This window comes from Episyrphus balteatus, chromosome 2, assembly GCF_945859705.1.
Source record: "Episyrphus balteatus chromosome 2, idEpiBalt1.1, whole genome shotgun sequence".
Taxonomy (NCBI): Eukaryota; Metazoa; Arthropoda; class Insecta; order Diptera; family Syrphidae; genus Episyrphus; species Episyrphus balteatus.
The window spans coordinates 40,471,011-40,713,912 of NC_079135.1; the positions used below are offsets into that span (position 1 = coordinate 40,471,011).

Below are 242,902 nucleotides of genomic sequence, written 5' to 3' on the forward strand. Positions count from 1 at the left end.
CGACAAAAGTCGACGACAAAAGTCGACGACAAAAGTCGACGACAAAAGTCGACGACAAAAGTCGACGACAAAAGTCGACGACAAAAGTCGACGACAAAAGTCGACGACAAAAGTCGACGACAAAAGTCGAAGACAAAAGTCGAAGGCAAAAGTCGACGGAAAAAGTCGACGACAAAAGTCGACGACAAAAGTCGACGACAAAAGTCGAAGACAAAAGTCGACGACAAAAGTCGACGACAAAAGTCGACGACAAAAGTCGATGACAAAAGTCGACGAAAAAAGTCGACGACAAAAGCCGAAGACAAAAGTCGACGACAAAAGTCGACGACAAAAGTCGACGACAAAAGTCGAAGACAAAAGTCGACGACAAAAGTCGAAGACAAAAGTCGACGACAAAAGTCGATGACAAAAGTCGACGACAAAAGTCGAAGACAAAAGTAAAAGTCGACGACAAAAATCAACGACAAAAGTCGACGACAAAAGTCGAAGACAAAAGTCGATGACAAAAGTCGACGAAAAAAGTCGACGAAAAAAGTCGACGACAAAAGTCGAAGACAAAAGTCGAAGACAAAAGTCGAAGACAAAAGTCGAAGACAAAAGTCGAAGACAAAAGTCGAAGACAAAAGTCGAAGACAAAAGTCGAAGACAAAAGTCGACGACAAAAGTCGACGACAAAAGTCGATGACAAAAGTCGAAGACAAAAGTCGACGACAAAAGTCGACGACAAAAGTCGACGACAAAAGTCGGCGACAAAAGTCGACGACAAAAGTCGACGACAAAAGTCGACGACAAAAGTCGACGACAAAAGTGACGACAAAAGTCGACGACAAAAGTCGACGACAAAAGTCGACGACAAAAGTCGAAGACAAAAGTCGACGATAAAAGTCGAAGACAAAAGTCGACGACTAAAGTCGAAGATAAAAGTCAGCGACAAAAGTCGACGACAAAAGTCGACGACAAAAGTCGACGACAAAAATCAACGACAAAAGTCGACGACAAAAGTCGACGACAAAAGTCGACGACAAAAGTCGACGACAAAAGTCGACGACAAAAGTCGACGACAAAAGTCGAAGACAAAAGTCGAAGACAAAAGTCGACGACAAAAGTCGACGACAAAAATCAACGACAAAAGTCGACGACAAAAGTCGACGACAAAAGTCGACGACAAAAGTCGACGACAAAAGTCGAAGACAAAAGTCGAAGACAAAAGTCGACGACAAAAGTCGACGACAAAAATCAACGACAAAAGTCGACGACAAAAGTCGACGACAAAAGTGACGACAAAAGTCGACGACAAAAGTCGAAGACAAAAGTCGACGACAAAAGTCGACGACAAAAGTCGACGACAAAAGTCGACGACTAAAGTCGAAGATAAAAGTCGGCGACAAAAGTTGAAGACAAAAGTCGGCGACAAAAGTCGTAGACAAAAGTCAGCGACAAAAGTCGACGACAAAAGTCGACGACAAAAGTCGACGACAAAAGTCGGCGACAAAAGTCGACGACAAAAGTCGACGACAAAAGTCGACGACAAAAGTCGACGACAAAAGTCGACGACAAAAGTCGACGACAAAAGTCGAAGACAAAAGTCGAAGGCAAAAGTCGACGGAAAAAGTCGACGACAAAAGTCGACGACAAAAGTCGACGACAAAAGTCGAAGACAAAAGTCGACGACAAAAGTCGACGACAAAAGTCGACGACAAAAGTCGATGACAAAAGTCGACGAAAAAAGTCGACGACAAAAGCCGAAGACAAAAGTCGACGACAAAAGTCGACGACAAAAGTCGACGACAAAAGTCGAAGACAAAAGTCGACGACAAAAGTCGAAGACAAAAGTCGACGACAAAAGTCGATGACAAAAGTCGACGACAAAAGTCGAAGACAAAAGTAAAAGTCGACGACAAAAATCAACGACAAAAGTCGACGACAAAAGTCGAAGACAAAAGTCGACGACAAAAGTCGATGACAAAAGTCGACGAAAAAAGTCGACGAAAAAAGTCGACGACAAAAGTCGAAGACAAAAGTCGAAGACAAAAGTCGAAGACAAAAGTCGAAGACAAAAGTCGAAGACAAAAGTCGAAGACAAAAGTCGAAGACAAAAGTCGAAGACAAAAGTCGAAGACAAAAGTCGACGACAAAAGTCGACGACAAAAGTCGATGACAAAAGTCGAAGACAAAAGTCGACGACAAAAGTCGAAGACAAAAGTCGACGACAAAAGTCGACGACAAAAGTCGACGACAAAAGTCGATGACAAAAGTCGAAGACAAAAGTCGACGACAAAAGTCGAAGACAAAAGTCGACGACAAAAGTCGATGACAAAAGTCGACGAAAAAAGTCGACGACAAAAGTCGAAGACAAAAGTCGAAGACAAAAGTCGAAGACAAAAGTCGAAGACAAAAGTCAATGACAAAAATCGATGACAAAAGTCGACGACAAAAGTCGACGACAAAAGTCGACGAAAAAAGTCGACGACAAAAGTCGAAGACAAAAGTCGACGACAAAAGTCGAAGACAAAAGTCGACGACAAAAGTCGAAGACAAAAGTCGACGACAAAAGTCGATGAAAAAAGTCGACGAAAAAAGTCGACGACAAAAGTCGACGACAAAAGTCGACGACAAAAGTCGAAGACAAAAGTCGACGACAAAAGTCGAAGACAAAAGTCGACGACAAAAGTCGATGACAGAGTCGAAGAAAAAAGTCGAAGACAAAAGTCGACGACAAAAGTCGAAGACAAAAGTCGACGACAAAAGTCGATGACAAAAGTCGACGACAAAAGTCGACGACAGAGTCGAAGAAAAAAGTCGAAGACAAAAGTCGACGACTAAAGTCGGCGACAAAAGTCGACGACAAAAGTCGACGACAAAAGTCGACGACAAAAGTCGACGACAAAAGTCGAAGACAAAAGTCGACGACTAAAGTCGAAGATAAAAGTCAGCGACAAAAGTTGAAGACAAAAGTCGGCGACAACAGTCGACGACAAAAGTCGACGACAAAAGTCGGCGACAAAAGTCGAAGACAAAAGTCGACGACAAAAGTCGAAGACAAAAATCGAAGACAAAAGTCGACGACAAAAGTCGACGACAAAAGTCGACGACAAAAGTCGACGACAAAAGTCGACGACAAAAGTCGACGACAAAAGTCGACGACAAAAGTCGACGACAAAAGTCGACGACAAAAGTCGACGACAAAAGTCGACGACAAAAGTCGACGACAAAAGTCGACGACAAAAGTGACGACAAAAGTCGACGACAAAAGTCGACGACAAAAGTCGACGACAAAAGTCGACGACAAAAGTCGATGACAAAAGTCGACGACAAAAGTCGAAGACAAAAGTCGAAGACAAAAGTCGAAGACAAAAGTCGAAGACAAAAGTCGATGACAAAAGTCGACGGCAAAAGTCGAAGACAAAAGTCGACGACAAAAGTCGAAGACAAAAGTCGACGACAAAAGTCGACGACAAAAGTCGAAGACAAAAGTCGAAGACAAAAGTCGACGACAAAAGTCGACGACAAAAGTCGACGACAAAAGTCGACGACAAAAGTCGACGACAAAAGTCGACGACAAAAGTCGACGACAAAAGTCGACGACAAAAGTCGACGACAAAAGTCGACGACAAAAGTCGACGACAAAAGTCGACGACAAAAGTCGACGACAAAAGTCGACGACAAAAGTCGACGACAAAAGTCGACGACAAAAGTCGACGACAAAAGTCGATGACAAAAGTCGACGACAAAAGTCGAAGACAAAAGTCAATGACAAAAATCGATGACAAAAGTCGACGACAAAAGTCGAAGACAAAAGTCGACGACAAAAGTCGACGACAAAAGTCGACGACAAAAGTCGACGACAAAAGTCGACGACAAAAGTCGACGACAAAAGTCGACGACAAAAGTCGAAGACAAAAGTCGAAGACAAAAGTCGACGACAAAAGTCGAAGACAAAAATCGAAGACAAAAATCGAAGACAAAAGTCGAAGACAAAAGTCGACGACAAAAGTCGACGACAAAAGTCGAAGACAAAAGTCGACGACAAAAGTCGACGACAAAAATCAACGACAAAAGTCGACGACAAAAGTCGACGACAAAAGTGACGACAAAAGTCGACGACAAAAGTCGACGACAAAAGTCGAAGACAAAAGTCGACGACTAAAGTCGAAGATAAAAGTCGGCGACAAAAGTTGAAGACAAAAGTCGGCGACAAAAGTCGTAGACAAAAGTCGGCGACAAAAGTCGACGACAAAAGTCGACGACAAAAGTCGACGACAAAAGTCGAAGACAAAAGTCGAAGACAAAAGTCGACGACAAAAGTCGACGACAAAAATCAACGACAAAAGTCGACGACAAAAGTCGACGACAAAAGTCGACGACAAAAGTCGAAGACAAAATTCGAAGGCAAAAGTCGACGACAAAAGTCGATGACAAAAGTCGACGACAAAAGTCGCCGACAAAAGTCGACGACAAAAGTCGATGACAAAAGTCGACGACAAAAGTCGAAGACAAAAGTCGACGACAAAAGTCGACGACAAAAATCAACGACAAAAGTCGACGACAAAAGTCGACGACAAAAGTCGACGACAAAAGTCGACGACAAAAGTCGACGACAAAAGTCGAAGACAAAATTCGAAGGCAAAAGTCGACGACAAAAGTCGACGACAAAAGTCGACGACAAAAGTCGACGACAAAAGTCGACGACAAAAGTCGACGACAAAAGTCGACGGAAAAGGCGACGACAAAAGTCGACGACAAAAGTCGAAGACAAAAGTCGAAGACAAAATTCGAAGGCAAAAGTCGACGACAAAAGTCGATGACAAAAGTCGAAGACAAAAGTCGAAGACAAAAGTCGACGACAAAAGTCGACGACAAAAGTCGAAGACAAAAGTCGACGACAAAAGTCGCCGACAAAAGTCGACGACAAAAGTCGATGACAAAAGTCGACGACAAAAGTCGAAGACAAAAGTCGAAGACAAAAGTCGACGACAAAAGTCGATGACAAAAGTCGACGACAAAAGTCGAAGACAAAAGTCGAAGACAAAAGTCAATGACAAAAATCGATGACAAAAGTCGACGACAAAAGTCGAAGACAAAAGTCTACGAAAAAAGTCGACGACAAAAGTCGACGACAAAAGTCGAAGACAAAAGTCGAAGACAAAAGTAAAAGTCGAAGACAAAAGTAAAAGTCGACGACAAAAATCAACGACAAAAGTCGACGACAAAAGTCGAAGACAAAAGTCGACGACAAAAGTCGATGACAAAAGTCGACGAAAAAAGTCGACGACAAAAGTCGAAGACAAAAGTCGAAGACAAAAGTCGAAGACAAAAGTCGAAGACAAAAGTCGACGACAAAAGTCGAAGACAAAAGTCGAAGACAAAAGTCAATGACAAAAATCGATGACAAAAGTCGACGACAAAAGTCGAAGACAAAAGTCTACGAAAAAAGTCGACGACAAAAGTCGACGAAAAAAGTCGACGACAAAAGTCGAAGACAAAAGTCGAAGACAAAAGTCGACGACAAAAGTCGAAGACAAAAGTCGAAGACAAAAGTCAATGACAAAAATCGATGACAAAAGTCGACGACAAAAGTCGAAGACAAAAGTCTACGAAAAAAGTCGACGACAAAAGTCGACGAAAAAAGTCGACGACAAAAGTCGACGACAAAAGTCGAAGACAAAAGTCGACGACAAAAGTCGACGACAAAAGTCGACGACAAAAGTCGAAGACAAAAGTCGACGACAAAAGTCGACGACAAAAGTCGACTACAAAAGTCGATGACAAAAGTCGACGAAAAAAGTCGACGACAAAAGTCGAAGACAAAAGTCGAAGACAAAAGTCGAAGACAAAGGTCCAAGACAAAAGTCGAAGACAAAAGTCAATGACAAAAATCGATGACAAAAGTCGACGACAAAAGTCGACGACAAAAGTCGACGAAAAAAGTCGACGACAAAAGTCGAAGACAAAATTCGACGACAAAAGTCGAAGACAAAAGTCGACGACAAAAGTCGATGACAAAAGTCGACGAAAAAAGTCGACGACAAAAGTCGAAGACAAAGGTCGACGACAAAAGTCGATGACAAAAGTCGATGACAAAAGTTTACGACAGAGTCGACGACAAAAGTCGAAGACAAAAGTCGAAGACAAAAGTCAATGACAAAAATCGATGACAAAAGTCGACGACAAAAGTCGAAGACAAAAGTCTACGAAAAAAGTCGACGACAAAAGTCGACGACAAAAGTCGAAGACAAAAGTCGAAGACAAAAGTAAAAGTCGAAGACAAAAGTAAAAGTCGACGACAAAAATCAACGACAAAAGTCGACGACAAAAGTCGAAGACAAAAGTCGACGACAAAAGTCGATGACAAAAGTCGACGAAAAAAGTCGACGACAAAAGTCGAAGACAAAAGTCGAAGACAAAAGTCGAAGACAAAAGTCGAAGACAAAAGTCGACGACAAAAGTCGAAGACAAAAGTCGAAGACAAAAGTCAATGACAAAAATCGATGACAAAAGTCGACGACAAAAGTCGAAGACAAAAGTCTACGAAAAAAGTCGACGACAAAAGTCGACGAAAAAAGTCGACGACAAAAGTCGAAGACAAAAGTCGAAGACAAAAGTCGACGACAAAAGTCGAAGACAAAAGTCGAAGACAAAAGTCAATGACAAAAATCGATGACAAAAGTCGACGACAAAAGTCGAAGACAAAAGTCTACGAAAAAAGTCGACGACAAAAGTCGACGAAAAAAGTCGACGACAAAAGTCGACGACAAAAGTCGAAGACAAAAGTCGACGACAAAAGTCGACGACAAAAGTCGACGACAAAAGTCGAAGACAAAAGTCGACGACAAAAGTCGACGACAAAAGTCGACTACAAAAGTCGATGACAAAAGTCGACGAAAAAAGTCGACGACAAAAGTCGAAGACAAAAGTCGAAGACAAAAGTCGAAGACAAAGGTCCAAGACAAAAGTCGAAGACAAAAGTCAATGACAAAAATCGATGACAAAAGTCGACGACAAAAGTCGACGACAAAAGTCGACGAAAAAAGTCGACGACAAAAGTCGAAGACAAAATTCGACGACAAAAGTCGAAGACAAAAGTCGACGACAAAAGTCGATGACAAAAGTCGACGAAAAAAGTCGACGACAAAAGTCGAAGACAAAGGTCGACGACAAAAGTCGACGACAAAAGTCGAAGACAAAAGTCGACGACAAAAGTCGAAGACAAAAGTCGACGACAAAAGTCGATGACAAAAGTCGATGACAAAAGTTTACGACAGAGTCGAAGAAAAAAGTCGAAGACAAAAGTCGACGACTAAAGTCGAAGACAAAAGTCGACGACAAAAGTCGATGACAAAAGTCGACGACAAAAGTCGAAGACAAAAGTCGACGACAAAAGTCGACGACAAAAGTCGACGACAAAAGTCGAAGACAAAAATCGAAGACAAAAGTCGACGACAAAAGTCGACGACAAAAGTCGACGACAAAAGTCGACGACAAAAGTCGACGACAAAAGTCGACGACAAAAGTCGACGACAAAAGTCGACGACAAAAGTGACGACAAAAGTCGACGACAAAAGTCGACGACAAAAGTCGACGACAAAAGTCGACGACAAAAGTCGACGACAAAAGTCGATGACAAAAGTCGAAGACAAAAGTCAATGACAAAAATCGATGACAAAAGTCGACGACAAAAGTCGAAGACAAAAGTCGACGACAAAAGTCGACGACAAAAGTCGACGACACAACGCTGCCTCAAAACTATAATGTTCTATGTCGAAGAAATGGGAAAAAATGACTTTTTTATATCAAAATTTTCGTCTTTTCAATGGCTACAAGACTATGTCCACAAAAATTTTATTTTTGGCTTAATACAATATTTATGGCCAAAACAAATATTCAATTTTCGAATATAAGGGCTTATACTCAGTACTATAAAGTTCTTAGTTGACATAGAACAATTTGCCTCATTTGAACCCCATACAAAAATTACTACTTTTAAGTTACATAGAACATTTTACATTTAAAAATTAGCTGCCGGACTCCAAAATAAAATCTTTTAAAGCAATATTGAAAGGTCATGCGGCAGGTCGATTATGGCTTTTTTGAAATAGTTACTGACAATAATCAGCAATAGTTTCTAAGTAAGATTCACTTGAATGTTTATTTAAATTATTGCTGCGTAATTATATTTTTTTGCTTATTTCTTGGTAAATACTAATTTGAAATCTTTCAACTTGTTTGGGCATGATGCACTTCATCGAATTTATGTTTTTTAATAAAAAAAAACAACAAAAAGTTTAAAAAGCAATATAATTACTCCAAAAATATTGGTTGTTTTGACTGTAAGTTGGTTATTTTCATATACCGTACTCAATACTATAATGTTGTATGTCCAACATAGAACAAAAAAATCAACTGGAAATGCAAGGAAATCAAATAAATGTTCTATGTCAAAACAGAAAAACGTTAATAAAACAGATTTCCAGCATGAAAAAAGAAATTTTAGCATTTGAATCGATAGATTATCCACCTACGGTACTTGATTTACTATTTTCATGCAAAAACACATAAATAAAGAGTGAAATTCAGATACTCCAAACTTTGTAGTCGATTTTCTCGAAACATTTTTTTGAAACATAGAACATTATAGTTTTGAGGCAGCGACAAGTCGACGACAAAAGTTGAAGACAAAAGTCGAAGACAAAAGTCGACGACAAAAGTCGAAGACAAAAGTCGAAGACAAAAGTCGAAGACAAAAGTCGAAGACAAAAGTCAATGACAAAAATCGATGACAAAAGTCGACGACAAAAGTCGAAGACAAAAGTCGACGACAAAAGTCGAAGACAAAAGTCGATGACAAAAGTCGACGAAAAAAGTCGACGACAAAAGTCGACGACAAAAGTCGACGACAAAAGTCGACGACAAAAGTCGAAGACAAAAGTCGAAGACAAAAGTCGACGACAAAAGTCGATGACAAAAGTCGACGACAGAGTCGAAGAAAAAAGTCGAAGACAAAAGTCGACGACTAAAGTCGAAGACAAAAGTCGACGACAAAAGTCGATGACAAAAGTCGACGATAAAAGTCGACGACAGAGTCGAAGAAAAAAGTCGAAGACAAAAGTCGAAGACTAAAGTCGAAGACAAAAGTCGACGACTAAAGTCGGCGACAAAAGTCGACGACAAAAGTCGAAGACAAAAGTCGAAGACAAAAGTCTACGACATAAGTCGACGACAAAAGTCGAAGACAAAAGTCGACGACAAAAGTCGACGACAAAAGTCGAAGACAAAAGTCGACGACAAAAGTCGGCGACAAAAGTCGACGACAAAAGTCGACGACAAAAGTCGACGATAAAAGTCGACGACAAAAGTCGACGACAAAAGTCGGCGACAAAAGTCGAAGACAAAAGTCGACGACAAAAGTCGATGACAAAAGTCGACGACAAAAGTCGACGACAAAAGTTGAAGAAAAAAGTCGAAGACAAAAGTCGAAGACAAAAGTCGACGACTAAAGTCGGCGACAAAAGTCGACGACAAAAGTCGAAGACAAAAGTCGACGACATAAGTCGACGACAAAAGTCGAAGACAAAAGTCGACGACAAAAGTCGACGACAAAAATCAACGACAAAAGTCGAAGACAAAAGTCGATGACAAAAGTCGAAGACAAAATTCGACGACAAAAGTCGACGACAAAAGTCGACAACAAAAATCAACGACAAAAGTCGACGACAAAAGTCGACGACAAAAGTCGACGACAAAAGTCGACTACAAAAGTCGACGACTAAAGTCGAAGATAAAAGTCGGCGACAAAAGTTGAAGACAAAAGTCGGCGACAAAAGTCGTAGACAAAAGTCGGCGACAAAAGTCGACGACAAAAGTCGACGACAAAAGTCGACGACAAAAGTCGAAGACAAAAGTCGAAGACAAAAGTCGACGACAAAAGTCGACGACAAAAATCAACGACAAAAGTCGACGACAAAAGTCGACGACAAAAGTCGACGACAAAAGTCGAAGACAAAATTCGAAGGCAAAAGTCGACGACAAAAGTCGATGACAAAAGTCGACGACAAAAGTCGCCGACAAAAGTCGACGACAAAAGTCGATGACAAAAGTCGACGACAAAAGTCGAAGACAAAAGTCGACGACAAAAGTCGACGACAAAAATCAACGACAAAAGTCGACGACAAAAGTCGACGACAAAAGTCGACGACAAAAGTCGACGACAAAAGTCGAAGACAAAATTCGAAGGCAAAAGTCGACGACAAAAGTCGACGACAAAAGTCGACGACAAAAGTCGACGACAAAAGTCGACGGCAAAAGTCGACGACAAAAGTCGACGACAAAAGTCGAAGACAAAAGTCGAAGACAAAATTCGAAGGCAAAAGTCGACGACAAAAGTCGATGACAAAAGTCGAAGACAAAAGTCGAAGACAAAAGTCGACGACAAAAGTCGACGACAAAAGTCGAAGACAAAAGTCGACGACAAAAGTCGCCGACAAAAGTCGACGCCAAAGGTCGATGACAAAAGTCGACGACAAAAGTCGAAGACAAAAGTCGAAGACAAAAGTCGACGACAAAAGTCGATGACAAAAGTCGACGACAAAAGTCGAAGACAAAAGTCGAAGACAAAAGTCAATGACAAAAATCGATGACAAAAGTCGACGACAAAAGTCGAAGACAAAAGTCTACGAAAAAAGTCGACGACAAAAGTCGACGACAAAAGTCGAAGACAAAAGTCGAAGACAAAAGTAAAAGTCGAAGACAAAAGTAAAAGTCGACCACAAAAATCAACGACAAAAGTCGACGACAAAAGTCGAAGACAAAAGTCGACGACAAAAGTCGATGACAAAAGTCGACGAAAAAAGTCGACGACAAAAGTCGAAGACAAAAGTCGAAGACAAAAGTCGAAGACAAAAGTCGACGACAAAAGTCGAAGACAAAAGTCAATGACAAAAATCGATGACAAAAGTCGACGACAAAAGTCGAAGACAAAAGTCTACGAAAAAAGTCGACGACAAAAGTCGACGAAAAAAGTCGACGACAAAAGTCGAAGACAAAAGTCGAAGACAAAAGTCGACGACAAAAGTCGAAGACAAAAGTCGAAGACAAAAGTCAATGACAAAAATCGATGACAAAAGTCGACGACAAAAGTCGAAGACAAAAGTCTACGAAAAAAGTCGACGACAAAAGTCGACGAAAAAAGTCGACGACAAAAGTCGACGACAAAAGTCGAAGACAAAAGTCGACGACAAAAGTCGACGACAAAAGTCGATGACAAAAGTCGAAGACAAAAGTCGACGACAAAAGTCGACGACAAAAGTCGACTACAAAAGTCGATGACAAAAGTCGACGAAAAAAGTCGACGACAAAAGTCGAAGACAAAAGTCGAAGACAAAAGTCGAAGACAAAAGTCCAAGACAAAAGTCGAAGACAAAAGTCAATGACAAAAATCGATGACAAAAGTCGACGACAAAAGTCGACGACAAAAGTCGACGAAAAAAGTCGACGACAAAAGTCGAAGACAAAATTCGACGACAAAAGTCGAAGACAAAAGTCGACGACAAAAGTCGATGACAAAAGTCGACGAAAAAAGTCGACGACAAAAGTCGAAGACAAAGGTCGACGACAAAAGTCGACGACAAAAGTCGAAGACAAAAGTCGACGACAAAAGTCGAAGACAAAAGTCGACGACAAAAGTCGATGACAAAAGTCGATGACAAAAGTTTACGACAGAGTCGAAGAAAAAAGTCGAAGACAAAAGTCGACGACTAAAGTCGAAGACAAAAGTCGACGACAAAAGTCGATGACAAAAGTCGACGACAAAAGTCGAAGACAAAAGTCGACGACAAAAGTCGACGACAAAAGTCGAAGACAAAAATCGAAGACAAAAGTCGACGACAAAAGTCGACGACAAAAGTCGACGACAAAAGTCGACGACAAAAGTCGACGACAAAAGTCGACGACAAAAGTCGACGACAAAAGTCGACGACAAAAGTCGACGACAAAAGTGACGACAAAAGTCGACGACAAAAGTCGACGACAAAAGTCGACGACAAAAGTCGACGACAAAAGTCGACGACAAAAGTCGATGACAAAAGTCGAAGACAAAAGTCAATGACAAAAATCGATGACAAAAGTCGACGACAAAAGTCGAAGACAAAAGTCGACGACAAAAGTCGACGACAAAAGTCGACGACACAAGTCGACGACAAAAGTTGAAGACAAAAGTCGAAGACAAAAGTCGACGACAAAAGTCGAAGACAAAAGTCGAAGACAAAAGTCGAAGACAAAAGTCGAAGACAAAAGTCAATGACAAAAATCGATGACAAAAGTCGACGACAAAAGTCGAAGACAAAAGTCGACGACAAAAGTCGAAGACAAAAGTCGACGACAAAAGTCGATGACAAAAGTCGACGAAAAAAGTCGACGACAAAAGTCGACGACAAAAGTCGACGACAACAGTCGACGACAAAAGTCGAAGACAAAAGTCGAAGACAAAAGTCGACGACAAAAGTCGATGACAAAAGTCGACGACAGAGTCGAAGAAAAAAGTCGAAGACAAAAGTCGACGACAAAAGTCGAAGACAAAAGTCGACGACAAAAGTCGATGACAAAAGTCGACGATAAAAGTCGACGACAGAGTCGAAGAAAAAAGTCGAAGACAAAAGTCGAAGACTAAAGTCGAAGACAAAAGTCGACGACTAAAGTCGGCGACAAAAGTCGACGACAAAAGTCGAAGACAAAAGTCGAAGACAAAAGTCTACGACATAAGTCGACGACAAAAGTCGAAGACAAAAGTCGACGACAAAAGTCGACGACAAAAGTCGAAGACAAAAGTCGACGACAAAAGTCGGCGACAAAAGTCGACGACAAAAGTCGACGACAAAAGTCGACGATAAAAGTCGACGACAAAAGTCGACGACAAAAGTCGGCGACAAAAGTCGAAGACAAAAGTCGACGACAAAAGTCGATGACAAAAGTCGACGACAAAAGTCGACGACAAAAGTTGAAGAAAAAAGTCGAAGACAAAAGTCGAAGACAAAAGTCGACGACTAAAGTCGGCGACAAAAGTCGACGACAAAAGTCGAAGACAAAAGTCGACGACATAAGTCGACGACAAAAGTCGAAGACAAAAGTCGACGACAAAAGTCGACGACAAAAATCAACGACAAAAGTCGAAGACAAAAGTCGATGACAAAAGTCGAAGACAAAATTCGACGACAAAAGTCGACGACAAAAGTCGACGACAAAAGTCGACAACAAAAATCAACGACAAAAGTCGACGACAAAAGTCGACGACAAAAGTCGACGACAAAAGTCGACTACAAAAGTCGACGACAAAAGTCGACGACAAAAGTCGACGACAAAAGTCGAAGACAAAAGTCGACGACTAAAGTCGAAGACAAAAGTCGAAGACAAAAGTCGATGACAAAAGTCGACGACAAAAGTCGACGACAGAGTCGAAGAAAAAAGTCGAAGACAAAAGTCGACGACTAAAGTCGAAGACAAAAGTCGGCGACAAAAGTCGACGACAAAAGTCGAAGACAAAAGTCGAAGACAAAAGTCTACGACATAAGTCGACGACAAAAGTCGAAGACAAAAGTCGACGACAAAAGTCGACGACAAAAGTCGAAGACAAAAGTCGACGACAAAAGTCGGCGACAAAAGTCGACGACAAAAGTCGACGACAAAAGTCGACGATAAAAGTCGACGACAAAAGTCGACGACAAAAGTCGGCGACAAAAGTCGAAGACAAAAGTCGACGACAGAAGTCGATGACAAAAGTCGACGACAAAAGTCGACGACAAAAGTCGAAGAAAAAAGTCGAAGACAAAAGTCGACGACTAAAGTCGGCGACAAAAGTCGACGACAAAAGTTGAAGACAAAAGTCGACGACATAAGTCGACGACAAAAGTCGAAGACAAAAGTCGACGACAAAAGTCGACGACAAAAATCAACGACAAAAGTCGAAGACAAAAGTCGATGACAAAAGTCGAAGACAAAAGTCGACGACAAAAGTCGACGACAAAAGTCGACGACAAAAGTCGACAACAAAAATCAACGACAAAAGTCGACGACAAAAGTCGACGACAAAAGTCGACGACAAAAGTCGACTACAAAAGTCGACGACAAAAGTCGACGACAAAAGTCGACGACAAAAGTCGAAGACAAAAGTCGAAGACAAAAGTCGACGACAAAAGTCGAAGACAAAAGTCGACGACAAAAGTCGAAGACAAATGTCGACGACAAAAGTCGATGACAAAAGTCGACGACAAAAGTCGAAGACAAAAGTCGAAGACAAAAGTCGACGACAAAAGTCGAAGACAAAAGTCGACGACAAAAGTCGAAGACATAAGTCGAAGACAAAAGTCGAAGACAAAAGTCGACGACAAAAGTCGACGATAAAAGTCGACGACAAAAGTCGACGACAAAAGTCGACGACAAAAGTCGGCGACAAAAGCCGAAGACAAAAGTCGACGACAAAAGTCGAAGACAAAAGTCGACGACAAAAGTCGATGACAAAAGTCGATGACAAAAGTCGACGACAAAAGTCGATGACAAAAGTCGAAGAAAAAAGTCGAAGACAAAAGTCGACGACTTAAGTCGGCGACAAAAGTCGACGACAAAAGTCGAAGACAAAAGTCTACGACATAAGTCGACGACAAAAGTCGAAGACAAAAGTCGACGACAAAAGTCGACGACAAAAGTCGACGACAAAAGTCGAAGACAAAAGTCGAAGACAAAAGTCGACGACAAAAGTCGGCGACAAAAGTCGACGACAAAAGTCGACGATAAAAGTCGACGACAAAAGTCGATGACAAAAGTCGGCGACAAAAGTCGAAGACAAAAGTCGACGACAAAAGTCGATGACAAAAGTCGACGATAAAAGTCGAAGACAAAAGTCGAAGACAAAAGTAGACGACAAAAGTCGACGACAAAAGTCGAAGACAAAAGTCGAAGACAAAAGTCGAAGACAAAAGTCGAAGACAAAAGTCGGCGACAAAAGTCGACGACAAAATTCGAAGACAAAAGTCTACGACATAAGTCGACGACAAAAGTCGAAGACAAAAGTCGACGACAAAAGTCGATGACAAAAGTCGACGACAAAAGTCGACGACAAAAGTCGAAGACAAAAGTCGGCGACAAAATTCGACGACAAAAGTCGACGATAATAGTCGACGACAAAAGTTTACGACAAAAGTCGACGACAAAAGTCGACGAAAAAAGTCGGCGACAAAAGTCGACGACAAAAGTCGAAGACAAAAGTCGACGATAAAAGTCGACGACAAAAGTCGTTGACAAAAATCAACGACAAAAGTCGACGACAAAAGTCGAAGACAAAAGTCGAAGACAAAAGTCGACGACAAAAGTCGACGACAAAAGTCGACGACAAAAGTCGACGACAAAAGTCGACGACAAAAGTCGACGACAAAAATCGACGACAAAAGTCGACGACAAAAGTCGACGACAAAAATCAACGACAAGAGTCGACGACAAAAGTCGAAGACAAAAGTCGAAGACAAAAGTCGAAGACAAAAGTCGACGACAAAAGTCGACGACAAAAGTCGACGACAAAAGTCGACGACAAAAGTCTACGACAAAAGTCGACGACAAAAGTCGACGACAAAAGTCGACGACAAAAGTCGACGACAAAAGTCGACGACAAAAGTCGACGATAAAAGTCGACGACAAAAGTCGACGACAAAAGTCGACGACAAAAGTCGACGACAAAAGTCGACGACAAAAATCGACGACAAAAGTCGACGACAAAAATCAACGACAAAAGTCGACGACAAAAGTCGAAGACAAAAGTCGACGACAAAAGTCGACGACAAAAGTCGACGACAAAAGTCGACGACAAAAGTCGACGACAAAAGTCGACGACAAAAGTCGACGACAAAAGTCGACGACAAAAGTCGACGACAAAAGTCGACGACAAAAGTCGACGACAAAAGTCGACGACAAAAGTCGAAGACAAAAGTCGACGACAAAAGTCGACGACAAAAGTCGACGACAAAAGTCGACGACAAAAGTCGACGACAAAAGTCTACGACAAAAGTCTACGACAAAAGTCGACGACAAAAGTCGACGACAAAAGTCGACGACAAAAGTCGACGACAAAAATCAACGACAAAAGTCGAAGACAAAAGTCGACGACAAAAGTCGACGACAAAAGTCGACGACAAAAGTCGAAGACAAAAGTCGACGACAAAAGTCGAAGACAAAAGTCGAAGACAAATGTCGACGACAAAAGTCGATGACAAAAGTCGAAGACAAAAGTCGAAGACAAAAGTCGACGACAAAAGTCGACGACAAAAGTCGACGATAAAAGTAGACGACAAAAGTCGATGACAAAAGTCGACGACAAAAGTCGACGACAAAAGTCGACGACAAAAGTCGACGACAAAAGTCGAAGACAAAAGTCGAAGACAAAAGTCGACGACAAAAGTCGAAGACAAAAGTCGAAGACAAAAGTCGACGACAAAAGTCGACGACAAAAGTCGACGACAAAAGTCGACGACAAAAGTCGACGACAAAAGTCGACGACAAAAGTCGACGACAAAAGTCGACGACAAAAGTCGACGACAAAAGTCGATGACAAAAGTCGACGACAAAAGTCGAAGACAAAAGTCGAAGACAAAAGTCGAAGACAAAAGTCGACGACAAAAGTCGACGACAAAAGTCGACGACAAAAGTCGACGACAAAAGTCGACGACAAAAGTCGACGACAAAAGTCGACGACAAAAGTCGACGACAAAAGTCGACGACAAAAGTCGAAGACAAAAGTCGAAGACAAAAGTCGAAGACAAAAGTCGAAGACAAAAGTCGAAGACAAAAGTCGGCGACAAAAGTCGACGACAAAAGTCGACGACAAAAGTCGACGACAAAAGTCGACGACAAAAGTCGACGACAAAAGTCGGCGACAAAAGTCGACGACAAAAGTCGACGACAAAAGTCGATGACAAAAGTCGACGACAAAAGTCGAAGACAAAAGTCGAAGACAAAAGTCGACGACAAAAGTCGACGACAAAAGTCGACGACAAAAGTCGACGACAAAAGTCGGCGACAAAAGTCGAAGACAAAAGTCGAAGACAAAAGTCGACGACAAAAGTCGACGACAAAAGTCGAAGACAAAAGTCGACGACAAAAGTCGAAGACAAAAGTCGAAGACAAAAGTCGAAGACAAAAGTCGGCGACAAAAGTCGACGACAAAAGTCGACGACAAAAGTCGACGACAAAAGTCGACGACAAAAGTCGACGACAAAAGTCGACGACAAAAGTCGACGACAAAAGTCGATGACAAAAGTCGACGACAAAAGTCGAAGGCAAAAGTCGAAGACAAAAGTCGAAGACAAAAGTCGACGACAAAAGTCGACGACAAAAGTCGACGACAAAAGTCGACGACAAAAGTCGAAGACAAAAGTCGAAGACAAAAGTCGAAGACAAAAGTCGAAGACAAAAGTCGAAGACAAAAGTCGAAGACAAAAGTCGAAGACAAAAGTCGAAGACAAAAGTCGAAGACAAAAGTCGAAGACAAAAGTCGAAGACAAAAGTCGAAGACAAAAGTCGAAGACAAAAGTCGACGACAAAAGTCGACGACAAAAGTCGACGACAAAAGTCGACGACAAAAGTCGACGACAAAAGTCGACGACTAAAGTCGGCGACAAAAGTCGACGACAAAAGTCGACGACAAAAGTCGACGACAAAAGTCGACGACAAAAGTCGAAGACAAAAGTCGACGACAAAAGTCGACGACAAAAGTCGAAGACAAAAGTCGACGACAAAAGTCGAAGACAAAAATCGAAGACAAAAGTCGACGACAAAAGTCGACGCCAAAAGTCGAAGACAAAAGTCGACGACAAAAGTCGACGACAAAAGTCGAAGACAAAAGTCGAAGACAAAAGTCGAAGACAAAAGTCGACGACAAAAGTCGACGACAAAAGTCGACGACAAAAGTCGACGACAAAAGTCGACGACAAAAGTCGACGACAAAAGTCGACGACAAAAGTCGACGACAAAAGTCGACGACAAAAGTCGACGACAACAGTCGGCGACAAAAGTCGAAGACAAAAGTCGACGACAAAAGTCGACGACAAAAGTCGAAGACAAAAGTCGAAGACAAAAGTCGACGACAAAAGTCGACGACAAAAGTCGACGACAAAAGTCGACGACAAAAGTCGAAGACAAAAGTCGACGACAAAAGTCGAAGACAAAAGTCGAAGACAAAAGTCGAAGACAAAAGTCGACGACAAAAGTCGAAGACAAAAGTCGAAGACAAAAGTCGAAGACAAAAGTCGACGACAAAAGTCGACGACAAAAGTCGAATACAAAAGTCGAAGACAAAAGACGACGACAAAAGTCGAAGACAAAAGTCGACGACAAAAGTCGACCACAAAAGTCGACGATAAAAGTCGACGAAAAAAGTCGACGACAAAAGTCGACGACAAAAGTCGACGACAAAAGTCGACGACAAAAGTCGACGACAAAAATCAACGACAAAAGTCGACGACAAAAGTCGACGACAAAAGTCGACGACAAAAGTCGACGACAAAAGTCGACGACAAAAGTCGAATACAAAAGTCGAAGACAAAAGACGACGACAAAAGTCGAAGACAAAAGTCGACGACAAAAGTCGACCACAAAAGTCGACGATAAAAGTCGACGAAAAAAGTCGACGACAAAAGTCGACGACAAAAGTCGACGACAAAAGTCGACGACAAAAGTCGACGACAAAAATCAACGACAAAAGTCGACGACAAAAGTCGACGACAAAAGTCGACGACAAAAGTCGACGACAAAAGTCGACGACAAAAATCAACGACGAAAGTCGACGACAAAAGTCGACGACAAAAATCAACTACAAAAGTCGAAGTCGAAGACAAAAGTCGACGACAAAAGTCGACGACAAAAGTCGACGACAAAAGTCGACGACAAAAGTCGACGACAAAAGTCGACGACAAAAGTCGACGACAAAAGTCGACGACAAAAGTCGACGACCAAAGTCGAAGACAAAAGTCGACGACTAAAGTCGAAGACAAAAGTCGACGACTCATGTCGGTGACTAAAGTCGGCAACTAAAGTCGAAGACAAAACTGGTGCAAAGCTCACATATTTACAAATAGCCACATCCATGTTTGATTCGAAGTTGACCCGCAGCTAATCCACCGAAATCGGTGGGTTAAATTCCTGATCCGAGGCTAAACCACGTTAGTACAACTGGCCCTAAGATATTTATTGCATTTGTTGGCACATGCGTACTGCATGCAAGCAAGGCTATAACTTTGTTACTCGACGCATATGGTAGCTATGGAAGCTTCTCTTACTTTATTTAATCAATACCTTTTTTAAATAAAAAAATATAAAAAAATCATTTTAAACTTCTGAAAAAAGGTCTTATCTTTTCTATTTAAATAAATAAAAATAAATTGTGGGAAATATGTCACTGGTGTACATAACATACCACAATGAAAATATTCACGATATTGAAAAACCAACATCAGCTGAAAAACATTATAAATTTCCAAAATATATTTCCATTCATCGTGAATCGGTTAAAAATCCTCCAATCAATCAAATCGAGTGCCAAGGAAAGAAAATCATATCTGCATCAAGAAAATATTCCCATAAAACATTAGGCTACGCTGAAACTCCATTGGATGATCCTTCAAAGTTCTTGAAGAAAAACGGCGGTATTAAATGGCAACGTTTGAATGATCACGTTTGTCCTCCCAGCAAAGAATTGCCACCAATTCCAAAGAAGGAAAATAAACACGAAAACGCTTCAAATGAAGTAAATTTTATCAAGAAGAATATCAAACGAGTGAAGACTGCAACACCACAACGTGTAACTCCCAAATATGTTGATACCGCTGTAGGTGAACGACATAATTTAGATGGAACTGGTCTTGTCCCGAAGCATGTATTGTCGAAAAAATTCGGAAAAACTCCGACATATTTAAATGGGATTAGAAAAGCACTCGAAGAAAATAAGTGCTACAAGCTTAAGGAACCAAATGAAGTCGCTCATGGTGTTCAAATTCTTAGCAATGCTGATCGGAATGCAATTTTAATGGTATGCTTAGTACTAAAGTGTGTTTTGATAGTTATTGATTTGAGTTTTTTTTTTCTGTAGGGCTTGCGTGAAAATCATTCAGAATTGGAGAAAACTTATCAGCTTTTACCTATTTTTACTGATACTCATTCAAAGAAACAACGAAAGGCAAAACTTGAGCAAGAACTGAAGCGCTTAGAACAAGACATACTTTTAATGGAGTCTAATCCAGTAATTTTGATTTGTGATGATTGATAAATCAAATAATGTAAAATTGCGATTGAATGGCATGAAATAAAAGACTATACAAAAATAATTTTGAGGATACTCTTTTGATTTTTTTATGATTTTCATTATCTTCATAGAGAGATCATAGTAACAAAGTTTTTATGCATTTATATTATTGTTTTAAATGACTTATCTTCTGTTAAAACATAAGTGAGATACAGCCTTTTTCATTTGGAATTGGTTTATATAAATGATTTGAAATTGTCTATAAATACTGAATTGGTCTATTATTCTTTTCTTTCTTTCTATTTCTCATTACTAGTGTCTTGTTAGCTGCATCTAAAACACCCTCGATCTTAGAGGTAATATTGTTAAAAAAGGAGTAAAATGGAAAAAATAGAGAAAAAAGGTTACGCATACACCACAGTGACCGTTTAAATATAAATTTAAAAAAATTATAAGAAAATAAATTACATATATCTGATTTTGAATCGAAAATAGTTGACTTTCGTTAAATTTTTAGTGAACTTTAAAATAATACTGTTAGGCATCATTTGGGATTTTTTTTTATGATGTTAAGATCCCGGATGTGTTTGCAAGAATATGATATACTATGTCTTCGTCTATAATTTTGCGTTAATGTATTGCTTTTGTCGAATTGTAAAGTGTTTTCTCTCAAAGTGTGTACAAAAAGTTTGGTTTGTGGTCTGACGGTTATGAAAACACACTTATTGTGGTGGCTACCAGGCTTTAAAATTCTTATATTGAATTGTTTACTGTTCTATGATGTGTCATTATCACGCAAAAATGATGGCTGCTGACTTGAACATGTGTTTTTTTTTAAGTACCCTACAACTGCTGATGTTAGTCTTTACTAAGAGGTGGTATTTCGGATATATTTCAAGCGGTTGTAAGCTTCACACTCAGTCTGAGGCTTTTGTTTTTAGTATTATTTGGTCTAAGGCCTCTTCGAACATCCAAAATTTTAATTTTTTTTTCGTAGAAGAGAGCGACCATGAGATATTAAAAAAATTCCTCACCCTTACAAATTTAGTGGGTACCAAAAATGTCTTTGGGCAGAAAAATAATTTCTGTTTACTTGTGTTTTGACTCAAAAAAAGTATAATTTTTTATCGAATTCCACTTTAAATATGAAATTGTGAAAGTGAACTTCTTCCCGACTCATCTAAAGTTTTGACAGATTTTTTAATTTAATGCACAAATGTGGGGAACCAAATTTGGTCTTTAATTATTGAGGAGCTTTTGCCACCTTTAGTCATACAAATTGTTCGATGCATCATTAAATTTGGCGCTTACGATAATTTGGCGGTTCGGTGATTAAAAAAAAAACAGACTATTGAAATTGTAGGCTATAGGTTTTAAGGGGCACAAACTTTCCAAAAAAAAAACAACGAAATGAAATTATTTCGAGTATCTTTTCAGCTGCCAGAGGCGTACGTTGAGTTGCCGAGGCCCCGGGGCAAGACTAAATTTTGGGATTCCTTTGATATAGAAAATAAGAACAAACAAAAAAGTACGTATTCGCCCAACTTTTTTTTGGGACACTGAGGTATCATTTGTTAGTCTCTAAGATTTTTCAAGTAAAATTTTTTGGGGCCCTAAGACAATATATAATTTATTGTTTTTGGCCCCCCTGAGGTTTTATATTTAATGCTATATTATGTGGCTGACAACCAATTTATTATGCATTAAACTGAAGAATACAATTTGTCTTTCTTGTGTCCCAAGTGATTCATATTCATGTCAAATATTTTATCTTTTTGCTTCTTTACTTTTATGAGTAAGGAACTTTCTGCACTGTCTCCATTCGGGACCCTGGCGTGTCGGGGGCCCCGGGGCATAGCCGTAGCTAGGATTTCATTTCGGGGGGGGGTTAGCTCAGACCAAACAAAATTTTTTTTTTAGAAATCACAATACTTTGTATCAACTATATGTAACTGCAGTCGATTCTAAATCCCGCTAAATCAAATAGTCATTTGAACTGTGTAGAAGCGAAAAATTTGCCAATATCCTTTTTAAGTATTTTTTAGGAGAGGAATTCGTAGTTAAAAGTTTGAAAAAGCCCTGCTTACGGTAAACGAATTTAAAAATGGCCGAATATTCAGCGTCATCTCTAGTTTTGTAGGTACAAAGAGTGATAAGTTGGTTGATATAAATTGCGAGCGTCAGCGAGCAAGAAAATTTTTTTTAAGAAACAAATTTTAACCATTCTAAGGCTTTATAAAAAAAATTATTTCGTACAATTTAATATATAAAACATTGAAAAATGGACTTTTTCTTGCACTGAAATTTGTAGCAGAAAATTGACAGGTACATTCTATCTATTGAGTTCTAAATGAAATGAAATACTTAAAAACCAAAATTTTAAATAATCCAAGTTGTTTGACATGAGCTAATTACACTGGTCAACAAGGTTTTTGTTACAGAAACCAGGGTATACTTTTCTATAGGCTGAGCTCGAATCCGAAGTCAGAAAAATTCTATCACATCACGTTTTGGAGATATTCCCGTTAGAAAATCGAAAATGCCGATTTTTACCAGTTTTCAAAGTTATTTTTTAGCGTTTACTTATTTTTTTTAAATTAAATTTGTAACAGTTTCTAAAAGAATTGTGTCAAAATTTGAAAGCGATTGGTACAGAACTTTTCGATATTTGCTATTAAAAGCAAATAAATATGAGATGCCCCAAACACTTTGATTTCAAGGTTTGATTTCTCGAGGAAGAAAATAGATTTTTAAAAGATTTAAACGGATTTAGAGAGACAAAACTTAATTCTTTTAGAAACTGTTACAAATTCAATTTTAAAGAAAAATAAGTAAACGCTAAAAAATAACCCTGAAAACTGGTAAAAAGCGGCATTTTCGATTTTCTAACGGGAATATCTCAAAAACGTGATGTGATCGAATTTTTTTGACTTCGGTTTCGAGCTCAGCACCAAAAAAAAAATATAGAAGAGTATACCCTGGTTTCTGTATCAAAAAAGAAGTTTAATTTTGTTGACCAGTGTTATACTTCACTTTGAAATTTAACAATAAACTGAAATTGTTTAATTTTATAATTTGAAACAAAAGAATAACGAAATGTTGTAAATACAGTGCTTTGCAAAAGTATAATCGCACCATATAAAAATGCTATTTATATAAAACCGAGTATTGCAGCAACACCCTACTATATTTTTTATTAAAGGGGATCAAAAAACAAGAATATTGAGAAGAACAAAATGTCCCGTTACTTTCTCTTATAATATTTAGAAATAAAAACAAGTTTTTCTTCCATTGCAAAAGTATAATTGCATTTTTTTTATTTTGAGTATGGCCAACAAGGTTTTTGTTACAGAAACCAAGATATACTTTTCTAAAGGTTTTTTTATGTGCTGAGCTCGAATCCGAACTCAGAAAAATTCTATCACATCGCGTTTTTGAGATATTCCCGTTAGAAAATCGAAAATCCCGCTTTTTACCAGTTTTCGAGGTTATTTCCTAGCGTTGGTAGGTACTACAGTCTCTGAATAAATCGATACATTTATTTTCGCTTACATACTGGATTTAAGGTTAACATAGAACAAAAGTGGGTAATAAGCAACTGAAGATATCTCGGACAGTAGAAAAGATGTCTGAAAGATTTAAATAAAATTAAAGGTAATATTTCCCGTCTTTGGATTCGAGTTCGGCCACCGAAACCCTTTGAAAAGGCATAGTTTAGTCTCGGCACCAAAAACCCTGCATAAGAACTTGTGGCATTTAAAGGGTTCTTAAAAGAGCATTTTAAGGTGTTAACATAGTGCCTAAGGAAATGGTCAAAGAGATAAAAACTCTTTGTAATGGACCAAACAATTTTTGGTTTCTTTTATACAAACTTCATCAACAGCTTCTTCAACGATGCAAAATTGGTAGTAATTTTAAGGGAGATTTTCATATAGGTAATCAAATTACTAAAATACAAAACCAAATCATTTAGTGCTGCACATATTAGACTTGTATAATGTATATGTTTATAATATAGGTATCTTTTGATTTTCTGAAAAAAAATTTCGGGGGGGGTTAAACACCCAAACCCCCCCCCCCCTAAATACGGCTATGCCCCGGGGCACCGCCTTGATTGCCCCAATGGTGTGAACGCCCCTGCAGCTGCTATTTGATATGTAATACATATGTAATACAAAAAGAGAAGCACCTTTAGTTTACTAGGAGTGGATTTTAGCCCCCAGTGTAGAAGATGTTGAGGAACCTTTTATAAAGATTGAAGAACTTTTTTAAAGTAAGTATTTTTTTATTCCTCTTCTTTTTAAAAGTGGTTTTGTGTATGGCTTTTTCAATATAAAACTTCTTTTTAAAGTTACAAAAACAAACAAACAAAAAAAAAACTCATTTTTATTTATGTTTATTGATACAAAATAATTTTTGTTAACTTGACTACATATATTCTTCCATCATTTTCTTAATTTAATTTCGTCAACTTACTTCAAATATTCATGGCGTGCAATTCTTTTGAATACAAGTCACTTGAGAACGCTTGCACTTGCAACTGGTACATTCATCCTGATCCCATGATTCATTATTCAAACGAACTTTTCCAGACTCATCAATACAAAATGGTTTCTTATTCGTTTTAATAACTTCATTCTTCAACGCTGAATTACAAGTCTTTTCAATATTTTCAATCTTATTTTGAAGATAATTCAATTCATCTTGAAAACTGCTAATGATTCCTTCCAAACCCACAATTCTCTCATAATTCATATCCCAATGATCTTCGTTGATGTCATCCCTGATCACCATATTATCTGATAAAGATCTCTTATGTCGTTTCGGGTATGTCTCTGGCACATAACTTTTCAGTAATGGAGGAAGTGCATCACAACTTCCACAATCTTGCCAAAAGTATAAATTTATACCATGAATATCAAGACAGCTCTTAAAACCTCCTTGTTCCTTTGGAAGATAGAATACATTTTCAGTTATTTCATTGATATTGTCACCATTGTCACAAAGAACACGTGCCAAATTAGCTTGTTTAATCTGCTGAAGTTGTTCAGGTAGAAAAACTGAAGGATTTTCATAGAAAAATCGATCTCCATCTCGGAGTCTTCGAAATTGATCAACTATCAAACATTGGAAGAGTGGTCCAATTTTTCCACCCTCAACAGGATCTTCAAGTATTCCTCCAACAAATATATCGATGTTATCAGGATGACCGTAGAGTTTTTCCATCTTTCTTCTTACTTCTGTATCACTGATTTCTTTGGCAAGGTCATCGAAAGTCATTGCTACAGTCAAATTGCAGAATTTTCGATACATGTTGTATCCGGGAATACCATGATCTCGTCCTCGTTGAACATTCATGGCTGCCAAGTCAAGAGCAACAGCATGTTGGGTAAGGAACAACTTCTCGGTCAACTCAGTATTTAAATTTTGATCGGGTTTCTTTAACTTGGCAGCAGTTGTAAACATACCACGCAACAAAGGATCCACACCACCTTCATAAGCTATTCTCCAAGGGGCGAAAAATGCTTTATGTAATGGAAGATGTCCTTGCGGAATGGGCTGATAAGTTTCGTTGACTCGGTGAAGTATTGGATTGATGAGAGTATGACCAAATCGAAATGCTGCAGTGGCAAATTCGTTGGCAATTGATGGATTGATCGATGGGTTATAACCTTTGTATTCACCCAGTTTTTCCATTCCACTTGGACCCACTACGATAGGAAGCCATTGATTAAAAGTTATGTGTTGCATCTGAGCTCCAACAATTTTTCTAGCTTCTTGGTATAGAGTATCACCATCCCAATGAGGGTTTATCTCCTTAAGTTTCAAGGCTATTCTGTTATGTTCTCTCATCCAAATGGTGTGCATGGCTAATAGACCCACCTGTTCATTGGCTCTAATATCTCCGGCTACAAAACAATTCATATTATTATCGTTTAAGTTCCTGCGACAATCGATTCCATCTTGTGGAGCTGCAAATGGTAACATATCCTTCTGGTGGGGGAAATGGACACCAGTTCGGAGCAAACCTTCGTCGGTGGTAAGATTCCTAAGTTCATGGGAAAACTCCTGGGTAAAACCGTATACTTGGGAAGCATCAATGTATGAGGTCAATTGGTTAATTTGTTCTCTTGGCTGAACAGCATCAAAGAATACCGAAGTCATTCCTGAGCCACAAATGGCACTGGATCGAATCAAATCTATACATCTCCTATTCTTAACACGTGGATCATCTGGTGGAACTTCCATGGGATAGCATGGAGGTGCAAATTCACAAGTTTTCTTACAGTCAATACCATCCCAACTCTCCGAACTTACCGAAGGAATAGCATGGTCCAAGTCATGATCCACAAATTGACCCCATTGCATAACCATGTGAGTTATATGTTCATCTGGAGTAATCTCTTTTGTAGAGATCAAAGTTGTGGAGACTAATCGTGCACTGGGCTTCTCAAAACCTGCATACAGTTTACCCTTCATCCATCCAATAGGCATACTGAAACCATTTTCGTAAATTGGTTTTTCTATGCGCCGAAAAGCAGTTAGCGATGCACCCCAAGTTGGATTGTTAAGATTGTTACATGTACCATCGACACTTCGGTACTTGGAATGATAACACATATCTGTACAATTTGGCATTTCACGATGTTCCATGCAACCAGAAAGTTCGGCAACAAGACGTAAATGTTCTCGAGATAGAAGATCTTTGAATTCATATTGGCTACTGCTAATCGAAAGATTGTGACCCTCCTGAACATGTTTTCGAATGTTTACCAAAGTTCTTTCATAAATTTCAGCTGCACGAGCAAGTTGTCGTGCTTCGCCTTTTGGAAAACGGAATAGTCTCAATAGATCACCATGATGCAGTGGATTACTTGGTTTTCGATCCGAAAATAAAGACTCAATAGTATTATTGATTGATAAATCAATTTCTCGGGCAGCTTCTGCAAAAGCTACTCGAACAAATCTATCACCAGGAGCAAGAGCATCGTTGCTTCTAGAAATTGAAGAAAAACAATTAAAGTTATGCAATTAAATCCAATTTAGTGAAAGAAAACTTACTTGATTGTAACAAAACCCGATGCAGTTGCTCGACCGTGTTCGTTCTTAATCGAACATTCGTAACGCCCCGTATCAGCAAGTGTGGCATTTTTAACATATAAACTTCCGGAAAGGCTTATTTGGAAGCGTTCATTTTCTGTTATCAGGCGTCCATCTTTTTGCCATTTGATCTAGTGAAGATAAAGTGGCTATTTATTGAATGTACAAAAAAATGGATTAAAGAAAAAGTGAGTGGCAAGAAGTGCGACAAATGCGTTAAATACGATAACTGCGTCAAGTTTGATAAGTGCGTCTACAAGTGCGAAAATACGTTCAAACAAACGCGAAAAGTCAGTCAACTGTGTAAAGACGCGCTTCAAATGCATTATAACGCTTTTTAAATAACGCACTTTAAATAAAATAAATTGCACGACTGTGGTCGCACGTACTTGCTCTTATGCTTAAAGTAACTATAATGTTAAAGCTATTTATTCAAGAAATTTAAAATTTGATATTTTGAAGAAATTTCATAAGTAGTATAAAAAAATTAAATCTGTTTTTATAATTAATTAAACTCCGTTTTAAATTATCTTAAAAAAAAAAAACAAATATGCCATTTTATTTCTTGTATAAAAAGGTATTTTTAGAAAAAAATTTTCGAAAATTGTAGGAGCCGTTTTTTAAAAAAATAAATTTTTATATATAAAATTTTTTAACATTTTTCAAAAAAAAAGTTGGTATGCCATTTTGAAGAAATAATTAATTTACACATAAAAACTAAATTTCAAAATTTTTCATTGATCCGTTTTCAAAAAATTGATTTTTCAAAAAAAAAATTTGAAATATTTTTTAAAAATCCAAAAATGCGTTTTTTGAAAATTTTCTAAAATTTTAATATTATCTTTACTTACACACTTTTGTATAAAAATTTTCATTTAAATCGGGTTAATGTTGTACGAGATATTCAGAAACGAAAAAAACCGTTCTATGACAGGTACCGTTAATAACGGTACAAAATATATTTTTTTTATTTAAAAAGTTGGCTCTTATATGTAGTACTAAACACAAAAATTTTAATCAAAATCGTTAGAGCCGTTTTTGAAAAAAATTAACTTTTCTATTTCCGTTATATGGCAGGTACCGTTAGTTTTGGTCATAAAAAAAAATTTCAATTTCCCCTCTAGGGAATCACCAAAAACTGCTAACTACCAAGTTTGAAGAAAATCACTTCACTCGTTTAGGGTGCAGCTCCAGATAGAGACAGACACACAGACAGACAGACAGACAGACAGACAGACAGACAGACAGACAGACAGACAGATAGACAGACAGACAGACAGACAGACAGACAGACAGACAGACAGACAGACAGACAGACAGACAGACAGACAGACAGACAGACAGACAGACAGACAGACAGACAGACAGACAGACAGACAGACAGACAGACAGACAGAATTGCCGGACCCACTTTTTTGGCATTCTCCATCATCGTAATGTCATGTAAAATTGTTATCTCAAGTTCGATTTTTTTTACGAATCCTAAACTTGCCCTATAGTACCTATATCGCAAGTAAAAAGACACGCTTCAAGTCCAATAAAATGAGGTTCTCATGTGAAAAGGCGCACTTCAAACCCAAAAAGACGTAGGTCAAATGCAAAAAGACGCGCGTTAAATGCGAAAAGACTTGCGTCAAATGCGTGGAGACGTGTTTTAAATATGAAAAGACGCGAGATGCGTTATAACGCGCTTTAAATCCAATAAGCGCGTCATATACAAAAAGACGTGCGTTTAATGCGAAAACACGAGTGCCAAATGCTAAAAGACACGCTTAAAATCCAGTTAAATGAGGTTCTCATGTGAAAAGACGCACGTCAATTGCGAAAAGACGTGCGTCAAATGCGTTACGACGCGCTTCAAATGCGAAAACACGACCTTCAAATCCAAAGAGACGTAAGTTAAAGAAAATAAATTGCACGACTGGGGTCGCACGTACTTGCTCTTATGCTTAAAGTAACTATAATGTTAAAGCTTTTTATTCAAGAAATTTAAAATTCGATATTTTGAAGAAATTTCATAAGTAGTATAAAAAAATTAAATCTGTTTTTATAATTAATAAAACTCCGTTTTAAAATATCTTAAAAAAAAAAAAAACAAATATGCCATTTTATTTCTCGTATAAAAAGGTATTTTTAGAAAAAAAATTTTGAAAATTGTAGGAGCCGTTTTTTAAAAAAATAATTTTTTATATATAAAATTTTTTAACATTTTTCAAAAAAAAAGTTGGTATGCCATTTTGAAGAAATAATTAATTTACACATAAAAACTAAATTTCAAAATTTTTCATTGATCCGTTTTCAAAAAATTGATTTTTCAAAAAAAAAAATTTTGAAATATTTTTTAAAAAACCAAAAATGCTTTTTTTGAAAATTTTCTAAAATTTTAATATTATCTTTACTTACACACTTTTGTATAAACATTTTCATTTAAATCGGGTTAATTTTGTACGAGATATTCAGAAACGAAAAAAACCGTTCTATGACAGGTACCGTTAATAACGGTACAAAAAATATTTTTTTTATTTAAAAAGTTGGCCCTTATGTGTAGTATTACACACAAAAATTTTAATCAAAATCGTTAGAGCCGTTTTTGAAAAAAATTAACTTTTCTATTTCCGTTATATGGCAGGTACCGTTAGTTTTGGTCATAAAAAAAAAATTTCAATTTCCCCTCTAGGGAATCACCAAAAACTGCTAACTACCAAGTTTGAAGAAAATCACTTCACTCGTTTAGGCTGCAGCTCCAGATAGAGACAGACGGACAGACAGACAGACAGACAGACAGACAGACAGACAGACAGACAGACAGACAGACAGACAGACAGACAGACAGACAGACAGACAGACAGACAGACAGACAGACAGACAGACAGAATTGCCGGACCCACTTTTTTGGCATTCTCCATCATCGTAATGTCATGTAAAATTGTTATCTCGAGTTCGATTTTTTTTACGAATCCTAAACTTGCCCTATAGTACCTATATCGCAAGTAAAAATGACGCGCGTCAACTACGAAAAGACTTGCGTTAAATATGTGAAGATATGAAGACGATCGTCAAATGCGTTATGATGCACTTCAATTCCAAAATGAAGCGCAGTAAATAGCTGGGATATATAAACAGTAATAAGGCACTTAAATGTGACGTGACGGTATTTTTGACTGTGTGACCCTGACCGTCCAATGTACATATAAAAACGAAAAAGAAACAAATTATACCTGCACAGAATCATCATCTCCCTTACATGGCAGCTCAATAGTTGTTCCAGAAAATGCTTCCAAATCATATGGAGCAAATAAAATCCGTGGTGGACTGTGATCACTTTCTACAGAAATCGTTGCTTTCGATTTTGATTCACCATTTTCATTCATCGCAATGCAAGTGTAAATGCCAGAGTCAGTATTTTCAGCATCCTTAATAATCAATTCGGTGTTTTCATTATCCAAAGTGATTCGCTCATTCGGTATTATTGCTTGATCATTAAATGTCCAGGATATTGATGGGAGTGGATGTCCTTCAGCATCACATTCGAGTTCGATATTTTGTCCATACTTGACCGTCTGACTTTGTGGTGCCAAAATGAAAACAGGCAGTTCTAAAAATTCGAAAATATGAAGTCGAAAAAATCAAATTAGATATGTGCAATGTGCCTTGTCCTTACCCTTAACTTCGACTTTAACCTTAGCTTGAACACTTCCAAAAGCGTTACTAGCTATACATTTGTAAGTTCCTGATGATCTCAAAGTAGCTTCAGATATTTCTAAGCTTCCATTTGAAAGAACTCTTGTTGTTTGTGTTGACTGAGACACTTGACGGCCATTAAAATACCATTGTATTTCTGGAACTGGGAAACCAGAAGCTGTACAATCTAGAACGGTAAAATCATCGATACCAACAATTGTATCTTTTGGCTGATGGACAAATTGAGGTGGTTCTTGACGAAGAACTTCATTGGTATTGACAATCATTCTAATTGGCTGAGATTTGGTTTCGCCAATATCATTCCGACCAATGCATTCATAGATACCAACATCATTGTTGTCAACGGATCTTATTTGTAGATTTCCTGAGTCTAGAATTTGCATTCTTGGTGAATAGTCGTCGGAGATTTCGTTTGTGTTATGCATCCATACGACTTCTGGTTCGGGATCACCAATCACTGTGCAGGGAAGTTCGACTGTTTGTCCGAAATATGTTTGCATGTCATGGGGTTCTTCAATCATTTGAGGTTTCGCTACAAAATAAGTTCAAATTTAATGAAGGAAGATAAAAAATTCCTCTATGAAAATTCGTGAATCAGCAAGTCTTCAACTCTGATTATTCCTTTCCGATAAATTATTATACTTACTGCAGTGAAAGTCCTGTTCTGTCAGGGCTATAAATGATTTTTGATGAAGATTGCTTGGAGCTTCGCATGTTAGTGATATTGACAAATATTCTCTAGTATTCTTTTTCAATGTTACCAATGAACCAACTCCACAATCACAATTTATAGGATTATTGTCCAATCTCAAGCGTTTTAAGCTGACCAAATTATCGAATATTCCAACTGGAAGACTTGTCAACTTGTTGCCAAAAAGGAACCTTAGTTAAAAATTTAGAAGAATTTTTATTATGTGTGCCTACTAATCAAAACCTAGTTTACTTACAATCTGTTAACTCTCGATAGATCATCAAATGTTGATGGTTCAAGTTGCCAAATATCATTGTTTTCCAAAAATCTTTAAAATTAAGTTTTAAATATTTATATTTATTATTCTGACAATAATATATGGTACTTACAGTCCTTCCAAAAAGTCCAGTCCCTTAAATGATCCTGGTGCAATTTGACTGATCCGGTTATTATTAAGATACAAATATTTAAGGGCAATCAATCCAGTCAGAGAGTCTTCTTTAATAAAACCAATTTCATTTTCACTTAAGAAAATTGTATGAACTTGATTTAGGCCAGCAAAAGCATTAGATGGTATAGACTGCAAGCTATTATATCGAAGATCTCTGAAATAAAATTATGATGAATAACTACAGAAATAATCGGTCCATTTATATACTCGTATCTCCACTAAATTTAAATTGTTTATCATCGCTATTTTTTGCGGAGAATTCAGTTTTACAAGATTAACTTAAAAGAGATGGAAAGGGGTTCCTACGATTGTAAATGTCCTTAATTTAAACAAAATGGTTGCAAATTCTAAACAACATACGACACCAAGAAACCCTCAACGAGAGTATAGTATCAGTTCCGAAACTACTTTTCAGAGGATGTGCAGAAGAGGTGATACACGAAGATATTTCTCAACGCCTAAGACATTATTAAGCATTCTGGTACCTAAGAAACTAATTCTTAAGTTGGTGGTCTAAAATGGTTTCCACAAATGTAATACACATCGTGACCACACACAATTAAGAGTCTTGCCAATTTTTAAATAACCAACATTTTAGTACGTTCACGGAGAAAAACACCACCTAAAAACAAGTGGATTTCAGCATGGTTCTTTGCCAAGATGATTCCGTCTTAAATTAAGCGGAAATCCACTTAATTTAAGATGAAAATCATCTTATTTTTATGTCACAAGATAAGAAGATTTCCATCTTGAATTAAGTGGATTTCCGCTTAAGACGGAAGATAGCTTTGCAAAAAATCATGCAGAAATCCGCATTAAAAAATACCTTGAAATCATGTATCATATGTGTATATAATACCATAGCCTATTTTTGCTAATTTTGAAAATCTCCATTTCGCGATTTGACCTTGAAATCGCGAAAGCGGACATGAGATTTTTCTAGACTTTTGAGATATGTTATAGAATGGCAAAAGGAAAATATTGAGCAAAAAAAATTTCTACTAACATTCATTCCGAGATTTACCCCTTTTTTCTCCTTATTTTACTGTATTAAAAATTGAAAATGTAATTCACTCTATCGGCTTGGGAAAAAAACCATCAAAATCGCAGATCTTCGACCGGTTTCGAGATATGCCATTTTTGTAAGCTTAATTTACTCACTACTTATGTTTTTCTTTCTTTGTTACTAACTGGCCAACAATTATTAATTTGTTTATTCGTTAAGGAGACTCACTAGATTAACAAAAAAAAAAAACACAAAATTGAGTTTGAGATTAAAAACTTAAAAAAATTGAGAATCTTGTAATATTTTTTTTTATTTAGTTTGGAGGCGTAACATTCCTGGTGCTCCCAAACGTTACATCATAGTACTCTTGTAAAGTCATCAAATCATACTAGAGTTCGAACTTAGCAGACAAAAAAAATAAGCTCATTAGTAAAATAAATATCTAATCAAAAATCAAATTTTTTTTTCTAATATGTATGATTTGATTATAATCGGTAATTACACAGAGAAAAATATGACCCGCTAAAAACTAACAGATTGCCATATTGTTTTACCGTCCATACATTTCATAAGGAAATCTTATTAAAATCAACGATTAATAAGGTTTTTTTAAGGAGATTTCTTATTGTTTTTATAGAGAAAATCTTATTAAAATTTGACTGAAAAGTTGATTTTTTTTGCAACTTAGCACTAGAACAAAAATCGCGATCAATATTTTCATGGCAGGTTGGTTCAGGTGGTAAGGTGGGCGACTAATGATTTGAAGTCTCCAGTTCGATTCCCAGCCTGGTCATCGTTTTTTTTATTTTTTTGCAGATTTTAAAACAATAAGGAAAACCCGATTGTTTTAATAAGGTTTCCTTATTGGATGAAAACCATAGAGAAATCTTATTGTTTTTGTTCTATTTTATGTGGTCTATTTTTCTCTGTGTAGTAGCTCCACACTTATTTTTTATTTGTATTTTTTTTTCTGTTGACGTCTGTTGCAATTAAATCAAAATAAATCTCAGCTTATAGGCTCATGAAGTATACCTATCTACTTACAAAATAAATAGTCGCGTGCTCCTAAGCGTTGGCGTAATAAATCATAAAATGCCAAGATGTAACTAAAAAAATCTCTTTTTAGAATGCAATTATTCAATTAATGACAAATTCTCACTTGGCGATGACAGAATCTTGTGCAAAGAAAACGCATGTTGACATTGTTGATATTATTTGTTCATAACTTTAGTAAGAATGTGCAAAAAAATTGATCAAACAAAAAAACACCTAACATTGAAATTCTTTTGGTAAAACTATAGGCAAATATTGGTTTATGATTAAAACAAACATATTGAAAATATTTCATAACTATCCAAATATTCTATTCAACGTTTCGAACTTATATGGTTTGTGTTGGTTTTTTCATTAAAGTTTTAACATAATTTTCAATGCAAGCGGTCTTTCTAAAGGAAGATCTAACAATCGAACCGGTGTAGTTTGGTAAAAATCTAAAAAATTTTATAAAAATATATTTTTGGTTATATTTTTTCAAAGACCAGTAAAAATATGAAAAGAATATTTTCAAAAAAAAAGAATATTTTCAAAAAAAAAAAATTCAAAAATATCAATATCCTTTTCTTTCTCTCAAATTACTAAACTCTCAAGAATAAAAGGTTTAGCTTTCGTGTTTCACAAAACTTACTTGCAACTGATTTTCATAGCTTTTGGTTAGATCTTGGTCTTTTAAGAAAAACTTAAATTTTTTAAGGCATAGTTACAAATGAGGTTCCTAAACTTTAAATAATTTTTTTTTACTCACATGATGGCAGTATCCGATGGAATTCTTGGAATTTCTCGAAGCTGCATACGAACACATCTCACAGTTCTTTGAAAACAAGAACATCGATCAGGACAATCACTTACAGCAGAGAAACCGTCGAAAAATGAGGCAATTAATATCAACACCAGAAACACAGAAAAATTCCTCATGGTTAGATTTTTTTTTGATTCTTAATTTCAAAACTCGATTTTATAAAAATATCTTATTCAAAAACTGCATTCATTTTTTTGTATTCAAATAATCTCATCACATACGCGTTTCCGGCTCAGTTGTTCTTTTTTTAAATTTGATAAAAAATAAAATAAGTGAAACATAAATAACACCAGAAGAAAAGAACGAACTTAACAAATTACTTCTAAGGAAAGGCTTTATGTTACCATCCACAACACAGATCCAACTGATCCCGTGGTTCGCGCGTATATGCTACACGAATGTTCTGCCAAATTAGCTTTATACGGTTTTAGAAATAGTTAAATTATTGAAATTGATATCTTGCGCCGAATTTTATATTTATAAAACACAAAAACTAAGACGTGGATAGAATATTTAAGAAAGAAATTATATATCTACATAGAATATTATTTTTTTGTGATAAGACGTGACCCAAATGGGAATTGATATCTTAAAAAACTTCACAGTTTCTTGAGGCTGATGATGATGGTAGAATTTATTTTCAATTCTTAAAATAAAACTAATCTTCCGTCATGAAACCGTGCTCGTTGAGGATTCGCGAACTTCTGAAGCGAGCCTAAGTTGAGTATGATCTCAGATACTCTTGATTTTTTAAGAATGCATTTTAATTTCATAACAACGACAAGTCGTAAAGTGAATTCATTTGTATTTCTCTTAAACACACATTTTCTGTGATTTTTGTTTTCGCGGTTTATTTTGGAGATCCCTGGACGAACAAAAACAATGCAGCATAGAAAGGAAACATTTCTTGCTTATGAATATTTGTATTAAGCCTATTTTCAATGGCGGATCGGAGTTTTTTTTTCGAGGCCTTTAAGAAGATTTATTTGAGAAAAATTGTTGAGTGTACAAATCTTTATACTTTTTGCAATTTAATATGTTATAATCTTTTTTTGCAATTTTTGAAATTATGTCAAAATTTGTATGGTGCTTCCCAACTAACAATTTTACTTCCACAAGGGTCTAACGAAGCTGTTTTGATTTAAGAAATATTGCTTGTATACGACCATAGAGAAGCCCATCTGGCCCACCCGAGAAGCTTGATAGGCCTTAGAAGAGTCATATGCAAGTTGATTGGAGAGACTCATAACATGTCTTTAATGCCTTATAGAAACAACCAACATTTGAAATTTGAAAATGTGTATTATTGTTGCAGGCTTTTATTTTTATTTAGAAGCTCTGAGTAGACTTGTCGAAGGATTGTGAAAGTCTAAACGAGGTATATCCCAAATAGAATAAAGAAAAAAAAAATATTTTTTTTCATTTTATTTTTTTTTGTGTACCTATTACCATTTTATTTTTTCATTTTCTTATTCGATCCAGACAAGTTTTGCTTATGAAATTAAATTTCCAAACACAATTATATTGAGAAAAAAACTTCTTATTTACTTGACGCATTTTGCTGGATTTGAACCTCGTACATCCTGATTGATAGTCCGGTACCTTACCCATCGAGCTACTCAGGTATATAATAAAAGAGTTTCAAATTTGGACTAGTTGAAACCAGAGCTTCCTAAGGGCTTCAATTTAACTTCCTGATGAGTTGCACTATCTTTGGTGACCATTTGTGTTTTTTTTTTCAAAGTTATTATTTTTGGTTATTTTCTGTTTTTCTTTTTTATCTTGTAAAAAATTATTTAATAAAGACTAAATAATATTATATACTGATTGTCAAACCATGTCATTATTGAGAAGATGAAAGAGAATAACTTGTTACTCAAGAACAATTTTTTCTGGAATATCTGAAAAATTCGGTTTTTTTAGACTTTAGAGGTTTCACCCGGATGCCGTCAAACCCCATTTTTCCGAAGCAGAAAAAAAATCTTTAATTTTTTTGGGCTTTTGGCTTTTTCTTAAAAATTAGAGAATTATCTTTGTTTTAAACTTAGATAAAAAATCTAAAATGTCCATCACTATTTTATATTTAAATAAGTGGAAAAGATTAAAATATTGTTTTCCTTTCTTTTCCACTTACTTGAATATGAACTCCGAATTGGTCAGTAAACCATTTTTAATATCACTATTTTAAACCAATTACCGATATGAAAAGATTCACTTTTTCATTTATTTTTTTATAACAATAAATAAAAAAACCAAAAATGGTCACCATAATGGCACTTATCCAAATATTTCTTATTCTCATGAGTTTGCTTGACAGTTTAAAAAATTTAGCTTGTACTCACTTTCACAGGGCTTCTAGAAATAAAATTAGGGAGCCTAACTTCGCTTAGGCAAACTTATAAAATTAAATGCTTTTTACAATGTTTTGCTTGTACTTAAAGGACCTCTACAAATATAAATAAATATCCCCTAACTTCGCTAAGGCAAACATATAAAACTAAAAGCTTTTCGCGCATGCGCCGGAAACTGAACTTCTTTTTTTCTCACACAGAGATGCAAAACATACAATTATGTAAGTCGTTATATTTGAAAGTGATATTAAACATAATTTTCAATCAAAAACAATGATTCAACAATTTTTTAATTCAAATATTAGAATGGAGTAACTATAACACATTTATTTTGTGGAATATTTGTTTAAAAAGGCAAAACCGTTTAACTGCGGTTTATTTGAAATTCAACGTATTTTTTTTTTTTAAATGAATATCACGACTCATATACTATTTGACATAATTTTGGTAATATAGAACTATAATAATAAATGCATTTAAGGCAATTGTATAAGTTGTAGGCACTTCTACCATACTAAAAAACCTACCTAAGTCATTTTTGAGTCTAATAATTTTCGAATTGGATAAAAAAAATACATAGCATTCATAAAGATTTCTTTTGCAATTTCTTTTGCAAAGCCATTTAACCCTCTACTGCATGAATTAATATTAGCGGACGAAAAAATTAAAAAATGCTTTACATGGGTTCTTTGGGTTGTTTCAAAACGGTTTACATTTAAAAAATTTGTTTAAATGAATTTGTTTAAAAAAATTGTTTATAAGCCAAATTTGGCTTCGTATGCATTAAGGGGTAAGAAATTTTACTAATTTTATTTATTCAGATTATGTAAAGAATAAAATTAAAAAAATCAAAAGATAAATATTCATCATTTAAAAACAAAATAAAGTAAAATAAATACATTGCATTACAAAAGGTTAAGAATTAATTCAAATTTGGCTCATTTTAGCCATGGAACCGAGAAAAGCAATTTGTTTTTTCCGTTATATATATTTTTTTCTGGTTCACATTCTTTTCACTGTCAAAGTAAGTCTTGCTCCAACATTTTCACCCACTCCCAGTTCTTAAAAAAACTAAAAAGTAATAAAATGATTGAAAAATATTATAGGTAAGCCTCCCTCCCCCTAAATTTTTTGTGGTTACGCCCCGGGAAATGGGGTTAACGTAAAAAAAATGTCTCTAAAAGTGAAGGGGCTCCATTTCTGAAGCTTCCAAGCAAAAAAAAATGTAAAGGAACAAAATTTTCCAACAAAAAAATTTAACAAATTTGTAGATTTAAAACCCCTTAATGCATACGAAGCCAAATATTGCTTCCGTACTTTTTGCCCTCCCAAGACCAGGCCAATAATTTTTTTTAATAAAAATTTTTTCATAGCGTACATAATAAGACAATCGATCAAAAATACATTTTTAATTCCACTTTTCTTTCCAAACAAACGCAGTAATTAACACTTAAAGTATGAATATATTCTACACTTTCGATTTCAATGCACACGACTGATCGACTCACCTGTGATCATAAAATACACCTTTATTTTGTGTCGGACACACAAAAAAAAACTATTCTTATGGGTTCTCAGAAACACAAAGAAGAGGATTGTATTGAATCTTTATAATTTTTTGGTGACAGAGAAGAGAAAAGTGCATACAAATAGACAAAACCATATTTGGCTTCGTATGCAGTAGAGGGTTAAAAGAAGTCAGTTATTGGCTTTTATTTCTTGTGCTTCTACAATGGAATTTCATGTGGCCATATTGAAATTTAAACGAAATGTTTTTATTAATGCTTGTAGAAATTTTTAAATTCCACTTGCACTAGGTTTCTAGGAAGCGATTAACGAAAGTTAAGCCTCGGAAGTTTGAATTTTCGATTCACAAACTAAATACAAGCCCTGTAGAGATAATAGCTGCAAGAAATTAAAGAATCAAACCTTGTGGAAGTAAAATTGTTAGTTGGGTTGAAATAAATAGAAAAAGCTTTCTTTAATTCTTTCCAATTTTTTGTTCGATAAAATGGATTTGTAACGAGTTATTTGATGAAATTCAATTTTTGTACATCTTTGATTCAGAATTGTTGATCGAGTAGGTACTTACTGGGTCAGTTTTCATATACATACCTATGTATAAGATTTAACATCCAAACAACATGTAGAAAAATTGCAGAAACGACATATGTAGTTACTACACTATTTATCCGAAATCCGCAATTTTTTTTTGGGATTTTGGATTTTCGGTATTTTAGATTTGTGTTTTTACTTGCGATATAGTTATGCATTCGTAAAAAAAAAATTGAGATCTCAATTTTCCATTAAATTACGATGATAGAGAATGCGAAAAAATTGGGTCTCGAAATCCCGTCTCGTCTGTCTGTCAGTCTGTCAGGATGTCTGTCAGTCTGTATAAGGAGCTACAGCAAGCGGATGAGCAGATCTACTTCAAACTTAGTATTTAGCAGTTTTTGGATCCTGTACAGAGGGGTTTTTGGAATTAATTTTTTGGACCCAAAATAACCCACCAATTTTGCAAAAGTTTAATTTTATTAAAATTGGCTCCTACGATTTTGATAAAAGAATTCATGTATTAGTTTTTAGAGATGATCTATCTTTTCATGAAATTTTTTTTTTTCAAAATCGTTATATTAACGGTACCTCTTATAGAACCGTTTTTTAAACATCTAATTTTCTCTCAACCAATTTGCTTAATTTCAACGAAATTTTTTAAACAAAAGCACTTTTATAATTTTTATCAAAAATTAAATTTTGAAAAAAAAATAATTTTTGGATTTAAAAAAAAAATTGAAAATCTCCTTTTGAAAAATTGATTTTATAGTTTCTACTAAATGGCATACCAACTTTATTTTAAAACATTTTTTTCAAAAAATTGTTTATGAAAAATTAGTTTTTTAAAAAGAGGCTCTAACGATTTTGAATTTTTTTTTCTAAAAATGCAACTTTGTAGATGAATTTAAACTGCATATTTTTTTTTTAGCTCGATTTCATTTAAATAGTTATTTTTTTTCATTTGAAAAACGAATTTTATGTTTTTTTTTTTAAATTTTTTTTTTTATTTTCATATAAATTTACCAAATTTGTCTTAAAAAATTTTAGCAATTTGAATTTCAAGAGCAAGTACGTAGGACCCAGTCATGCATTTTATCTTTAAGGTGGAGCAAGCAAAATCTGGTAATAATAGTAAAAAAAAAAAAAACAAAAACCAAAATCTGTGTAGGCTATACAATTATTATTTTAAAGCTTAAAATTTATTTTGAAATTATTAATTAGGAATACAAATTTGTTTTTTAACTTATAAACTATTCAACAAAAAATCCTATAAATAAGATTTCAATTTTCAACTGAAAATCTCTAAATATTACAACTGTAGCTGACTTAGGTTCAAATCATGTATTTTATTTTCACTTATAATAATTATTTTCAATAAAAAAAATAGTAACAAAACAAAAGTATTAGATTAATAGTAGGTAATAGGATATGACATAGCACAATTGTATCAAAAATTTTACAATTCAGTGATAACTACATATGAAGTAGGTATTGAACATGCATCAAAACAGTGTCAACACTTTATCTTATCGCTATTTTGAAGCAAGCCTCAACAAACGAGTAACTCGTATAAATGCTTTCATTTTTGTTTATTCTGAATTCAGTTCGTTTTTTAAGTTGAACGAAGGCACTATCCGTTTTTTGTGTGCTATTATTTCGAGTTTGCGTGTAAAGTAAATAATATAATTTTTTTTTTGTTTGCAAAAATGCCAAATGTACCATTAATTACCCAAAATAATGGAACCAAGATACCGGCTTTGGGCTTGGGAACATACACTGTAAGTATTTATCAGTTACAATTTTTGGTTTTGTTAATAAGCAAAGACTTTAATCTATGCCGTATTCAAAGCAGACATCAAGGTCAATTTAAGAAGATTATGAATAGAGAATATTTTATTTGTCGGTACGAATAAGAATTATTATCAAATCAGAATGAGTATGTAAACAATCATTTATATATGCTCTCGCCCATGCTAATAAAACTTTCTGAATAAATACCAGTGGTGTCTTCAATAGAACCGCTTTTTATGTTTTGATTTTATTGGTTACCATATAGTCGAAGATTTTAAAACAGTTTTATTACAGAAAGAAACATTTTCAAATATTTTTAATCGTTAGGTATAAAATTGGTACGGGTAATTGTATGAACAAAGTTTCACATTTGAACGTTGATATTCCGGTTTGAAAATTTTTCATAGAATTACAGCTACCGCATACCTTTCCGATGTGGAAAAGCCTTAAAAGTGGCCTAGTTTTTTTTTAAAGAAGATCTCTTTTTAGAGAAGAGCTAAAAAATGGTCTAAATTTGATACAATTTTAATACTTTCAAATATTTTTAATCGTTTAGTCAAAAATTGATACAATTTTAATGTTTTGTTAATAGAACTAAATTATTAAAAATGGCCTTGTTTTGTTTTTAAATAAGTTTGGAGAGAAGAGCTTTTTAAAAAATAGTCTAAAATTGGTACCTACAATTTAATTTTTTCAAATATTTTTAATCGTTAAGTCTAATATTGGTAGGTAAAGTTTTATTATTTTTTTTGAATAGAACTAAGTAATTAAAAACGGCCTAATTTTTTTTTTTAAATAAATTTTAAGATGAGATCTTTTTAAAAAATTGTCTAAAATTGGTACAGTTTTAATAATTTGTCAATAAAACTAAGTAATTAAAAATGGCTTAGTTTTTTTTTCAAAATAAGTTTTGAAAGAAGAACTTTTTAAAAAAGTGGTTTAAGGTTTATTCGATTTATAATTTGCAGAACTTTGAAATATTTATATTATACAGTAAAACCCGGATAAGTATCTCACCTTAAAAGTCCCATTTTGATAGGCACTAAAGCGGGTAAGGTACTTAAAAGAACCCGCTTAATTGCTCATAGGCAGTTATATCTATATTTATTTAATAATAAAAAAAACATGTTTGATTACTAAAAACATAATCTTCACAAAACAAAAATACTTTGAAAGTTTAAAATAGCTAACTAGTTAATTTCTAACTTTAGTAGAATTTTTGAATTTTAAAGCGGTTAAGGAAACGAAATTTTTCTTACAGTTCAAACTTGTTTCAAACGTGTACTTAAAAGAATTTTTTGCAAGTAAATTCAATTATAAGTATTTGAAAAGCCAGGCAATTAAGCGGGGAAGGCAGTTAAGCGAAAGGTACTTAAAAGATGAATTTTATGTGAAAAAATCCTTAAAATTTTGGTTCTAAAAAAACAAAGGTACTCAAGCGGGTTAGGCACTTAAGCGAGAGGCACTTATCCGGGTTTTACTGTATATGTATTTTAGTTAAACATACTTAGTAATCTCTTTTTATCGAAATAGTCTTTGGGTGGGGACTGTGAACGTGCTGTTAGAGACGCCATAGACGCTGGATATCGTCATATCGACACAGCATATTTCTATGAAAATGAAGAAGAGGTTGGAAGAGCCGTGCGTGATAAAATCGCAGAAGGTGTTATCAAAAGAGAAGATATCTACATTGTAACAAAGGTACATAAAATCTTCCAAAGTGAACCTGTGGATAGTTATAACAATTTAAATAACCATTTTACAGCTTTGGTGCCACTTTCATGATCCAGAGAAAGTAGAATACGCTTGCCGAAAATCACTTAAAAACTTTGGATTAGACTATGTAGATTTATACCTAATGCATTGGCCATATGGTTATGTTCACAGGGGTGACAATGAAATGTTTCCAACCAAAGCTAATGGTGATGTTGAATTGAGGTAAGTGTATATTAATGAATTCACCAAGTCACTCTATATACTTTAAATGAAAGTAACTTAAAGAAATTTGAAAAAAATTACTTAAGTAAAATTTAATATTCTTCCTAAACAGATAATTTCAAAATTTCTTTAATCCAATTTAAACCATAAAAACTATTAAAAACAATTAAAAAGATAACTTATTAAAGATTCAATTTTTTTGAGTAGCGATGTAGATTATGTTGATACTTGGAAAGCAATGGAAAAGCTTGTTGATTTGGGTTTGACCAAAAGCATTGGAGTTTCAAACTTCAATTCGGAACAATTGAAAAGGCTTTTATCGAACTGCAGTATTAAACCAATCCACAATCAGGTAACCTACTGAATTTTTGAAGAAGTCTTGTTTGAAATTTAATAGAAATAACTTTTTTTTTAGATTGAATGCCATCCAGCATTGAACCAAAAGAAACTCATTGCCCTCTGTAAGGAGCTTGATATTATTGTTACCGCATATTGCCCTCTGGGAAGGCCAGATCCGGCGAAAAAAACTCCTGGATTTTTATTTGATCCCAAAGTTAAAGAAATTGGCGATAAGTATAAGAAATCACCAGCTCAAGTGGTATTAAGATATTTGATCGAAATTGGAGTTGTACCTATTCCAAAAACTGTTACCAAATCTCGTCTTGCTGAAAATCTTGATGTATTTGATATTAAATTATCTGCAGATGATCATAAGTTTTTGGATACATTTAATACCGGCGAGCGTGTTATTCCAATGGATCATGCAATTAAAAGTATACATTATCCTTTTAATATTGAATATTAATTGTGTCATATAACTTGATGAGCTTTGTTGATTGTTGCCAAATATAAATTTGCTTTTTTTTTGTTATGAAGTTAATACACAAAATAATAAAATAAAACTTGTTAAAATTAATAAAAGGATCTATTAGAAAAATGCATGTATTGATGTTAATTTAAAACTTATCATTAAAATTTACAAAAAAAATGTTCGTTTTGGTGCAGAAAGAAGATATATTATTTTTAAATAAAATAAAAATGCAAATGAAAAATATAGTTTTATTAGTACAGTAGACAGTACACAAAAATAACAATGAAATATGGAAAGATATGCAAGGGCTTGGAAAAATTGTTTGCCGGAATACAAGAAATAATAAAATTGTTAGCAAAAAAACATTCAACAACATTTATAATTTTTCAACTTCATTTATTAACTTCACCAATTTTTCACTGCTTTGAAAAGATTTTTTACCAACAATTAAAAAGTAATCGACGCATTGGAACGATGTTTAAAAAAATCATTAAAATAACAATATTTTAAGTAAATTTTTCATAACAACAAATTAATTTTAATATATAGGGTGCTTCAAGAAGAATGTGCCAAAAAGCTAGAACGTGTAGGTTGGATTGAGACAAGAAAAAATCAAATGGGAGGTGGGTCTATTCCCTCCGTTCAGCCGGGAGGGGCAATTAAAAAAAAAAAATTGACTTAATTTGAAAAAAAAAAAAAAAATATTTAAAATCAACTGTTACACCTACAGCAACAAGATATACCTTTTAGTAAAGCCAAGAACCTCATCTTTTATAATATTTAAAAAAACCATTTCATTGCATAGTTTTTGAAAAATTAGTTATCTAAATCAAAATTTTGAAAAAAAAATAGGAAAAAAAAAAATTTCGAACTATTTTTTTTCCGAATTTTAAGTTTTCAAAATTCGATCCTCTTATTTGTTTTTAAACAGACCTCTGGATCCGAAAATATCTTGTCATTTTCGAGAAATTAGCAAGAAACTGAACCTACTTTTTTTAAGAAACCTCTTTATTTTATGTTTGGCTGGACTTGTCGAGAATTTATGAAACATTTACCTTTCGTCTATTATTTTTTTAAGATTTAGACTAAAAAGAGGATACAACAAAGTGGGACAGTACATTGAATTGATCAACTTTGTTCATTTCTTTTCATTTATAAAATAAGTGATTGATTCTAAATATCTGATTCTCTTATTGATTATATGATTGTGATTCTTTTCAGAATATGTAGTTGATGCTTTGACAAGCAGAAAAATTATTGTTAGTGCAATCTGGCATTAAAAATAAATTTATTTTCAATGGATTTTATAAAAAAAATTACACATACACCACAGTGACCTTCGAAAAAATTATATTTGCTAACTAAATACATGTTGGACCAAGTTGTCTTTTGTTAATCATTCCTTGATTATCAATATTTTACAGTTGTTATGTTATATGTGGAGCTTAGACAGATCGTACCCCTTAAGTACTTATATAGGAATGGTATATTTATTTATTAAAACAATTGTTATTACCGTATCACATTTTTTTTTTTTTAATTTTGAACTTTTGATAAGTCTTTTAAGTACAATGTTTTATAGTTAAAAATCTTCCATTTTTTTATGAAAATGCATCTTCATATAAAAATTTATATATCTATTCGAATTTCTAAAAAAAAAATCTATCTATAAAAATTTAAATGTTGTATTTAGGCACAGTACACATTAAAGGATAATATATTCCGAACTGACATTGCTCGCCAAATTGTCAAAACATGACAATTTGGCGACCAATGTCAACTACCGTAATTCTTAATTGTTTAAACTACCGACGAAAAAAGCACAAAAACTGAAAAACCACGCTCACAACTAATTTTTTAACATTTACATATTTACCATTTTCCGAGACGAAATACGCAGAAAATTTGTTATTTTTCAATTTATAATTTTTTTAAATGACATTTTATAAATTAAAACAAAAACAAATTTCCTGTTTACTACGATTGAAATATAAAAATTAAAGGCCGGCCTGACAGATTGGTGCCCATTTTTTGACAAACAAATTTTGACATTTTTCGGAATATATTACCTTATTATGTGTACTGTGGTATTTAGGTACTTTATAAAATTAAGTTAATGATTTTTTTATGTTTTGTTCATTTAATAATATTTTTGTGCAAAAAAGTAAAATGTCATATTTCAACTTCAAAATCACAAATATGTACAATCATTTAGGTTCACATTTTACAAATACCTGCGACAACACTGGTATTTATCATAGTTTTGAGGTTTAGCATTGTAATGTGTTAAAGTACTTCCGTCCGTAGTACTTTTTCGTAGTTTCAACCATTTTTTCAAATCTGACAAGTTGTGTGATTCCATCCAAAAAGTACGACAGCGAATTTCATCGTTAACTTTTCAGTTAAAATTATGTGTAAATAATAAGAAACCTTACATTTGAAGAAAATTATAAAAAAAAAAAACAAACTTCAAGTGAATTTAATAATGTATTTAGATTAAACAACAAAAAGGAAGGCCACTTTTTGTTTATCTATAGTACCCACTATAATCCACAGATTATAATTAATGCATAATGGAGAAATAGGGTGGAAAACAAAACGCATTCCAGCGGATTATTTTGAATAATTTTCTTTTTTCTTTTTGTTAGTCATTTTTCTTTGGAAGTGCATTTAACACATCAGTTTCGCTACATTGCATCGCACCAGTAGTGTCAGTCCACTTAAAAAAAATGTAAACACTGGCACTGGCAAAATTTATAAACACGAAAAACTGTCATCCAAATCAAATGGGAGTATTTTTAGTTTTTTATCTGTTCGTCAACTTGGCGATTGTTACCATAGATTTCGCTCTCCATCTCTTTGTGATAACTCAAGCTTTTCAAATAAGTCTTCGATAATATTAATCATTGAAATATAGCTCTTTTTTTTTTTAAAGCAAATTCAATAAAATTTGCCAATTAATTATAAAGTGAAGAATTATTACATGCAATTCCTTGCAAAAGTGAGTAATACTACTTTTAAAACGATTCGATTATTGCATAAAATGAGTGCTGCCGCCGCTGCTGTTGTGCCAAAAGTAAAATTAAATAATGGATATGAAATGCCGGTTATTGGACTAGGAACCTATGAGGTAAGTTTACAATATTACTTAAAGTATTATAAATAATTAACATTTGTTAAAAATATTAAATTTATTAGTCTAAAGTACATTCAAAAAGATTACACGCATTGATTGTCTTTTCCATTTTTTTTTTTCATTTCTTTAAACACGATTTTCGCCGCTTTTTTGTCATAATATTTTTGAAGCTTTTAAGACATCTGTTGATATCAATTGTTGTTAAAAGCTTTATAGTGACAGTTGTCGTTCAAGCAAAAAGCTCTATTTTTGTTATAGGGTAAATGTGCCATTGAGACCTTTTTATTAATAAATCTCGAAGTTTAATATTTTTTTATTAAAAATATTAAAATAGTACAAAATATGTCAACTCAAATACTAAAACTAAAAAAAAATAAAAAATAAAAAAACAAAAATGTTACAAATTTAAAGTTCACTGTGGTGTATGCGTAATATTTTTTTCCTTTAGATAAAATACATTTAAATTAATAACGATATTTTTATCACTAAGGCCCATTTGCTGAAACGAAACTTAAATATTTAAGTGAAACGTAAAGCCCTAAGTTCTACATTGCGGTTTGCACGAACTTCAAACTAGGTCATAAATTCCTCTAAGTTGAACATTACTTAGGGGGAAGAAATAGTAGAACATAAGTAGTTTAGGTTTTACTTAAGCATATTTATTTGAGAAAAAAGAGAGAATACCGCTCAAAAAATGATGCGTTTGTACCAAAATGGACAAAAATTAAGTATAGCAATTAACTTACTTTTATAAATTCCAACCATCTGCGAATGCAAAAATTCACTGAAAAATATTTTGAGAGAATGTTCACCCTTTTGTTGTTTTTTTCCAACACTAATTTAGACACAGGCATACGTTTACAAAACACAAACACATTTGCTAAAATTATTCCACTTATTAATTTAAACGCAAATTTTATTTGACTTTTACTATTTTTACCTTTTTACATTAATTTAAAGGCATTCTTAACAATTTTTTTTCTAAAATTTCTCAAAAACAAATAAAAACTAACTGACGTTTTTATCGATTTGACAAATTAATTTGAAGTTCTCAGGGATTTCTCGCATGAAAGTAAATCATTGCTACGTCGATCATAAATATTTTTTAGAAACTTAGAATAAACTAAGTTAAACATAAGACCTATGTTTGGCCTAGCTAAGATCAAAATTTATGACTAGTTTCAGCAAATGGGCCTAACTCAATTAAAATCGATTCAGAAAACTGAAAAAGAAACTTGAACTAAATTGACGTATTATTTTATTTTGAAAAAAAAAGGGCTTACTGAAGACGTTATATTTTCGAAACCACAAAAATCTTTTTGATATTAAACAAAAAATACATTTTTTCAAGCAGCACACTCAAAAATAATATTCCAATTGAAACTAGTCAATCCACTGTGTGCCGTTTGGAGTTTGTTTTAAGAAATAATATGAATATAAATTACCATGAGCAAAAGGGGCAGTAAAATCATCTTAGTTTTAAATTGGAAATTTAAGACCAATTTGATACAAAGTTTGTTCTTAAATTTAGATTATAATCCAGTTAGACCGAGAGCTGGGAGCAGATTTTTTGCGTGAGAGGTAACCGATTCATATTAATATTAGAATAAGTCCCAGTCATGGTGATGACGAAAACGAACGTCTGCCAACGTGTCTGCGGCTTGCTGAGAAAAAGTGCATCAAAAGTACATTTTTTCTGAAAATTGAGTCAAGGGCTACAGGATTCAATTGTTTTTAGGTGGTTACAATAATCCCTAAAAACGCGTAAAAATGCGCGTTTTTGGGCTCGTCTGTCGGGTGTTTGGGCGCGGTTAAAACGTCTGTCATGGGTATTTTTGTAATCAGGGCGACGCGACGAGGATCCAATTATTTCCAGGTGGTTACCCCAATTCCTAAAAACGCGTGTGTTTGGGCGCGGTTTAAACGTCTGTCATGGGTGTTTTTGTAATCAGGAAGAAGAGGGCGTCAGGATCCAATTATTCCCAGGTGGTTACCCTCACTAAATCAATTTTCAGAAAAAATGTACTTTTGATGCACTTTTTCTCAGCAAAGGCGCAGACACATGCTGGCAGACGTTCGTTTTCGTCATCACCATGACTGGGACTTTTTCTAATATTAACCCTCTTTCGGCACACGGGTGCGAATTTGGCAGGAGAAAAATAAAAAAATTACGATTTTTTCAAAAAAGTGGTCACAAAAAAGTCTCTTTATAAAGGACAAAATATTCGGAATTGTGAATACAATATTCGAATTCCTCGGAATATTCTACATCAATTTCATACTTGATTCTCTTTAAAATATTGTGCCCGAAAAAAGTTCTAGCGACATGAAAAAGTATAAACCAAATTCGCACCCGTGTGCCTATCACGTGACAAAAAAGAGGTGTGCCTACAGAGGGTTAATATGAATCGGTTACCTCTCACAAAAAAAATCGAAAAATTGTCAACGCAAGGAAAAATTTGTAACAGACTGATTTTTTGTATACAGCTTGGTGTTAGGGTGGTTTACAATCTATGAAAAGTCCTGAAGTTTTTTCTGTCCGCTAGTCCCATTATAAGGGGTTAAAGTTCACAACATTTTTTATTAAGTTTAAGACAAAAATTATGTTCTACAAAATTGTAGATGAGGTTATTTTACAAAAAATTGTTGTATTAAGTTTTTTTCCTGGGCTATTTTTCCTGGGTTGTAATCTTAATTTATTTATTAGAATATAAAATTTGTATCTTTTAATTAATTGTAAGAGATTTTATTTCAAGGTATTAAATTTATTTTGAGAAAAATGCATTGTTAATGCACTTTATTTTGAAATCAGCAACAATTTTCATATGATTTTAGGGTATTTAATGATGATTTTTCAATTTTTCATGAAGTTTTACATGAAAAGAAAACACTTAAAAATTTGAAATTAATGTCGTTTTCGATTGGTTTCACTTAAGGATTCACTCATTCTGAAATCTAATAAAACACTTTGAATCGATTCCATTTAATTCTGAAATGTTATATCTGTATTGGTGAATAATCAAAAAAAACTGTTTGCTTTTCCACATAGGAAAAATTTGGTTTGATGTTTAATTATTTAAATATTAGTGATTTTGAGTGAATTCTGTTTTAAAATCAAGAAGAGAATTTCTCATCTGAGAAGCGTTCTGCCTGTCATATTCGTGCAAATAGACACTTTCAGAAGGCTTCTGAATAATTCCGGACTGCCAATCGAAAACGACATAAGAACCCGACCAACAATTTTGGTTCTATAAAGCTTTACAGATGCAATTGTTGCTTCTGTAAAGCATTATAGAAGCAAAATTGTTCGTAGGGAATAGTCAAGTTCCGAGTATTAATTTGAAAACAAAACTCATATTTGGTACTACAATTGATGGCCTTTCAAGCCTTAACATACATAGGTAGGTCTAATTTTAATCGATGCTGTTTTTTGGGAATTCTCCCAAGACAATTTTTTTTCTCCTTAACTAAGTGCATAAAGATGTTCTCTCGTTACATATATAAAAAAGATGTGCCATTGCATTAAATACCAAGACAGGCTAAAAGTAAGATGAACTAAAATGTGAACCTATTCAGATGAGCGGCAGTGTATATTTAAAATTTAGCAAAAGACAATATTTTATGTATTTTATTTTAAAGACACATTTCACTGTAGGTAAGTGTACCTGTACGTCCCTTATCAATTCAACAACAATTTCTTCCATTCATTTTCCCATGTATTCAGTACCAATGTCTTATTGCAATAACCTAACTAAATTTTTTTTCTTTTTTTTTAATATTTTATTTTAAAGTCCAAATCCAACGAAGGTGAACTAGCTGTTAAACATGCCATAGACGTTGGCTATCGTCATTTTGACACTGCATATTTTTATCAGAACGAAGCTGAAGTCGGCAAGGCCATTCAAGATAAAATTGCAGAGGGTGTTGTTAAAAGGGAAGACATTTTCATAGTAACAAAGGTAAGACCTCAATATAATGTTTACCACAACAAAAAACTATAATTTTCTTTATTTATTTATACACACAGCTTTGGAATATTCATCATTCCCCTGAAAAGGTTGAACCCGCATGTCAAAAGTCTGTCGATAGACTCGGCCTTGGCTACATTGATTTGTATTTAATGCACGTTCCAGTTGGCTATGTTTATGTTGATGAAGAAACTCTTTTACCAAAAGATGCAGAAGGGAAATTACGTTTAACGTAAGTTATAAACTTGTTGTTGTTGTTGTAGTTGTTTTTCAAGTTAATTATTTTAAAAACTTTCCTAATAACCAAACAAAAAAACAGTGATGTCGATTATTTGGATACATACAAAGAAATGGAAAAACTTGTTAAGAAGGGCTTAGTCCGCAGTATTGGTGTTTCCAATTTTAATAGCGAGCAAATTCAACGTGTTTTGGATAATTGTGAAATTAAACCAGTAACTAACCAGGTACCTAAATAAATTTGGTTTTTAATTTTTATATAGTCAAAGAGTTGGTGTTAGCATTTTTCATTTATAAACATTATTTTCTTTACTATAGGTCGAATGCCATCCTGGATTGAATCAAAAGAAATTGAAAGAGTTCTGCAAAGAGCGTGGTATTACCTTAACCGGTTACTGTCCTCTTGGTCGCCCTAAGCCCGAAGAAAAGACACCAGACTTTTATTATTCCGAAAAAACCAAGGCCATCGCCGATAAGTACAAAAAGACACCGGCACAAATTATTCTTCGATACATGGTAAATTTCAAACTTGTTTCAAAAAACTTTTATAAAAAATTCATATTATTTATTTTAATTTCAGATTGATATTGGTACCATTCCAATTCCAAAATCCTCCAATACAAATAGGATTAGTGAAAACTTTAATGTCTTCGATTTCAAATTGTCTCCTGAAGATATTGCCGTAATGGAAACATTCAACACTGGCAATCGTTTAGTGCCATTTGCGTTAATTAAAGGGCTGAATCATAAATACTATCCATTTAATATTGAATTTTAAACGAAAACATACAGGGTGCTTATTAGTAGGTATTTTGTTAAAATTAAAAAAACAAATCAAGTTTTCTAATATGCTTGTTATAGCGAATTAATAAAAAAACGACCAATTTGAATATTATTTTTAGTGTGTTTTAAACTAGGGACTCTCCATATCTCAAGAACGGCTGATTAGGAACATAATTATTTTGTTCTGAAAATATCTGCTGTCAAAGAAAAATAATGCGAATAATTCAGAAACCAGACCTCCAAGAAACTTTTGGTTTTCAGTTATGAATACAGCTTAAAAATACCTTTCTTTTGATGTCTCAATCGATAGATTTTGAGGAAATTTTTGAAAATGTGATTTTTTTAGACAAGGGGTACCCCTTCTGTTTTTTTCGAACATATCTTTAAAAAACAAATTCTTAATTTTCTTAGCTGAATGTAAAGGCCTGTTCATTGTAAACTCATATCTGTAAACCAAAACATATTTCTTGCCTTTGATTCGAAAATATCTGGTTCCGAATGATTGAAACAAAAAATATTTAATTGCGAATAAAACAGAAACCAGATCTCCAAGAAACTTTTGGTTTTCAGTTATGAATACAGCTTAAAAATACCTTTCTTTTGATGTCTCACTCGATAGATTTTGAGGAAATTTTTGAAAATGTGATTTTTTTAGACAAGGGGTACCCCTTCTGTTTTTTCGAACATCTTTAAAAAACAAATTCGTAATTTTCTTAGCTGAATGTAAAGGCCTGTTCATTGTGAACTCATATCTGTAAACCAAAACTCATTTCTTGACTTTGATTCGAAAATATCTGGTTCCGAATGATTGAAACAAAAAATATTTAATTGCAAGTAATTCAGAAACCAGACCTCCAAGAAACTTTTGGTTTTCAGTAATAAATAGTGCTTAAAGATACCTTTCTTTTAATGTCTCACTCGATAGATTTTGAGGAAATTTTTGAAAATGTGATTTTTTTAGACAAGGGGTACCCCTTCTGTTTTTTTCGAACATCTTTAAAAAACAAATTCGTAATTTTCTTAGCTGAATGTAAAAGCCTGTTCATTGTAAACTCATATCTGTAAACCAAAACTTATTTCTTGACTTTGATTCGAAAATATCTGGTTCCGAATGATTGAAACAAAAAATATTTAATTGCGAATAATTCAGAAACCAGATCTTCAAGAAACTTTTGGTTTTCAGTTATGAATAGAGCTTAAAGATACCTTTCTTTTGATGTCTTACTCAATTGATTTGGAAGAAATGTTTGAAAATGCGATTTTTTCATACATATCTTGAAATAAATCTTTAATTCATTTATTTTCGAAGCATATAAATAGAACAGTTAACCAATAATATTTAAATTGGCCCCTTAACATTTAAAAATTTGGGTGCATTTAAACATTTAAGAGCCCAATTAACATTTAAAAAAGGATCTCACAATTATTGAAAAGACATAATAACATCAATTACCTAATCAAAATTACTTCTAGTTTTCTAATTAAGTTTGATTTTTATTGGATTGTAATGACTATCATAAAGTCTTAAATTAGTAATAAGACTATGGATTTAAAATTAAAACTTATAAGCTTTTATAGTATAGTTAATGAATTCATTTTATACCTAACTTCTTCCACTTACGCAAGCTCGAGACCTTCATTGAGAGTGTTTTGCTTTCTCCAGCTTAAAATATCTGTGGATATGTGTTTTAAAATTCGTCTAAAGAAGTTTGGTTTGTTTTTTTTTTTTTTAAACTTAACTTTGGAACAAAATTGGACCTAATTTATCAAAAAAAAAAAATAATAAATAAATAAATAAATAAACTTTGATCTTAAAAAAGGTCATCATGCTAGGGTCAGGGTTAAGTATTGCCGAAAAACGTTTAAATCCCTTGTAAGGTTAAATGGGTAAAACATATCACTTCACATTCATCTCAATGGATGTTGTAGGGAAGTCAGAAGATTTTTAATCATCCAGATTAGAGTTTGGCTTAGTCATGCTGCTTTTCTAGCACTCGTATTAATGTTTGGTTGTGTTTTATGGGTTCCTACTGAATTTTTGACAGTTTAGGGTTCAAGTTTAGTGAATTTGAATATTCAGTTTTTTTTTTTAAAGACTTTCAATTGTTGACTATCCGTTCTGTTTTTTGGGGATGAGAAAATTAATTAAACTACTTTTTTCTTCATTAAAATAGATTCTTAGTGTATAGGGTAGGGTATGCAATTTTGAACAGCCAGGCATGTTAATTATTTCAATATTAGATACATAATTATAATTTTTGTGTCATAGAAAAAACATTGATTGCTTAAGGTTTTTCTACAGAAAAAAAAGTTACGCATACGCCACAGTGACCTGTAAATTATTCGATTTGTTACTTAAATGATCCGCCTTAGCAAATTTCAATGGATATAATCTTAACCCAGAATTAAGAGAATTGATTTTGGAAGTGACATCAGGGAGTTTTCTTTTTCACCATAACCTTTTCGTAAGACTTAAAGACAATTTTCTTTATTTCTTAATGCTGGGTAAATTATTAGACAATTAATTGAAAAAACGCTGCCGTTCGGTTACTGTGTGATATTCTAGGAGAATAAATATTTTTTTCTTGCGTATGTTAACTAGAACAATTTTACAAATTAATTCGTACATGCGACAACAGTTTTTTTCGACCTTAGATGCATAACATGGTTTTGAATTCAAGTTATCGTATAATCAATGTACTTTGTACATACATACCTCTATCAACTGAATAAGAAATCATTCTATTATGTTACTCAATGATATAAACAGTCAATATAATTGGGTTCATCAAGTTTTTGATTCATGCAACAAGTTATTTTATTCCTTTGTAACAAAGTAAAGCCTCAACAATATATATTTTAATTATTTGCTTCCTTAAGTTGTTTATTTTTATTATAAATATGTTTACATAAAACATTACAAAAAATCAGATTATATAAATAAAAATAATTATGAATATGATTAAATACAATATATGAGTTTGATAACTATATCACCAAATGCATATATTAACTAAAGGAGTATTTAATAGTTTTCACAGTCTAGTAGGCTAAATAATTATTTTAATTACAATTTACCTTCTATTCTGTCATTATCAAAAAGCAGAAACGATTTAAATATAATTACCAAAAATCAAACTAATATACATTTACGTATTAAATAATCATACACGCAGTGTATCTGATTTTTAATTTTTGTAAAATCCCCAAAATAATAACCCCGATACAGTGATGTGCAAACAAAAAATTTGGGTCAATTAAAAAAATACATGAGTTATTAGAAAACAGTTTTTTGAAAATCAGGCAGTTGGGGTTCCTTCCAGTTTAAGTTTTAAGGTTTAACGTTAAGAGTTCTTTGTACCTTTTTAAAACCAAGTTTTTCTATTAGAAAAAAATGTATGTAACGTTTTTTTGTAACGCTATGTAACGCTTGACAAAAACCTACTGTCAATTGTATTTTTTTTGTAAATCTTGTATCATTCAACATACCAGCCATATTGTTTAAAATAATCATTCTTCAATTCTTTCTTTTTCCTTTTCACAATTTTAAGTTATTTTTATTTAATTTTCAGCTAAATAGCTCAAAGACTACTCTTTAACTATCTTTCTCATTCTTGATTAAATAATAACCAAAATCAACAACCAATTCTATTTGCTTTTTTCACACAACACCGTTCTGTTTCCTATTTTGGTGCTAGCTCGTGGTACGACAATTAGAGCTTGATTGCCGGCTTTTTTAAATGATCTCAATGAAGTGAGTTCATGGTTTTAGTTACTGGTATAACTAAGTTCTCCTATAGGTCTATATAAATAGAAATCTTTTATGAATTGTAAGTTACAAAAAATAACCAACAATATTTTGAGTATTTGTAACTCAAGTTGCAAAGCTACTGGATTTGTTTGTATTGGCATGTGGAAAAACATTTCACTCAATACTTAAAGCTCAAAAATGGATTGCCGAAATTATCATTATGAAAGACGAACACACACCAGTGACGCACACATCCCATTCGCATTAATGTTAATAATACCTGAATGCTGTGAGCTGAGCCGAGAAGTGCGCACTGTGACTAAAGTGAGATACACTTGTAAAATGCGTTCCCAGGGAGGTGTGAAAAGGGGCGATAACATTCGTTATCGTATGGGGTAATATCGGTATGGGAAACATCAAACTCAAAAGCGGTACCTAAAATTTAAGAAAAAGAGAAGTAAAACTTGAAATTTTCGAAAGCATAATATTTGAAAAACTTTACTATTTAACACCGCATACAAGAAATTGATTTCTCTTAGTTATTTTATAAGGAGGCAATTAACAGCATAGCTTTAAGAAACATTATGAACTTTTACACAAAGTTATAGCTTTGACAGGCAGAACAAAATTTGGAAAATAACATTTCGTCGGCCTCATAAGGAAACCTTAACTCCACCTTTTTTTGGGAAAATGACTTTTGAATGCCATTTTTTAGCAAATATGTCAGCGGAGCAACCCAGAAAATTTGAAGTCATTCGGAAAACTCTAAATAGAATTAAATTAAAATTTTGCACAGCACTTTACTCCCAACTACTCTGTTGTTTCTCTACTTTTTCGTCTCTCCTGTAAAATTTTGAATTTGGGTGTTACTAGGTTTCCTTATGAGGTCGACGATTTGTCAAATGTGCCACACATAAAGATTGACTTCTTTACTTAAATTTTCAATTTCCTTACTTATAATTTCAAACAAAAGTTTTTATTAAAAAACAAAAAATTGTTTGAAAAAAAAAATGTTACACATACACCATAGTGAACCTTTTTTTAAATTGCACACAATGGTACCTACATATTTTTTTTGTTGGACATGTCCAAACTAAGATGTCGATAGTATGACTATATATGGACTTTGTTCTGTAATGGGGAATTGTGGAGAATTACCATAATTCATAAATTGAATGTTCTTGAAGAATTTGCTGAAGAATTTCAACTAAATTGTTTTAATAGTATTTCTGAAACATTGCGGTAACTTGCACTTCAACTTAATTAGTTTTTTGTGTCTAAAATTTAATGAATGGAGTTTTTTTTGGGCCATCTTTGACCTAGTCATTGACACAAAGTAAAGCATCTAAAATAGTTTTGTTGTAATTTTTTACCCATAAGAAGCCATTCAATCGAAGAAAAGAGTTTTTTTTTTAAGTCAAGGCGGTAGAAAAGAACAAGTAAACAAACATTAATTCAACGATATGAATTGATGTGATTATTTAAGCTTGAAAAGACGCTTAATGAACATGAAGAAAACCTATAGGCATTTTTTTTAATAAGATTAAAATAGTCCTAGCTTGCTTAGAACCAAAATATTTTGTTTCTTTTAAAATATTCCAAAAGTCGTAAACTAAGCTATGAAATTACAGTTGATATTACAAAAATATTGCCAGATCTATGAAAGCTATGACAATATCTTAGGTTTAAATTTTCAAATAATATCTATTAGGTTTCATTTCATATGGTTGGGAAACGTTTGCCTGCATGCAAGCAATCGCCCGGTCAACTGAGAATTAAAAAGTAAATCATTTTGTAGATGAATAGCACATTTTGCATTTTCATTTTGTTTTTCGGAACACTTAGTTTTCTTTTTGGAGGAACTGCTATTTTGTTAGCCATTCTTAACCCTCTGTCGGCACACGGGTGCGCATTTGGCAGACAAAAATTTAAAAATTAACAATTTTTAAAAAAAGTGTGCTTCAAACAGTTTCTTTAAAATATAGGCAACTACCTATGTATTTTTTTTACGAATTTGGAATATAATATTCGAACTCTTCTGCATATTTCCTATAAAATAATTAGACCTGTAAAAAAATTATAACGACATAAAAAAGTAAGACCCAAATTCGCACACGCGTCACAAAAAAGAGTTGTGCTGCCTACAGAGGATTAACATTAAAAATACATATTTTATCAAACAAAATCGTAAAAGAGATTGTTGATAAAATATTTTTTTCACCAAAATGTCCCTTACAGTGTTTTCTATATCAGAGTTTAAAGGTTTAATAAGTTGGATCTTAGCATCAGGAATGAAGCAAATGAAGTAGGAACATTTTTTCAATAATTTTTGTATTGCGAACTATTTTGTCTTAAGAAAGTATGTGTATATTTTCTTGAAGCAGGTCTGTTAAAGATACAAAATAGTTTTGAGAAGAAGATGAAGAAAAAAAGATTCGAAACGCATTATTTGGTCTAAAGTCTAAAGATCATAACAATCAAATATTGTTTAATTTAAAACGCAATATAAATTACCAAATTGCACCCCGTTAAAAATAATTCTGCGACCGCCTTTGGAAAAAAAAAAGAGTATAAACGAAGGAATAATATAACGATCGCATCATTTGGCATTACACGTTTCGTATATAAACGTTGGTTGGTTTGGTTGCGCGTTTGTACGTGTACAAGAAGCCCGGCTCAGCTAAGTGGTGGGAAATAATTTTTAAATAAAATTTCAACAACTTTAAAAACTTCAGTTTGTCGTGGTTCTTCTTAACATAAACAACGCGGTGGGGTTCGCGCTCCTTTTCGGTTCAACAATATCCGATCAACCGATTACGAAATAAAATTATTAGCAATTTTTTTTTCTCAATTTTATTTTTTCTTTGATTTTAATTCGTTTCGTAAGTGCAACGAAATTTCGACAAAAGTGAGTTGTGATTTTGTATTTTTACTTGTCTCTATATGCGATTGTTATATCAAAAAAATGCCATAAATTTTTAAATTAAATTTATGATTTTTTTCTATGATTTTGTTTCAAAATAATATTTTTTTTAAAAAGGATATAATTTAGTCCTTTTTTCTTTTTGTTTGTGGTAAATTGATTAAGTTTCTTAGGACTTTTCTGAACTTAATTTTGTGGCAACACCATCACATTACATAAATGCATGTTTCTTGATTAAGTGAATGGTTGCAACAGGAAATGTTGCATGTTATTTGAATATGATGTATACAATGGCCAAATCTTATGTAGTTCAAAGAAGTGGAGGATAATTTTTATATTTTTATACATTTTTTTTTCTGAAGAAAATAAAAATGTAAAAGATACAAAAGATATACCTTAATCAAAAAGCGTACTTGGTACATACTCCCATTCTGTTACGTCGTCGTTGTCTTCTTCGTCTTTGTCGTGTCGGTCAAGACAACTTTCGCTTTCTCTTTGAACTCGGTTTTGTTGCAAACCGAACGACTTTACAACACAGAGTTGATTTTGTATTAAAAAAAAAAATAATAAATAAATAAAAAAACAGAGTGAGTGAAAGAAGTTCACTGTCTTTATGGTCTTTTTGTCTGTGATGTAATAAATTAATGCAAAAATTGTGTCTGAATCTAGCGTCTGAAAATCTTCTTGAACCAAATTCGAACATTTTATTTGATTTTTATTTAAATTTATTGTTGGTTTTTATTTTGTCTCTGTGAGGAAAAAAAAAGTAAGTAGATAGATAAAGTGAAGGTTTTGTTTAAAGAGATTTATTAGAAGACAAATAAAAAATGAATTGAAAAAAAGGAACCAAAAACTCGAAGTGATTGATTTGAAGAGATATATAACTAATCTAATTCTTTTTCATTACTGTTTCCAAAATATTCCAAAATTTCAAGAAAATTTGAATCTTTTCTAAAGTTTATTCAAATTAATATTTTTCGTCATTTATCATATCAATATTTCTAACAAAATATGGAAAAAATTCGTCAAAACAAAGTCAATATTTTGAACATTTGTTTTAATAAATAAGACTCTAAAAATTTAATCCAATAAAAAATTGCAACCAAGAATTGCGTAGTTATACAAAAACAAATCTACGAGTAGCTATGTGTTTATTGTATCCATTTAAAAAATTATTTTTTTTTTTTTAATATTATTAGGTAATAAATTTTGATTTTGATTTATAAGTTATTTTAAAGTTTTGTTTTAAAAAATCGTTGGAGTAGCAAAAGTGTTAAAAATTAAAAAAAAGGTTCTATGGGAGGCACATTTAATAGTTATAATCGAAAAAAGATCCAAAAAGTAAACACAAAATTAGCATACCTCGAAAATGTTACATATATAGAGATATAAATTGGAGGTGAGGTATTAAAAAAAAAATTTTTCAGAATTCTACAAAATCCATCTGTTAAGGCAGTTGAAATATGAACCAATGAGGTAACTATTAAAAGCCATATCAGAAAAAGTTATTACTAGATTGATTAGACTCCAGAAATAATCAATAATTTGTTAAATCAATCTATTGTACTAAAAATGATAATAATACAAAAAGAAATTTACTGGGAAGAAAACGGAGAGTCCATTCAGTTAAAATCTAGCTTTTTAAGAAATTCGTTATTTCGGTATTTCAGTAGATTTTGACCTAACACTTACCAGATAATAATGTACATGTACATACATATTTTAAATCTAATGAACCTGTAAGAACATACAAGTTCGATTTTGTTAACTATATTCTATATTTGAAGAATTATTTTGTTTTTATTCTCCGAAAATTCTTTGAATATTTCAAGACTTGTAGTACATATACTGATAAAATTGTTTTATTTTTGACAAATACATTTTTCAAAATTCACACTAAACAGCTTTTTTTGAATTATAAAATTATATTAAAAGAGGTATAGTGATCAGTTTAAACTGTTCAAAATTAAAAATCGGATTTTATACCTACAGAAATTTTGGATTTTTCATTTTTTTTTTTTAATTAGAAATAAAATAAAATGTAGCCTTATTCCCCTCATGAAATTTAATATCTTTTTCAAAGTAAAATGAAACAAAGTTTCAATACTACCTACATACATTTTTAGTACAAGAACTTATTTATGTAAAGTTATAAAATGATAATTTTTGTTTAATTGCGCGTTTTCCAAAAAATATATACCTTCAAATTTTGACAAATGTAACCCACCGAATTTTTCAAACGGCATTCAGTCGGGTTATATTTTTTAGTGCACCTAAAATTGGATTTTGATGGAACTTTTTTCTCTTAAACTGATTGTTTTAAAAATACAATGGTCGGAAAAAGTATTTTGACAAAATGAACATTTTTCTAACTGATGAGAATAATCTGTAACGGTTAAACATAAAATAAGGAAGTTGACGGTTATTTATTAAGTATATAATGGTGAATATCATGATGGTCAATGTCAGTCATATAGTTGGTATTATGCTTCGAGGCTGCATTTTTTGTATAAAAAGTATTAATTTTTGAGGGAAAAAAGTATTTTGACAAACGTTCTTTTTCAACGTTGGTAAGGTAACGTAATGCATTATACGTGTTTCAAGCACGTATACAACTGACAGACTTGTTAAGGCCCCTATTTGTAAAAAATTGGGCAAAACGGCGGAACTTAACATTGAAATTAGTGCATCTTCTGTTGCAAGTCATAACTTCTGTGTGTCTGTTAAAAAATCTGTAGAGAATTGAATTTATAGCGGGAAACTAAAAATTACCAAATATACAAACACAAAAATATAATTCTACTATTAAAAATTTACCACAAATGGACAAAAAACGAAAAAAATGCACTTAAAAAAATTGAAGCATTTTGAAGAATTTACTTTATCGCGTATTGACTCCAAAAAGTCTGAATTTGGAAATGCCATTCTTTCATCAAAAACCTTGTAAGCAAAAGTACCCTTTGCATTGAGCTCGAAGAAGACAATTTTACCATGTTTATGGGAAGATAATACAGTATTTATCTCATAAAACAAAAATTGAAAAAAACTGAATTCTCAAAGAAACATATTGGTATGCTTCTTTCATTCAAAAACAAACTTTTATGGACCACATTCTCAAAAATTTCTATATCAATGATCCGGGAAACGAAAAGGAACTGTTGAAGCTCCGTGAAAATTTGGTCAAGTTTGTTCCAGAAGCGAAAAGCACAACAACATGTCAATTTGAGAATTAAATTTTTTTTTCAATTTTTGTTTTATGAGATAAATACTGTATTATCTTCCCATAAACATGGTAAAATTGTCTTCTTTGATCTCAATGCAAAGGGTACTTTTGCTAACAAAGTTTTTGATGAAAGAATGGCATTTCCAAATTCAGACTTTTTGGAGTCAATCCGCGATAAAGTGAATTCTTCAAAATGCTTCAATTTTTCTTAGTGCATTTTTTTCATTTTTTGTCCATTTGTGGTAAATTTTGAATAGTATAATTATATTTTTCTGTTTGTATATTTGGTAATTTTTAATTTCCCGCGATAAATTCAGTTCTCCACAGATTTTTTAACAGACACACAGAAGTTATGACTTGCAACAGAAGATGCACTAATTTCAATGTTAAGTTCCGCCGTTTTGCCCAATTTTTTACAAATAGGGGCCTTAACAAGTCTGTCAGTTGTATACGTGCTTGAAACACGTATAATGCATTACGTTACCTTACCAACGTTGAAAAAGAACGTTTGTCAAAATACTTTTTTAACTCAAAAATTAATACTTTTTATACAAAAAATGCAGCCTCGAAGCATAATACCAACTATATGACTGACATTGACCATCATGATATTCACCATTATATACTTAATAAATAACCGTCAACTTCCTTATTTTATGTTTAACCGTTACAGATTATTCTCATCAGTTAGAAAAATGTTCATTTTGTCAAAATACTTTTTCCGACCATTGTAGTTGCATTATTATTTTATTAAATGTTAAAAACAACGATTTCTTTCATTGGACAAAATCGATGTAATAGGTTTAGTGGCATAAGAGAAACTTTGGATCAAAAACGTTTACTTTGTGTCTTTTTGAGGTTTAATCCTAAAAAGGATTTGGATTTTCAAATGCAAATATAAATAAATATTACCTAAATGTTAAATGTTAATTTACAGCCACACACTTCACCCATTCAATTCAGTCATCAAACAATTAGTCTTAATCCAGCCTTTAGAAACAGTTTTAATAATAAAGTTACTGAAAATATCATATTCGCACACTTTTTCGCCAGACTCAATGCAAACAGTTGTTTTCATGACAGAATTTGGGTTTTTTTTTACACTAGTGTTTTTTGCGTGATACATTTAATTTTAAAATACAATTTATTTGTATTCATTGTTGATTGTTTCAAACGATTTGAGCCTATATGCAAAAAATCCCAAAATTTTATTTGATCTGGTTTTTATTGGAAAATAACACAAAATCCTGAATAAGACTGAATAAGAAACAACTGGTTTTTATTCCTATTATTTTATAATTAACAATAAAAAAAATCAATTTAATCAGGTGAATCCCATCGCTTCTCAAATGAATTCTATGATATTATGTTCTTCCTAAATTAATATATTTTATACTATGTCTAATTTTCAAATCAAAATTCGTATAAGAGTTATTTTGCGTAAATAATAAAAACACGTTTATAAAAGAAAACTGATGATTGTTTCTTTTTTTTTTCTGAATTACTAAATTAATTTGATTTGTTGTTTGTTTATTTTCTATTAATTTATTGAAGCAATTTGCAAATTTATTTTTAAATGCTAATTATTTTGATGAGACATTAGCCTTCAAATATTCATTAAAATACATTAAAAATTATTTAAAAAATGGCATTTCCTATTTTAAAATTGAACAAATAAACTTTATGTTTCTTTTTATTTTTTTTTATTAAACTATATACAAAAAAGTTGTTTTTTAACATTAATCTTAAATAATGTAACTTTGCTTAGAAGTTCATTCCTATTTTTTCAAGTCCTGAAAATATTTGATTTGACTAAAAATTTATTTGCTTTTTTTTTTTAACCGAAATGCTTATTTCATATTCTTCTCCGCAAATTAGAAGTACCTATTCTTCGTGCGAAACCAGCTCCAATGTCAAGAATCTCCACTTAGCAAACTCTTAAGACGCACATTTTTTTTTATTAATCGAAACATTTCATGAGAGTAAAATTTACAATACCTTTTTTAACCATTAACCATTAGCTTTTTAAATCTAAACCTGAATGACAGTCGCCTAGGGACAGATAAATAAATAAAAATATATGCAAAAGGAGTTAAAAATGTTAATGGCTAAGACATCTAAAAAATCTACAATTAACATTACGAACAAAGCCTGTTGAAAGTTTTTTTTTGCTTATGTTATTCTTTCTAGACTATTGTGAAACTTGATTATGATCTATTCAGTACAAAAAATAAAAACAAATACGATTGCTATTGCTTAATTAAGGTGTGAAGTTTATTAATAAATCGGTGGGAATCAATCAACATAAGACTTCTAAAAATAAAATAAATAAACAAATCAGTAACATCATCAATTGTCAGAGTACCTAGTAGGGAAAAAAAATTCACATATCACATATTTAAAGCTAATCACGATTATATGTTCTTAGTAAATGTTCTTAAAAATTACATATTGTTACTATATTTATGTACTAACACACTTTTTGTCACTGAATTTTAACAATTTGTTTAACTTTACATTTAACACCTAACAAAAGTAAATCAAGCTACAAATCAAGGTTAGAACAATACAAAAAAAAATAAACTTAGCAGATTTCATAAGATAACTTAGTCAATTATATATTCATGTGTTTGATCTTCATAAACAAAAGAGAAACGAGTACATACATTTTTGCAAATCAAATGAAACAACTCCTTATGTTTTTATTATTCTTATCAGATGAAATAATCATTCCTATTCCTTTTGCGTTTTGATCTTCAATTAGTACTTGCTTTATAAAAATGTAAAACAAACCAAGAATGCAACATGCTCCAATTTTGCAGATTCAATAACATTTTCCAAAAAAAGTTCTTTAATTTTTTTTTTTTGAACATTTTGAGTCACACGATAATGAAAAAAAAAAAACAAAACTTTTGCACACGGAAAGTTAAGAACCTAACCTCTTCTTGTGAATATGAATAGAAACTAAACTTCCGTCACGTACAGACATATTTTCTTTGTTAATGCTCATATATTTAAACTTGTCCAAGCTACTTCAAAACGGTTTCTAGGAATGTTTTTGTGTTCTTGTTACAGAAAATATTAAATGGTGCTTAATATTAAGCTTTCCGGATTAAGACCAAGCATAAACATGGAATGATTTATACTGAAAATCAAACCGTCTTCAATACTGACGTCACATTTTTTTCAGATTTACCAAATATGACTCCTTGTTGTTGTACAAATCGTATATAAAATCGAAATTGAAGATTGGTACAAGTTGCCCTAGAGTATAATTTTTTATTTCTAATTCATCACAAATATTTTCCAAAGAAAGCAAAAGTTATAAACATTTTTATTAATGTTTATCCAAAAATGGATAACATTCCACAGAGAATGATTGATTTATATAAAAATATTTAAACACATTGACGTAGAGACAACATACTTTTACTGTGTACTTATAAATTAATTTGCATTTTCAAACTATTTGTGATGCTTGTAATGTCTTAAATGCAACAATCAAGTTCATAATAAAAATTCATGACTTGAATACAAAATTTACACGCACTTCCGGACGATTTGATTGTATTGGTTAATCTAAGTTACAAAAAATAAGGTCGATAATGTCTTTTGTTTAAATGTAAATTGGCTTTATTTCAAGTTTTTAACAACGAGTTGAAGCACATTTGATTGTGGTTTTAATGAAGTTCTTAGAAATTTGTACTTTACGTACTTTGTAACTTAAAGAGTATTTGTTGTCAATGAAGGTTGGAAGATGTTTTAATTAAAATTGCATTGCAAAAAGGTTGAAAATGAAAAGATTTATTTTTTTAACAATATAAAATTAATAGTATAAAAATATTCGAATCAGCGGATCAATTGTCAAGACTAAAATAAGAGGAAGGAATGAAAATACCACTTGTTCATTAAGAATTTTGTTAAATAATAAAATAAATTTTTTATTAGTAAACAAAATTTGTTGCGGAATTGTAGGTGCCTTGTTTTTAAAGATAATTATCTTGTTGGTTTTAAATTACTGTATTTGGGGAAATTCCTCAAGGCAGCTTATACGTTCGTTGAATATTAATTTTGTGCAAAGAGTTTACCTACGTTTTTTTATTTTTTTTTTTTATTTTAATGGTGCACACGTAATGTGGCCTTTCAAAAATACAATAAGGTTTCGCATTAATAAACTACATTCATAAAGCCCATTGAACTCAGTGCAAATATATTTCTTTTAATATAGATACCTACTCTAAGCAATATTTTGAAGAAAATTGAAGGTGATTATCATGAAGTATAATAAAAGAAAATAATCACATAAATATTGAACATGTTATAAATTAACAATTAACAAAAAAAAAAATTAAATTTATTGTATCTGAACTTGTAAAACAAAATGGTTGATCGTAAAATAAGTACCAATGATTAATTTGTTTCCTGTAAACACAGTCCAATGAACTTAATTACAATATCAATGTTTTACTGACTAGAAGAGTATAATGTTTTATAAGCAAAGAGTTATAATGTAGCTGAATTGCATCATTGTGTACTTATTATTTATAAAGTGGTTCTTTGAACCATAAATTCCAAAATATTTAAAATTAAAACAATACAACTTTAATAACAATAAACGTTGAATTATCTTAACAATACAATCGTTCATGTTATAGTTAATTATTACTTTGTATTAGATTTTCTCCAATATTAAAATGATTGAATTTTGCATTTCTTAGAAATCGGTATAGCTAACGAGGTTAAATGGAAAATACTAACAAGTGAGAGCTGATAAAATATTAAAAATGAGTTGTCATAGAAAAGCATACAACAAGAGTATTCTAGAAGTTGAAGGAGTTATTTGAACTATTTTTTTTAGCGCTAGTCACAAGGCGGATTCTAACTGAAATACATATGATTCTAATTGAGTTGCTTTTCGAGTGTACCTACTGGTAGATTTTAGAGCAAGAAATGTGAATAAAAATATGTATTTTGGTCAAAATGAACAATTTTTTTAAAACTATTTGTCCTGCTGTACTATAGCATTTTAAGTATATAGAAAGACGATTTTTTTATAGGAAGTTACAAGTGCAGTTATTCCAAGACCTATTGAACTGTGGAAAATTTGTTCTCTTTGTCAAATGCCTGAAGACACTCTGTAGGATGCAACTTTAAGATGTAATAAGCTAAGCACTAAAGCTGCAAACAGTACCATAATACAAATTATTATTTTTTTTTTTTTTATCAAATGAAGATATTTTGAGTACTAGGAGAGGTTTAAATGTAATTCTAAGAAGTTTCTTTCTGGCACAATAGGAAATACTGCTAAAAAATTTTGAGAAAAGGCCGTTACATTTAAGAGTATTTTGGTAGTCTCTTAAAACTCATAATGTGCGTGCGGAATTCTTGCAGTTGCGATCTAATGCAGTTTTTTTTTTATCCTAGATGACTGTTATGGTTCCATTACTCAGGATCATTTAAAATTTACTTATTGATGTTTCAATTCGCTGAAATATAGATAATGTTTATTAGAAGTATTTTTAAGACTGGGTAAAAAGAAACTAGAGCTCAAACAAAGGGCTCTTTAAAATGATCTTTCCTAATCCTTCTTATACATATACATACCAATAATATCATTGAGATTTTTAAGATTTTGAAGATTTTTGAGCTGCAATTCTTTGCTTTGTCTAATGTGTTGCTCATTATAGTTGATATGGTTGGTTGGCCTGGACCCTCAGTGTCGTCAACGATTTATCGAACATTTTATGCCATTCATATCTCTTGTTTTCGATTGATCCTCTGATAACTGAAGACACTTTAGTAGCACTCAGAGCCAAAAGTTCATTTGGTAACCAAAATTGAATGCAACTTCTTAGCTCAATAAAATCAGACAATGTTAAAATAAAAAAAAAAAATAAAATAAAACACATCTGAATTTGGTTGCAAGCGTAACTAAAACTGCAATGCAACTTAAATTTCCTCGCATAAAAAGTTTGGTTATTTAATATTAACTAAGATTACATCTTCGCATCTTAAGAAGGATACTAATTTTTTTTTTCGTCTTCTCTTCCTTCTGGTTCCCTCAATTTTCTGATGTAGCCCTCTATGCCAAAGTCATTTTTCAACGTTGTTTTATTATAAAAATTGTATTCTCAAATGTTCGCTATAGCTATGATTTTTTAGTTTTTATGTTTTTGAAGTGTTTCGGGAACGCTTTTTTAGGTATATTAGATGGAAAATAGAACTGAAAAATTGTCTTACGAAAACAAATATTATTTCCAAATGCATGCATTATTTTACTTAATTTGGTCTCACTTAAATCAAATAGATATAGTTAAATAAATATTTTTTAATGCTAGAGGACGTGATTATTTACTCGCCCCTATTCGAGTAGCAGATTAATGGTATTTGCACATTTAATCAAATTTTTTTGAGGTTTATATAAGGGGACAGCAATTTAATCTTGAAAATTTAAATGTATCTATACATTGAAACTTTAATGAATGACAAAGTATTAATGGTTTTAGTGTGAATATTATCACCTATTTGACATTGAATTTTGGTGCATAAAAATGTTGATTTGAAAGAATAAATTCATTCTAAAATAGCCTCAATGGTTTACCCAAGAACTAACCGCAAGATGACAAAACAGAGAGCCTTGTAAAATTTTCCATTAAATTCAAAATAATTCTGAAAAAGACAACGAAACAAGTTTTGCCAGTTGATAGCATTTCTCATTTTGTTTGTTTGTTATTTCTTCATCTAAGACGAAAACAAAAATCAAAAGATACAAATATTAGAATTGAATCTTAAGACTCTGTTCGATATTATTATAGCTTTCGGACATACTTTTATATAAATTACACGTGCCATATTCAAGCAATAACAAAACTGCTCACTTTAGTTCTTAAGCATTTCGAAATCAATAAGTGTGGATTTATTTAAACACCGGTATGCACCTGTAATCTTATTACATTATTAGACATTAATATTGTTTGCTTGAGTAATATTTATTTATTAAAACAAGTTTGATTAGATAGACACCACACAAATTTAGGAAGCACGCTCTAAGCCTTTGCAGACAGAAGAAATAAAAATAAACTTTTGTCTGTTAAATTTAATACGAAAGATGCCACAAAACATAAAACCAAAAAAAAAATCGAATATACAAAATTTATATAATAATTTGCATAAATTGCTGAAACTTTGTTTGTATATCCAAATGACCTTGAACTGATTCGATGAATGCCAAACGTGATTTGGTGTTGAATTTTTTGGGCATCTTTCAAATATTACAACATAAATTTGATATATTGTATGTACCAACGATATAAAATTACATTTTATTTTTAAACTACTACAAAACTGTTTGTTTATGCTAATGGTTAATAATATTTGAAATATGCATTAATTATAATGCAAATCTAAATTAAATTTTAATTTAGTTTAAATATTATACCACGACCACGATGAGTACCCTTTCAAAGCCAAAATTGTCCAATTCATATGAGCTCATTAACATCACGTTCGTATTGAATTTTTTTGTCTTGCATTAATTGAATATTGGTAAACTTTAAGAAACCATGATGGGTATATCGGTATCGTGGTATAATATTGATTCATTTTGGCTCTTGGGTTTATCAGTTTCACTCACCTACATTTAAGGTCTTCGGCCTTAGGCAACATTTTGATTTTTATGTACAAAATTCACATTCAAATTAGTATGATATTGCGCAATATTTGAATATATTTTTTTCTTTTTAATTTTAACTGACGAAAAATATTTGAAGGTTAAATTTGTTTTTATTTCATTGTTCATTAGTCATTTCTCGAAGTTATTCAGTTTTGTTGTGTTAGACATTGTATGTTAATCGAACTGAATTGCATTATAAAAATGTCATTCGTAGATAACTTCTAGTTAAAAAAATAAAACTTCCTAATTAATTAGCAATATGTTAAAAAGAATGCATAAAAATAGAAACCGCAATAAAAGGAAGGAAGTTAATTGTTTGATATATGAACTTCTTAATTCTTCTGATAGCATATTCTTTTGTATTTGGTATTAATGTCAAAAATTTCATGGATTCCAAGAAGTGCATCTTCTTCCGCTTGAATATTTTCCTTAGTTATTGCTGTTGACCTTTGTGGATATTCAAATATCATAGCACTACATAAGATTTTGCATGTTTTTTTTTACCCTCGTTTTCGATGAAAATGCTCAACTAATACCTACCTAATTTCTGATCCGAAGTAACATTCCTGATTGCGTACAACACTTCCAAGTTGAAATGAGATATATGGGAGTAAAAGACAATTTTCCATCGTTAAAGCGATATATGCAATTTTCTCAGAAACTAACTTCAAACAAAAAAAAATATTTTGAACACAACGGCAACACTCACAATATTTGCATACACGTTTTTAAAAAGCCAGAATCTCATTTCTATCTGTAAAATTTAAATCCACTAAATTTAATAAAGAGTTTTTGAAAAAATGGCCCTCAACTCAGAATTTTGAAAAAAAAAAAATGTTATTAAAAAATTTTAAATGACTTTTTTTCAAATTTTTTCGTAGTTAAATATGAATTTGTTTTAAAAAATTTGTTTGGCCATAAGTATTATCAGTTGCATTCCCAAGAGGAAAAGGTAATATATATTACAGTTAAAAAAAATTCAAAAAAACTTCAATTTCATAGGAATTTTTTTGATAAAAACTGAATTTTTGCATTGAAATAATTGATTTACTCAAAGACTTTGGCAAATAAGTACTTTAAACTTTTGCTATTTAACTTTCAACAAAAAGGGCTATTGAATGAAGAAAAAAAAAACTTTATATTTAAATGTTGAACTTAAAGAAAAAAATAAGTTAATTTTTTTTTTCAAAACAAAGTTCTTCGAAAATGAAACACTTTTTAATTTTTTTTCATAATAATTTATAATTTCAAATCATAATAAATGTGGCCAGAAAATTTTGAAAAATAAATGCATTTTGTATCACGAAAAAGTTTTAAAAAGGACATGTTAAAATTTTTTCAATATTTTTTTTTTTCAAAAATCTGAGTTTAATTACAATTTTTCAAAAACCCTCTCCTCAATTTACTTAACTCTAATTTTACAAATACAAATAAGCTTCTAGCTTTTTAAAAATGTATATTAAAATATTCTAGGTGGTACCGTTGTGTTCAAATACTTGTTTTTGTGTTTGAAGTCAATTTGTGAGAAAATTGCATTTATCGCCTAAGCGATGGAAGATTGTCCTTCACTCCGCTTTAGTTGTTTTCTTTTAATTGCCTAGACAATCTTTTGGCATTAGTAAACTTATGAAATTTTGTTCACAAAAATCTTCAATTTAATTTAAAAAATCAAAACGGCAACACCGGCAATTTTTAATCTATAGACTTTAAAGTATTTTTAATTACCGACGTTTGAAAAAAAAGATCATCAAAATCAGAGCTGTTCGACCGGGTTCCCTAATATTGCCATTTTTTGAGCTTAAGTTACTCCACTATTAGTCTTTTTTTGATAAGATAAAAATTCTTATTAAAATAAAATGAAGATCACCTATTGCTTTAAGAGGGTGGGATTTAAAGAGTCCATCATTTTATTCTTAAAAAAAATATTCCTAAAACAAACACATTTTTCATTCTAAAATATTGGCATTACATACTTAAATGACTGTAATTTAAATTAATAGCTTGTTTCTTTATATTTGCTTAATGTTCCCCTATTTTTATTTTAGTGATTGAAACCGAAGTTATTCACACCACAAACTTATCCACTGCACCTGATGAATATGACCCGTATGTTTGCAAACTAGACCCTGAACTTCGAGCTGTAGCAAAAGAAGAACTCCATGAAGATGACAACATTAGGAAACAAGCTTTGGCCCAATTCCGCGAATGGATTGCCAAACATCCCAACATCACAAAATGCCGCACCGATTCGATTTTCCTACTCCGATTCTTGCGTACAAAGAAGTTTTCTGTACCCGCTGCTTGTGAAATGTTGGAACGTTATCTTACCATCCGTCAACTTTTTCCACAATGGTTCTCGAAATTGGACATTGATGATCCAGCATTGAATGAAATTTTTGAAAATGGTTATCTTGTACCACTTCCGGAACGTGATGAATTTGGTAGGCAAGTTATTTTCTCGGTTGGTGGCAAATTCGATCCGTACAAATATACTTCCGTTCAAATGGCTCGTATACATTCGTTGATTTGTGAAGCATTGTTGGATGAAGAAGATTCTCAAGTTGCTGGTTATGTTTATGTTAATGATGAATCTGGAATGAATATGGGATTTATAAGTCTATGGTCATTGACGGATTTGAGAAGTATCTTGAAGTGTATACAGGCAAGTATTAAATCATTTGACATCTATAATACAAAAAAAAAAAACTAATTTTTGGTATTTTGTTTATAGAATTCAACACCAATGAGACATAAGGAAACTCATTTCATCAATATTCCACACTACGCAAACCGCATTATTGAATTGGCCGTTTCAATGCTCAGTGACAAACTTAAGAAGAGAATAATGGTAAGGATTTTAAAAATGTCCCGAGTTTAAATTTTTCAAGAAGGAAAGAGTCTTCAAATATCTACTATCTTATCATATAACCCAAAGATCTTATTTTTTTAATTTTGCTATTTGGCAATTCATTTAAAGTGATCTTTTTTAAGTAAGAAATAATATCTTTCCTGAAGTTAGTGATACTAGTAAGACTACTGGTACTAAAATCTGAAAGGCTTCAGAAAAATATTCACACTAATGAGCCAGTCATTATAATTACTACCTATTTTCTTAAACTTGGTCATAATAATAATTTTACCCAATTTCCGGTTTAACTTGTTTTGAATTATTCGAAGTAGAGTTTCTTCCTCAAATACATAATACCTTGACCATACCAAAACCAAAGCGATCATAACTAGATATTTTCTTATATTACACTAGTTTACAAAAAAAAAAAAAATTGTTGACACCAAGTGCATTTATAATTTTCATATAGATTTTATGGATAGGTTTTCGAGATATGATTTTTTAAAGTTTTTTGTCGTTTTTTTCCCACCATACTTAGTACTCGGGCTCGTAATAATATATAAGCAATATATTAATAAGCAACAAACACTGGAATAACTATTTTGGATCACTCCAGATGTTAAAGTACAATGTATCAAAAACATTTTAAAGGAAATTTTTTTAAAGAAATTTTTGTCAACAAAAATTTCTTAATGAATACAAAATTCTAAATCATTTAAATCCTCATAGTTTTATATTTTTTATATGTAGTGCACTTTCTGGCTAATCACCGTTTTTTATAACATGTGTAAACGGAAAATGGCTCAAAAAAAAAAAAAAAACAGTAGATTTTGAAAGTCCATATTTTATGCAATTTTGGTTGTATTAAATTTTTCTTTCCTCCGTTACATGTTCAATATCTATAAATGCTCAAAGTAAAAAAATAGACTAATTAGTAAAAACATCAAAAATGTCCTGTTTTTTGAAAAGTTTTTCTTAAGTTTTTTGAAAATGATATTATATCGATAGGAAATTTAATTATCTATAAAAAATTACTTAATAAAAATTTTCAAATTCAGCTTCCTTTTCAAGTTATAGAAAAAACACAAAAAGTAACAAAAAGAGTCGAAAATATTGATCGTTACAAAATGTATCATATCCTTATAACTTATCCATAGATTTTGAAAATTATCTTGTTATCTCTGCCAGAAAGTGCACTTCACATAAAATAATAAAACTATATGAGGATTCGAAAGATTTAGATTTTTTATTTCATTAAGAAATTTTTTTTTTGGAAAAATTGATTTAAAAAAATCGATTTTTTAAAATGTTTTGATACATTGCACTTAAACATCTGGAGTGATCCAAAAAAGTTATTTCAGTGTTTGTTGCTTATTTATTCAGCTTTCACGTGTCGGTTTTTTTCGTCAGATTTATCGTTTATTACTCAAGATATAGTCCGACTACTAAGTATGCTGAAAAAAAACGTCAAAAAACTTTGAAAAATTATATCTCGAAAAAGTATCCCTCATAATTTTTTTTAAAGTGATTTCCGAGTTCCTTAGGTCAAAGTATGTAAGAAAAAAATAATGGGATTGAGTGTCCATTTTGGCTGTAAACCAGTATTATTTTATCAATTTGGCTTTGGAAAGTTTCCATAAACATCTTTTGCATTACTTTGCTTACCTTCTCTCTTGTCAGAACAGTCAAAATTCTCCAGCGTCATTTTTATAACACTGGTCAGAAATTTAAGAGTACTCAAGTGAAACTTTCTGTTAAAATTTTCGGTATTGATTCCTGCTTTTACCTCAATGTACCGCTTTATTATTCTCATTCATGTGCAACTTCACTTTAATTAATTTATTAAACTTTTTCAATTTCTTTCAGGTTCACAAATCAGTTGATGCACTTAAAACTAAAATCAATCCATCCATACTACCTCAAGAATATGGAGGCACTGTACCTCTAGCTGATATGATCAAACAATTCAAAGAAAAGCTAGTACAAAAACGAGCAGCTATATTGGCTTTGGATGATATGCATATAAAAGTAACAAAAGATGCTGTTAATTTTGCTGGCAATGATATTGGTGACATTGATTCTGGAGTTGTTGGAAGTTTTAGAAAGCTGGAGGTTGATTAAAAATCATATCAAATCAGCCTTAACTTATTATTTTTAATTTTAATAATTTTAATTTTTTTTTTTAAATTGAGTTATAGTTTTGTTGTGTATTAAACTGTATTTTTAATATTAAGCTTAAATGGTAATTAAAATATATATACTTTTTGTGTTAGTAACATTATTTTAATTAGTTGGTTGTTTTTATTAGTTTGGAAAAAAATTACAAATGGAGATTTTTAAAAGGTTAAATACTGATAAAAAGTACCTACGGGAAAAAAAGTGTGAAGAAATTTTGGAGATCAATATTTCTATCATATAAAATTTTAAATCTGCTATGTTTTATTGAAAGTTTGACTTAGATTTGGTTGAAAACTAACTAGAAAATCTTTGGAATGCTAAAAAGTGCATTATTAGTAGAAGTCTTACAGCACTAGGCCTTTTCCGTAGCTCACATTTCTACTTTTCAACTCAAAATGAAGAGTACCTTGTTCATATCCTAGAATGTTCTGGAAGGTTCATAGGACTTAACTTGAGTCTATCTGGCCAATTCGTCAGTTCGTTCATTTCCTTGAATATCACTGTTTCTTGGCAAATAGATAGTAAAATCTAGAAATCAGGATAAAATATGAGATATACGAAACAAACTACTTCTAAATTGTTGGTATTAAATTATTAGATAATAATTTAACTGACTTACTAAGCTTACATGCTTGGGTCACGAGCACGAAAACAAACAAACTATAACCCCTTTTAAATAAGCATTATGCTTCAATTAATTTAAATTGTCCCAGGTTCAAGTACCTTGTTAAATTACTTATACCATGGAATTTTAATGAACTTCTTGCAATACACTTTAAAAAATAAATACTTTGGCATCTTGATTTTAACGTCAAACATGTCGAAATCTCTTCAAAACTTTGGAAAACCTCAAATTTATTTTAAGCAAAAATAGTTTGGTCATTTAAGCATGAAGCAATGATTCAAATTAATTAATGTTGGTACACCTCAAGGCTCTGTTTTGGCCCCTATCTTATTTCTTGTATTCATTAGTATACTGCTCACTGAAACGCACTTCAATCTGATTTTAACAGCATTATTGAATTTTTCGTGTACTTTTCTATCAGTGTATTGTTGCACTTTTTATGCATTTGCAAACCAAAGTTTCATAAGTTATTCAAAGCAATCTTCTTCACTGCTTGAGATTCAATTATCATATATGAACTTCTAGTCATTTGAAGATTTATTTGAGTGGCGCATTTGAATTGACAAATGAATGTATAATTTTTAGTTTTCAAAAGTCTATCAAATAGAGCAGTTATTCGGGTCAGTATGAAATTTTCGATTTTAACTGTGATTTTGTTCATCACAGTATTGCCTTTGGGTTTGAGTGATCAGTTCGACGTGTTCTGGAAGCGACAATTTTTACCAGCAATATTTTCTGGATCAGCAAATTGTTCTATAACAGCATGTGATGCATTGAAAATTATAGCTCAGTTATTTGTATTTACGAAAGAGAGTAAATCTGGAAAAGATCAGACTCCAAAAACCGATCAATCAAATACTCCAGATATGGGCGTTTTTAATATGGAAAATGATTTGCATAAACGAATTCGTCAAATTGAAAGTCGATTACGTTCAGTTGAGCAGCCTGTTTGGCGATTAACTCCAGGAAGTAGAATCGAATGGAATCATTGCACTTCTGGGATATGTCGTTGTAATCCGGATACGAAAAGTTTCACTTGTTGGAATACAAATTTAAAATCAGTACCAGCTACTCAAGTTATTCCAATGAATATGGTTTTTATGTAAGTATCGTATAAAAATGGCTTTGGATGGAGTTGATAATTTGTTGGGTTTCTTAGAGATTTATCAAGAAATTCATTATCAACACTTCACAAAGATACCTTCAGAGGACTAACTTTATTGGAAGAACTTGATCTTTCAAGTAATTTCTTGGATTTTATACCTTACGATTTATTTCAGGACTTGGATAGTTTAATTCAACTGTAAGTTATAATAGTGTTAATACATTTTTAAATGAACTTTCCTTTAGACGCATTCAAAGTAATCAACTAGAAGAATTGGATCATAGAATTCTATGGAAACTTCGTAATTTAATTCTTCTGGATATCAGTAAAAATGTTCTATCTGAAATTCCCGAGGATTTGTTAAATCATGTGCAGCGGTTGACAGTTATAAATTTATCGGATAATCGAATAAAAGCATTTCCTCCTGGATTTCTCAAGGATCAAGTTGTTTTAGAAGAATTGGACATGTCAAAAAATGAAATTGCAATTTTAAAGTCTGGAAGCTTAAAGAATCTCGACAAACTTAAAATATTGGACTTTTCATGGAACATGATTGGTAAGAATTTATTGGTTTTTTTTTATTTTTTTATACGATATAACAATTTTAAATACCTATTGAAATCAATTGTTAACTCTTTGTGTAATAATAAGTGCAAGTTGTTTTTCTTTTTTGTTAACGTTTTGTGGTGTATAAGGTATTAAACAGTTAAAATGTTTGGTGCTCAGCTCAGTGTGAAACTTTTTACCAAAAAGTAACCTGTAAACATTTGGCAATTGGACAAGCTCAACAATTTTAAACGGGGCGATATTCTGTATTTCAAAATTCTGAATATTTATATGAATCAAAAACTCTGTGCAAGGTTACACAATTCTGTATTCCATTAGTCTGCTTTTGCTAATATTCTGTATTCATAATATTCATAATTCGGACTTTATTAAAATTCTGTCAATGCGTCAGAATTGGAAATTGAAATTCACACCTTTTACAAAAAAATTATAAGTTTTTTTTTGACTTCAAAACTCTGCATTTCATTAAAATATTGTAGAATTTTGGAAAAAAAAACTTAAAATCCAGATTTTTAGAAACCAGAATTTTTAGAAAATACAATTTTAGAAACCGAATTTCGGGAATTACAAAGTTATGAGCCTTAACATCCCTCATTTTAAAATTTTAAACCAAAGAATACTCCAATTTTTAATTGTTAAATTATCTTTGAATGTCTCATTTACTTAAGGGCGAAACCGAATCTTTTTAAGGGGAAAATTTGTTATGTGTAAAACACAGTGCACAAATACACTTTGGAAATAGAAGATCCGAAAAAATCGTCAGATCGGCCTTGGCAACAAAGAAGCAGAAAATACATTTCTCTCAATGTTTTTTTTTTTTTTTTGCTAAGACCCACAATCAGTCAAAGAGCCAAAAATGAAATAAATTATAAACGAATACAAAACCTAGTTATATGCAATGGTTGACGTTGTGGTGTATTTTTGGTTTGGTAACAAAGTTTGAATATTTCTTTGTCTACTTTTAGGTCTTCATATTTGCTTGAATCTGGAAAACGTTCGTATTAAGTACCTATACTTGCTGTCTAAATTTGGGTTACTTTGGTTATACCCAAAGTCCTTTATTTTGAAATGTTTAAAATATTTAGGTGAAGTGCCTTTATCCCAAATATGTTCAAGTCAAAGATTAAAAATAGTAGTTGACTCATTATCTTACAAATTTTTGTTTATTTTCTAGCTAATATATCTGATGACTTCTTTATTGGTGTGAAGAGCCTTAAAACTTTAATATTGCACAGCAACCGTTTGACTTCAATTTCAAGGAAGACATTTGAGAATTTACCAGATTTGTTAACTTTGGACCTAACTATGAATCGAATAAGTCATGTACGTATGTTAAATTTGAAGATCCATATTCTAGATCTAGAATAGCTATTTCTTATTTATTTAATATTGGAAAGTATAAATTTAGCATATTCTTCAGTTTTTGACGGGAGACCTTTCATTAATTTTTTTTTTCAGATTGATTCTAAAGCATTTTCAGAGTTAATCAGCTTGCGTGAGTTATTCTTAGGACAAAATTCACTTTCCAATATTCCAGATGGTTTATTTCTACACACGGTTTCACTCACACGTTTGACATTGTTTTCCAACAATCTAACAACACTTGACGAAAACAATTTCCAGGGTCTCACAAATCTGATCAATTTAATGCTGAATAACAATGTTCTGAAAAGTTTCAAGTCAACAGTTTTCCATCCTTTAACGAATTTAGAAAAACTGTAAGTTACCAACATTTTATAAACAATTAAAAAAAAATTTCTTTAAAAATATATTTTTTTTACCAAAAAAGACGCATCGATTCTAACAAATTGCAATTTTTACCCCATGGATCATTTGACGGACTAAATAAATTAGTTGCAGTAAAATTGGATAAGAATCCATGGCATTGTGACTGTCGTGCACTTTATCTTGCCCGTTGGATTCGTGAATCTGGACCGAAGCTTTGGGATGGTCAACCAATGTGTCGTGGACCTGGTGATTTGGGAGGCCATGAAGTTGGTCTTTTGCGTTACGATGATCTTTGTGATGGACAATGGGCTAGTATGTTGTCATTGTCTCCCCGTTTGCCTGTTCGAAAACATCGAATTCTAACACCAATGAATTATACGGATTATTTCAATTTGTATTTGAAACATATTTACACATCCACCTCGGAGAAGCCTTTAAATGTGTCTACAACAACGATTTCAAGTCGTTTTGTTGCTGAATCTTAAAAGTTAATTATATTTATGTATGTATTATGTTGTGAATTAAAAAGAGAAATTGTATTATTAAATTATAATGGGAGCTGCTTACGATGACAGAAAATAAAAATTTATATGAAAATTATAAGAAAAATGTTCAGTCTTAGTTACTGACATAGAAAAAACACTATACATTTTGCTATAGGTAGTTACAACTGTTAAACGAAATAAGATCATGGAAATTATGAAACTTTTAAATAAAAACTTGCTTATTGACAGTACCCTTATTAAAAATCTTGCTTGTTTTTTAATGGATAGGAAAATATAAAGAAACAATGGTACTACGGGGTGTATGCGTGTTTTTTTTTATTTTGGGTTATTGTAAGTATTTTAGTGTCGCGAGGTTTTGACAATCTTATAATAACCTCTGTATTATTTTTTTTAAAATTTGTTTTAACAAAAGTTTTTCACTCTCACAAATAAAAGATTCTACAAAAACTAACAGTGTGTGTAAATTTTTCATAACTGTATAAATTCATTTTACGTAGGTATTATTTTCAAAATTTTTTTTTAACGCAAAAAGTTTTAAGCTTTGATGGAAGCCTTAAGCTCCCAGCTCTAACTTTTAAGCTCTGAACTTCTAACTGTAAAGTTAAAGATCAAAGCTTTAATCTGTAAAATCTTAGCTCTAACCTCTTAACTCTTAATTCTTAGCTCTTAGCTCTTAGCTCTAAGCTCTAAGCTCTAAGCTCTAAGCTCTTAGCTCTAAGCTCTTAGCTCTAAGCCCTAGGGTCTAAGCGTTTAGTTTTTAGCTTTTAGCTCTTAGCTTTTAGCTTTTAGGTTTTAGCTTATTCATACTCTAAGGAAATTTTAATTTTTTTACAGATTTTTTTTATTTGAATGGCGACTTTAAATGTGGTAAAGAGTGAATTAATTGGGACTTAGCTTTCTGCTTTTTACCTTTCATGGATTTTTAGTTCCTTTTTTAATTTTACTATAATTATACTTTCCCTTCAGTTTTAATTTTTTTTAACAGTTTTGAAATTGAAGCTTCTCGACTTTTTCTAAACAAACTACAAATCTCTTTATTTCTTCTTATCTTATCCAAACTGCAAACAGTTTTGATTTATTATTTTAAAACAATCAGGTGGTTTGTTGTTATTTTTTAACATTTAAAACTGATACTACTCCACTAATCAGCAATTTGTTCATAATTCTTTAAGCATTAGCTCACGCTTACGCTCGCGCTCGTCATCATCACACAGATACTACTTAAATTAAACCACACAAGTACGATAACCGTTATCTCTTGAAACCTTAGTTATAGCTAACAGATAAGAAATTTAATTTGACAACATTTTGAATGGTTTTATAGACTGAGAAAAAATCTCATTTTAAGATAATTTCAGTTCAAGCTGCGTTCTCATCCGTCGCGATCCGTGCATAATGTCACTACCAATACCAAGTATCTTCAACTAAAACTTCTACAACCCTTGTGTTTTTATTTTATTTTTGCTGAGTTGAGAGTTGTGAAACTTTTGAAATACACTACTCCAGAGAGCAAAGAGTTTCTAGGTCAGTTTAAGTATTTCTATCTAAACCTTTTAATTTGTTAGTCACGAATCTTTAAACAAACTTGTCGCTCTCAGTTTAGAATGTAAATTTTTGTTTTCTATTGGAATAAAGTAAAACAATAATACCTTATCAAATGCAAACGATAATGTAGATATCATTTGTTTGGAAATCACCGCCCGATATGAATTCCAGAGAGTAGTATTTATTTATACTTCATTCCGGTACAAATAGCTTAAAAATTTGAAAACATCTGTGATAGATTTTAAGTTACTCTTTAAACAAGTGTGTTTTTTTTATCATTATCTACTTTTTTTCTGTGTTAACTATTTTTACCTTCAAATGCAGTAAAGTGACTTTTAAAAGTTATTAAAATAAATTATTTTTTTCATCGATAAGGAGAACACACGGAGTATATCTTCAAGTTTTGTCATTTGGAATATTAAAACAAAAACAACAAAAATTAGCACTTTTTTTTGGTTTTTTGTTCATTTTATTGTGCATTAAATGATTCATGAAAACGATTTTGCAGTGTGGTTGTGGTGTTAAATGTGAATACAACTCCGAAGTTCCAAGTAAGAGAGAAGTGCTTTGCGTTGTTATTATTTTTGAATCGAATTGATTTGTCGAGAATTTTTTCAATAAATTGTCACCTACACTCCGTGTTACCTGATTGTGGCCTCTTTGTAAACTAATTTTTTACATATTTTTAAATTATAATGTAAATTGATTGATAAATTCAAGCATTAATTATACCTAAGGTGAATTTGATTTGCAAAACAACGAATTTGATTTTCAAATGAAAGATTGAAAAAAGTGTATTTACTAACATAATAAGACAATTTTGAAAAACATCTGCAATTTGTAGCAAAATGAGCCAAAACTATAAAGAAAAATAATATCACAACAAAAACATTACTGTTAAAAAAAGAGCCAAGTTATCCTATGTTGAAATTATGCTGGCACAAAAAGTACTGAGATGTAAAAGTGTACCAAGTTCTAAAGTTTGGGTTCAAATTCGTATCAATAAAATTTTGATTGTTCTCTTGACAATTTTTCTTAACCATCGATTTTTAAAGTTATTTCAAAAATTGCCAAGTAAACAATCAAAATTTTATTGATACGAATTTGAACCCAAACTTTAGAACTTGGTACACTTTTACATCACAGTACTTTTTGTGCCAGCATAATTTCAACATAGGATAACTTGGCTCTTTTTTTAACAGTAATGTTTTTGTTGTGATTTCACTACTTTTTGCAAGGTATGGCTGTAGAATATAAAATCTCTTTATTTGATGAAAATTCAGCGGAAATGAGCGGTTGCCACGCCCCCTGGCTGAAATTCTCAAATTTTAAATTAATTCCTTTGTGTAAACTTCCAGCTCCACCATTCTACCAAATTTCAAGATTTTACGACATACAGAAGTGCTCTATAATATTTGATACAAAATTCAGCGGGAATGGGCGGTTTCCACGCCCCCTGGCTGAAATTCTCAAATTTTAAATTTTTTCCTTTGTGTAAACTACCAGCACCACCATTCTACCAAATTTCAAGATTCTACGACAATCAGAAGTGCTCTATAATAATTTATGAAAATTCAGCGGAAATGGGCGGTTGCCACGCCCCCTGGCTGAAATTCTCAAGTTTTAAATTTTTTCCTTTGTATAAACTACCAGCTCTACTATTCTACCAAATTTCAAGATTCTACGATAATCACAAGTGCTCTATAATATATGATGAAAATTCAGCGGAAATGGGCGGATGCCACGCCCCCTGAATTGAAAATCTCAAATTTTCGATTTTTTCCTTTGTATACACCACAAGTCCTATCACCGTGTAAAATTTCAAGTTTCTACGATATCGGGAAGTTCTCCATAATTTTCATGATCTGTCAGTGAGTCAGTTACGGTTTTTGCGATTTTTGAAGCCCTATATCTCAGAAATTTTGTGAGGTGTTTGGTTTTGACGAGCTCAACAAATGTAGTGAGTTTGAAATTTCTAGCATCTTTGGTGTGGAAGTTAGAGGGGGGTCGAAAATGGCCTGAGTTGTTTCCTGTAAATAAGGGTGTAGTGCCAAAGTTGCTAGAGAACTTGGCTGGGCACTACCGTGCCCCTTGATTAATGTGTTGTTCCTTCGTTTTTTTTTAGTTTTATAACAGTTATAACAATTTTCTAAAAATGTTGAATTTTTTAAACAAAATTGAATACCTAATCATTTTTTGAATGAACTAAATTGTTTTATATCTTTAATTCGATCTAAAACCAGAGAAAATTTAATATATCACGTTTTGAGATATAAAAATATCAAAACGCATTTAGCAATTAAAAATTACACTCTTTTGGCGCCATTTATCATGTATTTGTTTGTTAAAAAAATTTGCTCTAAGTAAATTTCGGAACACCCTGTAAAAAAAAAATTAAACCCTTGCCTGAGAAATAATCGTCAAAAATATGGCGTTCAAAAAATTAAGTCAAAAAGTTTCAACAGATATCTCGTAACCTAATCGATCGATTTGGGTTATAATATTTTCAAAAACGTGATTTGTTTTTTTTTTTTTGTACAATTTTCTGTTCAATTAGTATCATCTCTTCTCTACAACGAGCTACTTAAGGAGTGAATAAAAGAAAAAATTAAAATTAAATATGAAAGTAATTAAGAACAGTTATTATTCCATAAATCGCGCCGGGGACATACCCTTGCAAGTGCTTATATTGTAATGCATCTACCCCGAGAATTACCCATGACCGCATGAGCCAAGTGGCCGTTGGTCGAGTTCGAGTCACTATTGTGTTTTGTTTATGTATGGAGGTGATATGTTAAAAGCAAATACAAGCAAAAACAACAACAACTTCAGCAGACAAGATAATAGTGTGACCAATATATGGAAATAGTTGTGATGTCACATGTATGACATTTAATTTTGAATTCTTTACTTTTAATTGCTCGTTATAGCTCCGTTCCACACCCCAGTCTTAGAATGCCGAATTTAGTAATATTTGGTTATTTTTGGTACCGAGTTTGTTCCTAACTACAAAAATTGTGTAGAATAGAGAGATCACGAGAGAGTAAAAAATTTCCCCACCCTGACAAATTTAGCACCAAGAATTTCTCTGGGCAAAATATGGATTCTGTAAAATGAAAAATTGAATAGCGTTAACGTGTTTTTTGCATTCAAAAAGTATTTTTTTTTTTTAATCAAAATCAGCATAAAATATGAAATTGTGTTGTATAATAGGGTGTGTCAAAATGCTAAAGTATGGAATTTCCAAATGTAATAGCTTTTAAAAGTTACATTACTTATCAAAAATAAATCCTGCGTTTACTATTTTAATTTTAATTAATATCTTTGGCTCGCTCAAAATATAGGAAGAAATCGAAGAAATTTGAATTTTTAGAGATTTTTGAAATAAATGTTTTTTTTTTTTTTTTTAAATAGCGCCGTTTGAATACAAAAACAAATATATTAAATATATATCTTTATAAGAAAAAACTTTTAAGCTTATACATATATGTTGGAATTGAACACTTAGTAAAGAAGCTGCGAAATAATTTGCGAAGGAAAAAATACATTTTTTCATATAAAATCGTTTTTTTCATAACAACTTCAACCGATTTGAGCGAGCCAAAGACGAACGATATAATGAATTTATTTTACATATTATTAAACTTTAGACCCTAATAAAACTTTTGAATACTATTAAATTGCAAAATTAGAGTACTTTTTTTCGGCCATACAAAAGTGACACACCCTATTGTATAATGGTGTTCAACTTGTTCCAGACTCTTTTGCAGTCTTTCGTAGATTTATTTCCTTCTAAGAGAATTTTCTCCCAACTCTAATTAATTTGACAGACTTCTAAATTTAGTGCACAAAAAGTGTGGAACAGACCTAATATTGGTGTAAGATTTTTTTTCGATTTCATAGAAGCTAAGATCCAAGATTTAGTTCTGAGCTCATTGAGTGGAAATGTTAAAACTTAAAAGTAACTGTATTAATTTGTAAAAGTTTTTCAATAAATCACAATAGTTGACAACAACCTTCTGAATAAACGAGCAGGTACTACAGTGCGCAGAAAACGTTAGTTTTGATAATAATTTTAATCTTGAAATCATTGAACCATTAAAGCAAACAGTAAGAGTAAGCAGTAAGATTATAGTTGTTGTTTTTTACTTTTAATTTACTTCTGATTTTCAAATTAGGGAACAGTACAAAAGTAGCATGTAGAATGTAGTAGATTTAATTTTCAATCGAAATTCTTAAAAAAATTATAAGGGCAATTCCCTTATTTCAGGTGTAACATTTTCACATATAAATTTTTATTTTTGGTTACTTAGAGTCGTAATGACTAATAAATGTTTTTGAAAAACTTACCATCTTGAATTGTCTTTTGACAAAGTCATAACAGAGATATCTATTGATTGCATGTACTAAAAACTTTTGATTACACTGGTCAACAAGGTTTTTGTTACAGACACCAAGATATACTTTTCTATAGGTTTTTTGGGTGCTGAGCTCGAATCCGAAGTCAGAACATTTCTACCACATCACGTTTTTGAGATAATCCCGTTAGAAAATCGAAAATGCTGCTTTTTTACCAGTTTTCGAGATTATTTCTTAGCTTTTGGTTATTTGTTTTAAATAAATTTTTTAACGGTTTCTAATAGAACTAAATGTTGTCTTTCTAAATCCGTTTAAATCTTTTAAAAATCTCTTATCTTCTTTGAGAAATCTAAAATTGAAATCAACGTGTTTGGTATATCTCATATTTATTTGCTTTTAATAATAAATCTCGAAATTTTCTTTGCCAATCGCTTTCAAATTTTGACACAACGTTTCATTTACATTCCAGTAAGTTCTTATCTTGTTTTTAACAAGAAAAAAAATTATATTTTTCTCACTAGTAATTATTTAGTATAAGTATCTGACACGGTCACGCTTTGATGTATCTCACTGCGATTCACCACCTTCGCAAATATAAAAACTTGCAAGATTCTAAATGAAACGTTGTGTCAAAATTTGAAAGCGATTGGCAAAGAACTTTTCGAGATTCGCTATTAAAAGTAAATAAACATGAGATATACCAAACACGTTGATTTCAATTTCAGATTTCTCAAAGAAGATAAGAGATTTTTAAAAGATTTAAACGGATTTAGAAAGACAACATTTAGTTCTATTAGAAACTGTTACAAATTTATTTAGAACAAATAACCAAAAGCTAAGAAATAATCTCGAAAACTGGTAAAAAAGCGGCATTTTCGATATTTCAACGGGATTATCTCAAAAACGTGATGTGATAGAATTTTTTTGACTTCGGATTTGAGCTCAGCACACCAAAATCCTATAGAAAAGTATACCTTGGTTTCTGTAACAAAAAAAAAGTTTAATTTTGTTGACCAGTGTTATTGGTAGTTGAAGTATAATATATCTGGTTAAGTAATGCTTAGAGAATAGAAAGAAAATTCCAATTTTTGTATTCTAAAAGAGTCTCGACGCAATATAAGAAAACAGGTTTTGTGATTAAGATAAAAGGTCATCAAAAACTTTGTTCTACACATCTAGTATTTTTTTTAGTAGTCAAATGTAGTCAAATGAAAAATAAATTTAGTAATTTTTTAAACAGAAAAAGATCCAACTACAAATTAAAAAAAAGGTGCCACCAAAACTCTTTTAGAAGAAATGTGAGTGACAAAAGTATAAAAACTCTGTAAATAATGTGAAATTTCGCTGCTTTGGTTATTAAGCATAGTACGCAGCTGAAGCAAAATTTTCTTCACAAAAAAAGCACAACAAAATCTTGAACGAATTTAATTTTTTTTTTGCTTTTGTTTTACAACTTATTTTTTGATGTTTTTTCTTCAATTTCTTATTTGTACTTTAATATTTTGACACTGACAAACCTTATACTCGATGGTATTTTTTCGTTAACGTGTTCGCTGTTGACTTTGGGGACTTAAAAGTTTTTCGTTTCGTTTCAGCTGCGTACTAGGCTTTATGCCCTTAGATATGTTATTAGACTCAAAGAAATTTGACTGACTTCCAAACCGTGATATATTGTATGGCTCAAAGACAAGTCTTTTGACTTATTTTGGAAAACTTATAGTCCGGTCAAATTAGACTTAAAAAAAGGGGGTCAGGTTACATAAATTCCCATTAAGCTGAAAATCCATTTATTTTTCACCATTAAAAATTGTTTCTTGAAAATTTTGAAAACATTTTTATAAAGATATGCAAAGACTATAAATTAAAGCTGATTTAGCAACAATTTCATTTGATAGCTTCAACTAAGTGAAGGGAATAAGGTTTCATGGTTTGTAAGATTGGAAAAAAAATACACTCTGGTCACCCTGACGTCTTAAGTAATTTTAATTGAACAAATACCAATACGATTGTCTACTTTTTATTTTTTTTGCTTTTGTGGCAGAAAATGCATGTGGGGTGTGGGCTTCATAATAATGTTTCTTACTCATATGTAGTTAATTCGATACCTTGTGGTGGATGTTGGTGGTGGCGGCAGTGTTGAGCTTAGAACTGTTGCTCAGCTGTTTATTTATTTTTCTAAACGAATCGATTCCAAGTCTACTAATGAACTCACATATAAATGCCGTATATATATTATTGAATTTAACCGCAGACATTTTTTTTTCTTTTTAATTTAATCGAAGTATAAGTTCTGATTTAAGTTCAATTAACATTTTTTATTTGAGTAAGAATTTTATTTATTTCTTATAAATCAAATAGTATCGTCATCACCACCTAACTGGGCGCGATGTCGTTCTCCTTAAATAAACTGCGATCACTTATACCGGGACAACATTCGTCGTCATCGAGTAATGGAGCCAAACAAAGACATTCGGTTAGTTTGGAACCGGAAATTGGATTTCAAATTTTTATTGAATCAACCCCATCATCGTCGTTTTCAACGACGGAAGGATCTGCCGATGGTGTACGTGCAATGGTGCCTGAATTGAATGTTTTGTTAATATCGGCGCGACATCTACCGACTGTGTTTGGATTTAAAATGGTGCAAGGATATAATATTAAGGTATATGCTTCGTAAGTTGAGCAAACAAATATTGTTTAGAAATGCAAATTGCAACAAAGGATTTTCTTTTTTAACGAAGGTAAAACTCTTTCCTGGAACGAAACGGTATGACAGTACAATTCAAACTAACTCATGGCCAAAGTTCAATGAGAATTTTAGATTTCCATTGGCTCCAGATAAAAAGTTAGTTGTGATATTTTATTTTTATTTCTATGAAAAATTAATTTGTTTTTATTTTTAAATTTCCAATAGACCATCGATTAAAAGTTACACTAGAGGAAAGTCCGTATCGGAATTTTTACCAGAAGAACTATTTACTGGACATTTTGTTGTTTTTACTGTGTATGCTCTTTTGGAACTACCACCAGCGGTAAGTGAACTATTTCCATTTGGTAATTCAAATTCATGTAAATTTATTTCAAAGGCCTTTAAAATGCCTTTGAAATAAGTTTACATTATTTTGGATTCCACTTTCACAAAAAAAAAAAAAAAAATACTTTCAAATTAGTTCGAATGAAGTGTATTAAAACAAAATAAAAAAATGCAGAGCCGGCATTTTTGAAATGCATAATTATTAACAGTTTAAGCTGTGTCTACAGCGACTGAGTTCATACAATACAAAAGCTCATTGGGTATTTTATTTGTTTTATTAGTCACTTGTTTTTTATTTTTGTTTGCAATATTAAACAGGTGTTGATGTTTTTATCGTTATTTTGTTATTATCAATATGGAAAGGTAAATCTTTTCACATTTAACCTTTTGTTTAAAAAGGAATAGATATTTCAAATTTTCGATTTTAAAATTGGTAATAGGTAAAATTGTTTTTTGTAAAACTTTTTTTGCAATCTTGAAAATCTATAGTTTTTTTTTTTGTTAAAAAGTATTTAAAAGAAAATAAATACTTTGGTTGGATTTAAATAAGAATTTTACAGAAGGTTTTTTTTAAAGAAAAAAATTATTACAATTCAATGAAAACTCTCTTAGTCCAAAATTGTGTCCTCTTCCAAGTTAATCAATTAAAGAAGTTTAACTTTTCAATAATTGTAACCAACAAAATTCTACAAAAAAGTTAAGGAATATGCAGTTTAAACCATTAAGCCAATAGGCTTAGGTACGAATTTCTAAAACACAAAAAAAAAGTGGATTTAGGTATCTTTCATTAAGCGACAACAAAAATAATGTTTAGTAGTGAAAATAGTGATTAGTAAAATTAAGCATTTCTTTTGCCTCCAACAGTTAATTTTAAACTTTCTGCCACGAATTCGTTTGAAATAACAAACTAACAAATATTAATTTATTTAAAAATATTTACTATGCGTAATTGGTAATGAAAGTAAATCAATTTTCACATAAAAAACAAAAGGGACGGGGGTCGTACTAAATTGTTCTTATGTTAAAAGTATTATGGAATATTTTAAAGCTTTTTTTTAATTCAGAAATTATTTTATTTAAGAAATAAAAAAAAAAAAACTTTTAAAAAAAATATAATTTTCAAATTACAAAACACCATCTCTTTCAATGGTTTCGACCTCAAAACGAAGTTTTACATTTAATTTCATATAATGTATACCTACAAATTTTTCGAGTTATTCCAATTTTCTCGAAAACGGCTATAACGTGGTTTGTCTAAGTCTAAGCTATTCTAACAAAACTGCATTTTTAGTTTTTCTCAAAAAAAAAAAAAAAATCTGATAGTAGAAACATGGTGTTGCCGTTTTTGGCGAAAACTCATAGAAATTCACTTTGGCCAAAACTTCGCAGACGTGTGAACATGCCTTTTAAAACTAAGTATGTTTACACTTTGACTTTAACAAACAAAACTGTTGTTCATGAGAACTAGATGGTACTAAAAGATCACTAGTTAATCTCTTTTACATTATGTTTTTGTAAAAAAGTCAATTTTCACTCCGAACAAAATCGTGTAAAGAAGTATAACTTCAAAAATATTAACAATACTTCAAAGGAATCTGGATGTCTTTCATATAAACGAACTTTTATTTTATAATTTTATCTTTTTGTTATTTATTTATTAAATATTTGTAATAAAGTCGACTCCCTCTAAGTCCAACTTCTTCTATATTAATTTCTCTAAATCGATTTCTCACTCTATCTAAATCGAACACATTTTCGTGTCCCGTTAAAATATTTTACACAAAAATCATTAAAACAAAGTTCAGTAGATTTAATTTTTACTTTCAGCAAAAACATTATTTTTTTTTAATTTTCAAAGTAAACTTAAACGGTCACTGTGGCGTATGTGGAACATTTTTTTTTTTGTTTAATAAAAGCTTGTTGATTTAGAACATATGAACATTTGTAGAACATTTCAGTTTGATCATTTGTATGAAATTAAGAACCGTTTTAAAGAATTTAAATATTGATACAATTTTTGTCCTTACGTACATAATATATTATAGATGACAGATTTTTTTTTTTTTTTTTCAGAAATAATCTCTATTATTTTCTAGCATTTAAATAACCCTTGTTTTTGTGTTTTTTCAGAGTCTTAACAGATTCAACAAAACCTACAGATCTCTAAGAGAACGAAGCTCATCGTTAGTTCAAAAAGTTGTAGACTCAAGTAACACCAAGCCAAAAGATGATGATGCTTTTGGCAAGAACTCCAAAGCTGCTTATTCAAAAACACAAGAAACAATACAGCTCACTAGCAGTGAAGCGAAACGAAATATTGGTTATTTTAACATTTCAATATTTATATTTTTCAAACAAAACTAATAAATATTTTATTTTCAGGTTCTGTAACTTGTTATTTGGAACCAAAAGTATTTAAGAGGAATGCAAGAACGGGTCAATTTTGTACGGAAGAACTTTGGCTGCCAATTAAAGATATTACAACAACAGTATTAAAAGACTCAAATAGTGTAAGAATAATTATTGTTTCTTATTTTCATCGATATCATAAAAATGCTTTTATGTACATTATGTAGAAAATCCTATCTCATTTTAAAAGTATACGCGATCGGCTGCAAAAACTAAATAAGTAAATCATAATTTTTGCTCACAAAAATTTAATAATTCTCATTTCATTCATAGAAAGTATCCACTTTCCCCGAATAAATTAATATTTTGTGGAATTTTTTTCATTATGCCTTATGCATTACTGTAATTGCAATTATCTCATATTTTTATTTTCATTAATTGCCCTTATGCAACCATATTTAAGAAAAATATTTTGTTTAAATATAATTGCCTCCGATGCGATGTAACCCACCCAAAGCAGCGGCCGACAGCGGATGTAATTTAACTTGCGCTTCTAAACTTAACAGTTTCATAAGAATTAACTCATCATAAAGTTGACTACTACCATCATCAGTTAATTAACGTCATCTTTTTTATTATCTTTTTTTTCCAGCTGGCACAGTCAACGAAAGGGGTTGTTGAATTAATTCTTGAACTACAAGATTTAATTAAAGATGAAATTAAGGACTCAACAAGTACTTTAGATGGCACAGATCAAAAACCAAGTCAAACAACAAAACCTTCCAATGGCAGCAGTAAAAGTTCATGGCCAGGATTATCTGAAGTAAGACGAAAAATAGGAAAATCCAATAACAAGCAGGATAAAGGATTACTATTAAAAGTGACAACTTCTAGAATGCGGTGCTCTAATAAGGTGAAAGATGAACTTGAAAGTTCAGCTGGAAGTGTTTATATCAAAACAACTATTTTTGAGCACAATATTTATTCGGATTCTTGGAAGTCGACTTACTTCTTTCCATCACTTTCGACCAAATGGGATCATAACGAATCAACTGTAACAATACCAATTAAATTACCTGAAGATCTTAATAATATTCTCATTAAAACAACACTGGCAACGAAAAATAAAATTGGAAAGAAAATGTTTCTTGGAACAGTGATAATTGGTCCCACTGTGTCAGGTTCAGGAATAGAACATTGGCAAAATGTGGAAAATACGAGAAACGAAAAAATTCCTATGTGGCATAGTTTTCAATAAACGATATTAGTTATAATAAGAGATGTGTTTTATTTTTAAAATCCTTTACGAGTAAGTAGGTACATTCGGTATAGTGATCCTTCTTAACAAAAAAGAGTTTTATAGTTTATTGGAAGCATATTGAATACAAATGGTAGACAGTAGAAGAAAATGTATTTTCCGAAAATTAAAAAAAAATAAAATACATTCAAACATTGAATAGAGAAAAAAATATTTGCCAGTCACCGTAACAATGCTGAAAACATTTCTCCACATGGATAACCTAAAAACTGACGCAAACCGCATAGTTCACCAATGAGTAAAGAATGTTATTTGAATGTTTCATTTGATATTTTTTAAACATTGAGGACAAGCCGAAAAGGTTTTCGATGTAACGAAATACTCGTTCCAAATATTACAAATATTAACTAGTTTTTTTTTCTTGGTACAAGTACTATATTTAAAAATTTCATTTTTTTTTTGTAAAATCTGTTTTTTTGAAAACGGGTCAGTGATATTTTTTTTAACTTGGTTTTTATATTGATTTATTATTTTATTTGAATGGCATAATATTTTTTTTTTTTCAAAAATTTAATTAAATGTCATAAAAAAATACTTTTTTAATTAACATGGACATCTATTTAAATAGTTTTAATCTTAAACCATACATTTATTACGCAAAAAGAATTTTTGAGAAAAAAGTATTAAAAATTGTTGGAGCCGTTTAAAAAATAAAATACATACGTTTTTAGATATCCAAATTTTCTAATATTTCTAAAAATAAAAAAAAATTGCTACGTCATTTTTTTTTCAGCACTTAAAATTGAAATTAAAAACAAAAATTCATCCTTTAAAAAAAGTTAAACATCCAAAAATGTATAGGTAGGTCCAAGAAATATTTTTTTTCGATTTTTGGTCGGGCCACCCGCTAAATTTGTTCCACTTATCTATAATTTTAGCGTTGTGAAATTTCAGTTTGCTATCTCTATTGGAAGAGGGTGCTGATAACAGTTCAATTTTTAGGTTTTGTACGTAATCTTCATTTTTTTGCATTTTTTTTTTTTTGAAAATTAAATATTTTATTTAAGTTTTACTTGTGTTTATAAACCATATAAAATATTTTTTTTTTTGAAAAAATTTCAGCAATAATTAATAATAATAATTAATAAGCAGAAAGTGCAAAAAAAAGCCTGTGTACTAAATGTTGACTAAATTTTCTTGGAAAAGGCGCCAGAAATTATTATTTTGATGTTATTTCAGGACACAAAAACACAAAAATAACTTTTAAGCAATTTTTAGCTTAAAAACAAATATTTTTAAATATTTGTGTTACGTTTTTCTAAAAAAATATAATTTTTCAATATCAAACAGCACCCCCTTCTTAATAAGATAGGGGGCTGAAAATTCAGCAGTATGATACCAATAGGATGTGAAAATTTTATTTTTCCTATACAAGCGTGGACCACACTAATAGGTACATACCTTTGGAAAATTTTATAATCCAAGAAAGGTCACAGACATTCGAATATCTTTTATATTACAGTTATTTTAACGCTTCTGTATGAAAATTTCAAAAATTTATGTATGAAAATTTCAATTTTTCAAAAACGGTTAATTGAATTTCTTAGAAATTTTGAAAAAAATATAATTACTAACAAACCAAGGATGAAGCTTAGAAAGACCAATAATTTAGGTCTTCTCTTCGGGTTAAAAGAAGAATTTGAGGTCGAATTCAATATCATAACATTTTTTAAATTTAAGCCAAATTCTGATTTGTCAGAAAAAAACTTTTTTGGATTTAAAACAAAGCTTAGAAAAACTATATACAATTTGTATGATGCGACAAAATGTCAACATTAACTACAAACTTGGTTTATTCCATTTCATAGACATTATCGATTTGCACAAAATTTAGAAAAAGTTTATTTCATCTTTAGTGTATATTTGGGAGGAATGCATCCATCAAAACATTTATCAATCAAACATTTTGGTATTAGGCAAGGTTGATCTATCTGAGTGCCAGAACTTTTTTTGGTTTTAAGCTAAAATTAAAAAAAAACTGGATTTTTAACTAAAAATTGTCACACAAGGATCCTACTCTTCTGCGTAGAAATATTACTTCATTTGCTATTAAACTATGTATATTATAATGGCGAAACTCATTTAATTTTTTTCGAAATCTCGACAATTACAGAGATACATGCATAAAGTTCTAAAAAATTTCGATTCTTCATTTTTCTAAAAATGTATCGGAGCTCAAATTCAAGTTTTTGTTGGAATATAAATAAATAACTTTGAGAATGAAGTGTATATCTTTTCTCGTCGATAATTCTCAAAGCAACAATTATATTACATATTGCTTCCTCATAAAAAATGAACATCATGCAAAAAAATTTAATGTATATTTTTGTCGTATGCAAAAAATTATCATTTTTTACATTGGAAGGCATGATCATACTAATTTTTAAGTTTTCCTTATATGAGCGTTTAGTGAAATTATCCAGAAAAAAATTTATAGTAATCCTAAAAAATCACATCCTGTTCTTTTTACACCGAAAAAAAAAACAATATCAATTTAACATTTTTTCAATATCAAATTAACATTTTTTAAATATCAGCCAAAAATGCTCTATAAAATGTGTTTTATGATATTTAAAATGTTAAAACAACATTTTTAATATCAGGATGATATTTAAATGTCACATTTTGGAAATTTTTTTTGATATTTTATTATCATTTTTTCATATCAATTTCTCATTCCAAATAATTGAAAAATATTAAATAAAAAATTATTAATGTGTACTAATTTAAAGGCGCTTTGTGTTTTTTCGAAGTAAAATGTATGATTTACTGAGAAAATTTGATCGGCACTAAGATTTTATTTCACATAGTTTGGGAGAAAATAACAAAACAATTATATCACCTATAATAGAAAAAATAATATCACCATTATTTTGAAAAGAATATTCCCTTTCAGTAATGTTTTGAAAAAAGAAAGAAAATTCTTAAAATAATAAAAATAATAAAAATGAAAAGGAAAGAAATAGGTTTCATTATAATAAACTAAAACGTAAAATCTAGTTAACATTGATATTTTAATTGTCAAAGTGAATTTTTCACTATCCACTAAAACTTAAAAAAATGTCAAAATGATATTTTAATTGTCAAAGTGAAATTTTCACTATCCCACCTGAAATTAAAAAATGTCAAAATGATATGATAAAATATCAAAATTGATATTTTAATTGTTGGACGACTTTTGTCACTGAAAAATGTTAATTTGATAGCTGTTATTATCAAATTTTTTTTCGGTGTAAGAGCTCGAATTTTTGAGATTTTTTTCATTTTTCAAATTGTGGGGGTTGTTTCATACGAATTTTTTTTTATCATATGGGTTTTTAAAGTTTTAGTAGAAAAATGTATATCAAATGTAATATATTTCGGTTCAGTAAGTAAAATAAAAATACAAAAAAAGTTTTTTTTTTTTTAAATAAAAAAAATATTAACCGTGTGTGAATTGCTTTAAATTGTTAACCCCGTGTAAAATTGTTGACGCTATTGAGGTGAATAAAAAAATTTCAGCTGTATGGCTTATTGTTTAATATTTTTCTCTGTCTCTTTTCTGCCATATACTTCTTTTTAATAAATAAATAATATAAAAAAAAAAACATCTGCAAACAAAATTTAAACTAAATTTAACCAAGTCCCAGAGCCCATTAAATTTTGTAACACCTGAAAATTTTGTATTCAATAAGTGTCAAAATTTTACACTGGGTTAACTTTAACGCAATTCACACACTGCCTAAATGTATGAATAATTTAAAAACTAAAGCTGTTAGAAAAAATCTAATGATGCTTTCGGAATCAGCTTTCAGATAAACACGGGTCAGAAAAATTTTTGTGTGTTGGCCAGTGTTCTTAATTTCTAAATGAAAAAATAATGAAATAACAAAAATAATAATCAAAAGAAACACCATAAACAAAATCGGAAATTCTTTATAGTTTTTGTTCTCTTAATTAAACAAAAACGACAGCCCTGTACCGCACTAGCAACATGTTTCGTAAATATTTTTCATTCAATCGCAACATGTATCAGCAATACCAATTTGAATTTACTCAAATAAGAAACAAAACAATAATCATTCTTCAAATACCTTCAATTTCAATCTTATTCAGTCTGCCGGCAATTCCCGTCGTTGGATGAAGTCTCTACTTTTGCGCCATCCATAGTCAAACGTGTACACTGCAGTTTTGTTTTTTTAATGTACATTATTATTTTTTTAAATTTAAGTCCAACAATCCATTAACCATTTAATTGATGCATTTTGTATCTAGATACAAAATTTATTTAATACAAACAACTATTTGTTTCATCAAACGCGCCGTTAATTAAAACTTAACGATTTCTTATGTAAATAATTTACCAATGACCAACGGAAACGGAAATGAAATGTATCTCTCGCATTTATATTTTCATTCATAAAACCGATCTGTAATCGTTAATTGTTCGTTATTCATTCAAAGTGTAGCCAGTGGAATTTTGCGTCTAGAATTTTTGTTGTTTTGATTCTGTACAAAGCTCTGTTAATTCATTCAAAATATAATTATAAATACCCCTGCGTTGCGTACCTCGCCAATAATTTATAATTATTGTGTTTAAAAAAACAAAAGTAAAAAAATACAAAAACCTCAGCGAATGTGAAGTCTGAGGAATTTTTTGTTGATTTATTAAAAAATCAAATTTAAAATTAAAAATAAACATAAAAACGCTCCTCCGACAACTTAACTCAAAGGTGTTTTGTGATTTTCTTGCGTTTTGAAAAAAATAAGTTTTTTTTCTTCATTTTTTTTTAAACAACCTGCGATATTATAATTTGTTGTTCGTTTTGGTTCGTTCATAAATGTTGATGCCGTGACAATTTATATTCAAATTTCGGGCTATCTATCATGAGTACGGGCATTTCAGAGTCAGACTACATCACCTAACGCAATCGGCTCGATCTCGATCTGATCATTGAATGGAGTAATTTATACATTGCAAACGTCGTCATCGTCGTAGCAGTCGTCATCATCGCAGTTGAGCTATTGCCGCTGCTGCTGTTGCTGGATATCATGGAAATGACGAATTGAAGGTCTTGAGAACATCAGGTAAAGTTGACGAGGCATTTCTTCTGTTTTGAATTCTGACACATGTTACATATTTAAAAGATATAAATCACCGGAACGAAAATGTATATAGACTAGGAGCACAGGGTTTTCTTCTCAGTTATTGAGATTGATGTTCTGCGGTTGAATTTTATTTTTTCAGGTATACTTTTATAGATACTCTTAGATTGTAGGTGTACCAGCTATAAATATAGTATTTTTACGTTTTGAGTAAACTCATAATTTTATCATTTTAAAATGTTTCTTTAATGCTTTTGATGATCTAGTTTTGATTCTTTTTGTTTTTTTTTTTTTGCTTTTGAATAGCGTTTATTGTTTTCAAGTTAATTTGCTAACAAATCAAAGTGTTAGGGTGAAGTTGGGTAATACCGGTCACTTGACAGAAGTGGTCAGTTTTTAGATCATGAGTGCATTCCTTTGATGATTTTCTTAAAGTGTCAAACTGATGTGTGATAAATATGGAGTTTAATTTTAACTTTCGGAAGTTATCATTACCTACATCCTAAAGTAACAAATTCTTATACAAAGTTGATCGTTAAAAATTATAAAAAAAATCTTAAAAAATTGCATACGTTTTTCAAATATTTTTCAACAAATTGGCGTTCCATTTTATGAAAAATAACAATTTACATATGAAAACAAAATTCCGAAAATTCATCGATCCGATTAAAAAAAAAAAAAAATGATTTTTCAAACAAAAAAACGTTAAACTTTTTAAAAAATTCCAAAAATATTTTTTTTTTTGATAATTTAGTGAAATTCTAACATCACAATACTCAAATGCTGTACGAGAGTTAAAAAGCTGAAAAAACAGTTCGATATGACAGGTACCATAAAAACGGTTCAAAATTTGGCTAGCATTTTTACAAAAACATCTAAGGAATAACCACAACTCTTTTTACTTGCGATATACGTAGTTTTGGTAGATTCCTAAAATGCAAAATGAAAACATTATTTTAAGGACCAATATTAACCAAAATGAAAATGAAAATACATAGGTACTTTTTTTTTTTTCAAAACAGCACTAAACGATTTTGATGAAAAATTTTTGAACCGTTTTTAACGATATCTGTCATACACCTGTTCGATTGTAAAAGGGTTCAAATCATATAAGTCAAATCTTCGAAAAACAGATTTTTGTATTTTTTTTTTTTTTTCAAAATATGTTTTTGAAAAACCAATTTTTTTTGAAAACGGTTTGATGAGTTTTTTTGAAATTTTGTTAAAATAATAATATTAAAATTTGATATTATTAATATTTTCTTAAGAATAGCATGCCAATTAAAAAAAAAAATTGAAAATTTTAATATGCAGGGTGTCCCTAAAGTGGATCAAACGAAATATGCTGATATATAGGCCAATTTAAGGACTCTCAGAATTTGGTAACTTGTTCATACCAAAACCTTACGAATTTAAATAAAATGCAATTTCTTGTGAAATTTCTATAAATCATTACTCTGCCACAATATTTTTTGGTTCACAAAATGAATACTCAATACCTCTTTTTTTTCTAATGTATTTTTACCTCAGGGACTCGGAAATCACATTAAACAAAATTATACTGGATATGATTTTTCGAACTTACCAACTTAGTATTCATACATTTAATATTTCAGTGCAATTTTTTGCCAGGATGATTTCAACATAGGAGGGACCTTAAAATATTTCATATATTTCATGCATCAAAAGGTAGGGACCATGCCCCTTGAATAGAAAGTCCCAAGTTTTTTTTTTAATAATTTTTCAATTACATAATAGACCAGCTTTACTATCCTACTAAGTTTCAATATTCTACTCTATAGTCAGAAACGCTCTATATAATAATTGATAAAAGTTCAGCGAAAACGGGCGGTTTCTACGTCTTCTGAATTGAAAATCTCAAATTTTCGTTTTTGTTTTTCTTTTGTATTCACCACAACAACGGGAAGTTCTCCATATTTTTGATGATCGGTCAGTGAGTGACTCAGGCAATCAAATACGGTTTTTGTGAATTTTGAACCCCTAGCCGAAATTTTGAGAGGAGATTTTTTTTTTTATTACTTCAACGAATGAAGCAAATTTGAAAGTTTTGGCACTTTTGATATAGACTAGAAAGGAGTCCTTTAAATTAGGGTGTAGTGCCAAAGTTGCTCGAGAACTTGGCTGGGCACTACCGTGCCCTTGATGCCTTCTTCTTCTTCCTTTTTTCTCGGCGCTGCACAGTGTGTCGAGCCCATACAAAAGTTTATCATAAATACTTGCAGCTAAGTTTTTGGAGTTTTAATATCTTTTTTGTGTTTTTATGGCAGGAATAGAAAAAAGAATTACAAATTAACAAATTAAACAACCTATTACTTTTTTTTTTAGTATAATTTATGAAATTAACATTTATTGAAGAAGCCACTTGTGAGCAAAATTAATTTTTTTTTATATATAAACAAAAATATACTTTTCGTAAGGTTTTTGGTGTGCTGAAATCGAATCCGAACTCAGAAAAATTCTATCATATCACGTTTTTGAAATATTCCCGTTAGAAAATCTGAAATGTCGTTTTTTAACAGTTTTTGAGGTTATGTTCTTGAACGTGGTGATTTATTTTAAATAAATTTGTGACAGTTTCTAAAAGAACTAAATGTTTTCTTTTAAAGCCCGTTTAAATCTTTTCAATATCTTTTTTCTACCTTGAGAAATCTTAAGTTGAAGTCAACTTGTTTTGTTTATCTTCTCTATACAAAAAAATCGTATGTTTATTTGCGTTTCATAGCAAATCTCGAATAGTTTTTTGTCAATCGCTTTCAAATTTTGAAATAACGTTTTATTTGCATTTTCGTAAATTCTTATATCGGCGAGGTTGGTAAATACGCTATAATACACAGTAGAGCCTGGCCGGGTCAAGTAATTATATTAAAAATCTAGTATACAGAAAAATATAATTTTTTTCTTGTTGAAAACAATATTTAAAATATTTTTAATAACATAAACAGCTTTTTGTTACTTGTGTATGGCTAAAAATTATTAAAAACATCGATTTTTTCATTTTTGTGATCCCCTTGAAGATGTTTCTCAAAAAATGAATTATTTTGAGTACTTGACTCGTAGCACATAAATGTGAATATCTCTGGTAATCGCAAACAGAAGCAGACCAAACTTTGCCAATATTAAGTATAGGCCTATGGCAAAATAATATAAAAAAATTATCGATATGATTTAATAAGTATTTTTTTAAATTAAGTTTAAAAATTAAATTTTTTTTTTTGGCCATTTATCAAAGAAATTTTAATAACTCATATATAATTTTATAAATTTAATTTTTTTTTTGTTATACGTTTTACAACAACACTCAAATAAACAAAATAACATTAACAAAATTTTTCAAACAATTACCAAACGTGAAATATATACTCTCAAAGATTCCCATAAATTCCTCAAAATATTTTCTATTTCCGAGGTACTCATGTTTCGGAGCTTATTTTGAATACATAACCTGGGTTATTTTGTAAGATAAATATGTTTTCATATGAGTTGACACTTCTAAATTATATTTTAATAGCAAAAATATTAATTTTTAACAAAAAAAAAAGTGATTTATCATAAGGGGACGACACACTGTGCGCTGTTATGATCTCGATGTCGAGGGGATCATAACCTTCCCACGTTACTGCTTCACACTAGTGATCCGCCTGTGGGGTTCGCCAGGTTGACCTCAGAAATCGGCGACAAGCCTCCCGGTTTTGTATTGTTCCGTTTCTGAGGCCAACTGAATGCTGGTGTTTTTGCATTTGCTTGTACCAGGAGTTTTTAGGCCTACCTTTCTTTTTATTTCGTGTTGGAACGTTATATGATATTGCTTTTTTGACGGGGTTCTCAGGATCTCTCCTTTGAACATGGCAATACCAACTGAGTCGGTCGTGTTCAATTTTTTGGGAGATGGTATTTTTAACATGAAGGCTTCCTCGGATCTTTGTACTTCTAATTCTATCAAGCTTTGCCCTTGATGCCTAAGTATAAATATTTTTGCAAATTTGAAATGTAGTAGGTACTAAACACGAATTAAACACTATTTTTTATTTTTAGCCAAACTTGATTTTCAATGAATTATCAAAACAAAAATCGTTTTAATAATTGTCTGATAAATATTGATTTGAATATTTTTTATACAATTACACTGGTCAACAAAATTGAACTTTTTTTTGCCACAAGCACCAAGATATACTTTTCTATAGGTTTTTGATATGCTGAACTCGAATCTGAAGTCAAAAATTGGCCTCCGTTTTTGAGATATAACCGTTATAAAATGCTGAAAAACGGCATTTTGGCTCTTTTCTAGCTTCTGTTTTTATGTGTGGTAATTCATTATAAACAAATTTGTACCGGTGATTATAAGAACAGATATTCTTCTTGCAAAAAATTTTAAAATTGTCCCTATATCTCTTTAGTTGCTCGAGATATCTTAAGTTTCAGTTAGTAAGCTAAAGAGAAACTAAACTTAATCTAAAGTTTAAGTCCCTGGTCATAATATTTTTGCCACAAGAACCAAAACATACTTTTCTAGAGGTTTTTGGGTCGCTAAACTCGAATCCGCAATCAGAAAAATTCTATTAGCTTCCCTTCTTGAAATATAACCGTTATAAAAAAAACCTTTTTTTTGCATTTTATAACGGTAATATTTCAAGACCGGAGGCCAATACCATTTTTCTGATTGCGGATTCGAGTTCAGCAACTCAAAAACCTTTAAAAAAGTATATTTTGGTTCTTGTGGCAAAAAAAGTTTAATTTGTTTGGCCAGTGCTATTTCTGAGTCAAAGACCACTCCTTAAATTTTAAATATCTCGGGAAGTAAAAAAGATATCGGAAAGATTTAAACATTTTTTGAAAGAATAAAACCAGTTCTTATAGGAACCGTTACAAATTTTTTCATAAGGAACTACCCCACATAAAAACATAACCTCGAAAACAGCCAAAATGACGTTTTTCGGTATTTTCTAACGGTAATATTTCAAAAACGGAGGCCAATAAACATTTTCTGACTTCAGATTCGAGTTCAGCATATCAAAAACATATAGAAAAGTATATTTTGGTTTTTGTGGCAAAAAGCTTGTTGACCAGTGTTATTTATTTTTCTTTTTTTAAACTGTCCAAAATCACCCTTTCCAACCCTATCAAAATTAGTCATCCAATTTTATGCACATTTCTTTCTTTTGATTTTCTGTTTATAAACATTAATTGAACTACCTACAACCAAAAAAAAATGTTTATATTGATCTCATGTGTTGAAGATGGTGAGAAAGTTTATTTTTTCAAAATATCATGTGGGGCATGAAATTTCATTTGAAATCTTTTATTATTCTTTTTCTATTAACGATTTAATTTATACTTGAACTTAGTTATTGCTTTGAATAATGTGTAGGGTTCACATCAAGATAATCGCATATAAGGTAAGGTCGACAAGCCCACGGTTTTGAATTATTAAGACTTTTACGGCCAATGCGTTGTCTAGGCACGTTTTTGCTTACATCATCTTTACATAAAACTTTTGTTTACATTAAACTTTAAATTAAATGAAATCATAAAATTAAACTTTTTTTTAATAAATGGACATTAATAAATACATACTAGATAATATTGTTATGTATAAATAAAAGTAGGCAACTATCAAAGTAATGTCACAGCCAAATGTCATTGTTTTATTTAATTCGTAAAACATTCTCAACCAAATAAACCAACTATGTGCTGAAGAAGAAACAACAAAAGATCAAAAAACAAAAGAAGATTCTTTTTATCCCCAGCATCATCGCTTTGTGTGCAAAAGAAGATCAAGCACATCTCTCTTTGAAATCTCCATATATGAAGAACAACAACCACATTGCCAACGTACAAATTTGGAATCAAAGAATGCTGCCAAGCCAATCCAGACAGTGTCCAGAACTTTTCGTTTGCAATTTCTTACGTGTGCATCACACGGTCGCTCCATCTATACGCGGTACAGTGTGTTGCATCAATATACTTATGGTATACTTACGAGGATGCCTTGCCCTAAGCAAGGGCATCACATCATGTGTTGCAAGTTGCTAGCAAAGCGACTACGAAGAAGACAACTAAAAGTAACTTTTCCGTTTCGGGAATCGAATAAGATAAACTTGTCTGCTAATTGGAATACAAGCGCATGTAAACAGTTAAATGAATTATTGGATTCATTTATTGTGATTGTCTTGTTTGGAATAGAACTTATCAAAGCACAAAGTCTTTTCGATCACATCATCAGTCAGCGAAGTAAAACGAAAAAGACAATGTCAAGGAAATTCAATCAGGAATTCAAGTCGTCATTTTTTTTTTTGTTTTTTGATTGTGTAATTAAAAAATGTGTCAGATTGATTGAAATAATATGTGATATGCGCCACACGGATATTAAAAATATTTGATTTGGGCAAGAAATAAAAACAGAAACAGTGACGTGCTAGAAGTTACTGATAAGTCTGATAAGACTTCTTGGAAGATTTAAATGGTTTCTAAATTTATTATCATTTGCTAAATAGGAATTTCGCTGTCTTTTGTTAGAAATAAGTTTAAATAAAAAGATGAGGTCCGAGATTACTACCCTGTGGAATATTTAATTTCTACAGAATTAGGAATTTTGAAAGTCAAACTTTTATCCAACATTTTTATCTTTAAAGAATTATCAATTGATTACAAATTCAAACATTTTATTTGCACATCACTGTACAACAAGTATAGATGACCATTTATTCAAATTTGGAAGAAATGCTATTAATAAACATCATGGCAGTTTTGTCTGTCATCAGTTATTATTTATTAATTAGCTGAATCTGCCAGCATAACGGCTATTGAATAGTTGTCACGAGATTGTCTGACAAATTATTAGCATATAAATCATTTTTTGATGGATATAATGTACAATATGAATATTTTGTGTATGTCAACAATGCTTCGGAAATAAATTGGTGGTTAGTGATGAACTTATGTTAATTAATAGAGCATACAATCAAACCAAAAGCGTGCTATTCAAATACATTTCTGCAGGTTTTCGATTCCGTAAATCGTCGGCTTATGGCTGATTCACAATATTGCGAGACGACCGACACGAGGCGAGAGCGTTGCGAGAGTAAAACTGATATCCAGTTTTTGATGTTTGGCCAAATAATATGCTTCTTTTCACATTCTTCTATATCCTGTCAAAAATAATAATCAATTACCAAAAACAATTCGTAAAATTACCGAATAGCTTAGGATTTAAATGGCCAAGAAAATATCTCGTCTCAATCTCGTCTCACAATATTGTAAATCAGGCATTAGAGTAGAAACCTGCTAACTCGACATAAAAATGATATCAAAAATTGATAAAAAATACAACAAGCTTTCTAATCTTATCAAATCTTATATTTAAAAATAATAAAAAATGGATGGTTACAATTTTTTCTCATTTTAAACATGTAAATTTTGGCTTATGGGGTCATTTTTTAAGATATAATTACTTTAAAGAAAAAAAGTTTGATTAGGTTCTTAAACACCGTTTTCAAACAGGTATAAACCATCTTTCTAGGACTAGAAGTTCAGTCAGGATATGCATGCTTTTATGTGCTTATTAAATTTTTCATGCTTTTTAATATGCTAGAATTAGTAAAACCCAAAAAAACATGCATGTCCTGAGGTCCTGACTAAACCCCTGGTCCTAGAAAGATGGTAAATACCTTTTTTTAAGACGGTGTTTATGGAGACAAGAACCACATCATTTTGTTTTAAGATATGTATATCTAAAAAAATGACCCAATAAACCAAAATTAACCTATTTCAAATGAGAAAAAAATTTGAAATAAAAATCTGCAAAAATTAGAGATTTTTTTTTATTATTTTGAAATAATTTTTCCACTCAGGAACTTGATTCTGGTAAAGCCCTTAAATATTGAACGTCCTTTCATTTGATGTCTCACTCGATGGATTTGGAGACAATTTTTGAAAACGCCATTTTTTCAGACAAGGGGTACCACTTGTATTTTTTTTTACCAAAACTTATTTGGATACTTTGATCCGAAAAAATCTGCTTCCGAATATTAAATAAAAAAAAATATATGTTTGCAAATAATTCAGCAACCAGACCACCAGAAAACTTGAAGAGACCTTTCATTTGATGTCTAACACGATTTTTCAAAATGTATTCTTTTTTGCAAAGGGTATTGTATTTTTTCGCAAATCAGAATTTTTGTAATTTTTATTACCAAAGTGCAAAGGTCTGTTTATTGTAAACTCTTATCAATGAAGCAAAGCTTTTTTCAAGACTTTGGTTCCAAGTTGTGTCCCACCAAAACTAAAAAAAAATATTTGAATGCAGATAACTGAGCAACGAAATCTCCAAGAAACGTTTGGTTTTCAGTTATGAATAGAGCAATGAAAAGATCTTTTACTTGATGCCTGACTAAAAAATCGAAGAAAATTGGGTTTGATGCAAAATTGCGGAGAAACGATTGTCCGCAGAAAAAAAGTTTTGAGGTAGACTAAAACTGTAAAATTCTTGATTGGTTGTAAAAAATTGGTTTTTGAATGAGACGTATTTTGGCAAAGATAAAGCCTGTTAAGGGAAAAGAGAGCAAAAATCATAAAAATCGTCATAACTCGAAAACGGGACGAAAACGAGAAAATTACCTTTTAAGTTTTTCGACTTAAAATTACTTCAGGAATCCATGATTTTCATTTGGGGCGTTGACTGTGGGACACTCTGTATAACACGTAAGCCTTATAACAAATAAATTATAGTTAATAGTCTTGACAATTATATTTCATGTTTTTTTTGTATAAGAAATTTCCTAAGAATTATTAATTCCCAAAGATCGAAAAGTGTTAATAAAGTAATTATTGCTAATCGATGGGGGTTCCCAAACCTTATTGCAAGGCAAAGTACCTAGAAACAATCACAAATCGTCGGTGAAACCAGAAAAGTGTGTAACTCCATTTTAGCAAATTTTATAGAAGAGCAAAAAAACAAAATCGTTTTGAAGGCATTTGTATGAGTTTTCATTTTCTAATTTGCTAATAAAATAAAAACTATGAACTTTAAGGGGATTCTGCTGCAGCGAGACTACACAAGGCTCTAGCGAAAGACAAAACCATAAAGTCGCTAGCGCTTAGATACAATGATGGTAGCTTTACTGAAAATGAAGAACAAAGGTCGACTCTGCTACTTAACACTCACTTCCCAGGATCGCTTCCAACGACAGGAAATGTTATAGAAAGTACAACTTTCAAACCTAACAAAACAGACTGGAAGTTAGCTACAGCTATGTATCTGTTCAGGCAAAAGAATTGACTGGGCGATAAACACCTTTCAACCTTTTAAGTCACCAGGTGTTGATGGTATCTTCCCTGCTCTACTTCAAAAAGGGGCGGAAGACCTGATGCCGTACATTATTAGCATACTTCGTAGTAGCATGGCACTTGGGCATGTACCAAGCCTGTGGAGAAGAGCTAAAGTAATTTTTATTCCCAAAACTGGGAAAAAAGATACCACCCATCCAAAGTCATTCAGGCCAATTAGCCTGACATCATTTCTACTTAAGACTTTGGAGAAAGTAATAGATAACTTCATTAGATCAGAAGTTTTAATAAATATGCCACTTAACCATCGCCAGCATGCTTACAGGGCAGGAAAATCTACGGAAACTGCCCTTTTCGAGCTAACAAATTCCATACAAAGAGCTTTGGATGCAAAAGAAACAGTCCTATGTGCTTTTCTAGACATAGAGGGAGCATTTGATAACACCTCTCATGTCGCTGTAAACAAAGCTCTTGAAAGGATAAAAGTTGCTATCACTGTAGTGAGATGGATCAATGAAATGCTGAGCACAAGAACAGCTGAGGTAAGGGCAGGTCTTAATGTACAAACTATCATCACAACAAGAGGCTGTCCTCAGGGGGGTCCTTTCACCCTTACTTTTGAGTATTGTTGTTGATGAACTACTAGAAAATCTAACTTCCCTAGGTATACGATGTCTCGGTTTTGCCGATGATATAGTAATAATAGCCAGTGGAAAGTTTGAAGAAACTCTTGGCGATATTATTCAAGGAGGATTGAAAAACATTCGGAAATGGTGTCTATCGGCAGGACTTAACATCAATCCTACCAAGACAACAATTATACCATTTACCAAAAAAAGACTTCTTCCCCGTATGAAACCTATACGGTTAGCTGGAGAAGTAATAGAAACACAGAAGGAGGTTAAGTATCTAGGTATCACACTAGACAGTAAACTCCTCTGGAACAAACACGTAGAAATAACCACTGGTAAAGCTACGAAAGCCTTAATGATTTGCAAAAGATTAGCAAGCAATTCATGGGGCTGCAAACCATACATCCTAAGATGGATGTACACTATGATGGTAAGACCTATAATTACCTATGGTGCGGTGGCTTGGCACAAAAGAACCGATCTTGCAACAACTAGGAAATCACTAGATAAAGTGCAAAGACTCGCATGTGTCTGCATCACCGGGGCTATGAGAACATGCCCTACAGCGGCAATGGAGGTTATCCTTGATTTAACTCCACTTCACCTTATTATTGAAAGTGCTGCTAAGGGAGCTATCATGAGATTTGCCAAGGAAGGAACTGGGGCTGGAAAATGCATAGGCAACAGAGAAAGAGAATTCCTGTCCAGATCCTCAGAAGAAAACTTCCTTGACTTTCCAAGAGATGCAATGGTCACAAATTATAACTTTGTGAAAAACTACAATATACATCTCAGTAGTAAAAAAGATTGGGTAGGTGAATCTATCAACTACTCTTTTAAAGTAAATACCATCAAATGGTACACAGACGGGTCGAGAACAGCGGAAGGTACAGGGGCAGGCTTCTTTGGGCCTAGTACCAAACTCTCCGTGCCTATGGGTCAATCCCCAAGTATCTTTCAAGCTGAGGTAAACGCCATTGTAAAATGTGCAGAAATAAACCTCGAATTAAATCACCGGAATAAAAACATTGCCATTATGTCTGATAGTCAAGCTGCCCTAAAAGCACTTAAATCCTACGAAATCAACTCCAAGCTAGTATTGGAGTGTATAGGAAAACTTAACGAACATGGCAAAATAAACAAAGTCACTCTCCACTGGGTACCTGGGCACGTTGGTGTCCAGGGTAACGATGAGGCGGACTCCTTAGCAAAAACGGGAGCAAATTTCCCTTTAATGGGACCCGAACCGTATTGCGGAATAGGAGAAAATGTCATTAAAAATAAAATAAAACTAGACGAGGAGTCCAGGAGAGCAAACAACTTGGCAGAACTACCAAAACTGAGACAAGCGAAAATGCTCCTCGGGAACTACAACCGAGAGCGTTTCAAATCATGTATCAGTCTAAGTAGGAACAATCTCAGGTTAATCACTGGGCTCCTCACTGGCCACTGTAAGTTAAGAAGGCACCTACATATTTTGGGCTTAGTAAATAGTGCAACATGTAGATTCTGTAGCGAAACAGAAGAAACACCAGACCACATCCTGGGTAGTTGCAATGCACTAATACACCAAAGATTTAAACACATGGGTCGCTACCAAGTCGAAGAGGATAAATTGCACTCTTTGAAAATACCCCAAATAATCAATTTCATGAAAGGAATTAGGTTAGAGAAGGAGCTATAAAATGAGGTACTAACTCATTTATCTTAAAAGGGGGGTACAATAGATCTTACAGGTCGCAGTACATCTTACACCCCAAATATCAATTAATCAATCAATGAAGGGGATTCTGAGTTTAAGGAACGGTAGATATTAGGTTTGTCTAACAGATGGCATTCAAATCTAATTTTTAGAAAATTTAGAGTTACACACTTTTCTGGTTTATTTTGTGAAATTATAGTTATTATATTGTTTTGATTAGAAATGTTATGGCAGTTTTACCTCTACTTTAATGTCAACCTGAAGCGATAAGGTTATTTTATATTAGTTTGTAACCCTTATCATGATGATTGCATTCGTTGTCTTCTATTACTTTTACAACCATATTCCCTTAGTAAAATGCGTATATTTACTTCTTTTATAACATATTTTTGTTTTATTTTCAGGTCATGATGTTGATGGCTTCCTTCTAACAATTTTAAATTATAAAATTGTATCTTTGGGACATTTCATGCTTAATCAATTTCGAAAAAAAGCACACAACTAACAAAAAAAAATATGAACTTGGAGCATGCTATTGTAGTTTTGGAAATACTCACATTTCTACACGAAGCCTCATTATCGGTTCAGGTGAGTCATACTCGTAGTTTCCGTAAAATAATATTAACTTCCCTTCCGGCTACAAACATTTTTTTTATTTAAATCAATTTTATTTCAATTGAACATTTTATTTTTTCAGTTTCTTTTGTATAAAAATAAAAAAAAAAAATGTGTTCCCATCGTAAAATTCCTTTTTCATCGAAAAAATAGCGAACCAGTAGTATAGATTGACCTTGATGAACGTTTTGTGTTATTCGTTCATTGTGCACATCATTTTATTAGAATTTATTTGTGTATGGCGTTTTTGTATGTTTTGACAATGAAATTGTCTGTTGTTAATGAAAATGATGTTAATTTGTTACAATTTTCGTTATATATATCTTTTCGATGTCAAAACTGTCGTTAGTCGCTTTATATAGGGGTAAGGTTTCTTTTTGTTTATATTCCTACGTATAACAAAAATTTTGAATAATAAAAAATGAACAGTCAAACCCGGATATTTGAGTGGCACTTTGAAAAGCTGAATCTAAATTAATCGTTCTATAATAAGTTTATAAAAAAGGATTACAAATTATATTCATTGATTTACAAAAGAAATTTTGCCTTATACTTTATACCTGAAAACAATTAGCTTATTTCTTGAAGGAAAAGGGTATACTTATACTGGCACAAATATAACCTGAATCTAATTGGCTTAAGATTGATTGAAATTCCAAATCCATCAGCGGACCCAGGATTCCTAGAGGAAGTACAACCGCATCAGGTGAATTCTAGACTCAACGACTACAATCCAATCAGTGATTCCGTAAATAACAAAGTCAACCACTCCTAACTGTGTTCTGAAAAATTTCCCCACTTAGATATTTCAGTAATACTGCTTTCTTTTCGCCAACAAGAATAATCACAACGAAGTCCCTTAATAAGGTCGATTTCTCTCGTCTACCACCTCAGAAAAATATTGGAAGAATCTCTACTCCTACGGCTGAAAATTTTTTCCAAACAACATAGCTCCTGATATTGTGCAGTTTGGACTCCACTTTTAAAAATTCAACATGATGTCGGTCTCTCATTGAAATCTTATCGGCCCATTGTTGGTTTCTTTCATGATATCTAAAAGACATTGATTTCCGTGTTATCTTATAAAAATGATTTACAAATTTCTACATTCTAATTCTTTGTTACGTCCAACTTACAACTAGGACCTTAAGAGACGGAGTTGTACAAGAATCCAAACAAGTAATATTCCTCTTTAACATCTAGACCTGGGACCTTCCATGCGAACTCGGAGAGCGTATTTTTTGCAGATGATTCCCCGACATACAATAAATCAATATCCTGGTTTCTAGGTTCCAGAAGAGAAGAAGATTACTCCCGTTGCGGTTTAACCAAACCCTGCCAAACAAGAACTGTAGTGTGCTTTAGACAACTAGGATGAGGAAAAGGAAAAGACGCGATACAGGTTCAAGCGGAGGATCACCAAAAACTTCTCAATTTGCTCTGAGTCAACGAAGTCTGAGTGATCTTGCGAATGTCCAATGAGAAGCAATACGAAGGAACGAAGGATATACCTCAACAACAAAGAGAATGAAATTCTACAAACTGACAGATCCTCCCAACATTTTGAAGTAAAATTATTATATCAAAACCACCAAACAGAAAAACGCAAAAACTAGTCCTCCTCAGCGCCTCACTAATTTGTTTTAGAAGATGATTTGATAAAATCTCTAGCAGTCACTAAGACAAGCAACGAAAAAACTAAAGCTTCCAGCACCTACCTAAAAGGAAAGACCAGTAATATCGAAAGTCTTTGATATAGTATTTCTTGAGCGTCTTTATAGAAGTTAATAAAATAGACCTAACAGCTAACACCGCACAAGTTCGGATTTTGTACAAAACCAACTAACTCATTTAAAATGGTCTTGAAGAAAAAAAAAAACTGTTCTTCGGACTTTTAAGATGCATTTCGAGCTTTTGAAAAAGAATGACATAAAGGCTTAAATTTAAAATTATTAAGACAAGTCCTGTTTGAAAAATTATTTAGGTATATGCAATTCTTTTAACAGAATATTTTTTAGAGAATTTTGTTTACCGCGTGAAACACGGAAAAAAGTATTTAGAGTTTTACGAAGTAGTGACCCGTATACTTTAAAAATAATAAATTCTTGTAGAAGAGAATTAATTAGTATAAACTAGTTTTGATATGTACAAAATGTATACCTACTTAACAATTTTTCAAGCAAAAGCATTTACTATTGTTTATGCTATCACCCATTCGCTGGGGTTAACAAAGTACTCTTATAGATCCAATAATTGTATACCTTCTACTTTAACAATTAAAACTTTTTGAAAAGAAATTATAAACATAATTTTAAATGGCACAGGGCCTCTGGAATCTACACAGTTCAAGAAATATCAAAATTTGCTCAGAAGCATACAAAATCGATCATACCAATTGAATGAATGGTAAGATAAATTAAGCTTCTGATTTGGAGCGGAATCAGAAAAGAAGCTTTTATCCGTATAAGTTACCTACAATACGTAATTTTGTTTCGAGACAGATAAATTGCTAGATAAGTTCCATCTGAACTTGATTGAGATCGGGAAGAGCAGGTGGACTAAGTGCGGTAAGAATTCCTCAGTTTTATGAGCACGCATTTCTCGGTCTAAGAGTACTTGAAGATATCAACACCTAGCCATGAAAATAGAATAAAAGAATAATTGATACTATCAAGGAGTTCCACCCAGTACTTTGTGTGCACATTATGAGTATATTTCTCTTCCGCACCCTTGATATTTTTTTTGGAAAAAATACCTTAACACTTAACAAATCGAGAGTCAGATTTCGACTTTGCTATGGCAAGTATAATACCTGACGCAGTTTAGCTGAGCTACCCACATTGAACTTGATTTTTATGATAAATGCCTTTTTATCAGATATCTCTCGTCTCAATCACATTCTCTGCCGAAGTAGGGTCACACTTGACTCTATCTAGGTGGGTTTTACTGTTTAAATATAAAAAGTTCCACCTTCAAACATCGATAAATTGTGGGCGCGTATTCATATATAGCTTATACAGTATAATATAACATCACTCTGGTATTTTAGCTAATTTAAACGTTGTTCATTACAAACAATTTTGAAGCAATTATAAAATCTAAATGCATCCAAATACAAAACAAATATGAGCTCACACAATCGACATCACATTTTTTTTTTTCTTTCATGCTGATTGCTGCTTTGGATGAAGATATGCAGAGCGGAGATGAAATTGAAAATGAAGAGCAGGAGGTATATAAATTTTATTTTTAATTTAATGCGTGGCGGTGAACTCGTCGTAGTCGTCGTCTTCATCGTCGCATAGGCCGGCTCGGCGTCTGGTGGCAATTTGCGCCACCAAAGCCAAAAGGGAATAGTGTGGCTTGCGCGTTAGAAATCCTATACCGCACAGGCAATCCGTACCGTACCTATACCTACTATAGGTATATGAATCTATATGTATATTTTGTATATATTCAGTATTTTGTATGCGGCATTAATTTAAACGAAACCTATGCTATTTTTGTACGTTTTAAGCAAAACGCATTCATCTGCCATTCATTACGATTACGAACCGATTGGTGTAGAAACGATAGTGCACCGCACACAGCAATGCTCGTGCCCATTGCCAATCCAGATCCAGTGCAATATCTACATCTGTTGGGTTTGGGTAATTTTTTTTGATCGTATGCCAGCAAGCACGCGTTGCATGCCGCTAAAACAGAATGCCACCCTACATATTTACGCGTTTCTAGCTTATAGTTCGAAAAAAAGTGTTGCTTTAGTCACGATTACAACTTGAAGAAAAAGTTTCCATTCAATTGAAAGGAAACTTTAACCAAAGTCAAGTTAAGTAGAGTTGCAGTTCATATTAGGTAGATTTGAATTGGGCGCCATTTTTTGTAGCATATAGGATAAAATTGCATTAATTTGAAAAGAAGAGGAACATTTTTGGTTCATTGCTTACCTTGTTGGTACCTATGTGCTGTCTGGGATGACGAGTTGTGAGTGTGACCTGTGTGTGTCGGGTTGGATAAGTATTAGCTTTTCCAAGGGCTTACATGAGTCGTTGGAACGAAAATTGGCCTCTATTTGGAGATCATGTTTCTATCACTTTTATCGGGGATTGCCATGATTTGTGCAGTTTTCCATTTTACCGGGAAAAATGCTGATACAGTTGTTGAGGATGGAAACATCATTCCGTTCCAGCTGTTTTCTTCGGATTATGTATAGTAGCTAGTTATTTCGGCAATCACTTCCGGGATCGGTTTGAAGTGAATTTAATTTTTGAATTGAGCTGCAAAGGCTTCTCATTTTCCTGAATCATTGTGGCTTCTCCATTATGTGGATAAGTGACTCATGTGCAAAAATTTAGTTGATACTTTAGTGTATACTCTTGAAAGCATCAGGTTCAGGCTTCATTAACTGCAGTCTCTATTGGAACTTCATGTTGTTGAGTAATTGAATTAAGTTCCAGTCTTTAATATTGTGCACTGGGGGCCTATTACATAATACGAAACGAACGGCAAAACAACGATAGCCACGACAAACGATAGTCGCGACTACATAAAACGATAATGAATTAATTCTTTTTTCGAGCGCAACTAACTTCACTCCTAATTAGGGCTGTAAAAGTAACGACAAAATGAGTACCCGCATGTATACGTTACTTTTGATACTAGTACCCGCATCAATAATGTCGTTACTCGTTACTTTCGTATGTTTCGCATTTTTCGCATATTTCGTATGTTTCGCATGTTTCGCACGTTTCGTTACTTTCGTTACTTTCGCATGCTTCGTGTGTTTCGTACATTTCGTATATTTCATGTATTTGATACGTTTCGTATGTTTGGTATTTTTAGTATGTTTCTTACATTGGTATATAACGGTGTACAAATTTTTTTTTTTTTTAAACAAAAACAATTTCTATAATCTAAGCTACATTTTAAGGTCATAAACATTAAAATTAGTTGCGGCATTCTCATGTAATAAGAGTTTAAAGGTAGCTATATTGAATTTTTTTCGTTTTTTTTTTAATCAAACGTGGAAACTTTTTTGATTTTGTTCCAAATTTTTCGACAAAACTTTGGTAATTTTTTGTTTATATTCGTTCAGTTATCTTATCACAATTCTTTAGAGACCTTTATTTCAAAAGTACAACGCGCAGATCTCGAAATATTAATACTTCAATACAACCATGTCGAACAATTTTTCATTTATTTTTTCTATTGAGAGTGATTTTCAAACCTCGTTTTCTCTGCTTTTTTTTGTGTTAAAAATTTTGCACCGAAAATAAACTAATTTTTTGAAAAACCAAAAAACTTTTGTACATTCTTAAGCTAAATATCAATAGCATTAACACCATGGCCATAAACAGATTGGTTGGGTCGTGGATATACATACATATTTCGGCCAAATAGAGAAAATACAAAAACGTCTCTTTTGATATTTTTGTATAAATTATCGACAACACAATGATTATTGAACCTTGACACTACTGTTTTAATCGAGACAAAAGTAAACTCCAGATAATTATCTGCAGTTAGCATTCTGACTATGGTACCGACACGAGATGCGAAATGCGACAAATTGAGTGTATCACTTCATTTCGTATCTCTTACATCGGATTTAGTATTGAAACTGGAATCTGGGCCCCTGTTCTGTAACTTTATCACTGGCGATAAACGCTTTTGAATGTCTAAAAAATCCACTTTCTTCTATAACTGAAGCAAAACTTCTTTCAAATTCCAAAATTATGAAGAAAGAAAATATGATATTGAACGAAATTTCTTTAATTTTGATGTTATAAAATTTACTTTAGAGTCGTTCAAAAATTTTATCGCCAGTGATAAAAGTTACAGAACAGGGGCACTGGTCGTTACTCGTATGTTTCGTATCTCGTACGTTTCGTATGTTTCGTTACTTCAGTACCCAGTAACGAAACATACGAGTAACGATACTGTTTAGAAAGTAACGTTTCGTTACTCGTTACGGAAGTGAATACCCGCATTTTAGTAACGAATACATACGATTTGCTACAGCTCTACTCCTAATTGTGACTGTCAAAATTGGCTATATAAACAAACAAAAAAAAGTAAATTAAATTTCTAATCTTTGGTAAAAGTATTTTTTTTTCTGATTGTATTTTGTAGTATTTCCACTCCATAAATAACATAAAAAAGATAATTTTTCTTATGTTTAAAAGAACATACGCGAAACGCTTTTCCAGCCATCGATGTTTTTTTTCCGGAGGTCCACTTGCATTGAGAGTGTCTGTCAATCCAAAGTATTTTGGATTTAGTCTTGGCTTGGGTGTTGGGCAAATAATTCTTAGCAAGGCCGGGATTGTTTTCCATTAAATTTGATAACAACATCCATTTGCTGGCGGCCTATTTAATGTATAAAATATTTGATTATTTTCATTCTTCATTTCCAAATCAAGGGGCACGGTAGTGCCCAGCCAAGTTCTCTAGCAACTTTGGCACTACACCCTTATTTACAGGAAACAACTCAGGCCATTTTCGACCCCCCTCTAATTTCCACACCAAAGATGCTAGAAATTTCAAACTCGCTACATTTATTGAGCTTGTCACCATACTCCTCACAAAATTTCAGCTTTTTACGATGAGTAGTTTCTGAGATATAGGGCTTCAAAAATCGCAAAAACCGAAACTGACTGACTGACTCACTCACTGACAGATCATCAAAATTATGGAGAACTTCCCGTTAACGTAGAAACTTGAAATTTTACACTGTGATAGGACTTGTGGTGTATTCAAAGGGAAAAATCGAAAATTTGAGATTTTCAATTCAGGGGGCGTGGCATCCGCCCATTTTCGCTAAATTTTCATCAAATATTATAGAGCACTTCTGATTATCGTAGAATCTTGAAATTTGGTAGAATGGCAGAAATGGTAGTTTACACAAAGGAAAAAATTTTAAATTTGAGAATTTCAGCCAGGGGGCGTGGCAACCGCCCATTTCCGCTGAATTTTCATTAAATATTATAGAGCACTTCTGATTATCGTAGAATCTTGAAATTTGGTAGAATGGTAGAGATGGTAGTTTATACAAAGGAAAAAATTTCAAATTTGAGAATTTCAGCCAGGGGGCGTGGCAACCGCCCATTTTCACTGAATTTTCATCAAATATAGAGATTTTCAATTCTACAGCCATACTTTGCAAAAAGTAGTGAAATCACAACAAAAACATTACTGTTAAAAAAGGAGCCAAGTTCTCCTATGTTGAAATTATGCTGGCACAAAAAGAACTGAGATGTAAAAGTGTACCAAGTTCTAAAGTTTGGGTTCAAATTCGTATCAATAAAATTTTGATTGTTTACTTGGCAATTTTTGAAATAACTTTAAAAATCGGTAATTAAAAGAAAAATTGTCAAGAGAACAATCAAAATTCAATTAAAATAAGATGACACTGGATCGGAAGAACGTACCTGCTCTAATGATAAAAGTAACTAGAGCCTCTTGTGAAAAAAATTTAAAGAATAAAATAATTTGGTTTTTTAATGAATTTCATATTCAAATGTAAAAAAAAAGACATACCTAGGTACAATTTTACATCATATTTTTCTAAATCGTTTTGACCACAAAACGATGTTTAATATGATTTCTTTTTCCAAAGTAACAGATAGGATATATTGGACGCTTGTTATCCAGTTTATTTCCTTGAAGAAGCAATTTTTTTTCTTGAAACTTGGTCTTGTCTTAAAATTTTCACGAAAATCTAATAAAACGTAGCCAAATCATTATCAAGATGGTAACGTCTTTGTCTGTGAATAATTTGGCTACCTGAAATTAGTTTCTCCTGAAACTTCAAAAACATAAAATTTGTGATGAGCCCATTAGACTTCAGGAAAATGAATTGATTCGTCAACGAGATAAACTGTTACTTTGGAATGGCTGTTCAGCAAAGAATTCTTAAAAACACATTTCAAAATCGTTTGAGCCTTAAAAAAATGTATATAAAAATATGAAAAAAATTGGTATGCCATTTTAAGAAAATACTAATAAACACTTTAATCAAATTTTTAAAAAATGTATCAACAAGTTTTCCAAAAATTGATTTAAGAAAAAATTAAATTAAAATTAATTTTTTTTGGTTATTAATCAAAAATTCTTAATAAATTCACTTTTAAAAATCTTATTTTCTCTTATTTGTAACACAATCAAACAATCAGATGACAATTGACACTTTTCACTCACTTGCTCAACCCCAAAAGTAGAAGCAGAAAAACTTGAACTTTTCTGTGCTGAACAACTTCATGAAACATAAAATGACAGATTGTAGAACAAGTTGAGGCGAGATTTTTTTCATAAAACACAAAATCTTGTACTTTTCGGATCTTTTCAGTTCTTTTCTGTGCGGATCAGATTCATTAAACAGACCTATTTTTTTGTAAATTTTTTTTTTAGAATTTTGATGTTTTACTATGTTTCACGAGCTCTACAAAACATACTAAGTCCCGAAAAAAATTTAAAGTTGGTTTTGTCACTTAGTATTTTCAATTGCATCCTGCTTCCCACTTTCATTTTATGCGAGTGTTAAAACCCTACCCCTCTTTATTCATTCTAAGAATTTTTGGAATAAACAAAATTTATCCAAAAACTCCCCAATTCTAAGAATCTGCTCTGATTATTTTAATCAAAACAACATGGTATGCCATAACCTGAGAAATTCAATAACTTAATGCAAAATGCAACGCTTTATCACTAGACTATTATATGATTTAGGATGAAAAAACCAAAGTGAAATCCACATCGGTGACATATGGCTTCAAAGTGAACGTTTTGTGAGCTGCGCTGCGTTGCTGCTCTGTGTAGTGCTGTTCAACATGTGTGTTATTGTTTTGTTTTCAATAGAATTTGTCTTTTGAAAATTAAAATGCAATGGCTCTCCATTATGACGGACGTTAGAATAATTCAATGCTGGTAGGACAATTAATGTCATATAAGCAACGCATAAATGATTTTAATGCTCATTCATTCGATTGAAAGCAATTAAGCAAAATGCAAAAAAAAAAAGAACAAACAAAAAAAAAAAAACAAATCTGATGAATCATGTCTTTTTAGTTTCATGTAGATATTTTGGTTTGAATTATGCAAGACATCAATATCATCTATCTATATAGAATATACGAGTGTAGAATGAATTCTTCGTTGGCTGAATAATCAAATCAATTTGTGCATAAAAGCAATAAAAAGATTATTTTTTTTTTATTTAGTTTTTATAAACGAAACGTCTACGGCCAAAGTTTACTAGGAATTAGGAATGATTATTTTATAGATGATTTTGTAATATTTTTTTTTTTTGTTGAAAGGGCACCCAAATTGAAACAGGTGCGCGAATTAGTGTATTCATGTTATAGAGCCTCAAAAAAAAAATGCTATAAAATATTAATTCAAATATTAAAGAGGCTTTTTACCACTTGTGGACGGGAGAAAGGTAGTAAAATTTTATGTTTGTTTTTAATTTTTCCATAACAAAACAGACCCTATGGAAGTCATTGCTCTGAATTCCATTTTTTGTTTTTATTTTTTTGAATACTTTCCTTCACTATACCACTTTTCCTGATGATTTCGCAACTGTTCCATTTAAACTTGTGGAATGAAAAGCTGAATTTGGATTTAAACAATAATTCTTAGAAATTCTTAAAAAAATGTCCGATCCAATTGCCAATAACTCATTTTTTATTTTGTATAGCCTTCTGAGAAAAAGTCATTGTTCTTATTGTAGATTTCCTATGAATTCTTAAAAAGTAAGATGATAAAAAAAATATATACATACATAAATAAATTTATAATTTCAAAGCATAATTTAAAATAGTGAAAAATCAACATAACCAAGCATTTCTTTGGAATTTTATACTTGAACATTACTTGCGTACTTATTTTGCTGAGAAGTACTGAGTACTTTAATTGCAAAATTTAAAAAAAAAAAACATAAAACGGTTTTTTTCTGGCATAAGCTAAGAAAATTTATAATATTTTTCACGTAAACAAATTTGTTATATTTTTCACAAAGGTTCGATGGTCAGTCAGTAAAAATGTACCACACTATCCAATAAAAAAATTACATATGTATTTGAAATTAGATTGCTTTTGTTATTCCTACAAAAATGAGTTTTGCAAAAAAATGTCAAGAATCATTTTTTTAAAATTTTTATGTTTAACAAAAATACTTTGTTCAACTTTGATAGAATTTTGGAAGATGTTCAATAATAAAGCGATTTACTTCAGATTTGGAACGTAGTTTTGAGTTTTTAGGGGTTTCTTAAACCTAGTATGCAGCTGAAGCGACAAAATTTGAAGTTTCCAAAGTTAACAGCGAACATGTTAACGAAAAAATACCATCGAGTTTTCTGTCAAAGTGCAAATAATAAAAACAAAAATCAAAAAATTCAAGAAAAACATCAGAAAATAAATTTTAAAGCAAAAACAAAAAAAATTTAATTTCGCTTAAGATTTCATTGTACTATTTTTGTATGGAAAATTTCCTTTAGCTTCAGCTGTGTACTAGGCTTTAGAGGGAAAATCGGACCAAAATATCTGTTAGCCATTACCAAAATGAAAGAAAATTACAATTGGCAAAAACTGCGTCGACTATTTTGATAAAAATAATTGTGTTAGGTTGTACTTTTGAAACGAATAAAAACTTATTTTGAGCCTTTATTATCGGTATCTTGATTTCTGACTTTTATCGTAATCATGCCATAATCTTAACTTCTTGAGACCTGATGGGCATGAACCAAAAAGCAAAAGTGTTTTAAAGAATTTCTTATAAATTTTTACTTATTTCTTATAAATGTGTTATTAATTATCTTACAAAATTTTTAACTAAACACAATTACAAAATATGTTTACCCGAACGTTTACACATGCAACAATGTAATTTTTATTAATAGAAAGAAAACATACACAAATTATATTTCTTATAAGAATCTAATGATTAAGCAACAAAAATACAAGAACTCAACAATTAAACTTTTTGACCGAATTTCAAAATTTCACAAAATTTAATTAAATTAAATAATAATTCGAATGCACTTTTAATATAAGACCAAGTTCATGTGATCCAAGTTTGCATATAATTTTATAAATAATTGAACTTTTTATTAAAAAAAAAAAGAAGTAGTATAATACATATACTCAAAAATTGTAGTAAAAAAAATGTTACGCATACGCCACAGTGGCCGTTTTAGTTTAAATTTTGAAAATATACAAAGTTTGCAGCATTTGCACTACAAAATAAAAAAATACAATAAGGATTTGTACATTGACCTCTGCTTCTTTTCAAAATATAAAATAAGAACAGTACAATAATAATAAATTTATAATTTAGGTATATTAAAGCCTGTTTTTTTTTCTCAAAAGTTCAATTGAAAGTCGTTTATAGTACCTAATTGGATTTAAATTCTTGGGTATTTTATTTTTTAAAGCATTGTAGTATTTCAGTTCATCAGTTTCAGTTTAGAATTCTACATATATAGGTAAACAACTCTTTAGATTCTTCAAGGTTTTGAGGGTCAAAGGAATTCATCATAATTAACATTTTGAAATTCGCATGAAATTTGATATATCTAAGAGGTGCAAATGCACATACTCGCAGCTTAAGACTTTGGTTCACTATTATAAGTTTATGAAATACTTCTTTAAAAAAGAATCCATCTAACTTAATGAGTGTAATTATTCTTGCCTCTATGATATATGATCTTTATTATTTATACCGCCACTCCACTATAATACTCGAGACATATTCTCTCATAAACTAGGTAATCACAATAAGACATTTGGTGTGCATTTAATGAATAGCACACAATAAACCCACAACAACCAAAAAAGCCACATTATAGCTGTCAATCTGTGTGCTACATTGTACCACACATCCAATCCAACTTGATCCAAAATATGAAAATTATGATTGCAGCAACCACAAAATAAAGAGATTGAATTTCATTGTTGAAACATAAAAAATAAAAAAACAAAAATAAGACACCACACACACTGACGTTGATGACAAAACCTATGTTTGTTTACTTTTTGTAGTCTATAAATTTGATTTATTTCTATAAAAGAATTAAATTTCCAAATAAATAAAAATAAAAATCTTTTCAGAATAGTCATGTCCAGAATGTCAGCAGACTAAGAATTGGAGGTGAGATCAAAGAAGCCCTTGGCATTAACTTTGTTGATGATGTCAAACGAGTGCATAAACATCGCAATAGATGGCGCTCACGCAAACGATCGGAAAGTTATTTTTCTGCGTGGACACCTTGGTCAAAATGTGATAACTCATGTTACAAACGTAGGGAAAGGTATTGTAAGATGAAACGAAAATGTGGTTATACAAAGCATGTTGAGGAAAACCGATGTTGGAGGTAAGATATATTAATAACTATGATATTTTTAATAATTCCTATTTTCGTGACCTTATTTTTGAATATAAACACGGTAAACACGGTCGAAACGTCGGAGACAAGATAGAAAAAATTATAAACCAGACCTAAAGCCCACTTAGGATTGAATTTATATGATATTTTTCATAAATAGAGTTGGCTTTTGATGACTGGTATAAAAATAAATATTACACTATAACGGCCATATTATTCACTAGTTTAAAAAATACATCTGGATGTAAATTTGTCAAATGTCAAAAATAAATCCAAATCCAAAATAGTTATCCCGATTTTAACTATGAAAATAGTTAAAAAATAGTTAAAAATTACTAGTGAATAATATGGCCGTAAGAGTCGAAGTAAGGGAGGATTTGTAGATATACTATTAAGATGTATTATTTGGTATAAACTTTCGATACTTTAATCATTATCTACCTAATTTTGATTGGTTGTTATAAATTTGGAGATATGTAACGAATATAAAATACGAATTAATTCGGAAGTGCTAATAATAATAGTGACACCTAAATTATACCAATCAGTACAAAAAATTATCCATTGATTGGTATAAACTTATGCCTTGAACGAAATATTTCTGGATAACTAATGTATGAATAATATGGATTTATGTAACCTTCTAATTTGTTCTTGGCCATGATAAGTTTATACCGTTTGTAGTTAGTTTCTCATTATAATATGATTATAATGGCATAAAGCCATAGCGAAATACTCAATTCGGGGCCGGAAGAAGTACGGTACGAACGTTCAAACATACAAAGTACAATGACAAAGACATCTCAAGACTAATGGAAACAATAACTGGTTGAAAAAGCATTTTATACCACCATTTTCACAGATGGCACAAAAATGAACTGTGTGCAGGCTGCTGTTTTATCTAAAACTATGAAAATCAAACTGATGTTTTTTTCCGGTTTCGGAATAATTTTACTTATGCAATGTCCACCTTGAAGGAATTTTCTAAGAAATTTGTATAAAATAGTCTTTTTTAGTAATAAACTAGTTTATACCAATCAGCTTAACACAACTTTTTTAGTTATTTAAGCTTTTATTTCGTATCTATTATAAAGTACATATGAATGTACGTCAAACGCATTTTCATTATTTGCTTTTTGTTTTGACGTATTTTATACCAATCATCAATAAAGTACACATTTCTGGGTCCTGCGCTATAAGAACGTTTGTACCTTAATTCCCTTTTGTAATTGATTTACTGACGAGAGGCGTTATTTGGTATAAATTCTAACCATTGTAGTTATTTCGTTCGTTTATCTGTTATTGGTATAAAATTGTTTTATCTAATTGATTTTTTTCATATGATATTTACATCAGGTAAAACTTTTAAATTAGCTTTCTTAGACCAGTTTATACCAATTAGCTTTCTTGGACCAGTTTATACCAATCGTTAAAATAAACAAACAAAATCACATACGATTTTATTTTATTTATATTGTGAATAATTCTAGCATTCGTTACATTGGAAGTAGTTTACCTCGTTTATACCATTCAGGCGTAGATATTTAAAACTGTCTATAAAATTTTCAGTTTTACCTACAAGTTTAATTTTACATTTTTTATTAGATGCCCACGATCATTTCAACAATCTGAAACAACACAACCTCGATCTTCTGAACCGTTTCCACTAAATTCTTCAATAGTAAACGTACACCAAATTCGATTACCAGTATTCCAAGAAATAAACAAAAACAAGGACACCGGTGGTGGTCCTTCTTCACATCCTAGTGATGATTTTTATGCTTTTAAAAATTCAAATCGTGTACGAACGAAGAAAAAACGAAAACCAATTCTAATCGATGTTGATGATTATGAAGATTTAGAAAATGAAGATGAATACGAAGACAACAATCGCAATCACTCAGGAAATTATATCGGAGTGATAAAGCTAAAAGGTAGAAACCTAAACACACGAAAGTCAACGCGAAATTTTGCACCAACCGAAGGAAATTTCTCCGAATACGATGATACGGAAGATGATGATACCAGTAGTAGTGCAGGGAGTGAAGATTATGAATCTGAATATGCAGATGCTGAAGATTATGAATATCAAAACTCGACACAATTGTCTGCCAAAGAAAAGAATGTTCTTGATCCGGTGCCACGACATCGAAGGGTTTACTCTAAATGGAGTAAATGGACAAAATGTACACCGAAATGTACAACTCGCAGATATAAGTTAGTACTTCTCAAAAATCATGACCTGAACTTTTTTCATATTTCTGATTTTTTTTTTTTTCTTTTAGAAAATGTCGAATACGAGAACAATGCGGACGAGAAGTTCTGCGTGAAATAGCTTATTGCTACACAGAAGGAAGCTTCTGTCAACAATGGCTACAAGCGCAACTTCAAAAATCCCAACCATACGAAATACGACCAGTAGCATCGCACAGAAAAGACTCATCAGAAACTTCCAATTCGATTGTAAGTGATTTTATAATGAGCAGCAAAGGTTACCGCGGACCCGAATATACTCCCATGAAACTCAAGTGTGGAATAGCGCCAATTAAAAGCCCTAAGCGAAACATGTACAGTATGTTGAAGATAATTGGCGGTAAGGCAGCCAGAAAAGGAGAATGGCCCTGGCAAACTGCAATTTTCAATAGATTTAAGGTAAGGTGTGTCACATTCAAATTTTATTCTATATACCACTCTAGCAACATTTTGACTGACTTATGGACTATCTAATAATTCTAATTTAAAACTAATGCGTTTTGTGTCTGTTCTGTTTGTGTATTTATAGGAGGCATTTTGTGGCGGAACTTTGATTGCACCACAATGGATTCTTACAGCAGCGCATTGTGTGCGAAAGGTGTTGTATGTTCGACTTGGTGAACATAATCTTGATTATGATGATGGATCGGAATTGCAATTTAGAGTTGCTAAGAGTATAAAGCATCCAAATTTTGATAAGAAGACCGTTGATAGTGATATAGCACTATTAAGGTATGTAACTTTTTGTTGCAATGTTACAGGGTCATAGGTCAACAGGGTGTTTTGTTTTTAAGTTATTTAGTATTTTTTAAGTTTTTAGTATTTTATCTTTTTATTATTAAATTATTAATCTCTTATCTTATTTTATTTTATTTTATTTCATTTTATTTTTTATTTCATTTCATTTCATTTCATTTCATTTTATTTTATTATATTTTATTTTATTTTATTTTATTTCATTTTATTTTTTATTTCATTTCATTTCATTTTATTTTATTTTATTTTATTTTATTTTATTTTATTTTATTTTATTTTATTTTATTTTATTTTATTTTATTTTATTTTATTTTATTTTATTTTATTTTATTTTATTTTATTTTATTTTATTTTATTTTATTTTATTTTATTTTATTTTATTTTATTTTATTTTATTTTATTTTATTTTATTTTATTTTATTTTATTTTATTTTATTTTATTTTATTTTATTTTATTTTATTTTATTTTATTTTATTTTATTTTATTTTATTTTATTTTATTTTATTTTATTATATTTTATTTTATTTTATTTTATTTTATTTTATTTTATTTTATTTTATTTTATTTTATTATATTTTATTTTATTTTATTTTATTTTATTTTATTTTATTTCATTTTATTTTTTATTTCATTTCATTTCATTTCATTTCATTTTATTTTATTATATTTTATTTTATTTTATTTTATTTTATTTTATTTTATTTTATTTTATTTTATTTTATTTTATTTTATTTTATTTTATTTTATTTTATTTTATTTTATTTTATTTTATTTTATTTTATTTTATTTTATTTTATTTTATTTTATTTTATTCTATTTTATTTTATTTTATTTTATTTTATTTTATTTTATTTTATTTTATTTCATTTCATTTTATTTTGTTTAATTTTATTTTATTTTATTTTATTTTATTTTTCTAATATTTGGGTATTTTTGTGTTCTTTTTCTCAGGTTACCAAGACCAGTAAATGCAACAACATGGATGGGTTTCTCCTGCCTCCCACGACCCTTTCAACCGTTGCCAAAAAATATGGACTGCACTGTCATAGGATGGGGCAAACGAAGAAATCGCGACCAATCGGGTACCAGTGTTCTACATCAGGCTGAAGTGCCCATCATCCCGATGGAGAATTGTCGATCAGTGTATCATGATTATACAATAACGAAAAATATGTTTTGTGCTGGACACAAACGAGGACGCATCGACACATGTGCAGGTGATTCTGGAGGACCTCTGCTCTGCCGTGACAGTACAAAACCAAATCACCCATGGACAATATTTGGTATTACTAGTTTTGGTGATGGATGTGCTAAACGCAATAAATTCGGTATCTATGCCAAAGTCCCAAATTATGTTGATTGGATATGGTCGGTGGTGAATTGTAATGGCAATTGTAAGCCGCAAACTCCAAAGCGATATTAGTATTTTTTTATTTTTTAATAATTCAAATACGATCATGGCAATATCCTGTTGCAAGATTAGCCCACTTTCGGGTGTTGTGCAGCTGATATGTAATTTAAATTCTTTTCGAACAAATAAAGGTAAGACCTCACCGGAAAGGTGGTACGGGTACGGTATGGGTACTTGTATGAAAAAAAAAAAATTCCAAAACCGGAACATTGAAGTTACAGTCTGGAATTGTTTTTCATACAATTACCTGTGCCGCTACGGCTACTGCATACCTTTCCGGTGCAAACCTTAAGGTCAAGCCGTTTCTGGAGAAGTTCGATCTTTTTGTTCTTTGTTGGAAACAATACCTACTCTCTTAAATAAATAGGTTTACTTTTGACAACCAAATATGTGTCTTTCTTAAAAATTATATTTGGTTTAAAGGGATAAAGCTTAAACAAATGGAAATTTTTGGAAGGGCTTACTAAAAATGTAGCTGCTAGTAGTGAGTGCTCCTGAAGGTTTAAATTCTTCAGCGCGTTCAACAACTGATTTTCTCAAATCCAAACAAAATCCAAGATAAATCTTTGAGATTCTTCTAAAGCTTTAAGAAATCAATGCAACCTTATTATGAAAGAAAAAAATTACTGCCGAAACTGAGTGGAAAAAGCAAATGAAAGAATTATTATTTTTTGTATGAGGGCAAATGTCAAATTATTGAAAGAATTATGGACAATTTATTCAAATAAATATACCAGGTATTAATACGTACTCAATCCTAACAAAAATTTACCTAAGCATAATTTGAACACATCACTTCTTGTATACGTTCTTGTACAATGTAAGTTCTAAAAGCGGTTCTATTAATTTAGGAAATATTTATAAAACTGGTCTAACTGATTTGAAATATATTTTTTATATCTGCGCAAATTAAAAAAAAAATCAAAACAGACAAAATTGTATTAAATAACAGACAAAATTTTACTATACAAAATTAAGACGTCTATGTCGCCTTGGAGGTTGTACATTGTACTTGCATTGTACAAGACTGGCGATTTAAGGTCCTGAATTGATACCGCTAGGAATATCCGACACAAAAAAAATTTACTTTCGGAAGCCGTGTATAATGCTTAAATTACACTTCCGTTAACTTTTGAGCTGAGCTTATCTGATCAACCGTTTGAGCTGAGCTATCGGATGAGATGAGGTTTGATACCTTAACGTACCTATGGTACAACCTGGTTGAATTATTGTTGGGTTGTAAATATGAGGAGTTTTGTGTATTTTTTATAACCAATCATGTCCGTGCAGTTTCAGTACTTCTCGAGGACGTCTGCTTACTCTGTTATAATACAAATATATTTCTCAAAAAAAAAATCATCTCATAAGATGCTGAAAACAATTCTGCCAGCTTCTACCATTGAAAAAGTTTTTTTTTTTTAATATCATCACAAATCCGCTGTAAATTGTACACAATTTGTGTTACCAAACTTCCTGGAACACAAAGTGATTGTTTGAAGAACAGCTATCAAAAACTCACCATCTTACACTTATCTAATATTTTCTGCCCAGCATTTATTCACTGAACACTCCAATAATGCTTTTGGTCAATTGCAAACAACAAGTGTAAGGAAGCATTTAAAAAAGAGAGCTTTTGTCTAGTCTTGCAACAGGATGATATACCTTTTTAACTATTTAAAGAATCTCACACTCTCAGATTTAAAGAAAAAAGTCCTAACACAAAAATATGTACTTACACACACATACGAATTTATCTTTGAAAAGAGGCGGCTGTGAAAGTAAAAAATGAGCCTCAAAAGCTTCTAAAAAAAGAAACACTTGAAGCATCTACAAAACGAAGGTGTATTTAGAACGAAAAAAAAAAACATAAATTCAATATCGAGATAAAAGAATCGTTCTTAAGTCGCTAAATAATAAAATTAAATCATAAAAGCTGAATACTTTGTTAATACTTAAATATAATAGTAAAATATCGATGTTTTTTTACAATATAAAACACTCCAATGTTGAATCAAATACTTAATTTTAATTTTTTAATTTTGTTATTCTCATTATAAACAAAATTTAATATCTTAATTTTCTAAAAACCAAAATTTAAATAAGCATTGAGTAAATACTTATTACTTTTAAAATTGACACAATCAATTAAATTTGATTTCCTTTAAAATAAATTGTTTTTAATTGTAAGTAAATGTCTTAATTTATGTCTCTTTAAAATTATGTAAATAACTTTTCCAAAAACATACTAAAATTATACTTAATTAAATTGAATTAGACTTAAGTGAAAAAAAAAATGTTAAAAACCTTTAGATCATATAGCTTTAAAAAAAAAAACAAAATAATTGTAAATGAATAATTTATTGCACAATGTACATAAGAATTAAACATCATAAACATTTTTAAAATGCATTTTTTTTATTTTACCTATAAATACTTCTTGTCAAACAAAACAAACGAAAATAAAAAACAAAATTCTTTGAAAATGCATTCGGTACTAAAAACGCACTAATCTTAGAATGGGGACCACATGTGTGACACAACACATACAAGAAAACAAACAAACAAGCAATAATGGCACTTTAGTGGAAAATCAGTCCAAGAAGTCGTTATAAAGTGCTTAGGCCACCACCACATCCTTGGGTTTGTTTGTTGGGAAATGAAAATGTGTCATTTCTTTGGTTTTGAAGTGGTGTTTCCAAAATTAGACATTCTAGACACAAAGTGTGAGTTCAAGAAATGATGGAATTTATTTTTAAACAATCCCTCAAAAGTTGTTGTTTATTGTTGACATATTGTAGGTTGTTGCAGAAATTTATGGTTTTCATTTTAAAGTAAACATGCTCGTGATTCTAGGAAGCACTAATGAAAAGGTGATGGAGAGCACATTTAGAAAAAAAAATCCAGAAGGTACAGTTATTTTGCGAATTTTTTAATAATGCTACCTTTTGCTCGGCTTAAAGTAACCAATTTTCTCAAGAAACCAAAAGCTCTTTGAATAAAGAATGGGACAAAAAGCAGTAAGATTTCAGAGGAAACAAAATAATTTGTTGACACAATTTTTGGGTCTGATTTCTCATTATTGAATTGTAATTCCTAGAACGTTACTTATAAAAAGAATAATAATATTTTTGATCACAGTTGTCGTTTTTGCTGAGAATATTTTAAATTTAAGAATTACGATAGTCTTCTAAACCATAAAAATATAGGATTCTAAAAGACCAGGTTTCTGAATAAAAATATGTATGTGGAAAAAATTGCTATGTCAATAATATAAAATATTTCGAATCAATGTTAAACTTGAATTGCATCCATATTAAGGGCTTTGAAAGTAAAAAAAATAATAAAAAAGCAAACAAAAACATGAAAAAGTGTAGTTTTTGTTTAAAAAATGTTTCGTAAGCGACCGAAACATAATGATCTAGATCGGAATAGCTTTATACATAAATCTTTATAGAGGAATAGCTTTCCTCTAAACTAAAAACTGCTAAAAACGGCTTTAAAATAGTTGCCTCCACTGAATTTAGCATAATCCAATTAACTAGAATTGGTGGGTCTCCGCTCTGCTCGAACTTCAACAGTGTAATTTTAGTCTCCCCTATGAGAAACTAAATATTGACTCATATATTGACATACATGAAAATGCTTAATTTGGTATACTATGACCCATGTAAACAGTAATTCAATTGATATCTTTTCTAAGTCTTCATAGATCCAATTCTAAGGTGGTTACTTTTTCTTGCCCATGAAAATTTGTTATCGCTTAAAAATTTTGCAAAACGTATATTTTGGTGATATTCCATGCCTAACATCAGAATTAATGCTTTAAAAAGAAACCCAGAGAGTTTTTTTTGACCGTTCACAAAAATACACAATACATATCGTCCCGTTTCTGCCTGAACCACGTATCTACACAGCAAATTTTGTTGAGTTCTTAAAATAAATTTACATTTTTCTCAAAGTTAAAAATATAAATTGATCAAAGGGAAATCAAGTTATGTTTAAGACATATCGATTAAGTTGTTTCTACACTTAAACCTTTGTATCTTTTATTTCTGTAAGTTTTAGAGCAATGTTTAACAGAAAATTAAATCTTTTAAAAAAATGTACTAACGAGGTTCAAGCAGAAACGGGACGATATATAACATTAAAAAAATTATTTTTTTTTTATGGATTCTAATAAAAAAGAAAATCCGACAAAAAATTCATACAAATCAATTGATAAAATCAATAAAATACTTACTTTTTTGACGATGATTTTTCTGATATCAAAAGAATCATATACGACTTCATTGCTTCAATCTAAGGCTTCAGATTTCGGTTCGACAACTTGATCTACCTCGGAAAACGGGGGAAGTCTCCTGGTTTTGAATTGTTTCATGCCTGGGGAAAACTGATTGCAGGGGTCGTAACATTTTTAGGCTGACTCCTTGCGAAATTGTTGCTTTTGAAATTGCTTCTCACAGCTTCTTCTTTGTACATTAAAGAACCAATTAATCCAAGACTCTCATAAACCTGATTTTCGGATTTTGTTGATTCTTATACGATCAAGCTTTGTTATAGAAATTGTAGAAAAAGCGTAAGCTATCTATATCTGGAATTCGTTTTTTAACAATTTAAGTTTAAGTTATAAAACTATGTAACATTTAAAGGAGATTTAAAACCTTTGGATATACATTCACACAACAAAGTAAGAAAGCAAATAGTATATAGAATTGCAACGTATTTATCTAGTAAAATGTAATATAATATGTCCTTTTCCAACAATACAAAATTATTTACAGAAAAAGATAATTTAACAAAACTGATAACAATAGGACTAGCAGAGCAACTGTTATTCCCAGCATATACATTGTACGACTTATCTCAAAGCCGCCATTCGTTTTTATCGATGTTTCAGCCTTAATCGGTTCATCTATCAAAGAAGTCACTTCATCATCGGGTAAACCTTCGAGATCATCAAAAATGCAATCCGAGTTAATGTCCATATCGAGAATTTGTTTGGCTTGTGATACTGCTACCGAAGGTGTTTCCCCACGGAAGATATATTCTGAGAATTGAATTCCTTGACTTTCTGAATTACAAAAATAGATTCTTCTTGGTGGTTCGTTGACAACAATGCCAACAGTATTTGAATGGATATCAGTCAAACCATCACAGTATATTTGAATTCTAGCTGCCAGTGAACGAAGAACATCTCGCCTGATACTTTCCTTAATTTCTTTGAATGTGTTCTTTGCCTGGCTCCAAATACGAGAAGATACAATACCTGAAAACCTTACTGTTCCATTAAATGGTCGTATTTTAATTAAAAACTCATTTGAAACATTTGCAGTGAGTAATATTGAGGCATTGAAAACTGGAACTTCGTTCTTTTTGTTGTTGTTTTCTTTGAGATAATTTTCAAGAGTACTGTTGTCATCAACATTTTGTTGTTGAATAAAAATCTTACTGTTTTGAATATTGGATTTGACAGCTTGAAGAACTGCGTTAAATTGATTTTCAATATTAACTTGTTCTCTGTTATCGGTGATGGGAAAAACATCTTCCAGTTCATAGTTCGATTCAAAAAGGTACCATTGAGGCAGTTTTTCAACGATTTTACAATCAGCTGGCATTAAATTTCCACCACTGCAATTTGAAAGGACAGTTTTTTAGTAATTCATTTGAGAATTGAATATATGACTTACCTGGATGAGTTTGAAAATATCTTGACGTTGGCCTTTGATGAGGATGCTGCATATGACAGAAAAAGAATCTCTAAATCCTTGGTATGTTCGGCATATTCAAATGTGGAATTGCTGTTTGTGGTAAGCCTGTTTAAAAAATAATTTAAAAAATGAGTAAAAGGTCATGAATATAAAATAAGTAATAACTCACTTGTAAAGTTCAGTTAACATCTTTTTAATATTTTTCGTCTGTTTTTCATCATTTGAGTCGTTTTCTCCGTTGGACATAAAAACACCTGTTAAATTTTGTTAGTCGTTAATATGAATTTTTGGGTGGATTGAAATATTAAAAAATGACAATTTTCAGGTTTTGGCTATCTCTCGAAACATGCAATTTTGAAGCGACAAAAAAATAGGACACTGAATCAGACAAAAACGAAGTATGTCTCATCAATAAGAGAGACACAGCAACGCAGACTCAGTCAAAATATCGGAAGTAAATATATAATTTTGCAGTAGTCAGAGAATTTGTATTTTTTGGGATCTATCATAACCTCGCACAATGACATCAGTGCGAAGAATCACTCTAACCAATTGCTTTTTCTTGGGATAATGAGGCATTTAAGCAGTTAAGCACACTCTCAAAGAACGAAGAAAGACCTGTAAAAAAACCTTATTTACCCTATTTTTACTGTATGGGCTTTGAGAATTTTTCGGGTAATGTTTGGTCTAGTATGTTAATATGCTGGGACATGTTTGCTATATGATTCCGGAACAAATCTTTTGATAAGATTCGGCTTTTTAGTCAGTTTTTCCTGCAAGTCAGTGATGAGGGGCGATCCCAGTTTTAAACTGCTTGACTATCTACTTCTCTAATGCTTGTACATAACAAACTTGCAAAAGGATATTTAAATATTAAGCAATTAATTTTTCCTATTTTCGTGACCTTTCTTGAATCAAAAATGCAATTCTTTTTAGGCTCAATGTTTTTTTCCTGTTTTGTATATTCTAAGGGATAATTTTCACTTCACACTCTATCCTTGATCCATCAATAAAAATATACTTGTCAAGCTATTATCTTGACGTTCAGCTGACCACATTGCATTGTTTTTAACAATGTTCAAGATAGAAGTGCAATAATCCGCGGCTGTGGAAAACAAGAGAAGGTCTTAAGTTTGTTACATTTCTGTGACTGAAAATATTGGCATTCTAGAAAAGTGAATAGAAATCGCACAATAGTTCCAAGGATTCTGATGGAAACTATTAAACGTCAGGGATTTATAGAAACTATGATTACATAAAACCTTGCTGAGCCTAGCGGAATCATTATTTCCTAACATGGATTCACAGTATTTCTACAGCTTTGCTTATTGAATGTTGCTGTGGTACGACTCTTAAGAAATCTTTAAAGAATTTACGTTGTGGATGATATTAGGTCCGTCCCACCAAGTGAGATCTCTGAGGGCTCAGAGATTTTTTAAGTCAGACAAAAAATCTCAGCTGAGCGCTCACTTTTTTTTCGGAGATTTCTGAGGCGAACATTTTAGGATTCATTTCTCAGTTTTATTACTCTTTCTTTAATTTTTTTTTCTTATTGTTTTGGCGTTTGTTTTTTGGTGGTGTGCAGTTATAAAAGTGCTGAAAACATGAGAGATTTAATAAAAATTTGAAGAAACTGTTATTATTTTGAGTTTGTTTCACGAAATAATTTATTTTGAAATAATTTGTATCACTATTTAATATTTGAAGAAAACTTAGAACTGTGTGAAGTTGCAGTTGAAGTGTGAGATTTGAAAAAAAAATTGGATTCATGTGAGAAACTTGTCCCATAATCAATTTGCTCTCTTTCAAAATTACATTGACCTCTCAGAGATTTTTTATCGGTGGGATGCGCCTATTGAAAATTTTTCGTGTAATTTTACTCAGATTTTACAATTCTTCGTTCTATCAAAGATGAAAGATTTACTACTATGTATTTCATACCGGACTCAATGTCATTTGACTAAAGATCCACAAACGAATCTGTACTCAGATTTGGTATAATTCGTAGTAGGGTGGAGCGATTTTATTTTTGTTATTTATTTTTGAATTAGCATAGTAATAAAAAGTTGCACTCTTCATAAACGAACAAAACTGTAAGCATATAGTTGCGCTCCTCATAAACGAACAAAACTGTATGCTTAAAATTTTTAAATGATTTCATTATATGGTGCCCCAAGTCCTCTGAATGCTTAAAAAGGGGGAATTTTAGACCTTTAAGTTAAATGGGGAAAAATAAAGTTCAACATAATTTAATTTAAAATTAAATTATTTAAAAATATTAAGCATACAGTTATGTTCGTTTATGAAGAGCGTAACTTGTTATTACTAGGTACCTATGCTAATTCGAAAATAATAAACAATAAACAAAAATCGCTCCACCCTAATGCGTAGCTTTGCACCAAAAATTGGTCCAAGTGTGTGCGAGAAAATGCAATCATTGGTCATAGTTTTTCAATCCGATAGGGCATGTAAAGTGAACTGTATACAAATCGACGCACTTATGCAACCAGTTTTCCAGCCCAAGTCTGATTGACGAGACAAAGTATGACATCATTCAAGTAAAGCTTGACCTTAACCAAGTGGATGTGCTTTCTGAAGACAGTTAGTTTTGAGCCCAACTGGTCGTATATGTTTGTTGGATGAGGCAATTATGCGCCCTAAACTTCAGAAGAAAGTATGACGAGTTTGTATTTTCTGCCAAAAAAAAAGAGTACGTACAAAAGAAGTACATTTGACATGGCAAGACAAAACCTTGCTTACCTCTACTTTGTATACCCTACTGATTATACTGGTTTCTGTCGCTTTAAAAAACACTTAATATTTTTGGTTGAATTCTGAAAGAATTCTATCTAAAAAAAATCTTTTTTAAGAACATACCAATTACACTAAACGATCCAGGAGTCATTTTGGATGCACTAATCCATTGGTCAGCCAATGATTGCACGTCAACATTTTCAATTGATGGAATTGTTTCTGGGGCAGAGCTACTAATTGATTCTTCATCTTCCGAAAGTTTAGCAAAATGAATGATGTTATATTTGTCATCGGATGTTTTCTTAAATATTAATTTTTTATCAATTTATTTAGTTCAGAATTCATCATTTTAATTGCACTTACTTGACCTATTATTATGCCAAATGCAACCTTTAATTCCTCGGCGGCTTTTTTGAGATAATTCTCACTTTTCTTACTAAAAAATATTGTCGGCATGATGAAGCTTAGTCTATTGTATTGTTTAACTCTAACGAATGTGATGTTGGAATTTAATTTGGAATCTTTTAAGAAAATTTAAATAAAAAAATCTTTTCCACAAATAACAAAATTATGGGCTGTTCTTAAAAGTCAAAAAAATAAATCAAGTCCAAATGTCAAAGTTTGTTTACGTGTGATCTTTATAACAGGAGTAGCGTTTCATGTGGTTAGTAGAGGAACTATGTTTATCATTGCCAGCATGTATTTACTAGACAGATAATTATTTCAACTTATTTTTAACTTTTCACAGAAATTTTTTTATTTAGGTATGCAATAAAACATGAGGATTTTATAAATTGTTCAAAATCAAAAAATTAAAGTACGATGAATCTTATGTTTAATCTTAAATTTAATGAGTCTCAAGGTCAATTTTAAGTTGAGGTTAAAATTATTCTCAAATCAGCTCAAGACATTTGATCAGACAGAGTGTGAACTGTGAATTCAATTTTAATACTGGAATTCAATTTTAATAAGATACTTAAAAATAACATTCAACGTGGACATTATTCCTAAAATAAATACTAGGAGTTGGAGTCCCAAAACCAGGAATTGCTTTACTATAAACATTTTTCCAGTTTTCCAAAGTGGACTTTTTCTGTTCTTACCAGAGATCAGAAATAAATCTCAACCTTTTCAAAGGTTCCTTAATAACTGTTAAGGCTTGGCCACACCGGAGGGTATGCGGTATAGCGGTAACGATATTTGTACTAAAAAAATTCCACACCTGAACGTTGATGTGTCAGTTTTGAATTTTTTTCATACAAGTACCCTCACCGCTACCCGTACCGCTACCGCATACCCTCCAGTGTGGCCAAGCCTTTATTTGTCGCCTTTTTCAATAAAGGTCATAAAATAACCTTTATTTTTAAAAAAGGAAAATTTCGGTCAAGGCCTGAGAGAAACCTTTATTTTGTATTTTTTTATGTTTCGGTCAACCAGTGAGATTTATCGCTGAGAGAAAAAAAATAAATCTCATCTGCAAATGTATCAATTCCTAGAGACACGGGAGTGGTGCCATATGAAAGCTTATATTCTCAGCTACCCGAAAGTGGTAAAATCGGGTTTTTAGATTTTTTTCAAAATTTTAGAATATAGCAGGAAGAATGTGTCATATAAAGTTAGAGCGTATGGGTTGAGTTGAGACAAGAAAAAAATCGTATGAATGGGTCTATTCTCCTCTGTTTAGTCAGAATAGGCGAACAGTTAATAAGTTCCAAAATGTCTTGCCATTTTCGAAAAATTAAAAATAAAACAAAATTATTTTTTTTTTCTAAGAAACCCCTTTATTTATTGTTTTTACTTGGCTGGACTTGTTGGAAGAAACAAAAATGAATGTGCAATGTGCTACGGACACACAAGGAAGGGAATTGAAATGGTACCTAATGGGGACTTTTCACGAGTCGATTTTTGCCATGCGGCGAAGCTTTTCGACTCGTGTGAACGTAAGTCGCAGGCGACTAAAGTGACATCCCCATAGAAAAATCCTAGTCGACCGACATATCGTCGACATATAGTACCGACATATAGTATAGTGGAGTAACTAAAGCTCAAAAATTGGCAATATTAGGGAACCCGGCCGAACAGCTTAGATTTTGATGATATTTTTTTTCAAACGTCGGTAATTAAAAATACTTTAAAGTCTATAAATTAAAAATTGCCGGTGTTGCCGTTTTGATTTTTTAAATTTAATTGAAGATTTTTGTGAACAAAAACAAATTTTTTTCAAAAATTTTTCTTAAATTTCATAAATTAATTGATGCCAAAAGATTGTCTAGGAAATTCAAGGAAAAAAAATATATGGGAGTGAGGGACAATCTTCCATAGTTCAAGCGATAGATGCAATTTTCTTATTAATTGACTTCAAACACAAAAAAAAAATATTTGAACACAACGGCAACACCTACAATATTCAAATATACATTTTTTAAAAGCTAGAAGCTTAGTCATATATGTAAAATTAAAATTAAGTTAATTGAATGAACGGCTTTTGAAAGAATGGTAATTGAACTCAGATTTTTGAAAAAAAAAAAATTATTGAAAACATTTTAACATGTCGTTTTTTAAACTTGGTCGTAATATAAAATGCATTTATTTTCAATTTTTTTTGGCCGCATTTATTATGATTTCAAATTATAAAAGGAAATGTCAATATGTATTACGGTTTATGAAAAAAATTAAAAAGTATTTCATTTTCGAAGAACTTTTTTTAATAAAAGTTTTGAAAAAAAAATTTAACTTATTTTTTTTTTAAGTTCAACATCTAAACATAAAATTATTTTTTATTCATTTAATAACCCTTACTGTTGAAAGTTAAATAGCAAAAATTTAAAGTTCCTATTTACCACAGTCTTTGAGAAAATTAATTATTTCAATGCAAAAATTCAGTTTTAATAAAAAAAAACCATTGAAATTGAAGTAATTTTTCATTTTTTTTCAAAAGTGTGATATATTTTACCTTTTTTGCTTCGAAATTCAACTTTTCAATATTTATGGCCAAAAATTTTTTTTAAATAAATTCATATTTTAGTAGAAATAGTTTGGAAAAAAGTCATTTTAAATTTTTCTAATATAATTTTTTTTTTTAATTCTGAGTTTGAGGACCATTTTTTCAAAAAGTCTTGATCAAATTTAGTGGACTTAAATTTAAGAGATAAGAATGAGCTTCTGGCTTTTTAAAAATGTATTTTAAAATATTGTAGGTGTTGCCGTTGTTTTCAAAATATTTTTTTTGTGTTTGAGGTCAGAATGTTAGAAAATTGCATTTATCGCTTAAACGATGGAAGATTGTTCCTTACTGCCTTTTATATATTTTCCTTAAATTACCTAGAGAATCTTTTGCTATCATTTGTTTTATGAAATTTAAGCAAAAAAAAATGGTTTTGTTAAAAAAAATTTAATTTTAATTTTAAAAAACAATACGGCAACACCGGCAATTTTTTATCTATAGACTTTAAAGTATTTTTAATTACCTACGTTTGAAAAAAAAAATCGTCAAAATCAGAGCTGTTCGGCCGGGTTCCCTAATAATTTGCTTTAGTTACTCTACTAGTACCTACATAAAATCAAGAAATAAAAAAAAATTTTTACACTCATGAAACTTGACTAAAAGTTTGCTTTTGGGATAAGAACCAAGGACAAAAAAGTCTATAACAAAAAGTTGGGTGGAAGGGTGTTTTTTCGCGGACAAGAGGGGGTGAAGGTCAAAAATATACTGAAAAAAAATGTTTGTCGAATATCATCATATGAAACATGTTTTCAAGGTATTTTTTGATGCTGAATCTAATGACATAAAAATAAAGTCAATACGATTGCTCTAAGCAGTGGCGTATTGAGGGGGGGGCTCAGGGGGCTCAAGCCCCCCCCAAGCCTCCAAAATCATGTTACTATTTAGCTGATTTCATCATAATCTACATAATTAACTGAAACTTCTTCGTAAATCGTAGAGATTTAGAGGCAGCTCAAATGATCGAGCCCCCTCCAAATTCTAAAATGGTTATTTGTGTTTGTTTGAGTAAGTGCCTTAGTTGACGTTGAGGTTTGGGATTTTCAGGATTTTAGTCCAATCCAGAATTCTTCAAATAATTTGTTTGTTGTTTTGACGTCGAATTACATCACCGTTATATTTTGCAAAGCTTCTTATGCAATCACGTCGTATTTTATTGTCTTGAGTATATTACTTTTTTTCAAAAATAATATTTTTCTCAAAGATATTGGAAATACAAATTTTTTATATCTCAATATCTTAGTGGTCAACATAGCTAATAATTTATTTAAGCAAATTCCAGTTTGTGCTTCTGATTTGTATTAAAAAAGGAACATATTATTAAAAAATATATATTTCGGATTAAACATCAAAAAAATTTCATTTAAAATTAGTTTTTGAGACTTTTACGTTCTGCATTTCACTTTTTGAGCATTCACTTGCGTTCCCGATAGCGAAATTAGGTGTTCTACATTTTTTCGCTCATTTCGATTTCCTGATCGAATTCAATTCTCTTTGTTTCTGCTCGTGAACTTGGTATCTTTTTCAATGAATCTCCAATTTTTGGACAAAATATTATCAAAACTTATATTTTTATTGTTTTGTAATATTTATTTGTTGTTAATTTAATACAAAATACATAAAACACATGAGGCATGAAATACATATCATGCCTCTGTGTTTGCAACCTCATTCGCTTTACACTTTATCTAATTCATTTTTCTTTGAAAATTTGCAATAATATCGCCCATGTTCTGCATTTCACTTACAAAATGTGACTTCTTATTTTTTCTTTTAAATTCTGGTTTTTTCTAATAAAGTTGCCAATAAAATTGCATCCATGTTCAAAGTAGCAGTAATTAAACTTTAGAAACAAAATAAAAATGGATGATCCTTCAGTTTTGACAGTTCGAAGCATTTTCGAAGTTTTCGAAATCGATCGAAGATCAATTTCACGTGAAATTGAAAAGTGATGCCAGTTCACTTTCGGTCGAATTGCGGAAAAATGGGCATCTATGCCGAAAAAAGTGATGAGTATAGCTCAAAAACTAGACGTGATAGGAATAAATCTGTAAACAGTTTTGAATTCAGCACATGAAAAAGTTCGAACGAAAAAGTGTTTTTTTTTTTTAAAGGTTACTAAACACCTTGCTGTTTGTGTAAAATGTTTGGGATACAAGAACTTGGAAAAATAGCTACTTTGAATGTGAAAGGAGACAGTAGTACGAAGTTGTCGGGAGCAGTAAAATGCTACTATACGAATTTCAGTACCGCAGCACAGCGCTTTTCTCTCGATCAAGGATGAATAAAACAAAATGCACGACTGGGTCGCACGAACTTGCTCTTGGAGTTAAAGTTGCTTAAATTTTTAAGACTTTTTATATAGAAATTTGAAAAAAAAAATAAAATTCGTTTAAAAAAAAAATAAAATAAAATCTGAAATTGAATTGCCCTCCAAAACAAGTATGCAGTTTTGATTGATATATTAACGTGTATTTTTAGAAAAAAAATTTTCAAAATCGTTAGAGCCGTTTTTTAAAAAAACAATTTTTTATAAATAATTTTTTGGAAAAAAAGTTTGAAAAATAATATTGGTATGCCATTTTGTAGAAATCACTAATCAACATCTAAAAACAAAATTTCAAAAAAATTCAATGTCCCGTTTCAAAATTTTTTTAAAAATCCAAAAATTCTTTTTTTTGAAATTTAATTTTTGGTTTATATTAAAATTATATAAATGCTTCTTCACAAAAAGTTTCGTTGAAATCGAATAAGAAGTTTCAGAGATATTCGAATTTGAAAAAAACGGTTCTATGGCAGGTACCGTTAATAATGATTTTCAAAAAAAAAATTTTTTCATTGAAATATAGACCTTAGCTTGAAACTAACATTTGAATTTTTTAAACAAAATCGTTGGAGCCGTTTTCGATATATTTCAATTTTACTAAAATCGGTATATGACAAGTACCGTTATTTTTGGTCCAAAAAAATTTATTTAAACCCCTCTGGAGAGTCGCCAAATAACTCTACATACCAAGTTTGACATTAATCGGTCCATCCGTTTAGGCTGTAGGTCCTTATACAGACAGACAGATAGACAGACGGACTTCCGGGACCCACTTTTTTGGCATTGTCTACCATCGTAATGTTATGGAAAAATGTTATCTCAACTTTTTTTTTTTTGTACGAATGCATAACTTGATATATAGTACCTATATCGCAAGTAAAAAGGAGACAAATTTGTAGTACATTTACCTTATCAAAAATTTTTGAAAAATTTTTCAGCCCCCCCCAAATTTTTTTCTGGATACGCCACTGGCTCTAAGTTATTGCCGATTAAAAACAAGGGTGCTTGTTTTTTTTACTTCAACAGGTAAAATATAACCAAAACCCATGTGAAAAACATTCTACACTGACAAAACTCGGGATGAAGGTTTTAGATAAAGCAGGGACAAAGGATTCATATAGTGTTTACAAATATTTTTGATGAAAGGGTGTTTTTTTGGTGGATTGAGCTGTGTGTGAGAAAGGTATCATAACAGCCGACTTATATTTTATTGATTTTTAAAACTTGGTGAAAAAGTTTTATTTGGTATAAGAATTAAGAATCTATAAAGGGTACAAAATTATCTTGAGTGAAAAGGTTTTTTTTTTAAGATATGATGAAATTCGGAATTAGTACCAAAAAAACTCTGAAAAAATTGTTACACCAATGAAAATTGGTACAAATGTTTGATTTATACCTAACAGAAACCAAGAATCTAGGTAGTCTATAAAAATATTTTAGGTTAAAGGGTGTTTTTTTTTTGGAAATAGGGAAAATCCGCGATAAGTTCGATAAAATCAATGGTATAAAAGTTTACCCTTACGAAATTTATTAAAAATGTTGTCTTTTCCATGGGAATTACGAATAAAGTAAAACTATAATTTTTTTTCATCTGAAAAAGTGTTTTATTTAGGTATAGAGAAAATATGGGTATATTTGAAAAAGTGTGTAATATTAGAGTAATATTAGTGGTACAATATTGAAATTCAGCAATTATGTTACTTTTAAGATTAGAAACAAGTCTATAAAAATATCATGGTTAAAAGGGTGTTTTTTTTGAGTGAAAACAAACATGGTGGTCACACTAATGAAATTTGGTGAAAACATTGAATTTGAGATAGAAAGCAAGAATAAAAGGTTTTCATAAAAAAAATTAGGTGAAAGGGTGTTTTTTTTCGAAGAGACAGTAAAATCTGTAATTGGTCCTAAAAAGCCCTTGATTCGTGTAAAACGTCTAACAACTTAAATATAAACGTTCAATTTGTCATCGAAACCAACGGCAGCGGACACCCGGGAAACAGGTAGTTATTGACTGTACACAAATTTTCTTTTTCCAAATTAAGTCATTTTTTTTTTAGAAAATTTACCCTCCTGAACAAAAGGGAATACCTTCCCATCTATTATGTTTTCTTGTCTATCGACACAACCTACTCGCACTACCTTTTTGACACGTTCCTCCTGGATCACCCAAAGTCAGGGTGTTTCGTATGCAAATAAGGACAATTAGTGGGTGTAGGTATATTCTAAAAATAAAATTTTTCCATAGTTACGCTCTATCTTCAAAGCTGGTACCTACCACTTTCACTTAGATGTAAGAAAACGCTTACTTTGATATACGTATCTAAAAAACGACCCGAGAGAAAGATCTTAAGACAAATCGATAGTTCTGAACTTCTGATTTTAAGGATAGTTATGAACCCGAAATTTTTTATTTTAAGGTATGATTTAAGCTCTTAAACGAAAAAATCCTGAGAATCCAAAAATTCGCCTTCTATACCTTCCTTGATGTTTTTTTTACTACTTAATCTTGTCCAACACAATTCGAGCTTCATAGCCAAAGTGCCGTCTATAACTGTCCCGATCGTGTGTGTATCTACTTCCTTTTCATGGTATTTTTTTAAATCTTTTTTCTTCAAGCAGTTAGATGTTTTAAGACTGTTAACACTAATATCTCAACAATAAAACTTGGGTCTTAGTTATTTAGTGTAAATAAGTTTCATTCAACGAAGGGCATTGCATTGGTAATACCTAAGTACTTTTTCTATTAGCAGTCACACCGTTTTCTTATCCCTACAAAAACCTAAAATAATTAAGTCTTTACCCAAATTATGTTCAAAGAAATATAACCGGAAGTTAAATATGGCGCTCTAATTTGTTTTTGAATTACTATCAATTTATAACTCAACAAATTTAAGCCCCCCCAAAATACACAACATGATGAAATTATATATTTTTTCATTGCTTCAAAATATTTGAATGATGAGAAAATGTTAAGAATGTTTATCAGGAAGTTAGAGACTAAGCCATGATTTGAATGAAAACAGTTTTATGACACAAACAATAGCAGCTAGTGGAATTAACTTTAAACAGACCTCGAAGTCTATTAGTTTATGTTCACTTATAGAATACCTTCGGGGTTATTATACCTCGCGCTGTTTATGTTTCTACTCAACCTATAAAGCCCAAGAAAATGAATTACGAACTAATTGATATTCCAACACATGAATGGTGCATCATTTTTTTTATTTTGTTGAGCTTAAAGAAGCTTGATAAGTATTCAAATTTTTAGCTGGGTATTTTTGGTTTAGTTTATATTATTTCAAACAGTATAAGCGGTATTGAGGCGCTTTGTGCATACAACATTACTTGTTTCCTCTATTTTAAGCCTGGAGTTGTTTAATTAAAAGTATAAGCTCAAATATAAACATTTGAAGCGGCTAACGGACGTGACATAAGCTGCCTACACATTTTTTCGGTTTGAAGTTCATCAACCAAATGATCTGTTAACCAAAAGTTTAGTTAACAATCGAGACCCGGGGCTTATTGATCGGTCGAAACTGTAACAAAAAAAAAATTAAATAAAAAAAAAAAATCTTAAAAGTTTAAATAAAATAAAGTTAAATTCATAAAGGTGCATATAAAACTTCCCAGTGATAAATTGCATTGCAACTTGCATATTGTTACAGAAAAAAAAGTAATTATTATACAAAAATAAACTTGCTGAGCCAGAACTTATGCAACATCCAATAAAATCAATTATTCTTTATTTGAAAAGTCTAGTTCCTAGATCTATAAAAAGTTCTAACCGCTTTGATTTGTCCACCTGTTGCATTACGTAAAAGCTATATAGCAACTATATGCAGCAATGATTATATGAAGTGCAACATTTTGTAAAGCGTGCTTTAGAGTGTTCATGAGTTATATGACCGTAATTGTGCATTAATTAAAATTCAACAATCTGTTTTATTATTAATGTAATTTTTATAATCAGCCATCATGTAACATAAGGTATTTAAATAGGTTTTAAGGTTAAAATAAAGAAAGAAAAATTTAACGATGATGTGGGCAACCAACCACAAAATGATTATTCATAATTCCAATTCGATTGCACCACATCTGGCTGACTCTATTAAAATCTTAAGGTTCTTATAAATATTCTTAAGGAATTAATATAAAATATAATTGCATTTCTTCAATTATAGTTTCATATAATCATACAAGAGAAAAATTTATTAATTTCAATTAAAATAAAATGCACGACTGGGGTCGCACGTACTTGCTCTTATACTAAAGTAACTCTTATGTTAAAGCTTTTTATTCCAGAAAATTAGGAAAATTTTATTATTTGATATTTTCAAGATTATTTTTTATATGTAAAAAAATAAAATCTGTTTTTATAATTAATTAAACACCGTTTTAAATGATGTTTTTCAAAAAACCAAGTATGCCATTTTATTACTTGTATAAAAAGGTATTTTTAGAAAAAAAATTTCGAAAAATGTTAGAGCCGTTTTTTAAAAAAATAATTTTTTATATATAACAAATTTCTAACATTTTTCAAAAAAAAAGTTGGTATGCCATTTTTAAGAAATAATTGATTTACGCATAAAAACGAAATTTCAAAATTTTTCACTAACTCGTTTTCAAAAAATTGATTTTTCAAAAAAAAATTTTGAAACATTTTTTAAAAATCCAAAAATTATTTTTTTGAAAATTTTCTAAAATTTAAATATTACTTTTACTTAAACGCTTTTGTATAAAAATTTTCGTTGAAATCGGGTTAATCTTGTACGAGATATTCAAAAACCAAAAAAACCGTTCTATGGCAGGTACCGTTAATAACGGTACAAAAAATATTTTTTTTATTTCAAAAGTTGGCTCTTATGGTAAATACTAAACACAAAAATTTTAATCAAAATCGTTAGAGCCGTTTTTGAGTTATTTGGTTTGAATTGAGAAATTTGTATGGGAGGTACACTTTCTAAGAGAGATAAAAAAAAAACAAAAAAAACCAACTTTCAGAATACCATAAAAATCATCTGTACCAAATTTGAAGAAAATCCGTCCACCCGTTTAGGCTGTGGAAATGTGTACAGATGGACGTACAGACGCACAGACGCACAGACGCACAGACGCACAGACGCACGGACGGAATTGCGAGACCCACTTTTTTGGAATTCTCCATCATCGTAATGTTGGTTTTGATTAAAACCTCAAATTTTTTTTTCGACACGAAACCAATACTTGCCCTATTGAGCAAGTAAAAATGAAACATTGCTATGTGATCCATACAATGTTAAAAGTGCCTTAATTGATGTGTCGAGATTAGACCAAGTTTATGTTCTTCTTATGAAAGAGGGTGTGTGTGGTGAAATGGCAATTTGTTACTGTTGTAACTGCTTTTCTTAATTAAAATACAATACTTCGGGTGCATTAAAAAAAGTGAATATATATAGAATAGGTGTTTTTTTAGAGCTATGCTGTAGGATTTTGAGTAAGGACTTATATATCAACGCACCAAGATAAAGGAAAAAAGAAAGTAGGGTAGAGTTGCCAAATTCCGGCCCTCTCCAGTATAGCCGGCCACCTTTCAGAAAAATCGTTATAATTAGTGATTTCGTAGGATTTATTCCAAATTTTTGCTCTTATGCTGTTCTTTTAATTGTCTCTCCTTAAATTACAATATTCTTATTTTTCTTGTTTTTCAGTTTTCTTAGAAAAAAAACCGGGTATGGTTTTTTTTTATTTTACTGCAGAAACCTACTATCGTAAATAGTGTTTTTTGGAAACAATTTCAGAGCTAATGCTTTGAAATGTTGTTTTTCTTATTAAATATATACTATTCTTAAAATAAAATAGGATTTAAATAGGAAAAAATGTGAATTTTGGTAATTTTAAGGAGGGCCGGAGATAGAACACAAAAAAGGTCTGAAATTTAAGAGTTTCCTGTATTAGGCCCCCTTTTATTGATAAAATTTAAAAAAAATGGGGAAAAATAGATATATTTTTAAATCTTTTGATGTTATAACTTATTAACAATCAAAACGGTTTCTATATTCTTAAAACACAAAAATTAAAATTAAAAACATTCAATTTGTTTAAGCTTGACCTAATAAAGTCTGTGGCCGGAAATGGGACACTAGATGGCCGAAAATAGGAAACAAAGGCCGGACTTAGGAGAATCGGACTTTTTTATACAAAAACTTAAATAAAATATTTTTGGGAAATATTATTAAATTAACTTTTTTTAAACATACCGAAAAATTAATAAATAAAGTACATTTTACTTCAAGAATTATTCGAAAATGTTGATATTTGACGTTTCTGTGCATTATTTTATGAGACAAAATCCTTAACGGGCCGGCTACTAGCAACTCTACCCTAATGTGTATGCGGGCCATTTCAAAGTAACGGAGAGGACATACCTATTGACGCTTGTTTCCATTATATCTCGTTGAAGAAGCTATGTTTTTTCTTGAAACTTGGTAGGTCTCACGGTAAACTAATTACATTTTTATTACTTTTTACATTCGAAAAAAACTTTAAAAATATTTTTTAATGTAATTTTTCAAAATGAGTGAATTCTTGAGTGAATCTAATCAAAAACGACATAAGATTTTAGAAATTTGTTACTAAAGGTTTCGGTGACTATATTTAAGAATTAATTTTCTAAAAAGTTGACTTGAACCCGAATCAAAATCATTAAAAAACACAACGGTAATACTAACAACATTCTCCATTCAATAGCTCAATTTAAAAAAGAATTATTTTCAATATTTTTTCTAGGAGAGAAATGGGAGAAAATAGAAACAAATATATAACTATAAAATTGGATGGTGATGAAATATCATCATTTTAAACACACCTCAATGTTTAAGGGATTATTTCTTGGGGAATATTGGCTATTCTACATCATCTTCATGAGATTAATGATTTTCAAGATGTTGATTTTCGAATTTTGTCAGTTTCGTCAAAATCTTTTAATTTTTTCACTTATGTTTATATGGCGAAACAAGTCCGATCAGTGGTGATCTCGATTTTGGTAGATACATATTGTTTTATTAAACTTTATGAAAACTCCAACTCGACATCGGCAAAGAGCTCAATTCATCATTTTGAATCAACGCTGCTCAAAAGTGTATTTCATCAAATAACTTTTTACGCCATAATAGTTACTATGCTGTTAGTTAGTGCAAAAATATAACTTTTGAAATTAAATCTAATCTAATGAACCTTGAGTAAATCCAAACAAAATGAAACCAACCTAAAAAATGCCCCTTTATCTGTACGTACTTTTGAAAAGAAAAAAAAATTAACCTTATTTTCATTTGTGAATAAATAAATTGGGCTGGATACACAGCGGCGATTGAATAAATTAAATCTATTTAAACAAAATCTTTGACCGGTGTAATGGGGGGTTTTTCGCTGATCAAATGTATATCCATTCAGGTAGACTGAAAAGCCATGCCTTAAAGATAAGGAATTCATAATTCAATTATAATACTATTAATAGAACAAATAAAATCTAATCTAATCTAATCTATATGCATTTGATAAAGTTAATATATAATTACAGATACAGAATAAGCGCTTAGAAAATGAAAAGGTGCTGACGGGATATATTTAACTATTATCAAAAATTGTTTTGTTTTTTCATAATATAAAGTTTATGTTAGACAGAAATGGAATTTGACAAAGATGCTCTTCATTTGTGTTTAAAAAAAAGCAATTTATTCTCCTAGCGTTTAACTATTTTCGAAAAAAATTGAAAGTTAAAGTTTAAGCAGATTTCATTTGATGTTTGTTAAGTATTTAGTTTAATGACCTAAATCTTTTCTCGCCAAATTACATATATAATTATGTTTATTCTGGAGGCAAACTATATTTTCCCAGAAAAGAACTAAGTTATTCTTATTATGAAGAAAGTGAGGTAAGAAAACTTTCTAAGAATATTTTAAAATTTAAATGTATGTGAAGTAAATTTGATGAGATAATTAGATAATTATTTATTAAAGCTCAAGGGCTTGTTCTTTTGCAAATAATAAAAAAAAAAAAAAAACAAACAGCGAATGGGACCATAAGTTTTCAGTAGATATATGGTGGGAAAGTGGATAGTGAGTCAACCATTTAAGTTCTGAGTAATGGAGCTGAAAATACGAAAGGGCAGAAAGTTCTTGATTTTAGGAAAAATTACATCTTTTAGCTTCATATATGTATATCTTATGAATTTTGGTTATAATTTTTTTACCTCCTTACCTCGAGAATGCAGCAAAAATGAGAAAACTACGATCAAAGTTTTTCGACTTCGAATTACTTCATTAACCCTTGGTTTTCGTCTTTGGCTGTGGGATACCCTGTAAACAAACATAGTTTGGAGTCAATAATAGTGTTTTGGAAATTTTATGATATTACATGATGGACTTGCTCCGATCGTTGATTAACTATATTGTGGGTCTTAAATGACAATGTTTCCACCATCAGAAAAGTCTATAATTTTGTTGCTGGATGTTGAATCGTGCGTTTTATGATTTTTCTGTTTCGTTAGATGTTAAAATATTTTGAAACCATTTCAATATCATAATTTTAGCTTTTATATTTTGTGCATCAATTCTTAAAAAAATGTCATTGAATTATTTCCTACCTCTTATGATGCAGTCATGTTGGCGAAATTAGATCCGATATCGATCGCCTCAGTTTTTTTTTACAAACCAAGTTTTAATCAAAATGTGATTGAGTAAAAATCTCAACAACTTGAGTTTGATGCATCCCACAAACCAAAAAGATGCGATCTTAATCAATTGACGTCCAGTGTGCAATGAATGTACTCCAATTTGCCAATTTCCAGTGTCAATATCCGTTTGTAATGCACACATAACTTTTCAGAAAGTTCAAATTCAATGTCAGCTAAAACTTCGGTCATCGACTTTTATAAGAAATTATTTAATCATCATTATGCCATTTATTTGTTTGCGGGTACACACACACAATCATTTTACCTTGAAGAATTTATATTCTTTTTTTTTATATCAACAAAGCTTACATTATTTTGGCCAAAAATTTTAATTGATCTGATTTTTTTCGATAAAAAAATAAAAAAAAAAAAAACAAAACAAAATCAATTACTTCATAACACTTTTTTCCTTAAAAATGATTTATGTTTTTCAATTGTTTTTGATGGAAAGAAACCAAAAAGAAAAAAGATAAATGGCCTATAAAATCGATTACACGCCATTGAAACTTTTAAAGATTGCTTAATAAAAGTATCCTATTGTATTTGGTTATAAAGATTCACTAAAAATAATAACAAAAAATTAGAAGATTCCATCCATCATTGGTTACCATAGGGGTAGAAATTGAACCATGAATCTAAACAAAAGAGCTGAGCTTCGAACTCGATTTTTAAGTTTTTAGTTTGTTCTGCTCTTGTAATAAGCTGGGATTTCTTTTACTCCCATAAACTCTTGCAACAACAAAATATCATTCCAAACACAGTTTTTCATTGATAAAAATATTCATGTACATGAATTTAACGCAGTCATGAAGGGAAATTAGTGTTACACATGCAATATTTGCGCGGTAAACAAACACCAAACCAAGTACATTGTTGGTAAAGTAATTTGATACATAATTATGTTAATCTTAATTTGTTGATGTCAAATTTGTATTTTTTTTTTTAGAACAATACACAAAATTACGAGAATGATAAATCTTTTTCTTTTAAATATCAAAAGACGGTCAATTGATCTTATCGAAAATCATCGCCATTGATTCAACTCATTTATCATTATTTTCTCAAGCCTTCCTTAACAATGCCTGACCTAACGCACATTTACTGTTTAGGAGTAATGTTAATAATAAATTCAACGAGCAACGATCTTTTGTTGAAGTTAGTATAAGCACAGCCTCATTGGAGTGTGCACACGCCGAGCGAGACCAAAACAATTAAATCGAATTTTTAAAACGAAACAAAAATTTTATTCAAATTTTGTATTGTGTTGCTGTTGAATAAATTTATTTGTTGAAGTGTTCGAAATATTGTGGTTATTGTTGTTTTTTTTGTGTGCATTGTTGAAAATTTGAATTTGATAATAAATTGATTGTCATTCGATTGCATTGAAAATTCAAAAAAATAGAAATCTTAAATTTATTGGTGGCTTATACATATGTGTATTCAATAGTGGAAATATATCCAAAAATTATGGAGGCTAAGAAAGTCCAAAGGATAAGCATAGATCACCAGGTAGTAAAAGATCTAGTTTTATATATTAATAAACACATACCTAAACAACATTTAAAAAAAAATTTAACTAACGATCCAATGCCATTGAATTAATTAAATGAAGTTTATTCAAGTACTTTTATTTTCATTATGTGAGCAGCCGGATTTTCCTACTCTATAGTGTAGCTTTTGAATTTTATATTGTTAATTTTTTTTTTTGCCTAACCAAGCTACATGGGTATTTATAATAATCGTTTAAATTAAGTAAACATTTTATGATTTCCTTTTTTATTATTAACATTTCATTGCTATTTCAATTCAGCTGATTCTTGGCTAGAAAATCTCTCATAACCTTAATAATTATGCCGCAATGTGAGCATTGTAAGTTAATAAGAAAAAACTTACAGCAACAAAAACAAACTATAGAACAACTTTATTTTTTGTTGTATAATTACATTCAACAAAACTTATAGAGTTGGAGTATAATTAAATGTTAATGTATGGGAAATTCTTTTGAAATATCTATCTCTAGTAGTCGTGGTCGTGAGTGCATTCACCTGAATCGAATATTTTATCATCAAATCTACAATACAATATCCAACAACAACAACAACAACAACATCAACAATAACAACGATAACTATATAAATATGACCTTGACATAGTTTTTTTCAGTCTCATGCCTGCGTAACTAAACTTTGTTGATACAAGTATCGCGCTGTTGATATTCTTCTACACTTACATTTTTAAGTAATGTAAATTTATTGTACATAGACAGAGGGAGAGATACACGATACGATGCGGCACGGCTGGCATGGTGCGGCGCAGCCAGCAAATGCAGGTCTTTATGAATATTTGTTTGTATATTGTAATGGATCTCAAAGAAATTATTGCAGTTTTATACACATATCTATTCATATGTATACTTACTTACATTACTTCAAAAGAGCCAGAGTAATTTTGTATATATTGTTGGACATTAACATGAATAAAATAATAAATTATAAGTTTAAGTTACAAGTAGTTTAAGGTTCAATAATATTATTTTTGATTTTGAAATTTGTAAGCATAAAGATACCACTAAAAAGATTATGGTTTAAAACCATCGAATATATCTCTTTATCAAAAGTTAAATACGTTTAAAAAATATTTTGAAAGTACAAAGATTCACACTTGGCTTTTATTTTAAAAATATCAATTTAATTTCAAGTCGAAAGCTGGCTTATAATTTTTGGTTTAACCAAAACCTGAGACTGAGAACTCCTATAGACTGCAGTAGATATTTTTTTTAGAGGTTGGGTACCATTACAGGGTGTTAAATTTGCATTTTTTGAATTTGTGTTTGCATTGAATCGTTTTTACATTTTAAATACAAAAACAAGGTTATTTCTTTTCATTAGGTATCTCGAATATCCAACCAATAAGACTGTTTTAAAAACTAAAAAAACATGGTAATTTAATTACTTTTTTATCAGAGGTTTGTAGGTTTGAATGAGTACATCATATTATGGCACTTTAAATTTTTCATAGACCCTCAAAATTTCAAGATATCTTCCAAAAACAATTTTTCAATATTTTCCGGCTTCAAAAATTGTGTACTAAGTCATTCTTCGGTCAATTAAGATGTTTTTACAGTTTTAAATAAAGGAATATTGTAAAAAATATTTTCTTTTTATATCAAAACACCAAATTAGGTGTAGATTTTTTAAATTGAACCTCAAAGCTTAGCATTTCTTCTACGTTTTTTAGGATTCGGAAACCGTTTTAAGCTACATTTTAAGTTTTAATTTTTTTTATAAACAGTTTTGGTGTCCTTTTAATGTTGAATCGAATTAGCTTTTATATATTAAAATCGATTAGAAACTGTGGAAGCTATGATTTTTTTATTCGAGGAAGAAATTTTAATTTATTGGGACAACTTATTTCTCTGTTGAAAATTTGTTATGGTCTTAATTTTTAGAAAAATTGTCAAGGGAAAGAAAAAATATATAATATTTTTACTGTACAACTTTTATAATGTTTTACAATACCTACACAATTCAAATAATATAAAATGCACGACACTTTTTCTTGCAGTTCAAAGCACTTTTATGTTAGTTTATTGGTAGGTTTTGAGAGGTGCCTCTAAATGAATTTTAAAGAAATTTTGTTGGGGAAGAGCCGACCTTTAGGGCTTTTTGACTTTTTTGAGAAAAACTAAAAATGCAATTTTATTGCAATTGCTTTTAATATTACTTCTGCAAGGTTTAACCAAATTCATTAGATCCCTTTTCGAGTTATTTGGTATACCTAACTTGAAAAATTTATATGGGACGTACACATTCTAAGTGAGATATAAAAAAAAAAAAAAAAAAAAAACAAACAAAAAAAAAAACAACTTTCAAAATTCTATAAAAAATCATCTGTACCAAATTTGAAACAAAACCGTTCACTCGTTTTGGCTGTGGAAATGTGTATAGATGGCCGCACAGACGCACGGACGGAATTGCGAGACCCACTTTTTCGGAATTCTCTATCATCGTAATGTTGGTTTTGATTAAAACCTCAAGTTTTTTTTTCGACACGAAACTAATACATGCCCTATAGATACGGTGACCATCCGTCCCGGTTTACCCAGGACTGTCCCGTATTTCTATAGCTCGTCCCGGGTTTTTATTTAAGAAACCCGGTACGTATAAGTGTCTCGTATTTTGAAATTTGTCCCGTGATTGTCCCGTATTTGCACATTCTTTGATTTTTTTTATTGAAAATTTAATTACTTTGGAAAACAAGAAAACAGTCAGTGGTTGGAAAATAAAAGTTTTTCTAATTTTCTGGATAAGATTTAAGATATTTCCTTAATTACTTAGTTTCAGCTTGAAAAGCTACCCCAGGAAAAGTTTTTTTTTCGAATAATTGAACAACATATTGAAGAGTTCAGAACCTAGTAAAATTTTAAAACTTTTAAGGGCATGTTAAAAGTTGAATTAAAGATTACACAACTTCAAAATCGATTTAAATAAAAATAAAAATGTTAAAAACCAGCTCCCACGATTTTGATTAAAAAAATATTTTTTTAGAAGTTATTAACAGCACCTACCTATTATAAAACCGTTTTCTTCATTTCTGACTTCCTTGTAAACGATTTAAGTGATTTCAACGAAAAATATTCCATTAAAATCGTAAGAAATCTAAGGGATGATTATGAAAAGTCATTTTAAAAATCAAATTTTTTTGAAAAATCGATATTTTCAACACGATCCAATGAATTTTTATCTGTCCCGGATTTCGCTCCTAGAAATATGGTCACCGTACCTATAGAGCAAGTAAAAAAATGACTAAGAACTGAAATTCCAAAAAGTTGCATTCTTTTTCCATATTAATAAATAATAATTTTAAAACTATTATTATACATTTAAAAAGTAGTAGTAATTTTAGTAAAATATCAAGCAGCGCTTTATGAAGTAATATTCCTCTTTTTTTTAACGTTTGCAAGTGTAATTGCATTTTGAATTTAAGCCCCACAGCCACAAACACTTACAATTGGGAAAGACTTAAACTCATTTTGAAATCGAGATAAACAGATAAACATATTTCTTTGGATCATTTTCTTTTTTTTTAGTTTATTTTTTTACCATTTAACCTTTTAAGTGCCAAGCAATCAATAGGCTAGCTTTAGGGTATGTTTTCATGACGAAAATATTTTCCATTAAAAGCTCTCAACCTCAACTAACTTCCATGAGTTTACGATATGCCGCTTAAAGGGCGATTACTGATCAATGTTCACCACCTACACCAATTTTTTGAAGATTATTTTCAAATACATAAATGGTTTCATCATGATACTTATTATGAAATTAATAATTTGACTCGTCTTTAAAGGTTTGTTGATATTTTAAACAATTTTTTATGAAAAATGTTTAGGCTAAGCGCCCACCTAAGACCTAACAATCGGCTACTCTAATTTTGTATTTATTTATCGTTTAAGTAAAGTACGCTTTTTTGAAATTTATTGTGGACAATTTTGTGGTGTTGGATGTGTCAATCAAATTGACCTTGATTTTTCCATCTGGGCTACTATATTTTTTTTTGTTTTTGACATTGCATAAGTCTTGTATATTCATTCTCGGTCTTCTGATAGGTAGCGGATTTTTTTTACATGTCTTCCAAGGGTTTTTTCTCTGTCCCAACGCGACTTCATAATTTTATTAATAATTTCCAGTCTATATGAAAAATGTTGATTGGTTATCTTAACAGTTTATCATGAGGTCAAATTTGTAATGAAATTAAAATTGCGTATACGCCACAGTGACCGTTTTGGTTAAAGACTTTTTTTTTCAAAGGTCATTCATAAATTTCTCAAATGTCTCTAAAAATATTTTGCACAAGGAAACTTAAAGAAGAATGTTTAAAAGTATGCAGTACTTTAAAGTTTTTTTAAAGGTGAAACAAATTCATAAAAAAAATATTCTTTACCTTGAATTTGTAAAAATACAGTAGGTACTGCATTTTGTTTTATAAACCCATCAAGTCTGGAACTTTATTAATTAGTTAACACCTTCAAGGTAAAAAGTTTGAAATAATAAATAAATTCTATTCAACAATATAATATTATTTTGGATAATGATTCATTAATGATGTGGTCGAACAAGCATTAAAGATAGCTACTCTTGTACGATTCAGGGAAACAAATTAACAAATTCACAATAAAAAAAGTGAAGAATTTTTAAGAATGTCCCCTGAGTCACAAATTTCATACATAAATTTATTTAAAAAAAAAAACAATCTTAATTCCGGAAAACAATTATGACAAGGAATTCTTCTACATTATTATTAGTTGATTGTTGGAAATCGTTCTGTTATTTTTTTTTTAAACTTAATTATGTATATGGTTATTAAGTTCATTAGTTTAAGTTGGTAAACTTTTGGGGACAATATAATCAAATTGAGTGAAAATTAAAAAAAAAAAGTGGATTTATTACCCACGGTTGTGATTTAGCTTCATACAAGACCTCTTGGATTTCCCATATCACAGTCACACCTAAGAAGTCACGGAATTTTCCAAAATCTTTTACAATTTTCATCAAATCGATTGAATGGCTAAAAAATCTGTTACTGTCTTTTGCTTATTTACAATTGGGGAACTTAACTTAAGGCCGGGAGATTCAATTGGGGGCTTTAGATTTTCGGTGCTTAGAACCATATATTCAATCCATTTCAAAATCTAGTTCAGTCGTGGGAACTATGGTCTTTTGACCTAGCTGTTTGTTGTCTCGAAACCTATTCTTTAGCTATTTGTCTAAGAAAAAAATCTACAAATCTTCAAATATCAATCCGGAATCCATTGCATAGACTTTTGTTTATAATTCATGATAAACGTCATACTATGCGTGCTGCGCGTGCGCATGTTTCTTTACTTAGTCACAAAATGAATTACCCTTGAAAATTGAAAAGTGACCGCATTTTCAAACTTGTTCATACATAAAATTTTATATTCCCAATTTTCAATTAGGGTAAATTTACAACCTATGATGATAATAAATGCAACCACACAGCAGAATCCGTTAGTGAGTCACTATGGGTAATGTCCGTTCAAATTTCATAAGCCAATACAATATACCTACAACTTGGAATTCCCATACCTGCTCCGCCATACTACTTAAATTTTATGAGGTTTTTTTTTTTTTGCTTTTGTAAAAGTTAAAAATAGACTTCATGTTATTTGTTCTGTAAAAAATAAAAAAAAAATCTCATTGCGAAAAAATGTATAATCGTTAAGAAGTCTGCGCCTAAGCAGTAGCTAGTTGTGCAATTGCATTAGATTGTTAAGAAAAAATGTTCTATGTACCGACAACATTGTAAGTTTTTGCTTTTAATTATGACATGTATGGCAATTTGTCAATAGTTTAAATGCGGCAATGATGTAGTTCCTCTATGCAAAAATGTTGTCTTATAGCGTTTTCGTTTGGTCGTCCGGGACTGTCCGGAATTCTCCCGAACGATTCTGAAACTGATCGTTTGGCACTCAATGACAGTTCTAATTCTGAAAAGAAGAGAAAATCGATTCCGAATTTTGAGGCAGAATCAAAACCAGAATCACGCACACATGTTAATACTTAAGACGTCAAAGTAATGAAATGTCATTCTTTGTTATTCATTTCTCAATTTCAAGATTTTTAACTATGCACAAACTTTAAACTATATTAAAATAATGTGAAGAAAGAAAACAAAAATAGATAAACTTAATGATAATAAAAAAAAAAATAAACAAAACAAAACTTTCATCAGACGTTCGCATTTGATGTTTCACAAATACAAAGAAACCCAAACTTCAGAATAAAAAAAAAGTATCTAACTCTGATCGTTTGGCATTCCGGATCGGACAGTCCCGGACGCTTCTAAGAATTCCCAAACGAAAACGCTATTACAATATTTTTATTTAAAAATAAATAAAATATGCATTTGAGTTAAGATATTTGTATCCTTTATTTAACTTTGCTAAATACCTCTGACAAACAACATTTATTCCCCTTTTTTAATAAGAAAATTTTTGATTTTAATTATATTTTGCATAAGATATTGGACCAGTTCGTTTAAGCTGGTCTGCCTTAAAAATATTGCTCCATTTTACGTAAGCAAATGCCATCAACAAAACATAAAACCTTGACAATTTGCATATTGTGATGTCATTGAACTTCAACAAGTTTAATGTATGAAGATACCTACAAGCAATTACTTACTGGCTACCTATAGGTAGCCACTTGTTAAATGTTCGCGCATAAGTTAAGATGTTTTTTTTAAATTTATTCATAAAAACGCACTCAATATTGATTTTATAGACTTGTGGTACTTATACGTACGTAATTATTTATTATTACGAGCACGCACAAAAGTGAAAGTATCCTTCTATACGTTTCTTTGATGAGACCACCAGTATTGACCTTCACCTCTAGTTATTAAATCAAGTTCAGTGATCTTTTTATTAAATGATATTTTATTAAAGTCAGGTATCTTTTTAATGCATCGGCGGCAGCAAGCTGTTACAAAGAGGTTGACAAAAGCTTGCAAATATTTTAAAGGTCTTAAGAATTGATGGATCGCTGTTGATAGCACACGTTGTTTTTTTTTTTATTGGAAAAGATAAAAAAGAAGGGATATAAAATTTTATTTTAAAGTGTCTTTACATAGTGATCTTCTCAAATATGTAAGTAGGGCATAAGATGCCAAAAACGAATAAAAATATAACGTTGCCAGTAACAACTGAGATGAAACGTTTGAAAAATATTTCTTCCAAAAAAAATGTGTGCCTCGAAATTATATATAAATTATATAAAATATGTATCAGTATAATTATGTTTGCCTAGCTTAGCTAAAGTAAGAGGGTTTTTATTTTGGTAAATTTTGTTCTTGAAAAATCAAATGCTATGTCAAATCGCATACCTATAAAAAATTGAAAAATCTTTGCAAGTTTCTAAAGTTCTTAATAAAATAATAACACGGTGTAACACTCAAAATATACGCGGGCGGAGACCTATCAGGTTTTGTAGAGCTAGTCGCACTGAATACGAAACGGTATTTGAAAATCCCCTAACACCCCCAAAATCTGGAGTTACGGGCAAAAAACGGTTTTTTGGACCTTCAACCTTCACCCATTGAAAAAATTCTAGCTTCGACAATTTTTTACCCATTTTCGATAGAAGATAAATATACCTTTTTAACAATGTATAAAACATGTAACTCGTTTAAACCACTTAGAATTTATAAGATGTCAAAGATCAAAAATTCAATTTTTTAAAACTCATTTTATACTATTTTTGTCCATGAATTGAATTTTAGTAAATAAATTACTTAGACAGAAAACTGCCTCAATTAATTCCTTATCGAAACGTGAAAACTATATGTTTCTATGTCTTCTAGTTTTTGGGAAAATTGAAAAATTATTTTATCAGATTTTTCTTTTTTCAAAATATTTTTTGTTTTCATTTGTTTTTATTTTTCAATTTTCTCAAAAACTAGAAGACATAGAAACATAATAGTTTTCACTGTTCGATAAGGAATTTATTGAGGCAGTTTTCTGTCTAAGTAATTTATTTACTAAAATTCAATTCATGGACAAAAATAGTATAAAATGAGTTTTAAAAAAAATTTTTTCCCCTATTTTTAACTTTGAAATCGATTATTTCAAAAACAATTGGTAATATTATATTGATTTAAAAATTAGAATCAAATGCACAATTTTGCCTTTTGGAAATGGTATCATTTATTACTGTAAGTGTTGCCGTTGTTTTTTAATAATTTTTTTTATTTTGATAATTTTTTTTTAGAAAAATGCCCCTCCCACCTAAACGGGGGGAGATAGACCCCCCTAACAAAGAAAAAAAATGTTTGTATTGAGCTCCTCTACAAAAATCCTTCATCAAATCCTGGCGCCCAACTTATCCTACTACGTGCCGAAACAACATTTTTGTTCTATGCCTAAAAGTTCGAATTTCTGTAACTGGGTTGAAATCGAAAAATTTTTTTTTCTAAGCCAATTTTGAAGTGATTTTCATAAAAAATACCTCGATCAATTAGGAAATAGATAAAGTTTTAGAATACATTTTTTAAATAGCATGTTGTCTTGAAAACATATACTTTAAATTGATGCCGAAGTTGGGCAAATGACAAAAAAAATTGAATTTTTGAACTTTGACATCTTATAAATTCTAAGTGGTTTAACCGACATAACATGTTTTATACATTGTTAAAAAGGTATATTTATCTTCTATCAGAAACTGTAAAAAAATCGAAAATGGGTAAAAAATTGTCGAAGCTAGAATTTTTTCAATGGGTGAAGGTCCAAAAAACCGTTTTTTGCCCGTAACTCCAGATTTTGGGGGTGTTAGGGGATTTTCAAATACCGTTTCGTATTCACTGCGACTAGCTCTACAAAACGTGATAGGTCTCCGCCCGCGTATATTTTAAAACCTCATTTTTGTAACACCGTGTAATTAATCTTAATAACAATTTTCCACTGAAGTATGTTTTGTTCAGCTCCAAAATTTATATTATAAGTGCTGTTAATGACTAAATAAAGAATTTTTCGAATACGTTTTTTGATAAAACATGTTCATTGATGAATAACACTGGCCAACACACAAAAATTTTCCAGACCGTTGTTTATCATTTCTTGCTAAATTTAGGGTGCTGATTCCGAAAACATTAGGTTTTTTCTAGCAGCTCTAGTTCTTAAATTATTCATACAAGAAAAGCCATAGAAATTCATACGATTTTTTTTTTTAATTTTTTTATATAAATTTTTTTTTCTTAACTTACTGAACCGAAATACAACAATACGTTCGAAATAATTTTTTCGAAACGCTTGTAATAATAAAATCTAAAAAAAAATACTATGAAATCACCCCCAAATTGTGAAAAATGAAAATATCTAAAAAAAAACTAGAGCTCCTAGAAAGCTTTCAGTGTGATTTTTTGGCTTAGTGAACCCAAATGCATTAGGTTCGACAAAAAATTTTCTGGAAAATATTAACAAAGTGTTAAAATAAGGATTGCTTTAAAATTAGTAAAAAAATGTGGAAAACCTTAATATTAAAAAAAATAGAGCTCCTAGAAATAAATGAATGTGATTTTTAGGTTAACTGACCCTAAATACATTAAGGCCCAATTTATTCACTCTCCATTATTTTTAAAGGCTCCATTAAAAAATATAAAACTGTCAAATCGCATACAAATTTTAAAATTTCCCTTTTTTAATGGCGACTTTAAATTTAATGGAGTGTGAATAAATTGGACCTAAGTTTAATATAATTTTTTATGGAAAATTCTAATAATCGCTCAAAATAAGGAAAACTGAAAAATTATTATGAATATTCCCCAAATATGAAAAATTAAATATTTCAAAAACTAGAGCTGCTAGAAAGAAACCAATATAATTTTTGAGCTTACTGAACCCAAATCTATAAAATTAGACATAAATCTTTCTGGAAAATTTTAAAATATTGAAAACTGTTGGCCAGTGTAATTATTTTTTTAAGCCATAGGTATTACAAAAAATAAAAATTTTAATAGTTTGTTTTTTCAATTTTAAAAATTTATTTTTCATATTATTTTTTTCCATGATATTTCTTTAAAACTGGCATCTTTGGCCAAGACTGTCAAATTGCGATGCATCAGCAAATCATCGCCTTAACTATGGATTTACAAAAAAAAAATAAGTTTTTTATAATTTATAGGGAATTTAAAATCGAAGTCAAAAGGCGTGTTTTTTTTGGCAAAGTTATCCGCAGTAGGATTTCGAAAATATTAACACTGAACAAAAATGTATATGCAGACACCAAGAGAAAGTTAAACGTAAACTTATAAACTTGGTCAAAATTCTATCCGCAGCGTGGTTTAGCTTCTATTGTTATCGGCAGCTACGTGTTGTTTTCGTACTGCAAGTTGAAATATATTTTTTCTCGAACAAATTATGTAATTTCGAATTCAAAACAACAAAAAGTTCGATCTGCAGTCGATTCCTTTTATAAAAAAAAGAGGTCACTACAAAATTCCTATAATAGTCGATTCTTTTTCCTTGAATGAATTCCAACGAAAAACAATCGCTAATTTTTCCTGAAGAATCGATCCCTTTCAAATCTCTTGCAACCAGTTCTAGATTTTGTTTATTTGTGAATTATAAATTATTTTGTATTGTATTCCTTTCTTATAAAATATAAATTGCATATTTCAAAAACCCTTCATGCTGATTTATGGTAAATTACTAATTTTATCAAACATCGATTGTTTTGACGTCCATATTTCGAGTTATAATTTTTTACATTTTTTGTTTTTATGTGTGACTTTTATCCATGTATCTATAAAATTCATTGATTCTTATTTCTATAACTTTGTGTTAAAAATATCGCTTTTCGATTAAAACTTTTCTTTAGGAAACTTATTAAAACATAAATTTTGTGGAGGATGATTTTTTCGTAATGAGCTTTTTTCAAAATTTTATGGAAATACCAAAAAGAGAAATTAACTAGGCTACACTATATTTCGCAATTATTTTTCATTTGTTTCAAACTTTTTGTCTTTTTGAACCAAATGGAAAGTGGAGGGATCTCAAATGGTTGATGCAAAGAAAAATTTTAAATCTTGAATGAATGAGACTTATTATCTGTTTTGATACATATTGGTAAAACTTCGATTTTATTTAGACAATAAGCAAATAAAGAGAGAGAACTTAATATATTCAGGTGAATACTATGATTTTAATTTTTTATTGTGCCGTGAGGTTTAATTAAATTTGCATTTGGAAAAGTCCATTTCTGGATGCTGCTTCATAAATCTGCAATAAAAAGAGAAACGATATCACCATACATTTTGAAGAAATATAATAAATTCCATCTTACGTTGAAAGAATATCCTGCTTTTTCTTTTCTTCACTCGTTGGTAGACCTAATTCCTTTTGTTTCTGATCATACATCATTTTTTCAACCATACTTCTGGTCTCTCCATCCAAGTCAGATAATTTTGATGGTTCCGGGTTAATCTTTTTCGTTGAAATTGGTTGATCGGTTGAAATTAATCGGTCCCACCATGACATTTGATTAATCTATCAACAACAAAAAATAAATTATATTTTTTTATGATGAACATGACTTTTGTAAGAGATGAAGATTGAACTAACCTTTTCCAATGTAATGACAACAGTCTTGGTGTCTTGCAATACCCATACGGAATCTTCTAGTTTAACTTCTGAACACAATTCACCTGAAATAATCGGTTCCTGACCTTTGAGTCCGACTTTTAGAGATTTCTTTGCAATGACCACTTGCACATCTCGCGATTTTAATGAGAAATTAATTTTGAATGGAATTTTAACCTTGAAATAGAAGAGAAAAAAAAACATTATAAATTAATAAAGAACCAATCAACAAAGATAAAATGATGATAGATTTTATTTTTTTTATTATTGTAGGTGTAATTTTGAGTTATTTAACTTAGTCAAAGCTATAACATCTTCTAAACGGAAGTGACATTGGCGATGGATTCTGAATTTTATTATTTTAAATCTACAAAAATAATTACATTGTTGGGTAAATAATAATATTTACGCACGAAAGGAAGATTTTCTTGTCCTTGGAAGTTATAAATTGGTTCGCCTTTCCATTATGTGGTCTAATTAGGGTTCTTGCTCTTGCTGGTTGGTTTTGGTTGGTATAAGTCAAAGCTAGGGTAGCCCTTTTTTTTGTGTCTCTGACAAAAAAACAATTCGAACCGGATTCAAGATACTACAGTTCGTACCTCTCTGTACTCGTACAACCATAAAGCTATTGTTGTAGTTTGTGGGTAAGAGGGTATTATGCTACATTATGGTCTCATTCGGTGCAAAACAGGTTTGTTTGTATGGATTGATTGCATTTGTTTGTATCAAAGAAATAAAAATAACAAAATGAGTAACGACAACGACTGACGACTTTGGCTAATTAAATTTTTGTGTGAATTATATTGCCTGCAAGCTAAAAATACTCACATCAAAGCTTGTATAATCCAATTAATTAAATATGTGTACTCAAATTACTCAAAAAATGATCAGCTTATGGCGACTAAGTGTGCTCACTTAAATTTCAATATCCGCATTCAACTGGCGTTTATTCATTTCTTACAACTCTCGACATTTTTCATACAAAATTGTGTCTGGTATGAGCAATAAAAAAAAACTAACTAAGCCTCTAATATGTGATAATGTGAATGCTCAGAATTAAATGATCATTTAACACTTTTTTTTTGCCTTCCCTACACCGTTCGTCTCTCTGTCGTCTTGTTTATAGGTCTGATTTCCAGTGTCCTTGACTTAAGGTATTTCAAGTGTTTTTGTTTTTCTTTTTTTTTTTTTTAATTTCAGTATGAAACTTAGTTGGTTTTACGACCAAAAGAAAAAGAAACAAAAACAACTTTTTATTAAGGCCATAATTATCCGTTACGTTTTGAGTTTGTTTTGTAAATTATAATTGTTTTCTTAAACTTCAATTAAAAAGCCTAGAGTTGACATTTCAATGTAAATTGAATTCAAAAATTTATTGGAAATGTCAAAAATTTGGCTACAAAACGGAACATCGGTATGGAATCAAAGTGTTTTGTTTTGGCAAACGGATTTGGTTGATGTTGAAATGTTTTTCGTGAACGCAGTATGGAGACAGGTCCGGTCTATCTGTAAAGACAATAAAGCTTGTCAGGTCTTTCGACGTTAAATACTATTTTTATATTTTTGGACACAATGTAAACTTCGACCGAAGGTGGAAGGAATACATATCTTTAGGTATAGCTATAAAATTTTCCTTTGTTATATTTATTTCCATAGATACGCAATAAAGTATCTTATGGATGCGTTTAGTAGTCACTTTGTTCTTTCGAATTCACAACTATACATAATAAAGGTAGATAGTGGTAAATAAAATCCTGTTTAAGGTTCTATGTAAATTGTAGACCATACATTGTATAAAGGTGGTTTTGATTTGGTCTTGATACAAACAAGTAGTTGAGAATGAAAGTTTGCTTAAAGTACAGTTGGATTGTTTTTTGCTATGTTCTCATTCTTCTACATATACTAGCTTTGGTATGTTCTCATTCTACTACATACAAATACTGATTTGATCTTCAAAAGTTTAAGTGCGCTGCAGGATACTTTTGTTGTTCAATAAGAAAAAATAATGAAGGTCAAGTTGGTATAAACAAAAGCCGGATATACTGTTCTTGGCGGCTTAAGAAACTCCAAACATTTTTTCTTTTTGTTTGTTTTGTTATTTATATACAATTCAAAGAAGAATCTTAATTTAAGAAGTTGTATAAAATTTATATATTTAGGTAAAATAATTGTATAGAATTATTGTCAGTTTCTGATTGGTAAAGAAAATAAAGCACACATTTATAAAAATAAACATTTAAGTGGTAATTGAATAAATTTGGGAAATAGGATTTGAATTTTGTTAAGATTTATTAATCCTGTGAAATAGATCTCAAATAAATATTCAAAGTTTTGGTTTTAAATTTTTAACGATTCAATTTTGTGGGTTTTACTTAGCAATTTTTTTTAAGCTACCGTTTTTTTAAAAATAGTTTTAAAAAAGTGTCAATAAGTCAGTAACGGTTTTTGGGATTTTGAAATGATTTTGTTTTTATAAATTGTGAGGTGCCCGAAAATGGTTTGATTTGGTGTTGCATCATAAACTTTATTTCTGAGCTTTCAAAAATCAATTTATATTACAATCAGGGGCGTACACTCCCTTGGGGCAAGCGGAGCGGCGCCCCGGGGGCCCCGGCCGACCCCAGGGCCCCAACTGGAGACAATGCAGAGAAGGAAACTTTTAGCATAAATTGAGTTACGAAGTAGGTAAATTAAAATGTATTTGAATCACTTCGGATACAAGGGAGACAAATTATATCATTCAGTGTAATGTATAATGCATTGGTAGCCACACAATATATATTGATTTAATAAAAAGGTTACCCCAGGGGCCCCAAAAAAATAAACTGCTTTTTTAAAAGAAAAAATTTTAATTTTATCTTAGGGCCCCAACAAATATTACTTGAAAAATCTTTGCAACCACAAAGAATACATTAGGGGCCCAAAAAAAGCAAAAAAACAACTTCAGGCCACGGGCCCCAAAAGCCTTTACTTCGGGGCGTCGAAAAAAAATTAAATTAAAAACAAATTGTTTTTTAAATTAAATTACATTTGTTGATGGATTACTAAACACTACTTTAGGAGCCCCAAAAAATATGACTTCGGGGCTCCAAAAATATTATATGAAGGGTCCCAAAAAATAATTTTTCAGGAACCCCGTTAGTTGAGAGCCTATCAAATATTAATTTAGGGGCCCCAAGATCTATTACTAAGGAGCCCAAAAATATTCATCAAATTTTCTGATGGCATGACAAATATTATTTGAGGATCCTCAAAAGCTACTACTTCAGTGGTTCAAAACAATCAAATGGAAACTTAAATATCAATTCAGGGGCCCCAACATAAATACATCAGAGCCCAAAATAGAAACATTAAGTTATAGGTGGCATTTCGAATATTACTACAGAACCTATTAATTCTTAGCTCCAAAAAAATTATATTATATTTTAGGGGCCTCTAAGCACTCACTTTTGAGGCCCCAAAAATAGTTTTTCAGGGACCCCAAGATAAAAAAAATTATATCTGGTGATGGAAAATCAAATTCCTAACCTGTAGTATGTATTTAATACTTCAGAACAGAGGCCCCAAGAACTATCAATTCTAAGCTAAAAAAAAATTATTTTAGGGGTTTCTAAATATTCAATTTTGGGGGCCCCTAGTACATGGATTTGATACTTTTATGATAGAAATTTAAAGTAAGTATACCAAAGTGCATTACGAACATAATAAAACATTAAAATAAACCTAAAAATAAATAAGCCATACAAAAAAAAATGTATGACGTATACCTACATACTTTTTTTTTTTTATCTAAGTGGCCCCCAAATATCAAAGGGGCCCCAAAATTTAGTCTTGCCCCGGGGCCCCGGCAACTCAACGTACGCCACTGATTACAATCAATGTGAAAAATTATGATGATCATTTATTCGCTAAGGAGCATAAATGTAAAGAAGATTTGGGTAGAGGCTCCATTTTGGTTTCTCTACACCAACCTGGAATCAAATTTACCGAAAAAATGTTGAACTCGGGACTAACTCTGAAACATGGATGACCTTGTATTAATAATCTGGGTCCCAATGATAAAAAATGGAAATGTTTTTACTATTTCGAAACAATTTACGAGTGTTACACTCTTTAAAAAAACTGGTCGCATGATAATTAGAAAACGACCTCAAATGCAAGTTATGCTTTTTATGTGCATGGTTCTTGGACACTATAACTTTAAGGCTGCTTTGTTTGTTGTTGATTTTGTTCATTTAAATACAAAAAGTCGTGCTTAGATCAAATAAAAAAAAAATTGAAGTGTGAAGATGTTGGGATATAAGCAATACAAAGACAACATGTTTTCGATACAAATATTGACCAAAGTAGGTTTTATGATTAAATGTGTGCTTCAAAAAACCGTGAAAATTTGGGCTTTTTTCGGTTTTTAAACTTTAACTTTTAAGTAATGGGCAAAACAAACATAAGGCAAAAAGTTGGCAAAATAAAACCGAGGTCTGTTCCGCAAATGATTCCTTTGTTTTGGTCTTTCTACAGTTCAGTATATTTAATAGAGTAGATAACAATTTTAAAATGTTTATTTTGTGATTAAGTTACAGAACACAGCCTTAAATAAATTTCGGAAACAGATTTCTTTAGGTGAGATGCCTGTTTTAACTATTTAATATTTGAGGTGTCCAAGAAAACAGTTCAGCGGAAAATTTCAGTTTAGGGTAAAATTAACAATTTAGGAAAACAACTGTTAACATTTTTACGAGTTAGAGGTTATTTTTTTAATGAAAATGAAACGGAATCTAAATAAAAATGCGTTTTGTGATATTGAAGTCTGTTTGTCTTCTGGTTATAGATCGCTCAAAAAACTAATTAATGAAATTCGATGTGAATTAAGTTCAACTCGTCCTAATTCAACCACAGTAAATTTTCAATACTTTAAAGTTAAACCCAAAATCTATATGTGCATTAAAACTCTCAAATAATTTACCAGTTTGAGCTTAGCTAATCTTTTACCAACGACGCACAGAGGAGTATTCGACCTCAAAATCCGGTCAAAAATATTTTTAATGTTTTTCTTATTGGAATTGGCCTAAAGTATTGTTTTATAACTTATAATGTATTAAAAAGTCACACTGAAAAAAGTTTTCGGGTTAGTTAAAAAAAAAAAAATAAATAAATATATTTTTTTTTTTTTCAATTTTATTTAATTAATTTAATTAATTTTTACATAAAATTTTTAAATATTGTTAATATTTTAGGTTAAAGAAAGCAAAAATTTGAAAATAAGTAGTTTTTTAAACAACAAAAGCCAATTTTACCAAAAAATACCTCGAGACTAAAAAACGCCATTAAAAAAAAAGGTGGAAATATGTGGAAATTTTTTTTAAGTGCTTGAGATGACAAAGATGTACAGTTAATTATATAAGACAAATTTTTGCTCGATCGTACCCGAGACTACAACAAAAACACTTTTTTTTCTACCGAAAATTTCATTAATTTTCACGTTTTTCTATGCACCCTTGTCATCTCGATTTTTAATATATTTTCAATGAAATATATGGAAATTTCTGTATTAACATAAAGTATATACCTTGACCTTGGACATACATAAAAAATTTTTCACAATTATCACAAATCACAATAAAAAAATCAGACTGAAGTGTTAATGATTAGAAAATAAAATAAGCTTTTGTGACGTGAGCTTATAAAATCGACTAGATTTAGACTAAGATCCTGGGAATTAGGGGGTCAACAGTTATTTTTTGAAACCGGTTTTAGTTAACATGGGTATTGAGGTATGCGAAAAGCAAAAAATAACGGGTCGAATGCGATTTTTATTTTTTTCACTTATGACCGGATTTTGGGGTCGAATACTCCTCTGTGCGACGCGACGACTAATTTTTATTTTGAAATATGTTAATCAAAACATAGAAAACTTCCAAAAACATGTAAGTTTTTTTCCATCATAATTTCTAATTCAGACGTCATAACCTCAAAACAAAAGAAAAATATTTCAGACTATTAAGCGCCTTCACGTCTACACGACCCCTTTCGCAAATATTCAGTATTTTTAATATTCAGTATTTTTAACAAGATATTTATTACTTTGTAACAAGGTATCTTATCACAAAATAGTTCTCAATAAAAAAGAGTTATACATCTCATATTTACTCCAATTAAACAAGATCGATACATAAAATCAATTTTGTTTATGTAATTCAACTTCATACTTCCAAAACAATCTAAATTAGTACAAAAAAAAAATAAACAGTTCTACAAAAAAAAAAAACAAAAATTCATTCAATTTAATTTATAAATAAGTGTGTTTTGGCTAGTCATCAATAAGAAGTTGTTTTCAAACAATTTGTTGTGTAAAACAAATTCCGGTTAGTACTTTGTTTTTTGTTTTCTTTTGAAAAAATACTCGTATAGCAAGCGCATCTAATAAAGACCGTAAAATAATTCGATATTATGTAGATTTTTTTTTGCCAAATTAACCTCGTGCCATTGATCGAAAAGGTTTATTTTTTGTTTATAATAAATTCATTTGAAGAAGTTTTGTTATAAATAATTTAAATATTCCTCGTCGTATATCAAATAAAAAACATATATAATGTGTAACAAAAAAAAATTAAAAATAAAACTAGTTTACCTAAATTGAATTAAAAAAAAAAGAATTTAAATCACTTTATTAACTCACAGAATTCAAATCAGCTCTATAGCGTTAGAAATCGCAAAGTTTCCATGCAAAAAAAAAAATAAACCTATAAGAGAATCAATTAAGCAGAGAATAACAAAAACAACAACAATATTCCACTGATATGCCATTTCTATTAAACTAACTGGCGCGATTGCTTCGAGATGGCTTAGCACCCGTACCAGTCCACGACGTCTTTTTGTATAATTTAGTGCGTCTATAGCATATAATTAAAATAATACAAAACAGAAAAAGAGAAAAAAGATCGCTATCAAAAAATCAATCACCACTTATACCAGCCCGTACCACACGTAAGAATTCATAGAACCTACTCCCAAGTGGTATATTTTTGTATATTTTGGTAACCGATTATATTTATTAGGGCAAGAGCCCCTCATCATCAAGAATGTTCTTGATCAAATTTTGGTAAATTAATCTTTTTTAACGAAAACAAAATCAAGTTCAAGATAACATGCGTAAATGTCTTAGAATAGCTTGAGGGACCGTAACAAATTGAATGGCGTGAAAGGTAACGAGATTAATGTTGTTGTTGATGATGTTACAAGTGATCCTGGTCAAGGTGATAAGCTTTTAAGTTATGTGGTTTGAAAAAGAGTTCGAATTAACTCACTTGTAAAAAATGATAGCGCCACAACTAAAAGAAAGAGTTAATCGCAACATTTATTTAGAAAAAGAAGACCTTAAACAAGCTGAGTAATGATTTTTACCAACTAAATTTCTATCGATTTTACACTGTAATATTTAGTCTCATACACTTTGAAGCTTCTTCTAAATTATTTGTCTATGGATTTAATCTGTCTTAACTTGTATATCCAAAATATGTCCAAGGGTATTAAGTCAAAGCTATTTACATTACAGTACACAAATTTCCTCTTACGTCAGCCATGAACCCCTAAGGATCAGATTTTTAAACCGCCCTATAAGATCTAGGCTTCATTTTTTCCGTCACTTTTGGAGCTTTGTTATGGTTTAATTTTCATCTTTGCATCTTTTTTTATATCTGTTGGCGTTTTGGAATGCAAAAGCCATCTCTGACAGTTTATCATTCACTGTTAATCGTTATATCAGATGTATTTTTAGACAACTTTTTCCCACTTTAAAGTTTAAACCCGCCATTCATTTTCATCCACAGAGCTCTCCCCATTAAAAAAAAAAACCATAAACGTTATAAAATTCGCCATTCAAATGCGAGTATATCTTTTTACTAGGAATTCTATACACATTTTCTAAAAAAAAAAAGATAACAGAATATGCAAAATTCCCCTACGGCTAATTTGTCGTGTCTCTTTTTTGTAGGTATAATTTTTGAAGTTCAAAGAAAAACAACAAAAATAATAAAAAAAAAAAAAAAACCTGTCAACAAATTAACGATGGGGTATTATATGAAAGTGTGAGAGACAATGCATACCTTATGGGGTTTCCCCAACTATGTTTATTATCATCATCACCATTCATCAGCTTTTTGTTAATAGAAGATATTGACCGCTCAATTTCCGTGCACCAAAAATCATTCTTTAAAAATATACATATAAAGCTAGTTAGTTTATCATCCTCCTTCTCTTCTTCAAGTGCTGACCCCTAACTTTATTGTCACTGTCGTCGTCTTCGTATAGTCGTCATCGTCATCATACTGTCATCATCATCAGCATCAATGTTGAAAAGTCGAGACTTAACCATACAATTTGAAGTAGATATAACTATTTGAGATGTATAGTAAGTCTGTTTCAGCTGATCGTGATTTGCCATTGTATCTGATAGTATCAGGTTTCATATTCTATATTGTTAATGATATAAGTGTGAGCTAGGGTTCGGACAAATGAAATTGATCCAAAAATTATATTGTTCAGATTATGATTGATAGTTCTTGTGGGTTAGAAATTTTTTTATCTGTTATTTCATTGCTAAAACAATGACTTTTTTACGGAAAAAATAGTGAAAATTGATTAAAAGTTTTTTTCTTCTGAACTGTCGCATATAATAAAATATAAAGAAACTTCATATCATAGAACAATTTTTTATTTTATTTCTGAAAATCTCGTAAACGATTCAATTTATCATCAACTTAGTTTGCTCACTTTAAATGAGTTATATTTGAAAAGTATAGTTAGCTTCGTTTAAACAAAAGAGCTGAGCAGGGAACTTTATTTTTTGTATCTTAATTTTTTTTTTCAATTTTCAATTAAAAATTAATAATATTCTTTTGAAATATCAGTGATGCTCTTAGAAAAAAGGAATTACAAAATAATTTCAGTTCTAGTTTCAGGCACAGCATTTCATTAAGTTTAAATCTCTATTTAATAAAAAAAAAAGTATTTTTTTCAGAATTCGCAATATTGCTCAGGTTTTTATTAGTAAAGTCCAAGGAATCAAAATTTGATGATGAGAAGCAAGACCCAAAAATCGTTTCGACCTGTGTAATTTTTCATTTTCATTGAAAACCCTTTTTCGTCAAGATTTGATTTTTTTCCGTTTTAATTTTTTTATTTAAAGTTTGTTGTAGTGAGCTGTCAAATTTCAAAGTAACACCGGTCAAAAAATTATTATTATAGAATAATCCCATTACAACATAACTCAAACACTGAAACTAACTACAGTCAACCACATACTCCGATTGTAGTAAAATCCGCTCTCCATTTTATAATCTTATTGAACGCTCACACCTGTGCAGAATATTATCACATACAGGTACACAAAATACCAGCAAAGACTACCAACAACTAGCTACCAGATATCCGGCAAATAAGTTTCTGTATTTTACTTTAGAATCAAAAATGAAAAAAAAAAAAAAATTGTTAAAGTGAAACGGAGGTGTTGCTAGTCACCTTGATTCAGTTTGATTCTTGTTGTTGGATAGATCGGTTCTCTCATCTCATCACCGGCGATTTTGATAATCGATTTTTGCAGCACAAGATCTTATTCCTAAATTGTTATTTTTCTTTCATTTTTTTCAATCATTCAAAAGTTATCGGAAAGGTCTTAGAGAATTTAATTTAAGGTTGATCGGAATATCAATTTAATATTGTGATAGAACCTTTAAATAAAAAATTAATCAAGTACCAGTAATTTGATTTTGAAATAAAAGTTAAAGAAAATAACAATAAAACAAATAAATGTAAGTTTTAGAATTTAAAACAAAACATTTGAATCGATATTACAAATTAATTTATTGTTAATGTGGACGTGTGCAGAATTTTTTTAAGTTTTTTTTTATTTTATTCAAAGAATCAATTTAAATTAACAAAAGAGAACTTCCAAGTTTTGAATAATGATTTGTTCATTTTTTTTATAAATTCAATTCTTTGCTAAAAGAGAAAAAATTCTTTAACCAAAATAAGAGAAATATTCAACACACCACCCAACAAATAAACTTAAAAAAAAAAAACCTATTTCGTGTTTTAACATATTTTTGTGGTTCCGTCTGCGTCTGTCTGTAACTGAATCTAACAAAGCCGTATATAAACAAGTTTGGCTCCTACTCTATCTCTCCTACATATAGTGAATGCATTATAGTTCAAATAATTCAAATTCAAACAAAAGAAAAGGGCGACCGCGATAGAAAGCAAAAATATTTATTTCAATTTGCAATTCATTTTTTTGTTTTTTGTGTTTGTGTTTTTGCAGATGAACGAATCATGGCATATACCTCGCGCCTCTTTGGCTGGATCGAGCGGCAATCACACTTCGTCTTCTTCTTCTTCAAACAGTAGCAATAAGTCTCATTCAAATCCATCGACAGTTTCAAGAAACTTTAAAATTGCAAATGATTCATCATCACACCACAATAACTACAATAACAACAACAACAAAAAACTATCAAACATTGATCGTCAACGAAGAGCAGATAGCAGGTTAACAACAGCAGCTACAGCATTAACTATGCAACATGGCCCACATCGTTTGGACGGACGTTGGAGACAATCGAATCACAATAACAACAATGTTAAAGTTAATAATACTCAACATCAACAACAACAACCAAAAAGAGGATCACATTCGTCACAAGGATCTAGTGATAGCAACAATAGCAGTTCTCAGGTAAGTTATGGCTTTTTTTTGCTGAATCTTTATTAATACTGAATAATTTATAAGTTCTTAAAAGTTAATGAGAGAGAAACGCCGGCGCACAGTGTGGGATTTCGCGAATTTAGCGGAATTTAATTCGAAAAATGACTTGTCTTGTTTGATGCCAAAACCGGTTTTTCTTAAAGCTAATAGATTGTAGAAAGTGATAACAAAAGCATTGATAGGTGGGAATCATGTAAACAAAAATAAATAGCTTCGAAGTTGCAGTTGGCGATTTTTTTTCTGTTTATTTGGTGAAAGAGATTACTTTGCTCTTAATTTTTTCTCGTGCGTTTGGTGTGCGTTTTAATAAAAGTTTTATTTTTTTTATATTTTCTAAATATCAAGGTATAATTATTTAAGTAATTTTTTATTTCACAGGGTGTTTTACATTTTTGTTTTGGTGATTGAAGTTAAAAAAATGTGTTTTTTTTCGATTTTTGTACCTTTGTTAGAGCAAAACTTTAGTTATTCCGCGTTATTCCGCTTAGAGACAATATTCAATGCAAAGCTTGATTTATTATCTATCAAGAATCACTAAAATTTGACACCCCAATTTTGTTATGATATATTTTTTTTTTTTTTTTCTAAATGACCATCAAAAAAAAAAAAAATGATGGCATACCGTAAAAATCGAATAACTTTTTGGTATTTTGTTAGAAGAAGAATGTTATAGAATTAGAAACTTTTTTTATTTCACAGGGTGTTCAAAAAATTTGTGAATTTGATTTTAAAATAGTTCCAATAAAAATACAGGGTGTTCAAATTCAAAGTTAACAGTAAGAAAAAAAAGAATTAAGTTATTTTAAAAATTAAAAACGAAAACTATCAATTAATAAAAAAAAAAGTATTACATCTGATAAAGGGTGTTCGAATTATAATAATAAAATAAATTAATTAAAAAAAAAACAATTAACGCGTATTTTTCACAAAATTTGATATTTGATACTTTGAAAATCGGTATTAAAATTAATTTTACTTGTTATAAGTGCTGTGTTTTGTTATTGTGTGTATATGTACTGTGGAGTATTAATTTTTGTCTTTTTATAATGTGGTATGTTATTTGAATAATTAGCAAACTATCCTTTTAATTTAACAAAATATTTCGGTATTATATAATTTAAAGAATGTCTTTCCAAATAACAAAGAAGGACATATTTGATGTTTGGGTCTCAAAAATAAAAATTAAGCGCTTTGAGGCAGTTATGTCATTTGTTTTAAATGTTTTTGGTAACATAACGTTTTCTGAAGAAGCAGTTAAATCATTAAAGGCGTCTGTGAGGACAACTTGTTTTAAGTTAGATCAGTTATGGTCAAAAAACAGGAACCGTGAAAGCTTTGAATGCAAAAATGCTTCCTGGCTCAGTGGCTATTTAGTAATACCACAGCAAATATTTTACGAAATTCCTTCCCCAAGGAACAAGGCCTCTTAGACTCATTTAGCTTTGAAGAAATTTCAACTGCATATGAAATTAGTTTGCGAAAAAGTGGAAAAAGGAATTAGTAAGGGTGAAATTGTTTACATTAAAAACAAAACATATAGTAAAAACAATTAAATAAATTCAAATTGGCTTTTTATTTTACAAGAATAACACGATTAGTAAAAACAAATTGTCTATTCCAGTTAAACTGATTTTTTTTTCGACAGGAAGTTTACGGTTCTTTTAATTATTGATATCCTTGATGATGTATGGCAGAAAAATTTCGTGACAGAACACTTACCAATTTAAAAAAAAAACATTGATTGTGAATAAATAAAGCTACATAATTTAAAACATCCTTTCAAATAGTATCTTGTACGTTTTAGTAGCCTTTTAGAGAATAGTTTCTTTAGTTCATAAACAACGTCATTGACATATCGGTTTGCAAAAAACCTAGTCAATTCTGACAATAATTAACTTTTTTCTTTATTTTATTCATATTTGTCATAAAATTAAACAATAAATCATTCCTCAAAAGTTTTTTTTGTAAATTATGATTTTCAAAAAAAAAAGTACTTTTTGGTGAAAATAACCTGTCACTTCAAAGCTCATTTTACAAAAACTTAAATAAAATATCAGCAAAATGTGAATTACATTTGATTGTATACACATATTCAATGAACTAACCACAAAAAAAACTACAACAAAATTTAAAATGCAAGCGTTATTAATTTTATTCCGCTAAATTCGCGAATTCCCACACTGTGCGGCGGCGAAGCGAGGCAATGGTATTCTATTGAATTAGTTAAATGAGTTTATAGCCAAAATAGCTTAATGAAATTGATATTTTTTTTTTGAGAAGCAAGCTTTTGTTTGTTCGTCCAAAAGTAAAAGGCATTCTAAAATGTTAAGTCATTTTGTTTAATTGGTTGTTCTCGTGGCCAATCATTATTCTGTTAAATGAAAATTTAAAATTCTTAACAAATGTAGAGAGCATTAAATTTGCCAATATTCTATTTTGTTAGGTATTACGAATATAAATTTTAAAATCGAATTTGATTTTAAAATTTAAAAAAAACTTCCTAAGATAAATAAATTGCAAAACTGGTCGAATTACTAGGTACATATTAAATGAATTGATTAAGCATAAAATAGCTAAGATTTTGGTTAAATGACGTAGTTAAGAAGAAAAAAATTAAAACAAAAATGTCAAAAGTGCAAAGAATAAAGAAAAATTTTTGTTTCGGTAAAAAAAACTAATAAAAAATATTCTTTCTGTGATGTTAGGAATTTTCTGTTAACAAAATTTGAATCAGTGAATCTGTTTTGTGAACCCAGTTTTGATCCATGGAAGTCGGTTGTTTTTTTTTTTTTTTTTTAATAAAAATGATTATTCGCAAAATAATTAACACCTTGTAACTATTATGGGTCAATATTTTTAAAAATATTCATAATTTGAGGTCCACTCGAATTTGTTTAATAATGAACTAATATTTCAAGTTTGTTTGACCGTCTTGCACAGTTTTAACTGCACAAACCTTGAAAAATGCAAAAAATGATCTGGTTAATTTCAAACAAATCTGAACTTATTTATTTGAATTTTATTTCAACCAGTTTTTAATATATGGATAGACACACATAATGCAATGTGCAGTGTGATAGTTTTTTTAACTTTTCTAGAAATTGCTCAATGTTGTTGAAATTGTCTTCAAGTTTTCTACAACTTAAAAATTTTTGCATTTAATTTTAAACTTACTTCCCAATTCTAAAGATTTGTACTAAAAAAAAATCTTTTTACACAAAATCAAATCGCTTTCGCTTAAAAGACATCTTAAGTCTGCATAAAAATGATAATTTTCTAACCCTTCCGAATTCCGATGAAAGAATGTTCGTTAGCGACCAGCCCACATTTTGTTCGTGTTAACTTGATTTAGTTTAAAAGATAAAATTTGGCTGTGCATTATTTTCGAATGAGTTGGGAGGATCTCTTCTCCTAACCTAACTGTCCCTACAGATGTTTTACATCAAAAGTTAAAATTTCGTTTATTAGATCAAACTATTTAACTAGGATATTTTTTCCGTATAAACAGCCTACAGCCCATAAACTAAATATAAAATTATACATATAAACATTTCTTAATAGTTTTATAGTCTTACAATATTTGCCTTTATCCTAAATAAAGTTGCATTGAAGAAAGTTTTAATTTTGCTTTCTTATTTTTTTTTACACCTAAACATCTAAAAAGGTTGCTTTAAGAACTTATTTTGTTTTCAATTTCAATATTTAAATTCGTCTACTTTTCTTTATATTTTCAGAGCATTTCGTCAGGATCTTTACTTTTAACAGCAGCTAATCTAGAACGTTTTGCTGAGATTCATAAAAAACAAAACAATCACAACAACAACAATAATAGACAACAATTTTTAAATTCAAATTATAATACGAATTTAATGCTCGCCACAATGCCATCGAATCTAACAAAAGATGCTGTCATTTCAATTGAACAACAACAACAACAAAATTTAGATTTTGTAAAAACCAAAGATATGGATACAGTTTCAATGGCCAGTTCAACGCATTTTACAATGGTCAATGGTGAAGGCGGACCATCTAGAAAGACATCAGGAGGAGGTATTTGCAGTAGAGGCAAACAAGTCACTGTTTTAATAACAACAATGAGTTTGTTATTCCTTTTTGTTATAATTGGCATGGTTTATGCTCTTGAATGTAAGTTTTAATAATATTTTTATTTTGAAATCTATTAATATATTGTTTTTTTTTTTACAGTACGAGCACGAGAAATGCCAAAAAGCTAGCAAATTTGATTTGTCTTTCTTTAATGTTTTATTTTTAATTTTACTTAGAAATTTAAATGAACATTGAACACACACACAAAATCACACAATACATGAAAGTATTTTTATTTGTTTTTAATTTTATTATTATTATGAGTAGGTATGACTTATTGATTGATTCGTTATCATACACACATAAAAACATAAGGTCCTAATCTGCTAAAAATTCAAATCACGTTTTAAAATTCGTCTCAAACGTTATTTTTTTTTCATAATGAACACTCCTCGAACATTCAACTCAAAAAGACCGGATTCTGGTTGAAATGTCTTTTCGACGGGTGTGTCACTTATTCTAATTTCAAACAATAGTTTTTTTGCCTGGAGGCAGAATAAGCTATCGCAACTAACAAATTATAGCAGAATAAGAGATTTGTATGTTAATAATATGGCCCACAAAATTAAACAAAAAAGTTAGTTAATTGTAAATTATTATTTTTTTTTTTTTGCTGTAATTATAATTTATTCTAATTTTATTTCAATTAAATTGAAATTTTTAAAAATTAAGTCTCATTTAATTTATCATTTAGCATTTTGAAAACAGTTGTTGTATCATAGTCAAAAAGTACAGGGTGATAAATTTTAATGTGATTGTAAAATCTTTTTTAACAAAAAAATAAAAATACCAATCAGTCAATACTTTTTGAATAATCCTACTTCAATATCAATAATTTTGATTTGAGACATTTGTATGCAATTCAATAAAATTTAATGGATTAAGTTCAATTTTGTTTAAAAGAAAAAAAAAAAACTAAATGTCACGTCAAATAACTATGTTTAGTCCTGTGATACAAATAAATCATATTTTACTTTAAAAGTTTCTTGTTTTATTTTTTTTTTTTTTTTTTAATTCATTAAATAACCAATGCAATATTAAGAATAATTTTAATGGCGCATGACAAAATTAAATATAAAGCTTAAGTCTCAACAATAAAAGTGTCGAAACGTGTTCTTCAATCAAGATTTTTAAAAGATGAAAGTAAATCACTTGGGTAAGTTATATTTATCTCTTATCGTGTAAGGAGGGGATTTGCAGCTTTTGATTTCATTTAAATAAAATATTTCACCGAAATCGATTATGGTTTTGATTGGAATGAGAAACGAACAAGAAGGAAAAAAAATAATAAAAATATCATATTAATGATGTGTAATTTTTAAATCATTTTTCTTGTTCTTAAATGTTTTTTTTTTTCTGACAAAAATGAATATTCAATTTAACTCGTGCTTTGTCAGCTGATCAAATAATTTGTTCATTAATAAAAACCTGTATTAAACCAGTAGCGGAACTATTCAGTCAAGAAATATGTATAGGTATACTTTAAGATATCTCAGTAAATAGACCCATTGGCGACCCATATTACATCCCAACAATTCACCCGGTAAGTTTATTAGGTTTTAGTTCATTAAGTTTTGATGTTGCAAAACAATTGAGTTCTGCTCATTTATCTCACTTTAGTCTCGTTCAATACTTTTTAATAAAGAACTAAACGACACTTAACAGTCTGGTTTCAATTCAGTAATCGAAATTCATCGATCGAAATTTCACATATGAACAAACTTTGGAAAAATAGGCAAATAATTTTAAATCAATAATCGTCTTTGAAGTAGCTTAATAAGAATGAACGAATTACACAAAGCCATGTTAAGAACTCGATATCCCTACCAAAATTCTGTTTGTGCTGGACGGCTATAAAGAAATATTGTTCCTTTGTTAAAGTTGGCAAGAATATTAGCAAATCACTTAATACCTATAAGTCTATGTGATACTGTGGAGTATCATTTGTAATTGAAATGAAAAAGCTCATCGATTTTTTAAAAATTTTTTGTTTTGTTTAGCTTTTCATTTTTAAGCTAGATTTTACTTTAGCAACGATGTTCTATAAGAAGCGTCATTAAAGTAAACGTAACAAATTAATAAATACTGCCCATAAATTATCATGTACAAATATGGATCTTCCTCAAGATGTAACCAAGTCTCGGGAAAGAACTTATACGTTCAGTAAATATTTCTATACAACATCCAATATGGGAGTATCATCTCTTGCAAAAACAGAAAAAGTAATTGAAAAGAAAAGGCACATTTTTCAACAAAAACAACACGGTAGAGTTTTCTTAGCTGTATCTTTCTGCAATGACTTTGTACATAAATATGGGAGGGGCCAAAAATGTAACTTAACAATGTAGTCTAATAAATAGTTGATTTTATCTACAATAAAGTGCAACGGGCTGACTGACTCTTTCGCATTCATCGCTTCACTCTTTTACAAACATTTTTCTCATTTTTAGAAAGTTTGCATTTTTTTTTTCTTTGAGGTTACTGCTGTATGTGTTCATTTACACGAATTTATATACTAGATTTATGATATCCTTGATGGAAAATAAAATTGATGCTGAGAGGATTCGTCAAACTCGTCACTTTCATTAAATCTTTCCCGGACCGCGAAAATTGATGACTTGGGAAAGCGGATAACTTTACTTTGAATCGAACACAGCAGTAAGAGGACAAAACGCCCTATGTTTGCCACCTTATATGAAGAAGATGTTTCGGCTGTATGTATATGCGCTACTTAGAACTAGAACCCAGCAAGTCTAAAAAAATAAAGCATGAATGAAATTTTATCTAAGGTAATTGCGGCCAAAGAACCAAAACTTATTCTTTAAAGATTTCATACATTTCAAACCAGAATTCCATCTTATCAAAAAGTAATAGAGTTAAGTTAAACTACATATAAGTCAATTAACAAGCAACATGTATTTAAATTCGAACGAATTCGAAGTTTTTTAGAACGTAACTTTCTATTACCTGTGTAACAAGACTTTTAAATCTTATTCGATTTCTAAAAAAACTTAAAAATTCTATTTTTTTTTTCAACATTTTATGTTTTTTTGACAATGTTCACCATTCCAAAAGCTGCTAGACTTTTGAATTCGTTAGAAGAACTCATAGGGCTTAAACTGCATGCTCACATTTCGGACCTCCACTCTCAAAATTAAAAGTGATAACAGCACAGAGAACTTCAATTCAATGTTTTGAAGTAACTTATAAGGATATGGTAGTCAGTACAAAACCATAAGGAGATGAAGGCGACAATCAGTTATACAGAGACATATAAAAAAAAAAAAACAAATTAATGATGTCATATTTTTTTAGTTCATCTTCACTTTTTAGGAGAACGGGGCACAAACCATTAAAACTTTTTCATACAAAGATAAAAGCGTGCATCGAACTTAGGCTACGAAAAGGCAATCATTTCTTTGAAAGATAAGCAATGCAATGGAAAATGGAATCCGTCTATGCAAGGCAAAAAAATCAGAAGACCGAGTATAACAGAAGGGAAAGAGTCATCGCGGTTTGGGAAGACCGATAGGGAACTGAAGTACATCTACGGAAACAGTGGACCACACCATTTCCGAGGAAGGGATTTTGAATTATTTGAGTGCCATCATAAGTACAAAAGTACATATGAATTTTTATTAAATAATAAATCCATAACAAGTATTTTGCGGTATCAACAAATGGACAAGTGGCGTCGATCAGGGTATCTCAAAAAAACGTAGATTCTGCTTTTAAAGCAACACCCAACACAAATTTGAATAACTCATTTAAAGTTTATTTGGTTGCCACTGTCTTTTTTATCAATATTGAATTTGAATTATATTGAATTTTTTATCAATATTTCGTTTAATTTCATTTAATTTATTGAACGAAAAGTGTACACAAGATTCCTAAAGCATAGTACATACTTCTGGTGAAGTGAACATGAACACAATGCGATCGCAACTTGTGAACACTTGACATTCATCGCCGGTACAAACTCCAAGTTTAATTACCTCATGAATCATGATACCCACATTCTGTTTTTTTTTTTTCAATTTTCAAATTTCAAAAAGACATTGACGGGTGAACGATTCACGACTTGTTTCTCAAGTATGTACTAGGCTTAAAATGTACAATGTTATTTTGGAGTAGTCATAGGAGATAATAGACTATAACGTAACACTTACATATCGTCGGCGGAAAGCAAAATTGTTCTAAATACACTTTTTACCGAGAATGAGATAATGATGTAGTTTTACTAAATTTAGAATTAGAAAAGCGTTTTTGTCTAAAAAAAAAATTCTTCAGCAGATAATGTAATTTATTAAGAAATCCAACAATAAAAACAGGTAAGTAGCCTTCTGAAAATGAGACCCGAATATTCTTGATTGTTCTAAGTCCCATCATATTTTGTTCTAAGTCGACTTTTTATTTAAGGGCTCTGTTATAGCTATCAGTAACTTATTTCAACTATTTATTTCAAAAAGAAGCAATGCATTTGGTGTTAAATTTTATTCACAAATCCATTTTATAAATTTTACTGTTCAGTAAAATGAAATTTCATCAGTAAAATTTATAAAATGTGTTTTTTTAATTTATTTCATCAATATTTTGCAAAAATTAGTATTCAAAATAGCAAAACAGAATTGATACTGATGGATTTTACTGATAGCTATAATTGAGCCCTAAGGAAAGTGCGTACTTGTATAGGAATTGTTCTATTTTCATATTTTAAAAATATAGCATTCGCACTTTTATTTAAACTTAACACAAATGATTTAACCTTTTCACAAATATACTTCACCTTTTAGCAAATATATTTCACCTTTAAGCAAATATAATTAAACAAAAAGCAAATCAATTAAACCCAAAAGCAAATATAATTAAACTTAAGCAAACTATTTAAACTTTTAGCAAATCTATTTAAACTAATCGCAAAGTGATTTAACCTTTTCTAGAAAAAGCTTTTGGTATCGAGCTATGAAGAAGGGATGAGGATTTTGAAGCTGTCCGTAGCACTAAAATCAACGAAACATCCCAAAAACCACAATAAGACCCTATAAACAAAATCCCAGTTTACCTAAGTTTTTGTTGGGTGGGACATCCGCTATTTATTTGCACAGAAAACCACAGAAAAAAGCATTTAATGTTTTTTATTTCCGAAAAAGTTATGTTGGAAAAAATTAAAACTAACATACTCCAACTCTTATAGTATAGCTTATTAAAGAAAAAAAGACACTTTCAAAAAATTACACATGACAAGTTCTAAGTAAGATTAACATGGACCATAACTTTGTTGCAGTTATTGAAGTAAAATTGATAAAAGTAGATCGCCCTAGCAATGTTATTGACATTATTCTACTTATTCCAATGCCAGCAAACTAGCTAACGTTGTTAAAAAAATATTATCACTATCATTTTTCATTTTAAAGGTGAAATAAATTTGTGTTTTGGTTAAATAGATTTGCTAAAAGTTTAAATAGTTTGCTTTAGTTTAATTATATTTGCTTTTGGGTTTAATTGATTTGCTTTTAGTTTAATTATATTTGCTAAAAGGTGAAATATATTTGCTAAAAGGTGAAATATATTTGTGAAAGGTGAAACTAATTTGTGTTTAGTTTAAATAAAAGTGCGAATGCTATACTAAAAAATAGTAGGTATGTATTTACTAATGAAGTAGGTAAGTTTGTATGATTTATTCAAAAATAAATATAAAAATATTGCTTTCAATCAAATTAAAACTTAAAAATCGTCCCCTGTAAAAATAGCTTTTTGTGACTTCGAACAATTCTGCTTTTCGCCGACGATATGTAAACAATAATGCAGAAGACAGGTGGGTTTTGGTTGCCATGGAGCTGTGTTTGAAATTTACTTTACTTTAAACGTTTCAACTTCTTTTGAATTCTTAACAAGACGTAATTCTCGTCTTGGGATTTGGTAAAAATATGAGGTAATATGAGTCACACTTTCGGTGATTATTTCACCATTTCTAACTAACTATTCATATTTTAACCGGTAACCTATAGAAGTAGAAGCTAACAATATAAAGATCATTCAAAAAACTTACCTCAACTTCCTGCAAAGTTTGAGTCCACGAATAATTGGGCAAATCACATCCATTTCCAGAGTTGGGCATTAATTTACCCTTTTCAGATTCATCAACATCTTTTGAGACTTCCTCAACTGGCTTAGAAACTTCAGCTTCAGCTTTTGTTTGTTTCCTTAAAAAGAAATCAATTTTTAAAAATATCTTAAAAATAAATGTTTGATTTACTTTTCAGCTTCTTCCTTAATAATTTGAGCAGCTTCTTCGTCAGTGATTTCACTTATTTGTGATTCATTGGCTTTTTGTTCGGCTTCTTGTTTTTTTCGTAAAATTTCTTTGCGTTTACGTTCGCTTTCCTCACGTTCCTTGATCTTTTGTTTCTCAATCTCTCCAGCTTTTTCGCCAGCTTTGCGGAATGTAGTTAAAAGCATCTAAAAAATAATATTGTTTGATAAATCATTGTGACCAATAGGAATAAGTTATTTACTTTTTCCCATTGTTCTTGTGGTACTCCAGTGAAGAAATCTGTTTTTCTGGACAGAAAACCTGCGATAGTGGCTAGAAACTTTAGAGAGAAAAATTAACTATAGATTGAGGAATTCAATTTATGATGGTTACTTACATCGGATACTCCTCCTTTGTGCTTTTCAGCCATACCTAAAAGAATTCCATCATATACAGATTGTGCGTCTTCTGCCATTGTTTTGATTACAAATTTTAGACTAGTTTTAGGATAAAAGAACGATAAATTTTCTAGAAAATTCAATGCAAATTCACAAAAACGTGCTGCTTCCTTTGAAAAAGAACAACAAAAATCTGTTGTCATGGATATTTATTTTTGTGACAGCTGTCAGTAGAGAATGTTGTCTTTCTACCGATCTAATCGACATCTAGCGAGGAATAGATATATTTGCTATTTTAATCAAAGTAGTTCTAGAGTTCACAGACAGACAGCTCTCGCTCCGTTTTGTAGCAAAACATCAAAATAAATGTTGGAGATTGGAGGATATACGTGTGGTGGCACTAGCCGTCAGAAATTGAACTAAAGATAAAAGAATTGTTAAATATATTTTTTGTTTTGCATGTTGAAGAATGGCGGCCACTCAGAGAAAAAAAAAATAAAGAAGGCAGATTGACACTAATTGTCTTTTATTTTAAATTTTGATCACCCGTAGTGCATTGGAATCACCTTCTTTAAATTTAAAAAAGAGTCCAGCCTCAGGAGTTCCAATATGGTTCCATAGTTCACAGCATTATAAATCAAAGCAATTTTGCAATTTTAAGACAACTTATAAGTAAAATAAAAAAAAAAAAAGATTGCAACGTAAAAAAGGGCAACTGGTCACCACAAAACATACAGCACAAAAATAAAATAAAATGGCAGCACTAACAAATCGAACGTTTTCTCAAAACGAAAAGTATTTTTTTTTTGTGATTTTGATTTCTATCTTCTGAAAGACGACCGCAAAATTTCAAGGATTTGGTTTGTTTTCGAAATAATGTAGATACCAATACCATAAGATTCATATAAGGCTATTGTAATTGTAAGTATTTTGCCATTTATTATTTCTTTGAAATAAAAACCTAAAATGAATAACAATTGCTTGAAAAATAAGTGTTAAAAAAAAAAGATATGTAACTATCTTGGGCTTTTCGAAGGCGATCGAGTGGTTTTAGGTGATTCCAGGAGTAAAGTAAAAAAATGGTGTTTTTTTGCACTTCACTGGAAACCTAGATCTTTACTGGAAAAATGGAGTCGGATTCAGCGCATCGAAATACATGCTTAGGGGGGGTCTCTAGTTCATTTTATATGCCACTTTTTGTTTTTTGCGTGTCGATGTAATTAATGTCCTTGGGGCCTCAGGTCCATTTCACACATAGCCGGCGACCGGCCAACCGGCCCGGGTAGCCGGTTTTTCTTCATACGTTTTTAATTTAGTCGCGTGAAGGCGCCCATAGGGCCTGGCTACATAGTGTTGTGCCCAATCACGTTCCAATTCACATTTTCACCCCTCTTGCCTACAAACTGACTGGTTAGGCGATTTAATCACCGTGTAGCTCGGCACATAGATAGGAACGTGTACATAGCAACCGGCTTTCCGGGCCGTTTACCCGGTTCCCGGCTATGTGTGAAATTGGCCTAAGAGTTGAACTCTTTCCGAGATTATTTTCCAGATCTCGATTTTTAGCGAGGTTTACACCTATCTCACGCAATATCGGCTGTATTTGACGGTGCATTGCAGACTTTCTTTTTTAAACTGGTAAACTACACGTTATAGATTTTTTTTTTGTTTTTTCTATAAACAGTGTGGAAAAGCAACCCCTCAGCTTGAACACACCATAGGATTTGGGGTATGTCAAAAGTTGGATATACATATGCCAAGTTTTTTTTTAAATTAATAGCGCTCCTTAAATACCGAAGAAACTTAGCCTATTACCAACTTTGAACATACCCCAAATCATCAGTTATTCCAAGCAGGGAGGTTGCAGGGGGCAGCATGCTTTTTCATGCTTTTATTCACACGAGTGATCAGTGAATCTAATTCTAATACGAAAATTCCTGTTGGAAGCCTTATCAGTACATATGCCTTAAAAATATTTTAAAATAACACGAGAAGGACCTCGTATATACTTATTTGCCTTAATTTAAATTCCTTGTAGCTTGTTTAAAAAAAAAAAATTATAAAACTTATATTAGCCGTGTTTTATTTTTAACTCAGTACTTAGCTCAGTAAAATTTTGCACAGGAAATAACAACAAATGATGGTTAACAAAAAAATTTTTTTATAAACTTATACATTTTTGACCCTTCAACAATAAGGATTATTATTTATTAATAAATAAAAGTAATCAATTGTTCTTGTTTACAGCATAAAATGTTAACTCGTTTAAATATTGAGTACCAATAAAACACGGCTATAATTTTTCTTTATTTTATCTCACAAAGATAGAAATAACTTATAACGTCGCCCGAGCATTGTTTTGTCGTAAACGCCAATTTTGGAATTTGGGGAAATCGCACTTTAAGGTTTGCATTTGCATTACTATAAAAAAACAGCAATGAAGTTTTTTCAAAATTTAGTAGAATATTTTGTGGGATATCTTTGTTTAGGTTTTCAAAATATCAAGGTTTTTATACCCAAAATCAATACCAATGTGATGCATATTTTGTGAATATAAGAAAAAATGGATACGGTACATGATAGGAAAAATCTAATAACAGATTTGAAAAGAGCACATTCTTAAACCTAATACTACAAACTACATATTTAGTTTAAAAAAGTGCATTTTGGCGTTCACGACATAACGATTATACTATAGGCCGACGATACCTCATTGTTGTCCTGAGAATAAATACTCCCAAAAAAAACACTAGCTTGAATTTTTAAGTGAACTATTATTCAATTAAATCTTAACTAGCCTAAACAATTCGCGCACAACACAGACTAATACTCAATTTTGAAAAACTAACGAGGTATTGTAATCAATTGTCATATTTATGCACGTACTTCGATAACTTATTCTGGTTTCTTGGATAAAATCGAACTTTTAAAATGATAGATCGATAACTGAGACAATGGCGTCCCACGAACCTCGACCACCCACGGGCGTAATATTTCATGTCTCTTTGTTTTATCGGTGTTTTTTATAAACAATGAAATTGCATTCCTGTGCTATTTTTCATTATCTTCAACTACCGTTAGGCAGCCATGAAGGTTGTGTGTGAAAAATTAAAAACAGCATACTTTGCGGTGCTTTTACTCCAAAAGTAGATACATTTCTTATTAGAAATGTCGTCAAATTGTCTTTGTTGTAAGCCTTTCTCTATATTTTTTTTTAGCAGAGAGTTTCTGCGAAAATTCGTTAGAGGACTCTAGAGTTCAAAAAGAAGATAGGTATTTTGTAATTCTTTGTAGTCGGCTAAAAGTAAAATTTTGCAGACATTTTATAATAGATATAGATAGTAGATATTTTTTCGTTACGTTTTCAGATTGATTTTTATTTGCTGTAGTAGTGATGAATTTTTGTGTATATAAACCAGGCAGTTGTCAAAAATTGAGTCAGCGAACAAATTCATTCACTTAAAACTGCTTCCATTTGCACTGAAAACTAATTTAATTCATTCTTGAAACAAAAAAATTGTCAAACTGATGATAGTCAATGATATGATACATCGTGGGGTAGATCTGGCGAAAAATCCAGATCTAGAAAATTGATCCAAGATCAAAAAATAAATTTTCTCAAATTTTTTTAACGTTATTTTCTATAGCGCCATTTATAAAAACAAGTTACAAAAAAGTTTAAACTTCTACGGAGTACTCAACAATATATTAATTTTAAAGAAAAACTAATAATTTTAAACATGGCTTTCATGACCGCAAGTAAATATTTTTAAGCTTTGGGTAGAAAGTAAAAACAAAAAAAAAAAAAAAACAAATCACTCGAGGTTTTCAGTATACACCAACCCTCAAAGTTCAAAAGTAAAGCGATGCAGTAATCATAAATGATTTTCGCAAGATGCACAAGAGTGCTGTTAAAATGAAGTTTGTTTTTAAATAACTAGGTTACCGAAAAAATGGCAGGATACCTAACATTTAAGTTCTTTTAAGAGGAAGTTGTACTTTAAAATTAATACTTTAAGTACATTTTGCGACAGATAGGTAATTCATATATGTAAATGTTTATAAATCAGACTTTTGAGTATTAGACAAGGGAGATCTTTAAGTGCCCGCCACTTTTTTGGTATCATAATCAGGAAAAAGAATTCAAAAATGGATCCTATAAAATTCCAGTTTTTAAACCGTTTTTAATTTTGAAATGTACAAATTTATTTTTTAAATCCCTATAGGCCCTGTAAAAATATTATTTCTTTTTTTCACTACATCTGAATTCTGCACGTATACAGGGTCCTTTAATTTACCGGAAGCAGTAATCTGATGAGGATGACAAAATTGATGAGATAGTACAAAAGCTTTTATATTCAAATCCAGTTTTTATTTCCCCTTATTTGTTTAAGACAGTAGTTTTTTTGTCAAATTTATATACCTGTAAACCTGCAACAGGAACTTTAACAAACACCCTGCGCTTTAAAAATGTAGAAATTTAAAGCGGCAGCGTTGTTGGTAGATGTACAAATTCACATATAATACTATTTTTATTTTGTCGGATGTCGTTTCGTCTTCGTATTGGGAGATTTGTGTTGATGTTAATGTGCGGCAGCGGCAGAAACATGTGCTTAGTAAATTCTTTTCCCACTCCGTTAAAGAGTTTTCTTCATCGTCTTCTCTATGGGCTATGGTTGTTTTATTTTTATGCTATTATTTGAAATGCGCTTCTCTTCTTTCTCTTCATATACGTCTTGCGCAATGCTTTTTTTATTCTTTTGAAAACTCGCAATTTTTGTATTTAAAGGAAATTTATTGAATAGCAAAAAAAAAAAATGATTTCGGGATTTCGGTCAATTGACATAATGTGTGTTTGGAACATCGTTTTCGGAACTCAACGAACGAAAATACATATATGTAGGTAGTTTCCTGAATTGAATTTTTAATTTTTTTTTAATAAAATTAAATAAAAAGAAAATTTGCTTCAAATTAATTTTTAACAACTAAAAGTTCAATAGTCATTTTTGGGAATAATTAATTCAATTGTTTAATCGGTAGAACCTAACAAGCAACCGATAGTATCTATTATTTTAATGTTTGTTCAATTTCGGTTAGCAAAACATTTCGTTTAAACAACAAAGGTACTAAGTTCATATTGATAAAGTAGAAGTTTATTTTTATTCATGTTTAGAAAACGCAGCTGAGTAAATTAGCAAAGACAAAGCTTGTTAAAAAAATAGAATGATTCGACAAGGTTAAATCCTCTAGCTTCTGCAAAATTTCAAGTTCATTTGTCAAATGATAACAATTTTTATGGAATGTTCAAGTTTTTTTTTTTTAGTTCAATAATACCGTTATGTACCTAGTTGGTGCAGTTATTTGATAGCATATTTTTTTTTTTTTTAATGCTCACTTTCGGCAAACACTACAAATATAACAAAACTTCCCAAAGATTGTAAAAAACAGATCTGTTCGAATGTTTGTATAATCATCTGCACGTGTTACAGTTTGAAAGTCTGGATTAATGCCGGAATTTCTAAGTTTGTTACCAAGCGTGCTTGTATGTAATGTTGCCAGATATTTTAATAGGCAAGAAGCCAAATAAGTTAAGATTATTTACACTTCAAGTTTAATTGTCATTTTCATTTTATTAAACAAAAAATTTAAGCAAAATGCTTAGCAAAATTCTTTAATTTGAAGAGAGCCTTAGATCTCTTCGAGTTCGCTTTTGACCGCATTTTTGTGCTAATGTTTTAATATATATATGTTTTTGGTTAATAAATATCCTTATCTATATTATACTACCGTAAAATAGACCTATGTTTGCATTTATTAAATGTGGCTTTATTTATATGTAGTAACTGTTTGTTTTCTGTGAAGTAGTTTGGGGAGCCAGATGGATATACAAATTCATTATATTAAGTTTGGTTTACGAAGAATAATATACAGTTAAAAACCAGCTCTTTTTCATAAAGAATTGGTTTAAATTTTAGTGTAAATTATTTATGATTAAGATAAATCCCAGCTTTTCTTAAAAGCAACAGAGTCACAGCTTATGAAACAACTATGAATATGGCCCAATATTATTGTCATGTTTAATGACAACAGTTATGGTTAGATTTAAAATTATATTTATGATAATTAAAAAAAAAAATCAATTAATATAACAATAGCAAAAGATTTGAAATTATTTAAATTTTAGCTTGAAGACATTTGATATTATTATTCAATTAAATTAAATTTGTCGGTTTTTACTGGTCCTACGAATTTTTCCAGAAATATAATTATATTTTTGGTAAAATTTATTTAAAAAAAATTGTATTCTAAACAAAATTGTAAAGTTTCACTTGTCTTTTCAAAACTGTGCTATATTCTTGTTTTTTCATACAATTATAAAACTTGCGAAATATTATACAAAAGTAATATTGTGAACTTAAAAACAAGTAATAATAGAACACTTCTGTTCAAATAACAGATATTTTTTTGTTTGGTTATAAGTTATTTTTGGAATCTATTTTTATTGATGCGATTGACACACATGATGTTTTTATAGTGTTGCAAAACTGAAGAAAAAACAATATTTTGGAAAAAATATGTAGATAAACAAAAATTAGTTTGAAGTATTTTTGTTTGTTGATGTTTTTTTTTTAATGTGGCAATATTCCAAGTTTAAAAATACCTTTTTTTTTAAGAAAATTCTTTTGAATTTGGATGAACATCATTACTTAATTATACTGATTATATAAGATAAGGCTCTCTTGTTCTTTGTTTGGTTTTGGAGTGCGATAAAGCACTTTTCCATTCTTTCACCCTTAATTAATTAATTAAAACTGAAGATGTGGATTACGAGCTTTTGAAAATTTTATATTATTTAGTTTTTTATTTTCTAAAAATGCATCAAAATAAAAAATTAAATTGTATACTTGTTTTGGAGCTTAATTTGATTTAGGGCCAATTTTTCAATAGTCAGATAAACCTCAGATAGAGCTTATTCCTAGGAATAAAAGTTTTTTTTATATTGACATTTATTTTTCTGATAATCAAACTGACGATTGAAAAATCAGGTCTTAAGATGTTATTTTTTTTAACGAACTTTGTTTTTTTTTTTTCAAATACATATATTAAATTTAAGCAAATTGAACTTTATCGCACGAAAACATACAGGAACAATAACTATACTGGTCACAAAAAAAAGTTTGATTTTGCTCCAGAATAGCTACCAAGATTTCTTAAAAAAATATATGTATACTTTTTATTAAAATATAAACAAACGTTTAAGGGAAAAATTTTCAAAAATCATTATTAACCCTTTCGAGCCCAAGCTATGAAAATCAACATTCAAAAATGTTTTTTCAGTATTATTGTGTCAAAAACATCACAACTAAGAAATATGAATAGCCAAAAGTTATGTTCCAAAACAATAAATAGCAAAACTAATGTGTGAATGTCATGTTACATGTAAGTAATATACACTGCCTATGACCACCAAAAAAAGTCGGACAACTGAGAAAATAACTTTTTATAGAACAATAATGTATGCTACTTCTTCTAAGGCAAAACACAAAAAACTTTCTGGATTAACATTTGTTATAACCTTTTTTTTAATTATGACCATATAAATACAAAATTTTTTTTTTGCAAAAAAAAAATGTGGATTTCAGTCCCTTTTTCCATAAATAAAAATTTAAAGTATGATATTTGACAGACTTTTTGTACTAATCCAGTAACTAGGCATTATTATCTTTCAATTAAGCCATCGAAACCTAAAAAATTATTTAATGGAATATTTTTTACGAATTTTTAAAAATATGTTACATGAGTGTAACGCTGGGTCCGAAAGGGTTAACAGTTTAAGAGGATTTTCAAAATTTAGAGTGTTTTAAAAATTTAAGCAATTTGAACTCTAAGTCCATAACATATCTAAATATGTATGGAAAATCTAATAGTGAAACGCGTAACATTCACATATTAATATAAGAAGCTCAAATTTGAACAGGCTAATGTTAAGACCGAAACTAAATAAAATAAAATGCACGACTGGGTCGCACGAACTTGCTCTTAGAGTTAAAGTTGCTTAAATTTTTAAGACTTTTTATATAGAAATTTGGGAAATGTAGGTACTATTTATATGTAAAAAAAAAAAACACATAAAATTCGTTTTTTTTTTAAATAAAATAAAATTTGAAATCAAATTGCCCTCCAAAACAAGTAGGCAGTTTTAATTGGTATATAAAGATGCATTTTTTGAAAAAAAAAAAAAAATTTTCAAAATCGTTAGAACCGTTTTTTAAAAAAACTATTTTCTTATAAATAATTAAAAAAAAAAAACAGTTTAAAAATAAAATTGGTATATCATTTTGTAGAAATCACTAATCAACATCTTAAAACAAAATTTCAAAAAAATTCAATGTCCCGTTTTCGAAAATTTGATTTTTCAAAAAAAATTGCTTCTTCACAAAAAGTTTCGTTGACATCAAATAAGCAGTTTTGGCGCAAATCGGATTAAAAAAAAAAACGGTTCTATGATTTTCCAAAAAAAAAAATTTCATTAGAAGATAGACCTTGTCTTAAAACTGACATTTGAATTTAAAAAAAAAATCGTTTCAGTCGTTTTTGATCCAAAAAATTAATTCCAAAAACCCTCTGGAGAGTCTCCAAAAAATGCTACATACCAAGTTTGAAATCAATCGGTCCATCAGTTTAGGCTGTAGCCCCTTATACAGACAGACAGACAGACTGACAGACGGACTTCCGGGACCCACTTTTTTGGCATTCTCTATTATCGTAATATCATGGAAAAATGTTATCTCAACTTTTTTTTTTTGTACGAATGCATAACTGTATAATATATACTTCCTATATCGCAAGTCAAAAATTGTTTAAATCGGTATGAAAATAATAATGGAACTTAAAAAAAAATACAAAATTACATTCAAAGCAAGTACTCACGACCAGTCTTGCACTTTATTTTCATCTTCTTCCTCCAATGCTTGTCTGCTTTTGCTCTTTTATCAAATGAACCATGCCTTCGTTTCGTTCCCGACTTGCAACTCCCAACACCCAACACATTCGGTGGCTCCCCCGGTCTTTTTGTAAAAATTTGAATTCATAGCAATGCTTTTTTTCTGATGGCGGTTCTACCGCTCTCCTCTATTCCTTCTATATTGCTTTTGCTTCTTCTATGCGAGTTCTAAAGCTGTTTCAGCATGACACTGGCACCACATAGTACATATTACATACAAAAGGTTCTAAGAGAAAAATTGATTCGTCTGCGTTCAGTTTCATTCGGTGTTCGGTTATCATAGGACGTTTCAACGTAAAAGTTCCAGCTGCAAACCTAAAGAAGAGTGAAACAAGTAATGTTCTCTTTTTTTTTTCTTCTTATAAATTATTAGAAATATTATTAAGTAATTTTTTTGTGTTAAAATATTTTTTTCTATTTTAAAAATTAATTATAATTTTTATTTAAAATTAGTTGATTTTTTAAAAAAAGGAGCACATAATTGCAAATCTCTATCCTTCACGGCAGATAAAATCTGAATTAAAGTGAAAAAAATCGAAAGAAAAAAATGAAAAAAAAAAAAATGTGTGATCGGAATAAATTTTTCATTTTCGATTTTTAATAAAAAATAAAATTTAATGTGATAGTTATGATTAAATAGTTTTAATATTAAGTGTATTTTTCAAGTTTTTCAAAATTAGCCTCAAGGATTTATGTAACCCAACATCCACATCCACCACCGCCATTCATGCTGAATATAATTATCCTTTGGCAAATTTTATTATTATATATTCGGGAATTTTCCATCTGTCTTCTTTTGTTATCTTTCTATAAGATCCTGTAAGATTATTTGTACAAAAAACGATAATCCGGTGTAGAAAAAAGAAGATGGACTTGAATTTTGCATTTCAAATAAAAATGTGATTTTTTTTTGTTCTTGTTAAATTTTAATTTTAAAAGAAGTGCGTCGGAGATTATATCGAGTATGTATATGTAATTTTTTTTTATCGTTTATTTTTTTTCTACACTTGAACGATATAATTTGAGAATTAGGAAAAAAAAATGGAGTTTGCGCACGATGATTACTTGGACAATAAATTTATCCGGATGCAAGGTTTCCTTTAATTCCGATATCTACTTGTTATAATTATTGTTTTTAGATAATTTATTTAACATATTGAATGTTAATAATGGATTTGGGACATTATAAAAACATCCTTTTATTAATAAATTGATTAAATCAATAAATTAGAAGATCAAAGAAAGCTAATTTTTTTAAAGGTTAAAGTAAAATAAAGAGTAGGTAGGTATCTAGCTGCTAGCTACATCAACGTGGGTGTGCAATTTTAAGTATAATATCGAAGGGAAAATTGTGAAATTGTTGAAATGAAAATAAAAGAAAATAAATTATTATAAGTTTACACAAAAAAGTCATGTTATTTTATGATTATTATTATTGTACACTCCCTGTTGTTTGAATAGGTTTAATTTGTTTTTTTTTTTTTTTTTTTGTATTTTGCGGTTGGGTTTGTTTGTTCTTAATTATGAACATGGTCGAATTTTATTCTACCTACTCTGCATTTTTTTTATGACGGGGGGGGGGTACGATATCAATGAAATTAATCGTTCTTTTATTTAAATATTTTTGTCCTTGTAAATAATAGGATTTTAAGATAAGGAATAATGGATTTTGAGTTTTTGAGTTATCGTTACTTTTGCGCTATAGTTGTTTCTACATATGTAATTCCCCAAGCTAAACTTTAATGTGATCCTCCTTCAAGTGCGAAAATTCTCACTAAGCGATTGTTGTAAACATTTTTAATTAGAAACATTTAAACCGGGTTGGATATTATTTATGTATTTTCATTAGAAAATTAAGTAACTACATTTTAAACTTGTATGCGAGATGTACTTTCCGATTTCTGCATTGTAACGTAGTTTATCTGAAATTAAAAAAATTTACAGGAAAAAAGAAAAGCGGATTTAATTTGAAATACAATTGAGTCTTGTTTCAGATTACACTTCCTTATCTACTTTTCCTTAAAAGCATTTCCAATGTTGTGTAATTGATAGGGAAATCTTCAAGAAGATGTCAAGTTGTTATCGCAGGAGATGTCGATATGTTAAAATTTAGAACTAAGAAGTATGTAGGTATTTCAAATCTTAGGATCACGGTTGCTACAATAGTCATTTATGACCAAAATTGGCCATTTTATACCTATTCACTTGGTCATTTTTTCTGATCCATAGTTTCAAGTCAAAATTTTTCCAGTTTCCATCCGAAATATTTTTGTTCGACAAGTTTCTTGTGTGCCACGAAAATATAAGTGGAAACAAGCATATTAAAAAAAAAAAATTAAAAATACGGTTGAAATTTTAAGATTTATTTGGTCATTTTCAATCTTGGTCATAACCGGCAACCGTGCTTGGGATATTAAAACGCAGTTTCAGTCGAATTCGTAAATTAAAATGCAGAAACCAAAAGTAACAGGTTGGTATTGCTATACTTTTTGCCGGTGAAGGACACAGTAGAAACGAATATCCTTTATGGTTGCAAAACTTCATTTGAACGAGTGGAAATATTTTAATATTTTATGTTTACTGACGGTGAAACCCAATGCTAAAAACTACATTTCATTTTAAAATATCAGTATGCAGGGTGTTTCAAAATCTTTTGTTGTGATACAATATCATTATCAGTTTTCAATTATAAGTATAGGTACATATTTGCAAAGAAGACAGTGGCGATTTTTAACCTTAAAAAATGTCTTTATATAAAAAAAGCTAGACGTTAACTTTAAAACGAAAAAAAAGTACAAAATGAGAGTTGGTATTCGATTTTATGCATTTTTGTATAATGTACATACATAAATAATCCTTTTTATCAAAAAAAAAAAAAACAAAGCCGACTTCTTTGGATTGAAGCTTGGATTTATGGTTTTCTCATGCATGCTATAGTCAATACAAAATTTAAATGAAATCACACTGCAAGCACTAGCTATCGAATGCAAAATGAATTATCAAAATTGGTTCACACAGTCCAAAGTTATGAGGTAACAAACATAAAAAAAATCGGACGAATTGATAACCTCCTCCTATTTGGAAGTATAAAATTGTATAGGATCCCACAAAAGGATTTGACAGTCTTATTTCCAGTTTAGAAGATCTGTCTTAAAAAAAAATAAAAAAAATAAAATCTCGAACATAACAATATCTATGTTCCGTGTACATGTCTCGGGAACTACCTATTAAAGAAGGTGCTGTCGAACAGTGTTTTTGAAAAGAAAGGTTTTACTTTTTTTTAATATACCTACTAGTCCATTAAGAAAGCTTTGGCCTTTTTTGAATATATTGTCCCATTAATTAATTGTTCCGACTTGATTAAAAATAACAGAAATAACAAAAACGAATTGTCATTGCAATTTATTATTTAGCTTTAATTACAAAATTAGACTTGTAACTACCTATTGAAGACCCATACACTAAAAGCTCAATTAGCGTTACAAAAAAAGTCATCTCTTTTTTAATTATTTTATTACACCATAATAATGGTTATTTTGTATTTTTTTTTTTAATTTGATGAACTATTAGTAGAAAAAAATAAATTGTGGAGTTGCATAATTTAATGTTAGATATTGTAAATTAATATATTTAAAGTTATATATTAAACATAAAATTAAAATAATTGAATATGGTTTATTTTACATGATTAATTTTGAGGGACTTTTAGAGAAATTAGATGTTTACATATGACAATTCGTGAAGACTCAATTTTTTTAAAATTCTTTTTAAAACAACTTATGAGTAGTAGAATCCACGTGTTTAAAATACATTGTCGAAAAATGTTGCATGTAAAACGATATGTAAACAACTGTGTTGTTTTTTTTTTTTTTGCCATTTGGATCAATCTGTTGTTATTGTGGTTTACCAGGTTGTGTAAATTCATTTTAAACACGTAATATTGTTAATCGATTAGCTCAGCTTATACCTACTTATTTTAAAAAACTTAAATGGCTTTATTTAAAATAAGAAGTGTTGAGCTGTTAATAATAATAGTTGATCAATTAAAACATCATTTCATCAATTTTAAATATAGGTAGCTATTTTTGGAAGCAAAAATTTAGTTACATAACAAATTAGACACGTTTTACCTATTAGAACTTTGTTAAACATTGTAATTTTTTGTATACATATTACCTTCAATTATTTTTGAAGCTTAAGTTATCAGCATTAAAAAAAATTAAAGTTTTTAACGTTTTTTTTTTTTTTTTATTTTTCTTTCTCAGAAAAGACTGAATCGATTTCTTCGAAAAAATTATTTTACATAAAAGCTTTTAATAGTTGATATTATTGCAAAATACATTTAAAAAAAAGTATCAATTTTGTAAAATCAAGTCAGTTAAATGCTTTGAAATTTTAGTTGTGAAGGTTTTTAATAACTTATTAAATTTAAACACATAGCATAAAAAGCTACTCTGTACTGAAAAATTTTAAGATTAATGTCGAAAAATGTTATTATGTTTTTATTTTAACACTAAAATAAAGACAAAGCAAAAAATTCTTATTTAATTCATTCTTTATTCGAATTGTGTTTAATTAATGCAGTATTCATTACTTGTCTAAATGTTCAACTAGTATTAACTTAAAAAGAAAGTTGTAACTCTTTATTTTAGTTGCACAGTATATTCGGATAGATCATATTATTATATTCCAAGAATAAATTCGAACTATTATATATATTAATGGAATCAGTTCTTCAAAAAAAAATTCTGAGAAAAATAAAGATACATATATAAAATAAAGTTAACGCTTTGGTCGTACGTACTTACTCTTCTATTTTAAGATTTAATTTATTCGAAATTGTAAGTTATAAACTTATCTCTAATTCTTAATGCTACACAGAAAATCAACAAAAGAGAAAATAGTGAACAAAATGGGGTTTATGTTACTATAAATTCATTACTTAAAATAAAATACCAATATTGTATTTTTTAAAGATCGAAGACTTTTAGCACTAAGCACGTTATACTCATACAGCAAGTCAAATTAACACATTTAACTACTTTTTTAAAGTTGGTATGCAATATCCCACTCATATGATAATAAATTTATCACATGATGTTAAGATTCCGTTTAACTTTAAATGAATACAGCAATACGGGCATGAATATAAAATTAGTTGTGAAGTTCTAATCAATGAGAACTTAAAAGTAAATTCAATGATGTTCGTCAGAAATCACTCACAACCAAATCCATCATTCATTTTCATGACCATTTCACAAACATTTTAGCCCAGTCGGGATGTACAAAAAATTAAGCTGAAATGGAAATAATTAGATCGTGCAGTTTTTTTTCATAGGATGATAGAGGGGATCACTGGGAGCTTAAAACCAGTTTTTCGGGAAAATCGACCTTGTGCTTAAGCCGCCATCTTGGATTAAAGGTAAAACACGTTTTAGTGAATAACTCGGCCATTTTTGATTTTTGACAAAAATTATACATGTAAAATTTGTAGAAAATTTTATTTTCTATAACTTTTGTCTTGATAAGTTTTTCTATATGACCTATATTTTTCGAGTTAATTTGAAAAAACTATACCCCTACTCAGCTTAAACTTTATACCCGCTTTGATTATAGATTTTAAGATCACCGCAATATGGGAGTGTTTTTATATGTTTTTGGGGATGATAAATCTAGCTGCAATGTTAGTTTTTGCAAATTCATGAAATTTTATAAACAAAAGTAACTATCTCAAAATCGGTAAGTGTCGTTTTAAACAAAATTAGTAAATATTATAATTGATGTCTAGCAAGACAAGCAAGTCTTTGAATTTTTCAAATCGGTTCATTAATGCCTGAGATATGACCAATTGTTTATAATAAAAGCTTAAAAGAGAGAGTGAGTTATAAACAATTGGTCATATCTCAGGCATTAATGAACCGATTTGAAAAATTCAAAGACTTGCTTGTCTTGCTAGACATCAATTATAATATTTACTAATTTTGTTTAAAACGACACTTACCGATTTTGAGATAGTTCCTTTTGTTTATAAAATTTCATGAATTTGCAAAAACTAACATTGCAGCTAGATTTATCATCCCCAAAAACATATAAAAACACTCCCATATTGCTCTTAAAATATTGATCTTAAAATCTATAATCAAAGCGGGTATAAAGCTTAAGCTGAGTAGGGGTATAGTTTTTTCAAATTAACTCGAAAAATATAGGTCATATAGAAAAATTTATCAAGACAAAAGTTATAGAAAATAAAATTTTCTACAAGTTTTACATATATAATTTTTGTCAAAAATCAAAAATGGCCGAGTTATTCACTAAAACGTGTTTTACCTTTAATCCAAGATGGCGGCTTAAGCACAAGGTCGATTTTCCCGAAAAACTGGTTTTAAGCTCCCAGTGATCCCCTCTATCATTCTAGGAAAAAAAATTGCACGATCTAATTTTTTCCATTTGAAATGTTTAATTCTACTGGGCTATTTATTTTGCAATCTATCTACCTACCTTATATGTGTCATAAATTCCAAAAGGGTTATAAAAGAAGTTTGACCAAATTTGTTTGCACAGTACATTATATCGATATGTGTAGATAAAAGACAAAGTCTGCTTTTTCAAATTTATTAATGAATGAATGAATTTTTAATGCGTAAGCATTCTATGAGCCTTATTAATAAATTGCAGACTTTCGATAAATGATTATACACAGAACCGATATGTGTGCTGGGTTTTTTCCTTACGTCGAAAAACCCGCTGAGAGATAAGAAGTTGTGCAATTAATGATAAAATTAAAAAAAAAATCAGCTGACAATTATTTTGTATTTTATTTATTATTGATCGAAAAAAAGACCATAAAATATTGTTTGGCGTCGCGTCGATAGGTAATTAGAAAAAAAGACATGAATTTTAAACAACTTTTGATTTAGTTCTTTTCAAGTTGGATTTAAATTTTCTCATTTTTTTTTTTTCAATTTGTTTTGTAATTAGGTCACTCTTGCTTGATTTTATGATTCTAAGTTATAAAGTAATTAAATATTGAAGGTATTGACTACTTTCTAGTCAAGTTATACGTAAAATATCGAAGGGTAATAAGAAAATTTGAAATATAGTTTTTATATAAATATAAATACGGTCTTAAATTGCTAGGTTATCCATAGACTTTCCAGGAAAGTACCTTGTTATGTTTTTAGTTATCTCTTTGGCAGTTCCATGTTCAAAAATTGTAGATATTTTGTCAGAAAGAAAAGAAAAAATAATAATGTCTTGAACTTTTCACTTTTCAGAAAGAATTTTTCACTTTGCAGAATAGAACTTTTCAGTTTGCGAATTAGCTTTTGATTCAACGTTCGAGCATTTTGCGAAGAGGGAATCTTTCCAATAATTTCCTCTTTGGAAATTGGCGTTTGGTGACACTGCAAAGTGAAAAGTAAAAGAACTGCTGAAATGAAATCGAAAAAATCTTGTTCTAAGCTCCTATTGTTTTTCATTAGGTCAATTTTTATTCATTTGTCAACATAGTCGAAGCACACGTTTTTGAAGTCAAATATAAAATACAAAACAAAAATCTATTCACTAAAAGAGCTCAGTTGAAAGGCAGCTTTAACTTTAACGTGGGGCCAGGAGCCGGCGAGCTAGGACTAAAATTGTAAATAATTTTAGTTTTTTAATGTAATGTACTTATGTAACAAAATTCACTATCCGTACGCATTAAAAGAATTTTATAAAGATAATTTGATATTTCTCGATATTATCTTAAGTATATAGAACAAACATGTTCATAAAAAGTAACTTTATTTATTAACAATTTAGTTGTTGTGGTTCTGGATGTTAATCTTGTTATGAAAGCTTGAAATAATAAACTACGTGAGCTGACAATTAGTAAAACAGCACTTAAATTATATACATATTAGGGTACAATATAAGTTGGAATTTATAGTGACTTCAACCAAACGTATATATTTTTCTAGTAAACTAATGAAAACAAAAAAATTATAACTAAATTATCTTTATTATTCTTTTGATCAAGATCAAGTGGAAAAAAAATATTATATTCTTAAAATCTGAACGCACTTATTTATTTTAGATGAAATAAGTTGCAAAAAAAAGTTAATTTCGAGAGGATTTGAGAAAAATTGAAAACATTCTAAAATATTGTTATTTTAATTGAAATTCCATTATAATCTTTTCATTAGTTCTTTTTTTTTTTTTTTTTTGTGAAATTACTGTGAAATTCTTCTTATAAATCCCGGATTGAGTTTTCGTGGAAACATAGTATAATAGACCAGTGCCAATAATTTTTGAATTTTTGGGTGGTGGGAAAATTTAGGATAAATGGTATATGAAAGGGGAAAAATAAATTGCCCACAAAAAAATTGGGGGAAAGGGGGTGGGTGGGCGAAAAAGTGGGGTTGGTGTCAAAAATCATGTTTTTTTACGATTTCTGTCAAAACTAGACGTCCTATCGAAAAAAGTCAAATGCAAAAGTTGTAGGTAGTATAAATGTCTACAACTTTTACTCAAACAATTTTTTTCTATAACCTCAAAAATATTGAAAAAAATGCAAAAATACGATTTTTTTATTTTTTATTTTTATCTTTTACAAAAATAGTTGGATTTTAACAAAACTTGGTTAAAAATTACTTTGTTATGTTTTCTATCTATTAAAAATGTTTTTTGAGCAAAAAGTTAATTTTTGGATTTTTGACGAATTTAATTTGAAAAAATAGCCTATTTTTCAATCAAAAAAGTTACCGAAAAAATTTTTGATTTTTGAAAAGTTTGGAATGCAATTATTTAGCTTAAAACCGTTTTTTAAAAATAGTGTGAAAAAACTATACTTTTGTTTTAGAAAATATTGAGAATAATTGAAAAAAACAAAAAAACGATTTTTAAAATTGATTTTTCCGTAAATGACAGTAATATTGGCGAGAAATAATTTTTCATAGAAACTAAATTATACTTTCCTAATGGTCATTGACCCTTTTTAATTTGAATCCAGCACTAGAATAGCTCTAACGTACAAAGTTTCTAAGATATTGAATTTTGAACGTCCCAAAAACTATTTTTCTGATTTTTAGCATGTTAATATGTCAAAAACGTGATGTAATAGAATTTTTCTGACTTCAGATTCGAGCTCAGCACACAAAAAACCATTAGAAAAATATACTTTGATTTCTATAAAAAAAACTTTTTGACTAGTGAAATCGAACAGGGCAGAAAAAATCGAATGCCTTGTTCGATTTCACTAGTCAAAAAGTTTTTTTTATAGAAATCAAAGTATATTTTTCTAATGGTTTTTTGTGTGCTGAGCTCGAATCTGAAGTCAGAAAAATTCTATCACATCACGTTTTTGACATATTACCATGCTAAAAATCAGAAAAATAGTTTTTGGGACGTTCAAAATTCAATATCTCATAAACTTTGCACGTTAGAGCTATTCTAGTGCTGGATTCAAATTAAAAAGGGTCAATGACCATTAGGAAAGTATAATTTAGTTTCTATGAAAAATTATTTCTCGCCAATATTACTGTCATTTACGGAAAAATCAATTTTAAAAATCGTTTTTTTGTTTTTTTCAATTATTCTCAATATTTTCTAAAACAAAAGTATAGTTTTTTCACACTATCTTTAAAAAACGGTTTTAAGCTAAATAATTGCATTCCAAACTTTTCAAAAATCAAAAATTTTTTCGGTAACTTTTTTGATTGAAAAATAGGCTATTTTTTCAAATTAAATTCGTCAAAAATCCAAAAATTAACTTTTTGCTCAAAAAACATTTTTAATAGATAGAAAACATAACAAAGTAATTTTTAACCAAGTTTTGTTAAAATCCAACTATTTTTGTAAAAGATAAAAATAAAAAATAAAAAAATCGTATTTTTGCATTTTTTTCAATATTTTTGAGGTTATAGAAAAAAATTGTTTGAGTAAAAGTTGTAGACATTTATACTACCTACAACTTTTGCATTTGACTTTTTTCGATAGGACGTCTAGTTTTGACAGAAATCGTAAAAAACCATGATTTTTGACACCAACCCCACTTTTTCGCCCACCCACCCCCTTTCCCCCAATTTTTTTGTGGGCAATTTATTTTTCCCCTTTCATATACCATTTATCCTAAATTTTTCCACCACCCTTATGCTGCTAATAATTTGTTCAACTTTTGCCTTCTGAAAACCGGATTGGCACTGGTCTATAAGGGTTAGGTTGTTGTACTCAACGTTCTTGTTTCATTTAATTAAAAATCAACAACAAATATTATCAAATGTGGAAAGGTACCTAATTGAGTTGGATTTTTTTTGAGATTTTATAAAATATTTAAAACTTTTTCCAGGAAACATTAGAACAAACATAATGAAAAAAGTAGCAGGAGTTATTTCATCAAATATGGTTTTAAATTGAAATTCCATTAAAATCCTCAAGGCTGTCAAAGTTAATTTTCCTATAAATCCTTTATTACCTACCGGTGGAAACATTATTTAATTAAATGAAATGAAATCAAATTAGGTTATATCAGTGGAAACCAGACAGGTGTTTGCCATGTCAATATCGCTGGGTTTACTCTTGCATGGATTAACTTTTGTAAATTGGTTTTTGTGAAGGAGTAAAAAAAGAGAAACTTGTAAATGTAAATAAATGATTTTTGGCTACCAATTTATTAAATAATTTGCAAAGAATGTAGACTGAGACTTTATATTAAAACTTAGATCTACGACCTACGAGTAGTTATAAATAGCACTAACCGTTGCGCCGGGAAGTACCACGATTTTCCCAGTAGGATGATAGACTTTCATTGACTTTTTGAAAGTGTGGCATTTTTTCAAAAAATATTTCACAAACATCACAAATTTTTGTATTTATCAAATTTTTGTATCATTAGCATTTCAAAAAATTTGTTTCGCACTTTTTCATTTTGCTTATAGTATAAAGGCAATTTATTGCTTTGCTAAAATGTTAATTCACAAAGACTTTTAATTCGCAAAGACATTTTGCAAAATGAAACTTCGCAATGATATTTTTATTTTTATAGTGTGATTTATTTTCAAAATTTATTTTGTTTTGCGAATTATTAAACGATTATAAATTTCGCACGAAAATTAATTATAAAAAGCAAAAGACCGTTATGCCAATAAATTGCTGTTCAAGATAATAATGGCGAAATGAAAAATGCAAAATAAAAGCTTAGCAAAATAATAACTAACAAATTAAAAACTTGCAAAGCGACAATTTACGAAACAAATTTATGCGAAACGATAAAATTGTAAAACAAAATAATTGCGAAATAATTTCGCCCAATCAAAATTTGCTGGTTGATGATTCTAAAAGATAAAATTCTATCAGCCATCATTTTTTTGTATTCTTCAAGCTTGTCATCTTATCATTTTTACTTAAAAAAAATTCCATATCTTTTTCTACAATTCCATTGCAATGACTAGTAACGCAATTTTTTTCCCATGGAATTTTTTTTGCGTTATAATTTAATTTCCACTTCTAATTTAACTACGAATGTCACACCAGATAAAGCCCCTTTATAATAAATTTTACTGTCCATTGTTTGCAAAAAGATAAATCTCAACGAACACTCTCATAGGCTTTGAGATAAAAATTATTCCTCCGCCAGCCCGCAGCCGAGTCACTGCCCAAACACCACCCACTTCTATTATGAGTGCTCGAATACACTCTCTTAATAGATAAATCGATTGCACTTTTAAGTTCTAATTAATACTTGCCTATAGGGTTGCCATATTCTTTTTTTTTATCGTCTTAAACAAATTTTTTTGAATTAGTTTTAAAAATTAAATAACTTTCAATTAGTGACAGGTATGTCATATTCACGATGATTATGTACTGTCATTTAAATTTTTCGTGCAGCTGTCAGATGAAAACCCCAACTGTTTATTGGACCTACGAAAATGAGTATAACAGTTTTCAGATAATAGTGCAACTGTCAATATGACAGCCAATACTTTTTTCTGTGTAAATGTCATTTCAATGTTTACCATTTGAGTATGCGTCACTGACATTTTATAACTATATTAGAAAAAATTGTGAATTAAGTGTTATACGAACCTTAAATCAAGATTATGTCTTTTAGATAATGTCAAAATAACGGTATTGATAGTAAATATCTGTAAAATATGATTATGGCAATCCTACTTGCACAATCATCTCTACATCTCCTACCAATTGCATATGTATTAAACTAAATCTACATATATATGGAACCTCTGTTGGTTATATGCAAATTTGTATAAAAATAATTACTTGCATAATAATCTAAGTCTGAAATTACATCGTAGGTAAATACGTCCAGATAAGTACGAGACTATAGTCTATAAGCTTATAACGTAAATAGGAAATGTACTCCTTGCTGGAGAGAGACGTTTTGTTGCAACGAATTGACCTCTCAAGGGCACTCTATTGCGATGCAAATTGAGCTGATTGCCTATTTTAAGAATGAACTGACTCGTACTCGTACTACATACTCTGCCCCCGTCTACTTACATCTCCATTCACGTATGAAAAAAAAAAATATAACAAAAACAAAAATCAAGCTCCATTTGAGAATTCAGTTTGGATTTCTCGACACATTTTTCAATCGAAAAGATACAAATTCTAACATATCGATATCATCGTGTAACATCACTCAAATCATTCATTTGATTTGTGGCTGTGGCTATGGTCGACATCGATGACATTCGATATATTGATGAGAGAGGATATGACACGAAAAAAAACCTAATTTTATTGAATTGTACGCAAAAATAAAGTATTTGTTTGCTTCTAATAAGTGGTATATCAGTTTTCATTGATAACAATGTGATGATGGGATCTGTTATAGGTGTCTCTGCTTGTCTACTATACTTGTCGTCTCTGCGTAATAATCAAGTAAATTGCAAATACTATCGTCACTGGTGAAATACGAAGTATCTACAACACATCTATTAAGGGGGTGCTGTAATTGCAAATAGTAATGAAGTTATTTTTCAACGTCAAACGATTGTGATAAGATAGACAAGCACACAGTAGTTAGGTCTTTTAGTTCATCAACTCAATGAGGTTTTTGATGGAAGAAGAGGAGGTTTTTTATTAATTTATTGTTATATTTTTTTAACAAAGATTTTTTTTTTTAAATTGTGCGTAAATGAACAGAAAGTGTTTGAAAAAGTTTGTGCACCTGTTTTAAAATATGTTGTTAAATTTCAATTTGGTGAGTACAGACGTACATATGTATGTACATTGTACACTCATTAAAATAGTGATGATTTTTTCTTAAAAAGAAAAAAAAAATAATAGTACCTTTTTACGAGTTTCATTTCGCCATTTTTGTATTGCGTCTGCATTGATTTCTGATATTTTCAACATGTTAACACTCGCATAGTTCTCATAATTTGTATTTAAAAGCTCTAGATTATATGACCTAATCCCTTTCAAATTTTTTTAAAGCATGTTAAAAAACTGCGAAGAATTGAAAAATTTTGAGAGTTTTGTTTTATTTTAGTGTGCTCCTCCTCCTCTGATGAATGCTATGTAGCAATTTATAGTAGTTCTCTGAGTGAAGTAGTAACGTGTAAGAAACTTTTTTTTTGTTGAAAATTGCTATACGGTGTTATATGTTTCACAGAATCAGATCGGAAAGTTTAGTTCTTCGCAAATAGCGAACTAAATTTGTCTCGGAGAGAATTTCTACGACCGTGCTAATTATTGTTTTCTATGCTTTTGAGCAATTTTTTTTCTCGAATTGATATTTTAGAAGAAGTTCACCGTGGTCTATACAACCTCCATCTAGTAATGAATTGAAAAAAAAAAATCCCAAAGAGTAGGTGTATCCATTTCAAGAAAAAAAAAACTGTCGCGTTACAAAATTTGTCGCGCTAAAAAATTTCCTTTTGTTTTACTGCGATTTCTTAAAATGTTAAATAAAATCACTTAAATTTTTTGAACTAGTTAACTTAAAAAATTGATTTGTTATTATTTGGCTTATTTTGACAGATTTAAAGTTGCAATGCACCCTATTAATAAATTTTTCTATCAATTCATTTCATTAATTTAGGGTCAATTTTTCAGTAGTCAGTTAAACCTCACTGAGAGCTTATTCATTAAAAATTATGTTTCGTAATACATTTTTGGAATTCACAAAGTGCTTATTCATTACTGATTTATTCAGAAAGTTTTTGAACAAGTAACCTATCAAAACATAACTTTTAAGTGGCGACCATTGTTAGTCTTTTGAGAACTCAGGAATATTCATATTTATTAAGTTCTTTTAGTTCCCATTCAAATGGTTTAAGCAGACATTGATTGATACCAAAAAAGAGGAGTTATAGAATTTTTAACTAATTCTTATTAAAAATCTTGTTTTGTATCCACTTCTATGAAAAGCTTATTTTCACTTCCAAATTGTATAAAATCGCTAAATTCAAAAACTGGCCCTGAAAGCTTAGTATTAATAGCAACGTTTGAATTATTTGTATCACTGGCTTCTTAAATACAATTCCACTGGTTTATTTCATTGGAACATTTAATTTAAAGATAACTTAAACTGACCCCTTTTATTTGCTCTCTGAAATTTCCAGAACAAGAAGTAATTACAAATGACCTTGTATTTTCCATACAAATATTTTATATTAAGACTATTCTACTTTCTTGTCATGACATCACTGTTTGACATAACGGACATACAAAATGTCCTCTTCTCTGTCCTTTCAATTTCAAAAATGTATCTTAAAAAAAAAAAATAAACGACACCAAAAAAATAAGTTTTAGCTATTTTGAGACAATCAAACACTTGCGACACTCCGTTAATGACTTGTCAAATCTTCTATGACAATTTGCAGGCATTAAGCCAAAGTTATACATAAAAAGTAATTTTGTTCAAATTGTCACACCAAACGCATCACTAAATTTTTATAGTTCACGTCCGCTGATGGGATTAAGCGAATTTTATTTTATTATTATAACAAATGTTGCAAATTTATTTTCTTTGAACTTGGTTAACACTTCTTCCATAACAGAATTCTTCTGATTCTGATAAATTTCCATTGCTGATGAAATTTGTTTATGTTTTATTCAAAAAGCGTTACAGTAGCAATTTTAAGTAAATCAAATTGTAAATTTTCACAAGAAAAATTACAGATAAATAACAACACTTTTATAAACAAGTTTATAAACAATTTAAAATTCATACCTACATATTTAGTATTTATTGTTTATGGAGTTTGTCTTTGAAATTATCACATATTATACCTGTGAAGTGTCAGTTTAGATTTGCTTAAATATTTTATGACAAAAACTGATGATTGATATAAGAAGGTCATTTATTTTTTTAGAACAAAAAATAAAAGAATATTATTTGCAAAAGAAGACATCATTCTGTTTTATAATAAATTTTTTGTTTGAATTTTGAAATATTTCAAATTCTAAAATAAAAAAATAATAACTTATTTCTCAATTTCACAATTCTATTTTGTCTTGCTAAAAAATTGATGCAAATATGTATTTCATCAGTTTCTTTTGTCAATGAAAAACAGAAATAATAAAATAAAAACAAAAATGTCACACACAATTTATTGATTTATGAATATTTGACAGCCAAGAGTGTTGTCTTAAAAGATAAAAAACGAAGTGAGTCTCTTAAATCAAGTGATGTTTTCTTATCTTTAAGAGTCTTGACAGTCTTGAGATTAAATTGTTATCGGTGCAACTATAAGAGATAGATTTTATAGATAGACTACGAGTATTTCTTCAAATGGAGATTTTGTTGTTTATTTTTGTATTATTTATATTTTTATCAAAAACAGAATCTACAAAAGAATCACAATACATTTTTAATTGAGTCCTTGTGTGACATTGGTATAGGTAGGTTATGGAAAGATTACGATAACAGATATTGCTGTTACGTATTAGGAAATATTAGTAAACAGAATTTATAATCTGAAAAGTGTTAATCACTGTAAAACGTGATTTCTGAGACATTTTTATATTCTGAAATTGTTTTATATTATAACTATGAATGTACTAGTCTTTCAATTGTTCTTAAGACATTAAAATACAAAGTTTTATTGATTTGCTGAAACATTACCTCTTCGACCCCGAAATACTATTTTTAATTTAGCTTTGCCTGTCTGTACGTAACGTTCCTTATTTTTTTTAAAATCTCTCAACAAAGAAAGTCTGGAGTTAAACTACTAACTTCGAACGAGGCAGTATGAAAAAAATAAAAAGATTTGTCTGTACGTGATGATGACAGATTTGTCTCCACGTGACTGCGGAATGAAACTTTACCGTTCTTGATTATAGTTTTCAAAAGTTAAAGTTTTAAATTTCGAATTCTTATGTTTGAATTGAATTGTCAAATGTCACACTCTGTGGAATAGTCTGAATAAAGTGCATGTTCAACTTTTTGAACTCGTTCAATTCATTCGAGAACGAAATAAAAATAAAAATTGCAATAAAACAACTAAACAATTGTCACGGAATTTTTTTCTGTTAATGCTCATCATTATTGAATTTATCCAATTTTCTACACAATAAAGCAATTATTTCAAAAGCATCTAATGATTATTATAAAAGTAGCCATTACCAATTGTCCACTAACCTATACAAACAGAACTATGAAAGTTGAAATAATTTGATTTTATTATTATCTATACGTAGAATTTCATTTGTTTATTTTCCTGAGTTTATCTTATCTTTTTAATAATTTCATAGAGTTTTCCATATAAAAGCTTTAACAACGCAATTAGTTTGCCGTTAAGCTTTCAAAAAAAAATTATCTCAATTATTGTTGTGCGATGATTTTGCGTAATTTGTGTTTAATTAATAGTGGCATTGAGATAATGTAATTCTGTATTAAGGGAACATCATTTCTAATCTCCATTAAGTTTGAAATGACAGTTAAAATACAGAAACAAATGCTTTCAAAATTTTAAATGAATAAGTCTTGACCTTCAACCGAAGAAAAAGGGTTTATAATATTAATTTTTTTTTTTTTTGTCCTGTAGAATGCAAAATCATACAAAACATACAAATTTTTGTTTAAAACTTTAAATTAAAATTGACAAAAAAATGTTGCCAACAAAAATACAACAATAACCTAAATCAATTGACTCTGTGATTTTAATAGATTTATAGCTCATTTTGCATTTTTTCGCGATATTTTGCTGGATATTCCAAATATTTGCTTTTGTATTTTGGGAAGTTAGCCAAAATATAAATATACAAATACATTTAGTTTAATAAAGAAAGAAACTATAAATTTAATGCATTTTGTTTTTGTGTTGATTTGAAATATTTATAGAAATTGTAGTATTGTTAAAATAAGTTATAAATGTGAATGAAAATAAGAAACTTTGTAATATTGTATCTTCTAAAAAATTATTTTTGTTTGTTTGGTTTAATATCTTTGAAATACAATAAGATCAGCGGTTCGAAAAGACCGAATCACGTGTCTATCAACAGGTTTTCTATTTTTTTTTTAATCAATAGAAACATGATGTGATATCGATAAATAAAAATGCTATTGGTAATGTCTTACCGTATAATCTATTACAATTACACTGTTATACTTTTGATACCCTCTCTCCAATAATTGTATGAAAATCACAATTTCTAATAAATTAAGACATGCACAAAAGAATTTATTTGTTTAATTTTAAAAGTTTATTAATTACTTCCCCGAATTTTTTTTTGCTTATCTTCACAGACGAAACAAAAAAAATATTATTTATGAGTTTTTAGTGTGGTTCTAAAAATAAAAACATTAAATTAAAAATTGTTTGTTTAACTTGAACGCGCTATGGGTGTGACACTAGAACTTCAAATTATTTATGTACCTACATATTATTTTTAGACGAGAGATGGAAAAACAATTTTGCATTTAAGAATTTCTGAATCATCTTGCTGTAGAGCAAGAGGTTTCGAGGTGTACTAAGTCAAAGCGAATACACTTTGATTTAGTACACAAAACATTCGTAGCTTCTGTAATAAAAACCGAATCAAAATTATTGTCTTTATATAAAAATGCAATAAGTTAACAATGTCACAGATGGAGGTGGGACATAAATACATTAGGGTGGTCCTTATTTGGGACATGCCGCCATCCGATTGGAAATACCAAAAAAAATTTCCCTAATTTTTTTAGATTTTTATTTGACTCCCTTTCCCGGATTCAAGGTGAAGTTTTCATGTAAAACGTCATTTTCTTTGATTTTTTTATGTAATTTTCTAATTTTATATGAGGTTTTCCGGATTGTAGCAGGAGACTAGGAAGTTGAAATAAAAATTTGCAAAAATTAGAGAATTTTTTTTTCGCTGTTTAGAACTAATTGATGGCCATCCACCGTAGAATTTCGGCAAAAAGCAATATAAGGACCATCATAATATACATATTTTTGCCAAGATGGGTCACTTCAAATTTGACCTGAGTTTCAGCTTAGAACTGGAAATTTTAAGGATTCATTGTGAAACGATGACTTTTTTTATTTCATTTAAATTCATAGGTTGTGAAAAAATTCTTTCTTTTGTTTCTGTTTTGAAACGTGTGAACGAATTCGTTCGCGAAGCTTTTAATTACATATTTCGAAAACCGCTGCGTTAGTCATATTTTCAAGCATACCTATAAGTGTTAGTTAACATTTTTCTCCAAAAATAGTTTTTGTAAGGAAAAATAAAATAATTTTTCTAAAAGGTTCAAAATATTGTTTGATTTATTTTATCTTTAATCTTTTAAAACTACTAATCCTCATATGTATATTTAAATTCTTTGTTATTGTTTGGCCATTTTTTTTTCAACAATGCTTTATTTGTGCTATTTTGTTTGTGATAAACACGCAATAAGTGCGTTGGTCATAAATATCTTAAAGTGGTTTGTTTATATTTTTTGTAATCAGAGAATCATGGGATTGACAAGTAGTAAGCTTATTTATATTTTCATTCATATGAAAAATGTTAACAATTGCAAAGTGCTTTTATGAAATATATAAACAGCAACAATTTCCTGATAGTATTTTGTGTACTTCACTTGAACAGAAATGTGATGAATAATATACCTACTTCCACATTGAAGATTATTGAATAACTCATTCTTACTCATACGTCATACATCATACTTATTCAATTGAACCTTATTCTAATGATTTTAACGAATACGTGCAGCTTAAAAAGACCCGGTTTTACAGTTCGTTACCAACTAACAGCTGAACTGTAATTTCTCTGGCTACTAAGTACCTACTTCTCACTGATTCCAAGCCCTTGGGCTCTATGGACTATGGTAAAATAAGTTCCCAATACTTAACCCAATGGAAGTCAATTGTATGTCCTATGTAATTGAGCAGTTTATTTGTTCAGTTTTATTTTCGGACTCAAAGCTCGATTAGTTATTGGATTTTTTTTAGTTGATTTCTGAAAAACATTGCAGCAAAACACTGGTGCCTCATTTTTCAATAACTTTTAACCTCTTGAGATTTATAAAATTTCAAAGCGCGATTTTTATGATCTTTATTATAAAGTCCGCTATTTGTTCGCTGAAAAACACACTGTCATCGGTCTTTATTTGTTTTTCAAAAATGCACCCTAACCTTGCCTTCTAGTCAAAGGCCAAAGTTCCCGAACAATGATCAATGTTTATTTCTTCAAAAATATTTACTCCAATGATTCTGATGTCACTTGGACCTTTACTACCCAAGTTCAAAAAACTTTTGATAAACTGATGATAAAATATGTTGACATATTTTTATACCACAGATGGTTTATAGTCATAAGTTCTTTAAAAAATCACCCTTTTCATTTCGAAAAAAAAGAATATAATCCGAATTATATTTCTAAAAATAGCCACAATTTGGACAAACAACAAATTTACGATTTCATTAATATTCATGTCTTGACACTTGCTAAATCTCCTGATAACCCTCATAATGAAACACAACAAAACAATATTCTTGATGAAATAGAAATATACTTATTTGATCAAAGATCACCCAAATGTCGTCATTATTAACACTCACCCCACATGGAACTTTCCGCAGCATGATATTGAATGATGTTCACCACTATCTTGTGGCGCCGTGTATATACAGTTCGTGTCTTGCGCTAACTTATTAAAAATTCATAATTTAATGTAAGTTTTTTTTTAAAGTAAATCAAACCTCTTAAAAGCCAATTTAAAATGTAAACACACATTTTTCTTCTAATTTTCAATCTCAAGTCGTAAGTGTATAGGTTGAATGAACGAAATATTATCACGATAATATTATTCGTTAAGGTTTTTTTTTGAATTCAAATACCTGATCTGGGTCAAAACCAATATAATTTTTGTTTCTATTTCTAGTTTATTTGATTTTTATCTTTATTGTTATTATTATTACTTTACTGTGGTATCTATTTTTGGTCTTGAAGAAGATTAGAAAAAGCTTTGAAAGATACTAATATTTGTGTTTATTTAAATGTTTATAAACAAATACAAAAATTAAAAACATGCACATTAATGTCACTTTCAGAAAAGAAAAGAACAGAAAACAAAATTTCATTCTCAAAAAAAAAAAAAGAATTATTAATTTTGTGCAGCTGCTGTAAGATCGAAATACCAATTTATCAAAAGTAAGGGGAAAACAGAGTAATGTTGGACATTTTAAGATTTCTTCCCCTGAATAATCCTTCAAATTGAACAAATTAGGAATTTTTAAACTCTTCTCTTCTTGAAGTACAAATAAGGATATCACAAAAAAATAAATAAAAAGAACGGGTCCAAAAATGCTGCCTTGAGGAACATCGTTTATCTTCTTTCAATCCGTGTTTTTCGTCTCACAAATTGAAATGGTTTATTTGCAAGGAAGGATTCTTAAATTTAGTGGAATACTCGCACTGTTACTACCCGCTTTTACCCTAATTCTCATTCGAGTGATTCACTTAATTATTTGAATGAATTATAGATAATACGACATTATTTTTTTTTTGTTACGCAACATTTGCCTGATTTTTACCGCGCCTCATCTATAATAGTTGTCAACACATTGTCGGCATTAATGACATTTTTGTTTTTTCTATGCCTTATTTTTATTTGTATTATTCTTGAAATAATATCAAAATTTATGCATGTGTAGCACCTAATTACGTATAGAGAAATTGTTATAAAACTATATTATTGATTATTGCGCGTATCATCATTTTCGTATAATTGATGGATGGGTGGATGGATGAAATTTAATTAATAATGAAAAAAAAAAAATATATATATACGTACCTTCCGATACTTTTGACATTGATTGTCATATTTGTTGATAAAGAAGTTGTATAGGTAATTTCGTGATATCTCTCTGTACTTGATAGGTGAAAAAAAAAATCTAGTGCACATTTTACTTGAACCAGACAACGACTACGTTCTGAGTCACTTGATTTATTTATTAATCATTTTCTTATCGCAATAAGCAATTCTTTATGAATTCATCACATTTTTTTTTTTTGTTTTTGAAAAACGAATGATCGTTTTATTTTATTTTGTTTTTTATGAAATCTGGCCCCTCGTCTTACTAACTTTCTAAGGTACATTTAAGAATCAAAATGCTGCGCCATCGTGCTTCAAAAAAACGTACATGGGTACGTCTTTACCAGGGCAAAGGAATATTAGTTTGTTTTCGAAAATTTGTTTTACGGCCATATTATTATAGTTTAAAAAATACATATGGATGTGAAGAAATTAAAATGTCAAAAATAAATCCAAATCCATGATATTCACTATTACACAGAGAAAAAATAGTCATTTTTAACTATTTTAATAGTTAAAATCGGGATAACTATTTTTGAATTTGGATTTATTTTTGACATTTGACAATTTTACATCTAGATGTATTTTTTAACTCTTTCGGACCCAGCGTTAATCTCATGTAACATATTTTTTAAAATTCGTAAAAAATATGCCATTAAATAATTTTTTAGGTTTCGATGGCTTAATTGAAAGGTAATAATGCCTAGTTACTGGATTATTACAACAAATTAGACGAATATTTTTCTTTTATTTTTTTTTATCGAAAAAGGGACTGTTTATTATTTTTCCCAAATTTTTTTTATATGGTCTTAATTTTGAAAAAAAGATATAAAAAGTGTTAATCCAGAAAGTGTTTTGTTTTTTGGCTTAGAAGAAGCAGCATACATTATTGTTTCATAAAAAGTAATTTTCTTACACGTAACATGAGAGTAACACATTAGTTTTGCTATTTTTTATTTTGGAAAATAACTTTTTGCTATTCATATTTCTTAGTTGTGATGTTTTTGACACGATAAGACTGAAAAAAAAAAAAACATTTTTTAATATTGATTTTCATAGCTTGGGTTGGAAAGGGTTAAACTAGTGAATAATATGGCCCTTACGCTGAGGGGAAGTAGAAGTACACAATGAATTTGTAAACGAAAAATTCAATATGTTTTCGTTCGTTACGCATTTTCCAGTACGCAGCTCTATGAACGAAATTCACATTTTGAACCAGATACATTGGCAAATTTTCACACAAATAATTATAGCCCCAAAAAAGTTTTGTATTGTTTCTGTTATGAACAGATAATTAGGTTGAGGTGATAGGTATGTACGTCCGATAATAACACGGTGTTACAAAAATGAGGTTTTAAAATATACGCGGGCGGAGACCTATTAGGTTTTGTAGAGCTAGTCGCACTGAATACGAAACGGTATTTCAAAATCCCCTAACACCCCCAAAATCTGGAGTTACGGGCAAAAAACGGTTTTTTGGACCTTCACCCATTGAAAAAATTCTAGCTTCGACAATTTTTTACCCATTTTCGATTTTTTTACAGTTTCTGATAGAAGATAAATATACCTTTTTAACAATGTATAAAACATGTAACTCGGTTAAACCACTTAGAATTTATAGGAAGTCAAAGTTCAAAAATTCAATTTTTTTTCTCATTTGCCCAACTTCGGCATCAATTTAAAGTATATGTTTTCAAAACAACATGCTATTTAAAAAATATATTCTAAAACTATATCTATTTCTCAATTGATCGATGTATTTTTTATGAAAATCACTTCAAAATTGGCTTAGAAAAAAAAATTTTTCGATTTCAACCCAGATACAGAAATTCGAACTTTTAGGTATAGAACAAAAATGTTGTTTCGGCACGTAGTAGGATAAGTTGGACGCCAGGATTTGATGAAGAGTTTTTGTAGAGGAGCTCAATACAAACATTTTTTTTCTTTAAGAGGGGGTCTATCTCCCCCCGTTTAGGTGGGAGGGGCATTTTTCTAAAAAAAAATTATCAAAATAAAAAAAAATTATTAAAAAACAACGGCAACACTTACAGTAATAAATTGTACCATTTCCAAAAGGCAAAATTGTGCATTTGATTCTAATTTTTAAATCAATATAATATTACCAATAGTTTTTGAAATAATCGATTTCAAAGTTAAAAATAGGGGAAAAAAAATTTTTTAAACTCATTTTATACTGTTTTTGTCCAGACTGCGAATTTTAGTAAAAAAAATTACTCACACAAAAAACTGCCTCAATTGATTCCTTATCGAACCGTGAAAACTATATGTTTCTATGTCTTCTAGTTTTTGGGAAAATTGAAAAATTATTTTATCAGATTTTTCTTTTTTCAAAATATTTTTTGTTTTTATTTGTTTTTATTTTTCAATTTTCTCAAAAACTAGAAGACATAGAAACATATAGTTTTCACTGTTCGATAAGGAATTAACTGAGGCAGTTTTCTGTCTAAATAATTTATTTACTAAAATTCACAGTCTGGACAAAAATGGTATAAAATGAGTTTTCAAAAATTTTTTTTCCCCTATTTTTAACTTTGAAATCGATTATTTCAAAAACTATTGGTAATATTATATTGATTTAAAAATTAGAATCAAATGTACAATTTTGCCTTTTGGAAATGGTATAATTTATTACTGTAAGTGTTGCCGTTGTTTTTTAATAATTTTTTTTTATTTTGATAATTTTTTTTTAGAAAAATGCCCCTCCCACCTAAACGGGGGGAGATAGACCCCCTCTTAAAGAAAAAAAATGTTTGTATTGAGCTCCTCTACAAAAACTCTTCATCAAATCCTGGCGTCCAACTTATCCTACTACGTGCCGAAACAACATTTTTGTTCTATACCTAAAAGTTCGAATTTCTGTATCTGGGTTGAAATCGAAAAATTTTTTTTTCTAAGCCAATTTTGAAGTGATTTTCATAAAAAATACATCGATCAATTGAGAAATAGATATAGTTTTAGAATATATTTTTTAAATAGCATGTTGTTTTGAAAACATATACTTTAAATTGATGCCGAAGTTGGGCAAATGAGAAAAAAAATTGAATTTTTGAACTTTGACTTCCTATAAATTCTAAGTGGTTTAACCGAGTTACATGTTTTATACATTGTTAAAAAGGTATATTTATCTTCTATCAGAAACTGTAAAAAAATCGAAAATGGGTAAAAAATTGTCGAAGCTAGAATTTTTTCAATGGGTGAAGGTCCAAAAAACCGTTTTTTGCCCGTAACTCCAGATTTTGGGGGTGTTAGGGGATTTTGAAATACCGTTTCGTATTCAGTGCGACTAGCTCTACAAAACCTGATAGGTCTCCGCCCGCGTATATTTTGAGTGTTACACCGTGTAATATGTAGGTATACTTACTCGCGAATTTTTCACTTAATTCTGAATTTGAGAATATAATTTTTCCTGAGTCTGAAAAGTGCTGGGAACTAAGTCCACTTAAATTAGATTAAAATCGGAAAGTGGGAACTAACTACAAAAGTTTCTTATTTCCCTGCAGCAGTCTGAACTGAAGACCGCAGTCTTGGAAATTCAATTAAAATTGCTCGTTTGGAAATTCATCTGTTTAATAAATTGTTTATTTTTTCGACAAAAATACAAAGGTGATTAGTTCCTAATTCTATTTATCCGATATTAAAATGAAGGTTTCCGAAAAATTATTGATCATCAGTGTTTTACATTTCTTCCGCCATTTTGTTTTATGATTTGGTTTCTGCGTGGGTCAGTTTTTAAAAAATACTTAACCCATTTTCGCTTAATGGCTCCGAAATCTTAGCATCCCATATGTAAAATTTTGACATTTATTGAAAAGTCAACACAGTTAAACTGGTGTAATTGTTTAGTCAGCTATAAATTTGTTTTAATTATTTTGTTTGCGTCCTATCTACGGGTCACCGTGGCGTATGTGTAACTTTTTTTATATTGAAAAATCTTATTAAATAATACAAATTGTAAAAATTGTTAAATATGGTAAACAATTTTTGTGTTTATTAATTACACTTTTTAAGAACCTTTTTATTTAAAAATACCAACAAATAATTTTGATCACCTTTTTGCTGGGGTCTTTTGTGGTCAGATCAGAACTTTATAAGCACCCAAGGATATAGAAATATAATGTATTTCGGAAATTTTCTTCTTAAATAAAAATTCTTGTGTTAAATAAAAATTCAGCATTTAATTTTAAACATTTTTAACAATTAAGACTTGCAATTAAGACAGCTTTAAAATAATGACTCCAATCCAATGACATAGAGTGTTTGTGTCTGGATAGAAATAGCACCTAGAACAGTTTTCTAGCTTTTTTTTTAGATGCGCGTGCTCTCAACATGTCTTCGTTGCCCCACAGCAGCTGTTTTGTTGACTCTTCGTTTTTTTTTTTTTTTTTTTTATTATTTCTATTGATAAAATGAATGAAAAATAAATGTGAGAACAGTTGCGCTCATTCTCGTGAAAGCTCTCGTGCGATTCACGTCGTCTGTGAATACTATCAAACTTAAAAAAAAAAATACAAAAATATAATTCTATTGCGCCAATATTGCAATAAAAAAAAATTCATTACATATGAGTAGGTATTTACAGTTTATTAATTAGTCCGATCTCTTACAAAAACATCTCATAGACATTTAAAAATGCAGGAATGTGCATCTTAAACAATGTTTTTTTTTTTTCTTTTTATAAATAATGTGCATATTAATTTTTATTTTTTAATTTATAATAATTTTGTAATTTGAATTAATTTAATATAATTTTTTTTTTATTTTATATTTTCAGATTGAATTTAAAAAGGATTTCTATGAATTCAAGTGAAAACAAAAAAATCAGTGATATTTGTACCAGTGGAATATAATAATTCTATATAAAATATTTGAAAATAAATAAAAAATATAATTAAAACGTTATTAACTTAAATACGTTGCATTTATCTAATAGTGTTTACTCTAATAATTATTTTAGTGTTACATTTTAGAAAATAAATATTTTGAATACCTGCATCACATTAATCGTGAATAATAATAAATTTTATAAAAAAATAAGAAAACAAAAAAAATAAATAGTTTTGCATTAGGGTTGTTCTTTTCATATAATGGCCCCTACAATTACTAACAATTCTGAATCAGGATATGAATTTCTTGAAAGTGGCAATAGTAGTGAAAACCGTGAAAGTTTATTAAATCAAAGTGAAATTGATTTAGAAGAATCATCAACAACCACAACACAAGAACAACAACAACAATTAGCAGAAGAATCACAAAATGATGATGCCACCGATAACAAAAACAAACAAATGCCATGGGAAGGACCTAAGGCTCAGGGATTGTATGATCCACAGAATGAGCATGAAGCTTGTGGAGTTGGCTTCATTGTCGCTATTGACGGGAAGCGTTCTCACAAGGTAAGTTTATTAATTTATTTTTTCAAATTTATTTGATTATGTAATTGAATAAGTAAACAATTTAATATAGACTGCGTATGGCTGGATGGAGCCAAAGTGGTCTAATGTCTATTTGTATATTTTAAAAAAGTTGAGAAACTAAATAAATAAAACGCATTTAAAATTGAATGTGTGAGTTTCTTAAAATGAAAACTGATACTTTTAAGTTTTAAGTTATTTTGGTGCAAAAATGACAGACACATGGACCACGTATATGGAAGGATAGAATTTTTTTTATTTCTCAAAATGGAATTTTTTTATCTTTTTTGGATTCTGTCTAATTGTAGTATAGAATTATGTGCACAATAATAATGAGCTGGTATTTGCATTATTATACGGTGCGTCTGTTATACTTTTTTAGTCTATTAAAAGTAAAATTGAACAAACGGAATTCATTATTGAAAGACTTTAGAATTGAGAATTGCTGCAAAAATTATTTTCCATTTTTCCAGGCAAACAGACAAGCATTAGAAAATTGGTCTACTTTTTGTAGAATTTATTTAATGTTTGTTTACATCAAAGCTAATTTTGTCAACAATTTTATTATTTACGTTTTAGGTTTGAAGTGCTATTGTAGTTTTCTATTTACATTATGAGCTCGTTTTCAGTTCAATGATGAAATAATTTTGTTTGTTTATTTTTGAGGGAAACGTTATTGTTTTTATTTTGTCAAAATATGAATGCAAATCGGTAGTGCAGTGTGTTATTATTCATACACTACAGCAGTTTTTAAGATTATGTTAGAGAAATAAATACATAATTTGAAATGGGGTGAATAAATATTCATGGAAATTGTTGCATTTGCGAATTTGAGAGGATAATTTAATATTTAATGAAGTGAACTTCTGAAGTATTAGTAAGTTAGTTTTAAATTATTTAAATGAAAAGAGAGAAATATGAAAAAAATTAGCACTTTATCTTTTTTTTAAATGCATTTTCTTTCTATTTCAAATTAAAAGAAAAAAAAAATGAATTGCAAATAAAATAAACTTTGTAGGTATTAAAAAAAATTTATTGCAAATACAAAATTTTTCCATTAAAAATAATATGTTATTCCAAATGAAAAATATTTAGATTAAAAAAAAATTTTTTATTGCAAATAGAAATATTTTGCATAAAATAAAAAGTTATTGCAAATGAAAAATATTTGCATTGAAAATAAAATTTTTAATTGCAAATAAAAATATTTAAAATATTTATATTTTATTATTGTAAATAAAAAAATAATTTCTCCATGGAAAAAAAATTCAATGGAAAATGTGTGTATTTTAAATAATGTTGGTCGAATTTCTTATAACTCTCTATCACACTACCTACATAAGCTACATATTTCAACTATAATATTGAAGTTAATCTAAAACTAAACATTCAAAATTGTAGAAAATACGACGAATATAAAAAAAAAAAAATTTTTGTATTGAATTAGTGCATTTTTTTAAATTTGCAATAACATTTTTGCGATGCAAAATATTTTACTTGCACGGTAAAAATTGCCGTGACATTTTTTGTTGACTGAAAAAAATATTTGCATAATTTTTTTTTATACAATATTTTTGGAATCAATTTTTTTTTTAATTTTAAAGAGATTTTTTTATTGAGATTTCTACAACCCTAATTATAAGACTAGAATAAATTGAATAGGTCTTATGTCTTAGGATTGTATTAAATTGAAGGGTCCAGAGGAAAAACGACGCACGTCAATTTTTAAATATAAACTATTAGGTCTTATAGTATTTACTGAGCACTATCTGATGGCATCCTTACTTTAAATAATAATCGTTTTTATCAAAAAAACAAAACCGACTTCCATGGATGAAAACTGGGTTTTATTGTTTTTCTCATAGTTTCTATAGCAGTAAATGGACGAAATTGAAATGGGATTACACTGCAGGCACCAGCTTTCCAATACAAAACGAATTATCAAAATTGGATCACTGAGTCCAAAGTTATGAGGTAACAAACAAAACAAAAAATACAGACGAATTGAATAATTCCTCCTTTTTGGAAGTCGGTAAAAAAATAGATAAATGATGTGCCTTTAGTACTATGTTGTAAGGAGAACAAAATTAAAAATGCGTTTTTCTGGGAATGAGTTGGAATGGACTTGTGCTGTTTCTCCTCTGGACTCTTCAATTGAAAGAAATATAGTTGGAAAAAAAATTACTTTAAGTTTCTTGGATTTCTGCATTCTTTAATTCGGTTCTGTTATGATGTCAATGTTGGGGGATCATAACTTCACACAAGTGATTTCTAAAATTTATGAATTAATAATAAACGTAAATGTCGTCGATTCACATTTGATATGTTTAATCTTTGTCAAAATGGGTCGGAATTGTTTCTTTAAACAATATGAGATCCAGCATCGAAAATTACCCTGAACTCAAGTTGCATAAGCTTTGATTGTGTAATGGTGTAGAAACTCATAAAAGACGAACAAACCTTAATTGCTCGAAATTTTCGAAATGGTCTTTATTATGAGTCATTTCGGTCAGCAAATTTATGTGGCTGCTTATAACAACAACAGCTCAATTTTGTGCAAATTTTCAAGTACCTACTGGAACGTATGCAAAACAACCATTTTGAAATATTTCCGTTATAAAATGCAAAAACAAACACTTTTTCCTTTGGTAACGGTTGTATTTCAAAAACCGGGGCTAATAGAATTTATGACTTTGGATTCGAGTTTAGCACTCCTAAAACCTTCAGAAAAGTATATTTTGGTTATTGTGTTGAAAATTTTGTTGACCAGTGAACTTAAACTTAAGATTTATTTAAGTTAGTCTTTGGGTTATAAGCTTAAACTTAAGATATCTCGGGCAATAAAAGAGATATCGGAAATATTGAAGCAGTTTTTGGAATGAAAAAGGCAATTCTAATAGACACCGTTACAAATTATTCTGAAATAAATTGCTACACATAATAGCTCAACCTCAAAAACAATTAAAATCACGTTTTTTCGTGTTTTATAACGGTAATATTTGAAAAACTGAGATCAATACATTTTTTCTGACCTCAGATTCAAAATCAGCACCCTAAAAACGTTCATAAAAGAATATTTTGGTTCTTGTGCAAAAAAAGTTGAATTTCGTTGACCAGTAGGTATTATCATTGTAGCCAACCAACATATTGAATTCGACAGATTATAACCAAAACAGTTTTGGGCGTACAAGAAAACTTAATATATCAAATTGTAGGACATTTATAGTTGTACTGGAGTTATTTATTATGATAATTTGAACCCAAACCGAAAAAACATGTAAAACTCACGATCATCTCCAAACCTTTTACATATTTCCGTCAGTATCTTTTTATACAGATACATTACAAGAAAAAAATATTTAATAAAAAAATTAGATAATACGTTTTTCTACAAAACAAGATAAAAAAATCCATTCAACGATAAACAGGAGCCGAGAAAGTTACAAAAACGCATTTTCAAAATGGCGGTCAAACCACACAATTTTGGGACAAAAAATATATTTTTTTATGTTCGTCTCGATGTGCTTCATTTTATAAAATATCAAATTCAAATCCTTTCCAAAAATTCTCAGATGATTCCCTAATGCCTGTAGTACTATGAATACAAAATAAAGGTTTCGAAAAACCTTTCCCTTTGAAAATAATGTGAAAACCATTTTTTTTAAGTTAATTAATTTATTATCCATTATCAGTTATCAGACTAAATATTTGGCACTTAGTATGCGTACGAGATGAGAGGTGACGCAAAGCTTGTCTTCACTATCGCTGGTCCTGAGCTGTATACAGCTGGGCTGGAAGCATAAGCAAGAGGAGCTGGAGCTGCATTGATCAATGCTGGGGAGTGAGCGTATGCCAATGGAGCTGGAGCGGCAGCATAAGCGAGTGGAGCTGGGGCGGCTTTGATCAAAGCAGGAGCAGCAGCAGCATAGGCAAGAGGAGCTGGGGCAGCAGCAACAGCCTTAAGAGCAACACCGAGTGGTTCACGACGAACAACAGCATTGAATCCATTGATTGAATCGGCAGAATAGTCCACAATACGTCTGTAACCATCAGCATCGTTCAATGAGTATTGACCACGAACAACGTCTCCATCACGAGTCTCCACTTGGTTCTTGCTGTCACCGGAAAGAGCATCTTGCACATCGTATCCATAACTGTACTGTGGCAGAGGGTCATAGGGCTCAGCCCTGGCCAAGAGTGGTTGGGCAACAGCAGCAAGTGGAGCAGCAGCAGGAATGAGTCCGGCGCTAGCAACAGCGATGCAAGCGAAAAAAGCAACAAACTGAAATTCGAAGAAAAGAAAGAAACCGTCAGTTAATTTATTCCAGTTAAATAAACTGTGGCAAGCTCGTGTGGTTGACGAAGCCGCCGACGCACCTTGAATGCCATATTAGGTTTGGATAAGTGTTTTTGAGTTGATAATGGATTGATTGTGTTGATTGAACTGTGAGTTCGTACTGATTTTAATTGGACTATTCCAATGCTTTTATACCAAAGAAATGCGATATTCATTTCGAATCGGATCAAATCCTACCCCAAATTTGAGTGCCACACCAACAGCACATGTCCACATGGTTTTTGTGGCAACGTGGGTTTTTTTTTTGGTTTGTTTTGTATATTTTCGTTTGAGCAAAAAGAACGTTTTAAGTGCAAGGTCACTCTTTGCGAAGCAATTTTCCGTGCAAATGCCAAATGAAGTGATAAAAGGTGGTACATATATTCATTGAAGTACCTACAAACATTTGCGAAAGTGCATTAACGGTATGACCTTAACCGGGATGCGTTAAGAAGATGTACTTGCAACGCAACATGAAATTCCAGTTCTTTTTTTGATATAGTTTTTTTGGGGCAAAAGAGCTCCTCGTTGGTGTTTGGTGAGAGGTGATTTTTAAACAGATGCTCAGTGCAATGACAATGAAGAGTAACTCGTGCACTATTTAGTGAAATCACCTGAACGAAAATGTTAGCTTCATATTTAATTATGTCAATCCAGATTAACAGCGTTACTTGACTATTTATGACTAATTGAAATATAGAAAAAATTAAAAAAAATATAGATCCCTTAAAAAGCCTTCACAATAGAGATGCTTCAATTTGTTTTTAATCTTCTACTTTTAAAATCTCAATCTTAATTTTTCTTTAAGTTTTCAATTTGATTTAAAAAATTGAAGATTGAAAGTCGAAAGAATTAAATTAATAAATCAGACGACTGGGTCGCATGAAAAAGCTTTTTAGTTTGAAGCTCTGGAACGTACTTGCATTTGATTTCTTGTTTAACATACATTTTTCAGAATAAATGTCATTTTTTGCAAGAGAGTTATCACACTATTTTATTGTTTATTAAAAATTGATTATTCATTACTATAAAAGCGGTCCATCGATATTCTTGACGATTTATGATTGCGAAATATTGTATTGGTAATAGACAATCCTCAAAGATTTTCATATTGAAAAATATAAATGTTTCTAAATTAAAACCTTAAATAAACAATTATAAAATATAATTAATAAATGAATGCATTTTTGAAATGTTTCCTTAAAATGCGTCACGATTGAGCTCGTGAATCCATTTCATGTCTAGGAGAATGCACATAGTAGCATCATACTCGACTTTTTTTTCTCTACAAATAACATTATGTATTATCAAAACAATAACCAACAATATTACAAATGAAAAGAAAACATTGTTTATTTATAATTATTGCATAATATGTAGTTGTTTTGTTTATGAATAACACTTTTTCTTTTTTTTTTTTTTTGCTTTCTTTCAGATTCTTCGTGATGCCCAGACCTTGTCAGAACGGATGAAGCATCGTGGTGCCTGCGCCTGTGACAATGACACTGGTGATGGCGCTGGCGTTATGGCTTCGATTCCCCATGGGTTGTATGTTAAAGCATTGTAAGTATTATTTTTGTATAAAGCAAATAAAAACATTATTATATAAATCATAAATTTGCATAAATAATAATAATTATCAAAGCCAAAAACATTCATTTTTCATTTGTTTGTTGTTTATCTTAGAAATATAAAAGAAAAAACAATAAGAAAAATGTATTCTGTACTGTCAAATGCATATCTAATGCTGTACCGAATTTTTAAGCGGAAAATTGTATGAATAAATTTGTTGTGCATTTTGCATTTTAAAGTGGAATATTAAACATAAGTTATTAGTTGTTAAACTTCTGTTGAATTGATTACATTGTGGTTTTAAATAATAACAATTTATAAACTTGTTTAAAAACTTGCAATTCAAAAACAAATAACCACTAGAACATATTAATCAACATACACATTTTTGTGTTATCATTCACAAAATTCATGAAAATTAAAAGAAAACACGAAAAGGACAAGTTCGCAATAGTCATGAGCGTACCTATTATATATGTAAATCCCAAGTGTTCTTTTTCGTACGACCACTTAAGACTTAAGTGGTCTTCTATTATAGTTCTACCTTAAAGGTGAGATTATTATGACACAAGGGAAATCCCATTTTTATTTATTTATGTCATAAGCTTCCAGAAATTATAACAGTCCTCAAGTTAGTCATTTTGTGATTAAAGTCAATAAAAATATGAATGTCATTGGAACATAAAATTTTATTGCAATACGACTAGACTTATCGGTTGATTTCAAAAATGATTTAACTACAATAAACAAACCTTTCTGTAGAACTAAAACAGCTGCAGTTGGAATATATCCGATTGTCTGAAAGAGTGGTTCAACTAAGTCAAACATTTGCTGAATTAGTTTTAGAGACAACTGTTTTCATTCTCAGGGAATTGAACGTTGTTTTTTATTTTAAGCAAATCTAGTTATGATTTTTATAGTTTGTTTTGACTTGTCTACTAATAGTCTAAGAGCCCACAGCAAATTTTGGGAGTGGAGGTATAACCAAAATGTGAGTATGCAGTTTTATAGCTTCATGCGTTCTTATAACGAATTCAAAAGTCTGGCAGCTTTAAATCGCGGCTTTGTATTGTTTTCAAGGGGTTGAAAAATGTAGTTTTCCAATTCATATAAGTAGGCTAAATTCACACTATTTCATATTCTTTATACAGCAACTGATGCTCTGTCATTTTCCCTAAGTCTAAAGACATCAATCTTGACGATGCGATTAATAGAACTCAAGATATTAGCTTTTTAAGCGGCTTTGTTTTGGAGACCTTTCCGTATAATTTTTTGTTTGTTATTTTGAACTCAAAACTCTCCAAGAATTGAGTTGATATGGTTAGTTAAAAAAGCTTATATCTTGATTTATATTTGTCGTATCACCAAGATTGAGTTATTGAGGCTTAGGGGAAATGACAGAGCATCATTCCTTATATTCAGAATGTGAATTTTTGCTTACTTAGCCTACTCAAATTAATTGGAAAACTCGCGTTGTTTAACCCTCCATATAAAGCCGTGATTTAAAGCTACCAGACTTTCGAATTCGTCATTAGAAGGCATAAGGCTATAAAACTGCATACTCACATTTTGGTTCAACCTCCACTCCCAAAATTTGCTGTGGGCTCTCGGTCTATAATTAACCAGTTTCTGATTTTTAAAATGTGGAGCGAAAAAAATTGATGGGCTTAAATTAAGTATCACTTTCCCAGAACACTATTGTTCTGAATCTTTCTTATAAGATTAATATAATTATTATAAAAACAACAAAGTTCCAGCGGGTAGTGTTTGAGTTATCATGCTCGCAAACTAAAAAAAAATGTTTTGAGAAAAATGCGTTTCATTATGAATAAACTCAGGTTACCTGCTCTGCTTAAAATTAGCGGCTACGAAAAACGACTAAAACGAATGGAAGATTCTACGGGAAATTTTCTGGCTTTAATTAAAAAAAAATCAATTTTCCATTCGTATATCCTCCTTAATAATAACAACGAATAAAATTGGCTTCTTAATGATTGCTTTCCTAATAAGGAAATGCCTTTTTTTTAAATAGAATAACAATTTCTAGTTCGAAAAAATCTAAAACCTAAAAATAGAAATACATATCTCTTAAAGAATAGTTCGCGAAAAACGACTTTTAATCTTGAATAACTTTTCTTCGCATATCGGATTAATGAAGACTTCATGGATCATGCGATTTTGGCTTGTATTTCAAAACTCTGCAAATTCACATTTTTTTTTTCAAATTCTCTGAATTTTTAATTCCGTAAAACCAAAATTCTGCTCATAAAAAATAAACTTTTTTACGCACAAAAAAAATCAGTTTTTAAAACAATGTTTCTTATGTCGTCAAAAGAATGTTTGAAAACAGATTTTAAAAAAATTCATATTTTGAAGTCCACACAAGTCCCATAAAATTTTCCAACTTTTGAAATAATTTATTTTAGGTCTACAGAAATGTAGTTACACCTTAATTACGAATATACCAAAATTTATCTTCTTCAGTTCCTAAATATTGACATATCAGTTTCCAATTAATTTACTGTTTAAGACCTTAGCACAAAAAACCAATACTCTCTGTAGTACATTGTGAAATCTTTAATTTCTACCTACTTTAATTATTATTATTACTTTAGAAAAAATATCTTTAACCTGTAGTGCTTGCACATTTAAAAATGAAAAGTAAATAACTTATAGAAAAAAAACTACACCTCATGATTATTTATGCCAATTATTTATAATTCTTTACTATTAAAATTATTTTTCCACTTTTTATCTGAGTAAAAAAAATACTCAACATGTCATTTTTAATCTGAAATGTGCTACTTCTATTTTTTCTGCTTTACCAGTTATCTATAAGCGAGCCACCAATGCCAAGTTCAAGGAACGCAAAATTAATCCAGATCGTGATTCATTTTTTTTCTGTCTCAGCAAGATCCAAGTGGCTGAGCAAAGCTATTAAAAAAAGCTTTACCATATTCTTATGCAAGGTCGTAGCATGGTGGGGGTGAAAAGTGGATTAAGACGTGTTTTGATGTTGGAAGATGGTTGTACTAAGAAACGAAAATTGATACTCAAAAGTCAAAACAAACCTAATGTTCTGTATTCACTGTGTCACTTTTTGCATCACAAAGTAGTTATTCTACTGTGACGTCAATTTTAGTACAAACCCTTTTTTAAATGTGCTCCCCTTCTCTCAGAAAATCACACTACATCACACTACATATCATCTTTGCATTCTGCACTCTTGTGATGATCATTAATTCTCACATTTGCATTGCCCTTAATTTGCTACGCAAGAGCTGCAATTTTATACCCCCTTCCCGGCACATTCTTTCGTCTACGGCCTTGTTTATGTGCTAGACTTTGATTGACTTAATATGAAGAGCGTCATTCCATGATTGTGTCGTGATTGTGCCATGTAGGTCATTAATAAACTCATTGTACGCTACGTACACACTCTATCAACCAAATAAAATTATCCCGTACGGATAGCTTCATTTTTATCAACACGCTATTTTGCTGGCGTAGTTTCCGACACTTATCACCAAACACTTCTCTTTATCTGGGTTTAGCATATTGCGCATATTTTCTTTAATGAATTGAATGTTAATCAAGTTTTATTTTTATTGACTAGCTAAGGTCTATATCATATTGCTGTGGTCAAACCAATTAACATTTTTTTTCTCTCTCGTTTTTTTTTTCTAATTCTAGAGAATCGCAGGGGGTAACCTTGCCTCCATTTGGAAAGTATGCTACTGGAATATTTTATTTGGATGAAAAGACACAAGCTGATGCCGAAAAAGAGTTCAATGAACTTGCCGAGGGACTTGGACTTAAGATGTTGGCATGGCGAACAGTTCCCACCAATCAAGGGGCTATTGGGGTTGTTGCACGTAATAGTGAGCCGGTTTCTCGTCAGGTATTTGTTACCTGTACAGATTTGGATGAGGAAAGACTTGCTCGCCAGGTGTTTTTCTTGCGGAAGCAAGCCAGTCACCTCCTGGCCAAGCCTGGTCGTCGATTCTATATTTGTTCTCTGTCTACTAGGACCATTGTGTACAAGGGATTGTTCACTTCGGATCAATTATGGGATTATTATACTGATCTTAAGAATCCCGAATTTGAAACATATTTGGCATTGGTTCATACTCGATTCAGTACCAATACGTTTCCATCGTGGGAGCGAGCACATCCACTGCGTGTGCTGGCCCATAATGGAGAGATTAACACTTTGCGGGGCAATGTGAATCTGATGAAAGCCCGTGAAGGTGTAATGGAGAGCCAAATGTTCGGGGATGACATCAAAAAGCTCTTCCCCGTTGTTGAGCCAAATCTTTCTGATTCGGGATCTTTTGATTGTGTTTTGGAATTCTTAACAATGGCCGGAGAGCGTTCATTGCCAGAGGCTGTTATGACCATGGTTCCAGAAGCTTGGCAAAATGACAAAACTATGCCTCAGGAGAAACGTGATTTCTATCAATGGGCTGCTTGTGTTATGGAACCTTGGGATGGTCCAGCATTGATTTCATTTACCGATGGTCGGTACATTGGAGCCGTATTGGATAGAAATGGATTGCGTCCATCAAGATTTTACATTACCAAAGAAAATGTTCTTGTTATGGCATCAGAAGTTGGTGTCTATGATATTGATCCATCACAAGTTACATTGAAGAGTCGCTTGAAGCCAGGTCGTATGTTGTTGGTTGATACTCAGGAGAAGACTTTCATTCAGGATGTTGAGCTGAAGACGAAAATTGCTAAATCCAGACCTCACTCTGAATGGCTGCAGGAAAAGGTAAAAAATATGTACTTTTATTTAGATTACAAAATAAATATAATTTTGTGTGTATATAAGTTTTTTAAACAAAAAATTATTATATTTATTGCTTTACAATGCTTTTGGAAAACAGATGGTAAGTTTATAAACAGGTTAAAAATAGTTTAAGTTTCCTAGAATTTGTATTTACAGTAAAATTTTTGTTTTGGGTCGCGAAATGCTATAAAAATAAGTAAAAATCTGTTGAAAAAGTTAAGGTTATTATTGTACCCTTTGAACTATATCATGATTTATCCAAAATATATACAACTTTTCAATGTTAAAGATCTCGTTACAGTGAAGATAAAAAAAAATAAAGTTCCTATTTTTTTTTTTTTTTCAATATAGCCCAGTCAAATTGGTGGAAAGCCTTCACAAAAATATTCAACAGGTCCCAACCATTTTAGATATATGCCATTATTTAAATTAAACCTCAGTCAGTTTTTGTTTTATAACTTGGAACTTAAAGTTACTCGTTACGTTACTATAGTGTATTAAACATACAATTCACTTGCACTTAGTTTCGGTACATTTTAAGTTGCTCCAAACAATATTAATTTTAACACTACTAAAATAAATAATTTGTATTTTGTTTTTAAGAAATTAATACATTAAACTCTTGAAGAAGCCGGAAAAAAAGCCGGAGAAACGTTGGAAATAATGAATCATAAAGTCCGAATATTAAATTTATATTATTTGATAACATATTTATGTTAGTTATTTGTGCCCTTAATTATGAAAGTGGACTAAGTCACTCCTAAAAATGGCATCAAATCTAGCCTAAAAATAATTATTATTTAAGGGGTAAAGTTTATTTGAAAGCGAAATTGCAGCAAATAGACTTCTTTATTGCTCCTCTAGTGATTTCATAAAAGAAATATAATTAAATCGTTATAAGAAAATTATTATGTAAGTTTTTCTTCAAACAATGCAAAAAGTGACTTAGTCCACTTTCATAATCATAGGCACATTTATGTTAGGCACTAAAATATTGAAATATCATAAATTTCTATTTCGAATATTTTTTAGAACAAAATTAATCTTGAATAAAAAAATAGCTTCAGGAGCTTAAATAATGCTATTTCACATTGGGAATACCGTTTTTCAAAAAATATGTTGTCGTGATGTAATTCCATGTTAAAAGTTTTCGTTTATATTGAAATGTCTCAAAACCATGACGTGCCAGAGAATCTTCGACTTGGAATTCGAAATAAGCACCTGAAGTTTAATTCTAAAGCAATTTTCTTTGCATACTAAAGTTATTTGATATTGTAGAAAAAAAACCATCAACATGTTTTTTCTAATAACTTTATTTTTAAAAATATTTATTATTTTTATCAATTTGTCTTGAGTTCAAACAGTAAATTAGTATCTTTTTACTCGTATGGTTGTCGAAAAAAATTAGCTCATTCAACAGACGAAACTATTCCTTACATGAAGTTCTATAAAAACTTTTTCGATACGAGTCATTAGTTAAGAGCTATTGCGAGTTTGACGAGTCATTTTCGGTTTCCCAAAAACAAAAGCCGCCTGGCAGCTTTACCTTCCAAAGGCTTGAATTTTCAAAGAACTTCACATCCTTTCTTAAATTTCTTTATTATTTGATTAAATTAAAGATGTATAAAGATTCGAAGTTAAGATTTGTCTTGCTCTTTGTTGACTCAAACGTTTTCGTAATTTTCATATCAGTTCTTGTAATAATAATTAAGTTTAGTACCAGTAACTCGATTAAATCGATTAAATTCTCGTTAGCTTTAAAAAACAATATTATTGTCCTTAGACAAAAAATATCGTTTTCGAAAAATTAGAATAAAAAAAACGCATTTGAAACTTTGTTTACTGGAATGTATTGACGAGCATTACCCTTAAATGACTATTGTAGATTTCTGATTCATTTTCAATTTTATAATAATGATTTGTTTTTCCCTAGATCACAATGGATGAGATTCGAAACGCTGACAAGTTGTCATCTCCATCCAACGGCCACACTAACGGTAACGGATATGATCAATCTCAAAAAGGAATATTTGATCCACGTTTGGCTTTGTTTGGTTACACCACCGAAACTGTTAACATGCTGCTTGTCCCTATGTTCAACACCAAGTAAGTTCAAAAAAACTTATTTCTCACCTTTAATTTTTTTCAATATTGTATGTTTTTCCTTTTACAGAAAAGAGGCTCTTGGCTCCATGGGAAACGACGCCCCATTAGCTTGTCTTTCTGAATTCCAGCCACTTCCTTATGAATATTTCAAACAACTTTTTGCCCAAGTTACAAATCCCCCAATCGATCCATTCCGTGAGAAAGTCGTTATGTCAATGCAATGTCCAGTTGGCCCCGAAGGCAATCTATTGAAACCCTCAGCAAAACAGGTTCATCGCATTTGGCTACCAAACCCAATCTTAAGCATTCCAGATACCGACTTGCTCAAGAGAAACACTCATCGCGGTTGGAAAACCAAAGTTTTGGATATTACATTCCCATTTGAAGAGGGCGTAGAAGGATACATTAATTGTATTGATCGCATTTGCCGTGAAGGCCGAATTGCTGCTGAAAAAGGATATCAGCTATTAGTTGTTTCTGATAGAAATGCTGGTGGAGGACGGGCTCCTGTTTCCGCTCTACTTGCTTTAGGTGCTTTGCATCATCATCTAATTGAAACTTTACACCGAATGAAAGTTGGTATTATTGTCGAGACTGCAGAAGCTAGAGAAGTTCATCATATTTGCGTGCTTTTGGGCTATGGTGCTGATGCCATATGTCCTTATCTAGCATTTGAGTTGGCACTCTCACTCCGTAATGACGGTGTTATAAGTCCCGATGTGTCTGATAAGCAAATTTATGCAGCCTATGCTCAAGCTATTGACACTGGTATTGCTAAAGTTATGGCCAAAATGGGCATTAGTACATTGCAATCGTACAAAAGTGCTCAGATATTCGAGGCTGTTGGATTGGGCAAAGATTTGATTGATCGCTGCTTCCGTGGAACTCACAGTCGCATTGGCGGAGTTACTTTGGAAATTATGGCAACCGAAGGTCTAGATCGTTTCCAAATGACTTACTGCAAAGTTTCGCCAGACACTCGTATTCTCCGTAATCCTGGTAATTACCATTGGCGACATGGTGGCGAGAGCCACATCAATGAACCTGCATCAATTGCTAGCCTACAAGAAGCTGCTGTTAGCAAGAATCAGAGTGCATTTGAGGCTTTCAGGGAGTCAACTTTGAAAAGTGTCAAGAAATGCACACTCCGTGGACAGCTTGAATTTGTCACAGACAAGCAGAGTATTGATATATCCGAGGTGGAACCAGCCAGTGAGATTGTTAAAAGGTATACAATAAATTCAAACTAACGAGTTTTCAGATTGTTCATGGTTTTTTTCTGTTTAAAAAAGGTTCGCTACTGGTGCCATGAGTTTTGGTAGTATTTCTTTGGAGGCTCATCAAACCCTTGCCGTTACAATGAATAAAATTGGAGGAAAGAGTAACACTGGTGAAGGTGGTGAAGACGCAGATCGTTATCTAAGTAAGTTTATCAAACACTTTATAAGGAAAACCATCTAATCTTAACTAAAATTCTAGATCAAGATCCCGACTACAACAGACGGTCAGCTATTAAACAAGTTGCTTCTGGTCGTTTTGGAGTAACAGCTTCATACTTGGCAAACGCCGATGATTTGCAAATCAAAATGGCCCAAGGAGCCAAGCCCGGTGAGGGAGGCGAGTTGCCAGGCTACAAGGTCACCAAAGACATTGCTTACACTCGTCACTCAGTACCCGGAGTTGGACTCATTTCTCCACCACCTCATCACGATATTTATTCCATTGAAGACTTGGCAGAGCTTATTTACGATCTTAAATGCTCAAATCCCAAGGCCAGAATAAGCGTTAAGCTTGTATCTGAAGTTGGAGTGGGTGTTGTAGCCGCTGGGGTTGCCAAGGTTAGTTTTTGATTTTTTTAAATTTAGTTAATGATTTCAATTGTTTTTTGATTTTTCCAGGGAAAAGCTGAACATGTTGTTATTTCTGGTCATGATGGTGGAACTGGTGCCAGTTCATGGACTGGAATCAAAAATGCTGGCCTACCATGGGAATTGGGTATTGCTGAAACACATCAAGTTCTTGTTTTAAATAATCTACGATCAAGGTAAATTATTTTGAAGAATTCATTAATCATAACACAAACATTGAAACCTGGCTATCCAGATTGTGGATATACTCGTATCGTCTTCGAATGGACGCAATTTATAAGCGCAGATCACTCTTATTCTTGTTGTTGTTGGCTTTGAAATTCAATTCAAATCACAATCTTTCGGTGAGATGTGATTTAAATGTTTTTCCCTTCGTTATATTCGCATTAAGCATTGTTTACTCCTTACACAAACAAACCAAAAACAAAAAAAAAACATACAAAACTTTGTGTCGATCCATATATACTATAATCATCTTCCTTCAGAGCTATATAGTCAGAGTTAAACGAAGATGGGGTACAACGATATCGAGAGACCACAGTGCTTTGAGTTGAGACTAGACTAATGGAGTCACATGCGGTTGAAAAATATACCAGAAGACTGTAGGTCGATTGATCGTAGCTCGTTTTTTGTTCTGTAGCTCGTCTATCCGTATGTATGTGTTCCGCTTCCGTCGCGGTGTTTCATTAGTAATTTATGTTTGTACATCAATTTGTCAAAACAGAATGCGTTTATGTTTAAAATTTATTATTTAACCCTTTAGAGTTGTTGTTCAAGCTGATGGACAATTGAGAACTGGATTTGATGTTGTTGTTGCTGCATTATTGGGAGCTGATGAATTTGGTTTTAGTACTGCTCCATTGATTGTTATGGGTAAGTTTATACTTAATAGAAAGTTTGAAAGGAATCTTTACAAATTTGTTTTCATTTTTTGTGTTGCAGGTTGTACCATGATGAGAAAATGCCATTTGAACACTTGTCCTGTTGGAATTGCCACTCAAGATCCCGAATTGAGAAAGAAATTCACAGGAAAACCAGAGCATGTAATCAATTTCTTCTTCATGTTAGCTGAAGATGTAAGTTTATTTTTGAATTACTATTATAAGATAGCGGGACACATCGCTTTGCATTCGAAAAGTTGAGATTTTTCAAAGCCTGTTTGACATGATTAAGGAATGAAATCTATCGATTCATGTGAATCGAATAGCAGAATAGGGCTGTATATCTTAAACATAACTTGATTTCCGTTTGTTCAATTCATATTTTAAATTTCAAGAAAAATGTATAATTTTGTTTAAGAACTGAACAAAATTTGATGTGTAGATACGTGGTTCACGCAGAAACGGGACGAAATAAAGGTTCCTAATATAGAAAATCATGCATATTTATCTAAAATATTCTATCGTATCGAAGAATTCATGTGAATCGAATAGCAGAATAGGGCTGTATATCTTAAACATAACTTGATTTCCGTTTGTTCAATTCATATTTTAAATTTCAAGAAAAATGTATAATTTTGTTTAAGAACTGAACAAAATTTGATGTGTAGAAACGTGGTTCACTCAGAAACGGGACGAAATAAAGGTTCCTAATATAGAAAATCATGCATATTTATCTAAAATATTCTATCGTATCGAAGAATGGGGAGCAAAGTATCATCCACGTCTCACTCAGGCAACATTACACTTTGCTCCAATCGATAAAGAGCACAAGTGACTTCCGAAAAGGGGTAAATCAATGGAATGAAATATGATACCATAAGCAATTCGAGTGGATCCTAAGATTCATCCAGAGGATCAGGGACTGTTGTCTCTTTTACCGTATTGCATAGTCAGTTTTTTTTTTAATTTGAATACCTAGCTAACTCCAACTATCGTTTTAAGATACGATAAAAGTATTGTTCTTATACTTTATTTTGTATATTGATTTAACGGTTAGCTTTGATATGCGATTACTTGATTATGAATATCTATGTAGTCTATTAATTAATTAAATACATACGAAAGAAGAATTATGAAGACGATACTTTTATAAACAAATAAATCCTTCAATAATAATTAATTTTATGGATCTATTCAAGTATAAAAACCATTGAGGAGAAGAACAGAGATCAGCAATGCAAGAAATCAAAAATGCCGATTTAAGTTAACTACAAACAAAATGTCTTATAGCGTTTTCGTTTGGTAATTCTTAGAACGGTCCGGGACTGTCCGATCCGAAATTCGAAACGAACAAACTTGGATACTTCTTTTTGATTCTGAAGTTTGGGTTTCTTTGTATATGTGAAACGCCAAATAATGCAAACGCCTGATGAGAGTTTTATTTTGTTTAATTTGTTTATTCCATAACAAGTTATCGTTTTTTTTTTGTTTTCTTTAATTTATTTCAATATATTTTAAAGTTTGGAATAGAAAAAATCTCAATACTCAGAAATACAGTTTCAGAATTCTAAGGAATTCTGGAGAGTCCCGGGCGACCAAACGAAAATGCTATTAGACAAATTGAATACAAAAAATAAACTGACGACCTTTCCAGTGATGATTTTTTTTTTGTTATAATCCCGTATGAGATTTCATATCACTTCTTCTCACAGGATTACAACAACAAAGAAAGAAAAATCGTCATTGGAAAAATCACCGAATGAAAATTGACTTATAATGTGCGTATGATTTTGTTCACTTTTTCACAGAAATACTTGTTGTTTTCTACGAGCAGTTTTTTACACAACAGCGTGTAGAACAGACTTGTGGTATGTCAAAAACTTAAATCTTTCAATAATTTTGATGTCTTCAGTTAAGCTGTCGGTTTTGGTAGCAAGCAAAGCAAAAAAAAACACAAAATGCATAAAGCCATCGCATCCTTCAAGAAAGAACAAAAAGCGCGAATAGAGTCAAATATTCTTTTCCATTTTCATTGCTTTAATTCTTGTATGAAATTTTTACTTTGGCATGAGCGGTATACAAGGCTTTTAAAGGAAAAAAAATTAGTTTTTTGAAGTACAGAAATCATTGAAGCTTGCCTTGAAAAATGTTCAATGACTCATTTGCCATACATCTTTTAAGGGAAAGTTTTTCGTGTTTTTCTTATTTTTTAGACTTATCTAACATTTAGCGCTGAAAAGAATCGTTATCAATGAAAAAAAAGTTAACTTTTTGAAGTGCATTTAGTGCATAGTAATTATAGGATTTTTTTTCTAAAATAATATGAAGTATCAATATCCATTCGCTGGATATTGATTTTGTTACCTTCCCAAATGGTCAAATTTCATCATATATGTTATTATATACCCTTTAAGTTTAAAAAACGTCCAATAAAGCAATGTTGAACGATAGCTAATTTTAAGTCAATGCTTTACTAACTTTATATTTAACTGGTCACTCTGGTGTATACGCAACATTTTTTGCATTGGAAAAATTTTATGCAAATTTGTTTCTATTGCTGACCTAGAAAACTTAAAAGTTCTATAGAGGCATATACAGTCGGAAGGCGTCTTAATTGCGTCTATTTAAACCAAAGTTTTCATTTGTTTAGACACCTTTTTACACTTGTACTTCACTTAATAAATTGTTGAATTTGTTAAAAACAAAACTTCCCGCCATATTACTCTTAACATAAGATATTAAAAATTTTAATCAATAATCGTGTTCGGTCTTTTAGATTCGTCGAATTATGGCTAACCTTGGCATCCGTAAATTCCAAGATCTTATTGGTCGCACAGACTTACTTAAAGTTAGCGATAAATTGGCACTCAAAGCTTCAATGTTAGATTTGTCAACTTTATTACAAGATGCAACTAAACTTAGACCAGGTGTCAATATTGTTGGAGGATCAGTTGCCCAAGATTTCGGTTTGGAAAATCGATTAGACAACAAAGTAATCGAAAAGGCACAAGGCGTGTTGAATGGAAGCGAAAGCACAGTTGAATTTGTTTCAACCATTCACAATGAAGAACGAGCTTTTGCATCGACTTTGAGTTATCACATCGCTTGGTAATTATAATTTTGTAAACCACCCTACCACTTTGTTCTAATAACTCTATGTTTTTCTGTAGCAAATATGGAGAAGCAGGACTTCCAGAAGGACGAAGCATTAATATCATGTTAGAAGGCTCTGCGGGACAGAGTTTCTGTGCGTTCCTAGCAAAGGGTGTGAATGTAACTCTCACCGGAGACTCTAATGATTACGTTGGCAAAGGTTTGTGCGGAGGTACAATCGTCATCAAACCACCAGCATCAGTTCCATTTGAATCACACTTGAATGTAATCGTTGGTAATGTCTGTTTGTACGGTGCTACCGATGGTAAAGCATTCTTCCGAGGAATTGCAGCTGAACGTTTTTGTGTGCGTAATTCTGGTGTTACAGCAGTTGTTGAGGTATAACAGAAATGCATTTTCAAATAAAAAGCAAACACTTATTATCTTTTCTATCTTAGGGTGTTGGTGATCACGGATGTGAGTACATGACTGGAGGAACAGTATTAATTCTTGGTCTAACTGGTCGAAACTTTGCCGCTGGTATGTCCGGTGGCATAGCTTATGTCTATGACATTGATGGATCATTTAAACCAAAGGTTAATGCCGAATCCGTTGAACTTCTTTCATTGGAACTGGAAAAGGATGTGTCATTAGTCAAACAACTGCTGCAAGAATTTATTGATAAAACTGGTTCCTTAGTTGCTGGAGAAATTCTTGCTAACTGGGCTGAATATCAAAGTAAATTTGTCAAGGTATTCCCATACGAATACCAAAAGGCTCTCAAAGACATTGAAGAAGAAAAATTAGCTGAAAAAGTCAACAAAGAAGTCAAGGCTATCGAAAATGGAACCAATGGCAAACATGAACCATCAGTCAAGGATATTGAAGAAGCTATACAAGATATTGCATTGGAACAAAAGCGAGCTGATCGAATTCTAGACAAAACTAGAGGCTTTATTAAATATAAACGTGAAACCGGCATTTATCGTGATGCTACAGAAAGACAAAAAGATTGGAATGAAGTGTACAATTTCCCACATGTGCGAAAGAATTTGAAAGTTCAAGCCGCTCGTTGTATGGAATGTGGTGTACCATTTTGTCAATCGAATAGTCATGGTTGTCCGCTGGGAAATATTATTCCCAAATGGAATGATTTGATTTTCCATGGCGAATGGAAAGAAGCTCTCAGGCAATTATTGCAAACCAATAATTTCCCAGAGTTTACCGGTAGAGTTTGTCCAGCTCCATGTGAAGGAGCATGTGTTTTAGGAATCTCCGAGCCAGCAGTTACGATTAAGAATATTGAATGTTCAATTATTGATCATGCATTTGAAAATGGTTGGATTAAGCCAGAAATTCCATCAAAACGATTTGGAAAGCGAGTTGCTATTATTGGATCTGGTCCATCTGGTTTGGCGGCAGCACAGCAATTGAATAGAGCTGGTCATTTGGTTACTGTATTCGAAAGAAACGACAGAGTCGGAGGTCTTCTACAGTATGGTATTCCAACAATGAAATTGTCCAAAGATGTTGTTAAACGGCGAGTAGATCTGATGGCAGCTGAAGGTATTGAGTTTAAGACAGGAGTTCATGTTGGAAAAGATATTAAAGCTGAACTTTTGCTAAATGAGTAAGTTTTAAATTTTATTTATTACTAGCTGACCTGGCGGACTTCGTTACGCCTCTTCTGCTATTTAATTCCAATTTTAGAGTGTTCCAATCTTTTCTAAAAAAAAAAATCGGGTCACAACATCAAATACAGGGGCCGAATTAAGGCATACGATTTCGTTCACACGTTAACGTATTGACGCTATATGTCTCTATCTTTTTGTACTGAAAAATAAGAGACAGCAATATTCAAAACGTTAACGTATGATCGTTATCGTATGCCGTAATTTGACCCCAGGTCTTCATAAATAAAAAAATGTGTTTTTTGAGTTCTTTTGATCGCATTATCAAGATTGATGTTTGTAGGCTTAAAGTTTCTGTATTGAGAATATAAAATATTACTAATTCAGGCTACTCGTATGAGTTGGAAACTAACTTTTTTGAACCCCTTGAAAACAATATAAAGCCAAGACTTGAAAAAATCGTTAAAAAAAATTGGAGTGGACCACGCTAACCATTTTTGATATGAAATAGATGTTGGCCGATTCTTAGATTTACCCGATGTACCCACAAAATTTTATAAAAAACGTTCTCAAAATACATTAAAAAATTTTTTGGTTGGACCACTCTAACTATTTAGTGGTATTAAAATAGATGTTGGCCGATTTTTAGACTTGCCCGATATACCTAAAAAATTTCATTAAAATCATTCCAAAAAATATAGAAAATTTTTTAGTTGGACCACCCTAACCATTTTATCATATGAAAATTCATGTTGGTCGAATAACCGATTCTCAGACTTCCCGACATACACAAAACATTTCGAAAAGATCGTTCCAAGAAGATATAAAAAAATTTGGCTGGACCTCCCTTACAATTTAGAGGTATGAAAAATAGATGTTGGCCGATTCTCAGACCTACCCGATATGTGTACAAAATTTCATAAAAATCAGTCCAGCCGTTTTGGAGGAGTTTGGTAACAAACACTGCGACATTAGATTTTTATATATTAGATTATCATTAATTTTATTCAACTTTAAATTTTTAAAAATATTCCATTTGAGGAATTATTTAATTTTGTGGAGACATAAGATTTTATTAGGAAAAAAACAATAATACGTATACGTCACGGTGTCCGGTATTCAAAACATTCTGGCGCAAACTGCAGTGAGTTTCTTTTTTGAGAAGATATTATTTGTTATTTTTTACGATTATGTGATGAAATTGAAAATCGTCTTTCAAAATTTCTAGAGCCCAACTCGAGAATGTATGAAACTAACTTTAATCTAGTAGCTCTTTTTCTTCAACTAATTCCATTTTATATGGCCTAGACATGGTCTGATTAACGGTTTAGCACCATAGCTTTTACAATAGTTATATGACTTGGTGGTTGTTGTACTCTGAACAGCTGTTATATAAAGCTAGGAGCTATCATATAACAGCAGATCACTCAAAAGTTTTTGGACTTAAATCAATTTTAATTCAAAGTTCTTTAAGCCCATTTTCTTAAATCTAAATCAATTATCTTTAATCTAAATCAATGCTATACTAAAACAACCTACTTTACTTCTCTATTTTTTAGATACGATGCAGTCCTTATAACAACTGGTGCAACATGGCCACGTGATTTGCCCTTACCCAACCGAGATCTTAAAGGCATACATTTCGCAATGGAATTTTTGGAAGCTCAACAAAAGAAACAACTTGGTGGTAAAAAGGAAATTATCTCAGCTGAAGGCAAAGATGTTATAATTATTGGTGGCGGTGACACTGGATGTGATTGCATAGCAACTTCATTGCGTCAAGGTGCCAAGAGTATAACAACATTCGAAATTCTTCCAGAACCTCCAAAGTCTCGTGCAAACGACAATCCATGGCCACAATGGCCTAAAGTATTCAGGTAATTAAATAAAAAATCTGTACTATCTTAAAACATTTCTCTAATAACATAATATTTGTCTTTGTAGAGTTGACTATGGCCATGAGGAAGTGCGAGTTAAATTTGGAAACGACCCTCGTCAGTATTCAACAACAACAAAGGAATTTGTTGGTAAAGACGGTCACATTGCCTCAGTTAACACTGTCCAAGTTCAATGGAATAAGTCACCAACCGGCCAATGGGTAATGGAAAATGTAAAAGGCTCCGAGAAAGTTTACCCAGCTGATTTGATTCTACTGGCCATGGGATTCCTTGGACCTGAAAAGACAGTTCCCAATGAACTTGGTCTCGAACTTGACCCACGAGGCAATATTAAAGCAGTTAATGGTACCTATGGAACCTCAAATCCAAAAGTATTTGCAGCTGGAGGTAAGTTTAACAAATGCAAATTCTCATTCAATTTTATACTAATCTAAACCATTTAATTTACAGATTGCCGAAGAGGACAATCATTAGTAGTGTGGGCAATATCTGAGGGCCGACAAGCAGCACGTCAAGTGGACTCGTACCTGCTGGGCCATCCAAGCACCTTGCCCGGTCCAGGCGGCGTTATTGAGTCAACCAGAATAGTCTAAATTTATCCTCTCTCATTTTATCACACTCAACCATAATCAAATTTATTAAAATGTTAATTTAGTAGATCTAGAAATAAACATTTGGCTATAATATTTACGTAATACGCTTTGTTAATTTATATCAGAGGCTTCCAAAAGAACCTTAGTCTTATGAGTTGAAATATTTTTTTGTTTGTTTTGAACTCATATTTATTTACCAAAAGGGCGAAATGTTAGAGATTGTCAATTAAAAAAAAATTAACATAATGTTGGCTTGGCATATATGTGTTATGATGGGATTTCCTTCCGAAAAGAGACAATAATTAGTATGTAAAATGGAAAGAATAAAACACACAAATTAAGGATTAATTTTTAAGAAGCAAAAAAAAAAATAAGAAGAATAATAATTTAATTTATATAATATCAATATTTCTATTTATTCACTTATATAATCTATATAAATTTATTAATGTTGTTGTTGCAAAAACGTTATAAAATTGGTATGCTGATCTCTTATAATTTTAAACAAAATTGTGTTTGTTTTGAAACAAAATTGTTCTAATGTTGTTATTGTTGGATGTGTATGCAAAACAACAAATAAAATTATGTATGTGTTGCAAGCAGTGTATTATTGCTTTTATTGGTCTCTTAATTACAAAACAAATTACATCATTTTGTCCAGGAAGTAGTGAGATGGATGTCGGCAATGGTTAGATATTATCATCTATTGAAATCCATAAATTCTTTCAGTTTCTAACACATTATTTAAATTCATATAGATTTATTATTTATTTATTTATTTTTATGCAATCGAATGTTTGGTTTAATTTTATAGTTTTTTATATCGATATAAATTGTTTTTGTTATGTATTATTCATAATTTATTTAAATATTCATGAAAGCTGAATGGAATATCCGCAGGTATCAGAGTTGAACTGGCTGGTAAGTAAAACCTTGTACGCAGATCGCAACAAATTGAACAGGCCTATGCAAATTATCCAATTTGTCTAAAAAAACGGAAGTTTAATTTTTTTCTCCAAATCTATCGAATGCGACATCAAAGGAAAGGACTTCATAGACTCTATTAATAACTGAAAACCAAAAGTTTGTAGGATTTCGGGTTGCTGAGTTATTTTCAATCGAAATACTTTTTTTTTTCAATCGAAATACTTTTTTTTTCATTCGGAAGCAGATATTTTCGGATCAAAGTCTCGAAACAACTTTTGGTTTACAGGCGTGAGATCACAGTGAACAGGTCAATGCATTCAGCTA

At 30.7% G+C, this 242,902-nt stretch overlaps 13 protein-coding genes across 20 annotated transcripts; 9 read left to right on the forward strand and 4 right to left on the reverse strand.

Annotated features, from left to right (window-relative positions):
- The first annotated feature begins 19,338 nt into the window (after nucleotides 1–19,338).
- Nucleotides 19,339–20,351, forward strand: LOC129911023 (enkurin). Its single transcript, XM_055988662.1, has 2 exons — nucleotides 19,339–20,056; nucleotides 20,117–20,351. Exons 1-2 carry the CDS (start codon nucleotides 19,421–19,423, stop codon nucleotides 20,288–20,290), a joined length of 810 nt encoding a protein of 269 aa, XP_055844637.1. The 5' UTR covers nucleotides 19,339–19,420; the 3' UTR covers nucleotides 20,291–20,351.
- A 4,306-nt stretch (nucleotides 20,352–24,657) lies between these two features.
- Nucleotides 24,658–35,766, reverse strand: LOC129910058 (peroxidasin). The gene is made up of 8 exons (XM_055987302.1): nucleotides 35,022–35,766; nucleotides 32,153–32,368; nucleotides 32,020–32,091; nucleotides 31,719–31,954; nucleotides 31,032–31,604; nucleotides 30,589–30,965; nucleotides 27,332–27,501; nucleotides 24,658–27,266 (listed from the first exon to the last, which is right to left on the reverse strand). Exons 1-8 carry the CDS (start codon nucleotides 35,189–35,191, stop codon nucleotides 24,755–24,757), a joined length of 4,326 nt encoding a protein of 1,441 aa, XP_055843277.1. The 5' UTR covers nucleotides 35,192–35,766; the 3' UTR covers nucleotides 24,658–24,754.
- Nucleotides 35,767–41,072: 5,306 nt separating this feature from the next.
- On the forward strand, nucleotides 41,073–44,265 carry LOC129911676 (aldo-keto reductase family 1 member B1-like). Its single transcript, XM_055989538.1, has 5 exons — nucleotides 41,073–41,262; nucleotides 42,809–42,976; nucleotides 43,041–43,213; nucleotides 43,421–43,565; nucleotides 43,629–44,265. Exons 1-5 carry the CDS (start codon nucleotides 41,191–41,193, stop codon nucleotides 44,016–44,018), a joined length of 948 nt encoding a protein of 315 aa, XP_055845513.1. The 5' UTR covers nucleotides 41,073–41,190; the 3' UTR covers nucleotides 44,019–44,265.
- A 2,233-nt stretch (nucleotides 44,266–46,498) lies between these two features.
- Nucleotides 46,499–52,260, forward strand: LOC129910760 (aldo-keto reductase family 1 member B1-like). The gene is made up of 6 exons (XM_055988268.1): nucleotides 46,499–47,154; nucleotides 50,952–51,119; nucleotides 51,188–51,360; nucleotides 51,448–51,592; nucleotides 51,684–51,881; nucleotides 51,946–52,260. Exons 1-6 carry the CDS (start codon nucleotides 47,008–47,010, stop codon nucleotides 52,141–52,143), a joined length of 1,029 nt encoding a protein of 342 aa, XP_055844243.1. The 5' UTR covers nucleotides 46,499–47,007; the 3' UTR covers nucleotides 52,144–52,260.
- Nucleotides 52,261–58,522: 6,262 nt separating this feature from the next.
- Nucleotides 58,523–74,818, forward strand: LOC129910989 (clavesin-1). The gene is made up of 4 exons (XM_055988611.1): nucleotides 58,523–58,807; nucleotides 71,763–72,379; nucleotides 72,449–72,565; nucleotides 74,432–74,818. Coding segments are annotated over exons 1-4 (990 nt in total). The 5' UTR covers nucleotides 58,523–58,806; the 3' UTR covers nucleotides 74,687–74,818.
- A 1,128-nt stretch (nucleotides 74,819–75,946) lies between these two features.
- Nucleotides 75,947–79,378, forward strand: LOC129912114 (leucine-rich repeat-containing protein 15). Its single transcript, XM_055990233.1, has 6 exons — nucleotides 75,947–76,470; nucleotides 76,528–76,671; nucleotides 76,719–77,029; nucleotides 78,215–78,363; nucleotides 78,499–78,758; nucleotides 78,830–79,378. The coding sequence occupies exons 1-6, from the start codon at nucleotides 75,995–75,997 to the stop codon at nucleotides 79,251–79,253; spliced, it is 1,764 nt and encodes a 587-aa protein (XP_055846208.1). The 5' UTR covers nucleotides 75,947–75,994; the 3' UTR covers nucleotides 79,254–79,378.
- A 1,236-nt stretch (nucleotides 79,379–80,614) lies between these two features.
- On the forward strand, nucleotides 80,615–91,838 carry LOC129910696 (uncharacterized). 5 transcript variants are annotated; one of them, XM_055988167.1, is made up of 7 exons: nucleotides 80,615–80,798; nucleotides 87,537–87,840; nucleotides 87,920–88,023; nucleotides 88,093–88,210; nucleotides 90,343–90,532; nucleotides 90,595–90,722; nucleotides 91,214–91,838. In XM_055988167.1, the coding sequence occupies exons 2-7, from the start codon at nucleotides 87,565–87,567 to the stop codon at nucleotides 91,817–91,819; spliced, it is 1,422 nt and encodes a 473-aa protein (XP_055844142.1). In that variant the 5' UTR covers nucleotides 80,615–80,798; nucleotides 87,537–87,564; the 3' UTR covers nucleotides 91,820–91,838. The 5 variants fall into 5 exon arrangements, with proteins under 5 accessions (XP_055844142.1, XP_055844143.1, XP_055844146.1 ...); XM_055988168.1 differs by lacking the exon at nucleotides 80,615–80,798 and adding an exon at nucleotides 81,151–81,370; XM_055988171.1 differs by lacking the exon at nucleotides 80,615–80,798 and adding an exon at nucleotides 81,430–81,556.
- Nucleotides 91,839–95,985: 4,147 nt separating this feature from the next.
- Nucleotides 95,986–126,543, forward strand: LOC129909848 (coagulation factor IX). 3 transcript variants are annotated; one of them, XR_008771445.1, is made up of 8 exons: nucleotides 95,986–96,946; nucleotides 109,006–109,189; nucleotides 121,325–121,587; nucleotides 123,205–123,816; nucleotides 123,885–124,251; nucleotides 124,382–124,584; nucleotides 125,561–126,387; nucleotides 126,444–126,459. XR_008771445.1 is itself a non-coding variant. In XM_055986967.1 (7 exons), the coding sequence occupies exons 2-7, from the start codon at nucleotides 109,118–109,120 to the stop codon at nucleotides 126,030–126,032; spliced, it is 1,989 nt and encodes a 662-aa protein (XP_055842942.1). In that variant the 5' UTR covers nucleotides 95,986–96,946; nucleotides 109,006–109,117; the 3' UTR covers nucleotides 126,033–126,543. The 3 variants fall into 3 exon arrangements, 2 of the variants coding, with proteins under 2 accessions (XP_055842942.1, XP_055842943.1); XM_055986967.1 differs by having other exon boundaries at nucleotides 125,561–126,543; XM_055986968.1 differs by lacking the exon at nucleotides 95,986–96,946 and having other exon boundaries at nucleotides 109,073–109,189; nucleotides 121,330–121,587; nucleotides 125,561–126,543.
- Nucleotides 126,544–130,727: 4,184 nt separating this feature from the next.
- Nucleotides 130,728–135,087, reverse strand: LOC129911477 (protein odr-4 homolog). Its single transcript, XM_055989291.1, has 5 exons — nucleotides 134,846–135,087; nucleotides 134,606–134,783; nucleotides 131,898–131,982; nucleotides 131,708–131,833; nucleotides 130,728–131,648 (listed from the first exon to the last, which is right to left on the reverse strand). Exons 1-5 carry the CDS (start codon nucleotides 134,936–134,938, stop codon nucleotides 130,796–130,798), a joined length of 1,335 nt encoding a protein of 444 aa, XP_055845266.1. The 5' UTR covers nucleotides 134,939–135,087; the 3' UTR covers nucleotides 130,728–130,795.
- Nucleotides 135,088–149,705: 14,618 nt separating this feature from the next.
- On the forward strand, nucleotides 149,706–177,415 carry LOC129909364 (homeobox protein 5). Of its 2 annotated transcripts, none has more exons than XM_055986449.1 (4): nucleotides 149,706–150,028; nucleotides 171,991–172,404; nucleotides 176,169–176,580; nucleotides 176,641–177,415. In XM_055986449.1, the coding sequence occupies exons 1-4, from the start codon at nucleotides 149,987–149,989 to the stop codon at nucleotides 176,667–176,669; spliced, it is 897 nt and encodes a 298-aa protein (XP_055842424.1). In that variant the 5' UTR covers nucleotides 149,706–149,986; the 3' UTR covers nucleotides 176,670–177,415. The 2 variants fall into 2 exon arrangements, with proteins under 2 accessions (XP_055842424.1, XP_055842425.1); XM_055986450.1 differs by lacking the exon at nucleotides 149,706–150,028 and adding an exon at nucleotides 171,193–171,481 and having other exon boundaries at nucleotides 176,641–177,414.
- Nucleotides 161,148–183,405, reverse strand: LOC129909363 (nuclear migration protein nudC). The gene is made up of 7 exons (XM_055986447.1): nucleotides 183,192–183,405; nucleotides 183,057–183,134; nucleotides 182,798–183,000; nucleotides 182,591–182,744; nucleotides 161,658–161,852; nucleotides 161,380–161,582; nucleotides 161,148–161,315 (listed from the first exon to the last, which is right to left on the reverse strand). Exons 1-7 carry the CDS (start codon nucleotides 183,393–183,395, stop codon nucleotides 161,264–161,266), a joined length of 1,089 nt encoding a protein of 362 aa, XP_055842422.1. The 5' UTR covers nucleotides 183,396–183,405; the 3' UTR covers nucleotides 161,148–161,263.
- Nucleotides 183,406–192,405: 9,000 nt separating this feature from the next.
- LOC129912694 (uncharacterized) lies at nucleotides 192,406–241,748 on the forward strand. The gene is made up of 17 exons (XM_055991052.1): nucleotides 192,406–192,530; nucleotides 218,239–218,860; nucleotides 224,650–224,777; nucleotides 228,480–229,563; nucleotides 231,515–231,687; nucleotides 231,755–232,915; nucleotides 232,980–233,110; nucleotides 233,167–233,525; nucleotides 233,586–233,731; nucleotides 234,319–234,428; nucleotides 234,498–234,631; nucleotides 237,213–237,544; nucleotides 237,607–237,928; nucleotides 237,988–239,159; nucleotides 240,720–241,037; nucleotides 241,105–241,445; nucleotides 241,509–241,748. The coding sequence occupies exons 2-17, from the start codon at nucleotides 218,552–218,554 to the stop codon at nucleotides 241,649–241,651; spliced, it is 6,363 nt and encodes a 2,120-aa protein (XP_055847027.1). The 5' UTR covers nucleotides 192,406–192,530; nucleotides 218,239–218,551; the 3' UTR covers nucleotides 241,652–241,748.
- On the reverse strand, nucleotides 222,534–223,585 carry LOC129912712 (larval cuticle protein A3A-like). Its single transcript, XM_055991083.1, has 2 exons — nucleotides 223,256–223,585; nucleotides 222,534–223,160 (listed from the first exon to the last, which is right to left on the reverse strand). Exons 1-2 carry the CDS (start codon nucleotides 223,388–223,390, stop codon nucleotides 222,594–222,596), a joined length of 702 nt encoding a protein of 233 aa, XP_055847058.1. The 5' UTR covers nucleotides 223,391–223,585; the 3' UTR covers nucleotides 222,534–222,593.
- Nucleotides 241,749–242,902: the final 1,154 nt, after the last annotated feature.

Excerpts from the sequence above, each read along its gene's own strand:
- LOC129911023 (XM_055988662.1), top strand. The coding sequence starts at position 19,421 with ATGTCACTGGTGTACATAACATACCACAATGAAAATATTCACGATATT. Across the intron at positions 20,057-20,116 it reads ATCGGAATGCAATTTTAATG|GGCTTGCGTGAAAATCATTC; the intron begins GTATGCTTAGTA and ends TTTTTTCTGTAG.
- LOC129910058 (XM_055987302.1), bottom strand. The coding sequence starts at position 35,191 with ATGAGGAATTTTTCTGTGTTTCTGGTGTTGATATTAATTGCCTCATTT. Across the intron at positions 32,092-32,152 it reads CTGGACTTTTTGGAAGGACT|ATTTTTGGAAAACAATGATA; the intron begins GTAAGTACCATA and ends TTAATTTTAAAG. Across the intron at positions 31,955-32,019 it reads CTATCGAGAGTTAACAGATT|GTTCCTTTTTGGCAACAAGT; the intron begins GTAAGTAAACTA and ends TTTTTAACTAAG.
- LOC129911676 (XM_055989538.1), top strand. The coding sequence starts at position 41,191 with ATGCCAAATGTACCATTAATTACCCAAAATAATGGAACCAAGATACCG. Across the intron at positions 41,263-42,808 it reads TGGGCTTGGGAACATACACT|TCTTTGGGTGGGGACTGTGA; the intron begins GTAAGTATTTAT and ends TTATCGAAATAG. Across the intron at positions 43,566-43,628 it reads TTAAACCAATCCACAATCAG|ATTGAATGCCATCCAGCATT; the intron begins GTAACCTACTGA and ends CTTTTTTTTTAG.
- LOC129910760 (XM_055988268.1), top strand. The coding sequence starts at position 47,008 with ATGCAATTCCTTGCAAAAGTGAGTAATACTACTTTTAAAACGATTCGA. Across the intron at positions 51,361-51,447 it reads GAAGGGAAATTACGTTTAAC|TGATGTCGATTATTTGGATA; the intron begins GTAAGTTATAAA and ends ACAAAAAAACAG. Across the intron at positions 51,882-51,945 it reads AAATTATTCTTCGATACATG|ATTGATATTGGTACCATTCC; the intron begins GTAAATTTCAAA and ends TTTTAATTTCAG.
- LOC129910989 (XM_055988611.1), top strand. Across the intron at positions 72,380-72,448 it reads GTATCTTGAAGTGTATACAG|AATTCAACACCAATGAGACA; the intron begins GCAAGTATTAAA and ends TTTTGTTTATAG. Across the intron at positions 72,566-74,431 it reads AACTTAAGAAGAGAATAATG|GTTCACAAATCAGTTGATGC; the intron begins GTAAGGATTTTA and ends AATTTCTTTCAG.
- LOC129912114 (XM_055990233.1), top strand. The coding sequence starts at position 75,995 with ATGAAATTTTCGATTTTAACTGTGATTTTGTTCATCACAGTATTGCCT. Across the intron at positions 76,471-76,527 it reads CCAATGAATATGGTTTTTAT|AGATTTATCAAGAAATTCAT; the intron begins GTAAGTATCGTA and ends TGGGTTTCTTAG. Across the intron at positions 77,030-78,214 it reads CTTTTCATGGAACATGATTG|CTAATATATCTGATGACTTC; the intron begins GTAAGAATTTAT and ends TTTATTTTCTAG.
- LOC129910696 (XM_055988167.1), top strand. The coding sequence starts at position 87,565 with ATGTCGTTCTCCTTAAATAAACTGCGATCACTTATACCGGGACAACAT. Across the intron at positions 88,211-90,342 it reads TTTTGGAACTACCACCAGCG|AGTCTTAACAGATTCAACAA; the intron begins GTAAGTGAACTA and ends GTGTTTTTTCAG. Across the intron at positions 90,723-91,213 it reads TATTAAAAGACTCAAATAGT|CTGGCACAGTCAACGAAAGG; the intron begins GTAAGAATAATT and ends TTTTTTTTCCAG.
- LOC129909848 (XM_055986967.1), top strand. The coding sequence starts at position 109,118 with ATGAACTTGGAGCATGCTATTGTAGTTTTGGAAATACTCACATTTCTA. Across the intron at positions 124,252-124,381 it reads CAATTTTCAATAGATTTAAG|GAGGCATTTTGTGGCGGAAC; the intron begins GTAAGGTGTGTC and ends GTGTATTTATAG. Across the intron at positions 124,585-125,560 it reads AGTGATATAGCACTATTAAG|GTTACCAAGACCAGTAAATG; the intron begins GTATGTAACTTT and ends TCTTTTTCTCAG.
- LOC129911477 (XM_055989291.1), bottom strand. The coding sequence starts at position 134,938 with ATGCCGACAATATTTTTTAGTAAGAAAAGTGAGAATTATCTCAAAAAA. Across the intron at positions 134,784-134,845 it reads TTGGCATAATAATAGGTCAA|AAAACATCCGATGACAAATA; the intron begins GTAAGTGCAATT and ends TTAATATTTAAG. Across the intron at positions 131,834-131,897 it reads ATGTTAACTGAACTTTACAA|GCTTACCACAAACAGCAATT; the intron begins GTGAGTTATTAC and ends TTTTTTAAACAG.
- LOC129909364 (XM_055986449.1), top strand. The coding sequence starts at position 149,987 with ATGGAGGCTAAGAAAGTCCAAAGGATAAGCATAGATCACCAG. Across the intron at positions 150,029-171,990 it reads GGATAAGCATAGATCACCAG|ATGAACGAATCATGGCATAT; the intron begins GTAGTAAAAGAT and ends GTGTTTTTGCAG. Across the intron at positions 172,405-176,168 it reads GCAACAATAGCAGTTCTCAG|AGCATTTCGTCAGGATCTTT; the intron begins GTAAGTTATGGC and ends TTATATTTTCAG.
- LOC129909363 (XM_055986447.1), bottom strand. The coding sequence starts at position 183,395 with ATGACAACAGATTTTTGTTGTTCTTTTTCAAAGGAAGCAGCACGTTTT. Across the intron at positions 183,001-183,056 it reads CACAAGAACAATGGGAAAAA|ATGCTTTTAACTACATTCCG; the intron begins GTAAATAACTTA and ends ATTATTTTTTAG. Across the intron at positions 161,853-182,590 it reads AAACTTTGCAGGAAGTTGAG|GTTAAAATTCCATTCAAAAT; the intron begins GTAAGTTTTTTG and ends TTCTATTTCAAG.
- LOC129912694 (XM_055991052.1), top strand. The coding sequence starts at position 218,552 with ATGGCCCCTACAATTACTAACAATTCTGAATCAGGATATGAATTTCTT. Across the intron at positions 233,526-233,585 it reads TAGCCGCTGGGGTTGCCAAG|GGAAAAGCTGAACATGTTGT; the intron begins GTTAGTTTTTGA and ends TGATTTTTCCAG. Across the intron at positions 241,446-241,508 it reads AAAAGTATTTGCAGCTGGAG|ATTGCCGAAGAGGACAATCA; the intron begins GTAAGTTTAACA and ends TTTAATTTACAG.
- LOC129912712 (XM_055991083.1), bottom strand. The coding sequence starts at position 223,390 with ATGAATATCGCATTTCTTTGGTATAAAAGCATTGGAATAGTCCAATTA. Across the intron at positions 223,161-223,255 it reads AACCTAATATGGCATTCAAG|TTTGTTGCTTTTTTCGCTTG; the intron begins GTGCGTCGGCGG and ends TTCGAATTTCAG.